Source organism: Hyla sarda, chromosome 4, assembly GCF_029499605.1.
Source record: "Hyla sarda isolate aHylSar1 chromosome 4, aHylSar1.hap1, whole genome shotgun sequence".
Lineage (NCBI taxonomy): Eukaryota > Metazoa > Chordata > Amphibia > Anura > Hylidae > Hyla > Hyla sarda.
Genome location: NC_079192.1, coordinates 105,619,210 through 105,865,748, shown reverse-complemented (window position 1 = coordinate 105,865,748; position 246,539 = coordinate 105,619,210). Strand labels below are relative to the sequence as shown.

General features: G+C 42.7%; 1 long non-coding RNA gene across 2 annotated transcripts; it reads right to left on the bottom strand.

Moving 5' to 3' along the window:
- Positions 1 to 16,900: 16,900 nt before the first annotated feature.
- On the bottom strand, positions 16,901 to 219,199 carry LOC130368335 (uncharacterized). Of its 2 annotated transcripts, none has more exons than XR_008892416.1 (3): positions 218,924 to 219,199; positions 18,777 to 18,882; positions 16,901 to 17,171 (listed from the first exon to the last, which is right to left on the bottom strand). It is a non-coding gene; the product is annotated as an uncharacterized LOC130368335 (long non-coding RNA). The 2 variants fall into 2 exon arrangements; XR_008892415.1 differs by lacking the exon at positions 218,924 to 219,199 and adding an exon at positions 21,865 to 21,941.
- Positions 219,200 to 246,539: the final 27,340 nt, after the last annotated feature.

The following is a 246,539-nucleotide window of genomic DNA, read 5'->3' as shown; positions in this document are numbered from 1 at the left end:
CCAATAAAAGAGAATACAATTTAAAGATGGCACAAGAGGAAAAACTCAGCAATACTACATATTTTTTCAAACATTGTGCCTTCGGCTGTCCGGGCAGCTGGGAGTTTTAGTTTGGAGTTTTACTTTTGCAACAGCTGGAGGCACACTGTTTGGAAAACAATGTGAAAATGAAAAAACCTCCATCAATATTGCTCTAGTCGTGGCTCAGAAATAAAGATTAGACATCTTCCTCTTGTCACTCTCCTGTCATTATTCTTACCATTCACCAGTCCTTTTGCTTGTTGGACGTCAAAACAAACATGGCGATTGAGCTGTGTCATCTGCTGGCAACAAATCCTGATGATTGGCAGCATAGAGGATTTGTTTCCATAGTCCTTTTCCGCATGGATGGCATAGGTATATACAATGCTCAAAAAAATAAAGGGAACACTAAGATAACACATTCTAGATCTGAATGAATGAATTAATTGTATGAAATACTTTCGTCTTTAAATAGTTGAATGTGCTGAAAGCAAAATCACACAAAAATTATCAATGGAAATCAAAATTATCAACCCATGGGGTCTGGATATGGAGTACACTCAAAATCAAAGTGGAAAACCACACTACAGGCTGATCCAACTTTGATGTAATGTCAAAATGAGGCTCAGTAGTGTGTGTGGCCTCCACGTGCCCGGATGACCTCCCTACAACGCCTGGGCATGCTCCTGTTGAGGTGGTGGATGGTCTCCTGAGAGATGTCCTCCCAGACCTAAACTAAAGCATTCCCAACTCCTGGACAGTCTGTGGTGCAACGTGGCGTTGGTGGATGGAGCGAGACATGATGTCCCAGATGTGGTCAATCAGATTCAGGTCTGGGAAACGGTGGGCCAGTCCATAGCATCAATGCCTTCCTCTTGCAGGAACTGCTGACACACTCCAGCTACATGAGGTCTAGAATTGTTTTGCATTAGGAGGAACCCAGGGCCAACCGCACCAGCATATGGGGTCTGAGGATCTCATCTTGGTACCTAATGGCAGTCTGGCTACCACTGGCAAGCACATGGAGGGCTGTGTGGCCCCCCAAAGAAATGCCACCCGACACCATTACTGACCCACCGCCGGTTATACTGGGGGATGTTGCAGGCAGCAGAACGTTCTCCATGGCGTCTCCAGACACTGTCATGTCTGTCACATGTGCTCAGTGTGAACCTGCTTTCATCTGTGAAGAGCACAGGATGCCAGTGGTGAATTTGCCAATCTTGGTGTTCTCTGGCAAATGCTAAACATCCTGCAAGGTGTTGGGCTGTAAGCACAACCCCCACTTGTGGATGTCGACCCTCATACCACCCTCATGGAGTCTGTTTTTTACTGTTTTAGTGAACACGTGCACATTTCTGGCCTGCTGGAGGTCAGTTTGCAGAGCTCTGGCAGTGCTCCTCCTTCTCCTACTTGCTCAATGGCGGAGGTAGCGGTCCTGTTGCTGGGTTATTGCCCTCCTACGGCCTCCTCCACATCTCCTGATGTACTGGCCTGTCTCCTGGTAGCACCTCCATGCTCTGGACACTACGCTGTCAGACACAGCAAACCTTCTTGCCACAGCTCACATTGATGTGCCATCCTGGATGAGCTGCACTCCCTGAGCCACTTGTGTGGGTTATAGATTCCGTCTCATGCTACCACTAGAGTGAAGCACCGCCAGCATTCAAAAGTGACCAAGACATCAGCCAGGAGGCATAGGAACTGAGAAGTGTTCTGTGGTCACCACCTGCAGAAACACTCCTTTATTGGGTGTGTCTTGCTAATTGCCTATAATTTCCACCTGTTGTCTGTTCCATTTACACAACAGCATGTGAAATTGATTAGTGTTGCTTCCTGAGTGGACAGTGTGATTTCACAGAAGTTTGATTGACTTGGAGTTACATTGTGCTGTTTAAGTGTCCCCTATATTTTTTTGAGCAGTGTATATATCATGAGCAACAAGCAACAAGACATACCATACATACACTGGGACTAGATATTAATAAAAAAAAAAATATTGTAAACCAGTTCTTAAAGGATCGTGAAGAGTGAAAAATAAATAGATAAATGGAGAGAAAAGGATGATATTGTCACGATGCCGGCTGGCAGGTAGTGGACCCTCTGTGCCAGAGAGGGATTGGCGTGGACCGTGCTAGTGGACCGGTTCTAAGCCACTACTGGTTTTCACCAGAGCCCGCCGCAAAGCGGGATGGTCTTGCTGCGGCGGTAGTGACCAGGTCGTATCCACTAGCAACGGCTCACCTCTCTGGCTGCTGAAGATAGGCGCGGTACAAGGGAGTAGGCAGAAGCAAGGTCGGACGTAGCAGAAGGTCGGGGCAGGCAGCAAGGATCGTAGTCAGGGGCAACGGCAGAAGGTCTGGAAACACTGGCAAGGGACACACAAGGAACGCTTTCACTGGCACTAAGGCAACAAGATCCGGCAAGGGAGTGCAAGGGAAGTGAGGTAATATAGGGAGTGCACAGGTGATAACTCTAATTGGAACCACTGCGCCAATCAGCGGCGCAGTGGCCCTTTAAATCGCAGAGACCCGGCGCGCGCGCGCCCTAGGGAGCGGGGCCGCGCGCGCCGGGACAGAACAGACGGGGAGCGAGTCAGGTAGGAGAGCCGGGGTGCGCATCGCGAGCGGGCGCTACCCGCATCGCGAATCGCATCCCGGCTAGCAGCAGGATCGCAGCGCCCCGGGTCAGAGGACGTGACCGGGGCGCTGCAGCGGAGGAGGTGAAGCGAGCGCTCCGGGGAGGAGCGGGAACCCGGAGCGCTCGGCGTAACAGTACCCCCCCCCTTGGGTCTCCCCCTCTTCTTGGAGCCTGAGAACCTGAGGAGCAGACTTTTGTCAAGGATGTTGTCCTCAGGTTCCCAGGATCTCTCTTCAGGACCACAACCCTCCCAGTCTACTAAAAAAAAATTTTTTCCTCTGACCTTTTTGGCAGCCAAAATCTCCTTGACCGAGAAGACGTCCGAGGAGCCGGAAACAGGAGTGGGAGGAACAGATTTGGGAGAAAAACGGTTGAGGATGAGTGGTTTGAGAAGAGAGACGTGAAAGGCATTAGGGATACGAAGAGAAGGAGGAAGAAGAAGTTTATAAGAGACAGGATTAATTTGACACAGAATTTTGAAAGGACCAAGATAGCGTGGTCCCAACTTGTAGCTAGGGACACGGAAGCGGACATATTTAGCGGAGAGCCATACCTTGTCTCCAGGGGAAAAAACGGGGGAAGCTCTTCTTTTCTTATCCGCGAACCTCTTCATGCGTGAAGAAGCCTGTAAGAGAGAATTTTGGGTCTCTCTCCATATAATGGAAAGGTCACGAGAAATTTCATCCACAGCGGGCAGACCAGAGGGCAAGGGGGTAGGGAGGGGGGGAAGAGGGTGACGGCCGTACACCACGAAAAATGGGGATTTGGAGGAAGATTCAGAGACCCTGAAGTTATACGAGAATTCGGCCCATGGAAGGAGATCTGCCCAGTCATCCTGGCGGGAGGAAACAAAATGTCGCAAATAATCACCCAGGATCTGGTTAATTCTTTCTACTTGTCCATTGGACTGGGGATGATATGCAGAGGAAAAATTTAATTTAATCTTGAGTTGTTTACAGAGAGCTCTCCAGAATTTAGACACGAATTGGACCCCTCTATCCGAGACAATCTGCGTAGGCAACCCGTGAAGACGAAAAATGTGTACAAAAAATTGTTTAGCCAACTGAGGCGCAGAAGGAAGACCAGGAAGAGGAATGAAATGTGCCATTTTGGAGAATCGATCAACGACCACCCAAATAACGGTGTTGCCACGGGAAGGGGGTAAATCAGTAATAAAATCCATACCAATCAGAGACCAAGGCTGTTCGGGGACAGGCAGAGGATGAAGAAAACCAGCGGGCTTCTGGCGAGGAGTCTTATCCCGGGCACAGATAGTGCAGGCTCGCACAAAGTCCCCAACATCCGTCTCCAGAGTTGGCCACCAATAGAAGCGGGAGATGAGTTGCACAGATTTCTTGATGCCCGCATGACCTGCGAGATGGGAGGAGTGACCCCATTTGAGGATTCCGAGGCGTTGGCGTGGAGAAACAAAGGTCTTTCCTGGAGGAGTCTGTCTGATGGAGGCAGGAGAAGTGGAGATCAGGCAGTCAGGTGGAATGATGTGTTGCGGAGGGAGATCAACTTCTGAGGCATCCGAGGAACGAGAGAGAGCATCGGCTCTAATGTTCTTATCGGCAGGACGAAAGTGGATCTCAAAATTAAATCGGGCAAAGAACAGAGACCACCGGGCCTGGCGAGGATTCAGCCGTTGGGCCGACTGGAGGTAGGAGAGGTTCTTGTGGTCGGTGTAGATAATAACAGGAAATCTTGATCCCTCCAGCAGATGCCTCCATTCCTCAAGTGCTAATTTAATGGCTAGAAGTTCTCGATCCCCGATGGAGTAGTTCCTCTCCGCTGGAGAGAAGGTCCTAGAGAAAAAACCACAAGTGACAGCATGCCCGGAAGGTTTTTTTTGTAGAAGAACAGCTCCAGCTCCTACTGAGGAGGCATCAACCTCCAATAGGAAGGGTTTGGAAGGGTCAGGTCTGGAGAGCACGGGAGCCGAAGAAAAGGCAGACTTGAGTTGTTTAAAGGAGTCTTCTGCTTGAGGAGGCCAGGACTTGGGATCAGCATTTTTCTTGGTTAAAGCCACGATAGGAGCCACAATGGTAGAAAAATGTGGAATAAATTGCCTGTAATAATTGGCGAACCCCAAAAAGCGTTGGATAGCACGGAGTCCGGAGGGGCGTGGCCAATTTAAGACGGCAGAGAGTTTGTCTGGATCCATCTGTAGTCCCTGGCCAGAGACCAAATATCCTAGAAAAGGAAGAGATTGGCATTCAAACAGACATTTCTCAATTTTGGCATAGAGTTGGTTGTCACGAAGTCTCTGAAGAACCATACGGACATGCCGGCGGTGTTCCTCTAGATTGGCAGAAAAAATTAGGATATCGTCCAGATATACCACAACACAGGAGTATAATAGATCACGAAAAATTTCATTGACAAAGTCTTGGAAGACGGCAGGGGCATTGCACAGTCCAAAGGGCATGACCAGATACTCAAAGTGTCCATCTCTGGTGTTAAATGCCGTTTTCCACTCGTCCCCCTCTCTGATGCGGATGAGGTTATAGGCGCCTCTTAAGTCCAATTTAGTGAAGATGTGGGCACCTTGGAGGCGATCAAAGAGTTCAGAGATGAGGGGTAAGGGGTAGCGGTTCTTAACCGTGATTTTATTAAGACCGCGGTAGTCAATGCAAGGACGTAGGGAGCCATCTTTTTTGGAGACAAAGAAAAATCCGGCTCCGGCAGGAGAGGAGGATTTACGGATAAAGCCCCTTTTTAGATTCTCCTGGACGTATTCGGACATGGCAAGAGTCTCTGGGGCAGAGAGAGGATAAATTCTGCCCCGGGGTGGAGTAGTACCCGGGAGGAGGTCGATAGGGCAATCATAAGGCCTGTGAGGAGGTAGAGTCTCAGCTTGTTTTTTGCAGAAAACATCCGCGAAGTCCATATAGGCCTTGGGGAGACCGGTTACTGGAGGAACCACAGAGTTACGGCAAGGGTTACTGGGAACCGGTTTTAGACAGTTCTTGGAACAAGAGGACCCCCAACTCTTGATCTCCCCAGTGGACCAATCCAGGGTTGGGGAATGAAGTTGAAGCCAGGGAAGTCCAAGGAGAATCTCCGAGGTGCAATTGGGGAGGACCAAAAGTTCAATCCTCTCATGATGAGATCCGATGCTCATAAGAAGGGGCTCCGTGCGGAAACGTATGGTACAGTCCAATCTTTCATTATTTACACAATTGATGTAGAGGGGTCTGGCGAGACTGGTCACTGGGATGTTGAACCTGTTGACGAGAGAGGCCAAAATAAAATTTCCTGCAGAACCAGAGTCCAAGAAGGCCACTGTAGAGAAGGAGAAGGCAGAAGCAGACATCCGCACAGGCACAGTAAGACGTGGAGAAGCAGAGTAGACATCAAGGACTGTCTCACCTTTGTGCGGAGTCAGCGTACGTCTTTCCAGGCGGGGAGGACGGATAGGACAATCCCTCAGGAAGTGTTCGGTACTAGCACAGTACAGGCAGAGGTTCTCCATACGGCGTCGTGTCCTCTCTTGAGGTGTCAGGCGAGACCGGTCGACCTGCATAGCCTCCACGGCGGGAGGCACAGGAACAGATTGCAGGGGACCAGAGGAGAGAGGAGCCGAGGAGACGAAACGCCTCGTGCGAACAGAGTCCATATCTTGGCGGAGTTCCTGACGCCTTTCAGAAAAACGCATGTCAATGCGAGTGGCTAGGTGAATAAGTTCATGTAGATTAGCAGGAATTTCTCGTGCGGCCAGAACATCTTTAATGTTGCTGGATAGGCCTTTTTTGAAGGTCGCGCAGAGGGCCTCATTATTCCAGGACAATTCTGAAGCAAGTGTACGGAATTGTACGGCATACTCGCCAACGGAAGAATTACCCTGGACCAGGTTCAACAGGGCAGTCTCAGCAGAAGAGGCTCGGGCAGGTTCCTCAAAGACACTTCGGATTTCCGAGAAGAAGGAGTGTACTGAGGCAGTGACGGGGTCATTGCGGTCCCAGAGCGGTGTGGCCCATGACAGGGCTTTTCCGGACAGAAGACTGACTACGAACGCCACCTTAGACCTTTCAGTGGGAAACAGGTCCGACATCATCTCCAGATGCAGGGAACATTGGGAAAGGAAGCCACGGCAAAACTTAGAGTCCCCATCAAACTTATCCGGCAAGGATAAGCGTATCCCAGGAGCGGCCACTCGCTGCGGAGGAGGTGCAGGAGCTGGCGGAGGAGATGACTGCTGAAGCTGTGGTAGCAACTGTTGTAGCATAACGGTCAGTTGAGACAGCTGTTGGCCTTGTTGCGCAATCTGTTGTGACTGCTGGGCGACCACCGTGGTGAGGTCAGCGACAACTGGCAGAGGAACTTCAGCGGGATCCATGGCCGGATCTACTGTCACGATGCCGGCTGGCAGGTAGTGGACCCTCTGTGCCAGAGAGGGATTGGCGTGGACCGTGCTAGTGGACCGGTTCTAAGCCACTACTGGTTTTCACCAGAGCCCGCCGCAAAGCGGGATGGTCTTGCTGCGGCGGTAGTGACCAGGTCGTATCCACTAGCAACGGCTCACCTCTCTGGCTGCTGAAGATAGGCGCGGTACAAGGGAGTAGGCAGAAGCAAGGTCGGACGTAGCAGAAGGTCGGGGCAGGCAGCAAGGATCGTAGTCAGGGGCAACGGCAGAAGGTCTGGAAACACTGGCAAGGGACACACAAGGAACGCTTTCACTGGCACTAAGGCAACAAGATCCGGCAAGGGAGTGCAAGGGAAGTGAGGTAATATAGGGAGTGCACAGGTGATAACTCTAATTGGAACCACTGCGCCAATCAGCGGCGCAGTGGCCCTTTAAATCGCAGAGACCCGGCGCGCGCGCGCCCTAGGGAGCGGGGCCGCGCGCGCCGGGACAGAACAGACGGGGAGCGAGTCAGGTAGGAGAGCCGGGGTGCGCATCGCGAGCGGGCGCTACCCGCATCGCGAATCGCATCCCGGCTAGCAGCAGGATCGCAGCGCCCCGGGTCAGAGGACGTGACCGGGGCGCTGCAGCGGAGGAGGTGAAGCGAGCGCTCCGGGGAGGAGCGGGAACCCGGAGCGCTCGGCGTAACAGATATCCAGTGTGAATGTCCCAGTAAAACGTTGTAAATCAGTATTCTGGACCTGAGATATGGCTAATTAAGTACTATATTTATTATACATAAAATAAAATAAAATGGTAATCCGCTACTATGCAAGCAGGGCCCTTGCTATGGAAGGAGTAAGATAATAGAAATGACAAATAAATATGATGACAAGTGTTATGTGGTTTTATTAGATTCCATTTCTGTTTTATTCCATTTAACACTTGTCATCATATTTATTTGTAATTTCTATTATCTTACTACTTCCATAGCAAGGGCCCTGCTTGCATAGTAGCGGATTACCATTTTATTTTATTTTATGTATAATAAATATTGTACACTTAATTAGCCATATCTCAGGTCCAGAATACTGATTTACAACGTTTTACTGTGACATTCACACTGGATATCATCATTTTCTTTCCATTTATCCATTATCTATCCATTTTTCCCATTTCACGGTCCTTTGAGGACTGGTTTACAAATTTTTTTTTTATAAAGTTTTGGTCTATTTAGAGTTTAGATTACACCAGTTAACCTTGGGAATGTTCTTATGCTTTAGTGAGGCTACATCACCTCTTCAACCATTTATACATACCTTGGTCCTAGATATTGTCTGGCACAGATTGAGTTTTAATTAAACTTTTTTTTAGGTTAGGGCTCCCTGATCACACAACTATTTACAGTTTCTTGATACGCCCTTCCGTTCCAAAGATATGTAGGTTTATAATTTGTCTGACAATTCGAGTGAATATCCGGTAATGGGCGGGATTATATAGAGAGAAAGTTTGAATGTTGTACATTGAGAGGTGTGAATGCCTAATAAACACATCCTGACTGTATGACCCAATCCATCACCTGGTCACTCCTATTATTAAAATTAGGTTCACGCCCATTTGACTGATTCCCTGAATTATCAGATAAACTATAAACCTACATATTTCAGGAAAGGAAGGGTGTATCAAGAAACTGTAAAAGGGTGTGTGATCAGGTCACACATAGCTATTTAATGATAGTGTAGTCTCATTTATGGGGGTTGGTCATAGGTCCTCTTTAAGAAGAAAAAAGAGAGTATTGCATGTGCTTTGTTGCTGAGGAATTACATACTAAAAGTACATGTTCACTTCATGTAACCTTGCAGATGGCTTTTAGCCCAAAGGTGAAGGGTTTGATTTATTGGAGTGCCTCTCTCCTTTCAGGGAAGGGCTTGAAATTGACCACATCCTCCTGCACATTTTTTTTTTGTGTAAGTAAGTTTCGCACTTTTTGCTTGCACTTGGGTGAATAGAGAGCACGTACCTCGGCTCTTTAAAAAAAAAAAAAAGAGTCCGGAAGAAGCACGGAGTATCGTGTGAAACAGCTGGCGTTGCCTCCGAGCGCTCGGTGCCATCTATGAACATCTCCAGGATCTTGAGCCTCCTGGACTGAATACACACACTGTGTGGTAAGTGTCCGGTATCGCTTCTATGTTATCTTATGCCTAGTTTCTTGACACCGGATACGTTGCACCCCACAGGTGTTTTGAAATTATTGGCTGAACGGAGGATCGTGGCTTAGTAGACACTCATAGTAGTGAATACGTTGTTCTGGTTTCCACATATTAGTGTGCCTCCCCCTTTCTTCTATAGTACTTGCCCTAGTGCCCTAGTATGAATTGAATAAAATGGACCCATTAAACCTATCCTTCTGGGTGCTGGATTACATACTTACCTCGAATGCTAAAGTTCTTACAGCTTTTAAAGGGAATCTGCCATTGAGATCCCATCTGTTAGAGGTCCCACATACTGTACTTGTTGAGTGTGTCTATGTTTACATTGATGAAACCATACATACTTCTTCCTCAGTGTTTATATGTTTACATTGATGACACCCTACATACTTCTTACTCAGGGTTTATATGTTTACATTGATGACACCATACATACTACTTCTTCAATGTTTATATGTTTACTGTCACGATGCCGGCTGGCAGGTAGTGGATCCTCTGTGCCAGAGAGGGATTGGCGTGGACCGTGCTAGTGGACCGGTTCTAAGTCACTACTGGTTTTCACCAGAGCCCGCCGCAAAGCGGGATGGTCTTGCTGCGGCGGTAGTGACCAGGTCGTATCCACTAGCAACGGCTCACCTCTCAGGCTGCTGAAGATAGGCGCGGTACAAGGGAGTAGACAGAAGCAAGGTCGGACGTAGCAGAAGGTCGGGGCAGGCAGCAAGGATCGTAGTCAGGGGCAACGGCAGGAGGTCTGGAACACAGGCTAGGAACACACAGGAAACGCTTTCACTGGCACAATGGCAACAAGATCCGGCAAGGAAGTGCAGGGGAAGTGAGGTGATATAGGGAAGTGCACAGGTGAAGACACTAATTGGAATCACTGCGCCAATCAGCGGCGCAGTGGCCCTTTAAATCGCAAAGACCCGGCGCGCGCGCGCCCTAGGGAGCGGGGCCGCGCGCGCCGGGACAGGACCGAGGGAGAGCGAGTCAGGTACGGGAGCCGGGGTGCGCATCGCGAGCGGGCGCTACCCGCATCGCGAATCGCATCCCGGCTGGAAGCGGAATCGCAGCGCCCCGGGTCAGTGGATCTGACCGGAGCGCTGCAGCGGGGAGAGTGTAGCGAGCGCTCCGGGGAGGAGCGGGGACCCGGAGCGCTCGGCGTAACAGTACCCCCCCCCTTGGGTCTCCCCCTCTTCTTAGAGCCTGAGAACCTGAGGAGCAGACTTTTGTCTAGGATGTTGTCCTCAGGTTCCCAGGATCTCTCTTCAGGACCACAACCCTCCCAGTCCACTAAAAAAAAAGTTTTCCCTCTGACCTTTTTAGAGGCTAAGATCTCTTTGACAGAGAAGATGTCCGAGGAGCCGGAAACAGGAGTGGGAGGAACAGATTTGGGAGAAAAACGGTTGAGGATGAGTGGTTTAAGAAGAGAGACGTGAAAGGCATTAGGGATACGAAGAGAAGGAGGAAGAAGAAGTTTGTAAGAGACAGGATTAATTTGACACAAAACTTTGAAAGGACCAAGATAGCGTGGTCCCAACTTGTAGCTAGGGACACGGAAGCGGACATATTTAGCGGAGAGCCATACCTTGTCTCCAGGGGAAAAAACGGGAGGAGCTCTTCTTTTCTTATCTGCGAACTTCTTCATGCGTGATGAAGCCTGTAAGAGAGAATTTTGGGTCTCTCTCCATATGATGGAAAGGTCACGAGAAATTTCATCCACAGCGGGTAGACCAGAGGGCAAGGGGGTAGGGAGGGGGGGAAGAGGGTGACGGCCGTACACCACGAAAAATGGGGATTTGGAGGAAGATTCAGAGACTCTGAAGTTATACGAGAATTCGGCCCATGGAAGGAGATCTGCCCAGTCATCCTGGCGGGAGGAAACAAAATGTCGCAAATAATCACCCAAGACCTGGTTAATTCTTTCTACTTGTCCATTGGACTGGGGATGATATGCAGAAGAAAAATTTAATTTAATCTTGAGTTGTTTACAGAGAGCCCTCCAGAATTTAGACACGAATTGGACACCTCTATCCGAGACGATCTGCGTAGGCAACCCGTGAAGACGAAAAATGTGTACAAAAAATTGTTTAGCCAACTGAGGCGCTGAAGGAAGACCAGGAAGAGGGATGAAATGTGCCATTTTGGAGAATCGATCAACGACCACCCAAATAACAGTGTTGCCACGGGAAGGGGGTAAATCAGTAATAAAATCCATACCAATCAGAGACCAAGGCTGTTCGGGGACAGGCAGGGGATGAAGAAAACCAGCGGGCTTCTGGCGAGGAGTCTTATCCCGGGCACAGATAGTGCAGGCTCGCACAAAGTCCACAACATCCGTCTCCAGAGTCGGCCACCAATAGAAGCGGGAGATGAGTTGCAGAGATTTCTTGATGCCCACATGACCTGCGAGATGGGAGGAGTGACCCCATTTGAGGATTCCGAGGCGTTGGCGTGGAGAAACAAAGGTCTTTCCTGGAGGAGTTTGCCTGATGAAGGCAGGAGAAGTGGAGATCAGGCAGTCAGGTGGAATGATGTGTTGCGGAGAGAGTTCAACTTCTGAGGCATCCGAGGAACGAGAGAGAGCATCGGCCCTAATGTTCTTATCGGCAGGACGAAAGTGAATCTCAAAATTAAACCGGGCAAAGAACAGAGACCACCGGGCCTGGCGAGGATTCAGCCGTTGGGCAGACTGGAGGTAGGAGAGGTTCTTGTGGTCGGTGTAAATAATAACTGGAAATCTTGATCCCTCCAGCAGATGCCTCCATTCCTCAAGTGCTAATTTAATGGCTAGAAGCTCTCGATCCCCGATGGAGTAGTTCCTCTCCGCCGGAGAGAAGGTCCTAGAAAAAAAACCACAAGTGACGGCATGCCCGGAAGAATTTTTCTGTAGAAGAACAGCTCCAGCTCCCACTGAGGAGGCATCAACCTCCAGTAGGAAGGGTTTGGAAGGGTCAGGTCTGGAGAGCACGGGAGCCGAAGAAAAGGCAGACTTGAGTCGTTTAAAGGCGTCTTCCGCTTGAGGAGGCCAGGACTTGGGATCGGCATTTTTTTTGGTTAAAGCCACGATAGGAGCCACAAGGGTAGAAAAATGTGGAATAAATTGCCTGTAATAATTGGCGAACCCCAAAAAGCGTTGGATAGCACGGAGTCCGCAGGGGCGTGGCCAATCTAAGACGGCAGAGAGTTTGTCTGGATCCATTTGTAGTCCCTGGCCAGAGACCAAATATCCTAGAAAAGGAAGAGATTGGCATTCAAACAGACATTTCTCAATTTTAGCATAGAGTTGATTGTCACGAAGTCTCTGAAGAACCATACGGACATGCTGGCGGTGTTCTTCTAGATTGGCCGAAAAAATTAGGATATCATCCAGATATACAACAACACAGGAGTATAACAGATCACGAAAAATTTCATTAACAAAGTCTTGGAAGACAGCAGGGGCGTTGCACAGGCCAAAGGGCATGACCAGATACTCAAAGTGTCCATCTCTGGTGTTAAATGCTGTTTTCCACTCATCCCCCTCTCTGATGCGGATGAGGTTATAGGCGCCTCTTAAGTCCAATTTAGTAAAGATGTGGGCACCTTGGAGGCGATCAAAGAGTTCAGAGATGAGGGGTAGGGGGTAGCGGTTCTTAACCGTGATTTTATTAAGACCGCGGTAGTCAATGCAAGGACGTAGGGAGCCATCTTTTTTGGACACAAAGAAAAATCCGGCTCCGGCAGGAGAGGAGGATTTACGGATAAAGCCCTTTTTTAAATTTTCCTGGACGTATTCAGACATGGCAAGAGTCTCTGGGGCAGAGAGAGGATAAATTCTGCCCCGGGGTGGAGTAGTGCCCGGGAGGAGGTCGATAGGACAATCATAAGGCCTGTGAGGAGGTAGAGTCTCCGCTTGTTTTTTGCAGAAAACATCCGCGAAGTCCATATAGGCCTTAGGGAGACCGGTTACTGGAGGAACCACAGAGTCACGGCAAGGGTTACTGGGAACCGGTTTTAGACAGTCCTTGGAACAAGAGGGCCCCCAACTCTTGATCTCCCCAGTGGACCAATCCAGGGTTGGGGAATGAAGTTGAAGCCAGGGAAGTCCAAGGAGAATTTCCGAGGTGCAATTGGGGAGGACCAAAAGTTCAATCCTCTCGTGATGAGATCCGATGCTCATTAGAAGGGGCTCCGTGCGGAAACGTATGGTACAGTCCAATCTTTCATTGTTTACACAATTGATGTAAAGGGGTCTGGCGAGACTGGTCACTGGGATGTTGAACCTGTTGACGAGAGAGGCCAAAATAAAATTTCCTGCAGATCCAGAGTCCAAGAAGGCCACAGTAGAGAAGGAGAAGGCAGAGGCAGACATCCGCACAGGCACAGTAAGACGTGGAGAAGCAGAGTAGACATCAAGGATTGTCTCACCTTTGTGCGGAGTCAGCGTACGTCTTTCCAGGCGGGGAGGACGGATAGGACAATCCCTCAGGAAGTGTTCGGTACTAGCACAGTACAGGCAGAGGTTCTCCATGCGGCGTCGTGTCCTCTCTTGAGGTGTCAGGCGAGACCGGTCGACCTGCATAGCCTCCACGGCGGGAGGCACAGGAACAGATTGCAGGGGACCAGAGGAGAGAGGAGCCGAGGAGAAGAAACGCCTCGTGCGAACAGAGTCCATATCTTGGCGGAGCTCCTGACGCCTTTCGGAAAAACGCATGTCAATGCGAGTGGCTAGGTGAATAAGTTCATGAAGATTAGCAGGCATTTCTCGTGCGGCCAGAACATCTTTAATGTTGCTGGATAGGCCTTTTTTAAAGGTCGCGCAGAGGGCCTCATTGTTCCAGGATAATTCTGAAGCAAGAGTACGGAATTGTACGGCATACTCGCCAACGGAAGAATTACCCTGGACCAGGTTCAACAGGGCAGTCTCAGCAGAAGAGGCTCGGGCAGGTTCCTCAAAGACACTTCGGATTTCCGAGAAGAAGGAGTGTACGGAGGCAGTGACGGGGTCATTGCGGTCCCAGAGCGGTGTGGCCCAAGACAGGGCTTTTCCAGACAGAAGGCTGACTACGAAAGCCACCTTAGACCTTTCAGTGGGAAACAGGTCCGACATCATCTCCAGATGCAGGGAACATTGGGAAAGAAAGCCACGGCAAAACTTAGAGTCCCCATCAAATTTATCCGGCAAGGATAGGCGTAGACCAGGAGCGGCCACTCGCTGCGGAGGAGGTGCAGGAGCTGGCGGAGGAGATGACTGCTGAAGCTGTGGTAGTAACTGCTGTAGCATAACGGTCAGTTGAGACAGCTGTTGGCCTTGTTGCGCTATCTGTTGTGACTGCTGGGCGACCACCGTGGTGAGGTCAGCGACAACTGGCAGAGGAACTTCAGCGGGATCCATGGCCGGATCTACTGTCACGATGCCGGCTGGCAGGTAGTGGATCCTCTGTGCCAGAGAGGGATTGGCGTGGACCGTGCTAGTGGACCGGTTCTAAGTCACTACTGGTTTTCACCAGAGCCCGCCGCAAAGCGGGATGGTCTTGCTGCGGCGGTAGTGACCAGGTCGTATCCACTAGCAACGGCTCACCTCTCAGGCTGCTGAAGATAGGCGCGGTACAAGGGAGTAGACAGAAGCAAGGTCGGACGTAGCAGAAGGTCGGGGCAGGCAGCAAGGATCGTAGTCAGGGGCAACGGCAGGAGGTCTGGAACACAGGCTAGGAACACACAGGAAACGCTTTCACTGGCACAATGGCAACAAGATCCGGCAAGGAAGTGCAGGGGAAGTGAGGTGATATAGGGAAGTGCACAGGTGAAGACACTAATTGGAATCACTGCGCCAATCAGCGGCGCAGTGGCCCTTTAAATCGCAAAGACCCGGCGCGCGCGCGCCCTAGGGAGCGGGGCCGCGCGCGCCGGGACAGGACCGAGGGAGAGCGAGTCAGGTACGGGAGCCGGGGTGCGCATCGCGAGCGGGCGCTACCCGCATCGCGAATCGCATCCCGGCTGGAAGCGGAATCGCAGCGCCCCGGGTCAGTGGATCTGACCGGAGCGCTGCAGCGGGGAGAGTGTAGCGAGCGCTCCGGGGAGGAGCGGGGACCCGGAGCGCTCGGCGTAACATTTACATTGATGACACCATACATACTACTTCTTCAATGTTTATATGTTTACATTGATGACACCATACATACTACTTCTTCTTCAGTGTGTATATGTTTACATTGATGACACCATACATACTTCTTCCTCAGTGTTTATATGTTTACATTGATGACACCGTACATACTACTTCTTCAATGTTTATATGTTTACATTGATGACACCGTACATACTACTTCTTCAGTGTGTATGTTTACATTGATGACACCATACATACTACTTCTTCAGTGTGTATATGTTTACATTGATGACACCATACATACTACTTCTTCAATGTTTATATGTTTACATTGATGACACCATACGTACTACTTCTTCAATGTTTATATGTTTACATTGATGACACCGTACATACTACTTCTTCAGTGTGTATGTTTACATTGATGACACCATACATACTACTTCTTCAGTGTGTATGTTTACATTGATGACACCATACATACTTCTTCTTCAGTGTGTATATGTTTACATTGATGACACCATACATACTTCTTCTTCAGTGTGTATGTTTACATTGATGACGCCATACATACTACTTCTTCAGTGTGTATATGTTTACATTGATGACACCATACATACTACTTCTTCAATGTTTATATGTTTACATTGATGACACCGTACATACTACTTCTTCAGTGTGTATATGTTTACATTGATGACACCATACATACTACTTCTTCAGTGTGTATGTTTACATTGATGACACCATACATACTTCTTCAGTGTGTATATGTTTACATTGATGACACCATACATACTTCTTCTTCAGTGTGTATGTTTACATTGATGACGCCATACATACTACTTCTTCAGTGTGTATATGTTTACATTGATGACACCATACATACAGTACTTCTTGAGTGTGTACGTGTTTACATTGATGACACCATACATACTAATTCGTCAGTGTGTATATGTTTACATTGATGACACCATACCATACATACTAAGATCCCCACATAAGCCCATAAAGGTATTCCCACCTGGTGCCATAAGAAAGTGAGCTAAACTTACCACATGACTGACTGGCTATGTGGGACTATGCAGCCCCATCCATGGTACCTAAAGTGCCATAGATGTGGTCCTGCACAGCCAAAGTAGATGTTAAACCTGCATGAAGGGTGCAATTCTTTGTGGCACCCTGCAAAGGTGACTGAAGACTTAGAAAAGGAGTCATGTTTCCAGAGGTGGCATTGCAAGAACAATTACAATTACTTTCCCTAAACAGTGTGAGGAAGCAGTAAAAAAAAGGTAGGGGGGCTCTCTCATGTGTAGTGGGGGTGAAGTTGGATGGCCAGAAACCACTGCACTCAAGGTAATGTGATGTCCCACAGAGGTTATCAGCATCGGCAGCACCTCACCCGGCGAGTGTGAAGTGGAAGGTGGTAGCGGCAGTTGTGCAGCTCGAAGCCCCTATCTTTATCCGCAAAGGGTACGGAAATCATGAAACCAGGAAAAGGAGAGGAAAAGGGGGTTCTAAACGAGCGCTACTGCTTTAAGAAAAGGATTCAGAACGCCACTGTAGCACAGGACAGTTTATTATGGTTCAGAGCAATAAGACAACGCGTTTTGGCACCAGCATGTGCCTTCTTCAGGTCCACAAAACAATTAATTTCTGACGTCCTGTAGCCTGTGTTGTGCTATGATGGCGTGGCCTTCCCTAAACAGCATAAAGGATCCCAGAACATGTTCATGGACAGTGGATATCCGATTGTATCAAAAGTAAAGGATGAATGCAAGAGAAGAACATCACTTTACATAGAAATAGTAATGACCAGACAAGGTGCTATTTCAAGGATTTGACTACTGGGCTGTAGCAGACAGTTCTGTGGATAAAAATGGAGCATTACATATCATAAAGACCACATCTAAAGAGGATGAACAAAGTTATTGTTATGGATTGGGCAGGACAAATCCTGACTTGACCAACCCAACAGAGATGCCCTGTCAAGACCTATACTAAGCAGGTTACAAATGAGCACTTTTCTGTCAATACATGAGTGTGTTCACTGCTGGAAAGGCTGTGGTTTTGGAAGAGTTAACATTAGAAGGCTATGGAAGAAGCCATCCCTTTGCCTCTCAGTAGTTACATATAGAGCTGGTGCCCTGTGTACTTTAACTCCCCACAAAAGGGCATTTATTACAGGTTATGACAAGCTGCAGAGAGACATGGAGAACTCAATAAGTAGAAATAGCAAGTGGAATCACAAATGCTCTGGATGTTTTGAAGACAGAAGGAAGGTGACTGGAGATGACTTGAAATGATAGGTGTTAGCAGAATTCTTGATATAATCAGTAATCTGAAACATGGCATCTTTAGTGCTGCTGTATGGAGGGAGCCAGAGGCTGCAGAGCCATGGAGATGTGTGCCCCCTCTAATCAGATCAGCCTCTCAGCCTGCTCTTCAAATACGGTTCCCAACCAGGGTGCCTCCAGCTGTTGCAAAACTACAACTCCCAGCATGCCCGGACAGCCAACGGCTGTCCGGGCATGCTGGGAGTTGTAGTTTTGCAACAGCTGGAGGCACCCTGGTTGGAAAACACTGCTCTATAGGCAGACCACTGCACTATACACCTATCTATCTGCTCCAGCCATATGTATAGACAGATGATAAATTCATAGGTAAAGAGAGCCAGAACAGCTTCCTAACTGAAAGAAAAATAGATTATATATCAATCCTAGATAGATGATAGTGTTAGATTGACACCCATAATAACTATGTAACCGAGAAAAGGTGTTAGTTTACAATAATTGCATGTTCTAACATACAACAACAACAGTAACAAGAATCATACGGTATGAAAAGTTCATAGGAAAGAGTGAGACAGAGACACATGAAGGAATGATTCACATATAATTACATAATGATTGACAAATATCTGCAAAGATGAAGCCCACGGATAAAGGTAGGATACAAAAAATAGAAAAATAGATAATAGATGGGTGTAAGATAACAGAGGAAGAAATAGAGATAGAAGATTAATAAATACATAAATGTCAGATAAATAGGTAGAATATAGGAATCCATAAACAGGTAATAGAATGATAGACAAATAATAGATATATAAATAAAGAAATAAATAAATAGTAAGTGTAAGTTTATAGAGATTTAACAATGATTTTTCTTCTAAAAAATCTGGTATACTGTAATGCAGCATGGAGCAGCAAGAGATATATCTATAGTTCCAGGGGGTATTACAGTGCTGCAGTATACAGTATATGTGTCCCTTTTCTTGCTCCTATGATCCTCCTCTTGAAGACACATTGTACAGTATGTATACATATAGGTGCAGGGACACCTGACTATATATATATATAACCATTGTATACACTTGTCTAATTATCCACGGTCAGAGTCCAGGACTCTGCATATAGTCTCTGTCTGTCCTCATCACAGAACACAAAGCTGACATAATATAAACCAGATTTACCATCAGTCCCAGGAAAACAGACTGGATATAGGATTAGTCTTCTTTCCAAATGTATAGTGGTATTTACACCGACCTATATGTGGGCTCCAAAACATCTTGTCTGGTTCTGCAGAAAACATATCAAACATGTGAAATGACCCATATGCTGGTGTATATACATACAGGAGGGGTTCTCCGATATGTAATGAATATATACGATCATGGCAGATGAGTTTTGAACGGATGAATTTAACATCATTTATTATCTATCAATTTATTTATTTATTATATTATCTATCCTTTTATGATCTATCTACTATCTATCTATTATATTATCTATATATTATATTATCTATGCTTTTATGATCTATCTACTATCTATCATTATATTATCTATCTATTTATTATATTATCTATCTATCTATTTCATATCTATTTATCTATCTATCTATCTATCTATCTATCTATCTATCTATCTATCCATCTATTATATCAGCTATCTATCTATTTATCTATTTCTTATCTAATATCTATCTCACATCTATCTATATATCTATCAACCTATCTATTTATTTATCTATCTTATATCTATCTGTCTATCTATCTATTTATCATCTATCTATCTATCTATCTATCTATTTATCATCTATCTATCTATTATCTGTCTATCTATCTATCAATCTATCTTCTATCTATTTATTTATTTATCTATCTTTCTATCATCTATCTATCTATCTATTTATCTATCATCTATCTATCTATCTTCTATCTATTTATCTATCTATCTATCTTCTATCTATCTATCTATCTATTTATCTATCATCTATCTATCTATCTATCTATCTATCTATTTATTTATCATCTATCTATCTATCTATCTATCTATCTCTCTTCGGCCGATGTGTTACACAGGACTTTGCTTCCCTGTGTAGATGAAGCCGATCTCTACAATAGTAACCCTGTATACAGGAGTGTGTAGTATTTCCCCATCTGCAGCCGACATGTGATCGGGCACGTATCGGAGAGGACACATTGCTCTGTGGACAGTATATGGGGATGGCTCCGGTATCCCTCCAGGAATGAAGCTGTCTGCTGTGAGATAAGAAACACATATCACCCCATATTATATCTTACTAATAATTCCCTTCCCCGAGTATATATATATATGTCATGGGGCAGTCATGGGTGAACACCTGCCCTGTACCCTCCTTATCAGGACTAGTGTTCATATATAGAGATACTCCTCTCTTTACATCTGTCCGATCTGAAGTCACATAGACCTGAAGGATTCCCCTGTAATGAATTAGTATTCTCAATTCACCCTCATTTAACAATAATACATATATCACCTGAACATTACCTTCATCAGGGTATAGATAAGGGCTGAACATGGAAACTGCACAATAACTGACATCAATCACAAGATGTTCCATATTTCATATATTCACAAAAAACTAATCATTTTACAGAATACCGATTATTTCCCGTTATTATTTTACTGTGGATTTATAGAATGTTGCTTGAGATCTCCTATCTATCTATTTATCTATCTATCTTATATCTATCTATCTGTCTATCTATCTATCTATCTATCTATCATCTATCTCATATCTATATATCTCATATCTATCTATCTCATCTATCTATTTATCTATCTGTCTATCTTATATCTATCTATCTCACATCTATTTATCTATCTATCTATCTATCTCACATCTATCTATCTATCTATCTATCTCACATCTATTTATCTATCTATCTATCTATCTATCGATTTATCTCATATCTATCTGTCTGTCTGTCTGTCTATCTGTATATCTCATATCTATCTCATATGTATCTATTATCTATCTATCTATCTCATATCAATCTATCTATCAATTTATTTATTTACCTGTTTTCTCTCCCTTTATTCATCGATCTTTATCTATATCTTTATCTATATCTACCTATCAGCTATTATACTATCTATGAGGACTGAACATGTAAACTCCACAGTAAATACAATAAATTGTTAGATTTATTATTTCTAAGAATGCATAGTATTTATCGTGCAGTCCTCATAGATAGTATGATAGCTGATAGGTAGAGATCGATGAACAGAGAGATATATATGACAGATAGATAAATACATAAATAAATAATATAGATCATAGATAGATATGATATAGATAGATAATATAATAGATAGATAGGTGACAGATAGATAAATAAATAATATAGATCATAGATAGATATGATATAGATAGATAGCTAATATAATAGATAGATAGGTGACAGATAGATAAATATATAATATAGATCATAGATAGATAGATAGATAGGTGACAGATAGATAGAAAGATAACTATTATCATCTTTAAAAAAAAAACAGAAAAGATACATTGTCCTCCCAAAGTAAATATTATTACATATAATTTTAATTATGTATTTAAAGTGTACATATTCCATAACTACACATGTCATAAATGTATATATACCGCAGCACTCCAAACCATGAAGATACCGAGTCTTGAATATATATCTCTCGCATGTTTTTCCTATTGGATATATATATATATATATATATATATATATATATATATATATATGTATATACGGTTCGGTTAAGTTGCCCTGAAGGTGAGGATGACAGGTGTCCCCACTGTTTCCCCTCCGCACCCCCTTTCCCTGCTCCTGGTAGCATGTCCATTATTAATGGCTGCTCTGCTATCCTCTCATCCCCGCTGTCTTTTATCTCCATCCACCATACCACTGCAGTATTAACCATGTAGAGAACCCAGGAGCAGAGGTGCCCCATACTGTGTCCTGGCACATACCTATTTAACGTCAGGGGCGAAGAGACCAAGCAATGTGTGAGTCTAAAGTATAAGGAGCTCTATGTGCCCCATTCTCTAAAGAGGGAGACACATGAACTCTACATTTTAAGGAAAGGGCAGTTGTCTCTTAATCCTTGGAGCTTCTTGCAGACCTCAATTACTAAGGAGTTTATCTCGTAAGAGATGCCACCAAGAGAATGGTATCTGAGCTGAAAGAGAACTCATTAACCCCATGGAACTGTCATTGTTCTCATCCCAGCCTCCTAACAACTAGTTAACCTCCTACTCACCAGGGTCTTCTTCTCCTCATGCTGCTGCCTGCCACCTCTGGCTGTGAAATGGTTAAGCCCCAGCCATTTGGTTAAATACATTCTCCTTTTCTGTGTGATCCAACATTGTAATGATGATAACAATCTGATGAATCTTTAACATGATTAACAATGGACAAATTGAATCAGAGGAGCAATAGCCAAACTCCTGCTGTATGATTTACTATGGTCTTCTGGTGGACCATTATGGACCCTAAATCTCTGGACTTTTCTGCCTGTTTTATGTATTGACACAGTATTTCTCTGGCTGATCATCAGATACTTCCAAACAGTAGATTAAGTAAAGGGGGTGATGATTTGATGGTGGTGGGGGATGCGTTAAATCTGGCTGTGTTATGAGTCCATATACATAAATAATGCATTAGTCTATGGATGGCTTGGCATGCACTGTAGCTCTTCTGTAATATAATGATGGGATCACTCCCATATTCGTCTGATTGTCACAAATGGCTTCATGTGACACCCAAGTCATGAGACGAGTGATGGATACCATTGTCCAGCAATGACCCTCCATTAACACCAGCTCTCAGCATCTGTATCCTGTCAGCAGCTTTCATCTCAGAGCCAAGAGAGGCTTCATTGTGAGAGTGCCATGCTGAGCCCAACCTTGGATCAACTAGATGGGTGCAGGGGGCTGCCCTACAGCTTGATGATCCCCCACCACCACCCCCTATCTCCCAAGCAGGTGACACTAATCTCTAATGTGGTTTATGAAGGATTTCATCATAACACAATAGGGGGATATGATTAATATTAATTAAGGGAATCCAATGGAGGAGAGGGGAGTGTAAATAACATGAGCTCATTCCCTTGGCTGATTAGAAGACAAGGAGCAGGGCTGGAGGAGAGGGAGAGACACAGTTGACCTGGTGGATGACAGGCACAGGTTGGAAGGGTGACATTTTATTGTAAGGCTGACTGTGAAAGGAAGAAAAGGGAAGGACCAGTCAATTTAATGCGGGGACCAAGAGTGCAAGAGCGTTGCTAGGAGACAGGGATGCTGAAAGTTTTGTCAGAAGCGCCACTCTGACCTTATGCAAATACGAGCCCCCAACTCTTTGTGGAGAGGCTGAAATTTCCACCCACTGTGTCACCAATACCTGGCATAGAGCCTTTTATTCAAATGCTCTCAAAAAACACACACAGAGCATGTGACAAAGCCTGACACGTTTAGGGCTGGAGAGAAGAACACAGGGGAAGCGGAGAAGGAAGGATGGCGGAAGGGGGGGGGGGGGAAGAGTGCAAAAATGTCATCCCCAACCCATCACACGCAACTCTCCCAGGACCGTCCTCCTCCTCACTGTACACCGGCTGGACATGGTCACTAAATACATAAACACACATGTATCTACTTTATAGCTGCATGTTTGTAAATACATATCCAAAAATGTATCCGACACGTCAACAAAACAAAAAGAAGCGCATTGTGCGTGAAAGGCGTCAGATGTTTTTTTCCGCCATGCAATGTTGATCCTGAATAAAGCCACGACATTTAGTACTCTACACCTTGGTGCTGGATAAGTCACGTTCCTATGTCAAAAAGAAGCAAGGTTGTAGCTCCATGGAACCATTCTCAAACGCGTTTCGAAAATGGTTTCAGGGAGCAGGGTTTCCCAGCCAGGGTGCCTCCAGCTGTTGCACAACTACAAATCCTAGCATGCCGGGACAGCCGAAGGCTGTCCCGGCATGCTGGGATTTGTAGTTGTGCAACAGGGGCACTGTTAATTTTAAATAAACTAATAAAAAGGTGTATTTTAATAAAATTATAAGGGGGATCCCTAAAGGTGTGAAAGCCCTTCAGTGGGTATTGTATTATGTGTAAGTTAATTTAATTTTACCCTTTGATCCAAACAGGGATTTTTTATTTTTTGGTATTTTTGCCTACAGTAAAGCATGGTGGTGGGAGTGTCATGTCATGGTGCTGCTGGCACTGGGGGCATACAGTCCATTGAGACAACCATAAAAGCCAACATTTACTACGACGTATACTAAAGCAGAGCATGATCCCCTTCCATCAGAGACCGGGCCGCTGGGCAGTATTCCAACATGATAATGACCCCAAACACACCTCCAAGATGACCACTGCCTTGCTAAAGAAGAGGGTGAAGGTGATGGACTGGCACTGCTCAAGTCCCGCAGAAGTGCTTGAAAACAGTGTTCCTGCACTTTTTCCAGAGCAGGAATATCGTTCCTGTTACAGTATTTCTGCAGGACCAACCCTTTTGTTTACCCTCCCTCCGTCTCCTCCCCCGACTGGCCTGATAGATGCTGGAGGTATAGGACCTGTGATGATGTCACTATTCAGTGACCAATAACATGTTGGGGGCGGAGCTCAGCTGTGCAGGATAGGCGAGATCATGGTTAAGGGACCTGCGGTGATGCTGTGGAGGAGGTGGGGCTGAGATGGAGTGAAGGTCACATGTCACCCCAGTAGAAAGGTAATTACACAAGCAGTAGGTTTGTTACAGTGTGTCACCCCAGTAGTAAGGTAAGCACATTAGGAGGAGGCTTGTGACAGTGTGTCACCCCAGTAGTAAGCTAAGTACATGAGGAGGTTTGCTACAGTGTGTTGTCAGTGTGTCATCCCAGGTTTGTTACAGTGTGTCATTCCAGTAGTAAGGTAATTACATAAGGGGCACGTTTGTTACAGTGTGTTATCAGTTTGTTCCCAACAGGTTAGTGCAGGTGACACTGTTTACAGCCCCCTTTTAAAGAGATACTCCATGGAAGTATATATATATATATATATATATATATATATATATATATATATATATGTAGATAGCAACGCAGCACTCCAAAATAAGTGAAAAAACAAGTGGATTTATTCAGCCCTTGTCAGCAGCAAAATTTCAATTCATCAGTAGAATCTTTTTGAAGCAGCTGTATATATATATATATATATATATATATATATATATATATATATACATACCGTGTTTCTCCGAAGATAGGATCGGGTCGTATATAAATTTTAGCCCCAAAAAACACACTAGGGCAAATTTTCAGGGTAGGGCTTGGTATGGTATGCACATTGAACAACATGGCGGTTCCACGGTATTTACCCCCCCCCCCCCATTATCATCATGTGATATGCGCGAGCTGCGCATATCACATGATGATAATGGGGGGGGGGGGTGTAAATGCCCCCCGGTCCCTAACCCCCCCACCCCCGCCGGTTTATCAGCCCAGTGCTGCACCCCACAATCCTCACATCGGGGTACTGATCATTTGTCACCCGCGAGCGCAGCTTCTCTCCCCCCAGCCAAATAATTATCAGCCACTGCGCTATATCTATTCCTGTGCCCGGGCTGCAAATATTTAAAAGCAATCTTTAACTTACCTTCGTCCTCCGTTCCCCCGTTGCTAAGGCACCGGCCTCATGGTCCCTCCGCTGTTCTTGCTGCTTCCTGGTGTTGTGACGTCTCAGAGCCTTAAGCCTATCACTGATGTCCCGCCTCGGCCGATGATAGGCTGAGCCGACTGTCATGTAAGAAGCCGGCCGGCGAGCGAGAACAGCGGAGGACAGCGAGGCCGGTTCCTTAGCAATGGGGGAACAGAGGACGAAGGTAAGTTAAAGATTGCTTTTTAATATTTGCAGCCTGGGCATTGTCTAGGTCAGTGGTGTTCAACTTGCGGACCTCCAGATGTTGCAAACATTTGCAACATCTGGAGGTCCGCAGGTTGGAGACCACTGGTCTAGGTCTTATTATCGGGGTAGGGCTTATATTGCAGCCCACCCCGATAATCCGGCTAGGGCCTATTTTCGGGGTAGGTACTATTTTCGGTATATATATGACTGTGGCCTCTGTTTTCATATTATTTGCCATCCTTCTCTCCCCTTGTCTACATCTCCCAGCAATCATCTCACTTTCTGAGAGCAGCGCCCACTCTCCTGTTCTGAGCAGTAGAGAGATTCAGGGTCTTATTGACTGAGGCTGCACACACATTCCCATCTCTCAGCACTAAAGGGATAATGAGTCATCAGTGCAGGGCAGAAATCACATGGTCTGTGTCTCTTAGGAGGGTGGGGTCTGCTTTCAGAGAGGGATCTGGACAGAGACAGAGTGAATGGCTGGATTATGTCATTCCCTCACTTCATGCATGTGAGTGACAACCAAAGAGGGGAAACTGCTCTATAAAGCTATATGGTATGACTAAGGCCAGCACCTGGCCAAAACGCGTCATTTCCGACTTGTACTTGTTGTTTTTGGCGTGATTTGCAATAAAGCTGCGCTTATTTGATCTGCATCTGAGCTGGACTTTTTTTTCCATTTTCTTACTATAAAGCTAATGAATGATATTTAAAGAATTCAATAGGTTGATGAGATGGAAAGGATGGGCTATGTGTTTAGTTTCCTAAAGTACTCCTTTAAGGCAGTGTTGGAAAACAATGGTAGTCACACAAAATATTAACACTTTGGGCCCAATTTAGACATTTCCAGCCAGAGGTGTACTTTTGTTGCCAAGGTTTAGACATTAAAGGCTGTGCACTCAATACTTTACATTGTAAAAAAGTGTCATTTCTTTGGTGTTTTCAAATGAAAAGATATAATAAAGTATTTACAATCTGAGAATATATATATATATATATATATATATATATATATATGTGTGTGTTTATAAATACAGTATATATTTATATATGTTCCTTGGTACCCTTTTATATTTCATTTACCACCCTTTTGAAGTTTTCTTCTAACTTAAAGTCATTTTCTGGTTAAATGTATCCCCTATGTGAGATACTGTATATATACTGTATAGTTTTTGATGGAATACATTTGACATCTTTTGCACTATTCTGAAGTGCTATGTTTTGATTTTTGTGGATACCTTACCTTAGACCAACATTGGAGTGGGTCCATGTTCTGCTTGCACCCTCCTCAATTTGCCCCTGCTTAGAAAGTGCTGCTATTTTTTCAGTTTGCATAGGTACATGTATATTTATATATATATATATATATATATATATATATATATATATTTTATATATATATATTTGCAATAAGATATGTATGTATTTGTGTGTGTAGCTTAAATGTAATAAATAATAATCTTATCTGTGTCTTAAAGGATATTGTGTGTGTACCCCAGTAAACAGCCAGATAGGTATAAGAATACTTTAAAAGGGAGGTAAATGAGATAGAAACGTGTGCTAAGGGGCAGCTTTGAGATAAAGGAACAGTAACTTAAGGCGAAGCTGTGAAGCCTGGCTGCTGCCGCTACCATTGACATTTATCTGAAGGGTATTCATTTCTACATTAAGGCAAATAATCGTAAAGAAATTGATATTGTCAAATCTGAGAAAGTATTTCAAACACAGCTGGGATTTATACTGTAGATAACATCAAATAGAAAAGAGACCAGTGTGTCTCCTGTTCAGGGACAAAGAGGGGAAAGGCAACCTCTATGTTGCCCATACAAACTGCCTACAGCAAATCAATGCTGTAATATTGGCCTCTTTTCTGCAAACATAGTCATTATTTCTACATTGTGGGACCTCAAAAATTGAAGACTGCTGGCGGATTCCACCTAAACCACTACTCTTACCAATTACTATTATATATTTTTTTCCATTGAAATTATGTAACGGTATTCAAGGGTTTTTAAAGGTTTCACACACAGTAGTTTTCGAAGAAAAAACCATGACAGCTTTTGATGTAGTTTTTCAAACCAAAGCCCGGATTAGATTTGAAAAGAATGGGAGACATAAAGGAAGAGCTCATACAAATGAATCAATCGCCAACTATATTGTTGGCACAGTAGATTTGTCACCAAGTGTGCTACACTATCAGCACTTTGGAGTGAGCAGGGACAGCTGTCTTTATGAGTTTCTGTGCACTAATGGCATAATAAGCATGGGGAGAGAGTCCCTGCTCCTGTACCATGCTACAGGCTGGCCAGACAGATTTGATGAGCGAGGTGCAGAGATTAAGCAAGTCTTAAAGGGGTACTCCCACCCTAGACATCTTATCCCCTCTCCAAAGGAAAGGGGATAAGATGTCGCGGGGGTCCTGCCGCTGGGGAACCCTGCAATGTTGCATGCGGCACCCACCTGTTTCTTGTCCGGAAGCGCTGGAGGGTCTCGGTCGCGACCACAGGAACGGAAGTCCGTGACGTCAGGACTCCGCCCCGTGTGAAGTCACGCCCCGTCCCCTCAATGCAAGTCTATGGGAGGGGGCGTGACGGCCATCACGCCCCCTCCCATAGACTTGCATTGAGGGGACAGGGCGTGACATCACACGGGGGTGGAGTCCTGACGTCACAGACTTCCGTTGCAGTGGTCGCGACCGAGACCCTCCAGCGCTTCCGGACAAGAAACAAGTGGGTGCCGCATGCAACATTGCGGGGGTCCCCAGCGGCAGGACCCCTGCGGTCAGACATCTTATCCTCTATCCTTTGGATAGGGGATAAGATGTCTAGGGTGGGAGAACCCCTTTAAGACAGTAAGCAAGCGATGCCTAATACATCACTGGCTTACTTGAGACTAGCTGGAAAATTTGCTGAGATTGGCGCAGAGCTCCTGGTCTAGTCAGTCTTCAGACAGTAAATCGCTCATACATAGAGCATTGCTGGCTTACTTCAGACTGGCAATGCAAAAAACATTGCTGACTTACTGTACAGTACAAGGAGCAGGGACTCCTTTCAGGTTTGCCCAGGTGTCCCTGCTCCAGTAAAGTTGTTATCATAGTACTCTATGCTCTTGCAACTGAAAGTATTGTGTAGATGACCAGAGATGTATACATATCAGCTGTCATAAACAGTGTAGAGCAATGCAAGGGATGCAGCACGGCCATGGCTACATCCGTTTCCTTGCTAAATCCACTTCTGGGTTTTGCCAAATACTGTAACTGCCTGTAAAGCTATTAGACTACCCCAGGATAAGCATTGTCTTGCAGTCCAGTTGCAGACTTCTGAACGTAAATGACGCAGATCCGTTTAACAGGTAAACCTATTCCGGTTAATATGGCACAATAATGCATTGCCTGCTGCATATCGCTCACTCTGCCCTTCCTGTTTTACTAATGTTCACTGTCCCATTAATGTTTCATAGGAGCAGTTCTATCCTGAACTTTGAGATAGGGAACTCAATAGTGGCAGTAAATATTAATGGAATATGAAATGAAGTCACAGCTATGGTGCAGTGACAGTAAAAGGGAGTAAGCATGTGTTGGCCCCGGGGCAGGCCTGGCCTTTCCTCTTGTCTACTCTGTTTCATTACATTAAACTACAGTCCAGGGCTGGTGAGCTGAGGCTCATGGGTCACTGCAGACAAATGTTCCAGTGTCTGGCCATTAGATCCACACAACAAGCCTCCAGAGAGCATTTGAAAGTGTCTCTTACAGGTAAAGAGTCTATTAAAGCAAGTCTAAGTTGGTGCCTGTCTTAAGTACATTGGGAAGCCATTAAGACTAGGCTAAAACTTTTCCCTGGAAGTAAATAATCACTTCTGCGCATACAGTAGCATATGTAGCAGAGTTGAATATATAATTTAACCCTTTAATGATATATTGTTGGTGCCTTTTAACTACTCTCTGGGTTAAGAAAACAATGTAGACTTTTCTGTAGTTTAATACACTGTACAAAAAAATTTAAGGGAACACTTAAAGGGGTACTCCGGTGAAAACCTTTCTTCTTTTAAATCAACTGGTGGCAGAAAGTTAAACATATTTGTAAATTACTTCTATTAAAAAATCTTAATCCTTCCAGTACTTATTAGCTGCTGAATGCTACAGAGGAAATTCCTTTCTTTTTGGAACACTGATGACATCACGAGCACAGTGCTCTCTGCTGACATCTCTGTCCATTTTAGGAACCATGCATAACAAATGTATGCTAAGGGCAGCATGGTGGCTCAGTGGTTAGCACTGCTGCCTTGCAGTGCCAGGGCCTTAGGTTCAAATCCCACTAAGGATGATAATAAATAAAGCGTTATTATTATTATAATAATGTCAGCAGAGAGAACTGTGCTCGTGATGTCATCAGAGAGCATTCCAAAAAGAAAATAATTTCCTCTGTAGTATTCAGCAGCTAATAAGTACAGGAAGGATTAAGATTTTTTAATAGAAGTAATTTACAAATATGTTTAACTTTCTGCCACCAGTTGATTTAAAAGAAAAAAGGTTTTCACCGGAGTACCCCTTTAACCCCTTAAGGACCAAGCCCATTTTCACTTTAAGGACCAGAGCGTTTTTTTGCAAATCTGACCACTGCCACTTTAAGCAATAATAACTCTGGAATGTTTTACTTATTCTGAGATTGTTTTCTCGTGACATATTCTACTTTATGTCAGTGGAAATTTTTGTCGATACTTGCATAATTTCTTGGTGAGAAATTCCAAAATTTGATGAAAAATTTAAAATTTTAGCATTTTTTTAAACTTTGAAACTCTCTGCTTATTAGGAAAATGGACATCCCAATTAAATTATATATTGATTCACATATAAAATATGTCTACTTTATGACTGCATCATAAAGTTGACATGTTTTTACTTTTGGAAGACATCAGAGGCCTTCAAAGTTCAGCAGCAATTTTCCAATTTTTCCCAAAACGTTAAAAATCTGAATTTTTCAGGGACCAGTTCAGTTTTAAGGGGATTTGAAGGGCCTTCATATTAGCGATACCCCATGGCCCCATTATAAAAACGTAACCCCTCAAAGTATTAAAAATGACATTCAGAAAGTGTGTTAACCCTTTAGGTGTTTCACAGGAATAGCAGCAAAGTGAAGGAGAAAATTCAAAATCTTCCTTTTTTACACTCACATGTTTTTGGAGACCCAGTTTTTGAAAAGTTACAAAGAGTAAAAGGAGAAAATGCCCCCCAAGTTTGTAACCCAATTTCACTCGAGTAAGGAAATACCTCATTTGTGTATGTAAAGTGTTCGGCGGGCGCAGTAGAGGCCTCAGAAGGGAAGGAGCAACAATGGGATTTTGTAGAGTGAGTTTTTCTGAAATGGTTTTTGGGAAGCATTTCACATTTAGGAAGCCCCTATGGTGCCAGAACAGCAAAAAAATAAATAAATAAATAAAATAAAAAAACAACAAAGCATACTATTTTGGAAACTACACCCCCCAAGGAATGTAACAAGGGGTACAGTGAGACTTAACACCCAACAGGTGTTTGATGACTTTTCGTTAAAGTTGGATGTATTAATGAATCTTTTTTCTATTTTTTTCACAAAAATGCTGGTTTCCCCCAAATTTTAAATTTTTACAAGGGTAATAGGAGAAAATGCCCCCCAAAATTTGTAACCCCATCTCTTCTGAGTATGGAAATACCCCATGTGTATGCTCAGAAGGGGAGTCACATTTGGCTTTTGGAAAGCAAATTTTGCTCAAATGGTTTTTGGGGGGCATGTCACATTTAGGAAGCCCCTATGGTGCCAGAACAGCAAAAAGTACTCAGCATGGAATACTATTTTGAAAACGACACCCCTCAAGGAACATAACAAGGGGTACAGTGAGCCTTCACACCCCACAGGTGTTTGACAAATTTCTGCTAAAGCTGGACATGAAAATGAAAAAATTTATTTTTTCCACTAAAATGCTGGTGTTACCCCAAATTTTTCATTTTCACAAGGGGTAATAGGAGAAAAAGCCTTCCAAAATTTGTAACCCCATACATGGATGCAAAGTGCAAACTACAATGCTCAGAAGAGAAGGAGCGCCATTGAGCTTTTGGAGAGCGAATTTGGTTGGAATGGAAGTCGGGGGGCCATGTGCGTTTACAAAGCCCCCATAGTGCAAGAACAGTGGACCCCCCACATGAATTTAATAAGGGGTGCAGTGAGCATTTATACCCCACTGGCATTTGACAGATCTTTGGAACAGTGGGCTGTGCAAATGAAAAAAATGTTTTTTCATTTTCACGGACCACTATTCCAAAAATCTGTCAGACACCTGTGGGGTGTAAATGCTTACTGCACTCCTTATTACATTACATGAGGGGTGTAGTTTCCAAAATGGGGTCACATGTGGGGGGGGGGGGGGGTCCACTGTTCAGGCATTATGGGGGCTTTGTAAACACAAGGCCTTCAATTTCGGACACATTCTCTCTCCAAAAGCCCAATGGTGTTCCTTCTCTTCTGAGCATTGTAGTTCACCCGCAGAGCATTTTATATCCACATATGGGGTATGTTCTTACTCAGAAGAAATGGGGTCACAAATTTTGGGGGACTTTTTTCCTACTCTCCCTTGTGAAAATGAAAAAATTTAGGGTAACCCCAGTATCTTTGTGAAAAAAAAAATATTTTTTCATTTTCAAATCCAACTTTAACGAAAATTCGTCAAACACCTGTGGGATATTAAGGCTCACTATACCCCTTGTTACATTCCGTGAGGGGTGTAGTTTGCAAAATGTGGTCACATCTGGGTATTTATTGTTTTGCGTTTATGTGAGAATGACTGTAAAATCAGCCACCACTGTGCAAATCACCAATTTAGACCTCAAATGTACATAGTGCGCTCTCATTCCTGAGCCTTGTTGTGCATCCGCAGAACATTTTACACCCACATATGGGGTATTTCCGTACTCAGGAGAAATTGACTTACAAATTTTGCGGGTCTTTTTTTCCTTTACCGCTTGTGAAAATTAAAAGTATGGGGCAACACCAGCATGTTAGTGTAAAACATTATTTTTTTTTACACTAACATGCTGGTGTAGACCCCAACTTTACCTTTTCATAAGGGGTAAAAGGAGAAAAAGCCCCCCAAAATTTGTAAGTCAATTTCTCCTGAGTACGGAAATACCCCATATGTGGCACTAAACTGTTGCCTTGAAATACGACAGGGCTCCAAAGCGAGAGAGCACCATGCGCATTTGAGGCCTTAATTGGGGATTTGCATCCGCCACCAAAATACCCTACGGCAGTGTTTCCCAAACAGGGTGTCTCCAGCTGTTGCAAAACTCCCAGCATGCCTTGACCGTCAGTGGCTTTCCGGCAATACTGGGAGTTGTTGCTTTTCAACAGCTGGAGGCTCCGTTTTTGAAACACTTCCGTAGGAGCCTTTTAATTTTTTGGGGGGACTGTGTAGGGCTATATGTACATGTAGTGTTTTACTTTTTATTTTGTGTAGGTGTAATGTAGTGTAGTGTAGTGTTTTTAGGGTACATTCACATGGGTGGGGATTTACAGTGAGTTTCTCGCTGGGAGTTTGAGCTGCGGACGAAAATTTGCCGCATCTCAAACTTGCAGCAGAAAACTCGCTGTAAACCCCGCCCATGTGAATGTACCCTGTACATTCACATGGGGGGCAAAGCTCTAGCTGTTGCAAAACTACAACTCTCAGCATGCACTGACAGACCATACATGCTGGGAGTTGTAGTTATGCAATAGCTGGAGGCACATTGATTGCAAAACACTGAGAGTTTGTTACTTAACTCAGTGTTTCGCAACCAGTGTGACTCCAGCTGTTGCAAAACTAGAACTCCCAGTATGTACAGTCTCTCAGTGCATGCTGGGAGTTGTATTTTTGCAACACTGAAGGCACACTGGTTGCGAAACACTGAGTTAGGACACAAACTCTGTTTCACAACCAAAGTGTCTCCAGCTGTTGCAAAACTGCAACACTCAGCATGCATTTTTCATAGAAAAAATGTGTCTCCAGCTGTTGCATAACTACTACCCCCAGCATACACAGACTACCAATGGGCATGCTGAGAGTTGTAGTTGTAACTCCAGCTGTTGCAAACAACAACTCCCAGCATGCCCTTTGGCTGTGCATGCTGATAGTTGTTGCTAAGCAACAGCAGGAGGTGAACATGCCTCACCTCCTGCTGTATCCTGCAGCCTGCATCAACGGGACTGCTGTTGCCACCACTCCTGTCCCCAACGCCACTCCGCCCCGATCGCCGCCGAGCAGGGTAGTGATTGGTCGGTTGTTCCGACCGATCAATCATGTGATCGTGAGGTGGCTCCCATGCCACCTCACCCCTGCTGGGTAAGGGTGAATGGGGTTAAACAACACTGTAACTGCAAGTCAATCACACTTCTTTAAAATCACACTGTCCACTCAGGAGGAAACACTGATTGACAATCAATTTCACATGCTGTTGTGCAAATGGAGAAGACAACAGGTAGAAATTATTGGCAATTAGCAAGACACCCCCAATAAAGGAGTGGTTCTGCAGTTGGTGACCACAGACCACTTCTCAGTTCTTATGCTTCCAGGCTGATGTTTTGGTCACTTTTTAATGCTGGCGGTGCTTTAACTCTAGTGGTAGCATGAGACGGAGTCTACAACCCACATAAGTAGCTCAGGTGGTTCAGCTCATCCAGGATGGCACATCAATGTGAGCTTTGGCAAGAAGGTTTGCTGTGTCTGTCAGCGTAGTGTCCAGAGCATAGAGGTGCTATTAGGAGACCGGCCAAGTACTTCAGGAGATGTGGAGGAGGCCGTAGGAGGGCAACAACCCAGCTGCACCGCTACCTCCGCCTTTGTGCAAGGAGGAGCAGGAGGAGCACTGCGAGAGCCCTGCAAAATGGCCTCCAGCACGCCAAAATGGTGGACTCCATGAGGGTGGTATGAGGGCCCAACATCCACAGGTGGGGGTTGGGCTTACAACCCAACACCATGCAGGATGTTTGGCAAATTTGCCACTGGCACCCTGTGCTCTTCACAGATGAAAGCAGGTTCACACTGAGCACGTGTGAGGGACCGACCGGGAACAGGGAGAGTGAGCCCTAAATTGACCCTAAAACCGCTCTCCCTGCCTACTTGCCCATCCCCCCTAACCGGTGGATCGACAACTGGGCACCAGTCCCTCCGTGATCCCTCCATACTAATAAATAGTCGGTCACAAACTGGAAACATAACAGGAACATACAACTCTATAGTATATTAAGTTCCGAGGACACAGACCAGTGAGCAGCACAGAGGACACTATCAGTGGATATGAACAGAGGACACTATAGCTCATCGGACATGAACAGAGTACTCAGTGGTCATGAACAGAGGACACTAAAGATCCGTGGTCGTGAACAGAGGACACTATAGATCAGTAGTCATGTACAGAACTCCAAAGATCTGAAATCAAGAACTAATAAACATAGAGTTCAAAACACCAGACAGGAAAACGGATAAGTCAACAGACTTTAGGAACAGACAGGAATATAGCATAATCCCCCAGAACATCCAGAAGGTATAAAGTCCCCATGGACCAGAAACAGGGATCTATCGCTAATCAGGAATATTCGCATTCCCTATGCAAAACCTCCAGTAGACACGAAGTCCCCATGGGTAGGTATTAGGAATGCCAGATACACAGAATATATTTATAAAACACTGTTGACACTGAACACAAGACAGAAATCGCAATCCCTCAGGAAACCTCCAGTAGACAAGATTGCCCCCATGGAGCAGAAACAGGGATGCCTAACATAGGACACTGTTCACACAGTTGTGGTTGGGTTCATGGGAACACTGGATTAACAACACAACCCTGCTACTTGGCACAACCTTCAGCTGACCTGCACTACACCCACTTACCCAACACCCACTTACCACATTTTTTTTTTTATCGAGAAGTGTTAGGCTAGGTCATATATCAGTTATTTCATGCCTGAACCAAACACAATTGTTAACAAAGTTGTGTAATTTCTCCATCATTCTGTTATTCATAGCAAATCCTACATGCAAAGTTTTAATCATGACACATGGGTCAGATATATAAGGGGAGTAAGATTCCATGAAACAATTTGTAAAGCTTTACTCGAACTTCTGGTGCAATTCCAACAAAATGTTGGTTTGGTATAGCTTAGAATTAAACATGTTTTCATTCAAATGATGGATATTTGGTCACTGTCCATTTAGTCAGCTATACAAAATTTTCCTTGGAAAGTGTATGTGCATTGACTAATGCTAAAGTATGTATGTGTTCTCTGGTCCTCAAGTTCTTAGTATTGTTACTGCAATATGACTTAAATGGGTGCTGTCAGATACAAAAACTTTTGATATGTTGTAAAGCATGCAAAAACAATAGGTTTTGCAATCGCTTTCATTAAGAAATTTTCAGTATTTCATAGTGAAAAAGCCAGTCAAACAACTGCCCCCCCTGCCTGCTTGGACACATACTAGTCCTGTTGTGTCCATGCATCATCACCTATGTCATGGATACACTTCGTTGATTGACAGCTGTGAGTGCAGGGCTAATTTTGCTAATGCTAGGGGAGATGTGGGCAGACAGCATACTGAGGGAGAGGGCGGAGACCTGCACAGTGAGGCCACACCCCTCCCTTTGAGAGGAATTCAGACTAGTGAGCTAAATTAAAAGTGCAATAAAAAAAAAAAGAAAGGTGCTAGACACGTAAAAATTAGATATACATGGTCAGGATTAGGTACTGAGTGATATATTAAAAATAAAGTTTTTTATGTTGGATCTGACGGGTACGCTTTAAATGAGGCCGCATAACCCCCAAACGTAGAGACGTCCTTGGTCAGCTTTCTTCTCTCTAATAAAGTCCTCCTTCTCGGAGACAGGAATCTTATAAAACGATATTCTTACAACGTGGACAGGAATAGGAACAGGAACAGTGACTCGAATGTAAACAGATTTTACCTAGGCATAAAACAAGTGGTCTAGGTGAATGTATGCCTAGCAATAGAAGCACTGAGAAAATGTACACTTTGCTGGCTCACTAGAACTCTTGGCAAGTGCTGGGCTAGGAGATGTTAAGAAGGCCAAGGCCAGGACTTGACTGACTTTACTTGCCTTGTCAGCAGCAGCTGAGCTGAGAGACATTGTGGCTCTGGAAATAGTTAGGCTTCAATTGTTTCTTACATGCATAGGTCCACCCTTTCTCCTGGGATGGAGTGGTGGGACTATAGAATTTTGGCATACAATAAATGCAATAGTGTTAACCTTTTATGCTCTGTAAGACCTAAGTGTAAAACCCTTTGCCACCCAACAACTTTCTTAGGATTGTGGCTGGTAGAGTCGTCCTGGGACCCTATGGATACATGACAAAATCAGTTCTGCACCTTTTCCTTTTTATGAACTTTAAGAAAAAAATGAAAACCCTACTTTCCATTATGCCCTATGTTATTGATATAATCGTGCTCCGATAAATGAATGTCTCCCAACATAGTGCAGAAACTGGTCTATAGTTTGGCCTTACATGGTTCAGCCTAACCTTGCTTCCACGTACTGTATGTCCGCTCAATAACTCTTTATAATTCAATTTCACTTTATGGGCCTTCCTTAGGCCTCTTGGCAGTCAGCCCTGGTAAGCACTGGTTTGGGCATTTGTACCTTGCCCCTAAAAAATGTAGCCACTTACTGACTAATATACAATATCAGGCTGTGTCTCTAAGACTCACAAACCCTACAGCTTTGTCTGGAGTCACTCCTCTGAGATTTTCCTAGTACCTTCAAATCTACTGGCTCAGTGTTAGCTTACACATGTTTTGCATGGTACTGACGACTATTCCTCAAATTTCCATCACTATTTTGGCTTTGTCTCTAAAAGAGTTATCCAGTTTGAAAAGGAATCCCCCTATCCAAAGGATAGGGAATAATTGTCAGATTCCAGCAGTCAGACCCCGCGACCTTCTGCACGGACCTGTGTCAACCATGCAATGCGTTGGTCAACATGCCCCCTCTATGGATCTCTATGGGAGAACTGGAGATACACGAGTACAGTGCTTTGGCTTTCCCATAGAGCGCATGGAGGGCATGTGTTGACCATTGCTTTGTGCAGTGGTTGACACAGGTCCGTGCATAGTGAGAGCAGAAGCGCCGCGCAAAAGATTGGGGGGCCCAGCAGTTGGACCCTCACAAAGCGGTGGTCAACACCCACTTTCCATACATCTCTTGGGGAGAGCTGAAGCACTGTACTTGTGTATCGCTGGCTCTCCCATAGAGATGAATGGAGGAGGCGTGTTGACCACCGCTTTGGGCGATTGGCAGAGCTCTGTGCCTGGGGAGAGCAGGGGCGATGGGCAGGAGAATACAGGGTTCTCAGCGGTTTCACCCCATGCGATCTGACACTGACACTTATCCATTGGATAGGGGATACATTTACTAAACTGTACTACTCATTTAAGCCTACTGAAAATGTGTACTTTTCCTAGAAGTATAGGATTCACAGATTGGAAGCTGCTTCTCCTTGCAGCAACCATCACTTCACCTTTTTACACTGCTTGTATTAAAGAGTGGTCCTCACATCTGTTTGGAAACTACAATTCCCAACATACTCTGACAGTTGCATACCCTCAGGACATTCTGAGAGTTGTAGTTTGTCTAACAAGCTACTATCCATGAGAATATTGTGGGTGCAGAGGATGGAGCTGGGTCAGCTTCCTGATTCTCCTTGGTTATGCAGTTTGATTGTTTGGCTTCCATGAAACAATAGAATGGGTCCCCCTGAATGAATTCCACTGGTGGGCCCCAGGGCACACCAGTTTGACTCTGTTGTCAGGTCCGAGACAGCAGCTTATCAGATTGATTCCTATTTTGTAGAACAAATGCCGGAGTGTCCTCAATTTACTGTTAGCAATATCAGCACGTATAATTTCGTGCTCACCTGAACAAACAGGACAGTAAATAATCCAGCCTGCGCTCCGCACATTTTTGCATCACATATTCCTCTCCTGATCAAAGCAGCACTGCATACAGAGCGCCTGATGCTGGAGAGTTTCTGCATTGTATGAGAAGAGAGACCTTCCTCAATTTGATACCACTTAAGTTCTTAACATGTCTCCTGATTTCCTGCAGCTCTGGCAAGGCTTGGTGTCCCTTTCCAGATGTACTTTTACAGTTTATGTGACTTAATTTAAACCGACTATTGCACCCAGCATCAAAGCACAGAAAGCCATTTCTTTCCTATCACTTGAAAGGCCATTTCTTTCAAAGATGTATTTTTTGTCACTGGGAGAAATAAAAGGGATGCAGGTTTTGTAAGTGTTAAATAACTTGCCCAGCGTGCATTAAAGCAAGATTGTATTTTATCAACAGCTGATTGAAGCAGCTATGTGATCCTCCCTGCTTGTCTATGGTATCATATTTATTTAACCTGCTGGGGGACCATGTCCTGGGTCAGTCCTCTCATGCTGTTTAGAGCACACACATTACACACTACCCCAGGTATTCTGATTGATTGTCACCACCCAAAGCCTTTGGATCATAATTTAACACAGCAGGTTCTACATCACAAGCTCAATTTCAAAAACTCTCGTAAAAGAGTTTCATTGGAAGGAAGGGGGGAAAAAATGATACCGCAAAGCACTGGTGGGATTTAGTAATAGAGCAACCATATTAAAAGTGATGGCAACTCCGACAACGGCTGGTTCAGGGACGGCATGCAGAATAGATTCTGTTTGAGGAATGAGGCTTCAGTGACATCACTTAATCATTCGGTAATGGAGAATGATGTATGTTCTCCATGTGCAGCATAAAATGATTACAAAATGAACGCATAGCCTTGGGCACTTCAGCTCTAGCTAGATAATATTTCCCATGATGCACTCTAAGTATCAGCATTCCTACATCACAGTCCCAGAGAGGATTGTTACTTCTTATATATCATTTGTACTAAATGAAAACACATTGTCCTCTAAAATGAAAAAAGAAAACAATTATCATACTAAATAAACAATGATAAATACATCAGTTCACTTATTTATCACCTTAAAATTATATTTGGTATTACCTAGTTAACCTGCATATTAGTCAATAGGCTCAAATTTGCTGCTTCGGTAACAGTAGTTCTCTCAGCTTTCCAAGAGTCCTGAATGGCAATTTACTAAGTGACAGTGTTTTGGAAATCTGTGTAATGTTACAAATAAGAGAATTATAATGGAGCTGCATAAACTTCTTCAACTGATACTAAAGTGCATAAGGGCATTTATTTGAATGAGTCTTCATGAATTCCTTTGTGATTTTTAATGAAGGGAATCTATGAGCTCTAGATCATGCTCAAGTGTCAAAGAGGCGGTTCTGAGTCTCCTCCCACCCCCACTTATGTATGGCTCAGTGCTGGAAGAAAAGTCCTGTATGTTAATCAATCAAGGTAGGGAGGGGTGGGGGAGAGAAGAGGCATGCATCCTGCAGCTCAGCACAGCCTCTTTAACACTTGAACTTTAAACATGCTCTGAAGCTGACAGATTCTCTTTAAAGTCAATAGGAGAGGAGCTGAAAAACGAATGCAAATTTACAGTATGTAAGTTTATGAACACTTTTCCAAACAGTTTACAAACTAGTCTTATCCAAATTTAGGCCAGTTTTACGGTACATAGTCAAACTGTAAACTCTTGCAGATTGGAGAGAACTGAACTCAGTTTTCCCTAGAGTTCTTTGACCAGCTAAGTTCGGTGGCGCAGAACAGACATACAGATGTTGCAGAAGTGTTGCTGTAATTGTAGATGGATATCCTGCGGATTTTCTGAAGTGGATTTGCATGCAATAATTTATTGTGTTTTCACAGGTGAACAGGTAATTCAACAGTGGCAAATTCACACCAAATGTATTTATGTTGATGTGGACTGTGAAGAAAAAAATGAAATAAATAAATAATTTACACAAATTTCAGGAATGATTGATTTTTATACTGCTTTCAGAAAGTTTGCTAATCTCTGCTGCCTTATTAATTCTATTTTTCTGGGAGAAATAAGCTGCCGCAAAAGTTGTCTGACTATGGCTTACCTCTTCCCTTCCCATAGAGGAAACATGAATGTTTGTCCATGCCAATAGATAACTCATGGGATAGAGGAGGAGGACACTACACTGAAGAGAACAAGACAGGGAATGCGCTGCTCGTGGATGAGGGCTGGCTGCTACACAGATAACAGGGATTTGGAGGAGCAGCAGCAGGAGCAAGGTTTTCTTCACATTGATGGGGGTCTTGACTGCCCCATGAAACCTTGTCATGTTGCTCCATGGGGGAAATTCATTAAAACTTGTCTAGAGGAAAAGTTACTGAGTTGTCCATAGCAACCAATCAGATCGCTTCTTTCATTTCTGAAAAGGCCTCTGAAAAATGAAAGAAGCAATCTGATTGGTTTCTATGGGCAACTAAGCAGCTTTTCCCCTAAACAGGTTTTGATAAATTTCCCCCAATGTATCTATGTAGAGATCTTTTCCTATACATGTACCCTGGCCACTGCTAACTAGATACTGCTGTAGATACTGCTCAATGCCACCTTTTCTGCATCTGGTAAATAGAAAATAATTTTTACACAGCAGAATACCGGACAGTTATACCACCACCCAGGGTCGGCGTTAAGGCGGGGCAAACCGGGCCCCTGCCCAGGGCCCCAATCCCCCAGGGGGCCCCCTGGGGGCTGCTCAGTGTCGGATCCAGGAGGGGGCAATGGGGCAATTGCCCCCCACCCCCCGAGATGAATTTCCCCCCTCACATTCAGGACATCCCTGTTTTCCGAAAGATCTTTTCGGGACACAAGGACGTCCAGGTTACCTTTCTACGACCCCGCGTTAACTTAAAAAATGCAGGGGCCGCTGGGAGGTAGCACATGCAGGGACGTCATTGAGCAAAACGGAGCAGCAAGGATGCGCGCATGGTAAGTTACCAGCGGCACATCATCTTCGGTGGTCCGACCACCACTCCTCCGGTCCCGGGACCTACTGCTATGGCCTATAAGACATAGCAGTAGATCATGAATCCTGACCGTAGGACGGAGCACTGAAGTGGCAGACAGGATTACAGCCTCAAGCAATACACTGTATATGGCTTAATGCTGTATGTCTGTGGGGGCCACTGCCTACCAAGTGTGGGGGGAACTATACTGCCAACCTAATGTGGGGGAACTATACTGCCAACCTAATGTGGGGGAACTATACTGCCAACCTAATGTGGGGGAACATACTGCCTACCTAATGTGTGGGAACTACAACCTAATGTGTGGGAACATACTGCCAACCTAATGGGGGAACTACAACATAATGCGGGGGAACTATACCGTCGCAGGGCAGCTTCACATCACCGGCTACCTTGGACATGTCAATTAGGTCTCCTAAAGTTTATTATTAGCAAATATATATGACATATATATTATATATATATATATATATATATATATATATCTATATCTATATCTATATCAGTGTTTACAAAACAGTGTTTAGATAGATTTTGCTAAATTACAATTCCCTATTTTTTTTTCTTCATGTGTTTTCCAAACAGTGTGTTGCCTGCTGTTTCAAAACTACAGCTCCCAGCATGCCTGACAGTTTTGCAGCAGCTGGCGTCGTACAGGTTGGAAAACACTGATAGATAATTATATATATATATATATATATATATATATATATATAATCCCAAAATAAAGCAGCACTACTTATCCAGTCCAACCAAAAAATTGGTGCCAGTGTCCCAAAGGACTTGATCAGAGTCCATTCAAGATAAGAACCAGATACAGGCGCAGCACTCCAACAAAATAAGTGATTTAATATCTCATATCAGCATTACAACGTTTCAGCTCCTCCTGGAGCCTTGAAAAATGCTCCAGGAGGAGCTGAAACGTTGTAATGCTGACATGAGATATTAAATCACTTATTTTGTTGGAGTGCTGCGCCTGTATCTGGTTCTTATATATATATATATATATATATATATATATATACTGTTATGGCTGTAAGTGTTGTCTCCGTGTCCGCAGTGCGGTCCACCTGGGTCTCCTGCCATAGCATTTCATTTCATTTAAATGTTGATGGATAGTTCGCGTTGACACTGATGCTCCCTGATCCTGCAAGACAGCTTGAATATCTTTGGAACTTGTTTGGGGCTGCTTATCCACCATCCGGACTATCCTGCGTTGACACCTTTCATCAATTTTTCTCTTCCGTCCATGCCCAGGGAGATTAGCTACAGTGCAATGGGAATAAATGTGTGTATAGCAAAACATGTGTTACTGCAATCCTTTTCTATGAGAAATATTTCATTTTTTTGACAAATCTCAGAGGTGCCAACATTTACAGCCACGACTGTGTGTATATATATATATATATATATATATATATATATATATGGAGAGAGAGAGATACGTACATTAGTGTTTACAAGTGTTTTAGAGAGTGTCTCTAGTTGTTGCAAAACTACAACTCCCAGCATGGCCAGACAGCAAAAGCCTGTCTGTGTATGCAGGGAGTTGTAGTTTTTCAAAAGCTTTCAATACAATATTTCGAAAACACTGATATATATGTGTGCGTCCATATACTGTATAAATGCATATAGCAATGTATAAATATTTATTAAATTATTATTACATTAACTTGATTATACTCATGTATCTCCAAATAAATAAAGATCTGTGTGTAGAAGTATAGTATGCAATTGCTATAAAGGTATAGTCTTGGATATAAATGTGTATATGTCTCTGTGTGTTTGGGGACAGTGGGAGGATGATGGGAGTGTGGTTATGCTTCTTTCACATTACCGCCGGGGAAATAGCGGGAGAAAATTACTGCTTGTTCCGTCTTTTTCTCCCGCTAATCCCATCTAAAAATAACGGCGCCCGGCGGCCCCCATAATAGTAAATGGGAGCCGCCAGGACCCATTGTTGCCGTTGCTCTCCGTCACAAGAACGACTGTTAAATTCATCAGAAAAAAAAAGCAGTGCATAGTGCTTTATATATCCCACCCCTGTGATGTGTCCTCATTGGCCTGGGTGCCATTTGTCACATAAATGCAAGAAATAATGGGATGACCTAGGGTCATTGTGGTGTCCCAGCACCAGTGGCTGTCCCGTGCTTTTGGACTGTCTAGGGCAGCCTGGTGGCACATGGTGTTGGGCCCACTAGAGTCCTATAGTCATATTGATTATGTGTATACTGTAATATAAAAGTAATATATTTTTCTAAATTAATTTCATAATTGTTCTATGTATATATGTTTAACATGTTACTGTGCCTTTAAAATGTGAGCAGTGAACCCCATGTGACCATGTGAGCCAATGAGACCCCAAAAGTCTCCTCTGTATAGTGAGGTAAAGGGGAGGAGTTAGACCACAGTTAGTTTCCAACCTAATGAGACTCCTGAGCAACAGCTAAGCTCAGGTGTGCTGTGTGTCGTGTGCTCTAAGTAGAGGCCTACTCTAGCTTTAATCTTTCTACTGCTTATACTACAAGGTTCACTCGCAGAAGGAATACATGCCCCTGCAGAATAGTCTACAGTGCCTTGGAAAGGACCCTAGCAACCAGAATCTCAAGTTATAGTCTACAATTCTGTCCGGGTTTAAAGCACCACAAGTCTCAGAATGGCAACAGGGCTCGCAAGGGGTACACTGCACTCTCACACCAAGGCCAGCTGTCTGTGTGATAACATGTGCACAAGCTCAGTAAAGGCTGTAATCCGTAATCTGACGTCAGTGTGTTTATTTGCTCATCGTGTCTGGCCAAGGAGAAGCTGTCTCCAAACCTTCGGACCGTGGTTTGGAAAAACGGTCCCCTGGCGTCATGGCGTGAACAGGTACGCTTACTAACGCCCAGTGTCTAGCTGCATTGTATCCCGGGCTACCCTGACATCTTCTCAGTGTTCCTAGTATTTTCTTCCTTCCTTCAGGATTCAAAGAAATATGTGTTCCTCGTCCTTTTGCTACTATTACCACCATTGCTAGGTTCATGCGAGCCGAGCCTAGAAAAATTTGGTAAGCAGCTGTCACCCCAAAGTTCTGACTGAGTGAGATCTGGTTGGCCAGGCTTGGCTTGCTCATCTCTATTCATGTGTATGGGGAGGTTAAGAGAAATAGCTGTCAGCCCAGAGTTATTTAAAGTTTATGGCCACCTTCAAAAGGATTTGTCTAATTCCATGAGAAAAGGATTGAAAAGCAGGGAAAGAACATAAATAATAGAGTTTATGGTAAAAACATGACAAACAGACACATATTTATTATATTACATACATTTACCGAGTGTAAATTTCCAGCATAGAATAAAAATGTATCTGGCACATCATTAGTTAAATTATAAATTTTAAATGTGGAAAGTCTAGGTGCGTTTAAAGAATAAAAATAAATACATCCAAAGGTCATTTTATATCATAAATACACTAATGGTTGGCAAACGCAGTCTCCATAGAGGCCCGTCCCCTTGGCTGATAAGTCATTGTTGGCCATTTGATTCAGTGGACATGCTGTTTGTACTGCAGCTAGTGTTGGATGACAAAAGTGTTTGCAAGGCACCATGGGGTCCATCTTTCTGCTAAGAAAACACGTGTTATCGGAGTGAGTACACACAGGGTCCAAAGAGAGAGAGCAGCCTGGCATAGAAAATATTTACTTATGACTCAGCTGCGACAGGGGGTACAAAGTCGTACCAAGGTGAGCGGGAGAGCTTTGTAGGTGGCACTTAATAGATCTCTCTCAATCATATGGGTCAAAGGATTGTTGACAGATCATGTTAATCTGTAATGTTGCTTATTGTTCTGCACAGGCTTAAATGTTTAGGTCTCATCATTATTCTTTCGTGTTTGCAATCCCTCTTTTTCCACCCTTTCACCTCCACATGTATTTTGTTGAAAGGTAAATACACAAAGTGACGGGCAGGTGAACGCAATGTATGGTGTGTGTGTGAACTAGCTTGTGCTTGTGTGCCTTATCTCTGTGTTCACACATTAAACACAATGCACATGAACTCTGAGGCTCTGGGTTGTGACTTCTGCCTGGAAGGTGCTTAAATGTATGGTTATCATTATAAATGGGATAATGTAGTCTCTATTGTAAATGATAGATGTATATATTGTCAGCGAGAAGGCATATACAAACACAATAGTGCTTGAATACAGTAGCATACATACATTTGATACCTTTTAGATATTTCTTGACACCACCCTACCCCTTACCACCAAGTACAGCAAGTCTTGGTGCCCCCATCCTATTACCTTAAAACATATATTTTTTCTTTCTATTTTGTCAATATTGCCACCTTTGTGGCTATAACCAACCTTACTTCTCAATAAAATGGAGACAATGCCAACTTGAAATGGATCCCCTCTCTCCCAGGGTCTCATAGCAACCTTCTGTTATACCTCTACGATATGTATGTTCTTGAATACAGGTCTTAATGGCCAGGGCCGGTTTTAGGCCCCAAAAGTCGTAATAGTGCACTAACCAGATTTGCACATTTTTGGTCACTTCAAATACTATAAAAAAATATCTAAAAAGCTATTGAAAAGTCCCATCAAAACAAAAATGGTACCGATAAAAACTACAAATCACAGCGCAAAAAATGACCCTCACATCCCCATATACAGAAAAATAAGAGTTATAGGGATCAGAATAGTACAATTTTATATTTTTGTATAGTTCCCCCCACATTAGGTAAAGAGTATAACTCCCCCACATTAGGTTGGCAGTATAGTTCCCCCACATTAGGTGCAGCATAGTTCCCCCCACATTAGGTGCAGTATAGTCCCCCACATTAGGTGCATTATAGTTCCCCCATATTAGGTGCAGTATAGTCCCCCACATTAGGTGCAGTATAGTTTTCCACATTAGGTGCAGTATACAGTAGTCCCCCACATTAGGTGCAGTATAGTTCCCCACATTAGGTGTAGTATAGTTCTCCACATTAGGTGCAGTATAGTTCCCCCACATTAGGTGTAGTATAGTTCCCCACATTAGGTGCAGTATAGTTCCCCACATTAGATGCAGTATAGTCCCCCACATTAGGTGCAGTATACAGTAGTCCCCCCACATTAGGTGCAGTATACAGCAGGGGCGGACTGACACCACCCAGGGCCCCGGACCAAATAAAGCAAGGGCCCCCAGCAAGACTCCACCCCTGGCCCCACCTCTGCTCCACCCCTATTCCCGCCCAGTATGCATATGAATATTTGCCATAGAAAGGAATAGGGGGTGCAGTGTGCTTGAGGCTATGGGGTACTTTGAGGGATGGCAATGCCAATCACCTTAACTACACCAAGGGGGAGATTTATCAAAACTTGCGCAGAGGAAAGGTTGTCCAGTTGCCCATAGCAACCAGTCAAATTGCTTCTATCATTTTTCGGAGGCCTTTTCAAAAATGAAAGAAATGATCTGATTGGTTGCTATGGGCAACTCAGCAACTTTTCTTCTGGACAGGTTTAGATGAATCTCCCCCCAAGTAACCTAAAACACTGAACTCCTCCTTTTTGTGTCAACTTGGGATCTCTGTCTGTGATACCCAGTCCAACTTGGCTCCAGCCTCCACTCACCTTTAACCCCTTAACGAAGCAGGACGTATATTTACGTCCTGCGCCGGCTCCCGCGATATGAAGCGGGATCGCGCCGCGATCCCGCATCATATCGCGTGGGTCCCGGCGCTAATCAACGGCCGGGACCCGCGGCTAATACCACACATCACCGATCGCGGCGATGTGCGGTATTAACCCTTTAGAAGTGGCGGTCAAAGCTGACCGCCGCTTCTAAAGTGAAACTGAAAGTATCCCGGCTGCTCAGTCGGGCTGTTCGGGACCGCCGCGGGGAAATCGCGGCATCCCGAACAGCTGATCGGACACCGGGAGGGCTCTTACCTGCCTCCTCGGTGTCCGATCGACGAATGACTGCTCCGTGCCTGAGATCCAGGCAGGAGCAGTCAAGCGCCGATAATGCTGATCACAGGCGTGTTAATACACGCCTGTGATCAGGATGAGAGATCAGTGTGTGCAGTGTTATAGGTCCCTATGGGACCTATAACACTGCAAAAAAAAAGTAAAAAAAAAGTGTTAATAAAGGTCATTTCACCCCTTCCCTAATAAAAGTTTGAATCACCCCCCTTTTCCCATAAAAAAAATAAAACAGTGTAAAAAAAAATAAAAATAAACATATGTGGTATCGCCGCGTGCGTAAATGTCCGAACTATAAAAATATATCATTAATTAAGCCGTACGGTCAATGGCGTACGCGCAAAAAAATTCCAAAGTCCAAAAAAGCGTATTTTGGTAACTTTTTATAACATTAAAAAATGAATAAAAAGTGATCAAAAAGTCAGATCAAAACAAAAATCATACCAATAAAAACTTCAGATCACGGCGCAAAAAATGAGCCCTCATACCACCCCATACGTGGAAAAATAAAAAAGTTATAGGGGTCAGAAGATGACATTTTTAAACGTATAAATTTTCCTGCATGTAGTTATGATTTTTTCCAGAAGTGCAACAAAATCAAACCTATATAAGTAGGGTATCATTTTAACCGTATGGACCTACAGAATAATGATAAGGTGTAATTTTTACCGAAATATGCACTGCGTAGAAACGGAAGCCCCCAAAAGTTACAAAATGGCGTTTTTTTTTCGATTTTGTCGCACAATTATTTTTTTTTTCGTTTCGCCGTGCATTTTTAGGTAAAATGACTAATGTCACTGCAAAGTAGAATTGGCGACGCAAAAAATAAGCCATAATATGGATTTTTAGGTGGAAAATTGAAAGGGTTATGATTTTTAAAAGGTAAGGAGGAAAAAACGAAAGTGCAAAAACGGAAAAACCCTGAGTCCTTAAGGGGTTAAAGGGGTACTCCAGTGGAAAACTTTTTTTTAATCAACTGGTGCCAGAAAGTTAAACAGATTTGTAAATTACTTCTATTAAAAATTCTTAATCCTTCCAGTACCTATTAGCTGCTGTATACTACAGAGGAAATTCCCTTCTATTTGGGATTTCTTTTCTTTCACAACCACAGTGCTCTCTGCTGACACCTCTGTCCATTTTGGGAAATATCCAGAGCAGCATATGTTTGCTATGGGGATTTTCTTCTGCTCTAGACAGTTCCTTAAATGGACAGAGGTGTCAGTAGAGAGCACTGTGGTTGTGGCAGAAAAGAAATACCTTAAATAGAAAATAAATTGTTCTGTAGTATACAGCTGCTAATAAGTACTGAAAGGATTATAAAATTTTAATAGAAATAATTTAAATATCTGTTTAACTTTCTGGTACCAGTTGATTTAAAAAAATAAAAAAGTTTTTCACAGGAGTACCTGCCTTTCACCGCTCACTACATGATGGCATAGTAAGATATATAACTCATCTCTGACTGTGCCATCATATAGTGAGCGGTGAAAGGCCGGTAGAAAATAGCAACTAGTCCATTCATAAGCCACACACTTTACCTTTTTTGCCTCCTGCTTGGCTGAGGCCTCTTAGATTTATTACAGAAATAGCACAGCAGCACAGAGTATTTCTGGAGGGAACTGTAGTGAGGCAGACTGTCTGAAATACTCTGTGCTGCTGGGAAGCCTACTCCATCTTCTATCTGCCTTTTACCGCCCCCTACATGATGGCACAGTCAGAGATATAAGTTATATTTCACATATAACTAAGTCAGACTGTTCCACCATGTAGGGAGCGGTGAAAGGCAGGTAGAAGATACATACAACTGTACAATTCATAAGCCACCCACCTGGCCAGGCTACCCTGTTTATGTGTCCATGCAGATGCCGACTGAGAAAGCTGGCAGAGAGATCAGGGCACTTCTTTGGTAGGGCTCTGTACACTGAGGACAAGCAGGGCTCTGTTCACTGAGAGGGCTCCATACACTGACAACAAGCAGGGTTCTGTACACTGAGGACAAGCGGGGCTATGTACACCGAGGACAGGCGGGGATCTGTACACTGAGGACAAACAGGGCTCTGTGCACCGAGGACAGGCAGGGATCTGTACACCGAGGACAAGCAGGGCTCTGTACACCGACGAGAAGCGGGGCTCTGTACACCGACGAGAAGCGGGGCTCTGTGCACCGACGACAAGCAGGGCTCTGTGCACCGAGGACAGGTAGGGCTCTGTGCACCGAGGACAGGCAGGGCTCTGTACACTGAGGACAGGCGGGGCCCTGTACACCGAGGACAGGTGGGGCCCTGTACACCGAGGACAGGCGGGGCTCTGTACACCGAGGACAGGCGGGGCTCTGTACACAGTGTACAGAGTTCCGCTTATCCTCAGTGTACAGAGCCCCACTTGTCCTCAGTGTACATAGCACCGCTTGTCCTCAGAGGACAAGCAGGCCCTGTACACTGAGGACACACGGGGCCCTGTACACCGAGGACAGGCAGGGCTCTGTACACCGAGGACAGGCAGGGCTCTGTACACCGAGGACAGGCGCAGCTCTGTACACCGAGGACAGGCGGGGCTCTTTACACAATGTACAGAGTTCCGCTTATCCTCAGTGTACAGAGCCCCGCTTGTCCTCAATGTCCTCGGAGGACAAGCAGGCCCTGTACACTGAGGACAAGCAGGCCCTGTACACTGAGGACACACGGGGCCCTGTACACTGAGGACAAGTGGGGCCCTGTACACTGAGGACAAGAGGGGCCCTGTACACTGAGGACAAGCAGGGCTCTGTACACAGAGGACAAGCGGGCTCTGTACACTGAGGACAAGCAGGGCTCGCACACTGAGGACAAGCGGTGCCCTGTACACTGAGGACAAGCAGGGCCCTGTACACTGAGGACAAGCGGGGCCCTGTACACTGAGGACAAGCAGGCCCTGTACACTGAGGACAAGCAGGCCCTGTACACTGAGGACAAGTGGGGCCCTGTACACTGAGGACAATCAGGGCTCTGTACACTGAGGACAAGCGGGGCCCTGTACACTGAGGACAAGCGGGGCCCTGTACACTGAGGACAAGCGGGGCCCTGTACACTGAGGACAAGCGGGGCCCTGTACACTGAGGACAAGCGGGGCCCTGTACACTGAGGACAAGCAGGGCCCTGTACACTGAGGACAAGCGGGGTCCTGTACACTGAGGACAAGCAGGGCCCTGTACACTGAGGACAAGCGGGGCCCTTTACACTGAGGACAAGCGGGGCCCTGTACACTGAGGACAAGCGGGGCCCTGTACACTGAGGACAAGCGGGGCCCTGTACACTGAGGACAAGCGGGGCCCTGTACACTGAGGACAAGCGGGGCCCTGTACACTGAGGACAAGCGGGGCCCTGTACACTGAGGACAAGCAGGGCTCTGTGCACTGAGGATAAGCGGGGCCCTGTACACTGAGGACAAGCGGGGCCCTGTACACTGAGGACAAGCGGGGCCCTGTACACTGAGGACAAGCAGGGCTCTGTACACTGAGGACAGGCGGGGCTCTGTACACAGTGTACAGAGTTCCGCTTATCCTCAGTGTACAGAGCCCTGCTTGTCCTCAGTGTACAGAGCCCTGCTTGTCCTCAGTGTACAGAGCCCCGCTTGTCCTCGGAGGACAAACAGACCCTGTACGCTGAGGACACACGGGGCCCTGTAGACTGAGGACAAGCAGGGCTCCGTACCTGAGGAAAAGGGGGGGTTCCATACCTGAGGACATGTGGGCCCTGTACGAGAGAGCGAGCAGGGCGGCGGGCGCACAGTGAGCTCTGACATTGCGCTGCAGCGCTTAGACGTGAGATCACGTCACCCCTACGGGGACGTGACCTCACGCGCCGGGGCTCCACGTCAGGGTTCAAAGCGCATCTCCCAGGCAGCCACTGTGGTTCCCTTACAGGGCTGCTGTGGCTGTTTGGGAGATCCCAAACAGCAGCCAGCAGCACCGTTCTCCAGGTCCGGGTGTGTTCCGGGCAATTAGATAACATTTTTATTTTATTTAATGTGGCAGGCGGCGGACAGCGGGCCCTTTCCCCCGTTCGGGACTTTGGACGAGGGCCGAATGGACCTGCTTGTCAGTCCGCCCCTGGTATACAGTAGTTCCCCCACATTAGGTGCAGTATACAGTGTTCCCCACATTAGGTGCAGTATACAGTAGTTCCCCACATTAGGTGCAGTATACAGTAGTTCCCCACATTAGGTGCAGTATACAGTAGTTTCCCACATTAGGTGCAGTATACAGTAGTTCCCCACATTAGGTGCAGTAAACAGTAGTCCCCCCACATTAGGTGCAGTATACAGTAGTCCCCCCACATTAGGTGCAGCATACAGTAGTTCCCCACATTGGGTGCAGTATACAGTAGTTCCCCCACATTAGGTGCAGTATACAGCAGTTCCCCCACATTAGGTGCAGTATACAGCAGTTCCCCCACATAAGGTGCAGTAGACAGTAGTCCCCCCACATTAGGTGCAGTATGCAGTAGTTCCCCCACATTAGGTGCAGTATACAGTAGTTCCCCCACATTAGGTGCAGTATACAGTAGTTCCCCACATTAGGTGCAGTATAATTCCCCACATTAGGTGCAGTATACAGTAGTTCCCCCACATTAGGTGCAGTACACAGTAGTCCCCCCACATTAGGTGCAGTATACAGTAGTTCCCCCACATTAGGTGCAGTGTAGTTCCCACACATTAGGTGCCGTATAGTTCCCCCACATTAGGTGCAGTATGTTCCCACACAGACATACAGCCTTCAGCCATATCCAGTGTATGGCTGGAGGCTGTATTCCTGTTTACTGCCCCACTTGAGTATTCCGACCACCGCTCCGGGGTCACGATCTACTGCTATGACCTATGGGCCATAACAGTAGATCCCGGGAGCGGCGGTCGGAACACTGAAGATGACCGCAGGTCACTTACCATACCCGCGTTTCCTTCTCACTGCTTCGCTCTGCTGTACTGTTGCTGTGGGCGCATGCACGGGATGTCAGTGACGTCCCTGCGTGCTCTTCCTCCCAGCGGCTCCAGCGTTTTTAAAGTTAACGCAGTGAGGTAAACGTGGCATCCTTGTGTCCTGAAAAGATTTTTTGGGACACAGGGATGTCCCGAATGTGACGGGGGCCCCCTGCGGGCACTGTTTTTAAGTGGCCGCGGCCGGGCTGCTAATCTTTAACAAGAAGCCAACGCTGCAGCCACTTTAAAACAGTTGCCCCCCCTACTGAGCAGCCGGCAGGGGGCCCCCCTGGGGGATGAGGGCCCTAGGCAATTGCCTGGTTTGCCCCGCCCTAACGCCGGCCCTGTTAGTGGCATGTACTCAATTTTATTTCCCACAATTTAAAAGTGAAATAGTAGTTTCCCACAATAGTGCCTTTAAAGGGGTACTCTGGTGCAAAAAATTTAGGTAAATCAACTGGTGCCAGAAAGTTAAACAGATTTGTAAATTACGTCTATTTAAAAATATTAATCCTTCCAGTACTTATCAGCTGCTGTATACTATAGAGGAAGTTCTTTTCTTTCTGAATTACTTTTCTGTCTGACCAGAGTGCTCTCTGCTTACACTCTTTTTATTATAAATATATAAAACTTAACAAAACAGAAAAACAGGCTTAACTAGCAATAACAAAACACAACACAACAAAACCTGCCTAACCGGCCAGCCCAGCTTGGCTAATCTAACAAAACACATAACATTACACCTACATATAAATTACCTACATATAAATTATCAAAAATACTATCACACACACACACACACACACACACATACCCACACATTCTTTACATAAACATAAAAATAGCTTTACTTCGCTTTAAACTAAAAACAACCAGACTTGGTAAAAACTCAACCGCACATTACATTCACAACTAACACCTAACACCCCCTCTTTTTTTTCTTTTTTTTATAACATTTTTTTCCCCACACACATATACACATCTATACATATATATATATACACACACATACCTTTTTTTTATCTACACTACCATAATATAACCAATATTGTCACGATTCGGCAGGCTGGAGGTGGATCCTCTGTGCCAGAGAGGGATTGGCGTGGACCGTGCCGGTGGACCGGTTCTAAGTTGCTACTGGTATTCACCAGAGCCCGCCGCAAAGCGGGATGGTCTTGCAGCGGCGGTAGCAACCAGGTCGTATCCACTGGCAACGGCTCAACCTCTCTGACTGCTGAGATAAGCGCGGTACAAGGGAGTAGACAAGAGCAAGGTCAGACGTAGCAGAAGGTCGGGGCCGGCGGCAAGGTTCGTAGTCAATGGTAATAGCAGAAGGTCAGGAACACAGTAGTGATAAACACAGAGTAGCTTTCTCTAGGCACAAGGCAACAAGATCCGGCAAGGAAGAGCAGGGGAAGTGAGGTCATATAGCCAGGGAGCAGGTGGAAACTAATTAGGGTGATTGGGCCAGGCACCATCATTGGTGCACTGGCCCTTTAAATCTCAGAGAGCTGGCGCGCACGCGCCCTATAGAGCGGAGCCGCGCGCGCCAGAGCATGACAGCCGGGGACCGGGACAGGTAAGTGACTTGGGATGCGATTCGTGAGCGGGCGCGTCCCGCTATGCGAATCGCATCCCCACCGACAATGTCAGTGCAGTGCTCCCGGTCAGCGGGTCTGACCGGGGCGCTGCAGGGAGAGAAACGCCGCGAGCGCTTCGGGGAGGAGCAGGGACACGGAGCGCTCGGTGTTACAAATATTAAGTTAAAGTAATATAAAAATGTTAACTAAATCTGATCCGACTGCCTATCCTCATCCCCCCATAAAATAAAATAACCAATCCATACTATATAATAATATATACAATACAAATATAAAAATACAAATACATAACCTAAATGCAAATATATACATAAACCATATACACCAAAAACCAAACTATACATCTACAAAACACAACATCCTACACTAGACTAACCCATCACCCACACAACCACCCACCTTGACATGGGTCAGAGTCCATAGTCCATGGATATCCAGTCCAGTCCATAACTGACCCATGCCAGCCCCTCCAAACATCCACCAACCCACCAATTGCCCCACCCAACCTAATCTATATCCAAACCAACTATACAAATACAACTTCACAACACAACATAACATCATATACAAATACAAAACAATACAACCCACCTTAGGCCCAAGTTCGGTCACCTGTAAGCCCTTTAGGCAATACATATTCTGAAAACAAAACAAAAAGACTAGGGTGTACATGCATAGCCCACCACCAGGAAGAAGGATGGCAATCCTGATGTTACTTTTTTAAACTCTCTCCACTAACTTTTCCCTTCGACTCACCCTACTGTCATCCCTTCAACAAACTGACCCTGCACTCACCCTCTCTCTGTCCCTATATTGTTATCCCTAACCAGAAACAGGGGTACTGTACCCAAGAGGTCTAGTACCTAGGGCACATCAAATGAAAAACCTCTCCATAGGAGAGAAGTCCTGCTGGTACCAAGACTGCCATACTCCAAAGACCTGATCTTCCCGAGGTCACCGGTGATGTTCCTACAGACCTCCACCTCGGAGAGGACTTTCCGCTGTGTAGATACTAGACACTGTGTGTTCCACGTGTAGTACCTAATCACTAAACTGACTACAAATAAAGTGCCCCGGTCTCGGCCACCCAGTGTCCTGAATGCCCCATAAGCCCACTCCGGATAGGTAAGGCCAGCAAGGTGACTCCAGCCAATGGAAGCGCCCACCCGGTTGTAGACCCCTATATTAAAAGGACAATGAAGCAAGAAGTGGTCCATGCTTTCCAGCGTGTCCCCGCACGGGGACATCCCCGGTCATCAGAGCTCCTACACTTCAAATTGTCCTTTACATATAGCTTCCCCTGAAAGCAGCGCCAGGCCAAGTCCTAAAACATCTGGGGGATCCTTTTCATGTTTAAAAGGTACAACCCCACCCTCAGATCCCAACCTGGGCAGTCCCTGAGCGCTAGAGGCTTCTGGAAGTGGGCCAACAGAACCCGTTTGTCAAGGAACTGCCTTGCCCGGGTCCTGATCTCCCACACTCCCAGACCCCACCGACATATCGCCTTCAGAGTCAGGGTAGCATAAGCCGGAAGATATCCGTGTGGCGTACGGAGGTTCTTCACTTGCCCTCCTCTCTCCCATTCCTGGAAGAAAGGCTGAAACCATTCCCTGCAGGAGAGTACCCATGGAGGAGCCCTCTCTGACCAGACGTTTGCCATGTTGGCTTTCAAGAAGGTGTTTGTTAAGAACACCACAGGGTTTACCATAGATAAACCCCCTAGTCTCCTCGTGCGGTATGTAACCTCCCTCTTGACTAGGTTCATCCTGTTCCCCCATAACAGTTGGAAAAACAGGTTGTAGATCCTAGTGTAGTAAGCCTCTGGCAAGATACATACACTGCCCAGATAGATAAACAAGCGGAGCAGGTGCGATTTGGTCAGGTGTACCATTTCCCTGAGGGTCATAGACCAGCCCTTTCACTGGTCCACCTTCTGAGTGGCATCCTGGAGCTTACCATCCCAGTTTTTGGTGGGATAATCATCCTGACCGAATGTGATGCCCAAAACATTTGCTGACTCTTGGGGCCCTGGAAGGGTGTCCGGGAGATCAAACGTGGGATTTCCCCCTGCCAGCCAGAGACTCTCACACTTATCTGGGTTGATCTTAGACCCGAATGCCTCCGAGTAGCGGTCCACTTCCGACATCACCACATCGACCTCCTCTCTCAAGGACATGAAAATGGTGACATCATCAGCGTACACCACCACTCTCTGGGCGACATCCAGCTCCGCCAGACTCATCTCGACTCCTGCCAACGGCCCGCAATCTACCCTCCGGACGAAGGGATCGATTGCGAACACGTATAAAACGGGCTCAAAGGACAACCCTGATGGACTCCGGACCCCACCTCAAAAGAGCGTCCAGACCACCCATGCACAAGCGGGAAACTCTCTGCCCCTGCATACAAGATCTTGAGCCAATTAACAAAAGTACTCGGTAAGCCATATCTCAGAAGGACAGACCAGAATTACTCATGGTTCACCCGATCAAATGCTTTGGCCTGATCCAAGGACAGCAAGTACCCCTTCCAGAGACCTGCACTACTCCGCTCCACTGCCTCCCTGACACTAAGGACAGAACTTAAGGTGCTTCGGCCTGGAACAGAGCAGTGCTGAGCCCCCGAAAGGAGGCGGGGTGCAAACTTAACCAGCTGATTAAACAGTATCTTGGCCAGAAGTTTCCTGTCCGTATTGAGAAGAGCTATGGGTCTCCAATTCTCAATATGGCTCGGATCTTTACCCTTTGACAGGAGAATCAGGGCGGACCTCCTCATTGACTTCGGCAGAGTCCCCGAGGAGAGACACTCATTGAATACCTCAGTCAAGAGGGGAGCTAAAGACTCCTTAAAGGTCCTGTACCACTCGGATGTTAAGCCATCCGGATCTTGCGACTTCTTAGGGGCAAGCCCCTCGATCGCCAGTCTCACTTCCTCTTCCCTGATTTTTTTCTGCCAAAACATCAAGAGAGAGGTCTACTCCTGGCTCAGGAATGGTTTCAGCCAGGAAAACCGACATCTTGTCTCGATCCAGATCCTTCCTCCCCAAGAGGTGCGAGTAGAAGGATCTGACAACCTCCAAGATCCCTGATCTGGACCAATTCAGAGATCCTGTACTATCAATCAGTCCTGAAAGGACTTTACTACTCACTGACATCTTACAGTTTCTGTAAGGGTCGGGCAAGCGGTACTTCCCGAAATCCCTCTCAAAAACCAAAGATGCGTGCCTATCGTACTGACACCTCATCAGCAAGGATTTCACTCTGGAGATATCCTCTTGGCTACCTCCAGTTGAGACTAGAAGCTCGAGTTTCCTCCTCAGACCCTGATACAAGCGATACCTGTTCAGAGACCTGAGGCTCGAGAGCTGGCGGAAGAACCCCGCAACCCGCTTCTTGAATATCTCCCACCACTCCAGCTTATTACTACAAAGATCCAATAAAGGTACCTGACTCAAAGAAAATCCTCAAAGGACTGTCTCACCTCTGCTTCCTCCAGGAGGGATGAATTCAGCTTCCAGTAACCTTTACCCATCCGGGGGTTCTCTGAAACATTCAGGGAAAACAAAATCATACAGTGATCGGAGAATTCCACCTCAACCACGGACACTGCGGAAGAGACGACTTCCTCCTTTAAATAAAACCTATCTATCCTAGAACTTCGACTACCTTGATGATAGGTGAAACCCACGTGGCCCGAGGGGCTTCGGATGTGGGTGTCCTCTAGGCAAGCTTCTCTAGCTATGCTAATCAGCGTCACGCTATCGGAAGTCAACGGACCATTGGAGCCTCTCCTATCTTGGGACCTCGTGACATTATTGAAGTCCCCTCCAAAGATCACCTGCCAACTTGTAAAAAGAAAGGGCTTAATCCTCATAAAGAGATGTTTACGGCTCCGCTTAGTTTGCGGGGCATAGATGTTAATGAGCGGGAGCTCTTGTCCCTTCATGAGGACATCTAAGATCAGGCACCTCCCCATTTCTAACTCAATAACCCGTCTGCATTCAACTGGAGCGGTAAAAAGGACCGCCACTCCACTATACGGCTCAGCCGCAAGAGACCAGTGGGAGGGACTGCGCCTCCACTCTCTTCTGGCTTTTACCAGAGAGGCTAGATCTGACAACCTGGTCTCTTGTAAAAAGAAAATGTCGGCTTCAACACGGCCGAGAAAATCAAAGGCTGCGAATCTAGCCGTATCCGACTTTATGCTGGCGCAGTTAATAGATGCCAGTATCAGTGTGGTGAGTGCCGCCATCCTGGGTGATTGAGTTAGATGGCCTCACCCCTTAAACCTTCTTCCTCTCCTTCCCTCCACCTCCATCTGAATCAGAGGAAGACCCTTTACCCCTTTTTAGGCTCAGAGACATATCTATCCCAGGATCTTTACCTCCGGCATCTGGTGTTACCTCCACCCCTGAGGAAACTGTCCCAGAGGAAGGAGGCTCGGCACCTCCTGGAGGCCACACTGCCTCCTGACCCTCAAGAGGAGGAGGGGAGGTAGTATCGCCGAGGGCCTCATACCGATTAGAAAGGACTAGCAGTGGGTCGGAGACTGAGTTGTTCCTTCTATGGTCTGAGGCTACAACTGAAGAGGAGGATGGCGCCACCTTACTCTTACCCTTCTTCCTCCTCTTCTTTTTCTGGCCACAATTTACTGTCTGCCCCTCATCCTCCTACTCATCCAAAGTTTCGGATTCAGATGCATGACTGGAGGAAGGAGCATCTTTACCTTCTTCCCTACGCAGTCTCCCCATCTCCTCGTCCAGTTTGGCCTCACCAAAAGCCTCAGAGTTATTCTGACCTCCTTCTGAGCCAGTGTCTGGAGTGGGACCCCGAGCTACCCCTGGCACCTGGGCATTCTCAAGGGCCCTCTCCAACCTGCGCTTCTCCTCTCTCCTCCGCATAGAGGGGGTCTTATGTTTTTCCTTCACTGGCTTTGGTGCCCCCTCTCCTCCATTCCCTTCCCCCGCCGGGGCAACCGTTAGGCTTTCCCCAGCCGGGGCGGTCACAGCGTTAGAGAACGAGCACGGACACCGGCTGAATGGGTGACCTAAGTCACCACACAAGTTACACCGAATCTGTCCACAGGTGGCTGCCAGGTGACCCACCCCACAGCATAGGGCGCATATCTGCTGAGTGCAGTTGGCACTAAAATGGTTTGGGTAACCACATCTGTGACACAGCTTCGGCTGCCCCTGGTAGAAGATCTGAATCCTGTCGCGTCCCAGGAAGGTGACCGAAAGGATGTGGGTGACCGTGTTCCCTGAATGCCTGAGACAGACGGAAAACGTCCAGGCCCCTGACCATATATTGTGCTCATCAAAGTTCTTCCAGGGGACGTCCGTCACCTCCCCGTACCTGCCCAACCAGATCATAATGTCATAACAAGAAAGTGACTCGTTACGGGTCAAAATGGTCACTTTCTTTACCATACTCTGGCGAGATACCGCTTTTACAGCGAAATCCCGCCATCCAGGCTCGTTTTTCATCAGCTCATAATTAGACCAAAAGAGATCTAGTAACTCCGGCCTAACAAAGCTGACGTCAAATCGGAGGAGCCGAAGGGGTGAATCAGGGCGAAGATGTCCGTAGCCCTGAAACCCATCTGGAAAAGAAGCTCCACCACCTTGCCCCTTTGGGGGCACGCATCTTCGCCTTTCCAGACCAGACGGGCCACATTCCTGCGACCTACCTCCTGCCCGGGTGTCTGGAGGGACCATACGGCCTCCCAATTCCTCTCTCGGAACGCTCCCAGACCATGTCTCTCCACCCAAAAAGACAGGTCCATCTCCTTTCCCTCCACCTGGAGCGTCCTTTCTCCTCTCTTCAGTGCCTCCAGGAGGCGCTATTGCAACTGACCGTCACCAGATGCAGGAGGTAAAGATCCCACTGAACCCCCAGCCGCCACACTTGCATAACTCCTGGCAACCGGGGGAGCAGCCGGACCAGACACCGTCCGTATGTCCCTGCCTAGGCCACCTGTACTGCCACAAAAGCCACTACCACTCCTCCCATCTGCACCACTACCACTCCTCTCATTCACACCACTACCACTCCTCCCATTCACTCCAATACCACTCCTCCCATTCACTCCACTACCACTCCACCCATTCACACCACTACCACTCGTCCCATCTACACCACTACCACTCCTCCCATCTACACCACTACCACTCCTCCCATCTACACCACTACCACTCGACCTATCTACACCACTACCACTCCTCCCATCTGCACCACTACCACTCCTCCCATCTGCACCACTACCACTCCTCCCGTCTGCACCACTATCACTCCTCCCGTCTACACCACTACCACTCCTTCCATCTACACCACTACCACTCCTCCCATCTACACCACTACCACTCCTCCCATCTACACCACTACCACTCCCACATACACCCCTCTCATCCACAGCACTACCACTCCCATCATTCACACTCTTTTCATTTACAGTATATATGGGATCAGCAGCTGCTTCACCCACTACCTCTGGGCTGGCCCGGATGTGTTTTAGCTTGGGCTTCTTGCTCCTTCTTAGGTCACCGACGGCTGCAAACACTGACTCCTCCTCTATAGTAGATGTCACCGTAGACATCAAATCCCGAGGCTGAGGCTGCCCCTCCGGGCGCACCTCCACCCCTCCTCCTGCCACTGATGTGCAGGGACTCCCCTCCCTATCAGGGGAGATCCCTGCAGCATCCGTGCCACACACTGCGCCCAACTGCACAGGCTCAGCAGTAGGTCTCAGCGCCCGGACACTCCCCCCCTCTCAGGGGAGTGCCCTGCAGAGCTGGTGACATTGCCTACAATACTCAGGGAACCGCTCCCCTTGCACACTGCCGCATAACTATTGCCCACCATTAGCCCGTCCTGCTCTTCCCTACCAGCAGGACGCGTGACTGTGGCACCCGCGGCCATGTTGAATGCAGCACTGTACCCCCCGTGCTGGTCCCGTTCCACAGCAGAAGCGGGATCTGGCAGGGTGGGGGGCCCAGCAGCCTGAACCAAATTTTCAGGTGGCCCAGACTGCTTGAAAGGGGAGAAGACAAACTTCACTTGCTTCCCAGCCTTTTTCTTCTTCTTCTTCTTCCTCAGGGCCCAGGTCCTGGCCAAAACTGGAATTTTCCAGACGGGTGGGTGACTCCTGCATCACTATGGCCCGCAGGAGCCCCCCACCGACCGGGCTGCTGTCACCGCCATCACCGCTGTCACTTTCCTCTGAGGTGGTTGGTAAGGCGACTTGAGCAGGGTTAATATATTCTGCACTTGGGGTGACAGAGGTCTTAGGGGTACACGGGGTATCACACACATCCCCCCCACTCTCATCACCCTCACTGCCGCCATCTCCATCACCACCTTCCTCCATCTTCTCTACTGTATCAAACAGGCATTCTTCCTCCCCCTGACTATCTTCTTCCTCCTTCACAGGGGTCCGCATGGTTTTATAGCGGTCGTTATTTTTTTTACTTTTCCTTAAACATGCCCACTCCCTCTGCAATCTGCATTCGGGCTCTCACCACCTCCTGCTCCTCTGCCTTCTGTTAACACACCCTGGCAGCAAACTTAACCCTCGTAGCCTTGGCAGAGTTATCTGTCTGGTAGCGGGCAAACTTCAGATCTTCCCTTAACACTTTCAGCTTCTTTCCCAGCTGCTCATATTCCACCAGCTTTGCCTGCATGCGGGAACCAAACATGTCAAGCGACTCCCTGAGTCCCTTCACCCCCCATTGCTGGGGTTCCATAACACCAGTCCCCAAAGACATAACTGTAATTTTCTTACCGGACGCCTTGCGGTTTCCAGCAACGGACGGGGGAGTGGGCTTCACATTACTGCGGAGCCTGCTGGATCTTCTCACCCCATCCTGAGAATCGTCCGTAGCTCTCTCACTCCCACTCCCCGCCGGCCTAGTTTGAAGGGTGGAAGTCTGGGGCTCCATAGCAGGAGGTTCTCCCAAGGAGCCTGCCACACTCCTGGGAAAAATGCTGTGGGAAAATCTGCTTCAATCCTCTTTCTCTGGAAAGCCCTGGAAATCAGACACACCCAACAGCTGCTGTGTTCTGCAGGAAGTGCTCTCTGCTGACACCTCTGTCCATCTCAGGAGCAAATCCCCATAGCAAACCTATCCTGCTCTGGACAGTTCCTGACATGGACAGAGGTTTCAGCAAAGACAGAAAAGCTATTCAAAAAGAAAATAACTTCCTCTGTAGTATTCAGCAGCAGATAAGTACTGGAATAATTAGGATTTTTAAATAGTAGTAATTTACAAATCTGTATAACTTTCTGGCTCCAGTTAAAAAAAAATAAAAAAATAAAACTTGTTTTCCACCGGAGTACCCCTTTAAACACACACTTCTTACTGCATAACCTGTGGAACCAATAAAATGTCCACACACAATAGATTAAAGTTGTTTTAAGTTATGTGTGTGTGTGTGTGTGTGTGTGTGGGGGGGGGTTGTTTGTGGGGTTGGCTAACTGTTTAATATATTTGATGTCCTTCTGAGTTTCCCCCATTGGCAGATATTGTAGCCTATTATTTTGTCCCCCCTCTTCTCATTCAGAAAATTAACCATGTATGTATGTGTATTGGTCCCCCCGGCCAGGGGAGGGCAGTTGGGATTTGGGTTGGTGTTGGTTTGGGGGTTTCGGTTGGGATTAGGATTGGGGGGTTCTGGGGAGATAGCTGTTAGTCAACTAGACTAGAATGTGGCTGAATGTGGCTGACAGCTAACTGAAGAGTATGGACAATCACTTTTTATATTAATTTATTAATTTCCACAGAATAAAGAAAAATTGCATTTTCATGGATAGATATCACTCTCTATATAATTTTATAACATCTACTTCCTGGAATGCCTTATCTCCAGCTATTTCTGGTTCCAAGTGCTGATTTTTCTAAATGTATTTTTATTGCAGAGGATCTATCTGATCAGTAGCTTCCTATGATTAGTTTATTGTACTCTCTAGAGGAACACCATCCATGTCATGCTTCTGTATTACACTGACAGGTGTACTGACCTATCAGAAAATGTTTTCAAGGGTACCACCGATTCTATGCTTAACCATAAAACTATGATAAAAGAAATAGAAATAAAAAACAATAAATGACACTTCTGATAATTCAATTCCAATTTTGATTCATCTTTGTGGAAAATCCTGAAGACAGAAACAATAGGCAGGATGTGCAGGATATCAGCTTGATATAAGAGTATGATGATAATTATTAGTAATAATAATAAAATAAAAAAAAATAATAATAACAAAATCTTGTTGGAGCCAAAAAGATGTGGAGAACTTGAGTTGGCTACAACCACCATAAGTCATTGGAGCCTTGAGAGTCTATGTGGTCCTGTACAGCAAGCCAGGAGTACTAGCCCAGAGTTGAAGTGACCAGAGCCTGTTAGTGGCCTGTTCACCCAAGTCTAGTTGAGTGAGTGGGCAAGGAGAAATAGCAAAATGTAATGCTCAAGAATTTGGGCATCATTCCTTCTCCTGTGAAGAAAGTGAAGGTTCAAGTAGTACCGGTTTGCTTCTGAAAGCAATACTTACCCTGTGTGGATGTTACACTGGTACAGCTGACAAGACTGCTCATTGGCAATATGTCCGATGCTCAGGCTCAGTTACTCTGGCTTCTTAAATAAAAACTGATAGGTGCAAGCTGGCATCATTCGGTAGTAGGCACCCCAGAATGCACCTTGCTGATGGATAGGAGACTTGACACATTATTCTCACTGTGAAAGGAGACTATATGGCATGTTTTTGGCAGACATAGCTGGCATAAAGGGATGATAAATCTGTTACAGTATTATAGCTTCCCGAACATGTGTCTCTTGAAGACAAAGACCTGTCCAACTTGGTGGCCGTAGTCTCTTTCTCCAACAAATTTTATATTGGCTTCAGAAAATGTAGTGAGGACTTAATAAATATGGTGTCCGTGTTCAACCTATTTATTTTCAATGGAAATTTTCTAGACAACAGCACAGTTAGATTGACAAATCATCCCTTGTATTAGACTGCAAGATGGGTACGAAATGACATGCAAGAGTTGAAGACAGGCACCACCAAGATTTGGCTGGGTTTACACACAGGACACACAGTGGTCTAGTTTCAGATGCAACAGAATTATGGTGGAATTTATGACTTACATGACTTGTGCCACAATAATATCAGTTTTTGTCATTTTTCCAATATGCCTGTAGAGGTAAATGGCTTCAAGGGCCCGTGGTTTTAGTAACTGGGGTGTGACTGAAGAGGTCAAAAAGTGTGCCAAAAAATGTGCCAACATTCTAGGGAAAAATCCTGGTGCAATTGAAGCCAACTAGTAGTTGTTCTAAACCAATGTTTCCCTACCAGTGTGACTCCAGCTGTTGCAAAACTACAACGTCCACCTGGACAGTTTTTGGCTGTTTCGGCATAATGGGAGTTGTAGTTTTGGAACTGCTGGAGGTATACTGGTTGGAAAACACTGGTCAACAGACTAAGTAAACAACCTGACCTACTGTGATTAATCTGGCACATTAAACTGTCTAATCTAAATTTACAGTGTCTAAGTATTATACAGCTTTAGTGAATCTGGGCCGGTATTAGGAAATCATTTTAGCGCTCATTTTGTCAAGTATTTTAAACAAAACTTGGAGTGGGTCAATAACATAGAAATATGATACAAATCCCTCCATTATAATTCCCCTGCCTACTGTACCTACTAGGAGCTTCTACTTAACAGGGGGAAATGACCGTCTTATCTTTGCCCCAACACACTTATCTACTTTCTCATACTATGTAGGGCAACAATGGAGGCATTACTGGGGACCCTATAGGGGGGAGGGGGGAACGGTGGGGAATGTTCTGGTATTATCAAGGCATGTGGTGGTAGTGGTAGTGGTCATGGTGTAGCAGAAATATTTGTCTTTTGTATAGTGATATGTTTGTCTCTTGTGGTGTTGTTGGTGATATTGGTCTTTGGATAATGATATTTTTTATTCAGTATCAGTATGGCGGTATTATCCAGTCACTATGTCAGGGTAATGTGTGGTCAACTGACTTATAATCGAATATCTTCTCTGCTTCTGCTTAAAATTGGTGCTTGTATATCTTTTTTTAATTATGTGTCAGTGAGGACCTCATGTTCGAGTTTTGTCCAAGGCTTCACAAAGTCTACAGCCTTTGAAAGAACTGAAAAAAAAAAACAGAATGCTTCTGCACACTAACCAAACTAATCTACCATTTCTACACTGAATGATCCACTTACTATTTGTAAGGGGTGTAGCCCGAAACATGTTGATTTGCTATGTTGTTTCATTGTATGTTTTATTATGAATATAAAAGTATTAAGGAGTACTGAATTTAGTTCTGGAACCACATGTGCCTGGTAAAGAACGTCTGGTGTAGACAAACCTGTGAAGGTATAAGTGTAGAGTCAACTTGAAGTTAGGGGGAGAGAAGAGGTTCCTCCGCTATGAAGAAAGCTTAAAGGGGTACTCCAGTGGTCAACGTGTTTTTCCGTTTTTGACTTACCCTATTTGTTTTGTTTCATTTCTATTCTTGTTGTTTAGCCTACTCTATTTTCGTTCTTTGTTGTCTTTTTATCCCCCACTTTGTTTTCCTATCTTTGCTTCTATTTCCTGTTTCTTGCTGTGCTGAAAACTACAAATCCCAGCATGCCACATGCCTTGCTGGTTTGGGGCGGCTCCTTTTTTTTGTTTGTTTGTTCCGCCCTTCACCCATCCTACTATTTTACACTGTGATACATACACAAAAGGGACTACAACTCCCAGCATGTGTCATTCAGGAGTCTTCAGTCTGTGGTATAACACCAGCATGCTGCCTCTGTAGTCTCCTGGGGGTTGTAGTTCACCACACCTCTGTAGGGCGTGTGTGTGTGTGTGTGTGTATGCTAGTGTTTACAAACCAGTGTGCCTCCAGCTGTTGCAAAACTACAACTCCCAGGATGCCCTGACAGACTTTGGGCATGCTGGGAGTTGTAGATTTGCAACAGCTGGAGGCACAATGGTTGGGAAACACTGTTCTAGCCTATTCAGCATACACATCATGTTACACCAGTGTTTCCCAACTAGGGTGCCTCCAGGTGTTGCAAAAATACAACTCCCAGCATGCCCTGACAGCCTTTGGGCATGCTAGGAGTTGTAGTTTTGCAACAGCTGGAGGCACACTGGTTGGGAAACACTGGTGTAACATGATGTGTATGCTGAATAGGCTAGAACAGTGTTTCCCAACCATTGTGCCTCCAGCTGTTGCAAATCTACAACTCCCAGCATGCCCAAAGTCTGTCAGGGCATCCTGGGAGTTGTAGTTTTGCAACAGCTGGAGGCACACTGGTTTGTAAACACTAGCATACACACACACACACACACAACAGGGACTACAACTCCCAGCATGTGTCATTCAGGAGTCCACCCCCTCCCCCTTCACATATAGAGATCATTCCCAGTATGAGATTTATTCCCCTGCAGTCCATACATCCCCAGCCCGTGCACCTTCTCATCCTGCCCTTCAGATAACACTTATCTTCTCTGTGAGGTCCTTCTCCTGTGCAGACCTGCGTCCTTAGAATACAAAGCAGGGGGGAGGGGAGGTGAGGAGCTGTGTACTCAGCTGGATGAGATGAGGGGGTGTGGCTTATTTTTATCATGCAGAAAGAGAGAGAGAAAAAAAAGCTGTGACATCTTGTCCACAACAGACTCAGAACTGTGGACAACAGTAAAAGAAAACCCTCTGAACTACAGAACTTCCTGCCCAACAAACAGGTAAGAAAAACACATACATGCTGCCAAAACATATAACACATGTATATTGCAAAAAAACTAAACTTACAAAGAAGATGCCATATAGTCAAAAAAATTAACCACCGGAGTACCCCTTTAAAGGACATTCACTTCAAAGTGCACTTAAAGAATCGAAAAACAGAGCTGTTCTCTTTCACAAACAGCTCCCTGTCGGTCTCCAGGTTGGGTATGGTATTATAATTTGGCTCCATTCACTTCAATGGATCTGAGCTGCAGAACCACACCTAACCTGGAGACAGACATGGAGCGATTTTTAAAAGAAATTTGCTCTGGATAACCCCTTTAAACGAGATCGTAAAGGAGACAGATACTCTGGCTGTGCCCGCTCTTCAGTATTTTTCTGTTATTTTTTTTATTTTTATTTAAAGTCTAGAGCCTGGGCCTCTGTGTGTGAACCTAAGGAGACTGGATGCAGCCCCACAATTAGTCATTTCGGCCCTCATTCTTATGATTTCAGTATAAGCAATATAAAACCAAGGGGTTTCCATTTTATTCAGCTGAACATGTATGGTATGCAGGAAAATCTCATGGACACGCTTTCTGCCATGATTCATGAGCTCAAGGGTTAGGAGAGCACGTTGTATTGTATTGATGGCCAGTTATTGGTGTAACATTTTAATCTAGTTTAGGATAGAATTAGCAGCACTTTACATGCTGTGTCTGAGGATTGATAGATAATAGGCTGTGTAAATTACATATATTAAGCCAGCTGCAGGTTTTATGCTGAAGTTCTAATTTAATAAATTTCTTGGAGCAGAAATACGGGAAAATTAATATAATGTGCTTAAAAGCTTCGTCTTGGGTGTGTAAGAGTATATTTATGTTGAAAAGAAAATACACATAAGCAGTTAAAAGCCTTATTAAGATCATCTGTATTAAAAATAAATCCGTTTCTGCTCATTAGGGAAGTTACAGTCAATTTAATTAATATACATTAATCCATAGCTGACATTAAAATCGTCTATAAACCAACATTGATATAGATTATTTCAGCTCTCTGGATGCCAGAGGTGACTGCAATGTAGGGGGGGAGGAAAACGCAAAGGCCACAGAATTTGCAGCTGGATAGGTTACCTACAGTGAAAGAAAGAAATCATATTAGGGATTTAATTAGTACCAATTAATACATATTGGTTTTAGACAATGCTTGGTGCTCTGCCGTTGCATATGATGGCGCTTTATGTATCAGTAATATGGAGTTGGTTGAATAATTCTGTATATTGAATATTTATTCAATTACGGGAGTAAAAAGTACAGATGCCGTTTTGGAACAATAAAGATGGGGTTGGAAAGTTACATTGTGTTAAAGCTGTATACAAGACAATAAAGTTCAAACACTGGAGGTTAAAATAGTTTGCAGCTTTTTTTTATTTCTTTTTATTTTAATTTCTCCCCCTTTTTAAGATCTGTGTTTGCTGCTAGTAAAAATATTTTTGCTTACATTTGGAAGCTAATAGTGGGCATAGACATAACAATGACTGCAACTGTAACCAGATAAATGTCACACAGTCCATAAGAACAGAATATGTTGAAAAATAACATATATAAACTTCAGTAAAATGTTTAAATGGGCACAGCCAGATTTAAAAACATTTTATATGTTGAACATCTTGGAAAAACATTAACCTTTCTAGTATACTTCATAAGAAAATGTTATTTCCTTTTTATAGAAATCATGGCTTATAAAAAACACCCCATACCATCCAGTCCGGCTGCAGCATCATCTTAGCACAGACATGGTCAAAGTCCATGAGCCTGGGACTAGCACTCCTCTGTGCTCACTCCTGTCCTAGCAGACTGCAGTTGGGAGGAGGGGGTTACAGAGCAGCCTGCAGTAATTGGATGAAGATACCCAGCACTCAGGGAGGAAGTTGAGTCATGCAGAGTGAGGACACGTCCCTTTCAAAGCAAAGAATGACAAAGCAAGTGAGCAACAGATAGAAGGTATTTTTGAGAGATATATAGGTCCTAGACACATAAATACATGTAAATGATCAGGATTAGGTACTGAGTAAAATATAACTTTTTTTTTGTGGGACATAACAGGTACACTTTGAGGTCTCAACGGATTCCACTACACATCACAGTAAAGATGTACTTTTTTAGGGTCTATACACACGTACAGTATTCTGCGCAGATTTCTGAGTGGTCCTATCACCAGGGCTGGTGACCTCACAGTAGGCCTGAAGTTCCACCAGGGTTGTGTTGCATCAAAGTTACAGTAGAGCAGAAAGAGAGCTATAACCTCTGGGAAAATGGGACATCCAAATAGGGGTGCAGACTTCAGGTGGTGACTAAAGTCACCATCACAAACATTTTTCCGCCTGAAGTCTGCTCCCCTATTTGGATGTCCCATTTTCCCAGAGGTTATAGACCTCTCTTCTGCTCTGCATTGTTCCGGATTACCAGGAGTCATTCCGGAGGGACCAGGAGGCAGCATTCTTCCACACCATTGTGTCCATCCAACCGACCTGTGTTTATTTATATTGTTCTATCCAACATCTTGAGTTTACCTGCACGAGGTGCGCACCTCTCTCTCCTTTTTCTCTCTCATTTTACTAGTCAAAGTTACAGTAGACTCTTCTGTTCTGCTGTGCCACTGCGGGCCCCTAGCAAGCTATCCTCGGTCGCTGTCTGTCCTGACTATATGTTACTTAGTAAGGATGCAACTTTGTGCTTCAACATGGCTCAATAAGGTTCCAAGCCACTGAGTGGTTGACAATCCAAGTAGTCGGAAAGGCTACATTTCTTTTAAGGAACTGCTCTACTCTACTGGTTCACTTTAACAGTTATGTCTTAGACATACAAAACTGATGTTGTGCATTTAAAAAAATTCTGTGAGCAATATTTCTCTGTATGGCTCTGGGCTCAAAACTGACCCCACAGGAAATTACACCAAGACAACGAAAGATCAGGAGGTCACATGAATGTGAACCCAAAAGGTGTTGGAAATTGACCCAAAAAATTATATGATTATATGATTATATAAATTATATGTATTCTCTATACTGTATATTCTGCAGTACTATACACAAGTTTATCATAAATAGTGCTCCACTGAGACATTTCTTTTGTTCTCAAATTCCTATTCTATGCATCAAAATGGTCCATGCGCTGAACTGTTGAGGGGCAAAAACACTGAAACAGTTTCCTTCCCCTTCTGGTAGAGATTCTGGCTTTGCACATAATCCCCAATCATGTTTTATGGCAATTTAAAGGGGGTAGTCTACACATTTAACTTCTTATCCCCCATCCAAAATATAGGGGATAAATGTCTGATCTTGAGTTGGGTCTGATCACTGCTACCCTCGTGTGCAAAGCGGGGTTACCCCCTCCATGCAACTTTATAGAAGAGCTACACGAGTACAGCATTTATGTATCTCTGCCTCTTCCATGGAGATGCAAGGAGGGCGTGTTGACCCACTCCATGCACAAGGAGATGGAGAGCCATGCAGGAGCTGGCACTATAGAAAAAGTTCTTTTCCTTCTGGAAACTAGCTACTTACCATGGAGCATTGCATAGCTTGTAAGACTACAAACACCAGTTTGGAGGAATCATTACTACTTCCTTACTCTTCAGGTTAATATATGATCCCAAAGTAATTGAAATGAGTGTAAGCTGGCACAGAGCATGTCTAAATACAATGTTGAAATGTTATGCCTTTATAAATGTAAAATAATATTAAAACATATTGTATGGTATACAAAGTAAAATAACAAAAGTTTAACTATAACGTTTCATGGTTATATTATCGTTATATATTTTAGTGTCATAGGGTCTGTGCATATATACCGTATATATACAGTGGTACCTCAAGTTACAATATTAATTGGTTCCAGGATGACTATTGTATGTTGAAACCATTGTATGTTGAGACCATAACTCTATGGAAACCTGGTAATTGGTTCTGAAGCCGCCAACATTTCATCCAAAAATAGTAAAAAGTGAGGATTAAACAAAAATAAGTAGATAACTAATAAAGCAAGTCCTTACATATAAAAGTAAGAAAGATCTGCTGGGAGCTGTAAATCACTGTCTATGTAGAGGACAGGAGCTTCTTCAGGGTCCTGTTCAGTATACACAGTGTCCCAAAAAAGTAAAATGGAGCCGCCCTTACTTGGTGTCTAAAGGAGCAGCTAACCTTGGCACAGGTAAAGAGTAGTACAGAACATGTAATACCACCCTGTACTGTAGGGGGCGCTACCAGACACCAGTCAGTGCATACACTTCAGTAATACAAGTGTTTTACCAGTAAATGCCCATTCTGATTGGTCAGTTCTTCCAGCCATTGAAACGCCATTGTATGTTGAAACTATTGTATGTTGAGGCCATTGTAAGTTGACGGATCACCGTGTGTGTGTGTGTATATATATATATATATATATACATTTACAATCCAAGGATGGAGTCAGAACTCGAGAGATCCAACCACAATGCAGGAGTCCAACCAGCGCGCCAGAGCTGGATCAAGCATAATCCATTGTAAGTAAAGACGCAGCACAGCTGATGGTGTTCAGGGTGAAAGCAGTGGCTGCGCTTTTATTGCACCAATAGATATGACATGCAACGTTTCGGCCTGTTGGCCTTTCTCAAGCAAGAGAAATATCTATCGGTGCAATAAAAACGGAACCACTGCTTTCACCATCAGCTGTGCTGTGTCTTTGCTTCCAATGGATTATATTTATATAGTTATTTATTTTTTCTACTAATATGTTTTTCTACATAATTGGGTGGAATCAAATGGAGTTTAAATGCAATAAATAGAAGTAAAATATCCAATTTGTCTGCACAGAATTTAATTTGGGTGGCCTATGGCAGACTTGGGGTTAATTTACATTTCTTTGTATCCCAGGCTGGTAGCAGGTGGGGTAATGACCTTAGAAGCCTAAACCCCAAAATGGGCACTGCTTTGTTTCATGTGAATAGACAGCAAGCACCAAGTCTATTTGTTCAGACTCCACTCAAAGCTTTGCTATTAGCAGATTCTCGCCTTAGTTCTAAACCTCTTGTGCAGATAAGGAAAGAAGAGAAGGTGGTGGTGGTGGTAAGTGAGGGGGGTTAAATAGAGAATAAAGTTAGTATCAGCTAAATATGAGTGGATGGTTATTGAGTGAAGAATGATGATGGGGAGGAGGATTATTGTAATCACATACTACTTTCTCTTCTAAGTTTCCCAGTTTGTAAACTAATCCACCTATATAGACATTATTATTATTATTATTTTTATTGCCGTCTACATGAGAAGTGATTGCAGTTATTCTATGCCCCCATCTCTATGGATTAGCTCTTGTGTTGAATGAGGATTGGAGAGAGGAGACTGTTCTCTGACTCTTGTGATGAGATTTTAAATCCAGGAATATAGGAATGACCCGTGTCAGAGGCTATACCTTGACCCATCCCCCATATTGTCTATTCTAAAGAACGCTTAAACAATTGAAATCCATGACCTTGCTGATCTGGAATATCTATCTATGGAGAACCCTGATCACAGGGATGGGGGCTCCATTGTGCTCCTCGCCCGGAGAGTCACACTAATTAGGGGAAGATCACAGTCAAAGGAGATCCACCAGCAGCCGCCATTGGAGGTTATTTATCTGCTCAGGCCTTTCTTATTAGCAGGTAACAATAACTGTGCCAGGAGCTACAATCCTATGCTGGGAAAATTAGGTGCACAGATGTTACATTTAGGGACCTGAGCCAATGTGCAAATAAGTATATGTAAAAGAGATAGATAATGAATAGATAGATAATGGATAGACAGATCAATAGATAATGGATAGATAGATAGAAGATAGATAGAAGACAGATAGATATATAGATAGATAGATAGATGATAGATAGATAGATGATAGATAGATGATAGATGATAGATAGATAGATAGATAGATAGATAGATAGATACAAATTCAGCTTGAGAAAGGCTGCACGGGCAGCAGAAACGTTGCACTATTTGGAAAAACGAAATATCCGCAGCACACAGATTCCAAAGAACTTCAAAAATGTATTCCAAAAACGTGAGTGTCAATAGCAACGTTTCGGCTATCTCACCTAGCCTTGAGAATGGCTAGGTGAGATAGCCGAAACGTTGCTATTGACACTCACGTTTTTGGAATACATTTTTGAAGTTCTACCGAATCTGTGTGCTGCGGATATTTCGTTTTTCTTAGATAGATAAATAGATAGATAATAGATAGAGGATGATAGATAGATAGACAATATAGGATATTTAGGATAGGTGATAGATAAATAGATCAATAGATAGCCATACCTCATAGATACGAGGTAGAAATAGACAGATGATTAGATAAATAAATAGATTGATAAATCTGAAACAGATAAATATGAGACAGGCAGAAATAGATAGATATGGAATAGGTAAAACAGAAGGATAGATATGGAATAGATAGATAATGAAATAGCTAGGTGAGACAGATGATATTATGGATATGTAGAAGGGTATAAATTAAACAGATTCAAATGGGATAGGTAGCAAAGATAGAAAGATAGGATATATATATATATATATATATATATATATAGTAGATAAATAAATATGGAATATATTCATAGAGAGAGAGAGAGAGAGAGAGAGACACACAATCAGACATACAGACAGATAGATCACACAAATCTGAGTCTATTATTTATTATAAATGAAGAGTTAACTTATAAATCAGTAGCATCAAATCTCATATTGGTATTTCAGACTTGCAGCCATTCAGAGTCCTGTTTGTTCTATTTATATTGTATCTTCCTAACATGCCCATATATGAGATACTGTCTTACAATAGAAAATAATGCAGTGTTTCTGCCAGCACATCCCTATTACCTGACACCTCAGAATGTTTACTACAAATTCTGTTCCCATTTCTTCTTGAGTATATAGTTGTTTTTGTTGTTACCATGTAAACTAGAGAATTACCTGGAGAAGAATTGTATCGATGATCAGTTCTCTGCTAAATATATTTGCCATAAGGTAAATATTTCCATATTGGACACACACACAAAATAACTAATAACTTTTCTAGGCAGAGTTTTTGTGTCTCTTTAAAACAATAAACATAAGAGTCCGAGTGTGTAACCCTGTAGGAGTCCTGTGTAGTGTAAGAGCAATTAGATTGCATTTGGTCCTATACTAGAAGAGTCCATGGAAGGAAATAGGGAAGACTTCTAATGGACATGAAAGATTAGGAAATAATATCTTATTTTTCTGACAGAATGTCCTCTATGGCAAGAAGGTGGACTTGAGAGACAATCCTAAGAAAAGAGGACTATTTAGAAAGGGGGAGAAACACAGAAAAAAATCAGATCAGAGAGAAAAGATGGGAATTATCTATAGAAATAGGGGTGAATAGTATATTTAGGGTCAGAGAGAAAAAAAAATGAAAAATACTGTACTTCAAGAAAAAGGGACGATTAAAGAGGGGAAAAGAAAGAGCGAGACAGACATATAGAGATCAAAAGAGAGAGGCAGAGAGAGTGTCAGGGGTATATAGGAAAAGAAATACAAAGGAGAAAATTAGGAAAAGAAATACAAAGGAGAAAATTAGGAAAAGAAATACAAAGGAGAAAATAAAGAGAAAGAAAAAAAGAAAAAATGGAGACATTTCTCTTGTGAGATTTGGGCTCAGGCCAGCACCCTTCCCCCTCAGTATATAGAATATCACTTCCATAGGATCAATTCATTGTAATAAATTAGAGCTTTTTCAGATTTGTCCCCATAATGACAAGTAATGAAGCCAGCAGTGTTTATTACAGTAACAAATAGCAGTTGTTTGTCACAATGTGGGGGGAGATACAGAAACCCCTCCAATCCCTTATTATAATCTCAGCTCTTGGGACCATGGAGGAAAGTTCTGCCCCAATTTCTACAGAATGCTCTGCAGGTAACTAACCCTCAAGTGCTGCACACACCACTGTCAATGAGAGGCACATATGGAGTTACTGTATCTTTTTATCTTGTGTAGGTTGTCAGGAGGCTGGTGAGATGGAATAAACCAGTGTTTCCAAGCTAGGGTGTCTCCTGCTGTTGCAAAACTACAACTCCCAGCATGCCCGGACAGCCAAAGGCTGTCCGGGCATGCTGGGAGTTGTAGTTTTGCAACAGCTGGAGGCGCCCTGGTTGGGAAACACTGGAATGGACAATGATCAGGTCACTATCCCCCTATCTGACATGTCAGCAGTCTGTCCTGTACAAAAAGAAACACGGGCTCTTCATTTCCAGGCAGCACAACCGAAGGCTCCCTGAGAAAGCTGTCTGTCATTTACTCCTGGCATCCTGAACTGTGAGAGAATCTTCAGGTCCCTGCAGTCATTACGCCTGTGAAGTGCTTGCTCTACAAATAATGCCCAAATATACATTGTACCTCTGATTCCCAAGACGCCTCCCATACATCTCAATCAGAAGGTATTTAATAGGAGACGGCTGCCTGGAATAGAAAGGCAAGTATCTCCCTAACAGTCCTTATCGATAAATCGATTGTTCCCAGCCTCTCCCTCTCCATTGTATCCTCTGACAAGCCGGAGGAAATGTGTCTGATGTCATAATTAAGCTTCTTCTCTTCAAGTCTTGGAAGAATAAAGTTCTATAAAAGTGTTCTCTGGTGTTATATTCTGTGTGTCAGGAAATACTAAGGTCCCATCCAATTTATCTATCTATCTATCTATCTATCTATCTATCTATCTATCTATCTATCTATCTATCTATCTATCTATCTATGGTATACATCTATATTTAGCTATCTATATTTCATTTTAATCTGATCCATCAATTATGTATTTCTATCAGCTATATACCTGTAATAAGCCCCCCACCTCTCCACTAATTGTATTTGTCTTTACCAATTATATCTATCCATCCAGCTTCCACCTATTATATTTTTATTGCACTTTGTGTCTTTTATAAATATACCACCTAACTTTCTAAAAATGTTATCTATCTCTAGCAATTTTTAGCAGTTTTATCTATCTATCTATCTATCTATCTATCTTTCTATTTATTTACCCCTATGTATGTGATAATTATTTATACAATCTATATATCATCTATCTATCTATCGATCATCTTTCATCTATCTATCTATCTATCTATCTATCTATCTACCTACCTATCATCTATCTATCTTTCTATCTATCTATCTATCTATCTACCTACCTACCTACCTACGTGTCTAACATTTTTATCACATCTACTTATTATGTATTTCTTTCAGCTATGTACTTGTACCAAACATCCTACCTCTCCACAAATGTTATTTATCTTTACCAATTCTATCTACAAACTATCTTAATCCACTATGTTCTTATAATAAAGCTATCACCTCTATACTCATTTTATCTATATCTTGCAATTTTATAGCAGTTTTTGCAGTTTCAAACCATTATAGCATAATATATGTATATCTTATCTGTAGCCATATCATCAAGATTTTTATTTCTGACATTATGACACCTTAAGAAAGTTTTATCTATCTATCTATCTATCTATCTATCTATCTATCAACTGTCTACATTCCAATTTTTTTTATCTGATCCACCTATTATCTAATTTATTCAATTATGTACTTCTAAGAAATTACTTGCCTCTCTTTTTTATTACCACCACATATTACAAAAAAAAGAATAATACAAAATTTTATACAACCCCCCCCCCCCCCAAAAAAAAAGGAGGAAAAAAAGCAAATTGGATATGTCACACCAAACTCCAAAAATGGTCTGGACAAAATTATTGGCCCCCTTAGCTTAATATTTGGTTGCACACCCTTTGGAAAAAATAACATAAATCAGTCATTTCCTATAACCATCAATAAGCTTCTTACACCTCTCAGCTGGAATGTTGGACCACTCTTCCTTTGCAAACTGCTCCAGGTCTCTCTTATTGGAAGGTGCCTTTTCCCAACAGCAATTTTAAGATCTCTCCACAGGTGTTCAATGGGAGTTAGATCTGGACTCATCGCTGGCCACTTCAGAACTCTCCAGTGCTTTGTTGCCTTCCATTTCTGGGGGGCTTTTTGACATATGTTTGGGGTCATTGTCCTGAGATCTCGTACGCAAACCCAGCTTTCTGACACTGGGCTGTACAGTGCCACCCAAAATCCGTTGATAATCCTCAGATTTTATGATGCCTTGCACACATTCAAGGCACCCAGTGCCAGAGGCAGCAAAACAACCCCAAAACATCATTGAACCTCCACCATATTTCACTGTAGGTACTGTGTTCTTTTCTTTGTAGGCCTCATTCCGTTTTCGTCTCATCTGTCCACAAGACGTTTTCCCAGAAGGATTTTGGCTTACTCAAGCTCATTTTGGCAAAATGTTGTCTTGCATTTTTATGTCTCTGTGGCAGCATTGAGGTCCTCCTGAGTTTCCTGCCATAGAGTTTCATTTAATTTAAATATTGACGGATAGTTCGCGCTGACACTGATGCTCCCTGAGCCTGCAGGACAGCTTGAATATCTTTGGAACTTGTTTGGGGCTGCTTATCCACCATCCAGACTATCCTGCGTTGACACCTTTCATCAATTTTTCTCTTCCGTCCACGCCCAGGGAGTTTAGCTACAGTGCCATGGGTTGCAAACTTCTTGATAATGTTGCGCACTGTGGACAAAGGCAAATCTAGATCTCTGGAGATGGACTTGTAACCTTGAGATTGTTGATATTTTTTTGACAATTTTGGTTCTCAAGTCCTCAGACAGTTCTCTTCTCCTCTTTCTGTTGTCCATGTGTGTGGCACACACAGACACACAATGCAAAGACTAAGTGAACTTCTCTCCTTTTTATATGCTTTCAGGTTTGATTTTATATTGCCCACACCTGTTACTTGCCCCAGGTGAGTTTAAAGAAGCATCACATGCTTGAAACAATCTTATTTTTCCTCACTTTTGAAAGGGTGCCAATAATTTTGTCCAGACCATCTTTGGAGTTTGGTTTGACATTATGTCCAATTTGCTTTTTTCCCCTCCCTTTTTTGGTTTAGTCCCAATACACACAAAGGGAATAAACATGTGTATAGCAAAACATGTTACTGCAATCCTTTTCTGTGAGAAATACTTTATTTTCAAAAAAATTTCTCGGGTGCCAACATTTACAGCCATGATTGCAGATAGATAGATATGAGATAGATGGATAGATAGATAGACAGGTAGATAGATAGAAGGATAGATAGATAAATAAATATGAGATAGATAGATATGGGATAGATAAATAGATCGATAGATAGAAGGATAGATAAATAGATAGATATGCGATAGATAGATATGGGAGAGATAGATAAATAGATAGATAGAAGGATAGATAGATAAATTAGATAGAAAGATAGATAGATCTAGATAAAGCAAACAATTATGTCAGATTGACAGCACCCATAGTTCTGTATATTACAAAGCATTGACCCAACCTTTAAAGCCCAGGTTCTCCCTATTATCCATAAATCATTTTGCTTCCCCTGACAAATAATAATGAGAAGGTTTCTGGTTGTGTTTCTTCTCCTCCTCTCATGCCAGTGTCATTGTACTGCTGTAATGTAGTCAGTGACTGAGCTCACACTGTGATCCAGGGGGGTGGGATGCTTGGCCTGCAGGGGAAGGGTTAGCCTCTAGTGCTCTTTCTCAAGCAGTCTCTCTATTTATTTTGCTCTTCATAATGAAAGACCAAGAGTTCTTGCTTATTATCTTATTTTTCTTGATTCTTCCAGTGGACTTTAGCTCTGACTCCTTATGGATTAACGGGGGGAGATCAATAATAAACTTACTGTCTATTTCTCTGCTGGAGAAAATGAACTAGAAATGCAGTCAAACTCTTATTGATCAGTGATCTAGGTCTCGTTTTCATTACCTTCCTCATCCATGATAACCCATAACTAATGTGATGAGTTACTAATCTCTTTGATTTTCTGCCCTCCACCCTCCCATACACTTTGCTCACTGAGGCTTTGGCTGTGAAATATTTCCCTCTGTTCTAGTGAAGATGTAACATATGACTCCAGCTTGTTTACAAGCTGTTACTGTAGACTATGCGCAGCGGGCCAAGTAACTTCTATGTTTACAGGTGAATAAGGATCCTTATATTGTAACTAGCAAAATGATATATAACTGTATAGGAGAAACATTGATGCTAGATGATGATATAGTGAAGATCTCCTCTTTAGGTAAAATGCAAAGCAAACATTAAACCCTACATCAGTGGCCTCGAAACGGTGGAGGTCCACAGTTTGAAGTCCACTGCCCTACATAGACAAAACTCCAACCAGTATACATTTAATGTAACAGTTTTGTTATTTTGACCATCTACTAGTAAGTATTATGTTCCTTATAATTATTCAGGCTTACTATTTATTAAAGGGGTACTCCGGCGCTAAAACATCTTATCCCCTATCCAAAGGATAGGGGATAAGATGCCTGATCGCGGGGGTCCCGCCGCTGGGGACCCCCATGATCTTCCACACCGCACCCCGTTAGAATCAGCCCCCGGAGCGTGCTCGCTCCGGGTCTGATTACTGGCGATCACGGGGACAGAGCATAGTGACGTTACTGCTCCGCCCCCATGTGATGTCACGCTCCGCCCCCTCAATGCAAGCTGTCACGCCCCCTCCCATAGGCTTACATTGAGGAGGTGGAGCGTGTCACGCCCCCTCCCATAGGCTTGCATTGAGGGGACGGAGCGTGATGTCACCCGGGGGCGGAGCAGTGACGTCACTATGCTCCGTCCCTGTGATAGCCAGTAATCAGACCCGGAGCGAGCACGCTCCGGGGGCTGATTCTAACGGGGTGCGGTGTGGAAGATCACGGGGTCCCCAGCGGCGGGACTCCCGTGATCAGGCATCTTATCCCCTATCCTTTGGATAGGGGATAAGATGTCTTAGCGCCGGAGTACCCCTTTAAATATTGCAAAAGTAGCAAAGTAGTAGAAAATAGTAGTAACACCCTAATACTTATAATACGTATACCCTAATAACTTTCTTTACTCCCCCAATTGGCTACTCCTTTGCCAGTATGTGGCTATGTCGAACCCGACAGATTTCACATCACTAATAGAGAGAGATGTAGTAGTAAAGGGGCATGTGTTTGTGCTTATGTTTAATGCATGAGTTTTAGACTCTTGACAGTAAAAAGAATGCATTTCCATTTAAACTACGTTATAACACAAAATGCAGTGTGAACCCAGCCTATCGCTTTAAAGAGTAGCTGCCATATTCCACAAAACAGAAGGTACCGTATATATGTTACTCAGTACCTAATCCAGATCTATCAGCTATATTTCTCTCAAAAATACCTTCTTTCTTATGTTCACTTGGTTTGTCATTTTGGTTTTTTGGAGTGGGGCGTGTTCTTACTCGGCATGATTCATCTTCCTCCCTGAGTCTGCTGTGCTGGTTCTCTTCATCCATTACTGCGGTCTGATACGTCAGGAGTGAGGGTAGAGGAATACTAGTCCCATCCTCACTAACTGGACTTTGTCCATTGCTGTGCTTCAACTTTGACAAAGATGATGCTGCAGCTGGACACAATTATGCTCTGTATGGTATGGGGACCCCTGGTGGTGTTTTTTTTTTTTTAAGCCATTATTCCTATAAAAAGGAAATACGATTTTCTTATGAAGTATATTGGGTTAATGTTTTGCCAAAATGTACAACATGTGCTCATTTAATAGTTGGGTTAATCTAGCCGTACTCCCTTTTATATCCTATAGGATGCAGTGAGCTGTGAACAGAATGTATCTATATATATATATATATATATATATATATATATAGATATAGATATAGATATATAGAGAGAGAGAGAGAGAGAAAGAGAGAGAGAGAGATAGAGAGAGAGAGAGAGAGAGAGAAAGAGACAAAGTGAGCCCACACTGGACAAGAATGGCTATGTACACTAAATGAAGTGCAGGGAAATGGAGTTGTATGGTAATATCAAGTGAAGAGGAAGGCTCTGGCAGGGCCAGGGGCGGATCCAGAGTCGAGTCTTGGGAGGGGCACTATTAGAGTATTTTGTGTTGGCGGACAGAAAATAAGATTACGGAACTTACAATATTATTAAATGTATCATACAGTCCTAACCTTGTTTAAGACTCTTAGGCCATGTTCATATGTCAGAATAATAATCAAATATACCAATTGCCACAGAATGGGAAAGTGCTAAAGAAATTTTTACCATTTAAAACTACAGCTCCCAGTATGACCTAAGCAGTGGTAAGGGGATGCTGGGAGTTGTTGTTTCACCCATCATAACTGCAGAACTTACAAGTAACTCCAGCTCTGATGGGACATAGTGAGGAGAATACAGAATGATGTCAGTGACTACAGGTGACGTCTTCTCTATAGTGAGGAGAATACACAATGATATCAGTGACTACAGGTGACGTCTTCTCTATAGTGAGGAGAATACAGAATGATGTCAGTGACTACAGGTGACGTCTTCTCTATAGTGAGGAGAATGCACAATAATATCAGTGATTACAGGTGACGTCTCCTCTATAGTGAGGAGAATACACAGTGATATCAGTGCCTACAGGTGACGTCTTATCATTGTGTATTCTCCTCACTATAGAGAAGACGTCACCTGTAATCACTGATATCATTGTCATGTTCTCTTCACATATAATGCCCCCTGTGCTTTGCCCTGCAGACCCTCATTAAATATTCCCTTTTCTCTGACCCCCCTCCTCCTAACAGTGGCCCATATCCTGTTTCCCTAATCCCCTGGACCCTGAGCATACCCTTACTCACAGTATGCAGGCCGCGGGGACGGGTCCTCTAGGCGCCGGCGCGATGATGTGACGTTAACCGTGCCGGCCTTTAGTGGATCTAGTCCCCGCAGCTCACACGCTGTGTAGTCACAGCGTGTGTGTAAGGTTAGTGAATGGTGGAGCCGGAGCTTACAGCTGCGGCTCCACCATGCTAGAGAGTGGGGGGGGGGGGGGCAATTGCCCCGTTGCCCCCCCCCCCCTGGATCCGTCACTGGGCAGGGCTGTATATAAATATCTCATATTACACTATGGGAAGAAGTAAGGCCACACATGCTGAAACAAAGGTATGTATAGACTGGGTTTATACAAGGAAAAGTTTTATAGACTGCTTGGATATAACTGGACCAATAGACGAAAACCAATATATTTTCCAAGCCTATATAGCTAACATATCTGAACTGTATGTCCTTTTTTTCTGGCTAAAAATAGTACAAAAACATTACACAGAATCTGCTGTTTTGAACATGTGGACAGGATGTCAAAATAATATCACACTGATGCTCTGCCATATTTTTCCAAAAAATGTGTGAATAGTTTTATTTCATATCTCACATTTGAACTTATTGAAGAGGTTGTCTGAAATATAAATTTTATGGTAGAACAATTTTGGAGGCCCACCACAAAAATGAAAGCTGCCTGAGGATATAGACAGGACATGGGGGTAGTTCACGGAATGCAGAACACTACAGAAGTTGGAATTAGACAATAAGACGTAGAATGAGGACCATGATCATTCTAACCTTTCCATTTCTCCAACATTGCTGATTGTGGTCATTAGGTAAAAAGGCCACATTTCATGTTTTGCTTTCAGGCTCCATGGTTATACCTATAGTTTGGCCATGGCATCCATTATATCCCCAGAGCAAAACATGCAGTTTTTAGATGTAGCAGTGTGAAGCATTATAGTATTCTCATATCTACTGTAGAACAGCATCAGAAATATTTTTACCTGTACTTACTGAATATGGGAGACAAGCACAAAGGGGCCAGGTTGAAGAAGACACCAATAAGGCACACTACTTCTGTCTGTATGAAGGATTAGTATATGTATATAAAGGTCACAATTAATGAAACGGAGGGGCCATTTATACTTTCAGAGCATGAATCATGAGCATTTCAAAATGTTAGGGGTTATCTGCTATTTTGTTGGCTTTAATAATTGGTGTGCTATGCTCGATTCTAAGTCACTAACTATATGACTGCTGACTCTGGTTAGCAGAGACAAATAGAGTACACGTAAGTATCCACAAGTGTGTTCTGACCAAGGGCCCATGCTGCAGAGAGTAAAGGTGGCCACAAACCTTCAATAGCTGTTGGCCTGTCACTTTGATCACTTCCCTCTTACACTTGAACGTCAAACTTGTAATAGTAAGTTATAGGCCTATCTTCTTTATACTACATATGATCAGGGCAGGCCTTAGGGGACACTGCTTTCTTGTCACATACCACCTGCATTCATTATTCAATCTTTTCTTTACTTCACATTTTCCTTGAGCTGCACAGAAGGTGGCTGCATAGGACTCCCAGGAAAAATCCCAACTGGCAGCAAACTTTTGTCTGCCTAGAAAACATGGTAAGGAACCGCTTTTCCTCTCTGTGGTGTGTTGTTAATGCAATGCTCCTAGTCCCCTCCTATACAACACAACAGGGAGTCTTCAGCAGCATGGAGACCTGACAGCATCAAGTTATGCACATGGATTGACATGAACCCCAAATCAGTAGGAGTTGGATGTATATGTTTAAAAGAGGCAGCAAAGACAGAGAACCATTCAGAAAAAAAGTTAAAATAATAATAATAATAATAAGAAAACAACACCAACCCATTCTATTACATAAATAGCAAAACTTAATGGAAGGAATTGCTCATTCTCTGTCGTAGTGCAGGGTGGCAAAATGTGTGCACAAAGCCTCATCTTTGTGCAAATAAAGTTGCACAAACTCCCATTTTGCACAATAATTCTACACAAAAACTGAGCTTGCACAAGGGAATGGCAAAGGGAATGATAAATTCCCACATTGCAGAAATAATCTGCATGCAATTGTGGAGGAGGGTGAGAAAAGGGCAAATCTAATAAATGTCTTCTTCTCTACTGTATTCACATAAAAAGAAATCCAGTGATGGATGAATGACATGGTTAGGGATAATGTAAATTCTCCATTAGATGTCACCTGCCATACCCAGAAATAAGTGTTTATTGTGTTTTTATATTGTTGGTATATTGCTATATAATTTAGGATGAGTGCAATGACTGGGACTATAGAGTAGGGCTGGTTGGATACAATGTGAAGATCATGTTCTTTATTCTTTTTTTTTAGCTTCCCTTAAAATACCGTAGCCTTAAGAAAGGCTTAAAACTGCCTTATGTGCCCATTCTCTCGTGCACCAGTCTAGGTGTCCATTATCTTTATCACAAATGGATGTACTTGCTGTCCAAAAAAAGATTATGCTTTATGTCTTGTTATTTGTGAAAAGTAAATGACCTTCATTGTATTATAATGAAAATTAAACAAAGATGCTTGGCTTATGCTTGCTTGGCCACACTTTTACAATGAAATAATGGGGTCAGGGGTTTTTACAATGTGGATAAGCCTGTTGATGTGAAATGGGGCTATGTAATATGGTTGCAAAAGAAGGTTGATGATGAAGGTCTGTACCCAAGATTATTGGTGTGGTGTGGACCTTCAAAGCTCTGCTGGGCTGACCAGTAATCCCTTATTATGTTCCTTTTACTTCAGCAAAGACACAAAAAACAATAGATTAATGAATCATTAAGGGATCTAATAGATTATCTAATTTATGTGGTTTAAACAATGCAGTACTAGACTACTTTTATAACACACATATACACCACAAACCTTAAATATAAAAGCATCTACTGAAATACATATAAGATGTAAGTAGAAGAAAATGACTTCATTCTCATATATGGTGAACACCACAATTTGATAGATGACAAGCTTTGTACAATGCTGCGGAATATGTTGGTGTTATAAAGGAATTATTAAGGCTGGGTTCACATATGTGCAGCGTCCGGAACAGTTTACCTCTGACGTGTCTCGGAGGGAAACTGATGCTAGAACTGATCCCATTTATTTGAATGGGACAGTTAACAATCATCCAGTGACCCAATTTTGATGCCGGATGGTTGGACAAGCCGGAGGGCACCGGACAGGGGAACGCAGCTTTCTATGTTTCCCTGTCCATTGCCCAAACAATGGACGCCGGATGCCACACAACTGATGACAAGTTGTGATGGGTTCACCAATGCTGGATGCCGGACAAATGTGAACCCAGTGTAAGAGCTCAGGATAAGTGACCCACACCTACAATATCATACACGTCTACGATGCTTTGAGTTTTGGTCATTAAAGCTTTGTTATGCTCATCTGAAACTGGCCTAAGGGTCATTTAATACATACAGTATTTTCCATTTTAGAAAAACACTGCACTTTTTGATTATATATTCTTGTCATTTTTTGAAGCCAGCAGTAAAATATAAAGCACACTACAAACCTTGCCTTGCCATTTTCTCCACTGTTGGGTGCTTCAAGGGGTTTTCTGCATATTTTGGTAATATTGCAGGCTGTATGATGTGTGTCTTTTTTTTCTGGTAATTTTCCAAAAGCTTCCATCCTTATAGGACACATAAACACTAAAAATTGTTCTCTCCAGAAGCACTTATTAAGTATTTGGTAGGTGATAAATAGTAGGTCAGTGGGGATCTAACAAGCTGGACCAGGATTGAGCCCAGAAGTTTGAATGCAGAAGCTGTTCCATACAAAGTCTAAGGTGCTGATAGAAACAGCTGAGTACAACCTATCCAGTGAATAGGTAATACATTCTTCTGGTTGGAATACCCCTATATGGCTAGGTTTAAAGTGTGTAAAAATTACCGTACTTATAATATATGGGCACTGGCCTGAACATCTGTATGCATTTGTTACATGTGGATGTTGTTGTGGATTTTGGTGCAGCTATAGCCATTGATTAAATTCTTTGAACAACAATTTATTTAATTATTTGGAAAACATTAAGATTAATATTAAACAGGGGACTCAAAAATCTGCACCACATCTTGAGTCCCCTGAGTACTGATGTTGTAAGTGAATGGAGTTTGTTACAGTCCCATTTGCTTTACATTGTACTGTACATTGTTGAGTCCTTTGCAGATTTTTGGGAAGTTTCGCAGCAAATGTATGAATCCAGCCTACAAAAATCACTTTCACCTTTTTATGTAATTTCTAAAGGCTGGATGTACAGACACAGAGATACAGGTTAGATATATATACTGATTTTGGTAGGGTCAGTCAATGTTCTTATGGAGGTCTTGATGAGTACCCCCAAAGATACCACACAAACACGAGGAGAATATACAAACTTCTTGCAGATTTTGTGCTTGGTTAGATTTGAACCTAAGATCCCAGTGCTAAAAGGCAACAATTCTAACCATTGAGCCACCATACAATGGGGGAGATTTATCCAAACCTGTGTAGAGTCAGATTGGTGCAGTTGCCTATGGCAACCAGATAACTTCTTTCATTTTTAAAGAGACCTGTGAAAAATGAAAGAAGCAATCTAATTGGTTGCCAGGGGCAATTGCACCACTCTTCCTCTTCGCAGGTTTTAATAAATCTCTCCCATTGTGTTTGTTGTAAACTTCTCCCATAGTGGAACATAGGAAGCTGACGAAATATATAATAAATCCTAGTAACAATAATAGCTATTCCGATGCTTCTTCGACTTATAACATTTAATGAGTACACAGCTGTCACACCCCACTTGAGGATGCACCATGGAATTTACAAATATTATTATTATTTCTTATCATTGTCCACTGTAAATAAACTTGTTAAGCCTTTGTAATTTTGGAAATGTTGCAATGAATAATACAGTGCATAGTGAAAGTATTCGGCCCCCTTGAACTTTTTGACCTTTTGCCACATTTCAGGCTTCAAACATAAAGATATAAAACTGTAATTTTTTGTGAAGAATCAACAACAAGTCGGACAGAATCATAAAGTGGAACGAAATTTATTGGATATTTCAAACTTTTTAACAAATAAAAAACTGAAAAATTAGGTGTGCAAAATTATTCAGCCCCCTTAAATGGGCACTGTCACCAACTTATTTTTTGATATGTTGTAGTACTTATGTACTACAACATATCTCTAATATACTTTTATTATTATTTTTTTTTCATTAAAAAGGTTTAATTTACATTTAAAAACCGGCCACTGAAAAAGGACTGATTTTGGAGTGGCAATCAGTCCTTTTTCAGTTAGGCTGCACTCGCTCCCTGCCTGTCAATCAGACAGGCGGGAGCGAGCGCATTGGCTCCCCGGCCACTGGCTGGGAGGCCACTCCTCCCGCACATCGCCGGGCCGCCTCGTTGCCGCCGCTGTCCCTGCACGTCCGCTGCCGGACTCTGCAGTAACTGCAAGTGTAATGAGGGAACGGGGTATGCGGGGCGGGGGGGGGGGGACGAGTAGGGAACGGGCTAGTGCCGTAGCAGGGGGGGGGGTAACGGGCTAGCAAAAAAAAAAAAAAATAGGATGGTGGGAGCTACCCTTTAAGTTAATACTTTGTAGCACCACCTTTTGTTACGATTACAGCTGTAAGTCGCTTGGGGTATGTCTCTATCAGTTTAGCATATCGAGAGACTGAAATTTTTGCCCATTCCTCCTTGCAAAACAGCTCAAGTTCAGTGAGGTTGGATGAAGAGCGTTTGTGAACAGCAGTTTTCAGTTCTTTCCACAGATTCTCGATTGGATTCAGGTCTGGACTTTGATTTGGCCATTCTAACACCTGGATATGTTTATTTGTGAACCTTTCCATTGTAGATTTTGCTTTATGTTTTGGATCATTGTCTTGTTAGAAGACAAATCTCCGTCCCAGTCTCAGGTCTTTTGCAGACTCCATCAGCTTTTCTTCCTGAATGGTCCTGTATTTGGCTCCATCCATCTTCCCATCAATTTTAACCATCTTCCCTGACCCTGCTGAAGAAAAGCAGGCCCAAACCATGATGCTGCCACCACCATGTTTGACAGTGGGGATGGTGTGTTCAGGGTGATGAACTGTGTTGCTTTTATGCCAAACATAACGTTTTGCATTGTTGCCAAAAAGTTCGATTTTGGTTTCATCTGACCAGAGCACCGTCTTCCACATGTTTGGTGCATCTCCCAGGTGGCTTGTGGCAAACTTTAAACAACACTTTTTATGGATATCTTTAAGAAATGGCTTTCTTCTTGCCGCTCTTCCATAAAGGCCAGATTTGTGCAGTATACGACTGATCATTGTCCTATGGACAGAGTCTCCCACCTCAGCTGTAGATCTCTGCAGTTCATCCAGAGTGATCATGGGCTTCTTGGCTGCATCTCTGATCAGTCTTCTCCTTGTATGAGCTGAAAGTTTAGAGGGACGGCCAGGTCTTCGTAGATTTGCAGTGGTCTGATACTCCTTCCATTTCAATATTATCGCTTGCACAGTGCTCCTTGGGATAGTTAAAGCTTGGGAAATCTTTTTGTATCCAAATCCGGCTTTAAACTTCTCCACAACAGTATCTTGGACCTGCCTGTTGTGTCCCTTGTTCTTCATAATGCTCTCTGCGCTTTAAACGGACCTCTGAGGCTATCACAGTGCAGGTGCATTTATACGGAGAGTTGATTACACACAGGTGGATTCTATTTATCATCATTAGTCATTTAGGTCAACATTGGATCATTCAGAAATCCTCACTGAACTTCTGGAGAGAGTTTACTGCACTGAAAGTAAAGGGGCTGAATAATTTTACACGCCCAATTTTTCAGTTTTTTGTTAAAAAAGTTTGAAATATCCAATAAATTTCGTTCCACTTCATGATTGTGTCCCACTTGTTGTTGATTCTTCACAAAAAATGACAGTTTTATATCTTTATGTTTGAAGCCTGAAATGGGGCAAAAGGTTGAAAAGTTCAAGGGGCCGAATACTTTCACTATGCACTGTATGTCCATTTACATGTCTTAAAGGAGAACGGTCAGTCTATTCACTCACACTAGACACAATACACTGGGTTATAGTGTGGGTGAGCAGGAGTCCGATGAGGGGTCACTGACTAAAATACATACCTTAGGACCGGAGATATGTCCCACCGAAGATCTGATGCTATAATCTTTGAATTGCCGCATGTGCCAACTAAGCGCTCACGCGGCGTATTAGTGATGTGGACTCACAGACAATAAATATGTAAACTGAGCCGGCGGGGCCTTCCTCCAGCGTGCATTTCACAGAATATAGCAGAGGATCTTTGATGGGACCTATCTCCAGATCCGAGGTACGTATTTTAGTCAGTGACCCCTCATCGATCTCCTGCTCACCCACACTATAACCCAGTGTATTGGGTTTAGTGTGGATGAACAGGCTGACAGTTTTCCTTTTAAAGGCTCTTGGTGTTATTGAGAGATGAATATTCAGAAACACGTATTGCCTGAGAACATCCGGTTTTATTCTTTACCCCATGGTTAGTAAGTATGGTTCATTTTCAGACACCGACCACAGCGAGATCATTTGAAGGTGTTACTGCTAGAAACGAAACCATCTCTATTTCCATAACACATGTTTGGTATAACATTAACAGTGAACGGATGCCTTTATGTTTCTTTTCAAAGTGAAAGCTTTTATTTTTGTCAATAAACTGTGTCATTTACGGGAGTAAGAAAACTCATGTTGTTTGAGGTCTTTATCAGAGTTTCTGCAAATCAGGTTAATTGGTGATCAACAGAGATTTTGTGGCTCTAATGAGGCCCGCTAGCCCAAGGCAAGGCCTGCGACTTGATAAGGGACTCTCGCTTTCCTTCTGCTAAACTCTTTGATCACTTTTTTAGCTGGGAGAACAACCCCCGGGAATGTCATTGTTTTTTAATTGCCTGATTACCAAATGTTGAAGATAAAAGATAGATGTTCTCAATTAATAACATTTACATAGATTAGCATCACTAACAAGCCTCATTAGAAGCTGCTGACTTGGTGTTTAGGAGACGTCCCCTGTCACTTCTACTGTCTGCTCAATAAAAATGACCTTTGTGTGAAGCGATATGTAATAGATGGGTCAATCGATACAGAGAAAAGATGGATAGATAGATAGATAGGCAGACATAATACATGATAGATAGATAGACAGATACATATATGATAGATAGATAGATATGAGATGGATAGATAGATGATATATGATAGATAGAAAGATGATATATGATTGATTGATAGATAGATAGATAAACTTAATAAATGATAGATATATAGACAGATAGATATGAGATAGATAGATAGACATAGGATAGATGATATATGATAGATAGAAAGATGATATATGATTGATTGATAAATAGATAAACATAATTCATGATAGATAGATAGATACATATATGATAGATAGATATGAGATAGATAGATAGATAGACATATGATAGATAGATAGATGATAGATAGAAAGTTGATATATGATTGATTGATAGATAGATAGACATATGATTGATAGATAAATAGCTAGATATGAGATAGATAATAGATAGATAGACATATGATATATGATTGATAGATAAATAGCTAGATATGAGATAGATAATAGATAGATAGAGAATAGATAGATAGATGATGTATGATAGATAGATGATAGATAAATTATATATGATAGGTAGATAGATAATATATGATTAATAGATAGATAGATCAGTGGTCTCCAAACTGTGAACCTCCAGCTGTTGCAAAATTACAACTCCGAGCATGCCCATACAGCGGTTGGATGTCCGAGCATGTTGGGAGTTGTAATTTTGCAACATCAGGAGGTTCACAGTTTGGAGACCACCATAGTAGATAGATAGATGATCAATACTGTAGAAAGATAGATATGAGATAGATAGATAAACAAAGCGAGAAAAGTAGCAGCACACCAATAGAATTGCTGAAGAAATGTAGGGTGCAACCAGCAGACAGATCCCAGGTCACGGGGTCCATTTCAAAATAATGCAAGTAGAGATTCACTGCAGCCTCCAGAAGTGTGGAATCAAAAAGTGATGTTTATTCCATCAAAGACACAAGGCAACATTTCTCAAGAAAGTGCATAGTGCAAGTGAAGCAATATACTGTATATATGGTAAAGGAAGTGATGTCATATGCCAATTACTCAAACAGAAACAATGCGTGCACGATACAATAACAGATCATCGGGTGATGCTAACAGTCATTTACCAGTACTAGTGTTCTCCTAAGTGTACTGTATGGCATATATACAGTATGAAAAACACGTAAATACATGATATACAATGTGTAATAAAAACATTGTGGCTTACAGGGGACACTATGTATATATGCCATACAGTACACTTAGGAGAACACTAGTACTGGTAAATGACTATGTTAGCATCACCCGATGATCTGTTATTGTATCGTGCACGCATTGTTTATGTTTGAGTAATTTGCATATGACATCACTTCCTTTACCATATATACAGTATATTGCTTCACTTGCACTATGCACTTTCTTCAGAAATGTTGCCTTGTGTCTTTGATGGAATAAACAGCACTTTTTGATTCTACACTTCTGGAGGCTGCAGTGAATCTCTACTTGCATTAGATAGGAAATAGATAGATAAATGATAAATGGTAGATAGATGATAAATACTGTAGATAAATATATAGATGTGAGATATAAGATGGATATATATATATATATATATATATATATATATATAGATACATATAAGGTAAAACATTGGATATTACATATGTTAATGAAATAATCATCAGTTACAAAGAAAAACTGTGTAAAATGTATTTATCGTTATAATTATTTATAGAAAAATTGGAGGGCACTGCTTTAATGTCCCATTGTATGATGTACAACTGAACGTAGGAGGGTAATTGCGGTGTCAGTGGCCATAGCTGCTAATATTTCCTTTTCCTACCGGGGTGCTAAGTAGTAGACAATGGTATACTTGCAAACAAGAAAATTCACTTGCACTCACCGGTCTAGTGGAAGTCTGTGTTACGAATAATCCGTTGTGCTGGGAGATCTCTGGATGAGGGTGCTCAGAGGCTAACAGCCGTTTTCGCACACAGCTGTGCGCTTCTTCTGGCCTCCGGAAGAAGGAAACCCTCTGAGCACCCTCATCCAGAGATTTCTCAGCACAAAGGATTATCCGTAACACAGACTTCCACTAGACCGGTGAGTGCAAGTGAATTTTCTTGTTTGCAAGTATAAACTGAAAAGTTGGTGTGAGAGCTCTGTAGCGTTTCTCCATTTTGTAAGGTAATGCATCTAAAGAGAGAAGAGATCTTGCCTGTGGCCAGCATAAATTAGTTGTTACAAATATGAAATGAAGGTGGCAGTGGCCAGGCAGAATAATATGTATGCCACATGATGGTGCAGGGGTTAGCATAACTGAGAAAAAGTTGAGATATCTTAAATGTGTTAGGTATCCTTTTTATAGCCAATATTAACATTGTAGTTTATTATAGTAAAGTCATTAAAAAAAAGTAACTTAAAAATTATCTTAAAACATAACTTATGATAGACTTGTAGAACCCACATTCCTTTGATAGTTCACCATTGGTATGTGGTTCACCAACATACATAGAAAAAACACTCAAAGTACCTTGGGGTTCCGCGGGCACAGGCAGGTCATTTTTTATTTATTTTTTAAATCTCCCACCCCGGCCTGCGTGCCTGTGGATCACGGTGGCACGAGGGGAAGCCTACGTGCACATTTCGTGTATGTGCTCACTGCGCACATAGCATCCTCCTCCCCCCTGTGGCGCCGGTACGCAGGCTGGGAAGGGGATGAATGCAATGGGGGATAGTGCGCTGAATTCTTGGTCCACCGATTCTTCCTGCCCCCCGCAGAAGGACGGCTCAGCTCAGCTTAATTAAGGTAGTGCCCCCTCTCCCCTCTGTCGCCCCTGTCCACCCCCCTTTTTCACCCCTCTGTTACCCCTTTCACCCTTGTCCACTTTCCTGTCATCCATGTCCACCCCTGTCACCCACGTTCACCACTCTTCTGACCCCCCCAATCTACCCCCCTATCACCAATGTCCAGCCCCCACTATTCATCCCTTTGTCATTCCTGTCCACCCCTCTGTTACCACCTTGTCACTCCTGTCCACCCCTCTTTTACCCCCTACATCCCCCTGACACCCATGTACACTCTTCTACACCCCTCTGTCACCCATGAACCCCCCTCTGTCACCCATATACACTCTTCTACACTCCTCTGCCACCCATGTACACCCCTCTGTCCCCCTCTATACCTCCATCACCCATGTACACCGCTGTCACACCCTACACCCCTCTGTCATCCATGTACACCCCTCTGTCACTCCCTATTCCCCCATCACTCATGTACACTCTTCTACAACCATCTGTCACCCATGTACACCTCTCTGTCACACCCTACACCCCGGCGTGGCTACCCGAACCCAGCATTTTGAACATAATGTTCAGAACGCGGTGGTATCAGCATGGAGATCATGGGGGTTCCAACGGCAGGACCCCTGCAATCAGACATCTTATCCCCCTATCCTTTGGATAGAGGATAAGATGTCTAGGTGCGGAGTATTCATTTATTCATTTAAGGGCATGCCGCCGGAGCTTCACTAAAGATGTGTTAAACTCCAGTCTTATAGTGCCGACATATACAGTATGTTTGAACCCTAATGTGACTACTCTATGGATGTTTTACTGTTATTCATTTATCTGATGTTTCATTGCATTCACACTTCGTTTTTACATTATGGGTGCCGGATCCTTCTGGGGGAGAGGCAAACCGGGCTCTCCCGTAAGCTAGCGAGACCAGCCCTGAACTCCATTTACTTTAATGAGCCGACCGGAGTCAAATGGTGACTCCGGTCGGCTCATTTTTGACCCGTATCCGGTTTTGTGACCGGACCTAAAACCGTAGTATACGTTTGACTCCGGTCGGCTCATTAAAGTAAATGGAGTTCAGCGCTGGTCCGGCTGGGGTACGGGAGAGCCCGGTTTTCCCCTCCCCCAGCCGGATTTGGCACCCGTAATGTAAAAAGGAAGTGTGAATGCAGAGGTCAAAATGGTTAGTGCAGTTCTGTGTGGATGTCATGATTGTGCCGGCACCAATAAAATACTTTGTCTAAATTAGTTTATGGATCAGTGTTTTTTGTGGCATGTGTTTTTATGTTTCTATGATAATGGCTTTTAAATGGCACTTCCCAATATTGTGAAAAACTACAGCCTATAGTTTGTCAACAGATGGCTGCTGCTGAAAGATCCACATAGTATATTGGATACTACATATAATTACCATTAGTACTGATATCAATCATGGCTTTTATAGCACTTCACATTATATAGCCCTGGAGAATGTAATGCGAAATGTTAAAAACAAAATGCAAGTTCAAATACAGACAAGGTTACAGCGACAAAGGAAATGCAGAAATATGAGTGACAAGATCCAGTATTATGGAGTCATGGCCCTATAAGCAGGGGTCACTTTTTATATCTGAGGTAAAAAAAGGAAAATGGCACCATTATAAATGAGAAAGTTCAGGAAAGGACAAATGCTGTCATCTCCAAGGCTATCATAATATGTTCTCTACACCACTTCATGTGAGCTCACAACCAACATAATGCAATTTGCTGTTATGGTTTATTGAAAGTAATCAGGACTATCCTATATAAACTTAGAGATTTTAGGTGTTGATTTTGGTGTTGAATTAGAAAATAAAAATAAATAAATAAATAAATAAATTAGGACTGTTGGTTTCACCTATGTGTACTAAATGAACAAAAATAATTTATAAAGTTAAGAAAGAACTATTAGCAATAGTTAAATGTTAATAACACACATAAATCTGTGTAGGTCGGAATTTTAACCTTTTCAATTTTTATTGTGACAAATTAATAAAAATACACAAGGTTGTATCAGGAATGAATAATCAGAGTGTCTATGTGAGGGGGGGGGGGGTAGGCACACTTCTCTTGTATGGATTGAATCACTATTTATATTTGGCTATATTTGCTTGTACATGGCCACTGTTACGTTATGCGCTCCGGCCGCACTCGCTGGCCGTGAGCGCTTGGTCCCGTTACCCGCTGCTGCGGTCGGCGGGACTGGGATGCGCATCGCGGCACATGCCCGCATGCGAATTCCAGCCTGTCATTCACCTGGTGCTTCTCCTGCCCCCACCTCTCTGCTCCGGAGCTTTAAGATTTTAAGGGCCAGTGTGCCAATTAGTGCAGTAACACCTGTGGCTCATTGATAAATTCCTCCACCTACCCACACTTCCCTGCCGGATCTTTGTTGCCCTAGAGCCTTATAGAAAGCATTCCTGTGTATTGCTTTGCCACATATCATACCTTTGTTTCATGACCTGACCTTGCTCCTTTGCCGCCTGCCCACTGACCATTTGCTACGTTCCTGATTACGCTACTGTGCCACCAGCCCTGACCTCCTGCTATCCAGACCACGAGTTGCCTAATCCCACCTGTGCCTCGAATCTACTCAGCGTGTAGGTCGAGTGTGGTCGAGCCGTGCCAGGGGAAGCGACCTGGGGGCCCCTGCCGCAGCAAGTCCATCCCGCTTTGCGGCGGGCTCTGGTGAAAGCCAGTGGCACCTTAGACGCCGCTCCCATACAGTCCGAGTCATCTACCACACAGGTCCAGCGGATCCACTATAATCTATGTTCCAGTCTACTGAAACGTAAGTGTTACAGTCACTCTGTATTGAACAGTCCTGCAAAATATATCACTACTTTTGGCAGTATGGCTGCTGGAGTGACATGGATATGTCACTTAATTGGAGAAAACTGTTTTTTCTCCTATAAATGTTGGGTCAAAAGATCAAATACAGGAGCAGAATGCTGTAGTTGGAAAGAGCAGATTCAATTTCTCATGCTGGGATTTGGTTAGGCTTCTTAGAAACCACCTGAGAGAGCTCTGTTATAAGAAGGCTTGGTCTCTCAGAGAAGGGCTAGGCCAGCCTATGGATGCTTTACTTTGTGGTTGAAGGATACAGTTAGCTCAGGCCAGTTTAAATTAAACATTGCTGTGCTTGGACTGCAATTTGTGGTGTGCCAACCATCTCGGACACTGGAGATAGCGATCCTGTGAGCAACCCCTAAGTTTGTCATTCTTCATATAAAGAGTATTGTAATTTGTTAGGGTTAAAAGGGGTTATCCAGGAATAAAAAAAAACAAAAAAACAGACTTAATTTCTTTCAAAGACTGCACCCTGTCTGTCTCAACTTTGGGTGTGGTATTACAACTTGGCTCCATTCACTTCAATGGATCTGAGCTGCAGAACCACACCCAACCTGGAGACAGACTAGGAGCGATGTTTGAAAGAAATTAGGTCTGTTTTAAAAATTCCTGGATAACCTCTTTAAAAAGTAGATCCCTTGCATTTTTGTAAATATTTTATATGACAACACTGATGAAATGACACTCTGTGAGTGCACAGTCTATTTAACAGTGACAGAATCGCGATGTCCCAATCAGCTTACTGGACGACGGGAGGGTCCTCACCTGCCTCCTCGTCATCCTATGGGCGATCTACTGCTACATGCCAGCAGAGTGCCGCTAACACTGATCAATGCTTTACTATGGCATAACATTGAACAGTGCATACAATCAAAAGATTGCAAGGTATAGCCCCCTAAGGGGGCTAAAAAAAGTAAAAAGTGGTGAAAAAAAAAAAAAAAAGAGAATAAATGTGAATAAGCAGCCCCCCAATAAAATTTTAAATCACCCCCTTTTCCAATTTTATAGATAAAATAATGTAATAAAAAAAATGTGTGCATAAATGTCAGAACTATTAAAATAAAAAGGTTAGCTAAACTGCATGGTCGATGGCGTACACGCAAAGAAATACCAAAGTCCAAAATTGAGAATTTTGAGAACAAAAATGGTACCAATAAAAACTACCTCATATAGCCCCATACGCAGAAAAATAAAAAAGTTATAGGGGTCAGAAGATGACAATTTTAAGCATACTAATGTTGGTGCATGATGTTATACTCACATTTCTGAACACAGGAACCCCGGTGGATGTGGATCCGCTGGACCTGTGTGGCAGATGACTAGGACCGTACCAGGGAGCAGAGTCTAAGGTGCCGCTGGTTTTCACCAGAGCCAGACGCATAGCGGGATAAACTTGCTGCGGCAGGCGGCACCAAGGTCGCTACACATGGCACTTTAAATCTTAAAGCTCCGACGCGTGCCCCCTAGGTGGTCGGGGACAGGCACGCCGGAGCAGAGAGGTAGGGGCAGGAGAAACACCAGGAGAGTGATGGACTGGGGCTCGCATGCGGGCGCGTCCTGCAATGCAAGGCCCAGCCCGGTCGGCAGCAGAAGGTAAGGGGACCATGCACTCACGGTCAGCGTGTGTGGCCGGAGTGCATAACATAACACATGTAGTTATAATTTTTTTTAAAGTAGTAAAATAAATAAAACCTACATAAATTGGGTATACCTGTAACCGTATGGACCTACAGAATAAAGATAATGTTTCACTTTTAACAAAAAGTGCAATGCGTAGAAACGAAAGCCCTAAAAATTAGCAAAATTTGTTTTTATTTTATTTTACACCACATATAATTTTTTTTCGTTTCGCCACAGATTATGTTATAAAATAAGTAATGTCATTACAAAGTACAATTGGTGACGCAAAAAATAAGCCCTTATATTTTAGAAAATGAGAAGGAAAAAAACTAAAGTGCAAAAAGGAAGATTATTTTGAGTCCTTAAGGTGAAAATGGGCTAAGTCCTTAAGGGGTTAATGCCTAAACCTAATTTTGAGGGGATGCAACACTAAACACTGTTATACAGGCTGTACACTTTACATTGTAGCAGAATGTCATTTCTTCAGTGTTGTCACATAAAAAGATAAAGTAATACAGGAATGAAAAGATTCCGGAATATTTCGTTCTCTGAGAGATGAGCTGCTTATTCTATTTCTCTCCATTGAGAACAAAAGAACTATGCCAAATGTTCATGGGGAGATTGAAAAAAATTGTTGTTAAGCGAACAAACATTTAACCAACATTTATTGAAGGTGTATGGCCACCTTAAGGGTTGTTTATAAAGTTAGATTAAGGGGCCTGTACACCTTCAATAGTTGTTGGTCAAATGCTCGCTCTGCCAACAACTATTCATGCCAATTCTCCAATACACACGTACGCTTTGGTTGTCCAAGTATGCATGTGTTGTCTTTGGGTTCAAGATGAGAAGTCACTGCTTATCAGTTTTGGCTTATTTCTTGGAAGAATAAAAGCATCAGGAATTGAAATTCAATGTACCTGAATCCTATTTCCTCTGAAATCATCCATCAGGGAAGTATCAGGAGGCCATCATGCATAATACACCATAATGCACATTTGTCCAGTGTTATCAAAATGGACAGTTTTGGTTGACTTTTGTCTAATGTGTATTGTGTAATGTGTGCCTTTAATGGACGCATTTTATTCACATGTTGTTTTTAAAACATATCTTAAAGAGTACCTCTCATCAAAAAATGTTTTTATATTTTAGAGTTTATTATATATAAAACAATATACTAATAGGGTCCTATTAAAAAATTTTTATTCTTCTATGTTTTTTTTTGTGTTTAAACTTTTGGCCACTAGGGGTCTCCCTAGGAGTCCCTTTTTTGGTGATTTCGGACTCACACCGTCCACTCACAGAGTCCAAAATCTGATACTCGTAGATGTAGAGGAGAGATGTAGACGAAATCTGATACTCAGCGCAGCTCCTACCTGTGAAGCAGACAGGCGGGAGCGAGCGCCGTGCGCGCATCCCTGCCAGGCGCGCTCCTGACTCTGCTTGCCAGCGGCGTCTCAGGCTCCTCCCGCTGACAAGGAGAGCCGGTGTGAAGTGGATTTTTCAAACCCATGCAAAAGTCGGACCGCGGTCCGACTTTTGCATGGGTTTGAAAAATCCACCTCACACCGTCCCTGCCCTGCACTCCGCCAGTATGCGCGCTCCCGAGAGGGAATGCAGCATACAGGAAGAAGGGCTGAAGCGGCCCGGCAAGGCTTCAGATGACGTCGCGCCTGCCGGGCCCTGCCCACTTCCTCCCTTCTCAGACGCTCCTCTCTGAGCTACCGAAGATGGACATTAAAAAGCATTTTTATGTGGTTTTTAAGTAAAATAAACGCTAGGATAGATAGAGTTAGAGACAGGGACAGACGAGGAGGGGGATTAGGGAAAGTTTAGTTGATAATAAGTAACTTTAATCTTTAAAGGCAAGGGATTCTTGGACAAATGTTATTCACTTCAACACCATTCCATCATACATTGACTTATGTCTGTTTGTAAGAATGGAAAACCAATGCAAATTGGCAAAGTTTTATGCATTAATTGCTAAATAAAATAATGAGCACACAGTCAATGAGACATTATTGGCCTTCAGATGTATTCTCCAGTGACAGTACTGAGAGTGGCCGAAGCATCTGTGTCAGACTGGACAGCATGAGGTGAGACAGAGGTTAGGCAGACTGCCAGGACTGTGCGTCAGTAATAGGACATGAGATCTCACCCAGCTTTGTCTCCTCACACTGAGAAATCAATATTGATCAATAGATCCTAGTGCACTAACTGTGCTGTGAATAACCTGAGACATGAGAACTGGAAGCTGTTGGACTTCACAGTCCCTCTCAGTGGTCTCCGGGGGGTTGTGGCATGTTAACTGATGCAGAATTACAGCTTTTGTTTTAATTGTTGTACACAGGTTTAACATATGTTTTGCCAGAACTTATGGGATAATCTAGCTTTATGTAATTAAATGTAAATAACATTGTAGGCCAACTAAACCCTGCACTAAACTGGAAGACTCTGGAAAGGCAGTACTCATGACAGCACATATTTACTTTGTACATCTCAGAATCATACGGCTAGAACAATTTGCATCCATTTAGCTGGAATTCTGACTTGTTACTTATTTGAAACAGCATCATGGATCATTCTATTTATTCCTAGCCTCGAATTGTAAAGTGCTGTGGAATTTGTTGATGCTATGTACATACGGTAATAATAATACTAATAATAATTGGTAGTAGTATTGTGCCTTTGTACAGACTAAAATACAGTAGTATTTTGTTCACTATTTTATATATATATATATATATATATATATATATATGTATATATATATATATATATATATATATATATATATATATATATATAACACTAGGGCTAACAAAAAATGGAAGAAAAGCAAATCTTTTACCTGTAATGTCTTAAAGGGGTTATCCAGGAAAAAACTTTTTTTTATATAAATCAACTGGCTCCAGAAAGTTAAACAGATTTGTAAATTACTTCTATTAAAAAATCTTAAACCTTTCAGTACTTATGAGCTGCTGAAGTTGAGTTGTTCTTTTCTATCTAAGTGCTCTCTGATGACACGTGTCTCGGCAACCGCCCGGTTTAGAAGCAAATCCCCATAGCAAACCTCTTCTACTCTGTGCAGTTCCCGAGACAAGCAGAGATGTCAGCAGAGAGCACTGTTGCCAGACAGAAAACAACAACTCAACTTCAGAAAGGATTAAGATTTTTTAATAGAAGTCATTTACAAATCTGTTTAACTTTCTGGAGCCAGTTGATAAAAGAAAAAAAGTTTTTTCCTGGAATACCCCTTTAATGTCTGGACTTGTCTTCTTACAAACACTGATATAAAATGCTGAACAAAAAAAAAGTCATGTATAGTGTATGTATGTATATATATATATATATATATATATATATGTGTGTGTAAATATATATATATATATATATATATATATATATATATATATATATATATTTATTTGTAATCCATAAAGATACTCGTGGCTTCACGATTCACTGGGCCTTATTTAATACGGCTTTTCTGAGTAGATTTTGTAGTTTTTTTTTTGTGATACATGTGTTGTGTGTCGGAATTTCTGACAAAAAATCCAAAACCACACTTACTCTCCACTTTACCCAGGAAACACGGAAAAGGGGTGTGGTCATCGAGAAAATGGGAGTGGATTTAAAAGAAATTTATGTGGTGGATTTGAGCTATGAAAAGAGCAACTCGGAGCAGTTGTAAAAAAGCAGAATGTAGGGAAAAGTGCACAAGGTAGGGAAAATTAGGAAATACTGTGGAAAAATACCTTTTGGGAAAAAAAACCACAAAGAAAACTACACAATGAAAGCCATTGTCCATTATTTTTCCAGGGTATGGACCAAATAAACTCTTATGATGCATAAGGATTCAGGTATATTTATCAAAACTAGTGCAAAAGAAAAGTGGAAGAGCTGCCTACAGCAACCAGTCAGATTCCAGCTCTCAGTATCTAAGTGTCCTTTTACATGGGCATGATGGATATGAATGCTGATCCACTATGTACTATGTGGTTGACGCTCATTGAAAGGATACTATAGATGGCCAAATTATTGACTGAGAATGACTGTCCGAATAAACACTGGATTGTTCATGTGGCCGGTCATTTCCACCATAGTCAGCAGTACATCTATTGTTCACAATGGGAGAAGTGATACTGGCCAACAATAATTTTTAGGGGCACACAGTCCCAGCTGTCAGCTGATGAATGAGCATTTGCTCGATTATTGGTCGAAAAACATTGGGCAATAATCTGCCCCTTCCCTGTGTAAAAGGCCCCTAAATCTCTTTGTAAAATTTTATATGTGATCAAGGTCATTGCTAAAGGCAACTCTTTCATTTTTACTTTCCATTAGTTCTTATCCATCACCTGGATAGCATGAGTAGAACGGTCCATTCACAGGGAGATATCTTACATGACTCCTACTGTTGGCAAGGCATGTTTCTATTCTTTATCACCTGTCAGTATTGTTCCAACATGGGATCTTGGTCCCAACTGACTTATCTTCCTCTATCCAAACACAATAGGGCATATTTACTAATCCTGTGTAATGCTTACAGCAGTGTTTTCCGGCCAGTATGCCTCCTGTTGTTGCAAAACTACAACTTTCTTAATGCCCAGGCCAAATTTTGGCAAATACTGACTTAGAGAGTATAAAACTAAACAAGGACGCCTAAAGATGCTCCACATTTTTTACAGTGGCTCACACTGCATCATAAATGCAAATGTTTAGACTCAACTTTTTGGCTTAGTTTGCATCAATATTCTATAACAACATTTTGGAGTAATTCTGGTGCAGATTATCACGTTTCAAGTCACCCCCCATTCATACTGTGGTGTCCCGGTACAGAACATGGTTCTGTACAGTCCTAAAGTCCCGTCAGGTAGAGTCCCTCAAGTCCACAGGGCTCTCCTGCAGTCCTTATGTGGTATTGTTTTGTATATTAAGTATACACATCTATTATAAGTATTGTACAGTGAATGTAAGTAATATATGAAGGTTGTTAGGATATTTACACTGTGTAGGACCTTCCTAAGGTCATGTGATATGTTATGTGATATGTGATCACATGATATACACAGAGTTCCGGAGGCACAGGTGACCACAGGCAACCAGCTACCAATGGGCTTTAGTCCAGCCCCCTGATATATAAGGGGCTGTAGTCTCCACATTCTCTCTCTTTAGACCTGGACATTAAAGGGGTACTCCCTTGGAAAACTTTTTTTTTTAAATCAACTGGTGCCAGAAAGTTAAGCAGATTTGTAAATTACTCCTATTAAAAATCTTAATCCTTCCACTACTTTTTAATGGCTATATACTACAGAGGAATTGCTTATCTTTTTGGATTTCTTTGATGCCACGACCACAGTGCTCTCTGCTAACCTCTGCTGTCCATTTTAGGAACTGTCCAGAGTAGGAGAAAATCCCCATAGCAAACATATGCTGCTCTGGACAGTTCCTAAAATGGAAAGCAGAGGTCAATAGAGAGCACTGTGGCCATGACATCAGAGAAATCTAAAAAGATAAGCATTTCCTCTGTAGTATATAGCCCCTAAAAAGTACTGGAAGGATTAAGATGTTTTAATAGAAGTAATTTACAAACCTGTTTAACTTTCTGGCACCAGTTGATTTAAAAAAAAAAATAAAAATCAATTTAAAGCAAGCACAAGTCCTGTAGAAGTCAAGTCCAGCATATTTAGGCCAAAGCCTATAAAAGTCTGCAGCCACATTAAATCTGTGAGTATAAGTCAAGTCTCTAAGTCATAACAGTAGTACAGTGGCCTGCATCATTGTTATTGCAACTACAAGTCCAAGCAGGCCTGAGAGGTTCCCTGTGTCCCGGTCACCTCTGTAGAAGTTGGCTATTTGTAAAGACTGTTATTCTGCCTTCTTCAGTAAAGTTCCAGTTGCATCAAAACCCAGCTTTGTACTCTCATTTACTATATGCCGTTTTGGGTTGGTTGTCGGCGGTGCCCTACACCATACAACCACATATTGGCTTCGTGAATGCTAGGGGTTAACAACATCTTTCCCCGGGGGTTAATACCATCTGGTCCTGCAACCTACACCGCTACACCCCGTGGTCCCGCCATAACACCGATGGGCCACAATACCTTAACACCAACTAGGTGAGAAACTGAAATAGTTGAACTAGACTCAGAGGAAACATTTCTTTTTTTTTTGTGAATTTATGTCTAAAATGTTTTGCTTAAAAAATGTGTCAAAGTTTGGCCAATTTTACAAGGTTTAGACCCAAATATATTAGTAATCCTGCCCTAATAAATCTATGGCCATTTCAAGACTTTTACTGCATGACAGACTGACATGTAACTGTTAGTGCATTCATGCAACTGGGGGTTAACTTATATGCAACAATTTCTTCTTAATATTTTGTCATAGGGAAGTTTTATAAGGTCCCATGTGCATGTGACTGTGGACTTTCACTCATTCAATATCTCTTCCTTTTCAACCTTGTCTCTTTTATGTTTCTTTTAGATTTCTATTCCATTGTGCGTACATAAGTCTTAATAAAAACTCTTTGAAAATATAAAGAAACCCCCAAACAAATAGCACTGTAGAAGACATTGTAGAAGACATTCGTATCTATAGCACCTCTCTTCTTCATCAGCACTATTAAGTTAATCTGTAATGTAATTTGTGTGTCATATGACATGCTATGTATATGACATGTGTATACACTATGGGGGACTGAGACTTTAGGACTAGAGAACTGAGACTTTACAAATGAAATTTTAAACATACATTATTTATATTATCTTTATTAATAATTTTAATATTTGTAAGTGTTGATTGGTGATTTGTAATTTATTTTTATTATTTACATTTACTTTTATATAAACTTTGACTGCCAAGAAACGTTTATTATATCACTGTTGTAGTGTTTACTGCAAGGGCCCTGTGGTACTTCCATTTACAGCAGATAAATCATATCAACATCTATTGCCACAATTATAACTTATGTAGTTGTTTAAAATGAATTTTAATTCTGAACCATATTCTCCATTATGCCTTTTAAATTCATTTTGTAGATATATATTCTATGTATAAATATTAACCCCTTAAAGGGGTACTCCGGTGAAAACCTTTTTTCTTTTAAATCAACTGGTGGCAGAAAGTTAAACATATTTGTAAATTACTTCTATAAAAAAAAAATCTTAATCCTTCCTGTACTTATTAGCTGCTGAATACTACAGAGGAAATTCTTTTCTTTTTGGAATGCTCTCTGATGACATCACGACCACAGTTCTCTCTGCTGACGTTATTATAATAATAAATTGTTGTCCTTAGTGGGATTTTAACCCAAGTCTTCAGGACTGCAAGGCAGCAGTGCTAACCACTGAGCCACCATGCTGCCCTTAGCATGCATCTGCTATGCATGGTTGCTAAAATGGACAGAGATGTCAGCAGAGAGCACTGTGTTCGTGATGTCATCAGTGTTCTAAAAAGAAAGGAATTTCCTCTGTAGCATTCAGCAGCTAATAAGTACTGGAATGATTAAGATTTTTTAATAGAAGTAATATACAAATATGTTTAACTTTCTGCCACCAGTTGATTTAAAAGAAAAAAGGTTTTCACTGGAGTACCCCTTTAAGGACTCAGTGTTTTTCCGATTTAGCATTTTCATCTTTTCCTCATCACCTTCTAACACTTTCAATTTTGCACCTAAAAATCCATAAGATGGCTTATTTTTTGTGCCACCAATTCTACTTTGCAGTGACATTAGTAATTTTACCCAAAAATCCACGGCGAAACGAAAAAAAAAATCATTGTGCGACAAAATTGAAGAAAAAATTTCATTTCGTAACTTTTGGGGGCTTCCGTTTCGACACAGTGCGTTTTTCGTTAAAAACAACACCTTATCTTTATTCTGTAGGTCCATACGGTTAAAATGATACCCTACTTATATGGATTGGATATTTTCGTACTTTGGAAAAAAATCATAACTACATGCAGGAAAATTTATACGTTTAAAATTATCATCTTCTGACCCCTATAACTTATTTATTTTTCTGCGTACAGGCAAGTATGAGGACTCATTTTTTTGCACCGTGTTCTGACGTTTTATCAGTACCATTTTTGTATTGATCGGACTTTTTGATCGCTTTTTATTCACTTTTTCATGATATAAAAAGTGACCAAAAATACACTATTTTGGACTTTGGAATTTCTTTGCGCGCACACCATTGACCGTGCAATTTAATTAACGATATATTTTTATAGTTTGAACATTTTCGCACTTGGCGATACCACATATGTTTATTTTTATTTACACAGTTTTCTTTTTTATGGGAAAAGGGGGGTGATTTTAATAGGGAAGGGGTTAAATGACCCTTGTTAATTTTTTATTCCGCATTTTTTTTTGCAGTGCTATAGCTCCCATAGGGAGCTATAACACTGCACACACTGATCTCCTATGCTGGAGGTTTGCAGGGATCAGTCAGATAGGGGCTCGATTGCTCAAGCCTGTAGCTCAGGCTTGGAGCAATCAATCCCCGATCGGATGCCGCAGAGAGAGGTAAGGAGATTTCCGCCTGCGTCCCAGCTTATCGGAAGATCACGATGTTATCTGCCGGGAACAGTTTACTTTCGTTTTCAGACACGGTGATCAACTTTGATTGCCGTGTCTGAAGGGTTAACAGCGCGCGGCACAACGATAGATGCCGCGTGCTGTTAGCCCAGGGTCCCGGCTATCGTTAGCAGCCAGGACCGACCCGGTGTGATGCAGGGGGACCGACACGGCGTGACCCGGTTTTTCACACCGGGACCGGGCTTAGGGCGTACAGGTACGCCCTAAGTCCTTAAGAGGTTAAAAGGGTATTCCAGGAAAAAACTTTTTTTTTTTTAGATCAACTGGCTCCAGAAAGTTAAACAGATTTGTAAATTACTTCTATTAAAAAATCTTAATCCTTCCAATAATTATCAGCTGCTGAAGTTGAGTTGTTCTTTTCTGTCTAAGTGCTCTCTGATGACACGTGTCTCGGGAGCTGTCCAGAGTGGAAAAAAATTCCCATAGTAAACCTATTCTGCTCTGTGCAGCTCCTATGGGAATTTGCTTCTACTCTGGACAGCTCCTGAGACACGTGTCATCAGTGAGCACTTAGACAGAAAAGAACAATTCACTTCAGCAGCTCATAAGTACTGAAAGGATTAATATTTTTTAATTGAAGTTATTTACAAATCTGTTTAACTTTCTGAACCAGTTTATATATATAAAAAAAGTTTTTTCCTGGATAACCCCTTTAACCTCTTAAGGACCCAGGACGTATGGGTACGTCCTGGGTCCCGGTCCTGCGATATAACGCGGGGTCACACGGTGACCCCGCATCATATCGCGGCGGGCCCGGCGTCATAGTGAAGCCGGGACCCGCCTCTAATAGCACGCGGCACTGATCGATGTGCAGCGCGCTATTAACCCTTTAGCCGCGCGCTCAAAGCTGAGCCGCTCGGCTAAAAACGAAAGTAAAATGTGCCGGTTAGCTCAGGGAGTTGTTCGGGATCGCCGCGGTATAATCGCGGCATCCCAAACAGCTGTAGCACAGGAGGAGGTCTTCTTATCTTCTCCTGTGCAGTCCGATCGCCGAATGAATGCTTCAAGCCTGAGATCCAGCCTTGAGCAATCAATCGCCGAAAACACTGATTGATCCATTCCTATGGAGATGGATCAATCAGTGTAAAAGATCAGTTAATGCAATGTTATAGCCCCCTATAGGAGCTATAATATTGCATAAGAAAAGTGTAAAAAAAATCATTAACCCTTTCAATGATCCCTTCCCCTTAAAAGTTGGAATCACCCGGCATTTCCAAAAATAAAAAAAACATTATGTAAATAATAATAAAAATAAACATATGTGGTATCGCCGCGTGCAGAAATGTCCGAATTATAAAAATATACCGCTTTTTGAACCGCTTGTTCAATGGCGTACGCGCAAAAAATTTCCAAAGTCCAAAATAGCGCATTTTTGATCACTTTTTATACCACAAAAAAGTGAATAAAAGTGATCAAAAAGTCTGATCAGAACAAAAATGGTACCGCTAAAAACTTCAGATGACGGCGCAAAAAATGAGTCCTCAAAGCGCCCTGAACAAAGAAAAATAAAAAAGTTATAGAGGTCAAAAGATGACCATTTTAAACGTATAAATTTTCCTGCATGTATTCATGATTTTTTCCGGAAGTGTTACAAATTCAAACCTATACAAGTAGGGTATCATTTTAACCGTATGGACCTACAGAATAAAGATAAGGTATCATTTTTGACAAAAAATGTACTGCGTAAAAACAGAAGCCCCCAAAACTTAGACCCAAAAATAGTGTTTTTTCATCAATTTTGTCGCACATTGATTTTTCTTCCCGTTTCACCGTAGATTTTTGGGTAAAATGACTAATGTCATTACAAAGTAGAATTAGTGCCGCAAAAATTAAGCCATTATATATAATTTTAGGTGAAAATTTTTAAGAGTTATGATTTTTTAAAGTTAAGGAGGAAAAATTGAAAATGAAAAAACGGAAAAAGCCCGGGTCCTTAAGGGGTTAAGTGAAATCACACTGGTGTACGATGTGCTGGATATATCTTGAGGAGCAGGCATCTGGCATAAATTGTAGTAAAAGTGCAGAAATATGAAAATTACATCCACCTTTAGGAAGTTTAAAAAGTGTAAAGTTTAAATTTTAGTGAATCTCTTTGTTTAAATGACCATGCAGCTACTTTATTCCAGAAATTGGTGTTACCACTTTAATACATTCCCCAGAAAATGGTACCAACACATTTGAAGACAGCAGTATATATATATATACACTATATCATCTTATTCTAGTTTGTATGATAATGTATGATAACGGAATTGAAAGGCTTTCCCTTCGATTTACATTGCTGCAAACTTTGCAATGCCATGAGATTTTTTTGCCATACATGTCCCCATTTCATAACACATATGCCATACATTCTCTATCCATAATCCTTAGTATTAACTATGCATCGCCTATCTATTCTAGGAAGGAATGTATGATTTAAATTGCCTAAATAGACTGTAATGGTATGGTTATCCCAAAATCCCAGCAGGGAATTAAGATCCATGTCGCCTGCCTGGGTCCGCACATTACCTATCATTACATGTGCAGAATGTTTTTTCTCCTGATTACGTATAAAGAGCTTCTCATTAGTAACACATCCTTAAAAGGAAAGAATATGCGGCTGGGCCCTCTCTTCTTCCACCTATTCTTCATTGTGCTTGGCAAATGCAGAGGTGTGAAAAATTGATGGATTATCATCTGTAATAGTATTGTTATTACCTTGCGTTTATTCTTGCTGTATGACAAACAGTCATCTTTATTGCGGCATGATATCTCCTTGTGAGGTTTAATCAGGAGCTTTGCATCATTATAAAGTACATTTTTCAAGAGTCAATGCTAGTCCTTGTTCATAGGTGGGGTATACCAAGGACTCATTAAAAGATTTACAATTTTATGTTTGATAAGCATCTTGGAAACACAATCCAGCCGCCTTAAAGACTTTGAAATGTTGTCGAACGTGCAAGTCATACCACTGAAATAACAAATTAGAATTTAATGAGAAGACCACACATCCTATTGTTTCTGCATCTGAAAGGCACCCTGTTGTCTATAGTTGCTGGCTATTTTCCTGCTGATCATTAGCATTCTTTTCTCCTCACTAGCTTCTCAGCTTGAAAGCCTGTATTTGAAGGTCTGGGTCTTATGCTTCATTTTCTGAAATGTGGGTTGGTGGGGAACTCTGTGAAAGAATTTATTTGCTACGAAGGGCCGGGGCTGACACAACCCACAGCCAAGCAATCTTGCTAACACTTGCAAGTTCATATGACTACTCCATCACTGGGTGAAAGATCAACAAGGATTTAACTTCAATGTGAGAGGCCAGGAGAAAATAAAGATGAGGAAGGACTTCCCTACAGTATGAAATGTAATTAAAATATCATTAGTCAAACTCCACCAGGCGTGTCACCCACCATCAGCCGGGACTATTTCTACATATACATATATTTATAAGCATGGACCTACAATCATATAAAATGATTTACTAGATATATTTCTATTAAGTAGGAGCTTAAAGAGTACCTGTCACTAAACAAAACTTTTAATATAACAAAAAATAGATACTTCGATGACACTCACCTATAAAGACATTGGGGGAGATTTATCAAAGCTGTCTATGTCCTGCATCAATATAGACCAAACTATAGAGCGTTAGGCCGGTCTGTTGTGCGCCTAATTTATCAAAAGTTGCTCAGCTCTTGATAGATTCTGTGCACAGACTTTGGGATCTGTGCTTTAGACAGTTCAGCATACTTTCAGCCCATGCGACTTGTACGCTGAAAAGTCGTTTTGATAAATTTAGCACCAATGCATTTTTCCATTTTAAAATAGACTAGAATGCATCATGTTCTAAAAATCCTCTAAAGCAAAAGTGGCAAAAAAGTCGCACATATTTAGACTGCGACTTTCTGTGCGACAAATTTAGAAAGGAAAAAACTGTCTAAATCCTTTGCTAAATCTCCCCCATCAACTTTATTACTTCATATTAAAATATGCTGGCTCACAGCTGGACAGGAGCCATAACCGCAGCAGCCGTGGCGGAGGAAGCGGGTTACCGTGAAACAAGCTTGTTGCCATCGCCCTGTGCATTCACGGCTTCTGCGGTTTTTGTTCCTGTCCAGCTTTGAGCCAGCATCTTTTAATAAGAAGCAATAAAGTTGATGTTTTTATAGGTGAGTGAAATCGAAGTTTCTATTTTTTGTTCTATTTATAGAAAGCTTTTTTCTGTATTTGATGTGCCCCCCTATTGTTTTTCTCAGCTCTCCCCCACTCAAGTGGTAACTTTTGGGCTGTAATCTGAACCTATATGGTGGTGCCAACCCACTATTTCTCATTATATGCCTTTAAACTTTTAATATATTGTTCCTCATGTAATTATAAGATACTTTGTTATTTACTTGCTGTTAAAATTCTTTAAAAACTTATAAATGTGGAGACTTTTAACAGCAAGTAAATAGCAAAGTGTCTTAGAATTACATAAGTAACAATATATTAAAAGTTTAAAGGCATATAATGAGGAATAGCGGGGTGGCGGCACCACCACCAAAAAATGTTTCCAAGCTGTAAAAGCTGTGTATCATACCTTTCCCCTTGCTCACATTGTGTGAGCTCCTGGCAGGAGAAAGTGGGTGTTCCTCGGCAGGCGCGACATCACTAAAGCCTGCGAGAGCTGTGCCTTGCTATGCCTGGCCTACACTTGCTGAGTTTGGTCTCATCCCGGCCTGGCAGGAGACCAAACTCAGGAAGTGCAGGCGAGTCATGGTGAGGCACAGCTCTCGCAGGCTTCAGTGATGCCGCGCTTGCTGAGGAACGCCCACTTTCTCCTGCCAGGAGCTCACACAATGTGAGTAAGGTGAAAGGTATGATACACAGCTTTTTAAAGCTTGGAAATTTTGGAAAGGGCAGGAGGGGTGTTAGGAGTATTTTTTAATTTTTTATTTTTGTTCAGATAAGCTGTCACCAAAGGAATCTGGCGGCAGTATACCTTTAGTGAATGTGGAGAAGGAGGAAGATTATACACTGGAAATGGCACTGCTGCTGGATACATCTTCTAGAGTGGCAAATGTTTTTAAAAATCAATCTATAAATGTGGAGCATTAATATGGATAAAGCAATTGAAAGTACATACAGAAGCTACCCCTTTAAGACTACAAAACCATTCCAGGTGACTACCTTGTGGAGTTGACTGTGCAAAGTTATCATCAAAGTAAAAGGAGGCTACTTAAAAAATCTAAAATATAGATGGTCCTCATGTCTTCAATATGAATCTACAATATAGAAAATAAACAAACAACAAGAAAAATCATGAAGAGAAAAGGTGTTTCCAAACTTTTGTCTGGTACTGTATACAGAACTTGAAGAGAGATTTGTGGAGATGGATGGAGACAAACATACCTGGACCACAACTGTGTCACACCTACCTTACATGTTACATTGTATCACACAATACAATTTTATGAGGTGATCTGTCATATTGAAAATGCAGTCTATTCTGAATGCAGCATATTATAGAGCAGATAGAGCTGAGTAAATTGATATTTAGTTGGAGGAAAAATGTTCAGTATAACTTGTATTCTATTGATTTAAATTGTTGCCCATTCTGAGCTTAGGAGTCCAGTGGGTGGTCCTACTCAGTGATTCACTGATTCACCACTTGAGTTTGCTTACAAATATAGATGTCAATTAGGGATTATGACCACCCAATGGATTGTAAAACCCTGAATGAACAGGGATTTAGATCAGTAAATAAATAATAAAGTTTTACAGAATCTTTCCCCACAAGACTATATATCAGCATCTTCAACCCCCCCCCTCCAATAACATTCTGCCTACAGAACATATTGAGGTTTTTCTCGGCATGGTTGTCTTCTGGGGCCATAAGAACTACTACTGTGTCTATGTCAATATACAACACATGGGTTGAAATATTTATGTAAATTAGACATATTGATCTCTCATCTTAGTTGTTCCTATTTAGCTATTAAACTATTGAACAGAATAAGACTGTAATGACTGGAGGTAACAAAGTAATCGGGATCATCACAAAATTGCTAAAAATAGAAGTATTGATCGCTCTGTTGATTTCATCTCCACTGTGGACAAGCTAGATTAGCATAACACCTAGCAGTAAATCAATCTGGAATATATTACAGATATTAACCTTGATCTCATTGTAGCATCGTGCATGGGAACTTTAAAAATAGGTCTCAAGGAATGAATATTTTTGACGCAAATAGATTCAAATCAAAAGGAAACTATTCGAAGTTGCAATTTTTATTTATACAAGCATTTTGTAAAAAAAAAAAAAAAGCCTGGTCCATTGTCTTAAAGTGGTAGCCAACACCAAATGTATCAAATTTATCAACTTTGCATATGGTGTGCTATGTTATAGAACAATAGAGATCAAACAATATAGAAAGGGTCAGTAGATCTTTAGGCATTATTATAAAAAGACATACATTCATATTTTGGCAACAATGGCTTCAAAGTGGGCTTTCCTCTGCTGCACCTTTGGAGTTCATAATCTTGTCAAATAATGAATTTAATGGAGGATATTATAACATCTCACAAATCAGAGGAAAAATTTATATTAAACTGATAAGTGGAAAGTGGAAAGAGGAGAACATTTGTGAGATGTTAAAAGTACTAGCCCACCCTCACTTACTGGACTTTGTCCATGCCTGGGCTTCAGCTTGGGCAAAGCCATGATTTTATAAGCCATGATTTCTATAAAAAGGAAATAACATTTTCTTATGAAATATATTAGAAAGGTTACTGTTTTGCCAAGATGTACAACACATAAAAAGTTTTTGTATCTGACAGTATTAATTTAAATTATCAAAACATTTCTAAAATGTTTTCTCATTCTCATTATGAGGTATAAAGTACAGAATGATGAGGCTAAACTTGATATTTTTCCTATTTTAGACTCAACATAGCAAAAAGTGAAAAAGGGAAAGGGTCTGAAGATTTTCCCAATGAATTATACTTATGGTATAGTGTCATCATGTTCATGACTAGAATTGCAACTGCCCATAATTTCCCGGACAGTCTATAAAAATGGAAATTTTTACACTTAAAAAAACAACAAAAACAGGATTTTTAAGTTTACAAATCCATAAAATAGTTGAATCTCTGACTTTTGGATAAGTTGTCAAAAAGAAAAAAAAATCTAGTTGGCTACTATGGTGCCAACTCTGGACCTGTACGGCACCTATTTCTAAAATATAAATCTCTACTAAATCTTTAGTGTAGTTGAGTCTCTAGGTCTGAGTCTTATTTTGTTCTTATTTTGTTGTTAAATCCAGTTTTTCTTTTTCATAGAAGACATTAGTGGGACATCTTAGTCAATTTACAGTTTCTTGCCAATCTGCCAATTGCAATTCACCTTCATTTTTCGTTTATTTTTTTATTTTTATTAAGCTCCCAGCTCTTGGCATCCACCAGTCCTGTTTTCTAAAGTCCAATTCTGTGGTAGGTGAACATGAAAATGAATGTGAAAACATTGGTAATGGTCACATTTAGCCCCATTGCATTATTAACATGCTCAGATTGCATGCTGGGGTTATATCTCTTGTCTAAAGAAACAAAAAGAAAACTGAGCCGATATTAAATAATATATTGTCAACTCAGTTAAAACTGGAAAGATTTATAAAATAAAAGCCACACAAAGTAAACCAACAGAACTGATAATAGGGTTATTAAAGATAATTAAAACGGCAGGCTGATAGGTGTGCATCGCTTTTACTAGTACAATTATTTTCATACCACGCAACATCTGAAAGGGGTTAAGTACATTAAATTTGGTCGCAAAAAAAAAAAGGACACTGTAATGGGAAAATATAATTGTCATCATCATGTTTAGGATCAGACCTTTACAATCTTTTGTCATTGCTGTTAAAGAAATTGTCCCATTATGTTTTTTGGAAAGTGCTAAGGGCAGAGAGTATTATAGTGCAAATCTTGCACAGAACAGAGCACTTAAGTTTACAATAACAATAAAAAATACAGTAACATTAACAGAGAAAAGGGTTTAAACAGTAAAATTGTCCATGCACGTAGAGCCAACAGGAGAAATGGGGATCTCTATTAGACTGACAGAGATTGACATAAACTTTACCAAGTGTTTTTTTACATTTCCGTCCCTAACTGGTGATTGTCTTATCAATATATCTAATATTTAGAATTTTACCTAAAATATGTATATTGTTTTTTAATAATATATTGTATTATGTTATGTGATTAGCTTTATGCTGCCACTGTAAACCCAATTCTGTGTTGCTTTCGAAGGTCAGGGACGGATTGTTGGAGGAAGCTTTTAAATCCATCTATTTATCTATCTACCTTCTATCTATCTATCTACCATCTATATATCTATCATCTATCTATCTATCAATTATCAATCTATCTATGTATTCATTATCAATCAATCAATCTATCTATCTATCTATCTATCTATCTATCTATGTCATACCTGTCTATCCGTCTGTCTATCTATCTATCTTCTATCTATTCATTATCTATCTATCTATTTATGTCATATCTGTCCATCCGTCTGTCTATCTATCTATCTATCTATCTATCTTTTGTTGCTGTATATTTAGCCTAGTAGCGTGCACCTGCAGGCCAGGTCCATATAATAGTTTTGTATCAACTAAAGTGCTGGCTGACTTATTCTTTGTCTGTATTACACATACGGGGGAGTGGCTACCTCCATGTTGGCCTTGCACCCCACCCACCTCTATCAGGTGTGTATATAAGGTGTCTTGGATGTTCCAGATCCTGCCATGCTTACTGAACTGTTCACACAGAGGCATATTCACAGTGTAGGGTCCGTCCCAATGAGGCCACCTTATCGCGGTGGGATGGTCCAAGCTATTTGACCGCCGGCGGAAACAAATTTGTGAGCTAAGTGCCTCACTATATCATAGTTTCACATTTGCATCTATTACACCATAGCTGTATAGCTCTCCATGTTTTATCTGCATGTTCATGTTTCACCTATATCCTTGTGCTGGCAGTGTGCTGCTGCATTCTTCTGTTGCTGTATATTTAGCCTAGTAGCATGCACCTGCAGGCCAGGTCCATATAATAGTTTGGTATCAACTAAAGTGCTGGCTGACTAATTCTTTGTCTATATCTATCTATCTATCTAGCTACAAAAAAAGAGTATGCTGCAGCACTCAAGTTAGGTGAAGAAATAAGTGGCTTTTATTCCATCCAACAAATAAATGTACAATGTTTCAGCTGCCCATGCAGCCTTTGCATGGGCAGCTGAAATGTTGTAATGGAATAAAAGCCACTTATTTCTTCACCTTACTTGAGTGCTGCAGCATACTCTTTTTTTGTGGATCTACGTGGGCTCATGACCTGGGCTTTGTTTAGCTGCTTGCACCACCCATTTACTGCTTTCCCTGGATGTGCTGGTCATCCCTTTGGATCTTTTGGATCTATCTATCTATCTATCTATCTATCTATCACATATCTATCCATCTTCTATCTATCACATATCTATCTTCTATCTATCTATCTATCTATCTATCTATCTATCTATCTATCTATCTATCATCTATCTCATATCTATCTGTCTATCTATCTATCTATCTATCTATCTATCTCATATCAATCTATCTTCTATCAATCACCTATCTATCTATCTATCTATCTATCTATCCATCCATCCATCTATCTATGTTTGTCTTTCTATATCTTTCTTTCTTATCTGTTTATCAATCTACCATTTATCTATCAGGCTTTAGTCCATGCTGATGATATCCCAGCTAGTGTATGTTAACCTAAACATAGATGTGAAGACTTTGTTGTATGGAGACATGATAATATGGGATGATCCTTTATATCTATAAGTAACTATATAATCATTAGGCAAATGCAACATTGATATTTTGATCAGGTTAGTCTCTTTTTAATAATGCACTTAGGAAAGTGATGGTATGGAGCATTTATCAGGTTCATTGTGTGTTCATTGATTAATGTCAAGTGGTTTAACATCAGCTCTATGGAGACAGAAAACAATTATAGGTCTGGATGGAGTACTTTACATATTCTTCTCAGTGTTTACATCTTATTATACCTGATCACTGTACACACTGCTAATACTAATGGCAATTACATACCAAGAACCTCTCCTCAGATATTATTACAATGTTTTTGGGCTAATAGCGTCTGTTCTGTGGGCTAATATGGAACATCAGTCATTTTGTGCAGTGTGTTTGTGAAAAATGATATCCTCGTACAGTAAAGGCCATTTCACATTGAGCTAATATGATCAGTAAATGTCAGGCTCCCTCCACAATTAAAATGGTCAGTCCCTAACTCTCTTGTTATTACAGTAGAAATGAGACACCCCCTCCCCCTCTACTAAACACACAGAAAGAGGTTACTAAACAGTAAGACATCAGTATCCAGTTATAGAAATGAGGCAGCTGAAGGTTTATTGTTATAACTTTTCCATGTCAAGGCCTAAAACTTCTACTATAGCTATTTATTACTTCCTTCTTAACCTGTTACAATTTTTTCCCATAATGTCAGGATATTCTACCGTGCTATACAGATATTGTGACCACTATCCCCATTTGGTTAACTAGGGATGAGCGAATCAAATCTGACGAATTCGTTCCAAATTTCATGAAAAATACGATTCACAATAAATGCAAATATTGCCACAATTCTATCGTGTGAATCACTTAATTAAACTCCATTTAGTGCAGTCCAGGCTCCAGGGTATCTAAAATGGCGGATCCAATTGTGAGGACATGGGGCAAGGAATCCCGGGAAGGCAGGAACAAGGGTCGGTGGGATGACCCTGAATCACATGTAGGATGCAGCCTATAAGAAGCCAGTCACCCCTGTGATGTCACAGCCCTATATAATCGGCAGCCATATTGCGGCCAGTCACTTCATTCTTTCACTGCAGAGAGATACATAGGGACAGACAGTGCTGTGTGTTGCACAGAAAAGCTTTTTCCAGCAGCGATTCCCCTCCTAGTCAAGTTAGCGTTCTGTTGCACAGAGAGAGGGACAGAGAGCAGAGTGTGTTTCACAGAAAAGCATTCTCACTGCAGTGATTTACCTCCCAGTCACTGTCTACAGCGTTCTATTACAGAGAGCAGTGTGTTGCACAGAATAACAGCAGTGATTCAGCTCAAGCACAAATCCTGCCTAGAAGCACTGATAGGGAAGGGAGTGAGATTAAGAGAGAAAGTGCAATTTTGGGTGCAGTACACAGTGACTGTGTGCTGCAGCACTGGTGTGTACTGCTGGTGTTTTGCACAAATACTTTTTTAAGCGTACTGTAGCGCATTTTTCTGATCTCATAAGTGCATACCACATATGTACATCTAAGTGGTATACTATTTTGTTCCTGTTAAAGTCCCAAGGGCCTAAATACTGTGAAAGGCAAGCCAAAAGTACTCACCGGCTGGTGTTGTACACAAATACTTTTTTAAGCGTACTGTAGCACATTTTTCTCCCCTCATAAGTGCATAGCACATACATACATCTAAGTGGTGTACTATTTTGTTCCTGTTAAAGTCTCAAGGGCCTAGATACTGTGAAAGGACAGCCAAAAGTACGTTACCTGCATCTGTTCTAGACAAATACTGTTAAGCGTAGTGGAGCGTATTCTACTGCCCTTATAAGAGCATACCACATACGTACATCTAAGTGTTGTACCATTTTGTTCCCGATAAAGTCTTAAGGGCCTAGTTACTGCAAAAGTACACACATGCTGCTGTTCTAGACAAATACTGTTTTAAATGTAGGGAAGCTTATTGTAATCCCCTCATATACGCACTTAGTATGTCAGGCAGAGAAGTGCCAGGACGTGCACAGAGGAGTGGCAGAGGCTTAAAGTCATAAGGCACAGGCAGAGGACGCAGCAGACTAGGGGCGAGTGGCAGCGTTCAGGGTCTTGAAGCAGACACTGTTGAGGAACCTGAGGAGGACATCAGTGACGTGTAGAGACTTGTTGATGATGATGAAGCCGATGGAAAATGGGTGCAGGGTGGAGAAGGGGCTTCATCATCATCAGGAGAAGAGGGTTGCAGGTTGCCCGTGAGGCAGCAGCTGAGCCAGCAATGTGGTAGCATGGTTGGCAGTCAGTATGGATGCAGAAGTGGAAATTCTGGACCCAAACGTGCCCAGGGAAGACCACCTGCTTGGCGGCAACCTACCTTCCCAGGAGGTAGTGGAACACGGGTTCCTGGAGACGGCTGCAGTAGCAGTAAATTGGTGCGGACTGTTGGTGGGAAAATCAGCTACTCGGCGATGTGGCAGTTTTTCAACAAGCATCCGGAGGGGGTTAACACAGCCACATGCAAGATGTGTCAGCAGAAGGTGAAGTGTGGCCCGGGTCCCAATGTTGGCACCACGGCCCTGCGTCATCATATGCTGCGCCACCATAATGCTTCCTGGGAGAACGGTGGCTCCGATGTGGTGGTCCAGACTGCTGCATCACCCAGTGGCACGATGCTCCATGTTTCAGCCTGCCAAGGCTCCACCACCTCAGCCGAAGGGAGCTGTTTGTCATATACTCCTTCTGTATCTCCAGATGCTCCTGTTCCTCCTACTTTGAGTCAGTCACTCTGCCAGCAATCCATGGGCAAAACCATGTCCAAGAGACAACAGTATGCGCCCACTCATCCAACGGCCCAGAAGCTAAATGTGCTCCTGTCCAAGTTGCTGGTGCTGCAGTCCCTCCCTTTTCAAGTGGTGAACTCTGCACCTTTCAGAGAACTGATGGCTTGTGCCGAGGCGAGGTGGAGAGTCCCAAGCCATCATTTCTTTGTAAAGTAGGCAGTACCAGCCCTGCACAACTTTGTGGAAGAGAAGGTGGGCCAGTCCTTGAGCCTGTCGGTTTGTACCAAAGTGCACGGCAGCGCTGGTGTCTGGAGCTGTAACTATGGTCAGGGACAATACATGTCCTTTACGGCCCACTGGGTGAATGTGGTTCCTGCACAGCCACAACAGCAACTTGGACCAGTCACGCCGCTTCCTGCTCCACGCTCTCAGGCCGTTGGTCCTGTGACAGTGTGTGACTCCGCCTCCTCATCCTCAACCGTGACCTCAACCTCCACTGCACGGACAAGTCTCAGTGCCCCTTCAGCATACCATGTGTGCAGGGCACAGCGGTGTCACACTGTTCTTCAAATGGATTGCCTTGCCGAACAGAGTCAAACAGGGGAGAAACTGGTAAAAGTCCTTCATAAAGAAATCGGAGCATGGCTTACTTCACGAAAACTGGAATTGGGAACCATGGTGACTGACAATGGGAAGAACATCTTGTCTGTGCTGCGACAAGGAAGGCTTAGCCATGTGCCCTGCATGGCACACATGTTCAATCTGGTTGTCAAGTGGTTCCTGAAGTGTTCCCCCCATTTGCAAGACATCCTAACAATGGGAAGGAAACTTTGCATGCATTTAAGCCACTCGCACACCACAAAGCACACCCTCCTTGAGCCACAGCATCAGAACGGTATCCCCCAACATAGCGTGATTTGCAATGTTGCCTCACGTTGGAATTCCACCCTCCATATGTTGGACCGACTATACAAACAGAGAAAAGCCATCTCTGATTTCTTGATGATCCAAGCGGATAGGGGGATTCCCCTGTGTAACTTCAATGTCAACCAGTGGCAGCTCATATGTGACACCTGCCGTTTGCTCAGGCCCTTTGAGGAAGCCACATTATTAGTCAGTCACCAGGATTACGGGATGAACAACGTCATTCCACTGCTTCATGTACTACAACACGTGTTGGAAATTATGGCTGGTCGGGGCACTGGAGACATGGAGTCTACATCTCATGGCCACATGAGCCTTGTGGGGGCTGAACTGGATGAGGAGTAGGGGGAGGGGCAGAGTGGAGCACAGTTTAGGTTTCACAAAATGGGCAGTTTTTCTAGTCATCTGACAGGAAAGGAGGAGCAGGAGCAGCCAGAGGAGCTAGAGGGTTATGAGGAAGGCGAGACAGAAGATCCAGACACAGTGTGGCAGTATGCATTGGAGATGGAGGGAGGGAATCCGTCCGAGTCACTTGCACAAATGGCACGATGCATGCTCAGTTGCTTGCGTAGTGACCGCCAAATTGTCACCATTCAGCATTGGGATGGCTTCTTGCTCTCCACCTTATTGGACCCTCGCTTCCTGCACACAATGGGTGCCTTTTTTAAACCCACAAAGAGGAAGGACAAACTGACCTACTACAGAGAAATCCTACATAGTTAGTTGGCCGATGCCTTTCTGCTCCATTGTCCATCCTCTCGCAGGTTCGCAGGTCTGACTCGGGGAGGCCCTCTGCGCTCACCTTCCACTGCCATGGCTGCTGGGGAGGGGTGGGGTGGCAGGAGCAGTACCAGCTCCATCAGCAGTACCATCAGCAGTACCTTTCTTCAGCCGCATAGTGAAACAACTCATCAGCCTCAGGTAGACCTGGAGCAGGACCTGAACCTGCAGGTGGTGGCATACCTTGACATGCCCATGCCAACACACCTTGAAGATCCACTGTACTTTTGGGCAGCCAAACTTGATTTGTGACAGCAACTAGCAGAGTTTTCCCAGGAAAAGCTGTCCTGCACGGCCAGTAATGTGCCATCAGAGTGGGGGTTTAATAGTGCAAAACAGATTTAAGGCGCTGCTCCCCAGTTACAAACATTCCTCCGCATCAGACCTTTTTTCACCCACCTTGGTCACCGGGTACTGGTATTACCACCCACCACAGGACTCCTGATGCTGCTGCCACTTCCAGGCTGTCTCATTCTGCCACCATATGTTCTTCTCATGCTGCCGCCACCTCCAGGCTGTGTTGTTCAGTAAACATATGTTCTCCTCATGCTATTGCCAACTCCAGGCTGTGTCATTCAACCACTATATGGTCTCCTGTTGCTTCTGCTAACTCCAGGCTATGCCATTCAGCCACTATATGTTCTCCTCTTGCTGCCGCCACCTCCAAGCTGTGTCATTCAGCCACTATATGTTCTCCTCATGCTGCCGCCACCTCCACGCTGTGTCATTCAGCCACTATATGTTCTCCTCATGCTGCCGCCACCTCCACACTGTGTTATTCAGCCACTATATGGTCTCCTCATTCTGCCGCCAACTCCAGGCTGTGTCATTCAGCCACTATATGTTCTTCTCATGCTGCCGCCAACTCCAGGCTGTGGCATTCAGCCACTATATGGTTTACTCATGCTTCCACCAACTCCACGCTGTGTCATTCAGCCACTATGTGGCCGCCTCATACTGCCGCCAACTCCAGGCTGTGTCATTCTGCCACTATATGTTCTCCTCATGCTGCCGCCAACTTCAAGCTGTGTCATTGAGCCACTATGTGGTCTTCTCTTGCTGCCGCCAACTCCAGGCTGTGTCATTCAGCCACTATATGGGCTAGTCATGCTTCTGCCATTTCCAGGCTTTTTCATTCAGCCACTATGTGGTCTCCTCATGCTGCCGCCAACTCCAGGCTGTGTCATTCAGCCACTATATGGTCTACTCATGCTTCCGCCACCTCCAGGCTGTGTCATTCAGCCACTATGCAGTCTCTTCATACTGCCGCCAAATCCAGGCTGTGTCATTCAGCCACTATATGTTCTCCTCATGCTGACGCCAACTTCAAGCTGTGTCGTTGAGCTACTATGTGGTCTCCTCTTGCTGCCACCAACTCCAAGCTGTGTCATTCAGCCACTATATGGGCTAGTCATGCTTCTGCCACCTCCAGGCTTTTTCATTCAGCCACTATGTGGTCTCCTCATGCTGCCGCCAACTCCAGGCTGTGTCATTCAGCCATTATATGTTCTCCTCTTGCTGCCACACACTCCAGGCTGTGTCATTCAGCCACTATATGTTCTCCTCATGCTGCCGCCACCTCCACTCTGTGTCATTTAGCCACTAAATGGATTCCTTATGCTGCTGCAAACTCCAGGCTGTATCATTCAGCCACTACATTGTCTCCTCTTTCTGCCGCCAAATCCAATTTCTGCCATTCAGCCACTATATGGTCTCCTCTTGCTGCCGCCAACTCCAGGTTGTGTCATTCAGCCACTATATGGTCTCCTCTTGTTGCCGCCAACTCCAGACTGTGCCATTCAGCCACTACATGGTCTCCTCATGCTGCCGCCAGCTCCAGGCTGTGTCATTCAGCCACTATATGGTCTCCTCATACTACTTGTACATTACTTAAAATTTTTTAAAGTAGCTTCCATAAAACTTCAAATTAAAATTGAAAATGTATCTTTTAATCTTAGGGATGTGAAGCCCTATGGTCTCCTCATGCTGCCGCCACTAGTAGCACTAGCTAGCATAAATCTTCAATTTAAATATGAAAATTCATCTTTTAATCTTAGAGATTGTGAGGCCCTATGGTCTCCTCATGCTGATGGGACATTACCTAAACATTTTTATGGTAGCACTAGCTACCATAAATCTTCAATTTAAATTTGAAACTTCATCTTTTAACCTTAGGGCCATATCGTCTCCTCATGCTGCCGCCAACTCCAGGCTGTGTCATTCAGCCACTATATGGTCTCCTCTTGCTGCTGCCAATTCCAGGCTGTGTAATTCTGCCAGATTATGGTCTCCTAATGCTGCTGCCTCCTCTAGGCTCTGTCATTGTGCCGCTATGTGACATGTGACTCCTTGTTAAATCTGTTTTTTTCTAACCACTCATTTTATTATTAAATCTTAAATTTAAATTTCTAAAAATCGATAGAGCAATAACAATGAACCATAACTGATTAAATGAAACATTCGCACTTTCACAGTAAGGGGGGTGCTGAGAGGCAGGGGCTGGAACAGGTGCTATCTCACCTGGCGGAGTACCGCCAGTTCGATTTTAAGATACAAGTACGAGTACACCCCTATTGAGCCTTTCTGTTCGCCAGAAATAGCCGTTTTTAATAGCGATTCGCCTCAAATAAATTCGGACCAAAACGATTTTTTGGGGAAAATTCGCTCATTTCCAGAGGTAACCAGAGTAATGTTCCTGGATGAAATCTATGAAACAATGAGAAAATTCTACAAATGCCATGCCTTTATTGTCTTTATTTGGATATAAAGCCAGGAACCTAGTATTGTAAGGCAACAATGTAACCCCTGAGCTATTGTGCTGCTATTTCTATGTAAACAAATAACATTCCCTTTTGGAAGGTACAGTACCAGATGGTATCTGGTCCCCACTAGACTGGCAAGGTATTTTCTTTCTGTCTTGCCATTTTTCTTCAGAAAGTGTAATAGTAGAGGACCTATGCTCTACATCTGGTGGCAAAGTCCACATGTCTGCAAATTCTGGATCATGAGCTATCATTTCATATACTCTTTTATAAGTACCAATGTTCTAAAGAAACCAGAGCAGGCAATTTTGAATGCTCTAAACCCAGAAGCATAACGAAATACATTTATTTTATTTTATTAACAGCTAAGCTCGTCATTGCTATGAGCTGAAAGACCCAGTCTGTTCCATTGGATTTGGTTAAGAATAAGCTCAACTGGATTTTGGCCAGTGATAAATTGACCAGTCCTCTTAAAGGACATCTGTAGTGCAAAATAACTTATCCCCTATCCGAAGGGGGGTCCGAGAGCTGGGGCCCCCCGCAATCTTTGGTATGAGGCCGCGGCAATATACGGGAAAGGGGGCATTCCATTCCTGCATGATGCGAAAGCCGACACGCCCCCTCCATGAATCCCATAGAGATACATGGAGGGGGAGTGTCTTCCGCGGCTTTCTGCTGGGGACGAAACTTCACTTCCGGCAGACTGCCGCGGCCCGTCCAGGAGATCCCGGGGGGCCCCTGTGCTCGGACCCCCCACGATCTATAACTTATCCCCTATCCTTTGGAGTTATTTTGCACTGGAGTACTCCTTTAAGGACTCTTAGGCCCAGTTTGACACAACACAACAACTGTAGATTGGCGGATTGCCTATCCTTAGACTCCTTCTCAAATAACAGCTACCCAAAAGATTGCTATTAGTAGGATATGTAGATTTTTTGAATTTCAAATTTGAATATTGTATGTCTTTTCCCTTTGCTTCTCTCCTCCCATGGCACATTTTTCAGGGTACTGCCCTGGTGTATTTATTTTCTTTCATAATAAAAACAAGGTATGGGAACTACTCAAAATATATTGTAGGGTGCTGAAATCCTAGGGCCAAATCTCAGTTTGATGAACATTTTTTGTTTAATAAGCTTCTTAGATACAATTGATCTGTTACTCGTATTGGCATTTCTGATTTTTTGTGATCTCTCAGTCAATGATCCATTCACACATTTGAAGTTGGTGTACCATTCATTGTTACATGTGTGTAACTTGCTTTTTGAAACATCATGTTCTGGCAATTTTTTAAAGATCTTTAAAAATTAAATAAAATGAAATGAATTACAAATAACATCTTTTTTTTTTCATTTTTCATTAATGAACAGCAGCTGCTAAAAGTTACTTCCATGAGATGTATCCCCTATACTTTTAGATACCCATGAGCTAATCAATACACAAACCATTGATATACAGGCATACATAGATGGCACTTGTATTCTCTTAGAAACGTTTGGGAGGAAATCACGAAACTTTGGAAATTACACTTTTTTAAGTTGACATGCTATGTAATGTTTAGTAAGACCTTATACATATGGCTGTGTGACTGCATCTTGCAAGTTCTAAGTTGTACTGAAGCATGGTATGGCACCAATAGAAAGAGTACAATCCTTAACTACTTCTATACAAACACTCCTGTTATTAGATAGAGGCATATTTATGTTTTGTCATATAAAACCTGAAACAAAACTATCACATTATGTGCTAGCAAATGCCATAATGTAGGTGTCCATTGTGTGATGGGTCTGGAACTGCTGCCATTGTTTCCATCAAAGCAAAATCATAATCATTGTGTGAAGAGATCTTTGCAGAAGAATTCTCCCCTGATAGCATTGTTTCTATGAGACAATGGCCCTTAGTTACTAAGAGTGTAGTGTAGTTTTCTTTAGGGGGTTTAATTACCTACAATTTATTTTTCCACTGCATTTACTAATGTTTCCCTACATTTTTTTTTTTTTTACACATGCTCTGATCTGTCAGGTTATCCTCAGCTCAAATACACTACATTTTCTGTGGAAACCTTAGTAAATATATAGTTTTTTTGTGAAAATGTTGGGGAGATTCTCCCTTTTCGGCTGCAACTCCCACTTTAACCAATGACCATGCCCCTTTTTTGGGTTTTCTCAGTAAAAGGGAGAATCAGTCAGGTTTTTTTCAATTCTGGCACAAATTATGGTTGAAATTCTGGCACAGACAAAATTTCTGGTGCAATGCACCAGAATCTGGCACACAACCCAGCAAAACATGACGGGTTTACAATTGTAAATCAGGGCCAATAGCTCAGTTGTGAAAAACCTTTTGGAAGCACCATATGGTGTGTCTATGGCCCATAGTATAAGGCTGTAGGACCTCTGTGTGTTTCTGTAAAGCTCCATACATGCAGTATGTGTATGACACCTTATACACAGTTGTGTCCATAGTTGGATTCAAATCTATGGCTTTGGTGCTTAGAGTGAATTAACCCCAATGGACAATACAGAAATAAATGGGCACTGTCAAATTCAAAAAGTTTTCACATGTTGTACATCTTGGCAAAACATTAACCTTTCTAATATGTTTCAAAAAGAGAAGTCATAGAAATCATGGCCACTAGGGATCCCCATATCACCCAGAACATTTACCATGTACATTTATTTTTAATGCCTCTATCACCTATATTTATTGCAAAAATCCCTCTTTTCACTAGCTCACAGTGTTAGAAATCCTCTCTGGGGAAGGGGGCGTGTCCCTCCTTGTGGTGGTGGGAGGTGATTGGTGCATCTGCTCATGCAGCCTTGTCCATAAGTTATCACTTATCCATTACTCATGGACAAGCCTGATGCTTCTGCAGGACTGGGTGGTGTCCCAGTAGGTATGGGGACCCCTAGTGGTGGGATTTTCAGGAGCCATTCTCTTTATTAAATATTAAATTTTTTTTAACCACCATATTACAAAAGATCTTTAATTTTTTATCAGTAACAACATATAAAAAGTATTGGATCTGACAGTGCCCATTTAAAGTTATATTTCTTTGAGAGCAGGTAAAAGCATATTAATAGTGTTGCTCGCGAATATTCGCATTTCAAATTTTATTTGCAAATATCGCATATTCGCGAATTCGCGAATATTCACGAATATAGCACTATATATTTGAAATTATGAATATTCGCTTTTTTTTCCCCACAGTAAACATCAGAGTGATCATCCCTCTCTGCTTCCAGCTTGTGTGGTCTAAAGAAGGCTCTAATACTACTGTGTGAGACCGCCGGGCGAATATTCGCATATGCGAATATTCTCGGACATTGATCCTTCCCTTCTGCTGATTCTATCAAGTTACACTGATATACTTGCTATAAAGTGCATACATTTTCACATATGCAAATTTTCGCATATGCGAATTTACGCATATGCAAAAAAAACGTGAATATTACGAATATGCAAATTTAGCGAATATATGAAGAACATTCGGCCATATATTCGCAAAATATTGAAAATTCGAATATGGTCTATGCCGCTCAACACTTCATATTAAAGCTTTGCCATTTTTCTTTTTTGTTGCGCTAAATTTCACTCCTCCCAGACCTGGACTAAAGCATCCGCCAACTCCTGGACAGTCTGTGGTGCAACGTGGCGTTGGTGGATGTAGCGAGGCATGATGTACCAGATGTGCTCAATCGGATTCAGGTCTGGGGAATGGGCAGGCCAGTCCATAGCATCAATGCCTTCCTCTTGCAGGAACTGATGACACATGAGGTCTAGCATTGTCTTGCATTAGGAGGAACCCAGGGCCAACTGCACCAGCATATGGTCTCACAAGGGGTCTGAGGATCTCATTTCGGTACCCTATAGCAGTCAGGCTACCTCTGGCAAGCACACGGAGAGCTGTGCGGCCCCCCCAAAGAAATGCCACCCCACACCATTATTGACCCACCGCCAAACCAGTCTTGCGGGAGGATGTTGCAGGCAGAAGAACATTCTCCATGGCGTCTCCAGACTCTGTTATGTCTGTCACATGTGCTCAGTGTGAACCTTCTTTCATCTGTGAAGAGCACAGTGATGAATTTGCCAATGTTGGTGTTCTCTGGCAAATGCAAAACATCTTGCACGGTGTTGGGCTGTAAGCATAACCCCTACCTATGGATGTCGGGTCCTCATACCACCCTCATGGAGTCTGTTTCTGACCGTTTAAGTGGACACATGCACATTTGTGACCTGCTGGAGGTCATTTTGCAGGGCCCTGGCAGTGCTCCTCCTGCTCCTCCTTGCATAAAGGCGGAGGTAGAGGTCCTGCAGCTGGGTTGTTCCCCTCCTACGGCCTCCTCCACGTCTCCTGAGGTACTGGCCTGTCTCCTGGTAGCTCCTCCATGCTCTGGACACTATGCTGACAGACACAACAAACCTTCTTGCCACAGCTCGCATTGATGTGTCTTCCTGGAAGAGCTGCACTACCTGAGCCACTTGTGTGGGTTGTAGACTCCGCCAGCTTTGAAAAGTGACCAAAACATCAGTCAGGAAGCATAGGAACTGAGAAGTGGTCTGTGGTCACCACCTGCAGAACCACTTCTTTATGGGTGTGTCTTGCTAATTGCCTATCATTTCCACCTGTTGTCTGTTCCATTTGCACAACAGCATGTGAAATTGATTGTCAATCAGTGTTGCTTCTGAGTGGACAGTGTGATTTCACAGATGTGTGATTTGAGCAGTATATATATATATATATATATATATATATATATATGTGTGTGTGTGTGTGTGTGTGTGTGTGTATTTTTTATCTATAAAAATTGTTTAGAATCTGCAAATGGCGACCTCTGAGAAATGTTCCAGATAAATTAGCACAGGTTCAAAACACAGTAAAATGCAGCGGGCTCTGCCAGTGCTATGAACATTTCCATCACCAAAAGCTGAAGAAATAGCAGCAAATCAGCATATTACTAACAGAATCTAAACTAAAAATATCTGCAGTCTGAACCATTGACCTGTGAAATCTGCAGGATGTAATCTGGCTAAAGAGGAGCTTAGAGGAGGCAGCAAATACTGTGCAGAAATTTTGCCAACATTTACACTTTATACTGCTTGTCAAGATGTTTATTTGTGTGTACTGTCAGTAAATGTAATGCAATACATGTCGGATAGTGGCTGTCACTTTAGAGAATATTTCTTAGGAGTTCAGCAAGGACTTTGATCTGCATGAAACAAATTTTTATATAGGTAAATTAAATAACAGTGTAAAATGTAAATTACCGAGGCCTAGGACATGTAACCTATGGCCATTAATATTTCTTATTGTCTACACCACACATTTGTTGTAAATTACATGGAAACTGGTGTCAACAAAGTTTATTGTAATTTTTATTGATATTTACAACTCACCACAATATGTTTCTTATTGTCTTCAAAATATTTATTCAGAAACATTTATAGCCCCGAGGCTATAGCCTTGTCTATATATATATATATATATATATATATATATATATATATATCTATATATATTGTGACAGAGTGTCTGGAGAAGTAGTGGACGGGGTCTATGTGTGCCCGAGGTTCCTCACTTATGTAATTTAAAGCAACCAGGGAAATGTTCAGCAGAGGTCTATGCAGACATCTCTGCAATTTGGGTTTGTATAAAACCTGTGTGTTTTTAGGGCCTGTGTTGCTGGAGTGGGGAGAGAAGGGTGGGCCCCCACTCCATCCGGACAGTTCGGGTTTGAGAAGAACACCCCGTACTGTATCTGAGCAGAAAACTTAATGATCATGAGCAAAAATATACAATTGTGGAAAAAGAGTGCCTTGCTATTAAATGGGTCCTGGAAGCACTCCGCTATTATTTGCTGGGCCGTCACTTTGAATTAGTCACAGATCATGCTCCCTTAAAATGGATGTGTGAGAATAAGGAAAAAAATAGGAGAGTAACAAGATGGTTCTTAGCCCTACAAGAGTACCAGTTTACGGTAAAGCACAGGCCAGGGACCGAAATGGGAAATGCAGATGCCTTGTCACGGGTACATTGTCTGACGTCCAGATGTGTTCCAGCCCCGGGTCTGAAACAGGGGGGGAGGATATGTGACAGAGTGTCTGGAGAAGTAGTGGACGGGGTCTATGTGTGCCCGAGGTTCCTCACTTATGTAATTTAAAGCAACCAGGGAAATGTTCAGCAGAGGTCTATGCAGACATCTCTGCAATTTGGGTTTGTATAAAACCTGTGTGTTTTTAGGGCCTGTGTTGCTGGAGTGGGGAGAGAAGGGTGGGCCCCCACTCCATCCGGACAGTCCGGGTTTTGGGCTGTCAGGTAATCACTCCTCAGGTGTGCTGGCCTGATATAAGGCTGAGAATTCAGACACATCTCTCTCTCAGCCTGGGAACAGGTTATCTGCATGGAGCCTGTGAGAGCACTACAAGTGGTATGGACTTTACTATATAGTTTGGTGCCCGGTATTAGGCCGGCACTTGGTTAGTGAGGTTTACTGTTGTTAGTTAGAGCCGGACAGGCTTAGGATTTTGTTTTTATATTTTATGTTCTGTACCTCAACCTGTCAATAAAACTGGCTGAGGTCAGTTAAACGAATCCCCTGCTGTTTGGACTGCAATTTCTACAGTGTTCCTGCAAAACTGTGCCTGTCTACCCAGTTACCTAATTCCTTACAAGTGGTGGAGGATGCGGCACAGTAATTCTGGTATAAGAAAGCCAAAAACTGAACATTTAAAGGGCCAGAATCCTTTTTTTGTACAGGGCACCAAAGACTATTTTTTTGCCTCTGGGAAAATGGAGGATGTGGTTAAAGCTATGTTGCAAGCTGTTGCATCTCAACAGGAGGCTACCCGAGTGCAGCAGGAGGCTACCAGAGTACAGCAAAAGGCACTTGAGGAAACCAGCCACAGGCTGACGGCCCAAATTGAGGCTTCACAAGAGGCCCAAAGAAAAGACCGGGAGACCTTAACAGTTGTTGTGCAGCAACTAACCAGTGTCGCTGGACGAAACCCAGGTATGGCGGACGCCACTCATTCCTCCATAAGGGCTAGTCACTTTTTGCAAAAGATGATAACCACAGATGACGTGGAAGCCTACTTAACCACCTTCGAAAGGACTGCTGAGCGAGAGGGTTGGCCAAAGGTACAATGGGCAGGACTGTTGGCACCCTTCCTTTCAGGGGAACCCCAAAAGGCATATTTTGACCTGGAGAATCATGATGCTATGGACTATGATAAGCTAAAAAAGGAGATCCTTACACGTCTGGGAGTTACTCTTTCGGTCCGCGCACAGCGTGTGCACAACTGGGACTACAGCATGGATAAACCTCCACGTTCCCAAATGCACGACCTCATACACCTGACCAAGAAGTGGTTGCAGCCGGAGATCCTGACAGGTCCCCAGATGGTGGAGCGGGTTGTGATGGACCAGTACTTAAGGGCCCTCCCTGCTATGTTGCGTAAGTGGGAAGAAGAAGCTACCCCCTATAAAAGTGTCAATGAACATGTGGCCCAAATGCAGGACCGTATATCGGCGGTGATGCCTATTGTCCGTGAACATATGGCCCAGGCTCAGGGGGCACAACAAAGGGTGTATAACCGCAGTGCCCGAGTACGTACCTTTGCCCCTGGTGACCGGGTTCTGGTGCTAATCCCTACAGTAGAGAGTAAATTCCTGGCTAAGTGGCAAGGCCCCTTTGAGGTGATAGAGAAAGTAAATGAGGTAAATTATAAAATCCGTCAGCCAGGTAAGAGGAAGCCGGAGCAAGTATACCACGTCAATCTTATAAAACCATGGAAAGATCGACTATCACTTGCTGCCGACACCACCTTCCCACTAGAGCAGCGATGCTCCGGGAAGCCCCTGTTGCCAGAGGTAACAGTGCCAGACTCCCTGTCCAAGACACAAAAAGTAGAAGTTCAGGGGTTCCTCTTTAAGAATAGGGATTTTTTCTCAGAGGTCCCAGGTCGCACCTCTGCCATAAAACATGACATCATTACAGAACCAGGGAAAAAGGTTAAGCTGCGACCCTACAGAATACCAGAGGCCAGAAGAGGGGTTATCTCTGAAGAGGTGAGGAAAATGTTGGAACTAGGGGTAATCGAAGAGTCCCATAGCCAGTGGTCCAGTCCCATAGTTCTGATCCCCAAACCAGATGGCAGCTGGAGGTTTTGCAATGACTTCCGGAAATTGAATTCCATATCTAAGTTTGATGCCTACCCAATGCCACGTGTTGATGAGCTCATTGACAGGCTTGGAAATGCCAGGTATATAACCACTCTAGACTTAACCAAAGGATACTGGCAAATTCCCCTGACAAATGAGGCCAAAGAGAAAACTGCCTTTGCCACTCCTGATGGGTTGTTCCATTATGTTGTCTTGCCATTTGGTTTGCATGGAGCCCCTGCAACCTTTCAGAGGGTAATGGATAAGATATTAAGACCCCACAGACGTTACGCAGCAGCATATCTAGATGACATCATCATCCAAAGTTCAGATTGGGAATCCCATCTACCTAGGGTGCAGGCAGTTATCAATTCACTGTGTGAGGCAGGCTTCACGGCCAATCCCAAAAAATGTGCCATTGGTCTTGAAGATGCTAAGTATCTAGGTTACACCATAGGCAGAGGCCTAGTAAAGCCCCAGTTAAACAAAATTGAAGCCATACAAAGATGGCCTCAACCGGTAAACAAGAAGCAAGTCCGTGCCTTCTTGGGGATTACAGGCTATTACCGGCAGTTTATACCAAATTTTGCTTCCCTTGCAGCCCTATTAACAGACCTGACAAAAGGAAAAGACTCTGTCATGATCAAGTGGTCACAAGAGGCTGAAAGATCATTTCAGACTCTAAAAACTCTCCTGTGCGCTCAGCCGGTGCTGATAACCCCAGACTTTAAGAAAGGGTTTGTCCTACAGACAGATGCATCTGAGGTAGGACTGGGGGCAGTACTGTCACAGGTACGGGATGGAGAAGAACACCCCGTACTGTATCTGAGCAGAAAACTTAATGATCATGAGCAAAAATATGCAATTGTGGAAAAAGAGTGCCTTGCTATTAAATGGGCCCTGGAAGCACTCCGCTATTATTTGCTGGGCCGTCACTTTGAATTAGTCACAGATCATGCTCCCTTAAAATGGATGTGTGAGAATAAGGAAAAAAATAGGAGAGTAACAAGATGGTCCTTAGCCCTACAAGAGTACCAGTTTACGGTAAAGCACAGGCCAGGGACCGAAATGGGAAATGCAGATGCCTTGTCACGGGTACATTGTCTGACGTCCAGATGTGTTCCAGCCCCGGGTCTGAAACAGGGGGGGGGAGGATATGTGACAGAGTGTCTGGAGAAGTAGTGGACGGGGTCTATGTGTGCCCGAGGGTTCTCACTTATGTAATTTAAAGCAACCAGGGAAATGTTCAGCAGAGGTCTATGCAGACATCTCTGCAATTTGGGTTTGTATAAAACCTGTGTGTTTTTAGGGCCTGTGTTGCTGGAGTGGGGAGAGAAGGGTGGGCCCCCACTCCATCCGGACAGTCCGGGTTTTGGGCTGTCAGGTAATCACTCCTCAGGTGTGCTGGCCTGATATAAGGCTGAGAATTCAGACACATCTCTCTCTCAGCCTGGGAAAAGGTTATCTGCATGGAGCCTGTGAGAGCACTACAAGTGGTATGGACTTTACTATATAGTTTGGTGCCCGGTATTAGGCCGGCACTTGGTTAGTGAGGTTTACTGTTGTTAGTTAGAGCCGGACAGGCTTAGGATTTTGTTTTTATATTTTATGTTCTGTACCTCAACCTGTCAATAAAACTGGCTGAGGTCAGTTAAACGAATCCCCTGCTGTTTGGACTGCAATTTCTACAGTGTTCCTGCAAAACTGTGCCTGTCTACCCAGGAGACGTTATCCCTGTTACCTAATCCCTTACAATATATATATATATATATATATATATATATATATATATATATAAAATAAATATATATATATATATATCTATAGCAACAGAAGAATGCAGCAGCACACTGCCAGCACAAAGATATAGATGAAACATGAATATGCAGTTAAAACATGGAGAGCTATACAGCTATGGTGTAATAGATGCAAATGTGAAACTATGAAATAGTGAGGCACTTAGCTCGCAAATTTGTCTCCGCCGGCGGTCAAATAGCTTGAACCGTCCCACCGCGATAAGGTGGCCTCATTGGGACGGACCCTACACTGTAAATGTGCATCTGTGTGAACAGTTCAGTAAGCATGGCAGGATCTGGAACATCCAAGACACCTACAGGTGCACGCTGCTAGGCTAGATATACAGCAACAGAAGAATGCAGCAGATATATATATATATATATATATATATATATATATCTCCAGCTGATGTAAATTAACAACAATTATTTACCCCGGAATGTAAGGATGTAAAACTACAACTTCCAGCCTTTGGCTATCCAGGCATGTTAGGAGTTGTAGTTTTAAAAAACACTGATATAGGCAAAGCATGTGAAGTGAAATGGCATGTATCACTGATGCCAATAGGGTACCTGTGCAAAGTCTTTTGCTCTCTCTAGCTCATACACACATTTGACGTGTGTGTTTGCCATATCAAAATTTATTTTAGTAACAGTAAAGGAAAACTGTCAGCTTGTTCACCCACACTAAACCCAGCACATTGGCCCAGTGCAAGCATAAGGCAGCTAAGGAAGCTGCCTTAGGATGCTGGCAGTGGGGGGCAGTAGAAAAATATGAATCCCCAGCAACTGGCAAGGAATTCGGATCACTGACGGCCCTACTACAACTACTAATAAAACAACCTCCCCCAACCCAAAGACCTGCATCACCAAAATCACCCAATATCAATATAAACCAATATACCCCCCCTCCGCCCCACTGGGCAGCACTGCTATAGCCTAGCTGTCTGCCTACCTCAATGCGATTCTCTGGCTCTAAGTGGCTGCTGGGAGCTGATGTACCCCGCTCAGGCACGCACATATGCTCCTAGCCCCTGAGGTGAGGTGTCCCTGCCAGCAGCTGCCAAATGCTGATCATTGTGGGGAAGAATTGGAGCCTGGAGTCCATGCACCCTAGGTTTGAGCGCTGCCTCCGCTCCAACGCTGTATCCTTGGCCGGGACCTATTCAGCAGCAGGCCGCGGAGTTAATCTCTACACAACACGTCAGCCGCAGGTGACGAGGCCGAGGACTGGAAAGGGGGGGGGGAGAGTGGTGGGAGTATGTATGGTGTGTGTGTGTATGATGTGGTGTGTGTATGATGTGGTGTGTGTGTATGATGTGTGTATGTATATGTGTGTATGTATGATGTGTTTATGATGTGTGTGTGTGTGTATCATGTGTATATGATGTGTATGTAGGATGTATGATGTGTGTGTATGATGTGTGTATATGATGTGTATGTAGGATAAATGTATGTATGATGTGTGTGTATGCATGATGTGGGTATGATATATTTATGCATATGTGTGTGTATGTAGGATGTGTGTATGATGTGAGTATGTGTATGATGTGTGTGTATGATGTGTGTATATGATGTGTATGTAGGATAAATGTATGTATGATGTGTGTGTATGCATGATGTGGGTATGATATATTTATGCATATGTGTGTGTATGTAGGATGTGTGTATGATGTGAGTATGTGTATGATGTGTGTACGTATGATTTGTGTGTATGTATATGTGTGTGTATGATGTGTGTGTTTATGTTTGATGTGTGTGTATGATGTGTGTATGTATATGTGTGTATGTATGATGTGTTTATGATGTGTGTGTGTGTGTATCATGTGTATATGATGTGTATGTAGGATGTATGATGTGTGTGTATGATGTGTGTATATGATGTGTATGTAGGATAAATGTATGTATGATGTGTGTGTATGCATGATGTGGGTATGATATATTTATGCATATGTGTGTGTATGTAGGATGTGTGTATGATGTGAGTATGTGTATGATGTGTGTATGTATGATGTGTGTAGGATTTGTTTTTGCATCTATGATGTGTGTGTAGGATATGTGTGTATGTATGATGTGTATATGGATGCATAAATGTATGATGTGTGTGTATGTAATGTATGTACGATGTGTGTGTATGTACGATGTGTGTAAACTAGATGGATGGATGTATTATGGATAGATGGATAGTATGCGTGTATGTATGATTGGCGTGCATATATATGTGTGTGTGTGTTTATGTATGATGTGTGTATGTATGATTTGTGCGTGTATGTATGATGTGTGTATATATGATATATGTATGGTGTGTATGTATGATTTGTGTGTATGATGTGTATGTATAATGTGTGTATGCATGATGTGAGTGTGTGTATGATGTAAGCATGTGTATGTATGATGTGAGTGTGTGTATGATGTGAGTGTGTGTGTATGTATGTGTGTGTAAGAAGTGTATGTATGATGTGTGTATAGGTGTGTGTATGTATGCATGATATGTATATGTATGATGTGTGCATGTGTGTAGGATGTGTGTGTATGTATAATGCGTGTATGGATGTGTATATGTATGAGAGATGCTTGTAGGTATGATAGATGTGTGTATGTATGATAGATTTGTGTATATATGATGTGTGTGTATGTATGATGTGTGTATGTATGTTGTTTGTATGTGTATGATGTGTATATGTGTGATGGATATGTGTAAATTAGATGTATGTATGATGTGTGTGTATGTATGATATGTGTATGTAGTATGTGTGTGTATATATGGTGTGTGTAGGTATGATAGATGTATAAGCTAGATAGATATATGATGTGTGTGTATGTATGGTGTATGTGTGTATGTATTATGTGTGTGTATAGCGTGTGTATGTATTATGTGTGTATGATGTGTGTATGCATTATGTGAGTATGTATGTGTGATGTGTGTATGTATGTGGGATGTGTGTATGTATAATGTATATATGTATGATAGATGTATGAATGTATGTATGTATGTGTGATGTGTGTATGTATGATACATGTGTGAATGTGTACCTAAAAGGTGCTACTGCTACTCCTACTACCTACCTAAAGTGGGCTACTACTACTAAAGGGGGCTCCTACTACTACCCAGGGGAGCTGCTGCTACTACTAACTAAATGGGGACTGTTACTTCTATATATGGGGGGCTTCTATTATTATATATGGGGGGTTAAAACAATATACTGGGGACTGCAACTTTATAAAGGGGGGCTACTGTCTACATGGGGGCAAACCTACAGAAAGTAACCTCTACTTATAGAAGGTTGCTACGACTTACAGGGTGTAAATACCTACCTGGGGTATGTCTGTAATGGGGGAAACCATGTGAAGGGATCTACTTAATGGGGGGGGGACCTATCTACTATTCCCCCAATTAGCTTATCTTCCCACTCTACTGTGTGAGACACCAAGGGGTTATTATTACTGTATAGTGCTCTATATGCGCTTAAAAAGTGCAGACCCTGAAATGTTTATCTGGCAGGTTCTGTGGAGACGAGTTTTGGATGGAAGAAATTGTCATGACGGTCTGGGCTGGATGGAGAAGAAAAAGAGAAATTAACTCCTCCGATCAGTGACGATGTCACCTGGTGTAACTGTATTTAATCATTTATATGGTCTGCAGAGCCTGTGTAGAGCTGGGCGGTCACTACTATATGGTCACTGTATGAGGGTATTTTAGTCTGTCTATAGTGGTTTCATTTAGCATCAGTATGATAATTTTATCCTGTCATTATGTAGTTGTAATGGTAGTGGTCAAAGTGTGGTGGAATTATTTGTCTCTTGTACAGTGGTGTTATTTGTGATATTGGTCTGTGTATAGTGGTTTTATTCAGTATCAGTATGGCAATATTATCTCATCACTATATGGTGGTAATGGTGGTGGTCATGGTATGGTGCAATTATTTGTCCTTTGTATGGTGGTGATATTGGACTATTTACTACCAGTATGATGGTATTAGTCCCTTTAGTAGTAATATGTCATCCTGGTGTGGAGTAATTATTTTATGTGAAAATCTTGCATCACCATTATAAGGCCGTGGAGTGATGAAGGGGGCAGCAAAATGCACCTTTGCTTGTGTAGACAAAAATCCATGCACCGGCCCTGCCAATACACTGGGTTATAGTGTGGGTGAACAGGAGTCAGACAAGGGGTAACTTACTTAAATATGTCCAGTAGGTTCTGAGATATGTCCCCCAGAAGATCCTCAGCTAAATTCAGTTAATCACGCACGTTGATGTGATGCTAAAACGACCTAAAGTAAACCAAACTTCAAACTTGAATCTCTCAAACTTCAAAATCTCTTTAATGACATAAACATCAGAGATACCAGAGATGGGAGTAGGTGAGATGACTTTTTTTTAGAAAAGCAGTTGTGGATGACAGGTTTCAAGAGGGAGACATGGAAGGAATTCGGAATCCGGAGAGAGGATGGCAAATGGAGAGAATAGGCCATGGGATTTAGATGCATATAGGGACCCAGATAGTGAGGGCCCAGTTTATAGCTGGGTACCCTGAAGCGGATATACTTAGATGACAACCAGACTCTGTCACCGGGAGAGAAGTTGGGAGGAGGATGTCTTTTCTTGTCCGCTTGAGAGTACATACGAGACGTAGCATGCAATAGTGTGCGACGTGTCGTCTGGCAGATGGTGGAAAAATTCAGCACTGGCTCATCAACCGCAGGAACTCTGGAGGAAGAAGACAAGGGAAGAGGAGGACAAGGAGGAAGTCCATAAATCACAAAGAAAGGCAAAGTCCCAGTGGATTCAGAATCCCTATCATTGTATAAGAACTCTGCCCAAGGAAATAAATTGACCCAGTCGTCCTGACAAGCAGAGATGAAATGACAAAGATAGTCTCCTAAAACCTAATTCACTCTCTTGACCTGTCCATGGTATTGAGGGTGATAGGCAGAGGAAAAATCCAGCTTACCTTGGAGACGTGAACAGAGGGCCCGCCAGAATTTTGAGACGAACTGGACTCCACAGTCAGAAACAATATGAGAAGGCAGTCCATGTAAACGGAAGATGTGGCAAAGGAAAAGCTTAGGAAGCTGTTGTGCAGATGGAAGTCCAAGCAGCGGCACAAAATGAGCCATTTTAGAAGATCGGTCCACTACCACCCAGATGACCGTATTGCCGCCGGAAGATCAGTAATGCAATCCATAGCAATATCGGCCCAGGGAAGCTCTGGGACTGGCAAAGGCTGTAGAAGACCTGCAGGTTTAGAACAAGGGGTCTTGTCCTGGGCACAGACCAAACAGGAACAGACATAATCAACGACATCCTGTTTTTAACTAGGTCACCAGTACTGTCTGGAGATGAGCTGTAAAGATTTACGAATTCCGGAATGACCGGCCAGAAGAGAGGAATGACCCCAATTCAACACCTGGAGCCTTAAACGGGGAGATACGTAAGTCTTTCCTGGAGGCAGGTGCTGAAATCTTGCTGGAGCTACAGAGATGAGATGCTCAGGAGGAATAATATGCTGAGAAAGAGATTCTCGGTCATGAATGTCAGAAGACCTGGAGAGAGCGTCGGCTCGTAGATTCTTTGCTGCAGGACGGAAGTGAATGTAGAAGTCAAAGCTGGAAAAGAACAGAGACCATCGGGCCTGCCGTGGGTTGAGTTGATGGTCAGAATATATGGTAATCGGATGTATCGAGCCCTCCAATAGATTTCGCCATTCTTCCAAAACCAGCTTTATTGCCAAGAGTTCGCAATCTCCAATAGTATCATTTTTCTCCGCAGGAGAAAAGGTTTTAGAGAAAAAAAAGCAGGTTACAATTCTTCCCTTAGAAGACTTATGCATTAAAACAGCACCAGCTCCGACTGAAGAAGCATCTACCTCCAAAAGAAATGGCTTGCCATGGTCGGGTCTTGACAAAACCGGAGCTGTAGCGAAGGCAGACTTTAACTGTTTGAAGGCCTCTTCAGCCTCTGGAGTCCAGTCCTTGGGATTAGAAGTTTTCTTTTTAAGAGAAACAATGGGCACTACCAAGCTGGAGTAATGAGGAATAAATTGCCGATTGTAATTGGCAAAACCAAGAAAGCACTGAATAGCTCTTAAAATGGAAGGTCAAGGCTAGTCCAATACAGCACACAACTTGTGAGAGTCCATCTGAAGACCTTGACTAGTAATGATATATCCCAGAAATGGAAGACAGTTGTTTTTCAAAAATACACTTCTCAAGTTTAGCATAGAGATGATTGTCACGGAGACGTTGTAAGACCTGGTGGACGTGTGAAGGATGAGTCTGAACATTGGGCGAGTAGATGAGAATATCGTCCAAATAGACATGACATGGGGGTATAAGAGGTCACAAAAGATATCATTGATGAACTCCTGGAAGACTGCAGGAGCATTACAGAGACGGAACGTCATCCCAAGATACTCAAAATGTCCATCACGAATGTTAAACGCAGTCTTTTTTTTCCACAAAGAAAAACCCGACTCCGGCATGAGAGTAAGACTGCCTGATAAAGACTTTTTGTAGATATTCTTGGATGTATTCTGACATGGCCTGAGTTTTGGGAATAGATAAAGGGTAAATTCTGCCCAGAGGAGGTGTGGTCCCAGGCAAAAAGTCTATAGGGTAATCAAAGGGACGATGAGGTGGTAAAACTTCAGCTTTTTTTTTTTTTTTTACTAAAGACATCAGCAAAGTCCATAAGAAACAATGGCAAACCAGACACAGGAGTAGAAGGAGACACCAATTTAGATGGAAGTGTATGAACACAGTTATTTTTGTAGTAAGGTCCCCAACGGAGTACCTCTCCAGTTTTCCAATCTAGCTGCAGGGCAGGGAGTTGGAGCCAAGGAAGGCCAAGCAGAAGAGCAGAGGTACAATGAAGAAGTACATAGAATTACAAGTTCTCCTTATGCAAGACTCCGACCTGCATAGACAACGGTTCAGTGCAAAAAAGCACAGTACAGTCCAGATTTTCTCCATTGACCTTAGAGATGTACAAAGGCTTCAAGAGGCGAGACAGCGGCAGACGATACCTATGTACAAAAGAAGTATCAATAAAATTTCCCGCGGAACTGGAATCCAGGAAGGCAAGAACGGAAATAATGTCTTTGAAGGGCAGGGAAAGCTGGACCGTCAAATTCAAGCGTAGAGAGAAGGTATTCACACCTAGGGAAGCCTCTCCTATAAAGCCTAGATGCAAGCGCTTCCCTGTGACTGTGGACACACAGGACAGTCTCTGAGGAAATGATCTGCACTGGCGCAGTAAAGGCAAAGATTCTCAGCTCGTCTTCGAGTTCTTTCCTGCAGAGTCAGGCGAGACTGATCCACCTGCATAGCCTCCACTGCGGGAGGCAACGTAGCAGGTTGCGGTGGTTGCTGAAAGACTTGTGCCAGACGAAGAACGCGCAGACTCCCTTTCCTGACGTTGTTCAGAGAAACGGATATCAGTCCGAGAGGCCAACTGTATGAGTTCATTCAGGATAGATGGAAATTCCCGGGCAGCAAGGGCATCCTTGATGTGGCTAGAATGTCCCCTTTTGAAAGTAGCGCAAAGAGCTTCATTATTCCAAGATAACTCCGCTGCCAGAGTACAAAAACAGATGACATACTCGCCCACACAGAGGAGTGTGCCTGAGAAAGACTCAGCAAGGCTGTCTCAGCAGAAAAAGCTCGTACAGGTTCTTCAAAGATACCTCGGAATTCTATCAAGAAAGCCTGAAGACTAGCTGTGAGTGGATCACTGCAATCCCATAATGGAGTTGCCCAGGCCAGAGACCTTCCAGTTAACAGACTGATGACAAAGGCCACTTTTGCTCATTCCGTATTGAACTGTTCCACCATTAGCTCAATGTGCATGGAGCACAGTGTCACAAATCCACACAATAAGACTTGGGATCCCTCTCATACTCCTCAGGTAGAGACAGACGGAGCTTGGATCCCGTGGCGACTGCGGGAACGGGAGGCAACACTGGAGCCGAAGAAGGCTGTGGCTGCTGCGGTTGTTAATGGACAGAAAGCAGCTGCTGAATCATGGCGGACAATTGGTTTAACTGTTGCGCCTGCTGCACCAAATGCTGTGAATGGGGAGCCACAGTGCTGGATGTGGATCCACTGACCTGTTTGGCAGATTACTAGGGCTGTATTGGGGAGCAGAGTCTAAGGTGCCACCAGTCTTCACCAGAGCCCGCCCAAGGCAGGATGGGCTTGCTGTGGCATGCGGCACACAGGTCGCTACCCCTGATATGACTCGACCACACAGGTAGCTGGGCGAGGCGAGGTACAGAAGGATGAGGCAAAGGCGTAGTCGAACTTAACAGAAGGTCAAGGCAGGCGGCAAGGAAGCGTAGTCAAAAAACGTAGCGGAAGGGTCAAATACATGGGCAAACAATAGACAAGGAATGCTTAATCTCAGGCTATGGGGCACTGAAGATCCGGCAGGGAAGAAGGAGCAGAGCTGCCTAAAATAACCTAACAGGAATAACAGGCACCAATCAGCGGTGCACTGGCCCTTTAAATCTCAGGAAGCCAGTGCGTATGCCCTAGGAGGAGGGGGCACGCGCGCCGGGAACCAGAGAGCAGGGCAGAAACAGGTAAGGGAATGCGAATCGCGGCCCGGCCAGGGGAGCGGGGCGGTGAGCGCTCACTGTCGGCGTGCTGGACCAGAGTGCTCACCGTGACAATGCAGATTCTTTACATTTTTTATGTGTCTGATATCTGTATTTGGATCACAAATGCCTCAGTTCTGCTGCTCACTCATTCCGACATCCACTGCTCAGTCCCTGGCAAGCATTGAGCCTGCCCACACTAACCATGCATTCACTTCCTCCCTGTGTCTGCTGTACTGTGCTGGGTCTCTTCATCCAATCACTGCAGGCTGTTTTGTAACCTGTTGTTTTCATGCTGCAGTCCGATAGCACAGAACAGGAGTGAGTGCTAGTCCCACAGTCACTTCCTGGACATTGTCCCAGTCTGTGCTTCAACTGGGAAAAAGATAATGCCGCAACCCGGCAGGATTATGTTTTATAAGCCATGATTTCTATGATAAGGAGATACATTATTTTTAATTAAGTATATTAAAGGGGTACTCCGGTGGAAAACATTTTTTTTTATCAACCGGTGCCAGAAAGTTAAACAGATTTGGAAATGACTTCTATTATAAAATCTTTACCTTCGAGTACATTTAGCAGCTTTATTCTACAGAGGGAATTCTTTTCTTTTTGAATGTCATTTTTTGTCTTGTCCATAGTGCTCTCCGTGTCAGAAACTGTCCAGAGCATCATAGGTTTGCAATGGGGATTTTCTCCTGCTCTGGACAGTTCCTGATACGGGCATCAGGTGTCAGCAGAGAGCACTATGGACAAGACAAAAAAGAAATTAAAAAGAAAAGAATATTCTCTGTAGGATACAGCTGCTTAAAAGACCTGGAAGGGTAAAGATTTTTTAATAGAATTCATTTACAAATCTGTTTAACTTTCTGGCACCAGAAAATGTTTTCCACCGGAGTACCCCTTTAATGCCAGAAAGTACAACATATAAAATGTTTTTGATGTCCATTTATAATCTGAATATTTAAATTTGAAGTGTTAGATTTTCATATGTTATACTCTTTATCTTGTATGCTTTAGGAATACTTAGAAATTACATAGTAAGACAACATTTTGTGGGGAATTTATCAAGACCCATGTCTTCAGGGAAAATGCGCCAAATTTATTAAAAGGCTTCAAACACAGAAATCTACTACATCTATGAGCTGGCATAGGTTTCCCCCTTTTTTTTTTTTATGCCAGCTTGTAAATTATAGTATGTTGGGCAGGGGGCAGCCTCAACCTGTTTTTTTCATGTTAAGTCCTTCCCACTTTTAAAAGTGAACAGAGTGGTGTTAAAAATTCAAAAAAGAAACATTTCCACCCAATGAGACTTTTGCAAAAATGTGCAATTTTTGTTCACAATAAGACTGGAATGTATCCCATAATAAATTCCTCAATTTGTTTTTTCTTGACCTTTAGCCATTAAACTTTCCAACTAGAACATATTTTATTTCTTTGATAATTAGACATTTGCTGCAGAGATGAGAAATACGGTGGATAACCCTTACATGAACTAGGGGGTTAGACTCAACAATGTGTGAACGGTATGTAACAGAGATGCTGGCACTGTTACCAGTGCTGCCATGCACAATGAATGTTACAGATGAGCTGATGTTGGGTGTCTACTGCTAATAGCTTATCCCTGAGTGTCCCATATGTTCAACTGAATAAAGATCTGGTGATTGAAGAAGCCACTCCATTAAACTGAAGTCAATGTCATGTTACTGGAACCATTCCAATATTCCTATATACTTGTGGCATAGATAATTGGCATACTTAATAACCCATTCATAGGAGGATAGAATGCACCGAAAAACTGGGATTTTGATCATCAACACTATCCAGACAGCCTAAGTAGCCACTGCTTTATTTAGTCAGGGGGTTTAATGTTCATTAAAAGTGTTGTCCCAGGTCATAACAATTTTCATATATGACTGTGGTGGTGTAAAGTAAAAATAAAAAAATAAAAAAAAATTCATACTCACCTCCTCTGGTCATTCACAGCTTCTGGTCTTATGTCACCTGGCCCTCCTTCTCATCGCCACTTTATCCTGCTTCTTATGTATCAGAGAAATCTAAAAAGATAAGCATTTCCTCTGTAGTATATGGCCCCTAAAAAGTACTGGAAGGATTAAGATTTTTAAAGAGAAGTAATTTACAAATCTGTTTAACTTTCTGGCACCAGTTGATTTAAAAAAAAAAAAAAAGTTTTCAACGGTAGTACCCCTTGAAACCGCACGGTCAATGGCGTACATGCAAAAACATTCCAAAATAGCGTATTTTTGGTCACTTTTTATATCATGAAAAAATTAATGAAAAATGATCAAAAAGTCAGATAAATAAATAAATACATAAATGGTATCAATAAAAACGTCAGATTACGGCGTAAAAAATGTGCCCTCATACCGATCCATACTTTCAGGAACTCAGGCTAGCCAAAGAGTTCCTCTGGCTCATTACTGATTTCTTTTTCTGAGACAAGCCATTAGATTTCTCTGATGTCACGACCACAGTGCTCTCTGCTGACCTCTGCTGTCTATTTTAGGTACTGTCCGGAACAGCATATTTTTACTATGAGTTACAGTTCTTAAAATGGACAGCAGAGGTCAGTAGAGAGCACTGTGGTCATGACATCAGAGAAATCTAAAAAAATAAGCATTTCCTCTGTAGTATATAGCCCCTAAAAAGTACTGGAAGGATTAAGATTTTTAAATAGAAGTAATTTACAAATCTGTTTAACTTTCTGGCACCAGTTGTTTAAAAAAAAAAAGTTTTCCACGGTAGTCCTCCTTTAATAAATGATACATATTTATAATTCTGACATTTCCACACGCGGCGATAGCACATATATTTATTTTTATTTACACAGTTTTTTTTTATGGGAAAAGGGGGGTGATTCAAACTTTTATTGGGGAAGGGGTTAAATGACTTTTATTAACTTTTTTTCACTTTTTTTTTTGCAGTGTTATAGCTCCCATAGGGGGCTATAACACTGCACTCACTGATCTTTTACACTGTTCACTGCAAAGTCATAGCTTTGCATTGATCAGTGTTATAGGCAGTCGATTGCTGAAGCCTGTATCTCAGGCTTGGAGCAATCATTCGCCGATCAGACACGACAGAGCAAGGTAAGGGGACCTCCGCTCGCGTGCTAGCTGATCGGGACATTGCAATTTTATCGCGATGGTCCTGATCAGCCCGACTGAGCTGCTGGGAAGCTTTCACTTTCATTTTAGACGTGGCGATCATCTTTGATCACCGCGTCTAAAAGGTTAATAGAGTGCGGCACAACAATCGCACGCAATTAGCCCAGGGTCCCGGCTACCATTAGCCACCGGGACTGACCTGGTATGACTCGGTGTGACCCCGTTTTATTTACCGGGATCAGGCATAGGGCGCACAGGTACACCCGATGTCCTTAAGAGGTTAAGGTGCTTACCCATATCATTAAGGTACAAAGGTACAAAGCACCTTATTTTCAGAAGGGGTTACATAAAAAAAAGAATATATATATATATATATATATATATATTTCCTAAAATGGACAGCAGAGGTCAGCAGAGAGCACTGTGGTCATGACATCAGAGAAATCTAAAAGTAAAGCATTTCCTCTGTAGTATATAATAGCCCCTAAAAAGTACTGGAAGGATTAAGATGATTTTCCGTTGTTGCATTTTCATTTTTTCCTCATCACCTTCTAAAAATCATAACGTTTTCAATTTTGCACATAAAAGTCCATATTATGGCTTATTTTTGTGCTACCAATTCTACTTTGCAGTGACATTAGTCATTTTACCCAAAAATCCATGGGGAAATGTAAAAAAAAAATTAATTGTGTGACAAAATTGAAGAAACTATTTAGTTTTGTAAGTTTTGGGGGCTTCCGTTTCTACACAGTGCATTTTTCAGTAAAAATGACATCTTATCTTTATTCTGTTGGTCCATACGGTTAAAATGATACCCTACTTCTATAGGTTGAATTTGGTCGTACTTCGGAAAAAAATCATAACCACATGCAGGAAAATTTATACGTAAAAAATTCTCATCTTCTGACCCCAATAATTTTTTTTATTTTTCCGCGTATGGGCCAATATGAGGGGTCATTTTTTGCACTGTGTTCTGAAGTTTTTATCGGTACCATTTTTGTATTGATCGGACTTTTTGATCGCTTTTTATAAATTTTTTCATGATATAAAAAGTGACCAAAAATTTTGACTTTGTATTTTTTTTGCTTGTATGCCATTGACCGTGTGGTCTAATTAACAATATATTTTTATAGTTCAGACATTTTCGCACGCGGCAATACCACATAGGTTTATTTTTATTTACACAGATTTTTTGGGGGCGGGAAAAGGGGGGTGACTCAAACTTTTATTAGGGAAGGGGTTAAATGACCTTTATTAACTTTTTTTTTCACTTTTTATTTTGCAGTGTTATAGCTCCCATAAGGGGGCACACACTGATCTTTTACCCTGATCCCTGGAAAGCCGATCGGACGCAACGCAGATAGGTGAGGGGACCTCCGCTCGCATCCTAGCTGATCGGGACATCCCGATTTTATCGTGATAGTCCCGATCAGCCTGACTGAGCTGCCGGGAAGCTTTTACTTTTGTTTTTGACACGGCAATCAACTTTCATCGTTGAAGGGCTAATAGTGTGCGGCACAACGAACGGTGCTATTAGCCCATGGTCCCGGCTATCATTAGCCGCCGGGATCGACCCGGTATGATGCAGGGTCACGGCATGACCCTGTTTTAAACACCGGGACCGGGCTCAGGGCGCACAGGTACGCCCTGCGTCCTTAAAGGGGACCTTTCATCAAAAAAACTTTTGATATATTATAGATTAATGTATGCAGAATAACTTTCACATAGCATGTTATTTAAAAATTAGCTTCTTTCTATTTCTTTCTATGGACCCTACCAGTCCTTTTTTTTTATAGATTTCAGACTCATGCTGGAGTCCTAAATCTCAGACTGCAGCCGGGACACAGACAAATTGCCTGGCAGGGAGCAGTGGTGAGTTTGTCTGTGTTCCGGCTGCTGCCTGAGATTTAGGACTCCTGCATGAGTCTGAAATCTATAAAAAAGGACTGGTAGGGAGACCCCTAGTGGTCATTTTTTCAAAGTGGAAAATTAAATAGAAAGAAGCATATTTTTTAATAACATGCTATTGGAAAGTTATTCTGCATACATTAAGCTATAATATATCAAAAGTTTTTTTGATGAAAGGTACCCTTTAAGAGGTTAAACTCCATTTAGTGTGGTCCAGGCTCCAGGGCATCTAAAATGGCAGATCCACATGTGAGTACATGGGGCAAAGAATCCTGGGAAGGGGGGAACAAGTGTAGGCGGGATGACCTTGAATCACATGCTGGATGCATCCTATAAGCAACCAGTCACCCCTGTGATGACACAGCCCTATATAAATGGCAGCCATATTCTGGCTAGGCACTTCATCCTTTCACTGCAGAGAGATAGGTCAGACAGCCTGTTTGTTACACAGACAAGCTTTTTCAAGCAGCGTTTCACCTCCCAGTCACATCAGCATTCTGGTGAACAGTGGGCAGTGCATTTTTTACAGAAAATTATTTTTGCTGTAGCGATTAACCTCCCAGTTACTTTCTACAGCATTGTATTACAGAGCGGGGCAGAGAGATGTGTATTGCCTCATACTTTTGAACAAGCTGGCTCAGCTGTAGAAACGTTAGGAGAGAAGAATAATTTTTAAGCACAACTATGTGTCTTTGTTTCACAACAAATGGTCTGCTGGTTATACTAGTCTGTAAACGGTATAATACATACCCAGCAGTCCATTACTAATAGTCTTTGAGATAGCAGGTTTTTGTAGAAAATGTGGACGAATTTTGGCGCTGGAACTCTGGATATTAAGAAGATCAGGAACACATCTGCATTCCTTTGAAAGGCTTTATTTGTGAATAATAGGCTATGCGTTTCTGGTCCGAAACGGACCCTTCGTCAGGCAAGGTATATCTATAATAGTCTTTGAGAGAGAAAGTGCAATTTTGTGTTTAGTACACAGCAACTGTGAGCTGCAGCACTGTTTTGTACTGCTGGTGTTGTGCACAAATACTTATTTAAGCATACTGTAGTGCATTTTTCTGCCCTTATAAGTGCATACCACATACTTACATCTAGGTGGTGTACTATTTTGTACCTGTTAAACTCTCAAGGGCCTAGATACTGTGAAAGTCCAGGAAAAAGTAATCACCGGCTGGTGTTGTACTCAAATACTTTTTTAAGCATACTGTAGTGCATTTTTCTACCCTCATACGTGCATACCACATACCTACATCTAAGTGGTGTACTACAGTGGTCCCTCAACATATGATATTAATTGGTTCCAGGAGAACCATCATATGTTGAAACCATCATATGTCGAGTACATATGTCTATGTAAAAATGGTAATTGGTTCTGGGGCCTCGGAAGCATTGTATGTTGAATACATATCTCTATGGGAAACTGCTAATTGGTTCTGGGATGACCATTGTATGTGGAGTGTATGGGGAGTGTTTAACAAACCAGGGTGCCGCCAGCTGTTGCACAACTACAACTCCCAGCATGCATGTACAGCCATTGGCTGTCTGAGCATGCTGGGAGTTATAGTTTTGCAACAGCTGGAGGCACACTCATAGGGATACATTGATGTATGGGGTGTATAGTGTGTCTATGTATTGTATGTGATGTGTGACATCGCATACAGTACTGTACAGTTCTTTAAATACCTTCAGGGGGGGGGACAGAATGTCCTCCATTACGATCCTGCCGACTACAGCTCTATAGGAAAGGAAGGGGAGCAGCTCATTGGATGCCTGCAGCAAGATGCTGCAGGTTATTGGCTATGGCTGCTCTGGGGGGGCGGGGCTTACACAGAGCTCACAGTGGAAGCCTCCGTGAGCTAGCAGGACAGCATGTGAGTAACAGGAGGCAGAACGGGGCACACGGGGCACATTATACAACTATCTGTCATTTGCTGAAGTTGTCAGCGCTGTCAGATAGCTGTTTGTACGATGGCCCCGACACACAGCAGCATCATATGTCGAGGCTGCCTTCAACATACGATGGGCTCTGAGAGGCCATCATATGTTGAAATGATCATATGTCGGGGCCATCATAAGTCGAGGGATCACTGTATTCTGTTCCAATTAAAGTCTCAAGGGCCTAGATACTGTGAGAGGTCAGGCAAAAGTACTCACTGGCTGGTGTTGTACACAAATACTTTTTTAAGCCCACTGGAGCGCATTGAAATTCATTTTTGAATCTTAGGGATTGTGAAACTCTATTGTCTCCTCATTCAGCCACTATATGGTTCACTGGTGATGCTGGGCCTGGGACATTACCTTAATATTTTCATGGTAACACTAGCTACGATAAATCTTCAATTTCAGTTTGAAAATTCATCTTTTAATCTTTGGGATTGTGAAGCCCTATTGTCTCCTCATGCTGCCGCCAACTCCAGGCTGTGTCATTCAGCCACTATATGGTTTACTGATGCTGCTGGGCCTGGGACATTACCTAAATATTTTTATGGTAACACTAGCTACTATAAATCTTCAATTTAAATTTGAAAATTCATCTTTTAATCTTTGGGATTGTGAAACCCTATTGTCTCCTCTTGCTGCCGTCAATTCCAGGCTGTGTCATTCTGCCAGATTATGGTCTACTCATGCTGCTGCCACCTCTAGGCTCTGTCATTGTGCTGCCATGTGACTCCTTGTTAGTTTGGGTTTTGTGCTCATACAGTATTAGTTCAAAGTAAACACCGGGACATTGAATTTGGGAATCTAATATAAATCTTACATTTAAATTTAAAAAAATCAATGTAATCTTTTCAAGATGCCCTATGGTCATCTACGTCATATTACCTGTGGAGCTATCGCAAGAATCCAATGAAACAGCTTGGAGCGATAACAATGAACCATAACTGATTAAATGGAACATTCACACTTTCACAGTCAGGGGTGCGCTGAGAGGCAGGGGCTGGAACAGATGGTATCTCACCCGGCAGAGGACCGCCAGCTTGATGCTCACCAGAATGGGTAATAAAAAAAATTAAAATACATTTAAATTAAATAAAAATTACATAAAAAATCTACCACATCCAAACGCTCTGTGGCAGTGATTCTAAAGTGATGCCTGTAATCTGCATGTCATACTGAATAACAGTATTATTTAACTAACACAGCACACTCGCAATGCGTGTTAGAAAAAAGAAAGTGTTCTACACCCCCATTGAGTCTCTCTGTAAGTCAGAAATAGACGTTTTTAATATCTATTCGCTGTGAATAAATTTGGTCTGAACCTAATTTTTTCAGAAAATTCGGCAAATCGCCTGAATCAATTTTTTTCTGAAATTCGCTCATCTCTACAAAGGAACTAAATATTAACATTACTATCCAGTTGAGCCATCTATAGGTTATTAAACATGATAGTACACTGAGGGCTAGTGTTTTTTGTAAGACAAATACACAATGTGTCACCATTACTGGGTACAAGTTGTACTTCACATTCTCCTTCTGTTCTGAACTGTAATGCTTTGCTTTAAAGGGGTACTCTACTGCCCCAGCATTTGGAACATGCAGGCTGTGGGGGTGATGACATTAAGACCACGCCCCTCGTGACATCATGTCAGCCGTATGTGACTGCAGCCGGCACCCAGCATTCAGAACTAAATGTTCCGGACGCTGGGGCAGTGGCGTTCCCCTTTAAGTGTAAAGATCATTAGGGTAAACAAACAGCACACAAAAGTGTTTATAGTGAGTCTCACTATAGTTGTCACAGCATTGCCTAATGTTTCTTGCTGAAATTTGCAAAGACATTGTAAATAGCAGGTTACAATATCCTTCTTGCTGCATTCACGTCACTATCTGGATCTATTCAGATGTGTAAACATAATGATTACATTTACCATAAACTTTATACTGAGGTTTTCTGAGAACTAAAAACCTAATAAACGTTTATTACAGCGCACCTCAAGGAATACAGAGGCTTGTGCGTCTTTTCATCTCCCTTGGTGTTTTTGCTGATTTGCTTCAAAACTACATGGAATTATAATGGATTTGTGGGGCTTGTACCATTTGCTTTACATATGCTGAGCACATTGTAGGTGAAATTTTTTTTTAACTATGAAACAAGCAAAAAAAAAAAAAAAAAGAAAAGAATAAGACATAAAACCCCAAAGAACTTTAATGTAAGTATTTACCTTCAAAGTTAATACTTTGTGGGTCTACGGTTTGTTTTACAGAAGCAAGTCTCTTGGGGGTTGTTTCTAATAAACATACCTTAGCTAAATATCTCTACTGTAGATGCTGGGGTTTTGCCCATTCTTCTAGGCAATAGTGCCCAAACTTCTTCAAGTTAGATGGTTGCAGTAGTGAACAGCTGTCTTCAAGTTATGTCACTGATTCTCAATTTGATTTTGAGTGAATTTGGGTTTTACTAAGTCATTCCAAGACATTTACATGTTTCCCCCTAAACCACCCCAATGTAGTTTTAGTAGCACATTTAGGTCATTATCCTGCTGGAAGGTTAACTTTTGTCTCAGTCTCTGACCCCTAGAGGACTAACACAGGTCTAACTTAAGAATTATCTTGTATTTACCGACATCCATATTTTCTTCAGTCCTCACCATTTTTTTTAATCCCAGTCAAAAAGAAACATCCCTACAGCATGATAGTGCCACCATTATCCATCACTGTGGTAAAGGTGCTTTTGTGTGCTGGGAGTGTTTGCTTTGGTGTTTGCACCATGGCTTTTCCTATGCTGGCCAAAAAGGTTAATGTTAGCCTTATATAGCCAGAGAACATTCTTCCTTGTCTTTGTGGGGTCTGCCTCATGCTGTTTTGCAAATATAAAGTGTTCCTGTCATAGTGCAAAAAAGAAAAAAAAAAGTGATATGTTACTTAGTACCTAATCCTGATCATGTACATATCAATTTGTCTATTACCTCTATATCCCTAACAAATAGCATTTATATGTAGCTCACTTGCTTTGTGTTCTTGCCTTGTGGTGGGGGCGTGTCCGTCTCTCTCCCTCACTGTGGATAACTCATCTGCTCTGAGTCTGGGAGCAGCCTGACAGTCTGCATATCACTGCACAGTAGTTTTTATGCTTACACTGTCTATCTGTTAATAGTAACGTTGGATGCTAATCAACATAATGTCACTATGTGTGTCATTCAGCTTTCACAGACTCCTGAATATCTGATCAGCTTCTTTGTCATCCAGGAGTCAGAGAAAGCATTGTCTGTTCATGCTGGGAGTTGCTGTGTTGCAACAGCTGGAGCTGCAGTGTTCATAAAGCACTGTGTTAGAGCAATGTTGCCTTTAGCTGTTGCAAAACTACAACTCCCAGCATGTCCACACATCCTTTGTCTGTAGTTTTGCAATAGCTGGAGGCAGAGAGCTGAAGAATACACAGCTCTAAAACAGAGTTTTACAAAGATTATGCCCCCAGCTGTTGTAAAACTACAACTATCATATTGAGAGTTGTCGTTTAGGAACAGCTGAAGGCTGTAGTGGTGCAATGGTTATCTCCTAAACTGGATACCAACAGTCAACAGTAACTCTGTCCAGCGTCAGGCAAAACAGAATTCCGCCTCCTCCCACGGACCAATTGCCGCCAGACGTAACTCCATCCCCAATCAGGCGAAACAGTGTCCCGCCTCCTCCCTCACACCAATCGCCGTTATCCTTCAGCTACAACTCCCTCCTCCCTCATCCAAAAATCCCTTTTTCAAAACACTGTCATGCCTCAGACGATTCTCCCTCAGACGCAAGAGTCGAAAGTGTGAAACTTGCACGTGTACTACAGATACTACCTGTTCCACAGAGTCTGTATAGCAGAGGCGACACTGAATATAATGTACAGCAGAACCCGTATAGCAGAGAGCCAACACCGACTCTGCTACATGACAGGGAGGTTTTTCCTTTGAGGGATGATGGAGTTTCGGAAGAGGGAGTTTCAGATGACGGAGGAGGGAGAAGGGAGTTGCGGCTGATGCCTGATGGGGAGGAAGCAGGATGCTGTTTCACCTGACGTGGGATTGAGTTACGGCTGACAATGTCCTAAAATGGACACCGTATGTCTGCATAAAGACAGATGACCCCTAGTGGTGGCTATTTTCATTTTAGATTTTTTTGTAAAATTGAAATTTAAAAAAAATAAATGTATATTTAAAAAAGTCATCTTATCAGTAGTACTAGAAAATATAAAACGTTTTTCATAATGACAGTGCCCTTTAAAATGTGGTTTCTTTTGTGAAATAGTTTTTTACTGGCAACTCTTTCATAAAGCCCTTCTCTGTGAAGTATACAGCTTGCCCTTCTCAGTGAAGTATACAGCTTATAGTGGTCCTGTGGGCAGATTCCTCCATCTCCGCTGTAATTCTTTAGAGCTCCATCAGTGTTATAATTGGGGTCTTTGATGATTTTCTCATAAATGCCTGGCTTGCCTGGTCTGGGAATTTTGGTAGAAAGGCTTCTTTTGTCATGTTTGTAGTTTTGCCATATTGTTCCATTTTTATCATGATGGATTAAAAGTATTATTCTTACAAAAGAGCGAAACCCCCACCTATCACTAAATATGGTTCGTGGTAGTGCATTACACTTTCCGACTTAAAAAGTACCTGTCAACATACTAAACTTTTAATATATTGTTGGTTATGTAATTATAAGACACTTTGCTATTTACTCAATGCTAAAATTCTCAACCTTTATATGTGTTACGCCGAGCGCTCCGGGTCCCCGCTCCTCCCCGGAGCGCTCGCTACACTCTCTCCGCTGCAGCGCTCCGGTCAGATCCACTGACCCGGGGCGCTGCGATTCTGCTGTCAGCCGGGATGCGATTCGCGATGCGGGTAGCGCCCGCTCGCGATGCGCACCCCGGCTCCCGTACCTGACTCGCTCTCCCTCGGTCCTGTCCCGGCGCGCGCGGCCCCGCTCCCTAGGGCGCGCGCGCGCCGGGTCTTTGCGATTTAAAGGGCCACTGCGCCGCTGATTGGCGCAGTGATTCCAATTAGTGTCTGCACCTGTGCACTTCCCTATATCACCTCACTTCCCCTGCACTTCCCTGCCGGATCTTGTTGCCATTGTGCCAGTGAAAGCGTTCCTTGTGTGTTCCTAGCCTGTGTTCCAGACCTTCTGCCGTTGCCCCTGACTACGATCCTTGCTGCCTGCCCCGACCTTCTGCTACGTCCGACCTTGCTTCTGCCTACTCCCTTGTACCGCGCCTATCTTCAGCAGCCAGAGAGGTGAGCCGTTGCTAGTGGATACGACCTGGTCACTACCGCCGCAGCAAGACCATCCCGCTTTGCGGCGGGCTCTGGTGAAAACCAGTAGTGGCTTAGAACCGGTCCACTAGCACGGTCCACGCCAATCCCTCTCTGGCACAGAGGATCCACTACCTGCCAGCCGGCATCGTGACAGTAGATCCGGCCATGGATCCCGCTGAAGTTCCTCTGCCAGTTGTCGCTGACCTCACCACGGTGGTCGCCCAGCAGTCACAACAGATAGCGCAACAAGGCCAACAGCTGTCTCAACTGACCGTTATGCTACAACAGTTTCTACCACAGCTTCAGCAGTCATCTCCTCCGCCAGCTCCTGCACCTCCTCCGCAGCGAGTGGCCGCTCCTGGGCTACGCCTATCCTTGCCGGATAAATTTGATGGAGACTCTAAGTTTTGCCGTGGCTTTCTTTCCCAATGTTCCCTGCATCTGGAGATGATGTCGGACCTGTTTCCCACTGAAAGGTCTAAGGTGGCTTTCGTAGTCAGCCTTCTGTCCGGAAAAGCCCTGTCATGGGCCACACCGCTCTGGGACCGCAATGACCCCGTCACTGCCTCTGTACACTCCTTCTTCTCGGAAATCCGAAGTGTCTTTGAGGAACCTGCCCGAGCCTCTTCTGCTGAGACTGCCCTGTTGAACCTGGTCCAGGGTAATTCTTCCGTTGGCGAGTATGCCGTACAATTCCGTACTCTTGCTTCAGAATTGTCCTGGAATAATGAGGCCCTCTGCGCGACCTTCAAAAAAGGCCTATCCAGCAACATTAAAGATGTTCTGGCCGCACGAGAAATTCCTGCTAATCTACATGAACTTATTCACCTAGCCACTCGCATTGACATGCGTTTTTCCGAAAGGCGTCAGGAACTCCGCCAAGATATGGACTCTGTTCGCACGAGGCGTTTCTTCTCCTCGGCTCCTCTCTCCTTTGGTCCCCTGCAATCTGTTCCTGTGCCTTCCGCCGTGGAGGCTATGCAGGTCGACCGGTCTCGCCTGACACCTCAAGAGAGGACACGACGCCGTATGGAGAACCTCTGCCTGTACTGTGCTAGTACCGAACACTTCCTGAGGGATTGTCCTATCCGTCCTCCCCGCCTGGAAAGACGTACGCTGACTCCGCACAAAGGTGAGACAGTCCTTGATGTCTACTCTGCTTCTCCACGTCTTACAGTGCCTGTGCGGATGTCTGCCTCTGCCTTCTCCTTCCCTGCTGTGGCCTTCTTGGACTCTGGATCTGCAGGAAATTTTATTTTGGCCTCTCTCGTCAACAGGTTCAACATCCCGGTGACCAGTCTCGCCAGACCCCTCTACATCAATTGTGTAAATAATGAAAGATTGGACTGTACCATACGTTTCCGCACGGAGCCCCTTCTTATGAGCATCGGATCTCATCACGAGAGGATTGAACTTTTGGTCCTCCCCAATTGCACCTCGGAAATTCTCCTTGGACTTCCCTGGCTTCAACTTCATTCCCCAACCCTGCATTGGTCCACTGGGGAGATCAAGAGTTGGGGGTCCTCTTGTTCCAAGAACTGTCTAAAACCGGTTCCCAGTAACCCTTGCCGTAACTCTGTGGTTCCTCCAGTAACCGGTCTCCCTAAGGCCTATATGGACTTCGCGGATGTTTTCTGCAAAAAACAAGCTGAGACTCTACCTCCTCACAGGCCTTATGATTGTCCTATCGACCTCCTCCCGGGCACTACTCCACCCCGGGGCAGAATTTATCCTCTCTCTGCCCCAGAGACTCTTGCCATGTCTGAATACGTCCAGGAGAATCTAAAAAAGGGCTTTATCCGTAAATCCTCCTCTCCTGCCGGAGCCGGATTTTTCTTTGTGTCCAAAAAAGATGGCTCCCTACGTCCTTGCATTGACTACCGCGGTCTTAATAAAATCACGGTTAAGAACCGCTACCCCTTACCCCTCATCTCTGAACTCTTTGATCGCCTACTAAATTGGACTTAAGAGGCGCCTATAACCTCATCCGCATCAGAGAGGGGGATGAGTGGAAAACGGCATTTAACACCAGAGATGGACACTTTGAGTATCTGGTCATGCCCTTTGGCCTGTGCAACGCCCCTGCCGTCTTCCAAGACTTTGTCAATGAAATTTTTCGTGATCTGTTATACTCCTGTGTTGTTGTATATCTGGACGATATCCTAATTTTTTCTGCCAATCTAGAAGAACACTGCCAGCATGTCCGTATGGTTCTTCAGAGACTTCGTGACAATCAACTCTATGCCAAAATTGAGAAATGTCTGTTTGAATGCCAATCTCTTCCTTTTCTAGGATATTTGGTCTCTGGCCAGGGACTACAGATGGATCCAGACAAACTCTCTGCCGTCTTAGATTGGCCACGCCCCTCCGGACTCCGTGCTATCCAACGCTTTTTGGGGTTCGCCAATTATTACAGGCAATTTATTCCACATTTTTCTACCATTGTGGCTCCTATCGTGGCTTTAACCAAAAAAAATGCTGATCCCAAGTCCTGGCCTCCTCAAGCAGAAGACGCCTTTAAACGACTCAAGTCTGCCTTTTCTTCGGCTCCCGTGCTCTCCAGACCTGACCCTTCCAAACCCTTCCTATTGGAGGTTGATGCCTCCTCAGTGGGAGCTGGAGCTGTTCTTCTACAAAAAAATTCTTCCGGGCATGCTGTCACTTGTGGTTTTTTCTCTAGGACCTTCTCTCCAGCGGAGAGGAACTACTCCATCGGGGATCGAGAGCTTCTAGCCATTAAATTAGCACTTGAGGAATGGAGGCATCTGCTGGAGGGATCAAGTTTTCCTGTTATTATCTACACCGACCACAAGAACCTCTCCTACCTCCAGTCTGCCCAACGGCTGAATCCTCGCCAGGCCCGGTGGTCTCTGTTCTTTGCCCGATTTAATTTTGAGATTCACTTTCGTCCTGCCGATAAGAACATTAGGGCCGATGCTCTCTCTCGTTCCTCGGATGCCTCAGAAGTTGAACTCTCTCCGCAACACATCATTCCACCTGACTGCCTGATCTCCACTTCTCCTGCCTCCATCAGGCAGACTCCTCCAGGAAAGACCTTTGTTTCTCCACGCCAACGCCTCGGAATCCTCAAATGGGGTCACTCCTCCCATCTCGCAGGTCATGCGGGCATCAAGAAATCTGTGCAACTCATCTCCCGCTTCTATTGGTGGCCGACTCTGGAGACGGATGTTGTGGACTTTGTGCGAGCCTGCACTATCTGTGCCCGGGATAAGACTCCTCGCCAGAAGCCCGCTGGTTTTCTTCATCCTCTGCCTGTCCCCGAACAGCCTTGGTCTCTGATTGGTATGGATTTTATTACTGATTTACCCCCTTCCCGTGGCAACACTGTTATTTGGGTGGTCGTTGATCGATTCTCCAAAATGGCACATTTCATCCCTCTTCCTGGTCTTCCTTCTGCGCCTCAGTTGGCTAAACAATTTTTTGTACACATTTTTCGTCTTCACGGGTTGCCTACGCAGATTGTCTCGGATAGAGGTGTCCAATTCGTGTCTAAATTCTGGAGGGCTCTCTGTAAACAACTCAAGATTAAATTAAATTTTTCTTCTGCATATCACCCCCAGTCCAATGGACAAGTAGAAAGAATTAACCAGATCTTGGGTGATTATTTGCGACATTTTGTTTCCTCCCGCCAGGATGACTGGGCAGATCTCCTTCCATGGGCCGAATTCTCGTATAACTTCAGGGTCTCTGAATCTTCCTCCAAATCCCCATTTTTCGTGGTGTACGGCCGTCACCCTCTTCCCCCCCTCCCTACCCCCTTGCCCTCTGGTCTGCCCGCTGTGGATGAAATTTCTCGTGACCTTTCCATTATATGGAGAGAGACCCAAAATTCTCTCTTACAGGCTTCTTCACGCATGAAGAGGTTCGCGGATAAGAAAAGAAGAGCTCCTCCCGTTTTTTCCCCTGGAGACAAGGTATGGCTCTCCGCTAAATATGTCCGCTTCCGTGTCCCTAGCTACAAATTGGGACCACGCTATCTTGGTCCTTTCAAAATTTTGTGTCAAATTAATCCTGTCTCTTACAAACTTCTTCTTCCTCCTTCTCTTCGTATCCCTAATGCCTTTCACGTCTCTCTTCTTAAACCACTCATCCTCAACCGTTTTTCTCCCAAATCTGTTCCTCCCACTCCTGTTTCCGGCTCCTCGGACATCTTCTCTGTCAAAGAGATCTTAGCCTCTAAAAAGGTCAGAGGGAAAACTTTTTTTTTAGTGGACTGGGAGGGTTGTGGTCCTGAAGAGAGATCCTGGGAACCTGAGGACAACATCCTAGATAAAAGTCTGCTCCTCAGGTTCTCAGGCCCTAAGAAGAGGGGGAGACCCAAGGGGGGGGGGTACTGTTACGCCGAGCGCTCCGGGTCCCCGCTCCTCCCCGGAGCGCTCGCTACACTCTCTCCGCTGCAGCGCTCCGGTCAGATCCACTGACCCGGGGCGCTGCGATTCTGCTGTCAGCCGGGATGCGATTCGCGATGCGGGTAGCGCCCGCTCGCGATGCGCACCCCGGCTCCCGTACCTGACTCGCTCTCCCTCGGTCCTGTCCCGGCGCGCGCGGCCCCGCTCCCTAGGGCGCGCGCGCGCCGGGTCTTTGCGATTTAAAGGGCCACTGCGCCGCTGATTGGCGCAGTGATTCCAATTAGTGTCTTCACCTGTGCACTTCCCTATATCACCTCACTTCCCCTGCACTTCCCTGCCGGATCTTGTTGCCATTGTGCCAGTGAAAGCGTTCCTTGTGTGTTCCTAGCCTGTGTTCCAGACCTTCTGCCGTTGCCCCTGACTACGATCCTTGCTGCCTGCCCCGACCTTCTGCTACGTCCGACCTTGCTTCTGCCTACTCCCTTGTACCGCGCCTATCTTCAGCAGCCAGAGAGGTGAGCCGTTGCTAGTGGATACGACCTGGTCACTACCGCCGCAGCAAGACCATCCCGCTTTGCGGCGGGCTCTGGTGAAAACCAGTAGTGGCTTAGAACCGGTCCACTAGCACGGTCCACGCCAATCCCTCTCTGGCACAGAGGATCCACTACCTGCCAGCCGGCATCGTGACAATATGCTTTTTAATGTGATTGAAAAAACAGTTCCCTGCACAAGTCAAACAGTTAGTTTGGCCTCCTCCCGGCCTGGCAGAAGACCAATGTAGGACATGGAGTGGACAAGCTCTCGCAGGCTTCAGTGATGTTGCGCCTGCTGGGGAACGCCCACTTTCTCCTGCCGGGAGTTCACTCATTGTGAGCAAGTGGAAAGGTATGATATACAGCTTTTCAAAGCTCAGAATTTTTTTTTAAAGTGCAGGAGGGGTGTTAAGAGTAGTTAGGGAATATAATCTGAGTTAGTTTAGAAAACCAGAAGAGGTAGCTAAAATACAGTGAAGGAGTTTAAAAAGTTTATAAAAAATGTATTAAAAATAAATTTATAAAAATAAATAAATAAAATAAGCAAATGTGGTATCAATAAAAGGTACAGATTTGGGTGCAACAAAATTATCCCTCACACCGCTGCTTATATGGAAAAATAAAAAAGTTATAGGTCAGCAAAATAGAGGGATTTTAAAGATACTAATTTGGTTAAAAAGTTAGCAATTTTTTTAAACATGTAATCATGGGTATCATTTTAATCGTATTGACCCACAGAATAAAGAAAACATGTCATTTTTACCTTAAATTGTACAGCGTGAAAACAAAACTTTCCAAAATTTGCTAAATTGGGTTTTTCTTTTTCATTTTCCCACACAAATAGTATTTTTTTGGTTGCGCCATACATTTTATACATTTATTGGTAAAATGAGTGATGTCATTACAAAGGACAACTGGTCACGCAAAAAATAAGCCCTCATACTAGTCTGTGGATGAAAATATAAAAGATTTATGATTTTTAGAAGGCAAGGAGGAAAAAATGAAAATGTAAAAATAAAATTAGCCTTAAAGGCTAGAGTCCTTAAAGGGGTTATCCACCATAAGGTGATTTTAGTACGTACCCGGCAGACAGTAATGGACATGTTTAAGAAGGATCTGCGCTTGTCTTGGGGCTAAATGGCTATGTTATGAGATTACCATAACACTGTGGCTAGCTGGTATTTCCTATTTGACTTTTCTTTGTTTGACTACAAATCCCACAATTCCATCTTAATCCCTTCCACACATCAGCCACCCCACCCATTGAAACATAAAGGAGCTGCATCCATTCAAATCAGTGTGGTTTTCAATCAGGGTGTCTCCAGCTGTTGCATTAGTTGCAGATTGATCCCTCCACCCATTGAAGCAAACAGGCTCCCTGTCATCAGCTGACTAGTGAGTCAGGTCTCGGCCGCATTGCAACCTGGGAAAAATCTGAGACAACAGTCATTTTGTATGCTGTTAAAAATTAATATTGGAGTGAAAATCACAGAAGAATTGTGAGAAAACCGTCAGACACAGGTACAGACACTATATTATGAACTACACTAACTTTACAGCCCCTGTAGCAAATAAATAAATAAAAAAATCATGGAATACCCCTTTAAGGGGTTAAAGGGGTACTCCAATGAAAAACATTTTTTTTTAAATCAACTGGTGCCAAAAAGTTAAACAGATTTGTAAAATTACTTCTGTTTAAAAATCTTAATCCTTCCAGTATTTATCAGCTGCTGTATGCTCCAAAGGAAGTTGAGTTGTTCTTTTCCGCCTGACCACAGTGCTCTCTGCTGACACCTCTGTCCATGTCAGGAACTGTCCAGACCAGGAGAAAATCCCCATAGCAAACCTCTCCTGCTCTGAACAGTTCCTGACATGGACAGAGGTGTCAGCAGAGAGCACTGTGGTCAGACAGAAAATAACTATTCAACGTCTTCTGGAGCATACAGCAACTCATAAGTACAGGAAGCATTAAGATTTTCAAATAGAAGTAATTTACAAATCTGTTTAACTTTTTGGCACCATTTGATGTATTAAAAAAAAAATAGTTTTCCATCGGAGTACCCTTTTTAGGACCAAGGGCGTGCATGTATGCCCAGATCCCATTACCATGGTTTGAAGCAGGCTCATGAGCTGAGCGCACTTCATAGCCCAGGGGTCCCAGTTGCTATCAGTAGCCAGAACACACGGTTAATGCCGATGATTGCGGAGTCTAAATGCGGGCATTAACAGTGCAGATAGCTCAGCGAGCTGATCGGGACATCAGCTGAGTGGATGGCGGGAGGGCCCTTACCTGCCTCCTCGCTGTCCGATTGGTGCTCTGATGTTCCAGCCAGGCTCTGCAGGCTAGAGCAGCAGAGCACCGAAAATACTGATCAGTGAGCCAAAGCTCAGCATTGAACAGTGTATGCAATCGCATGATTGAATGGTATAACCCCCTACAAAAAAAAGGAAAAAGTGTAAAAAAAGAGTTAATAAAAGTGAATTAAACCCTTCCCTAATTAAAGTTTGAACCCCCCTCTTTTCCCATTTTTTTTTTAATTAAATAAAGCAATAAAAAGTTAACATAATCATATGTGTTACTGCCACGTGCATAAATGTTTGAACTATTAAAATAGAAGGATAGTTAAACCGCACAGTCGAAAGCATACACGTTAAAAGAACACCAAAGTCCAAAATTGTGCATTTTTGGTCACTTCATATGCAAATGAAAAATTTATTAAAAGCAATCAAAAAGTCCCATTAAAGCAAAAATGATTCCTTTAAAAACTGCAGATCATGATGGAAAAAAAAATGTACCCTCATATTGCACCATATGCAAAAAAATATAAAAGTTATAGGGGTCAGAAAATGACAATATTAAGCATACTAATTTTGGTGCATAAAAAGAAGCACGAATACCAGCTCACTAATGTAAGCACCTGGACTGGATTTGGACTGATCCGGTTGAATAGTGAACAAAGGATAGGATGTCCAGCGCAGACTCTTGTGCAAAAGGAACTTCTTTATTGGTTAAAATTCATGGTTGCTATGGGATACAACAAAGGATTCTTTCAGTGTGACGCGTTTCGGCCCGCAGGGCCTTAGTCATACACATACAACATTTTGTGTGAGTCTGCTTATATATACTAGGTGGAAGTGACGACACAACAGGTGACGCCTCTACTACACCTGCATACATAATTAACATCACAATCTAGTGTTAGATATACACACTAAAAATGAAGTATAATATATTCATAATACATTTGGCTAATTTTGGTGCTTGTAGTTATTTTTTTTTTTTAAGTGTTAAAATAAAATGAAACCCACATAAATTGGGCATTCTCGTAACCGTATTGACATACAGAATAAAGATATTGGGGGAGATTTATCAAAACCAGTCCAGAGAAAAGTTGCTGAGTTGCCCATAGCAACCAATCAGATCGCTTCTTTCATTTTTAAGGAGGCATCTGAATAATGAAAGAAGCAATCTGATTCGTTGCTGTTGGCAACTCTGCAACTTTTCCTCTGGACAGGATATGATAAATCTCCCCTAAGGTGTCATGTTTACCAAAAGGCTAAGAACATTGGAAAATTCCCCCTCTAGGCGCAACGTTCTCCAAATGGAACCAGGCAGAGTGATGTATTTAAGTTTAAGTTGTTTGGAGAACTTTGCGCCTAGAGGGGGAATTTTCCACTGTTCTTAGTCTCATCAAGTGTGGATGGACTCCAGCCCATATCCACCTCCCCACGGCCTCGCAACATCTCTGGGAATCCAGAGAACATCTGTACCCATTGCTTTGGAATATATATGCATAATTTTTGCGCTCCAGGTGAGCATACTGCTACCCGCTCGTCGTATCTAATTATCTGGGATAATGCACTAGGCGCCTCGTGGGGTCTCTTTTTTTCTCTCCTCGTTCATGTTTACCAAAAAGTGCACTGCGTAGAAACGGAAGCCCCCCCAAAAAAAATTGTGTCCTTTTTTTCTTCACCCCACAAATATATATTTTTTTCGGTTTCGCCATAGATTTTGTTTTGAAATGATTGATGTCATTATAAGGTACAATTCGAGATGCAAAAAACAAGCCCTTATATGGGTCTATAGGTGCAAAATTTTAAGCGTTATGATTTTTAGAAAGGGAGGAGGAAAAGACGAAAGTGCAAATGTGAAAATTGGCCTGGTCCTTAAGGCTAAAATGGTCTTGGTCCTTAAGGGGGTAAAACTGGGCAAAATACACTTTCAATCCCTACAAACCTTACAAAGAACCATCCAAACATATCCATACTCTAGCTAAGTTGGCATTAGCTATGGCCAATTTAAATGGGCCGTAATATAAAATAATTGGCTACTTCTTTACTAGATCACTGATTTAAGGAAATTTAAAAGGGTCATTAAAAGCATTTAAAAAAAACCTTCCTTGAAAATGAGCTTATTGTGAGTGTTCCCTGCTAGGACTCCCGTTAAAAGTTATTTAGTTATTTCTGGGGTAAATAGCTGGTGAGTTCCTAGTTCTGAAAGTATCCTTACAAGGAATCTTCACTACTACATGGCACCCATTGATACCAATAGGCCACCCATGTACTGCATTTATAATTCTGGTCCTGCTAAAGAAGAAAGTAAAGAATAGCAAAGTTAGACATAAACCGACAATAATTCCCATGATCCCTGCCCAGGCTGCTTGCGCAAACATTACAAACCTCTTCAATATCCTCACATTTAAAATTTTTACATTTTTTTTACACTATCCAGATAAATATAGGATGGCACACTTTGAGGAAGAGGATGTTGCTCCATTGATAAGTATGGACAATAGCTTTCCTCCAGAATGAATACAACTGGCTCTCTAGTGCAACCTATTAACAGTAGCTACACTTCAAATCTATTAGCCAGACCAGATCTCCTATCTGTAGACAGCAGGGCTTTTGCATAGTACATAGCAAGGTGCTGGTTGGCTGGTGTGAGGCCATTGACATAAGTGTCAGGGGTGAATGGTAGGGTTTCTCTCTAAGACCACCAGCTGTCGTTGGGTGTCTTTTAGACCAAACATTGTTCCCCAGGAAAACAAAGATATGTAAATTATCTCTCATCCAGAAAAAAAGTCTATACCTATAGTGTCACCTAAATGTTATTCAGCCTGTTGTTCCTGAATGTAGATTAATTTGCAATTGGTCTACATGACTGTGCATCTATGGATTGTGTAAAAAGCAAAGTTTGTGAAAGCTTGGCTTTTTTCATTACCATGCTTCTAAACACGTAATGTCACAAGGGAAAGCTAGCCATTGCAGTGGCAAACTGTTCTAGTTATGTGAAGTGGGTTCTGCATGGGTCTCACAAGTAGTGACTTGAACTTACCTGACCCAGTTTCAGCGCTTCTGCACATCCCTAAAGGCAGCGCCCCACATCATCCTGATGATTGGTCCTCTTGGCACAATGCGGCTTATCACTGAGATAGAAGTTTGGAGTGCTGGGTCAATCAGCTGCAACACCGGCACCCACACCTTACAGTGGAAGGAGATTTAAGTGGCATCTGCCTAGCAATCATGGAAGGGGATGTTGGGTGCAATACATGGAGATTTTTGCATCTGGTGTTCTCATTCAGGGTGGCTCCCCATTGTTGAAATATGTAAACAAAATGTAAATAAATTATTTTCTCACAAGGAGTTTAGAGGACTTTGGGTAATTTAAATTTTATCTTTCAGAGATTGGCAGCACAGAGCTGGGTACACTGTAAACATTGGCCCTGATTTACTATTGTAAACCAGACCGGTTTTGTCAGGCTGTGCACCAGAATTCGGCACATTGCGCCACAAATTGTGTCTGTGCCAGAATTTCCACCAAAAAATGTAAAAACCTGACCCACTCTTATTTTACTCAGAGAACCCAAGGGATGTGGTTACCTGGCAAAGGCAGAGTGGCTGTTAAAAAGTGGGCGTGTCTTCCACATTTCCAAAAATAATCCCAATATATTTACTAAAGTTTCTACCAAAAATTTGGTGGATTTGAGCTCTGTAAAACCCCACAGCTCAGAGCATCATTAGTAAATACCGTGGAAACAAAACCCACAGCAAAAACTACACTACACTCTTAGCAAAGGACCAAATGTGTAGACTTTTGGTACAATACTCTTTAAAGTTTAATGAGTATTTACCAAACAACTTTTTGACTTAGGCAGAATATTTACACTAAACCACAGCAAATAGACTTTTCCTTCTACTAGAGCAATAATACAGACTGTTGATCGGTTCATATTGTAACATTACAATTCAATGTTAATACTTGAGCGCCACCATTGTATAGTGTCAATATAAACAATGCAATAAATGTATTTCCATCAACTCTTTGGCACAAATAATACATTCATGAGGACTGCAGTGCTATACACACATTTTATTTCCCAGATCACAGTATTTACTATATAGGTAAACCGGCTACTTGAAAAATTGTGATAAAGAGAGGTTTATGAAAAACCATGTGAGTTCTTTCCTCAACTAAATCACCCAATTTCAGTTCCTGGGAATAGCACAATAGTTAATAGGAGCTCATTTAAAATCATGGAGATAGACTGAGCACAGTTACCACCAGATAAGTAGGACAATCCTTTGGAAATAATGTCTGAGAAAGCATTGGGTTCAGTATGACACAAACCCACAAATCATTTATTCCCCCCAGACTCGAGAACATTAGTGTAATGCAGAAAATGCACAAGGGGTCAGGAGCAGCAAAATGCTGCTAATATAGAAACGTAATAAAGTCTAATTCAAGAAAAGAGCCTGAGGAAGATGAACCATGCATAGAAGCACAAAGAGATACATGTGTATCGAACATGTGTAACCTTCACACACGCCTCTTATAAATCATAGGGTTGGAATGGACAAGCCATTAATCACTGCTCTCAAATACGGACTTTGATTTATGACTTCTCATGTCAATCATTGAGCAATATTGTGCTCCCTCATCGGTGCGAAAAACAGCAAATAATTATACAATCCCAAGTTTAGCATGTGCGCCTTCTAAAGGCTTTGTCTTTAATGAAATCTCATTGTATTGACTTCTATGTAAAAAAGTTTCACAATAAACAAAGAAGCAAATACCATGAACCACTACACTGAGTATAAAATAGCCTTTGTATCGATGTAAGGAAGTTAAATATTCCTTTTAGATGTGCTAACTATAATATAGTCTAGAAAAGTATTGTAGATGCTATGAAGAGCTCAGAGTAGACAAAAAAACCTTCTCTATGCATTCAAAATATAACTGGTCAGTCGGACCAAAAATGATGTTATTGTCATCTTTTAAATACTGCTACTTACAATGCTTCTGTATATTGTTAGATCTTACACAGATCATTTCATTGAATGAGGATATTACAAATTAGATCAAGTAAGTTTTTTCATAGAGGTTTTTGAATCTCTGTGGCCAATAGACATACGAAAACTTCTCAACTGCTTGTGAATTTGCAGCGATAAATCAACACGTTGGAATTATGTAAATATGTACTTTTTTATTACAAAGCCTTAATTTTTATTATTGTATACAATTCTATACTACCATTCTTATTAAATGCACAGTATTTTATGTAAAGGTACAGAATGGTTCGTTAATAGAAAATATGGAAGAAGCGGCAGCACATGCTGGAGTATTATTGCTTTTGTACCAAGTTTTTGCCACACTAGCCATTGCTTGGTACTTCTGGGGAACTTGTACGTATGATTCTTATTGAGATGTGCACTATTTTACACAAAAAAACTGATGCTGGGGGGGGGGGGGGTAGATGCTCACATAAAGGGGGCATTGATCTAGGCTCCCCAGTGCACAAGCTCGCTGGGTAATTGAAGAGGCAAACAGTGAAACATGCTGCATGGCTTCTGGACAGGGGAATGCATCTTGCTGAGTTACCCTGTTCGGCTTGTACAATAATGACCATCGGATCAGAAAAAACTGATGCCAACTGATTCTTTTTTGTCATCACATATTGCACCAATGGGGAGGTTAGGCTGAGCCGAACACCAGACAAATGTGAACCTAACCGTAAAAGTTTGACTGGTCTGTGTGCTCAGAGTAAATTATGCTAGGTGATGCAAATGGTTTGTGCATGAGAAGCTTATGTGAGTGAGATGCATGTAGGTAATTATAGGAGGGTAGCTATAGGGGATGTGTAGATTGTGGTTGCACCTGGACCTTTGTGTAAATTACTAAAATTTGTAAAATAATTAGCAAAAAATTGTGATGAAAATTTTTATGCCAAATAACAAGTGCATTACAAATTGCTTTCCATTTTCTTTCAGTTGCAATTGCCAACTGCACTTATTGGTGATATAGACAATGAGACACATGTATCATTACTATGAATAACTATAAATCGATTACTTGACCCATTCATGCATTTTACACATAACCCGTTAATTCAGATTATAACAGTGTATGGGTGAAAAAAATGATCCAGCATCGCATGTGGCCGACAAACCCATGCAGTGATCGGCTGCTGCTTTTTGGCCAAATGCAGCCACTAGATTGTGTTTGTTTACCCTGAAGTTTCAGTTGCCCAATGGTAATACTGCAGATGAAGAAAACAAAAAGCGCTGAGTGGGACTTATGACAGTGGAATTATGGCATACCTGGAAATGGTGGTACAGTTGACACTGATAGTAAAGTGCATACATGACTGGGTGTTTTTTCAACGGCTGGAAAAATATATATAATTGTATCAAGGAGTGGCATAAAGGTATAAAATTGTTATATATTTGCTTAAAAGGTGGTGCATACCTGGCACATAAGGTGCCTAGTATAGCGCAGAGCTGGGGGAAAAGTGCATAAGATAATGTTGGTAAAGGAACCTAGGTAGGAGACACATGGTAAAATTATTTTGCACTAGCAGTGTATAGTTCCCCTAGTGTTTCTGAGCTTGTTTTATATGGGGGGCAAGAGTACATATATCTCACTGCAGAATGTGCAGTTTGCATCACCTTACTGCGATGCGATTCTGTGGTATAGTAAAATTATCCTCAATTTGATAAAGTGACATACAGTATGCGCGGCAGTATATACCTAGAGCTTTCAATGTGGGTTAGTAATAAACAATATGCGCATCGGTTGGTGTGCGAATGTATAGATCCAAGTCCGGTATACATCAATTTGAAACATGTATATCCCTAAAGCGATTAATGCGAAACCTCACTCTGAAAAAGACATTCTTAAAAAATCCAGTATCTCAACCTAATCCTTCCATTTCAGAATTTAAACACACCACTCTGAAAAACGCTCACATTTTTTCCATACCAAGAATACTCTGAATCCATGTATGCTTTTGAAAACAATGTAACACAAGATCTAAGAAAATTGAAAATCAATACTAAAAGACAGAAAAACAACCTAACCAAACATGAACATACTGCGATAAAAACTTTACAGACTAACAATAATGTCGTGATCTGCCAAGCGGATAAAGGGGGTAGCAATGTTAGCCAAGACTGTGATATGTATCACAATGAATGCGTATGCTTATTGGGTGATTAAAAAACATACGAAAAACTTAAAGGGGTATTCCGGGTAAAAACATTTTATAAGATGTCTGATGGCAGGAATCCCGCAGCTGGGACCCCCCACGTTCTCCCTGCAGCACCTGCATTCTATGCAGGAGCTGCGTCTCCGGTTTCAGAAACCTCGGGGCGTGACGCAATCAGATATCTTATCCCGTATCCTTTGGATAGGGGATAAAATGTTTTTGCCCGGAATACTCCTTTGAAAAGGACCCCACCATTATGTACAAAAACAACCCTTATGAAGAAGGGCACCGATATGGGTATTTAAAAAAAACAAGAGGCAGATGTTATTTTGACCAAAGAACCCAAGATACCTGTGTTTTATCAGTTGCCAAAAATCCATAAAAATACTGAGAATTCCCCCGGATACCCATCATTTCAGGAATAGACTGTCTAATGGCCAACCTGTCCAGATATATTGACATCCAACTGCAACCCTGTGTAGAAAAGATTCCCACCTATCTTAAGGACACTACTCATATTTTAAAAATACTCGAGGACATAACCTTAAAAATGAGAAGCAGTGCAGCACTCCATGAAGTAAAAAAAACGGTGAATTTATTCCATCAAAAAAGTGTAACAATTAGCAGCAACGTTTCGATCCTCTCCAGGGTCTTTTTCAAGCCTTTTTCAAGCAATGACATAACCTGGCAGGAAGGATTCATTATTGCCACTTTAGACATCACCTCCCTCTATACTATTATAGAGCACCAGAAGGGAAGGCAAGTGGCAGAATATTTTCTAAAGAGGGAGGGTAACATACCAGATGGACAGGTGCACTTTATAGGAGAATGCATTTCTTTTATATAAGAACAATACTATTTTAAATATAAGGATAGTTTTTAAATTCAGAAGTGGGATACCGCTATGGGGACCAGTTTTGCGGCCAATTATTCAAACCTATATGTGATCCTCTGGGAACAAACAGCCATTCACCCCAGGGGCCAATTGGGCACAGACCTGGTCCTCTGGTGAAGATTCATAGATGACATAGTTTTTATTTGGCGAGGGGGTGAAACAAGTTTGGTTATGTTTTTAGAGGATATTAATAAAAATGAACATTCACGGCTCACTATAGCCAAACTTTGGTCAATTTCTTACACCTGAATATCAGTATTGTTAACAATAAAATCACTACCAGCACCTATTACAAGAAAACAGATAGCAACAGCTACATACAAACTGATAGTTGCCATCTGCCAATTTGGCTGAAAAATATTCCCTGAAGCCAATTTCTCAGATTGAGAGAAACTGCTCGAACTTGGACCAATATGAAAATGAGGCCCATGCTCTACAGAGAAAATTTCTTAATAAAGGATACGAGGAAGAACACTTGATAAAAATACAGAAGGAAGTTCGAGAAACAGACAGAAACACTATCCTATACAAAAAGAAGGAAGACACCAATCAAGGAAAAAATTAAGAAGAGAACACCACTTTAAAAATGATATATCAAGACAGAAACAAGTTGCACTCACCCGGACTGTAGTATAAATGCAGAGAGATTTATTCTTGCAACACACAGCTGTGAAAGTACGAAGGGTTACAAATCCATAACGGGGAGTGAGAGCCGGCACAGCTCTCAGACGCGGAGCACACCACTGAAGGCTACTGAGTGCAGCTTCTTTCTGTCTTGATATATCATTTCATGTGGAAGCTATACCTATATTGGAATGTTTGCACCCAGAAGACTGTGTTCAGCGGTTGTCTGCACCGATTAGCCGTCTTGAGCAGTTCTACGGGACTGTCAAGTAGTCAGAGCAGTGCCTGGTATACCCATTCTACAAGTTTGCCACTTAAAAAATACCTATCATCACTAAATTTAGCAAGCACAGTTTCCTTTTTAAACGGATAGTGAAAAAACACTGGGGCATATTACAAAATGATAAAATCTTAGGTGAACACATTCCATCAGCCCCATCATTTGTATTCAGAAAGGCCCAAAATATTGGAAACCTTGTAGCCCCCACTATTGGGAAAAATAAAACTGTATCAAATTACAAACAAAAAAAAATTATTTTTATCAGTGAAAAATGTTTTTTTTCCCCTGAAAGCAATGTAAGGCTTGCACAGTGACCCAAAACATGACCCCCATGGCGTCTATTGTTAACAATTTGAGCAATGACAAAACAGAATACAAAATAAAAAATTCATATAAACTGTACCACCTGTGGAGTCATTTATGCCATATTGTGCCCATGTGATAAATTATATGTGGGCCGCACCAAAAGGGCCCTCAAAGTGCGATTGGGAGAACACGTGAATAATATACAGAAAGGCTATGAGGGGCATTCTTTATCCCTCCATTATAAGGAAAGACACTCACAAAATCCCAGGAGCACCCAATTTTTTGGGATAGAAAAAATTAACCCACACGGGCGAGGAGGGAATTTTATCTCCCAAATGTCTAGGGCCAAATCAAAATGGATTGTCAATCTAAACACGATGATCCCACATGGATTGAATGCAGAATTTGAGATCTTCGGCTTCTTATGAGAATTGGTTTATTCACATAAATTTAAAAAACATATATAAAAACACCAACCAAAATAATCTGTCTGTTTAACAGAAGAGTTTCCCCATTTTGAATTTGTTTCGATTTACATTGGGGGAAAGTACTGCAAATATATGATGCAAATGAATAATGGACAAAAATATTGCAAATAAACATCAAGCAGGAGGGAAATGGCTTAGAAGCCTATATAAGGTAACAATGAGGTCCAGGCTCACATCCCCGACAAAGGAGACCGCTGTATTGTCTTAGAAAAGCATTGGCGTGTTTTTTGGTCCTTACCGAACCCTGTAGTGATGTCACTGCACAGCTGGAACCATCGGGCAAACTCCTAAACATAAGATACCACGGTTGAGACGCCACCAGCCGGGGCGTACTCTTGCGACTTTGTAAAAACTTTCGTTCCTCCACCAAGTGCCAGGAAGCACTAAGAATATCATCGCATCTCAGGATTTCGCAATCATGGAACATCTGCAAGAAACCCCAGGTACTACGCACATACCAGACATGGATATATACATTTGCACACCCACCGGTGCGCATATTGTTTATTACTAACCCACATTGAAAGCTCTAGGTACATACTGCCACGTATACTGTATGTCACTTTATCAAATTGAGGCTCATTTTACTATAGCACAGAAACACATCACAGCAAGATGATACAAACTGCACATTATGCAGTGAGATATATGTGCTCTTGCTCCCCATATAAAACAAGCTAGGAACACTAGGGGAACTATACCCTGCCAGTGCAATATAATATATCTATTTTACCCTTTGTCTCCTACCTAGGTTCTTTTACCAACACTATCTTACGCACTTTTCCCCCAGCTCTGCGCTATACTAGGCACCTTATGCGCCAGGTATGCACCTCCTTTTAAGCAAATATTGGACAATTGTATTCCTTTATGCCACTTCTTGATACAATTATATATATTTTTCCAGCGTTGAAAAAACACCCAGTCATGTATGCACTTTACTATCAGCTGTCAAACGTACCACCATTTCCAGGTATGCCATAGTTCCACTGTCATAAGTTCCACTCAGCGCTTTTTGTTTTCTTTATATATGGTACACATATAGTACACATCTCTTTTGTATGAGAGACAGGGACTCATATGCACAATATAGCAGCAGTTTGGGCACACCGTTTCTTATTACCCGCACTAGTGTTATATACTATTTCGTATAATACTGCAGATGAATTTAACACTTAAAGGGGTACTCCGGTGAAAACCATTTTTCTTTTAAATCAACTGGAGGCAGAAAGTTAAACACATTTGTAAATTACTTCTATTAAAAAATCTTAATCCTTCCTGTACTTATTAGCTGCTGAATACTACAGAGGAAATTCTTTTCTTTTTGGAATGCTCTCTGATGACATCACGAGCACAGTTCTTTCTGCTGACGTTATTATAATAATAATAACACCTTATTTATTGTTGTCCTTAGTGGAATTTGAACCCAAGTCCCCAGCACTGCAAGGCAGCAGTGCTAACCACTGAGCCACCATGCTGCCCTTAGCATACATCTGCTATGCATGGTTGCTAAAATGGACAGAGATGTCAGCAGAGAGCACTGTGCTCGTGATGTCATCATTGTTCCAAAAAGAAAGGAATTTCCTCTGTAGCATTCAGCAGCTAATAAGTACTGGAAGGATTAAGATTTTTTAATAGAAGTAATTTACAAATATGTTTAACTTTCTGCCACCAGTTGATTTAAAAGAAAAACGATTTTCACCGGAGTTCCCCTTTAATGCCCTGCCCATACACAAATTTCAGCTGGTCATTACCGATGTTCATGGGGGGTCAGGGGTTCTGGTATTGTTCACAATTGCTTTATCTGTACTTGTGCAAGTTAGACTCTCATACAGGTTTTATGCCTGTTTAAATTTCAAGACATTATAAAAATCACTTACACCCTGTTACGCCGAGCGCTCCGGGTCCCCGCTCCTCCCCGGAGCGCTCACGGCGTCTCTCTCCCTGCAGCGCCCCGGTCAGTCCCGCTGACCGGGAGCGCTGCACTGACATGACCGTTGGGGATGCGATTCGCACAGCGGGACGCGCCCGCTCGCGAATCGCATCCCAAGTCACTTACCCGTCCCGGTCCCCTGCTGTCATGTGCTGGCGCGCGCGGCTCCGCTCTCTAGGGCGCGCGCGCGCCAGCTCTCTGAGACTTAAAGGGCCAGTGCACCAATGATTGGTGCCTGGCCCAATCACCTTGATTAGTTTCCACCTGTGCACTCCCTACTTATACCTCACTTCCCCTGCACTCCCTTGCCGGATCTTGTTGCCCTTGTGCCAGAGAAAGCCTTTCCTTGAGTGTTCCTAGCCTGTGTTCCAGACCTCCTGCCGTTGCCCCTGACTACGATCCTTGCTGCCTGCCCTGACCTTCTGCTACGTCCGACCTTGCTCTTGCCTTATCCCTTGTACCATGCCTATCTCAGCAGTCAGAGAGGTTGAGCCGTTGCCGGTGGATACGACCTGGTTGCTACCGCCGCTGCAAGACCATCCCGCTTTGCGGCGGGCTCTGGTGAAAACCAGTAGCTACTTAGAACCGGTCCACCGACACGGTCCACGCCAAACCCTCTCTGACACAGAGGATCCACCTCCAGCCTGCCGAATCGTGACAGTAGATCCGGCCATGGATTCCGCTGAGGTGCCGCTGTCAAGTCTTGCCGACATTTCCACGGTGATTGCCCAGCAATCCCTAATGATCACCCAACGAAATCACCAGCTGGCATACTTGACCACCGTGACACAGCAACTTCAGTCACAGATACAGCAGCTGCTGCCGCAGATACAGCAACTTCAGTCACAGACACAGCAGCTGCAACAGCAACAACCATCTCCTTCGCCGGCTCCTGCAACTCCTCCGCCGCTCCTAACCCCTGCTTGTCCCTGCCGGACAAATTTGATGGGGACTCTAGACTCTGCCGTGGTCTCCTGCCTGGGAAGGCCCTGCCATGTGCCACACCGCTCGGAGCACCTCTCTCACAGTATCCTTTGCAATCCACCCCTGTGCCTCCCGCCGAGGAGGCTATGCAAGTGGATCGGTCTCGCCTGACCCCTGAAGAGAGGACTCGCCGCAAAAAGAAAGAATTACTTCTATACTGCACTGTGCGTTACCGCACAGAACCCCTGCTCTTGAGCATGGAACTTTTTGTTTTGCCCAAATGCTCCTCTGAAGTCCTCCTCGGTCTGCCATGGATCCAACGCCACTCCTCTACCCTTGTCTGGACCACCGGGGAGATCAAGAGCTGGGGTGCTTCTTGCCACAGAAAATGCCTCACGTCTGCTCCCAGTCCCGTCAGTCAAACCTCTGTGTCTCCCCCTTTACCTGGTCTCCCCAAGGCCTATCTGGACTATGCTGTGTCTCCTCCTCACAGCCCCCGTCCTGTTAACACTCTGCCCCGTGCCAAGCTTGACCCTCTTCCCTCCCTCCCCACCCCCACGCCTTCTTGTGTGCCCGCTGTTGATGTGGTTTTCCGGGGCTTCGCCACCATCTGGAAAAAGACTCTAAAATCCCTCATACTAGCCTCATCCCGGGTGAAGAAGCCTGCCGAAGAAAAAAGAAGAACTCCTCATGTTTTTGTGTGGCTCTCCACCAAGTATATCCGCTTCCGTGTCCCCAGTTTTTATCTGGGACCACGTTATCTTGGACCCTTTTTAGTTGAGTGCTCTGAGGAGAGATCTTGGGAACCTGAGGACAACATCCTGGACAAAAGTCTTATCCTCAGGTTCTCAGGCTCCAAGAAGAGGGGGAGACCCAAGGGGGGGGGGTACTGTTACGAGTGCTCCGGGTCCCCGCTCCTCCCCGGAGCGCTCACGGCGTCTCTCTCCCTGCAGCGCCCCGGTCAGTCCCGCTGACCGGGAGCGCTGCACTGACATGGCCGTTGGGGATGCGATTCGCACAGCGGGACGCGCCCGCTCGCGAATTGCATCCCAAGTCACTTACCCGTCCCGGTCCCCTGCTGTCATGTGCTGGCGCGCGCGGCTCCGCTCTCTAGGACGTGTGCGCGCCAGCTCTCTGAGACTTAAAGGGCCAGTGCACCAATGATTGGTGCCTGGCCCAATCACCTTGATTAGTTTCCACCTGTGCACTCCCTACTTATACCTCACTTCCCCTGCACTCCCTTGCCGGATCTTGTTGCCCTTGTGCCAGAGAAAGCCTTTCCTTGAGTGTTCCTAGCCTGTGTTCCAGACCTCCTGCCGTTGCCCCTGACTACGATCCTTGCTGCCTGCCCTGACCTTCTGCTACGTCCGACCTTGCTCTTGCCTTATCCCTTGTACCATGCCTATCTCAGCAGTCAGAGAGGTTGAGCCGTTGCCGGTGGATACGACCTGGTTGCTACCGCCGCTGCAAGACCATCCCGCTTTGCGGCGGGCTCTGGTGAAAACCAGTAGCTACTTAGAACCGGTCCACCAACACGGTCCACGCCAAACCCTCTCTGACACAGAGGATCCACCTCTAGCCTGCCGAATCGTGACACACCCCTTTTGGGTACAAAGGTCTTATATATGGCACTTTCGACATCTGACCTCCACCCTGTTCCAGATCAATCTCCTGTAGGTAGTATATTTAATATTAGGGGCAAATTCACTGCCACAAGTACTTTAGTTTTTCCCCCACTATTATTTACTAAGCTGTCCTAGTATATGAGTTAAAACATTTATAAACCTGTCAACATGAGAACAAGCCTATGATAGCTATTTCAAGAGGGAGAAGGAGGGAGCTCTGTCCACCTGATCTGCGAGAACAAAAAATTAGACATAAAGGCCTTTTTTTTACACCTTTTTTTTGTGTGCTGATAATGTGTGTCACGATTCGGCTGGCAGGAGGTGGATCCTTTGTGCCAGAGAGGGATTGGCGTGGACCGTGCTAGTGGACCGGTTCTAAGCTGCTACTGGTTTTCACCAGAGCCCGCCGCAAAGCGGGATGGTCTTGCAGCGGCGGTAGCAACCAGGTTGTATCCACTAGCAACGGCTCAACCTCTCTGACTGCTGAAGATAGGCGCGGTACAAGGGAGTAGACAAGAGCAAGGTCGGACGTAGCAGAAGGTCGGGGCAGGCAGCAAGGATCGTAGTCAGGGGCAACGGCAGGAGGTCTGGAACACAGGCTAGGAACACACTGGGAAACGCTTTCACTGGCACGATGGCAACAAGATCCGGCAAGGAAGGGAAGGGGAAGTGAGGTTATATAGGGAAGTGCACAGGTGAATACACTAATAAAACCAACTGCGCCAATCAGCGGCGCAGTGGCCCTTTAAATCGTAGAGACCCGGTGCGCGCGCGCCCTAAGGAGCGGGGCCGCGCGCGCCGGGACAGGACCGACGGAGAGCGAGTCAGGTACGGGAGCCGGGGTGCGCATCGCGAGCGGGCTGGAAGAGGTATCGCAGCGCACCCTGTCAGCAGGTCTGACCGGGGCGCTGCGATTGCGAGGATGTTGCGAGCGCTCCGGGGAGGAGCGGGCACCCGGAGCGCTCGGCGTAACAATGTGTATGTCACGATTCGGCTTACGGGTTGTGGATCCGCTGTGTCAGCGAGGGATTGGCGTGGACCGTGCTAGTGGACCGGTTCTAAGAGGCTACTGGTTTTCACCAGAGCCCGCCGCAAAGCGGGATGGTCTTGCTGCGGCAGTAGCAACCAGGTCGTATCCACTAGCAACGGCTCAACCTCGCTGACTGCTGAGAAGGCGTGGGACAGAAGGACTAGGCAGAGGCAAGGTCAGACGTAGCAGAAGGTCGGGGGCAGGCGGCAAGGTTCGTAGTCAGGATGGATAGCAGAAGTTCAGGTACACAGGCTTTGGACACACTAAACGCTTTCACTGGCACAAGGCAACAAGATCCGGCAAGGGAGTGCAAGGGAGGAGATCAGATATAGCCAGGGAGCAGATGGAAGCCAATTAAGCTAATTGGGCCAGGCACCAATCATTGGTGCACTGGCCCTTTAAGTCTCAGAGAGCTGGCGCGCGCGCGCCCTAGAGAGCGGAGCCGCGCGCGCCAGCACAAGACAGCAGGGGACCGGGACGGGTAAGTGACCTGGGATGCGATTCGCGAGCGGGCGAGTCCCGCTGTGCGAATCGCATCCCTGACGGCCATGACAGTGCAGCGCTCCCGGTCAGCGGGACTGACCGGGGCGCTGCAGGGAGAAAGACGCCGTGAGCGCTCCGGGGAGGAGCGGGGACCCGGAGCGCTAGGCGTAACAGTACCCCCCCCTTAGGTCTCCCCTTTTTTTTGTCCGGTAACTGCCTCCCCTGGGATGAGGACACCGGGAAAGAATGGAGGGTTTCCTCAACGGCAGGCAGTACAGCAGGAGTTGGAATGGGGAGGGAGGGCAGAGGGTGAAGCTTGGCACGGGGCAGGGTGACACAAGGACGGGAGCCATGAGGAGGCACAGAGGCTTGCCTGACGGGACTGGGAGGGGTGGAGAGGCACTTCCTATGGCAGGCAGAGTCCCAGTTCTTGATCTCCCCGGTGGTCCAATCAAGGGTGGGGGAATGAAGCCGGAGCCATGGCAGACCGAGGAGGACCTCAGAGGTACAGTTGGGTAGGACGAAGAGCTCAATCACTTCGCGATGGGGTCCGATACACATCAGGAGGGGTTCTGTGCGGTAACGCACAGTGCAATCCAGTCTGGCTCCATTGACCGCGGAAATGTAGAGCGGCTTGACGAGACGGGTCACCGGGATGCGGAATTTATTCACAAAAGACTCCAAAATAAAATTCCCGGAGGCACCAGAGTCCAAGCAGGCCAGGGCTGAGAGGGAGGAGTTGGCTGAAGAAGAAATCCGCACGGGCACCGTGAGACGTGGAGAAGCAGAATTAGAACCAAGAGACGCCACACCCACGTGAGCTGGGTGCGTGCGTGCGTTTCCCAGACGTGGAGGACGGATAGGGCAATCCACCAAGAAGTGCTCGGTACTGGCACAGTACAGACAGAGATTTTCTTCCCTACGGCGATTCCTCTCTTCCTGGGTCAGGCGAGACCGATCCACTTGCATGGCCTCCTCGGCGGGAGGCCCAGGCGTAGACTGCAAAGGATGCTGTGGGAGAGGTGCCCAGAGATCTAAGTCTTTTTCCTGGCGGAGCTCTTGGTCTCGCTCAGAAAAACGCATGTCAATGCGGGTAGCCAAATGGATGAGTTCTTGGAGGTTGGCAGGAATCTCTCATGCGGCCAGCACATCCTTGATGCGACTGGATAGGCCTTTTTTAAAGGTCGCGCAGAGAGCCTCGTTATTCCATGATAACTCGGAAGCAAGAGTACGAAATTGGATGGCGTACTCGCCCACTGAAGAATTACCCTGGACCAGGTTCAACAGGGCAGTCTCGGCAGAAGAAGCTCGGGCTGGCTCCTCGAAGACACTCCGGACTTCAGCGAAGAAGGCCTGGACTGAGGCTGTGGCAGGATCATTGCGGTCCCAGAGCGGTGTGGCCCAAGACAAGGCCTTTCCTGAAAGAAGGCTTACTACGAACGCCACCTTAGACCGTTCTGTAGGAAACAAGTCCGACAACATCTCCATATGCAGGGAACACTGAGACAAAAATCCACGGCAGAGTCCCCATCAAATTTGTCCGGCAGGGACAAGCGGAGGCTAGGAGCGGCCACTCGCTGCGGAGGAGGTGCAGGAGCTGGCGGAGGAGATGGTTGCTGCTGTAGCAGAGGCAGAAGTTGCTGTAACGTGGCGGTCAACTGCGACAGCTGCTGTCCTTGTTGGGCAATTTGCTGCGATTGCTGAGCGACCACCGTGGTAAGGTCAGCGAGACTTGGCAGCGGCACCTCAGCGGGATCCATGGCCGGATCTACTGTCACGATTCGGCTTACGGGTTGTGGATCCGCTGTGTCAGTGAGGGATTGGCGTGGACCGTGCTAGTGGACCGGTTCTAAGAGGCTACTGGTTTTCACCAGAGCCCGCCGCAAAGCGGGATGGTCTTGCTGCGGCAGTAGCAACCAGGTCGTATCCACTAGCAACGGCTCAACCTCGCTGACTGCTGAGAAGGCGTGGGACAGAAGGACTAGGCAGAGGCAAGGTCAGACGTAGCAGAAGGTCGGGGGCAGGCGGCAAGGTTCGTAGTCAGGATGGATAGCAGAAGTTCAGGTACACAGGCTTTGGACACACTAAACGCTTTCACTGGCACAAGGCAACAAGATCCGGCAAGGGAGTGCAAGGGAGGAGATCAGATATAGCCAGGGAGCAGATGGAAGCCAATTAAGCTAATTGGGCCAGGCACCAATCATTGGTGCACTGGCCCTTTAAGTCTCAGAGAGCTGGCGCGCGCGCCCTAGAGAGCGGAGCCGCGCGCGCCAGCACAAGACAGCAGGGGACCGGGACGGGTAAGTGACCTGGGATGCGATTCGCGAGCGGGCGCGTCCCGCTGTGCGAATCGCATCCCCGACGGCCATGACAGTGCAGCGCTCCCGGTCAGCGGGACTGACCGGGGCGCTGCAGGGAGAAAGACGCCGTGAGCGCTCCGGGGAGGAGCGGGGACCCGGAGCGCTATGCGTAACACTGTAGGAGCACCAAATTTATTAAAAGGTAAAAGAGCTTTGATAAATTTTGTGCAGGTCCAAATTTTCTGAAATTTCTGTCTACACATACACCAAAAAGCTATACCATGTCTGGGCTGGTGTAGTTTTAGAGACTTTTCAGTGGCTTCGAGCCTTTTTTTGCTCAATGATAAGGCGCAATGATAAATCTCTTCCATATCATGTCTATTGCCAAAATCAGTGGATTGCAACTCAAAATCAGTGGATTGCTACTCAAAATCTGCAGAAATGTGAAAACAAAAAGGGGCAAAAAAAGGCACAAAAAACCCTGCAATGATAAATGTGGGCCATAGCCTGTAGAGCAGAAATCTGCTAAATAATGCTATGTACAATATAGCATTATTACACTGCTCAAAAAAACAAAGGGAACACTTAACCTCTTAAGGATACTTAACCCCTTAAGGTTTTTCCGTTCTTGCACTTTTGTTTTTTTCTCCTTACCTTTGAAAAATCATAATTCTTTAAATTTTTTTTAAATGGGAAAAGGGGGGTGATTCAAACTTTTGTTAGGAAAGGGTTTAAATGATCTTTATTACCTTTTTTTTTTTTTTTTACCTTTTTTTTTCTTCAGTGTTATAGCCCCCATAGGGGGCTATAACACTGCACACATTAATCTTTTACATTGATCTTTGTTATGTCATAGGATAATATTGATCGATGATTCTGCTGCTTGACTGCTCATGCCTGGATCAAAGGCACTGAGCAGTCATTTGGCGATCAGCGACGCAGAAGGCAGGTGAGGACCCTCCTTGTGTCTGCCAGCTGTTCGGGACACCGCGATTTTGCCTCGGTGGTCTCGAACAGCCCACTGAGCTAACCGGCAGTACTTTACTTTCACTTTAGACGCAGCGATCAACTTTGAACGCCGCGTCTAAAGGGTTAATTGCATGTAGCACCGCGATCAGTGCCACGCGCTATTAGCCATGGGTCTTGGCTGTTGTCAGAGGCCATGGCGTTGCCCCTCATTATAGAAAGGGAGTGGACTCAGGGCGTACAGGTACGCCCTGCGTCCTTAAGGGGTTAAACACCACAATGCAACTCCAAGTCAATCACACTTCTTTGAAATCACACTGTCCACTCAGGAAGCAACACTGATTGACAATCAATTTCCCATGCTGTTGTGCAAGTGGAACAGACAACATGTGGAAATTATAGGCAATTAGCAAGACACCCCTAATAAGGGAGTGGTTCTGTAGGTGGTGACCACAGACCACTTCTCAGTTCCTATGCTTCCTGGCTGATGTTTTGGTAACTTTAGAATGCTGGCGGTGCTTTCATTCTAGTGGTAGCATGAGACAAAGTCTACAACCCACACAAGTGGCTCAAGTAGTGCAGCTCATCCTGGATGGCACATCAATGTGAGCTGTGGCAAGAAGGTTTTCTGTGTCTGTCAGTGTAGTGTACAGAGCATGGAGGCGCTACTAGGAGACAGGCCAGTACATCAGGAGATGTGAAAGAGGCCGTGGGAGGGTAACAACCCAGAAGAAGGACTGCTACCTCCACCTTTGTGCAAGGAGGAGCAGGAGGAGCACTGCCAAAGCCCTGCAAAATGACCTCCAGCAGGCCACAAATGTGCATGTGTCCACTCAACCGTCAGAAACAGATTCCATCAGGGTGGTATGAGGGCCCAACGTCCACAGGTGGGGGTTGTGCTTACAGACCAACACCGTGCAGGACGTTTGGGATTTGCCAAGATAGGCAGATTCACCACTGGCGCCCTGTGCTCTTCTCAGATTAAAGCATGTTCACACTGAGCACATGTGACAGACGTGACAGAGTCTCGAGATGCCGTGGAGAACGTTCTGCTGCCTGCAACATCCTCCAGCATGACCGGTTTGGTGGTGGGTCAGTAATGGTGTCGGGTGGCATTTCTTTGGGGGGCCGCACAGACCTCCATGTGCTTGCCAGAAGCAGCCTGACTGCCATTAGATACAGAGATGAGATCCTCAGACCACTTGTGAGACCATATGCTGGTGCCGTTGGCTCTGGGTTCCTCCTAATGCAAGAAAATTCTAGACCTCATGTGGCTGGAGTGTGTCAGCAGTTCCTGCAAGAGAAAGGTATTGATGCTATGGACTGGCCCGCCCGTTCCCCAGACCTGAATCCGATTGAGCACATCTGGGACATCATGTCTTGCTCCATCCACCAACGCCGCGTTTCCCCACAGACTGTCCAGGAGTTGGCGGATGCTTTAGTCCAGGTCTGGGAGGACATCCTTCAGGAGACCATCCGCCACCTCATCAGGAGCATGCCCAGGTGTTGTAGGGAGGTCATACGGGCACGTGGAGGCCACACACACTACTGAGCATCGTTTTGACTTGTTTTAAGGACATTACATCAAAGTTGGATCAGCCTGTAGTGTGGTTTTCCACTTTGATTTTGAGTGTGACTCCATATCCAGAACTCCACGGGTTGATAAATTTGATTTCCATTGATAATTTTTGCGTGATTTTGTTGTCAGCACATTCAACTATGTAAAGATGAAAGTATTTCATACGATTAGTTCATTCATTCATATCTAGGATGTGTTTTTTTTTGAGCAGTGTATATATGTAATATAATGGCCAGAAATAGTGCTTCTTCTCTTCTCTTCCTGAAGAGTCACCTGGAATGATAGGTACGCTTTAAGGATACAGTGCTATGAAATCAACTCTTTAAGGCAGTGTTCTCCAGCCAGTGAGCCTCCAGCTGTTGCAAAACTACAACTACCAGTATGCCCGGACAGCCGTTCGCTGTCCCGGTATGCTGAGAGTTGTAGTTTTGCAACAGCTGGAGGCTCACTGGTTGGCAAACATTTATTTTACTACTTGTCTCTCTGTTGATTAAGCCAAATGCAAGATAAACTACACAGTAAACTCCTTGAACATATCTCAGATCCTAGCCAAAGACTCCAATGAAACAGCTCCCCTAGTGGATGAAAAATGAAAAAGACCTTCTGGAATAGCTAGGAATACAAAGCTGGGTCATCCATGAGACCATTCAAGTAGAGCTTCATCTGTACATACATTTCTGCAGTTTAAGAAGCATTACCATGATAAAAACAGAGAAGCGTGACATTGTAAATTCCAACAAAAGTAAATAAAAAAAATAAAAAAATGATGTCATCAATAAACTCCAGAATTTTTTTGCACTCCAAATTTGCAGGCACATCTTTCCTTTGTAATTTGATGGAATGACCTTCAGCCGCAACCTGGAGCTTAAAAAGCTGCCGTTCGATCTTAGCTGATGATTTGCTGAGAGTCACGAAAGCTGGGGAAGTTGTGAAGATAATAAACAGCTTTTGACCCCGGTGCCAAATTCAGAATAACCAAGAGATGTGTCACTATTGTTTTATTTCAGCATTTATAAGAAATCTTGCAGTATTATAAGGAATGCATGCTTCCAGTCAAGTTATACATATTTCCCTTATACTTTTTAGATTCCAAGAAGTAATAGTTATTTTCTCAGAAATATATTACCAAGGTCACTTAGTTCCCCTAAGCTGAGATGATGGTGTGCCCAGGAAGACAGGCTGAGATGCCTGTGGGATACAAAAACTGCATATTGCTTACAAGTTGTTCTTAAAGTTTGATTTAAATCCCCTTTAAATAAACTGTACAAGGGAACCAGTTGAACTATTGCAACATTCAAAGTGTAACAAAAAATAAATAAAAAATAGCAAATAAAATAGAAATAAATGAAAGCCATAGTTGTAATCCGGTACGGGTAGCCAGGTTACATTTGTCCTACATGACTGGTAAGAAGCAAGCAAAGTAGTCAATCTTAAGAAAAAAAAATGTAAATAAAAATAAGTCAGTTACAGGGAAAAGAAAATCTATAAGACAAGACTTTTCTCCATGGTAGCAAAGATATTAAAGGAAGACATTTTCCAATTAACTACTTTCTTTTTGGACACACAATCCCTTTGTATGGTCATACAAAGGCAGCAATGGTATATATCTACACACAGACATATATTTGTCTTTGAGCGCTACTATTGTGATACATTAAATAAGAGTTTAACAAAGTATCTTGTTTTTGGCAATGACTCAATAAAAAGTGGCTCTAGGCAGCTGAGCTAAGAAATGTTTTTTTTTTTTTGCAGTTATGAACGCGGATTTACACGTAGTTTGAAATGCGGATCTGTTTTTAAGGCTAGAGTGCTTGTAGGCTGAGGTTTCTAAATGGAAGTGTCCTTTAATATAATGGTTTGGAAGAGAAAATTAGGTTTATTTTGCTGCAGTTATAGGGATTATTGAAAGAGTATTTCTAACAATGTTCCCAGTACAAGCCTGTTGGGAAAAATTGGTACAAAAACTCCTATAAAGCTTCAGGATTCTGCTACTTGCAACAAACATGTACAATATGTGCTACAACATGACATCAAAGGCTATTTAACTATCATATTGGTAAGATGGCAGCAGTGGTTTTTACCGGATTTTCTCAAGCAGATCATAAGGTGTATGGATGATAGGGCACGTATAAGCTTCTCCTCTCCGCCTACACACAATCTATAACAGGTCCAACCTATCTAAGGCTGCATTCACACCTCATTTTTGCAATACAGTTCCCGTATCAGGTTTTTGATGAAAAATGGATTTGTAAAAACCGGACTAAACTGTATCAAAATGCGTGTACAAATTTTAACCTGTATAGATAAAAACCGTGTACGGTTTGAAAAATGATGTCCGGTTGCATCCGTTTTTTTAAGAAAAAAACTTTGACGTTTCTAACTTTTCACTCCATTATGAATAAAGTTGCACTTGTTTGATTGAAATTCCAAGAAAAAAACTGTGCAAAGTCAAAAACCGTATGGTGCAAACCAGATGGAACCATACGCACATACAGTTCTGTACGGTTCCCATTGACTCCCATGTTAAAAACACTGTATACGGTTTCAATATGATTTTTCACATGGACCAAAAACCGTGGTAGGCTACAGTTTTGGGTACGGGGAAAAAAACTGACAAAACCGTACAAGACACAAAACGAATGCAACCAGATACATTGTTTGGCATACGGTTTTCAATGGAGAGTCAATGCATACGGTTTTCAATACGATTCCATACGGTATACAAGTTGAAAACTTATACGGGAACTGTAGGGGTACTCTGGTGGAAAGTTAAACAGGTTTGTAAATTACTTCTTTAAAATTTTTTGTAATCCTTCCAGTACTTATCAGCTGATGTATACTGCAGAGGAAGGGGAATTAAATTTCTGTCTGACCACAGTGCCCTCTGCTGACACCTCTGTCCATGTCAGGAACTGTCCGGAGCAGGATAGGTTTGCTATGGGAATTTTCTCCTGCTCTGGACAGTTCCTGACATGGACAGAGGTGTCAGCAGAGAGCACTGTGGTCAGACTGAAAAGAACTAAACAACGTCCTGTGGAGTATACAGCAAAAACGTGGTGTGAAAGCACCCTTAGATCTTACTGCTGGATCTAGGACTACAACATTTTTAGAAAGGAAATCCCTATGTTTAGGGATAGATAATGCCCTCACATATCCTACAGAAGAAAAGCTTGCTACAGTTTTAGTACGTGTGAAAAGAAATATGGCTACTAGATAATGTATAATGGGGGAGATTTATCAAAACCTGTGCAGAGGAAGAGTGGTGCAGTTGCCCATGGCAACCAATCGGGTTGCTTTTTTTAATTTTTCACAGGCCTCTTTAAAAATGAAAGAAGCGATCTGATTGGTTGCCATGGGCAACTGCACCACTCTTCCTATGCACAGTTTTTGATAAATCTCCCCCAATGTGTGTATTATGATAATATTTAAATGTTATGTCCACTCAAAGTTTAAAACGTCACAACTTTCCATTCAAGCTTGAATCAGATGGGTCTATATTAAAGGGGTACTCCGGCCCTGAGACATCTTATCCCCTATCCAAAGGATAGGGGATAAGATGTCTCACCGCGGGGGTCCCACCACTGGGGACCCCTGCAATCTTATATTCGTCACCAACCTGTTTGAGCTGCACGCCGCGGTGCGAATACAAGATTTCAGGGGTCCCCATCGGCGGGACCCTATTGGTGAGACATCTTATCCCCTATCCTTTAGATAGGGGATTAGATGTCTCAGGGCTGGAGTACCCCTTTAAAGCCAAACACGAAGACATGTATGAGTCGTTTTGGCAACCCTCTGTCTTTAACTCAACAAACTGCTGAACAAAAAAACTGCATGTGGGATTCTAGTCCTAAAGGGGTATTTTGGCATAAAAATGAATATGTTGCTGCTCCAGTTTGGCTCAGTCTAGCTTCCTGAACTTCTGTCTTCCTTCTTCAGAGATTAGTGCTCGGAGCAGGACCTGCGGATCACTAGCTACAGCAGTGTCCTATCAAGGAACTGCCGATCACTCGTCTTGGGATTAAGAAGATAGAAGATTGGGGGACTAGGTGGAGCAGAACAGGACCTGTGGGGGGAAAGTTAGCAGACTGAAGCTATTTGTTGAGAAATGTATCCATCTGCTTAAAGGGGTACTCCGGTGGAAAACTTTTTTTTATTTTTTATCAACTGATGCCAGAAGGTTAAACAGATTTGTAAATTAATTCTATTAAAAAATCTTAATCATTCCAGTACTTATTAGCTGCTGAATACTACATTCTTTTCTTTTTGGAACACAGTGCTCTCTGCTGACATCACGAGAACAGTGCTCTCTGCTGACATCCCTGTCCATTTTAAGAACTGTCCAGAGTAGGAGAAAATCATATATAACCATATCCATTATGATCATTTCACATTTAAAAGACAAATCTATCTATCTATCCATCCAATATCTACCTATCTATCCATCAATCCCATATCTATCTATCCATCCAATATCTATCTATCTATCTATCCATCCAATATCTACCTATCTATCCATCAATCCCATATCTATCTATCCATCCAATATCTATCTATCTATCTATCCATCCAATATCTACCTATCTATCCATCAATCCCATATCTATCCATCCTTAATCTACCTATCTATCTATCCATCCAATATCTACCTATCTATCCATCCATCCATCCCATATCTATCTATCCTATCTATCTATCGCATTTCTATCTATCTATCATCTATCTATCGATCTATGTATTTCATAGATTTCATAGTCTTTGTATTTCTTGAATAAAGCTACTTCTTGTTTAGAATACGCCGGTGTGCTGCAGACACCTTCCTTGTATCTGTTTCATATCTATCTATCTATCTACCTATCAGGAGGGTTAGAAGCAGCACATTCAAATAATAAGAGAAAATTTAGATGGGGGCATGCAGTTATAGGATCCTGGCAAATGGATTCCAGCCAAATAGTGTAGGGATAAATACAGCACACCAAAAAGCGAAGATGTCCCAAAGAAATGTGAGTTTATTTCATGGTGTAAAAAATAGTACAACAATTCAGTGACCTCACACCACCATTTTCAAGTTGTTTCAACTTAAAAATTGTGGTGTGAGGTCACTGAAACGTTGTACTATTTTTTACACCATGAAATAAACTCCAATTTCTTTGGGACATTTTTGCTATCTATCTATCTATCTATCTGCATTTATCGTGAAATGTAGAAGATTTGGACATACAGAACATCAATTTTCCTTAGCAAATATAGACTTGTAAATATTTCTGCATAAATAATAATTATACATAGCTTATTTAAAGTACACAGTAAACAATTGTTTTTTTTCTATTTCTTTAACCTATCTCATTCATTGTATTTATACAGACTGATTATAAAACATTTAAACCAAGATAATTTGCCATATGCTCATGCAAAGTATTCTTAACAGTGCTCGAAAATGTTCTATAATCCACAGATATTTTTGTATTGTCAAATCACAATACTTGAAACATATTTGTGAGACAATGGGGGGGGGGGGGAATAATTAAAATAGTAAAATTAAAATTAAATATTTTTTGTATATACAAAAGATTTATTTTAACTGTCAACTGTCTCAACTATATAGAGGACTGCAGCTTTGCTGGATGTTGATGTGACAAGATGAGTGAGCATTGTATCAAGAATGTTTTCAATGTTTAAGAAGTGATGTCTTTCTGTTTTAATGCAATGTCTTGTCTATATATACTATGTCACCCCCACAGAAATGGATGTTACACACTTTCTATTATATGTGTAATAAAAAGAAAAGATATATAGATAAAGAAGATAGCTCAACTACAGTAGAGAGATGGACAGTTACATATATATATATATATATATATATATATATATATATATATATATAGATAGATAGATAGATAGATAGATGATATATTACTAAAGAAAGAGAGATATACAGATTTATATTTTCCTAGTATAATAAAATAATGTATTACAGATAATTTTTTTTATTAGTATTTGAGTATTTTATCAACAGAGGAAAAATGTAAAAAAAAATCATCTACTTCAGGAAAAACTATTACATAAAATATATAACTCTTACATAACGTCAATATAAAGAATGAAAAACAGCATACATAAAAATACTTCATTAATCTAAACTTTAAAAATCTCTTAATTCATTTCTTAAAATAAAAAATTTGGTTGGAATAGTCCAAAGTTATTTCCGCCACAACATGTCAGACATTATAACAACATTTCTGTATTTCTTATTTTTATTAAGGTGAAAAAATGGCTAAAATACATGCTTCCTTATCTCATTAGCAGTTAAACATTAAAGAGAAATAAATAAAAGAAAATAAATTAAAAAAAAGACACAAGGTATCTTATAATTTTTTTTCTATATTTATTATTATTTAGAAATGTAAATATAAGAAGTGCGATAGATGACAAAGAAAATCTTTACTTAAAAACATAAAACTATAACAAATGGACATTTTATGTGATCAGCTGCAACACAACTATACTAAAGAAAAAAAAAAAAAAAAGAAAAAACAGAAATAAAGAAATATCAGCCATCGACGTGTAAAAACCTCTCCTTTGTGTTGATTTAGTTCTCCCTTAAGCTGGCTATTGCATTTCAGATAGATGACAGAGGACTGGATTAACAAGGTTCGAACAGTCCTCACTATCAGCAGTAATCTATAAAACTCTTCAAAGAGCGCTAAGATATCAAGGAGTCTTTTATACAGCTAACAGTACCCCCCATGTTCACTTGTATTCACACTTAAACACTCCAGCATGGACAAGGCTATGCAGTCAGCACAGATCACTGACTGCAACAGGAAAGGTGGAGACTCCATCTATTTGTCATTCATTTAGAAACTTTCCCATTCCCCCCCTCCTCCCGGATAATGAAGAAACAATCTTGCCATAAACCTCACTTAGACCTTGTTCTTCACGCCATGATCTTTTAATTGTGCTCCATATGTGTCCCTATGAAAGCGCAGGGGCTCAGGCTTGCAGTGTGTGCCAGGTATTTTAGATTAGAATGTCGCAGTGAAATGTATTGTAATCCAGACAATGTCTACACCTGCTGTGAGGAGTTACATAAAATGGGTCTATCAAGGGCAGCATTCCATCTTTTGTATAGTTTCAGTCTCCACTACAATACATTTCATTAGATGGAAGTTCCTGCTTTGCTTGTGATCTTTCATCTCTTGAATATAATCATCTACAATGGAATGTTTAAAGTGCATGGAAGTGATACCTTAAAAAAAAAAATCTCCATCTCTCTCCTCTTCCAATCTCATGACAAAAATCTTAAAAAAGGGGTCAAGCAGGTGATGTGTAAGAAAGGCATTTTAATGTTCCATTTTTGGGAGCAGGAAGAGAAGGTGACTGGCTGTCTCAAGGCTACAGAATATAATAAGGTGCTTTTTCAATAGGCAGTTTTAAAGCAAGGCCAGAAAATGCTTTTTAGGGCTAACAATACCTACGCTTTAAAAAAAAAAATATCCAATACACAAACCTCTTTGCGGAAACTATTTCTTTTTGTCATGAAAAATATATTGAAGAAAGAGAAGAAAATGACTGAAGTTTAATGGTTTCCTTTAAAAAACATCTAGCATTACACGTATTTTAAATGCGATGATATGATATGTCAGGGGGAGGATTGTGATCTTGTTTAGAATATTTCATTATTTAATTCCTGCAATATGTTTAGGATTCGGGGAAAGTAGCCATTATATTATATCTTGTTTCTTCCAGTCTCATATCATTTTTAGACTGAAGATTTTACATCCCGCTCCCCCCCTTCTCCACCACTTCATGCAGTACATCTGTGAGAATCCAGAAAGCAATAGAGTAGTGGAAACTTCTTAGACACTGCTGTCTTAACAATCGCCGTTCAACTATTTATTACTGTTTCTTTCTTTCTTTATTATTTTTTCTTCACTGTTTTGATGTTCTACATAAAAAAGACAATAGTATTACAGGAATGCTATCCTTATTGGCTAGGCAGAAATATTATATTTTCAAACTTTCGGAACACGGGGGCCAATACATCAGGAAAGTTTATAAGCGACTGAGAGACCTGAACATTTAATAGATGTTTCATGAAGATAGTTGTTGGATGGTTCTCATGTTACCGCTTCTACTTCATACACACGTAAATAGGGCAGTCTCTAAAGACCTAGAACTCTTGTCTATGAAGCTTTGTATATTAGAGATGAAAAATAAATGGATTACAAGAGTCCCTATTAAGTAATAGGTTGTATAGCTCGCTAATAGCTAGTGAAGATTAAATAACTTTCCTTAAAGAGTCTCTTTTATGAGAAATAGCGTGTCTTGATGAAAGAACATACAGAGGAATTAAGGAGAACCTACATGTTCTCAGGTGTACTTGGTGAGGCGGCTTTGTAGTATCTGCCTATGCAAATCTTTAGCACTGTAGTGTTGTAAGTATTGTCTGTGTATAGTGTGCGGTGCAGTGGATGATGACTATTTTTTTAATTCACAATGAATTAATAGAGATATGAAGATTTGATAGCGAGAGAGGGGAATAAATTGATGTGATATAGATAGATAGATAGATATGAGAAAGGTAGATGTAAGATAGATATATATGAGATAGATAGATAGATAGATGTGAGATAGGTAGGTAGATAGATAGATATGAGATAGGTAGATAGATAGATAGATAGATATGAGGTAGATAGATGTAAGATAGATAGGTATGAGATAGGTAGGTAGATAGATAGATATGAGATAGGCAGGTAGGTAGATAGATATGAGATAGGTAGGTAGATAGATATGAGATGGTAGGTAGGTAGATAGATATGAGATAGGAAGGTATATAGCTAGATATGAGATGGTAGGTAGGTAGATAGATAGATATGAGATAGGTAGGTATATAGATAGATAGATAGCAGTGGAAAGGACCGCAGCACACACAATGTATTCCAATGTAAAAAGTGAATTTATTCCATAAAACAGCAAGCAAAAAGAAAGCTACGTTTCGGTAGTCTCACACCACCATTTTCAGACTATCGAAACGTAGCTTTCTTTTTGCTTGCTGTTTTGTGGAATAAATTCACTTTTTACATTGGAAAACATCGTGTGTGCTGCGGTCCTTTCCACTGCTATTCAAGTTGGGGCTCCTAACCAGTGATCCTGTGATGGCGTGCACCTTCTTCTATATTTTTTACTTCCTCTGCGGATGTGCTGCTTCTTTTTGCAAAAAATAGATAGATAGATATGATTCTCTCCTAGAACCTTTTCAAGTCACTTGAAAAAGGTTCTGGAAGAAAACCGAAACATAGCAATTTCCCATTTAATGGATTAAAGCACTGTTCACATTGATTTTTGCTTTTTGAGTGCTGCGGTGAATCCTTTTTTGCACTAAACTGTGAGCCTCTGCTCAAGGCTCCTATACCTGCTTGCAACTAACTTTTAACTTGTCCTCTGGATTGTGCTGCTTTTCTATCACTCTCTTTTTATATAGATAAGGGATAGATCGATAGATAATAGAATAGATAGATCAATAAATAGATAGAATTGCTGTGTGTTCTGTATTTCTTACTCACGCACCCACATGAGGTCCTCCCTGTAAAGCTGAGGGGAAGGTGCTGCAGCTCATTACAATCCTTTTTCTCATTAATTAGTAACATCTGCCTTGTGAGGAGGTGGTCGCAGTTTGTCACTGAGGTAGCAGGTTTGATAAAAAAAAAACCTTTTTGTAGCAATTTGAATGAAAATTTAACCTGCTACCAGCTGATGTATTTTTTTTTTATTTTTTATTTTTTTTGCTTTCTGTCATGTACACAGTATTATTGGCTAATGAGTTTAGGCACCTTTGTGTACTGAAAGAGTTAAAAGACGTGTGTTATTTTCTTGTAAAAGGCAGATGGCATCTACTACTAAAACCAGTGTCTGCTGCCATTTGTAAGTTTTAATGACGCTATTCCTTCTATATTCTTGATTGATCCTGATATTCCATTTACTATTATTATTTTAGAAAACACATAGGGGGACATTTATCGATGTTTGCTTATGTATTCCTTTCTTTAGTTATTTTTTTCTTACAATTTTTTTTGCTTATGTGCGAATTATTTATCAACTGCTTGCAGCCTGTTGATAAATTTCATTCACTTAAGCAATTATTATTTTTTCTTTTTTTGCTTTGGTAGTGGCTTTTTCTGCTCCATGTCTGAGCTGGAGTAAATTTAGTAGGTTTTTTCATGTGATGCGACTTCTTTGCGACTTTCGCACTTGGTAAATCTCTGACCACTACAAGTCAACAATCACTTTTTGCTTTGGTAAGCAAGATTTTTATTTTTTGCTTAGGACACTGAACATGCAAAAAGTCGCAGAAAAAAAGAGCGTAGGCGCATGTGCGACAATTTTGCGACAATTTTAAGCAAAAAAAAAACAACTACTAAATGCTTTGATAAATGTCCCCCAGAAATACCTGTGACAAAGAGAAGAGAATATTACAGGTGCTTCCGAGCGGAGTCTCTCCCTTGCCATAGGAATGAAGATAATTCTTCTGGTACTAAAAACAATAGGGGGCATTTATCATTGTAGGTGTAAGTGAAGCATTTTTCTACACCTTTTTTTTTTGTGTGCTGGTAATGTGGAGGAGCACCAAATGTATTAAATGGTCGCAGAGCATTTCGTACATTTTGTACAGGTAAACATTTTTTGAAATTTCTCTCTTCACATACACCATAAAGCTAAGCTAAGTCTGGTGTAGTTTAGAGACTTTTCATTGGCTTTGTGCCTTTTTTGCGCCTTTTCACAAAAAGGCGGAATTAATAAAACTCCTCCATATCATGTGTATTGCCAAAATTAGTGGATCGCAACTCAAAATCTGCAGAAATGTGTAAACCAAAAGACACAAATAAACCCTGCTTGCGCCTTTTTTGCGCCTTTTCTAGACACAAAAAAAACTGTCTAAAGACAATGATAAATGTCGGCCTATGGCTAAATGACAGGTTTGGCTCTGCTACATTTCTAGATCAGAACTACACCAAACAGTGTTGTGGGAGCACAACAAGTATCCTGTCTGTTTCGGTTAATGTTTCCCAACCAGGGTGCCCCCAGCTGTTGCAGAAAACTACAACTCCCAACATGCCCAGACAGCCTTCGGCTGTCTGGGCATGATGAGAGTTGTAGTTTTGCAACATCTGGAGGTTCCCTGGTTGGGAAACACTGGTTTAGGTACAAATGTAATAATATCTTGTGTCATGCCTCCACGGCAGTGAATGAACAGCTATGAAGTGGCACAAGGGCACAGAATAGCTCCTGACGGGCCCTCATAGTGACACAGTGTAAGGTCCACTCATAGGGGGGTATTTATCAAAACTGGTTGTTCTATGTGGTTTTTTACCCTATTTTTTTCTGCAGTGTTTTCGACGGACTTGCGCCAAATTTATCATTTGTCGCACGCTATATTGTAACTTTGGCATTTATAGGGGTTTACTAGCCCAAACTGATGGTGTGGCACTTTTTTATGTCAGTTTAAAAATGACTTTGAATTGCGACAAAATTGCGGTATTAGTAACCGTTTTTGCGACAAAGTATAAAAGGCGCTAATAGTAAATTCCCGACCACTGCAAAAAGAAGCTGTCAAAAGTTGATTTGCAGTCGGAACCTGGAAACGACGTAATGACAAAGGCTCAATGAAAAGTCTTAAATTGTAATGTCTCAATGGAAATGCGACAATAGTACGCAATAAAAGACGTGTATATGCAATGATAAATACCCCCCCATAGTATCCACACATAGAAGAGAACAGGAGACTGATCTAGATCTGCGGTGCTTTGTGTAAACAGGGAGACACACAGAGAAATATAGTGAGACCTCAATGTGTCTCAAGCCTCCTTGTCTGACACCTGTCAGACGAATAGACAGAGATGCCCTTATCAATTACAGGGGATCAGTGGCACCTCTGTCATGTCCTAGTGACAAGCATGTCTTCCATATTTAGTTTAACCCACAAGCTGCTGCACGGAAAAGAGTCCCCTGTGTCTGACTGCAGCTGTTCCACTCTTTAGGGGTTGAGTTGACGCACGGTAGGAATACAAAAAAAGAACATAAGGAAGGTTGACACATAATGTATCATCTCCACAGCTCCTATGCCATAATGTACCAATTAATAGAAGCTCCACTGTATAGAAATGCCCTTTATTCTTTGAAAGAGCAGTACTATTTCAGTAACATACCAAGTAGTACCAACTATACGTAGGATAGGTACAGGATACAATAATTTGTGGTTTCTATGGGTTACAGTTTCATTATAGAAACATAGAGGGAGATTTATCAAAAAGTTGCTGAGTTGCCCATAGCAACCAATCAGGTGGCTTCTTACATTTTTGAAAAGGCCTCTGGAAAATGAAAGAAGCGATCTGATTGGTTGCTGTGGGCAACTTAGCAACCTTTCTTCTGGACAGGTTTTGATAAATCTCCCCCATAGAAGATTGAAGGCTGGAAAAGACCCCCTGTTTCATTTAGTCTGTACTTATTATTTCCTTTTTACTTTGATCTTCGTATAGATATGTGTTTATCCCAGACATGCATACATTCACTTACTGTGAACTTACCAATCACATCTGCTGGAAGTGTGTTCCAAGCATCCACAACAGTAAAAGAAAATGTTCTCATATTAAAAGAAAATGTTCTCATATTACTTCTCATCTTTCTTCCAATAACCTGAGATTGTGCCCCTTGTGTTCTTATTTCTTTTAAAAAGAATTCCCTTTTTATTCCTTTAACATATTGAAAAGCTTATTTTCATAACGCCTCTTTATCTTTCCTTTCTCTAGAAAAGTTTTTTTTAAACTCTTTCCAGATACTTCCAGATTCTTGCCCTACTGACGACAGTCAGTCAGACATGTTTCGAGCGCAAGCGCTCTTCCTTGGTCGCCGAGGAAGAGCGCTTGCGCTCAAAACATGTCTGACTGACTGTCGTTTTCATGGTGTGATGTATATTCAATAAAGCTGCTTGCAATGAAATGCTGGACCCTCCGTACTTTCTTTCTTCAATATTGGATGCCTTGCCGGGCACCGGTCCGAGCACCGTACATCAGGGAAGGTGAGCTGGATCACTCACTTGCTTGTTGCACTTGCCCTACTACCTGGCCTCACTGTTGACTAATGTTAAAGGGATAAAACAATTGGTGGAAAACCTTTTTATTTTTTTTTAAATCAGGTGGTGCCAGAAAGTTAAACAAATTTGTAAATTACTTCAATTTAAAAATCGTAATCCTTCCAGTATTATCAGCTGCTGTATGCTCCACAGGAAGGTGTAGTTCTTTCTGGAATTCTTTACAGTCTGACCTCAGTGCTCTCTGCTGACACCTCTGTCCATATCAGGAACTGTCTGGAGTAGTAGGATATCCCCAAAGCAAACCTCTCCTGCTGTGGACAGTTCCTCATTTAGACAGAGGTGTCAGCAGAGAGCACTGTGGTCAGACTGAAATAACTCCAGAAAGTAATATAACTTCCTCTGTAGCATGCAGCAGCTGACAAGTACTGGAAGGATATGATTTTGAAATAGAAGTAATTTACAAATCTGCTTAACTTTGTGGCACCAGTTGAGCTAAAAATGCTTTCCACAGGAGTACCCCTTTAAAGCTGCCATAATTCTATTTCCAAAATCCTTCTGTTCTGAAGTCTTTGTTAACACAGAATTCCTAATATGATACTCTATGCCTTTTACCTTTGTTATTACCTTTGAAAACATGGAACTACATGGTTTCCATGGTTTTGACCACTTATCTAGTAAAGCTAAATTATTTCCATATTACAGACACATCCAGGAACATCAATCCCATTGCACACTTTTGTGTCATCCGCAAACAGGCAAACTGTTTACTATGTCACAAATATATTATAAAGAATAGACCCAGAACAGAACCTCATAGCCACCACTAGTAACCAGTCTCTGATAAGATTACACACCATTAACAACAACCCTCTGATACCTATCCTTCAGCCAACATGGTAGGGTTATAGGTTGTGTGTACTCTTGGAAAATCACCAATTAGGCTCTAGATGTACCAGGAGTTCCCTACCTAGATAGGCAGGGTCTTCAGTGTAGATACTCACCTGTACCCCGCTCCCCTATCCCTGAACATACACATTTTTGTATACTACTTTGTATTGTTTCTAATCCTAGTAAAATTTAGTTTTATACATCTAGAGCCTAATTGGTGATTTTCTAAGATTACATATTTAAGTTGTTTCCCCAAGGGACATGTTACGCCTGGCGCTTCGGGTCCCCGCTCCTCCCCGGAGCGCTCACGGCGTCTCTTTCCCTGCAGCTCCCCGGTCAGTCCCGCTGACCGGGAGCGCTGCTCTGTCATGGCCGTTGGGGATGCGATTCGCACAGCGGGACGCGCCCGCTCGCGAATCGCATCCCAGGTCACTTACCCGTTCCCGTCCCCTGCTGTCATGTGCTGGCGCGCGCGGCTCCGCTCTCTAGGGCGCGCGCGCGCCAGCTCCCTGAGACTTAAAGGGCCAGTGCACCAATGATTGGTGCCTGGCCCAATTAGCTTAATTGGTTCCCACCTGTTCCCTGGCTATATCTAGTCTCCTCCCTTGCACTCCCTTGCCGGATCTTGTTGCCCTTGTGCCTTGTGAAAGCGTATTGTGTGTTTAATAGCCTGTGTACCAGTACCTTTGCTATCTCCCCTGACTACGAACCTTGCCGCCTGCCCCCGACCTTCTGCTACGTCCGACCTTGCTACTGCCTACTCCCTTGTACCTCGCCTTTCTTCAGTATCTTCAGCAGCCAGAGAGGTGAGCCGTTGCTAGTGGATACGACCTGGTCACTACCGCCGCAGCAAGACCATCCCGCTTTGCGGCGGGCTCTGGTGAAAACCTGTAGTGGCTTAGAACCGGTCCACTAGCGCGGTCCTCGCCAATCCCTCTCTGGCACAGAGGATCCACCTCCTGCCAGCCGGCATCGTGACAGTAGATCCGGCCATGGATCCCGCTGAAGTTCCTCTGCCAGCTGCCGCCGACCTCCCTACATTGGTCGCCCGACAAGAGCACCAGCTGTCGTACTTGACCACCATGACACAGCAACTCCAGTCGCAGCTACAGCAGCTCCAGTCACAGCAACAGCAGCAACAGTCACAGCTACAGCAAGTTCAGTCTCAGCTACAGCAGCAACAACCATCTCCTCCGCCAGCTCCTGCACCCCTTCCGCAGCGACTGGCCACTCCTAGCCTCCGCCTGTCTTTGCCGGACAAATTTAATGGGGACTCTAAGTTTTGCCGTGGCTTCCTTTCGCAATGTTCTCTGCACTTGGAGATGATGTCGGACCTTTTTCCTACTGAAAGGTCTAAGGTGGCTTTCGTAGTCAGCCTTCTGTCTGGAAAAGCCCTGTCATGGGCCACACCGCTCTGGGACCGCAATGACCCCGTCACTGCCTCTGTTCACTCCTTCTCGGAAATTCGAAGTGTCTTTGAGGAACCTGCCCGAGCCTCTTCTGCTGAGACTGCCCTGCTGAACCTGGTCCAGGGTAATTCCTCCGTTGGCGAGTACGCCATACAATTCCGTACTCTTGCTTCTGAACTATCCTGGAATAATGAGGCTCTCTGCGCGACCTTTAAAAAAGGCCTATCCAGCAACATTAAAGATGTTCTGGCCGCACGAGAGACTCCTGCTAGCCTGCATGAACTCATTCATCTAGCCACTCGCATTGACATGCGTTTTTCTGAGAGGCATCAAGAGCTCCGCCAGGAAAAAGACTTAGATCTCTGGCCACCTCTCCCACAGTCTCCACTGCAATCTGCGCCTAGGCCTCCCGCCGAGGAGGCCATGCAAGTGGATCGGTCTCGCCTGACCCTGGAAGAGAGGAATCGCCGTAAGGAAGAGAATCTTTGTCTGTACTGTGCCAGTACTGAACATTTTCTGGTGGATTGCCCAATCCGTCCTCCACGTCTGGGAAACGCACGCTCGCACTCAGCTCTCGTGGGTGTGGCGTCTCTTGATGCCAAGTCGGCTTCTCCACGTCTCACGGTACCTGTTCGGATTTCCACTTCAGCCAGCTCTCCCCTCTCAGCCGTGGCCTGCCTGGACTCTGGAGCTTCTGGGAATTTTATTCGGGACTCCTTTGTGAATAAATTCCGTATTCCGGTGACCCGTCTTGTCAAGCCACTCCACATTTCCGCGGTCAACGGAGCCAGGTTGGACTGTACCATACGTTTCCGCACGGAGCCCCTTCTTATGAGCATCGGATCTCATCACGAGAGGATTGAACTTTTGGTCCTCCCCAATTGCACCTCGGAAATTCTCCTTGGACTTCCCTGGCTTCAACTTCATTCCCCAACCCTGGATTGGTCCACTGGGGAGATCAAGAGTTGGGGGTCCTCTTGTTCCAAGAACTGTCTAAAACCGGTTCCCAGTAACCCTTGCCGTAACTCTGTGGTTCCTCCTGTATCCGGTCCCCCTAAGGTCATTAAGGACTCTGCCTGCCACAGGAAATGCCCCTCCCCCCCTCCCAGTTCCATCAGGCAAGCTTCTGTGTCCCCTCATGGCCCTCGTCCTGGTGTCACACTGCCCCGTGCCAGGTCCCGCCCTCTGCCCTCTCTCCCCATTCCTACTCCTGCGGTTCTGCCTGCCGTTGAGGAATCCCTCCATCCTTTCCCGGTGTCCTCATCCCAGGGGAGGCAGTTACCCGATAAAGAGAAGGGGAGACCTAAGGGGGGGGGTACTGTTACGCCTGGCGCTCCGGGTCCCCGCTCCTCCCCGGAGCGCTCACGGCGTCTCTTTCCCTGCAGCTCCCCGGTCAGTCCCGCTGACCGGGAGCGCTGCTCTGTCATGGCCGTTGGGGATGCGATTCGCACAGCGGGACGCGCCCGCTCGCGAATCGCATCCCAGGTCACTTACCCGTTCCCGTCCCCTGCTGTCATGTGCTGGCGCGCGCGGCTCCGCTCTCTAGGGCGCGCGCGCGCCAGCTCCCTGAGACTTAAAGGGCCAGTGCACCAATGATTGGTGCCTGGCCCAATTAGCTTAATTGGTTCCCACCTGTTCCCTGGCTATATCTAGTCTCCTCCCTTGCACTCCCTTGCCGGATCTTGTTGCCCTTGTGCCTTGTGAAAGCGTATTGTGTGTTTAATAGCCTGTGTACCAGTACCTTTGCTATCTCCCCTGACTACGAACCTTGCCGCCTGCCCCCGACCTTCTGCTACGTCCGACCTTGCTACTGCCTACTCCCTTGTACCTCGCCTTTCTTCAGTATCTTCAGCAGCCAGAGAGGTGAGCCGTTGCTAGTGGATACGACCTGGTCACTACCGCCGCAGCAAGACCATCCCGCTTTGCGGCGGGCTCTGGTGAAAACCTGTAGTGGCTTAGAACCGGTCCACTAGCGCGGTCCTCGCCAATCCCTCTCTGGCACAGAGGATCCACCTCCTGCCAGCCGGCATCGTGACAGGACATACCTACATTAATGGTGTTGGGTGCCAGGCATAATCTACCCATATTGTGTGTTTTAGGGTTATAGGTTTGTCTTTTTTCAACCTTAATATCTACAGTATGTAACTGCAAATCCACTGAACTATCCAGGGATTAAGTCCAATTTTCTATAGCTTATCCATCTGCTCCTTCTATGGAACCATATTAAAGGCTTTCTGAAGTCCAGATAGACGTTATCTCGAGCACCACCTTCATCCAATAAAGAAATCAAGTCAAAGAAATCAATGAGATTAGTCTGACATGATCTGCCCTTAATAAAGCCGTACTTGTTTGGCCTGTAGATATTGACTTCTTCCTAATGACCCTTCTTGTGGATGGATACAACACTAGCTTTTCTCCAATGATCCAGAATATCTCCTGTTAGAAGGGATTGGTTTAGCACTTCAGTCAATCACAGATCAGAGTTCTTTAAAAACTCTGGGGTGGATGCCATCTAGATCCATTGCCATATTTTTTTATGAACAGGAAAGTTCCCCTAAAACATCAACCTCTAAAAACACTGAAGATGAGCCCTTACAACTGGAGGCAATGCTTTGTCCTACCATATTATGATTTTAAAAGTGGCTTAAGCAGAAGTAGTTATTAAAATGCTCACACAATTTTCCTGATTTAGTTGCTAATACATCAGAATTGTGTAATATTGTTAGTTCCTACTAGTATTAACAGTCTGTTTTGCCATCTTATCTTTTTTTTATGTAACTCATTTAAAGCAGCACCTCTCCTCCTTTTCTGTTTCAATATTTTTAATAGATTTTTAAGAAAATATACCAATAACGTTGTGCAACAAGTACATGAAGCTACACATACACAAGTTGTCAATAGTAAAGGGAGACAACCACAAATGCTCAAACTGAGTACAATGTAAAGTTACATGTACATGGATATAGTAAGCAAACTGATGTCAAGGCAAAAGAAAAAAGAAAAAGTAACACAAGGTACAACAAGAATAGGGTAGGAAAGTTAAATCAAGCAATATTTCCATACATATTTCTGCACAATTATCTTAGGTACAATATACGAACAATTAAATGTAATGATGTTTACTGGTTTCCCAAGCAGACCAAGTGGAATAAGTGTCTAACTTGCCATCCCCATATTCTCAGAATCAGAATGCATGATGTTTATAATATTAATGACCTCGTCCAATGATGAGGTAAAGATGGCTTGTATACTTATTTTCTATTACTATACAGTGGTCCCTCAACATACGATGGTAATTCGTTCCAAATGATCCATCGTTTGTCGAATCCATTGTATGTTGAGGGATTCGTGTAAAGTAAAAAGTGCATTTAATACTCACCTGTCCCCGCCGCTCTGGACCGCGCCCTCACCGCTCCCGATGCTGTCCCAGGGGCTCCCGATGCTGTCTCGTGGATCCGGCGTCTTCTTCGGGATCCTCCGGCTTCTTCCGCATCTTCTCCGGTGTCTGGGCCTTGCTTTCTGGTGATGTTATTATGTTGCTGCGCCGGCACGGCATGCGCAGGACGTAATAACAATGCCGGAAAGCAAGGCCCGGACCCCGGAGAAGATGCAGAAGACGCCGGAGGATCGCGAAGTGGACCAGGAGCAGCGGGGATAGGTAAGTGAACCTGTCCGGGATGCTTAAACTGCTATCCGACAGCAGCTTAAGCATTTTGCGCTGTCGGATAGCAGTTAATGCGATGGCCCCGACATATAAAAGCATCGTATGTCGATGCTGACATCGACATGCGATGGCCTCTGAGAGGCCATCGTATGTCGATTTGATCATATGTCGGGGCCATCGCATGTCGGGGGGTTACTGTATTACTTCTCTGGTTAACCATAGCGGTTTCTTCTTTCCCTTATTTTTGCTATTTTGTCTGACATATAGTTTAGGCAACATTATTTTTAATAGTGCCCGCTGGACGGACACAGCTGCTGTTTTATTTCACCCACACCTATAACCCATACCTAAAACAATCCAGGTAAAGCTCATAAACCACTAGGATATTTTGTGAATTATTTTAGATTTACACAGGTAGGATAGTGAAGTAGTTTGGACCTTACTTGTTACTCCCCCCCCTCCCCACCACTTTACCTGGTTACTAGAGAAAGGCTGACTGACCATTTAGGAATAAGGACAGTGCCTAAGGGCCCATGACCATGGGACTAAGCCGGTAAAACAAATTTAAGGGGTAAGAGATTCTTTAAAATCTAGTATATAATTGCTATATAATTGTTAAAGTATATAATTGTTATAGTAAGGAGCTAGTTAGAGGTCCTTACCCTATAATGTCCAGGGGTTCATAGCACTCTCAATCCAACCCTGCCATCTGTATTAAATATAACAATTATAAGACCACTGATATAACATATAACACAGTCTAAAAAATAGATATATCACTCCATGTACACATTTTATTATCCTGGCCTCCTATTGACAGCATTCACAAGTACCTCTATGATTGTGCTCCATTATAGCATTAAAGTCCATTGAATTCCAGTATAGCATTACTCTATAGAACTGCACATGCCATGCATAAATTACTAGCTATTTTTACATACTATGAATTTCTGTGCACCAGGGCACAATATTAAGCCAGCATAGCCCTGTCTACGGCATCTCATGTGAAATGCCTGTTAATGGCGTGTAATACATTTAATTCAGACCATTAGTCAGCTCAGTATAGGATGTGTCAAATAAAAGCTAGCACTACATGTTATTTTGCCTGAAGCAATAAAATAAAAGGCAAATTAGGAGATACAATGATTCACTTACATGATTCCTTCTACATTTTGCTGCCATCTTTAGCTTTTACTAAGATAATATAAAGATCCCAAAGGGCACAAGTAATGAGTAAACAGGTGCATCCTTGTAGGACTGGAGCTTTCACCTTCCTCATTCAAGTTACTTAAAGGGCACCCCACTGGAAAACATTTTTTTTAAATCAACTGGTGCCAGAAAGTTAAACAGATTTGTAAATTACTTCTATTAAAAAATCTTAATCCTTCCAGTACTTATCAGCTGTTATATGCTCCACAGGAAGTTATTTTCTTTTTGAATTTCCTTTCTGTCTGACCACAGTGCTCTATGCTGACACCTCTGTCCATATCAGGAACTGTCCAGAGCAGGAGAGGTTTGCTATGGGGATTTTATTCTACACTGGACAGTTCCTAAAATGGACAGAGGTGTCAGCAGAAAGCAAATTCAAAAAGAAAAGAACTTCCTGTGGAGCATAAAACAGCTGATAAGTACTGGAAGGAATCATACTTTTAAATAGAAGTAATTTACAAATCTCTTTAACTTTCTGGCACCAGTTGATTTAGAAAAAAAGTTTTCCAGTGGAGGACCCCTAACACACTATAGAGATTTGGGTTCAAGGTAACTATATAAATGATTTCAATGGTCGTAAGGTTCTTCTATCATTGAGTAGTGAGAAAAATCATGACATTGGGGGGCACTGAATTGTCAGCAATGTCGGGTCATCCAAAGGCTTTAAGATACAGATATTGGGGTTGTGGTGTTCCAACTTAACTGTATTGCAGGAGGAAGTTATGGAGCAAAATGTATAAGCATACAGATAAAAATGGGGCCCCATACACTTTAACTAAAAGTTGTCCAAACCTGTCAGCTTAGAGTGGACTGGCCAACTATCTAAAGTGTATTGGAGGGGGCTCACAACTCTACCTGGTGTTGGGAGGGTGGGGGGGGGGGGTGGCGAGAGTTAAGCATGTTGGATTTCAAAGAGATAAGATGTCGCCACTGGTGTCTGGCAGCAGCTTATCTCTCCTCTCTCCATTGAGAACATGTGAATGTTCAGCCGTTCGAATGTTTACTTGTATGGGGAGATCAGTGAAGATAGCAGTCACTGAAATGAACATTTTGCCAACAGCTGTTGAAGTTGTACAGTCACCTTAAAGGGGTACTCCACCCCTAACATCGTATCCCCTATCCTTTGGATAGGGGATAAGATGTCTAGGGGCGGAGTACCTCTTTAAGAATGGTTCAAGTGTTGATGCAAAACTTCTTGGAACAAAGATGAATAATTCCCAAAAACTGTGTAGAGGGACAAACCAAGTACACTGATCTACAGACTATCTGTGTATTTGCCAATACACATTATTATATTTTCACTTATATACTAGATTTTAATTGTGCCTCATATACTGGTCAAAAGCATCAAGACATTTGAGTAAACAAAGCCATATAAAAGCAGGTTCTTTTGTACATTTGGCATAACTGGGACACCCTTGTGACACTGGTCATTATCTGTACTTACCAATGCCATGATACTTTTTTTCACTTAATAATATGGCAGACATTAAATTCTGACTCTTCATGAGGACATTTTTCAAGTAGAAGATCTGGGGGGACGTATGTAAATCATTCATCAATTTGTTATGAAATTATCCAACCCCTTCACTGTGGACAGGACTGGCAGTGCTTGGGCAGGTAGGTGTGACTTTTTACTCACCACACGCCTAATCCAGGTGTAAAGAATGTGATTACAGTGCTAATTGCCTGTCATTCTTTATGAGTGCATGTGTGAAAGACATAAAGAGACATTGCGAGATGCCCAAGATCTTTCAAAGAATTAAACATAGGCTATGTAGTATTTTTTCTGTGTCAACGCCTGCTTTAAGACGTTCAAAAACACTTTTTTTTATCATAAAAAAAAAATCATAAAAAAAGGAAAATCAATCTTTCCAGAAAATAATGAGAAAATCTTGGCAATAAGTCTTTATACGTCTCTGTACTGATTATATTTTCTACTTGTCAGTACCACTTCAAGAACAGGCATGGAGATGGTCCTTGGCTATCACCATGGCTCAATTGAATCAAACTCCATAAGTAAACATTATAGTCATCTTCTAATAATTTTACCAAAACATAACCGGTCATGCATCATGGGAATTTTGAATCACTGGGATGCAAGCTTATCCAGGAACATCTGTGAGTATTAAGAGAGGTCTCCAGTAGGAAATGTCTGCGGTGACTCCACACTGACTATATGTGTACAACAAATCAGAGATGATCTCATGGTGCCATACAGGCATCACTTAATTGTTGAGCCCTAAAACTGTATAAACACAGCACAACAGAACTGTTGTCTCATCAGGCACAAATGGCTACACTTAGGGTAATGCCATAGGATGTAAATTGGGTCTCAGCTATAAAGTTTAAATCAATGATATGCTAGGCCAAGAGCTTTATGATTTACTTTTAAAAGCTTAACCTTAAAGGGTTATCACAAGATGCAAATGTCTCACCTATTTACAGGATAGGGGATAACTAGCTGACAGATGCAAGTCTAACCACTGGGAATTCTCACGAATCATGAAAATGGAGAATAAATGTCCTCTGAATAAAGCGAAGGGTTTGGTTTATTGGGGCCTATCTCTTGTTGGAGAAGGGCTTGCGATGGAACGCAACCTCGTGCCTGATTTTTTGTGTGAACACTTGCACTTTTTACTTGCACTTGGGTGATTTGAGAGCACGTACCTCGTCTCTGAATGAATGGAACGGTAGCAAACACCAACACCAACAGTATGCATGCTACTTCAATATGTAGAGAAGGAAAAAAGATTGGAGCACACACCTGATGTCTTGGTTGGAGTGGTTTATTTTCATGAACTCTAATTCCTTTCAGACATCCCGACACCCCTAGACCAAACAGAGCTGGAGCGGCAGAAGCTATTCACCTGGATGATCGCGCAGTTTCACGCTGACGGGTGTTTCCTCAGGTCCCCGGTGACTGTTTAATTTGTTTAGGGGACAGCTGACCTCCATTGTTGGGATTGGTCAATCAACACTGATCAGCTAGTTATCCCCTATCCTGTAGATAGAGTAGTTATTTGTATCCTGGGATAACCCATGATGTATTTATTTATGTATTTATTTATTTATTTTTGCATAGTTAGGAATGTTGTAAATAAAAAAAGAAGGCATTGTGAACTTACAGATACCCCATCTCTCCCATTCTGACAAGTACCTCTTGACATGTGACATGTGAGCAGTCACATGCTCTTTGTTATGAGGGACTAAGAACATAGGACTGGTGGGGGACCTGGGGTATTTCACAAAAAGAGAGAGGGGGATTAATGTTTTCAGTATATCTTATTTTCTTATTTTACAATGTTCCTGGCAGTTTTTTTGTGTGGATAATAAGTAGACCAGTATGCAACCATGTTTTTTATAATGTTATAGAACCCATTAATCTATTGCCTTTAAATGTCAATGGATCTACGGTCATAAAGCTGCCCCCACACATTAGACTAAAGTTGGCAAAACACAGGAATGTTGACAGGAACTGCTAACTATCTAATGTGCATGGGGCTTCCCAACTCTCTTCTGATAGTAGACGTTAGGAGGAAAATAACTATGCAGCTGAATTTCAATATGCCCAATCCCCATGTTCAATAGGAGATAATGTGCGGTCAAGGTGTCTGGTAGTGTTTTTTTCCCCCCTTTCCACTTTCAGAGTAGAGGCATGCTTAGTTGAGCCAAGTTTACATTTGTAGCAAGGGATCAGGAAAAATACATTAAATATTAGATTTAAAGAATATTTGTTTGACAGCTATCTAAAATATATGGCCAGTTTAAAGAGATCATCCAGAATTAGAAAGCAGTGCCCACATGTCCTCAGATTCTGCTTGGTATTACAACTCAACTCTATCTCCTTCAATTGAACTGAGCTACAATATCCCATACAAGCTGAGGATGAGTGGCCTTGTTTCTGGGAGAAAGTAGCTTTGTTTTTCCAACGATAGACAACTCCTTTAAGTTTTCCAGCCCACCCCACTGATATTGGCCATCGCTTACACATTTATTACCTGCATCATTAGATTTCTGGAATTAAAGGAAAATGCTCAAATAGTTTTCCTAGAACATACTGCCTGCTAAGCTGCAAGAAACAACCTACCATTAACTATACATAAATATATCTCTTTACATTCCAAGATCAGTCACAATATACTTCTGGCTATAAGTACATCAGGGACGTTTCTAAACTCTGCCAATAAATAGACCACAAACTATGCTGTTAGCAGCTGTAGTGATTGTCTCATTTGATATAATTGCATAGAAATCTACTTTTATTCCCTAACCTTGTTTATTAAGACTGGCAGCCGAGGAAATGATATTTGGTATGAGAAACACAGGCACAACTTCTCAGAATGAGTCACATTAAATCGTGAGAGATTGTATATTAGATTCCTGTTTATTTAAATGAAACGAATATAATAGAAGTAAATTATCTCATTAGAAGCAGCAAAGGCAGATACTAGCAGTTCTGTTATCGGATTAACAAGACACATCAGATTAAGGAGCACAATTAAATCGCTGTTACCATTTGGAGTAAGTTTCAAATAATTATAATATTTGTTACCTGGTATACATTTCTTTCATATTTTTTTTTTTTAACTAAAGTTTTTGCTCTATCTTCATTGTCTCTAGATATGAACTTTCCATGATACTTATTCACAATTTTGATATACATAATCCTTGATTGTTTCTTTTTTTCCCCTCAAGACATGTTCCTGTTTTTAGGATTGATGTACAATATCATAGGATTTCTCATTATTAGTAGCATTGAAGGGTTACTCCGCCCCCTTTAATGATACTAATAAGGATAGGGGATAAGATGTCTGATCGCGGGGGTCCCGCTGCTGGGGACCCCTGAGATCTCCGTGCTGCACCCGGCATTCATTTAGAGTGTCAGGTTCAGCACCGGAGGATAGTGACATCACGGCTGTACCCTGCTCATGATGTCACGGCCACGCCCCCTCATTGAAAGTCTATTGGAGGGGGTGTGATGGCCGTCACACCCCCTCCCAAAGACTTGCATTGAGGGGGCGTGGCCGTGACATCACAAGCCTCTGCCCCGCATCATCAGTTATCTGGCATGGAGCGAATTTCGCTCTGTGCACCGGATGTCTGGGGTGCAGCAGCCGAGATCGCAGGGGTCCCCAGTGGCTGGACCCCTGCGATCAGACATCTTATCCCTATCCTTTGGATAGGTGATAAGATGTCTAGGGGCGGAATACCCCTTTAAAGATGTAGAGTTTCATTCAAATTGGAATAATCTGCAATCCCAGACATAGCCTGCAAACGAGTGGTATTGTTTCTTTAAAAAATCCACATTTCTAGTTTCAGATGTCCTCTTTAATATTTGTATTCATACACGTTTATCCAAAAAATTGAAACTGTATCTATGTTATGACTGATCTGCCATATCCTTCATTGCTCCTTCAAACACCGAAATTATAGCAATGTTAACAGAGCAGAGGCCTAAACTGAATCTTGTAAGAATAAGGCTGAGTTCACACAGTGCATTTATTTACCTGCATTGCTGTACTTTGGTGGCGGCAACAGAGTCAAATTATAAAGGGGAGAAGAGGTACTGTAGCAGTCGCACCTGTGTCCTGGTGTCTAAATAATCCCTGTTCCACATGAGGACACCAGTATTATAAAAGCCACATGACTGATTGGGGCCAACAAGTTATGCCTGTGAGTGCCTGGTACTGCAGCTTTGTCCCGTTCTGGTGAATGAGGCCAATATGTAATACCTAATGAGAGGAAATCTGATATTGATGGCCTATCCATAAGATCAATTGTATATGGCTTTATAAACCCTTTTAACACACACTGGCCCTGATTTACTATTGTAAACCTGGCATGCTTTGTCGGATTGTGTGCCAGATTCTGGTGCATTGCGCCAGAAATTCTGTCTGTGCCGTAATTTGTACCAGAATTCTATCTCATTGGGCCAGAATTCTGTCTGCACTAGAAATGAAAAACCCGACCAACTCTCCATTTTCTGAGAAACCCCGAAAAAGGGGCATGTCTGTTGGGAAAAGAGGGAGTAGTCACAGAAAAGGGGCGTGTTCCCGACATTTTCACAAAAACCAAACTTATTTACTAAGGTTTCCACAGCAGATGTGGTGGATTTGAGCTGAGGAAAACCTGACAGCAACCTTTATACCACAGCAAGGGATCTAGTAAGATGATGTAACTCTTACCTAAATATACCTAGGACAAACAACTGCAAGCTTCCCAAATATATTGCCTTACATAGACCCATCCTAGCTCGTACATATAGTATGATCATTGATCAGTTTGTCATTCAGAATAACATGCATTATTTTCTAAGAGTTGAGATAATATCATTGGATGTCTGAAAGATCATATACAGTCTAAAGAAATTGCATTAAGAAAGGTAAACATAACAAACAAACCAGTCTGGGAAGCTTGATTTATCATGGCTATGGGAGCAGTGGTTCTTAAGGATCATGTTTAAAATTGGATGGAGGCATCAGCAAACCCTTTAGACAACATACTTTTTGTGTAAAAGCAACTATGTCGTAATACTGAAAGAGGAAAAGAAGAAATGATGGAAATCAATGAACAAAAGTTTATCAAAGAAGCTGGTTAATAGAGTTATCCTACGTACTAAGGGGTTCTCGCTGTATTGCAACATCAAAAACAACTATACATTCAATTACTAAATAATGTTCTTGAGCTATAACCACTAATAACATGGAATTGGACACTAGTTATTTTACAGTGTCACACGGCAAACAGCTCTTTTCTCCAACTCCTTATTGTGTAAACTCTATTTGCTTTTTAAGCAGTAAAGCAAGCAACACTGGAAGTGTTGTCCTACAGAGGAAAAGCCACTGTATTCTGCTTACCCAGTTTGATTTTGAACCTACTCTCTGTACACTTGACAGCAGTTAACCAAGCAAAGCGATGTTAGTGAACTGCCAGCCTCCACCTAACACATCGACCCTTCTGGCAATGCTTGTTCAACATGGGGGCTGACAGAGCGGAGGTGTGTTGGCAAAGAGGATGGAGCTATTTAGCACATGTAATATAGTGCTTTTGGGAGACAATTTGTATCAATTCTAGGCATTTTAATTTCTCTATGTTTGTAAATATGCAAGCAATGTAGCATGTGGCTACATTGATATATTTAGAAAGACATTTTAGCTCCTCCAGGGTGGCAAAAAGTGTGGCTATAGGTAGTATAGAGGCAGTAGTTAAACCCTGGTATCTTAGGGAGGCACACAGTAAGACCCTGGTCTAAATGACAAATGGTGGGATCATAGTACAAATTATTCATTGGGCAGCAAGTGCTTTTATTTATGCTTCTGTCTATGGTTTTAAAAACAACAACCATGATATTAAACAGACGGAACTGAAACCGATCATCACATTGTGGACACTATTTATTTTTTTTGGAACCTGCCCTATGAAAACACTATGATCCAGATTTATCAAACTGTGTGAGAGAAAAAGTGGAGCGATATTCCCACAGCAACCAATCACAATTCAGCTTTCACTTTACCATAGCTCTTTAGCTGAGCTGTGATTGGTTGCTGGGGGAAAATCACTTTTTCTCTCACACATATAGGTATATAGTTTACCAATCCATCTAGGCCGTAACATGGAGTTTTTATTGTTTTACTAATAATTATACAGATGAGTTCAAGCGGACCTGTCAGATAAAAAGTAATTAAGACTATGGCCAATGAGACTAGGCATCTTGATTCGGGGTATTCCATTTTCATCTCTATAATCCTTTCCAGCAGAGAGATACAAGCCTTTTAGTTGTTAAGCAAATCCGGCCCCAGACTGGCAATAGCCCAGATAAGTCAAGTCCATGTCCCCTTTATCAGTCAAATGGGGTAGGTGAATACAAGTGGGCAATAATAAAGAGAAGCAGGACAGGATTTACCTTTTCTCTTGCCATGCTGGGAATTTCCTCCTGGGGACTTAAGGGGGAAAAAAAGCTTTATATCTCATTGGTGCTGGAAAATATTATTGAAAATAAAAAAAAATGGTATGCCCAAAATCAGGATGACTAGCTCTATCTAGCTATGTGCATCTCTACCCATGTTATCCTTCTGAAAGATCCACTTTAAACATGTATCATACCTTATATTTAGAGATGAGCAAATTTCAGAAAAATTTGATTCGGCTGATTCGCCGAGTTTTCTGACAAATCCCTATTAAAAATGGCTATTTCTGGCGTACAGAGAGCCTCAATGTAGGTGTAGAACACTTTGCTTTGTTCTAACACGCATAGGGTGTGTGCTAGGTTAGTGAAATAATAATGCTATTCAGTATGACATGCAGATCAAAGGCGTTGCTACTAGAATCACTGTCGCAGAGCGGCACAATGACAGAGCCTGGAGGTGGCATTAGTATAAGGAGACCATATAGTGGCTGAATGACACAGCCTGGAGGTGGCATCAGTATGAGGAGACCATATAGTGGCTGAATGACACAGCGTGGAGGTGGCGGCAGCATGAGGAGAACATATAGTGGCTGAATGACACAGCGTGGAGGTGGCGGAAGCATGAGGAGACCATATAGCCTCAATAGGGGTATAGAACACTTTGCTTTGTTCTAACACGCACAGGGAATGTGCTCTCTTAGTGAAATAAAACTGTTATTCAGTATGACATGCAGATTACCGGCATCGCTATTAGAATCACTGTCGCAGAGCTTCTGGATGTAGCAGCAGGGAGACCAAATGGCATCAAAATTGAAGAGAATAAAGATAATTTTTATGTAATTTTTATTTAATTTGAATTTATTTAACTTTTTTGAGTACCCATTCTGGTGAGCATCGAGTTGGCGGTCTCGCCAGGTGAGATACCACCTGTTCCAGTCCCTGCCTCTCAGTGCCCCCCTGACTATGAAAGTGTGAATGTTTTATTTAATCAGTTATGGTTCATTGTTATCACTCTATCAATTTTTAAAATTTTTTATTTAAGATTTAATAATAAAATGTATGGTTACAAAAGACCAAATCCAACAAGGAGTCACATATCCCATGGCTGCACAATGACAGAGCCTAGAGGTGGCAGAAGCATGAGAAGACCATAATCTGGCAGAATGACACAGCCTGGAATTAGCAGCAGCAAGAGGAGACCATATACCTACCTTAAAAAATGTTTAAGTATAAAATACTATTTTATATTCTCTCTTATTTATTTTAATTTATTTCATCAATATTTCTTTTTTAATTTTACTTTCTTTCCCTTTCTCTCCTCCTACTTCATCTCTACAGTGTTTCTCCTTTATATATATAAAGTTGCAAATTTTGCTTTATATATTGCAAAGTACTCATGCTCACTGTACACATGTCGTATTTTTCTTCTGTATTAAAATACAAAATTCTTTAAATAAACAGCTATACAAAAAAAAAATGTTTAAGTAATGTACAAGCAACATGAGGAGACCATATAGTATCTGAGTAACACAGCCTGGAGGTGGCAACAGCATGAGGAGACAATAGGGCTTCATAATCCCTAAGATTAAAAGATGAATTTTCAAATTTAAATTGAAGATTTATGGTAGCTAGTGCTACCTTCAAATTTTTTAAATAATGTACAAGCAGCATGAGGAGACCATATAGTAGCTGAATGACACAGCCTGGAGTTGGCAACAGCATGAGAAGACAATAGGACTTCACAATCTGTAAGATTAAAAGATGAATTTTTAAATTTAAATTGAAGATTTATGGTAGCTAGTGCTACCTTAAAAAATGTTAAGTAATGTACAAGCAGCATGAGGAGACCATATAGTGGCTGAATGACACAGCCTGGAGGTGGCGGCAGCATGAGGAGACCAGATGGTGGCTGAATGACACAGCCTGGAGTTTGTTGCAGCATGAAGAGACCATAAAATGATGGAATGACACAGCCTGGAGTTTGCGGAAGCATGAGGAGACTATATGGTGGCTGAATGACACAGCCTGGAGTTGGCAACAGCATGAGAAGACAATAGGACTTCACAATCTGTAAGATTAAAAGATGAATTTTTAAATTTAAATTGAAGATTTATGGTAGCTAGTGCTACCTTAAAAAATGTTAAGTAATGTACAAGCAGCATGAGGAGACCATATAGTGGCTGAATGACACAGCCTGGAGTTGGCAACAGCATGAGAAGACAATAGGACTTCACAATCTGTAAGATTAAAAGATGAATTTTTAAATTTAAATTGAAGATTTATGGTAGCTAGTGCTACCTTAAAAAATGTTAAGTAATGTACAAGCAGCATGAGGAGACCATATAGTGGCTGAATGACACAGCCTGGAGGTGGCGGCAGCATGAGGAGACCAGATGGTGGCTGAATGACACAGCCTGGAGTTTGTTGCAGCATGAAGAGACCATAAAATGATGGAATGACACAGCCTGGAGTTTGCGGAAGCATGAGGAGACTATATGGTGGCTGAATGACACAGACTGGAATTTGCGGAAACATGAAAAGATATGGTGACTGAATGACACAGCCTTGCGGTGGGAACAGCATGAGGAGACCATAAAGTGGCTGAATGACACAGACAGAAGTTTGCGGCAACATGAGGAGAACATATGGTGGCTGAATCACACAGCCTGGAAGTGGCGTCAGCATGAGGAGAACATATGGTGGCAGAATGAGACAGCTTGGAGGTGGCAGCAGCAGCATCAGGAGTCCTGAAAGAGACCCGGTGACAGAGTGGTGCGTGAGTGGCAATACCAGTACCCGGTGACAAAGGTGGGTGAGAAAAGGTCTGATGTGGAGGAATGTTTGTAACTGGGGAGCAGCGCCTTAAATCTGTTTTGCACTATCCATGTTTGTGAAGTGTTGGTGTGGCACCATGGTCAATCTACTCTGATGCATCAGGCATTGGTGGGTGGAAATCCTGGCTGATCCATGCCTGATTCAGCTTCACAAAGGTCAGTCTCTCCACATTTTTCATGGACAGACGAGTTCTCCTTGGGGTGACTATGGCCCCCCACTGCACCAAACACCTGCCCTGATGGCACAGTACTGGCCGGGCAGGACAGCTTTTCCAGGGCAAACTCTGCTAGTTGCGGCCACAGATCAAGTTTGGCAACCCAGAAGTCCCGCGGATCTTCAAGGTGTGTTGGCATGGGCATGTCAAGGTATACCACCACCTGCTGGTTCGGGTTCTGCTCCAGGTCTACCTGAGGCTGATGAGTTGCTTCACTAAAAGTACTCATCAGTGACTGAAGACTCAGGCTGCTGCTGATAGAGCTGGTACTGCTCCTGCCACCCCACCCCTCCCCAGCAGCCATGGCAGTGGAAGGTAAGTTCCATGGACCCCCCGAGTCAGACCCATAGAGAGGATGGACAATAGGCGCCGATAGTGTCTGTAGTAGGTCAGTTTGTCCTTCCTATCAGTGGGTGTAAAAAAGGCCCCCATTTTGTGCCGGGAGCGAGGGTCCAATAAGGTGGAGAGCCAGAAGTCATCCCGCTGCCAAATGTTGACTATTCGTCGGTCACTACTCAAGCAACTGAGCATGTATTGTGCCATTTGTGCAAGTGACTCGGAAGGACTCCCGGCCTCTATGTCCACTGCATACTGCCACGATGTGTCTGGGTCCTCTGTGTCGCCTTCCTCATAACCCTCTAGCTCCTCTGGCTGCTTCTTCTCCTCCTCTCCTGTCAGATGACTAGAAAAACCACCCAATTCGCAAAACCTAAACTGTGCTCCAATGTGCCCCTCCTCCTCCTTCTCCAGTTCAGTCCCCTATGGGCTCATGTGGCTGTGAGATGTAGGCACCACATCTCCAGTGCCCTGACCAGCTGTCGTTTACAACACGTGTTGTAGGAAATGAAGCAGTGGAATGATGTCGTTCATCCTGTAATCCTGGCTTATAATGTGGTCTCCTCAAAGGGCCTGAGCAAACGGCAGGTGTCACGTATGAGCTGCCACTTATTGACATTGAAGTTACACAGGGGAGTCCCCCTATCCGTTGGATCATCAAGAAATTGGTGATGGCTTTTCTCTGTTCGTACAATCGGTCCAACATATGGAGGTGGAATTCCAACGTGTGTCAACGTCACAAATCAGACTATGTTGAGGGATACCGTTCTGACGCTTAAGCTCAAGGAGGTTGTGTTTTGCAGAGCATGAGTTGCAGAAGTACATGCAAAGTTTTCTTCCCATTGTTAGGATGTCTTGGAAATGGGGGGAACATTTCAGGAACTGATTGACAACCAGATTGAACATGTATGTCATGCAGGGCACATGGCTTAGCCTTTCTTGTCACAGCGCAGACAAGATGTTCTTCGCCGATGGATTGCTGGCAGAAGGACTGACTCAAAGTTGGAGGAGTAGGAGCATCTGGAGCGACAGAAGGAGGGTATGACACACAGCTCCCTTTGCTGTGGTGGAACCTTGGCTGGCTAAATCATGGAGTAGCGTGCCACTGGGTGATGCATCAGGCTGGACCACCACATCGGAGCCACAGTTCTCCAAGGCCGCTTTATGGTGGTGCAGCATATGTTGACGCAGGGCCGTGGTGCCAACATTGGGACCCTGGCCACACTTCACCTTTTGCCGACACATCTTGCATGTGGCTATGTTAACCTCCTCCAGATGCTTGATAGAAAACTGCCACACCACTGAGTAGCTGATTTACCCACCAACAGTCTGCATTAATTGACTGCTACTGTCGCCATCTCCAGGAACCCCTTTTCCACTATGTCCCGAGAAGGTAGTTTGCCACAAAGCAGGTGTTCTCCACCAGGCACAATTGGCTCCAGAATTTCCCCCTTTGCCACCATGCTGACTGTCAACCATGCCACCACCTTGCTGGCTCAGCTGCTGCCTCACGGGCAACCTGCAACCCTCTTCTCCTGATGATGATGAAGCCCCTTCTGCACCCAGCTCCCAATGGCGATCGGCTTCATCATCATCAACAAGTGTCTGCACGTCACTGATGTCCTCCTCAGGTTCCTCAACAGTGTCTGCTTTAGGACACTGAACGCTGGCAAGACCACCTCCCACGTCACTCTCCTCATCACTACTTGCCCACCTAGAGAAGGAAGCGGCGGATGTCTCCTCCACTTCTTGGCTGGGCAGTAGCTGCTGACTGTCTTCTATTAGATCATCCTCACTGAATAGTGGAGCTAAACCTTCAGCAAAAGATACTTCTATAGGGGAGAAACAGCTTAGGACAGAGGCAATGGGAGGACAGGGACTGCTACCGATCCACGCCAACTGACGGTTGTGTCTGAGGAACCCACCAACTGTTGACTGGGGGCATAAGATGTCACTTGTGATGAAGTGGATGACGGTGTTAACCAATCGATGATGGAAGAGGGGTTGCTGGTCTAGACACTACCGCTAGCTGATTTCGGGAGATTAGGCCTCTCGCTGCGACTCCTTCTGCCACTCGCCCCTAGTCTGCTTCGACCTCTGCCTGCGCCTGATGAATTTAGGCCTCTGCCATTCCTCTGTGCACATTCTGGCACTTCTCTGCCTGACATACTTAGTGCATATATGAGGGGAGTACAATACGCTTAACTATGCTTAAAACAGTTTTTGTCAAGAACAGCAACAGGTGTGTACTTTTGGCTGGCCTTTTACCGTATCTAGGCCCTTAAGACTTTATCAGGAACAAAATGGTACAACACTTAGATGTACGTATGTGTTATGCAATTATGAGGGCAGAAAAATGCACTACAGTATGCTTAAAAAAGCATTTGTGTACAACACCAGCCGGTGAGTACTTTTGCCTGGCCTTTCACAGTATCTAGGCTCCTGAGACTTTAACCGGAACAAAATAGTACACCACTTATATGTACGTATGTGCTAGGCCCTTTTTAGATGAGAAAAATGTGCTACAGTACACTTAAAAAAGTATTTGTGTACAACACAGCTGGAGAGTACTTTTCCCTTGCCTTTATCAGTATCTAGGCCCTTGAGACTTTAACAGGAACAAAATAGTACACCACTTATATGTACGTATGTGGTATGCATTTATGAGGGCAGAAAAATGCGCTACAGTACGCTTAAAAAAGTATTTGTGTACAACACCAACTGGTGTGTACTTTTGGCTGGCCTTTTACAGTATCTAGGCCCTTAAGACTTTATCAGGAACAAAATGGTACAACACTTAGATGTATGTATGTGTTATGCAATTATGAGGGCAGAAAAATGCACTACAGTATGCTTGAAAAAGCATTTGTGTACAACACCAGCCGGTGAGTACTTTTGCCTGGCCTTTCACAGTATCTAGGCTCCTGAGACTTTAACCGGAACAAAATAGTACACCACTTATATGTACGTATGTGCTAGGCCCTTTTTAGATGAGAAAAATGTGCTACAGTACACTTAAAAAAGTATTTATCTACAACACAGCTGGAGAGTACTTTTCCCTTGCCTTTATCAGTATCTAGGCCCTTGAGACTTTAACAGGAACAAAATAGTACACCACTTATATGTATGTATGTGGTATGCATTTATGAGGGCAGAAAAATGCGCTACAGTACACTTGAAAAAGTATTTGTGTACAACACCAACTGGTGAGTACTTTTGCCTGGCTTTTAACAGCATCTAGACCCCTGAGACTTTAACAGGAACAAAACAGTACACCACCTAGATGTACGTATGTGCTATGTACTTTTGAGGGGAGAAAAATGAGCTACAGTACGCTTAAAAAAGTATTTGTGTACAACACAGCTGGAGTACTTTTCCCTTGCCTTTCACAGTATCTAGGCCCTTGAGACTTTAACAGGAACAAAATAGTACACCACTTATATGTATGTATGTGGTATGCACTAATGAGGGCTGAAAAATGCGCTACAGTTAGCTTAAAAAAGTAATTGTGCATAACACCAGCAGTACACACCAGTGCTGCAGCACACAGTCGCTGTGTACTACACCCAAAATTGCACTTTCTCTTTCAGTCTCACTCCCTTCCCAATCAGTGCTTCTAGGAAGGATTTGTGCTTTAGCTGAATTGCTGCTTTTCTTTTGTGGAACACTTTCTCTCTGTAATAGAACGCTTTCGACAGTGAATGGGAGGAAAATCACTGCAGTAAGAATGCTTTTCTGTAAAACACACTGACCTCTTTCCCTCTCACTGTGCATTAGAACACTGACTTGACTAGGAGGTGAATCGCTGCTGGAAAAAGCTTTTCTGTGCAACACACAGCACTGTCTGTCCCTAACTATCTCTCTGCAGTGAAAGACTGAAGTGACTGGATGCAATATGGCTGCCGATTATATAGGGCTGTGACATTACTGCATGACTGGCTGCTGATAGGCTGCATCCTCCATGTGATTCAGGGTCATCCCGCCTACTCTTGTTCCCGCTTTCCCAGGATTCCTTGCCCCATGTCCTCACATGTGGGTCCACCATTTTAGAGGCACTAATTGGAGTTTACTGAAGCGATTTGTGCAATAGAATCACGGCGATGTTCGCATTCATTGCAAATCGATTTTTTCCTGAAATTTGTAACAAATTCAGATTTGTCACATTCAATTCGCTCATCCCTACTTATATTAAAAAAGATTTAGTATTAAAGCTTTTTAAAGAAAGAAAAACAAGTGACATTCTGTTGCTTAATTGTCATTAGTTTTCTAAGAGGAGCTGTAATTTAGTTCAGCTTTATTGAATTGCCTCAAAGCGTCATTTGTTGAATACTTTGCTAATCATTCTGAATCATTTAGGGACATGGCGAAAATCTTCATATGATACTAATAGCCGCAAACACAATCATGTTGCCTTTGTGCTTGACAGTCATCCAGCTGCAGCCTCCTGTAAAAGATCTATCACAACACGCAATCCATTAATTGTTAATTCAGGACAACTTCAGAACACAGGCCTAAGAAACCTTATATGTCAGAAATCTCCAACACTGCTGATCTCTATAAGTCATTGCCTAAATTGGCGTGCAAGAAGAAAAAACAAAGACAAAAACAAGCCTTCTTTTACCAGCTGACTCACAGGTTTGTGCACTATGGGAGGCAAATGAGAACAAAAAAATGTGCCGTACTAGTTTAAAGATGCCTTTTATAGTGAAGACAAAAGCCCCCAGAAAATATAATTATCAAAACTACCACTGCTGACGGCTTGCTTCTTGCCCCTGCCCACCCCCCGAGAAAACATATGGGAATTTACCCTCTGATTACATTACCATTTGAAAGATGGGAAAGGCTCTGCCTTTTATTTTACTTTTTGAACCTGAAATTATTATGCTGCTCAATATGCAAATGTCTTGTGGGTGGTGCTACAATAAAGAGAGTTCAATATGATCAGGACCAGACACCGGTCTACGACTGGAAGAAACTTAAAGTGTATTGTGTATCATTTACAGAAGACATATTATTACCAGCTGTTTGAACAATAAGATGTGCATAGTCTAGTGCTGTCCACTTTGGCGAAGAATAGGCACTATATATCTTTAAAATGTAAGTAGTAACCCATGAAGACTTGTTACAGAAAAGGCCTTTGTGTACAGTATATTGTTAAATCATAGCAAAGTAACAGTTACTCTCCACTACACCTCATTCAATCTAAAGTTCTACAGAGCACTAATAAAAGCTTAAAGTAGCTCAATATATATGTATATATATATATATATATACATACATATATATATATATATTTTATTCTCTTTGTTTAACCTTTTAATGGGTTCATAAGTTACACCAAGGAAAAAAGTGTGATCATTCTTACAGAGATGATTTTGATACATTACAATAGAAAACAGGTTCTGATCGGCCCTACTTGATACATACTTGGGAAACATTTGAGGCCTAATAGGTTGCTAGGCAACATCATAGTTACAAAGTTAGCTTGAAAGCTAATTTCTATAAAGACACAAATCTTGTATTATTGTTCGTAGAGCAGGAGATTGCTTAATAAAATACAATTTTTTTAATTGTATCCACTACGGCCCTTGTTATATAAAAATAAAACTAACAAAAAAAAAAAAAAGCAAAAGCTTTGGAATAAAAAAAAAGCAACACAATAGTGGTTTTTCAAAGGATGAGCAACATTAATAGTTTAGAGTCCACAAAACAAATATTTACAGTTTGGATTGAGGCATACCTATGATAAATTCAGACAGTACTCGCTGTTAAGATGTGTTCTTATTACAAGGACATGTGAAATTAGAGAAGAAAAAAAAACACAAAAACTAACATTTGCCAAATGCGCTCAGCAAATAAACATGTTCTGAATAATATTAAGTTGTAATTTTATTTAAGTGGAGATGGGGTACAGTGGGAAATATAAGGTTACTACTATTACATGCCACCTATTTTTAATGTCAAAGTTCCCATCTAAAAATGTTATGAAAACTAGAATGAACAACATAGATATCAAAAACTTGACATTTAGCAAGTTTAAAAAAAAAATAGGCAGAAAGCAAGAATAAAACAAAAAAAATTGTATGATATGGTAAGAAAGCAAGAACATTTAAGGCTGTAATTCATGACAAATATATATTATTATGAACTTTTTGTTAGCAAGGACTTTAAAACATCCAATCATGGAATAACAGATTATGTCATCCTACCTTAAAACATCTTTTCTTCTGTTTCTTTATACAGGTCTATAGAGCGTGTGATAAGTCTTGTGACTCTTGACGAAAAGACGTGGCTTCATAGAAAATGACTAAATATCAGCTTTTGGATAAGAAGAAAATGATCAAAAAACTAACACAAAAAAGAGAGTGAGAGAACGAGGAAAGAGAGTTTGTGAGAGAGTATTTTTGTGAGGATGTGTGTATCTCTGTAGTTGTCTTTATTGAGGCCTATCCTCTGTTTAGATGTCCTCTTCCCTTGAAAAGCAGCTGGTCTGTGACCCCCAAATTCTTTAAAAAAAAAAAAAAGAGAGAGAGAGGGAATTCTTTTCACATTTCAAGTTGCTTCTTTTCTACCCTCCCACTGACACCATCCCATTCAGTCCTGAAGATAACTTTATTCATCAACAAATCATTGTATCAAGTTCAATAGGAACACTGCATTATCATTCTTTACATCAGGACTAGGCAGTTATATCTTACTTTACTTTTCAGAGAGACAACGCCAGGTCCTTATAACACTTGCATGGTCTGTTTAGCCGTGTTTCTCCTCTGTCAGTCAGCAGGCGGGCAGTAAATAGACACTTGTTGGATTGTTTTCCAAAGTAGAAGTTGCTGTCACATTCACGGCTGCTCAGAATTTAACCAGTGTGTCACTTTAGGAAGAGATGTAAAGTCACATACATATGCGAATGTTGTCTTCTCCTATCTAACTGCATCTCTTTGCAATCAATTAGGAGCATCTTAAGGCAGAAAAATGTCAATGGGACATCAGTGATTTCCTTTATTGCAGTATAGCTGTCAGTGAAAGGTCATCCCTATCCTAGTAGAAAATTAACCATGCCTAAGCCTATATATACAAAAGTCTAACTATCTAAAAACTCTGGAGAATTCAATGAATGTACCAATGAATGTATCTTACAGGTGTAACTATAGCCATTACACCCATCACAAGTAAGATCAGGCCCCATTATTACTCAAGGGTTCCCATTTGGGAACAGAACCACTTTTACCCACTACATGGGTTATATTCTGTGCTAACGATCCAATATATAATGTTAATATCCATTCTTGTTTTATTCTTTTACTTTAAGTTTGCTGTCCAAAAAGCGGGAGACCAATTCCTGACTTTGCACTCGGGACCTCAAATTCTAGTTAGGTCCCATGTCCTTTGTTTTTATACTTTCTATTACCATATCAAAAGTTGTCAACTTGAATAGAACTTGAAGGGGTATTCCGGATACGTACATTTTTAATATGTTGCTGGGACTGCTAGGAAAACAAAAACAAAAAAACAACAGCATACCAGCATTTCTCTTTTGGTGTCACCCCTGTGACATTTTCTAGCTCCCAAATCATCACTCTGCATCATCTCTGCAGTGACGGTCCGCTCAGCAAATTATTGACTGAGATGGAACACCATTGCTGTCAGTGACTGGCTGAGAAGGCTGTCACTGCCAAGATGAGTTCTCCATGGACATAGGAAGCAGAGTGATAAGCAGGGAGCTGGATGAAGAAATAGGAGAAGTCCCAGGGGAGCGAGGCAGATAAGCATACATTTTTTTTTTCATAATGGCTTCACCAACATATACAAAAATTTATGTATTTGAAAGGCTAAGTGCAATTTCCTGCATCTGAAGTTTTTTGTGGGGTTTTTGCATTTGAGTAACATAGTAACGTAGTAACATAGTTCATGAGGCTGAAAAAAGACCAGAGTCCATCAAGTTCAACCTATATCCCTAATGAGTCCCTACTGAGTTGATCCAGAGGAAGGCAAAAAACCCTCAAACCCTCAAAAAATTCCTTCCCGACTCCAAATATGGCAGTCAGAATAAATCCCTGGAACAATTTTCTGTCCCTATAAATCTAGTATACATAACCTGCGATGTTATTACTCTCCAAGAATGTATCCAGACTCGTTTTGAACTCTTTTACAGAGTTCACCATGACCACCTCCTCAGGCAGAGAATTCCACATTCTCACTGCTCTTACAGTAAAGAATCCCCGTCTGTGCTGGTTTAGAAACCTTCTTTCCTCTAAATGTAGAGGATGCCCCCTTGCTATAAATACAGTCCTGGGTATAAATAGATCATGGGAGAGATCTCTGTACGGTCCCCTGATATATTTATACATAGTTATTAGGTCTCCCCTAAGCCTTCTTTTTTCTAAACTAAATGACCCTAATACTGATAATCTTTCTGGGTACTGTAGTCCTCCTATTCCCCGTATTACTCTGGTTGCCCGTCTTTGAACCCTCTCCAGCTCCACTATATCTTTCTTGTACACTGGTGCCCAGTACTGTACACAGTATTCTATGTGTGGTCGGACTAGTGATTTGTACAGCGGTAGAATTATTTCCTTGTCGTGGGCATCTATGCCCCTATTGATGCACCCCATGATTTTATTAGCCGTGACAGCAGCTGCCTGACACTGGTCACTACAGCTAAATTTACTGTTAACTAAGACTCCTAAGTCCTTTTCCATGTCAGTCATCCCAAGTGTTTTCCCATTTAATACATAACCCCAGCTCGGATTTTTCTTCCCCATGTGCATTACCTTACATTTATCAGTGTTGCATTTTTGGCCCCTATGGCGTTTTTATTTTTTTTTTTCAAAATTTGTTGGGTAGCAAAAAAAAGGATGCAGTAGGGCTTGGAAAAAATTATTTAACAACATTTTTATTTTTTATAACCAAATTGTTATACATTTTTAATAAAGTGTGTGTATTTTACATTTTCTCTCTATTTTTTTAAACATTTATTAGGTAGTACTACTACTCCCAGCATGGAACAGACTGTTCCATGATTGGAGTAGTAGTACCTGTACTAATAGACATATCGCCCTGGCTGTCACTCCTGACACCCGATTCGATCATCCTATCTATTGCAGAGATGTGGAGCAGCTCTATACAGCGCTCGCATCTCTGCTCTGTACTCTGGTCGGCCAGTCCCCGCCAATCCCCGCTCTCAGCGGGAAATATGAATGAGTGATGTTCTATTCACATCACTGGCCGGCCGGAGTAAAGTGCAGAGATGTGAGCATTGTATAGAGCCGCTCCACATCTCTGCTATAGATAGGACTATCGCAGCGGGTGTCAGGAGTGACACCCGCTGTGATCTGTCCTTAACTGCAGGTACCATTACTCCCAACATGGAGCACACTCTGCTCCATGCTGAGAGCTGTAGTTCCTGCATTAATAGACAGATCGCAGCGAGTGTAACTTCTGACACCTCTTGCATCTGTCTATTAATGCAGGTACTACAGCTCCCAGAATTGAGCAGAATGTGCTCCATGCTGGGAGCTGTAGTACCTACAGTTAAGGAAAGATCACAGCGGATGTGACTCCTGACACCCGCTGTGATCCTCCTGTACAATGTATAGATGCGGCCGGCTGCTCTTCTATGGTTCCCTGCACTGATGTATATATACACCTGTGTTCCATGCTGGGAGTAGTAGTACTACTACCTAAAAAAAATGTAAAAATAAAGAAAAAAAAGTGAAACACACACACACTACATTTTTATTATTGCCGGCTACATTTTTTGTGCCCTGCCCACACACATAAATTGATCCCTGTTTAAAAATTTATAAAAATGTTGTTATAAAAAAGATACATTTTGTTAAATACAATTCTTCACACTACTGTATCTTTTTTATTATTATTTTTTTAATGGTACCCTACAAAATTGTATTAAAAAAGGTATCTCCATCACTTTTTTGGATCGCTAAAGTCCCAAAAAGAATAAAAACCTCCTGCAAAAACACCAGTTAAAACCCACATGGTGTCTTTCTTGGCGTTTTTTACTCCCATATACTTCTATGGGAGAAAAACGACACAATTTCCGGGGAAAAAAATGCCATAGGCTCAACATGCTGCGACTTTGCACAATTGCTAAGGAGCTAAAAAAAAAAAGTGAAAAATTGCCAAAAGGATTTAAAAAATGCCAAGCGCCAAAATTTGGTGTTTTTTCATTGACTTACAGCTACCATCTGGCTGCAACGTTTCTTCAATGAAAAATGCCATGGGGTACAGTTTTGCCATTTTTGGGGGGAAAACGCCCCAAAAAACTAAAAAAAAACAAAAAACAAAAAAAAACAAGCTTGTTCACACATATAGTATCCTGCGCATTTGATGCACATGATTTGAAGCTGCTGATAATATGCTGCAGATTTCAATGTAAACTAAATGACTGAACACAGCTTCCAATCCTGTGCATTACGCATGTGCAGGATACTTTACATGTGAATACACCTCTAATATGTTTTTCTTTTTCTTTTGAAAAACCTCTTGACATGTCATGAAGTTTTGATTGGTCAGGGTGCTGAGCCCAACAAAATCGCTAAACAAATGGGTAGAAGTTCTGAGCTCAGCATTGTCTCTCTCCACTGTCTCCTCACTTCCGTACATGGGCTCATAATTAGACTTTCTATAAAATCCATCTAAGATAACACTCAGGTCAATGCTTCTCCCCATCTGTTTTAGCTTTCGGTGGGTGTCTCAGTACCCAAACCCTCACCGATCAAGACTCTTTGAAAGGGAAAAAGTTTTTTGAATTGACAGGAACACTATAAAATGTCCAATTATAAGCTGGACATGTTCCTAGGTGCCAAATTGTTTATGCTGGAAACTTGCTCCTAGTTGTTAGGACAGTTTCAGATAATATATATGGCATTAAAATATGGGCAATGTATGTATGGTTCTCCTGTCCTGGAGAAAAAAACTCAGATCCAGCTCTCCTTATAAAAACATATTGCAGCTTTATTTAATCTGTATAAAACCTGAAGTCACAGAATTTTTTTTTTGCAAATGATGCAAAATGCTGTATGCACCCTCAGATAAATAGGAAATCACAGAAGGGGTGCACAAACAATAAAACATAATGTTTAATAAAATGTCATTAAACACATAACCCCACTAAAACATGGAGACAAGAACATGAAAATAAGACAAAGGTCTTTCATTATTTGTATTATATAAGTGAAAGCCTTAGAATTTTAATTTTATGTTGGACCTGTTTACTGCATCTTTTTTGCACATTGCTGTTTATGCCCCTGATGAACCCACTATATGTGGGGGAAACGTGTTGGTCTGTCTTGAGGGTATCTGTACAATAGGAATATTTAGGGATTGACCAAGGGATAGACCAGGGCAGCTCTGAACCTAGGTCATGCATACCTACCAGTGGCATTAATTTGATAATGGTCCTTTGTCCTATTTTCCTACGTTAAGTTTTATTGTTTGTTCACCCCATCTGTGATTTTCTATATAAAACCTGGAAACAACACACCAACTGTGCTACAACATCTTCACGCGTTTCGAGCACACTTGCTCTCATTTGAGTATGCATGCGATAGAAACATGTCAAGTTGTTGTAGCACAGTTAGTGTGTTGTTCTGTGCTTTTATGTGGATTAAATAAAGCTGCAATATCTTTTACAAGTAGTGCTGGATCTGAGATTTTCTTCTTTCAAGAAGCATAATATGGGCACATTTGTTTTACTATGGCTAAAGGTTTTGCTTCAATTATAAGGATCTACAATGTTGTTATGTTGGGTCAGTAGCCTGAACCAGCCTATTGGTAGTAAAGTTTTATGTGGCCTATTGTAAGACAATATTTACCAGAATTTTTGTGAAAGTTGTGTTCATTTCAAAGCCTGCTCAGCTAACAACTGCTTGTATTGTGAGAACTATTGTGCCCCATATGTATTTTTCTTGCACAAAAGTGAACTAAACCATTCAACTGAAGAGTTTGCCTCTAACAACTGAGAACAGCTTTAAAGCAAGAAAGATAAATGTTCTGACCAATGGAGCAGGTCTCATTTGCTTGGAATAATTTTTAGGTCTAACATTCAGGTTTGTTAATGCAGCATGGGCAGAAATGGATTATAAAGGGAGGGGACGTATTAAAGGGGGTTGGCCCACAAACAAAAAGATGGCTACTCAGCCATCTCCAGCCTGTTTTTGATCATCGGAGATGATTGGAAAGCCAAAACAGCCAAGTGCTCCTATGAAATTTGCGTTACTCCTGTTCTTTTAATTTGTAGGTAAACCCATTTAAACAAGATTACATTTTCTCCTCTTTATGGCTTTAAATAAAAAAACTGGATCTAAAAATTAAATGTGTGACCATACCCTAATAAGTAACAATAATTGTTAAAGGGGTACTCCGCCCCTAGACATCACATCCCCTACCAAAAGGATAGGGCATAAGATGTCTGATCGCGGGGGTTCCGCCACTGGGGACTCCCGCAATCTCGCTGCTGCACCTGGCATTCGTTTAGAGTGTCGGGTGCAGCGCCAGAATCTCATGACATCATGACAACACTGCCACGTCCCCAATGCAAGTCTATGGGAGGGGGCGTGATGGCCTCCTCCCATAGAATTGCATTGAGGGGGCGTGGCCGTGACATCACTAGCAGCGCGTAAACGTGATTTCACGAGCCTCCACCCCGCATCGCCAGTCATCCCGGCACACGGGACCCCCGCGATCAGACATCTTATCCCCTATCCTTTGGATAGAAGATAAGATGTCTATGGGCGGAGTAGCCCTTTAACCCCTTGGGGACCGAGCCCATTTTCACCTTATGGACCAGAGCATTTTTTGCGCATCTGACCACTGTCACTTTATGCATTAATAACTCTGGGATGCTTTTACTTATGCATTTGATTCCAAGATAGTTTTTTCGTGGCATATTCTACTTTAACATAGTGGTACATTTTTGTCGATACTAGCATAATTTCTTGGTGAAAAATTCCAAAATGTCATGAAAATATTTTCTAACTTTTAAGCTCTCTGCTTGTAAGGAAAATAGACATACCAAATAAATGATATATTGATTCGCATATACAATATGTCTACTTTATGTTTGCATCATAAAGTTGACATGTTTTTACTTTAGGAAGACATCAGAGGGCTTCAAAGTTCAGCAACAATTTTTTATATTTTTCACAAAATTTTCAAAATCTGAATTTTTTAGGAACTAGTTTAGCTTTGAGTGGTTTTTATATTAGAGAAACCCCATAAATGACCCCATTATAAAAACTGCACCCCTCAAAATGACATTCAGAAAGTTTATTAACCCTTTAGGTGTTTCGCAGGAATAGCAGCAAAGTGAAAGAGAATATTAAAAATCTAAATTTTTTACACCAACATGTTCTTGTAGACCCAGGTGTAAAAGGAGAAAAAGCCCCCTAAAATTTGTAACCTAATTTCTCTTGAGTAAGGTAATACCTCATATATAAACGTAAAGTGCTCTGTGGGTGCACTAGAGGGCTCAGAAAGGAAGGAGTGACAATTTTGGAAAGTGAATTTTGCTGAAATGGTATTTGGGGAGCATGTCGCATTTAGAAGCCCCTATGGTGCCAGAACAGCATAGAAAGCCCCATATGGCACACTATTTGGGAAACAACACCCCTCAAGGCATGTAACAAGGGGTACAGTGAGCCTTAACACCTCACAGGTGTTTGATGACTTTTCGGTAAAGTCGGATGTGTAAATGAAAAATTAGATTTTTTTTTCGCTAAAATGCTGGTGTTACCCCAAATTCTTCATTTTCACAAGGGGTAATAGGAGAAAAAGCATCCCATGTGGAAATACCCCATATGTGGATGTAAAGTGTGGGCGAACTGCAATTCTCAGAAGAGAAGGAGCACCATTGGGCTTTTGGAGATTTGGAATTTGTTTGGAATGGAAGTTGGGAGCCATGTGCATTTACAAAGCCCCCTTGGTGCCAGAACAGTGGACCCTCCCACATGTGACCCCATTTTGCAAACTACACCCCTCACGGAATGTAGTAACGGGTGCAGTGAGCATTTACACCCCACTGGCTTTTGACAGATCTTTGGAACAGTGGGCTGTGCAAATGAAAAATAAAATGTTTCACTTTTACGGACGACTGTTCAAAAAATCTGTCAAACACCTGTGGGGTGTAAATGCTCACTGCACCCCTCATAACATTACATGAGGGGTGTAGTTCCCAAAATGGGGTCACATGTGGTGGTGGTGGTGGGGGGGGGGGGGTTAGGGGTCCACTCTTCTGGCACCATGGGGGCTTTGTAAATGCACAAGGCCTTCATTTCCAGACACATTCTCTCTCCATAAGCCCAATGGCGCTCCTTCTCTTCTGAGCATTGTAGTTCACCTGCAGAGCACATTACATCCACATATGGGGTATTTATATACTCAGAAGAAATGGTGTTACAAATTTTTTTTTTTTTTTTGCGTTTATGTCAGAACCGCTGTAATGATCAGCCACCCATGTGCAAATCACCTCAAATGTACATAGTGCGCTCACTCCTGAGCCACCTTGTGCACCCACAGAGCATTTTATGTCCACATATGGTGCATTTCCGTACTCAGAAGTAATTGCATTAAAAAAAAATTTTTTTCCCTTTTACCTCTTGTGAAAATGAAAAGTATGGGGCAACACCAGCATGTTAGTGTAAAAAAATTAAATTTTTTACAATAACATGCTGGAATAGATCCCAATTTTACCTTTTTATAAGGGGTAAAAGGATAAAAAAAATAAAAATACATGTGTTAGGCAATTTCTCCCAAGTACAGAAATACCTCATATGTGGCACTAAACTGTTGCCTTGAAATATGACAGGGCTCTGAAGTGAGAGAGCGCCATGCGCATTTGAGGCCTAAAATAGGGATTTACATAGGGACAGACCCGGATGCAAGAATTAGACTTGCCTACGATACCAAAATTACCTTACAGCAGTGTTTCCCAAACAGGGTGCCTCCAGCTGTTGCAAAACTCCCAGCAAGCCTGGACAGTCAATGGCTGTCCAGCAATACTGGGAGTTGTTTTGCAATAGCTGGAGGCTCCGTTTTGGAAACATTGTCGTACAAGACATTTTTTTTTATTTTTATTTGGGGGGGGGGGGGACTGTGTAGGGGTGTATGTACATGAAATGTTTTACTTTTTATTTTGTGTTAGTGTAGTGTAGTGTTTTTAGGGTACATTCACATGGGCGGGAGTTCACGGTGAGTTTCCCGCTGGGAGTTTGAGCTGTAGCAGGAAATTTGCTGCATCTCAAACTTGCAGCGAAAAACACGCTGTAAACTCCCCCCCTTGTGAATGTACCCTGTAAACCTCCAGCTGTTGCAAAAGCTACAACTCTCAGCATGCAGTGACAGCTGAAGGGCATGCTGGGACTTGTAGTTATGAAACAGCTGGAGGCATACTACTAACACTCCCATGTCCTGCCGCTGTGTGGGCATGCTGGGAGTCGTAGTTTTTCAACAGCTGAAGGCACACTGGTTGAGAAACACTGAGTTAAGTAACAAACTCTGTTTTACAACCAGTGTGCCTCCAGCTGTTGCAAAACTACAACTGCCAGCATGTATGGTCTATTAGAGCATGCTGGGAGCTGTAGTTTGCAACAGCTGGAGGAACACTGGTTGCGAAACACTGAGTTAGGTAACATACTCTGTGTTTTGCAACCAGTGTGCCTTCAGCTGTTGCAAAAACTACAACTCTCAGCATGCAGTGACCGCTGAAGGGCATGCTGGGACTTGTAGTTATTCAACAGCTGGAGGCATACTACTAACACTGCCAGCATGCCCTTTGGCTGTCCGTGCATGCTGGGGGTTGTAGTTATGCAACAGCTGGAGGCACACTGGTTGCAAAACACTGAGTTTGTTACTTAACTCAGTGTTTCTCAACCAGTGTGCCTCCAGTTGTTGCAAAACTACAACTTCCAGCATGCCCAGACAGTCAAAGGACATGTTGGGAGTTGTAGTTATGCAACAATTGGAGGAGAAAAGTTTGGACACCCTGTGTAGTAGTGTCCAAACTGTAGCCCTTTAGATGTTGCAAAACTTCAACTCCAAGCATGCCCACACTGTCCAGGCATGGTGGAAGTTGTAGTTCTGCAACATCTGAAGGGCCAGATGTTACAGAAATAAAACTCCCAGCATGCCTGGACTGTCTGGACATGCTGGGAGTTGAAGTTTTGCAACATCTGGAAGGGCTACAATATGGACACCATTGCACAGTGGTCTTCAAATTGTGGCCCTCCAGATGTTGCAAAACTACAACTCCCAGCATGCCTAGTGGCTGTCTGGGCATGCTTTGAGTTGTAGTTTGGCAACTCCTAGAAGTCAGCAGTGAAGATCACTTACCACTGATCTTCACCGCTGCCTCCACCGCTGCCTCCGCCTTCTTACTGCCGCCGGTCCCGCCACTGCCTGCCACCAGTTCTCTCACCAGTCCTGCCACTGCCTGCCGCCGTTTCTGATGCAATCGCCGGTCCCTCGCCGCTTCGGCACCCGCCACCATCTCCCCCCCACCCCCCGCTCTGGCCGGACATCCAGGACCAGTCAGAGCGGGGATTTCAACTTTAACCCCCCCAACCGACCAATGGCAGGGGATAGGAGGAGGTGGCACCCCTGCCACCTCGTCCTTTCCTTTTGCATGATCGGGGCTGTCTATGACAGCTCAGATCATCCCTATTTTCCGGGCTATTGGGTCATCAGAGACCCAATCATCCCAGAATGGCAACAAATCGCCGATCTGGGGGTTGTCGACATGGGGGGGGGGTCTCAGGACCCCCCCAGGGGTTTGCACGGGGTGCCTGCTGAATGACCCGGCGCATGGTGGGGACCGAAATTCCCATAGACGTACAGGTACGCCCTTGGTCCTTAAGTACCAGGGAGCAAGGGCATACCTGTACGCCCTTGGTCCCCAACAGGTTAAAGGCAATTTTTTAATTATTGTTAGTTTAATCTTTTAGTTCATTAAAGACATAAACTGTAAAACTCTGAGTAATATTCTGTTTGATGTCCAATCAGCTTTTTTTTTTTTTGCACCCAACAGGCCATGAACAGGTTGGGGCATAATGGACACCGCCAGGTCATGATAGGTCCCATTTAGTTTGAATGTAGTCCATTGGGTTTCTGTCAGGTTCATAATTTAGGCCTTAGTTGTACCTATGTATTTCTACTCTCTTTTGGATCCACTTCTGAGTTTGGCAAAAAAAAAAAAAAAACCTGCATTCTAAACTAAACTAAGAACGTGTTCCCTTTGACCTGTTCACTCATGTCTTGCATAAAGACTCTTAGCTTTCAAAAAGTTTTACAGAGTTTTATAAGAAGTTTACAAAAATTTAAATATAAATACTATACAGTGAAATCAGCACAATAAACATTGACTAAAACAACCAAAACGATGCATAAATACTTTTATGCACAGGACTTACCTCAAATAAATGTAAAAAATTATGCATGATTCCTTCCAATACCTTTCCATAGATCTCCGAAACTTTCTTTTGTCATTTGCCATTTTCATACCACAAAGAGTCGGGCCGGCAATTAAAAGTTTATTTCACTTGTTTTATGTTTTCCCTTTTTTCCTTCTCTTTCTCTCTCTGTCATTTAAGGGGTAAAAACAAAGAGAAGACCACAACAATAACAAGACTTGACAGTAGAAACGCAGAACATAAAGCTTTTTTTTGGGAGGGGGGGGAGAGAATATGATGGTATAAAAAAAAGGCAGAAATACTGGTACAGGTGATAAGCTTCCTCCAGCCATGACAAATTAAGTCAATTTCCAAGGAGTAAACCTGCTGTAGATGAAAGTAAAGAGAGAAAATCTATTTTTCCTTGTGTGCCTGTAATGACTATTAAGACAAGAAAACCTGTGAGAGTCGGCTCCTGCAAATCACAAATTGGACTTGAATTATTTACTAGTTGCCTCCAGCTATCATGTATATATTTATTTTTTATAATTTTTTTTCTACTTTTTTGTCGGGCTGAAATTTGCAGGGAGTTGGAATGTTTTAACAGGGAAGTTTATACATGTGTGCAGAAAGTTTCACAACACTCTTGTTATTCAAATGTTTATTGTGCACAATCTGGGATAAGCCCCAGCATCAGAGTACCCTTTAAGTGCCTACATCTATGGCTAATTCCCCTTAGTATTGAGATGTTCACAATAGCCTAATCCACTACCTCTTTTTTTTTTGTTCAAGCAAACCCGTGCTATTTTCTCTCACATAAACTAACAAGCCAGTCCCAGCTCATAGCAGTGGAGGTCAAAGAGAGAGGCTCTGTGTTTATACATCACCCACACTTTGTGTTGCTTGGCTGAGGATAGCAAAGACGTTAAGTGCTTGCCTAGGCCCCAAACCATCTTTAGAAAGAAAAATAAGCTCTTAGATATTGGAAACATAAGATTTTATAGACTACAAATACAAGAAATGCCAAACAACGCTTTGTGCTTTCAGAAGCTTCCCATGTAGCCTGCTGTCTAGAAGCAAGTGTTTTGATTATTTTAACTACTTTATACACACAAACAGGTTGGGTTTTTACTTATCTTGCCTTCTTAGGCTTGTTTTGCTAGTCCATTCCCTTGCCAGTTTGATATCGGGGTCTGTGCAATCATGTATGTTGCTTATCTATAAAAAAAAAAAAGAAAAACAAGCTATTTTATAGTAGTGGTGATATATATAGCTGAGAAATGTTGTGATATGCTGCGGCACAGTGGAACTGACTTATAGGCAAAGGTTTACAGATATACATCATCCCTAACATGCCATCTGCCTTATACTGTGTAGACCCTTTTCTAGCCACAAATACAGCTGTGACTCCACAAGACTTCTGAAGGTGTCATGTGATATCCCACAGATGCTTGATAAGACTGAAAACTGGGTAGTTTGGAGGCCAAGGGAAGAACTTTTGACTTTTTGACACATTCTTAAAACCATACCTAAAAGATTTTCAAAGTGCATTATTCTGCTAAGAAAGTCTTCTGCCATTAGGAAGTACTGTTGATATGAGTAGGTGTACATGACCTGCAACAATGTTTCAGTAGATGGAATATGAAAAAGTAACATCTACATGAATGCTGGGATCCAAGTTTTCCCAGGAGAACCTTGGCCAGAACACCTCGCTCCTCTGTTCCCATTACTTTTCCCATTAGTGTATCCTAGTGTTATATATTTTTTTCCAGATAAGCAACGCACATTAACCTGTATATGTGCTTTGATTTGGGCTCAAATATACAGCACTCCACGGCAACCAATTTTTAAATTTTTCCAACGTATGTGTGCCACAGATGGCACAATTGTGGTCTAAATAAAGCCTAATAACTAGAGTTGAGCAAGCAGAGCACCCGAACCTGGATTTGATCTGAACTTCGAGGGGTTTACAGCTTGACGAACTTTTACCTGACAAGGTTGGGGCTGACCTGTGCTTGAAGCTGACAGCTGCGAGTATAGCTCAGTCCAGCAAGGAAGGAGTTGCCATTGTAGAGAGTGATACTTACCATCTCATTGCTGGTCCGGGCCTCTTCTTTTGTAGCTCTGCACCCTCATGACATCATAGTTGGAGGCAGGTCTACAAAAGAAGATTCCTTGAAGAGCGATAAAATGGCAAGCATCACTCTCTAAACTGTATACATTATACGGTCATATAGTTGGCTGTATAATGTATACACCCATTTCCGCCAGAAGGGGTTAACAAGCGCTGCTCAGCAGCACTAACTAACATCTCCATTCATGGGCCAGCCAAAAGCTGTCAGGGCATGCTGGGAGCTGTTGTTTTCCAACAGCTGGAGGCACACTGGTTAGGGAACACTGTTCTAATGTCATACCACATTTCACTTTGCTGAGTAGCTAGCTACTTGTAACCATGACCCCCTCATTGCTAATATAAACTATATGAAAGGATGATAATACTAAAGAGGATATCTGGTGACATTTTTTTTTGTATCTATTGTGCTCGGACTGCATAAAATAAAAACCAGTAATGCATCTTCCGTTGATCCCCTGATGTGCCTTGTGGGCCTGGTCTTCTGCATCTTGGAGCCTGACGCATCACTGTGATCTGTTTATTGCCTGCTGCAGCAATGTCCTGCCTCAGCTGGTGATACCCTAAGCACGGTGTCATGTAAGTAGCCTGGGCCCCATCTTCTCACTACTGCCCAGGCCCGTTACATAGTAACATAGTAACATAGTTCATAAAGTAGAAAAAAGACCATCAAGTTCAACCTGTAACAATGAGTCCTTACTGAGTTGAACCAGAGGAAGGCAAAAAACCCTCCCTCATACTTGAGGTAAAAATTCGTTCCTGACTCCAAATATGGCAATCAAAGTAGACCCCTCGATCAACCTTCTGTCCCTATAGATTTAGAATCCATAATCTTTAATGCTATTATTCTCCAAAAATTCATCCAGACCCCTTTTGAACTCTTTTACAGAGTTCACTATGACCACCTCCTCAGGCAGAGAATTCCACAGTCTCACTGCTCTTACAGTAAAGAATCCCCATCTGTGCTGGTGTAGAAACCTTCTTTCCTCAAGACGTAGAGGATGCCCCCTTGTTATAGATACAGTCCTGTGTATAAATAGATAATGGGAGAGATCTCTGTACTGTCCCATGATATATTTACACATAGTTATTAGGTCTAAGCCTTCTTTATTCTAAACTAAATAACCCTAATTCTCATAATCTTTCTGGGTACTGTAGTCTTCCCATTCCCTGTATTACCCTGGTGGCCCGTCTTTGAACCCTCTCCAGCTCCACAATATCTTTCTTGTACACTGGTGCCCAGTACTGTACACAGTATTCTATGTGTGGTCTGACTAGTGATTTGTACAGCGGTAGAATTATTACCTTGTTGTGGGCATCTATGCCCCTATTGATGCACCCCATGATTTTATTTGCCTTGGCAGCAGCTGCCCGATACTGGTCACTACAGCTAAATTTACTATTAACTAAGACCCCCAAGTCCTTTTCCATGTCAGTCGTCCCAAGTGCTCTCCCATTTAATACATAATCCCAGCCCGGATTTTTCCTCCTCATGTGAATTACCTTACATTTATCTGTGTTGAACCACATCAGACACTTTTCACCCCAAACCTCCAACCTATCCAGATTGCTTTACAGAGTTTAGTATCATCTGAAAATATTGCTTCTTTACTATTCAACCAATCTACAAGGTCATTAATGAATATATTAAATAGAACAGTACCCAAGACTGATCCGTGTGGTATCCCACTAGTAACAGTCACCCAATCAGAATAAGTACCGTTAATAACCACCCTCTGTTTCCTATCACTGAGCCAGTTATTTACCCACTTGCACACATTCTCCCCCAGCCCGTTCCTTCTCATTTTATGCACCAATCTTTTATGTGGAACCGTATCAAATGCTTTAGAAAAATCCAGATATATGACATCCAGACATTCCCCCTGGTCCAGTCTGGGGCTCACCTCCTCAGGACCGACCCCTCATAAAGCCATGCTGATATGGAGTCATACATTTATTTTTATCAAGATGCTCCAAATAATATATTTGCTTTTTCATGATCCCCATTTATAATTTATTCTTTATAGTTTTTTAAAGGAATATAATCACCAGCTGACCATTACCAGTGAAAGAGGTGCCTAAAAATTACCTTTTATTTCCATTCTTAAAATTAATAAAAGCAACATATATGTGAATATTGTGCTTGTATTATATATATATTATATATATAATACAAGCACAAAATTCACATATATGTTGCTTTTATTAATTTTAAGAATGGAAATAAAAGGTAATTTTTAGGCACCTCTTTCACTGGTAATGGTCAGCTGGTGATTATATTGTTTTGTTGCAAAGAGGATTTATGAATATTTCGGTCGTGTACAGGACCATACCTGTGGTGTACAATAGGATTATAGTTTTTTAAAGGGCCTACACTTTCATTTTTAACATTTTTGCTATTAATATAGTTAAAGAACATTTTGGGTTTAGTTTTGCTCTGTTTGGCAATGAGTCTTTCTGTCTCTATTTTCGTGGCTTTTAACTGTTTTTTTTTTTTGTTTTTTTAAATATATTTTACACTTTTCTCTATAGCTTTTTAATGCTTCTTAACTGCCGTCTAGTTTTAGTAATTTAAATGCTTTATTTTTTGTCGTTTGTTGCCCCCTTAACATTTTTATTCATCAATATTGGTTTTATTTTATTTCTGACCATTTTATTCCCATAAGGTATATGTATCTTACAGTGAGAGTTTAAGATATTGTTAAAAGTCTCCCATTTGGTGTCAGTATTCTTGTTTTTGAGAACATTATCCCAATTCATATTGTTAAAAGCTTCTCTGAGTTGCTTTCATTGTTTTTGTGGCCCCTCGAGAGATTCCCTTATTGCAGGACAAGTTATAATGTATTATATTATGATTACTATTTCCTAGGTGTCCTTCTACTTGCACATTAGGTCTGTTGGTTAATATTAAGTCTAGTAGGGTGCCCCCTCTGGTCGAGCCCTGCACCACTTGGGACAGATAATTGTCTTTAGCTATAGTCACAAACCTATTTCCTTTATGAGATTCACTGGTCTCAGTCTCTCAGTTTATATCAGGATAGTTAAAGTCCCCCATTATTATCACATCATTTTGATTTGCTGCCTTATTTATTTGCCTCAGTAATTAATCTTCTGCCTCTTCCATTATGTTTGGTGGCTTATAGCAAAGAATTTATTTTTATCTCCATATATTTCTACCCATAATGACTCCATATTATTGGTTCCCTCCTATATATCCTCCCACAGTGCGGCCTTTAGTCTCGATTTCACATGAAGACAAACTCCTCCCCCTTTCTGTTTTGGCCGATCCCTCCTGAATAGACTATAACCCTGTATGTTGACCACCCAGTCACAGCTATCATGCAACCAAGTCTCTGTTATACCCACTATGTCATAATTTTCCTCAGACATCAACCACTCCAGTTCCTCTGTTTTATTGGACAGACTTCTGGCATTAGTCAACATACAATTCAATGGTGTATGTTTTTTCTTCCTATGAAGCCTATGCCTATTAACTATTCCCCCCTCTCTATCTACACTATCTATTCCCCCTTCTCTATCTACACTATCTTCCCCCTCTATGTTGTAGGTTCCCTCCCCCCAGTCCCTAGTTTAAACAATGCTCCACTCTACCCTTCTAGCCATCTTCTCCCCAAGAACAGCTGCACCCTCCACATTGATGTGCAGCCTGTCCCTACGGTAGAGCCGATATCCAACAGCGAAGTTGGCCCAGTTCTCCATGAACCCTAACCCATCCTTCTTACACCAGCTTCTGAGCCACTTATTTACCTCTCTAATCTACCGCTGCCTCTCTGGTGTGGCTCGTGGTACAGGTAATATTTCAGAAAATATTACCTTGGAGGTCCTTGCCTTAAGCTTACAGCCTAAGTCCCTGAAAATTTTTTTAAGGACACTCCACCAATCTCATTGGTGCCAATGTGAACCATGACTGCTGGGTCCTCTCCAGCCCCACCCAGCAACCTGTCAATCTGATCCCCAATGTGCCAAACAGGAGCACCTTGAAGACAATACACTGTTCGGTGATCCTGATCTCTGTGACAGATTGCCCTGTCTGTCCCCCTAATAATAGAGTCTCAAACTACCTGTACCTGTATGGCCTGCCCTGCACTCTTCCCTCCCTCCTTACTGGAGCAGACACCCCCCCTGGCGGATAGAGGAAGAGTCCTGCTGCAGTACTGCTAGCTCTGAAATGCCATCCCCCTCATCTGCCAACCCCATCAGGACTAGCCTCCCTGACACTTTTCCCTCTACCCCATTTCCTAACTGAAACCCAGCTAGCTGCCTGACTGTCCTGCACCTCCGTCCCAATATCCTCCCCTACCTCTACCCCAGAGAGTACTTGCTCAGTGAGCAGGAGACTCCTCTCAGGGTTGTCAATGTGTCTAGGTGTTGCCAGTTGCTCCTCTAGATCCAGGATCTGGGCTTCCAAATGAACAACTCGCACACATCTTGCACAACAATATGCACCCTCAAACTGCTGTTCAAGTGTTGCATACATTGTTCAAGATTTACACTGGACTTCCTTTTCCAACATGGAGGCCATACTAGATTTGGGGATTGCAAAAATTTACAGTAAACAAACAATCAAATATTTAAATTAAACTCCCTGAATTTAAAGTCCCTTAATTTTAAGTCCCTCTCACATTTATACTTAAATGACATTGCACTCAGCATATCTCCGGCCAAGGCAGGACATTGCTGCGGCTGGCGATAAGCTGATGGCAGTGTAACGTGTCAGGCTCCAAGATGCGAAACAAGACCAGCCCACTCACCGACAGAAGGTGGGTTACAGTTTGTTATTTTATTTTATGCAGCCCAAGCACAATGGACACAAAAACAATTGAAATAATTAAAATAATAGTAACAACAACAACATTACCATTATTATTAATAATAATAGTAATAATATTATATTTACTTCCAGGAACAGTTGTAACTAGAAATACCATCTGCATCATTAATAAAAGGCAAAAATGACCAGGATATAAGCAGTTGCAGCATGCAAGGATACCATTGTATCTAGATATATTTTCTATGGGTGCCTAAAGTAGAGCAGCGTTGGGAAATTTGGGGCAAGAAACCGGCTAGTTTACAGTACAATGCTTGGCTGCCGTTTTTATACACTTACACTATTGATGCCTTTTTTCCAAACGATTTCCCACGAACATACTTCATATTGTATGTTTGAGCGTTTTTACCATCCTTATGGGAAAATGCAAATCCATTCCGTTTAACTCCACCATTGCATGGCGCCAGATTAAATTAAGTTCACACTAGTGTATGTTACACTTCTCTTTTACAGGCACAATGATTTGTACACATGCCGATAGAAGTCTGTGAGCAACACGTGGCCCACAACACTGTGCTGGAAACCAGATCTTGAGCACTCCAGCAGGACACAGAACAAACATGGGAAAGCTCTCATATGGCAGTAGGGGTTTTTCCGTCTCCCCTGGATGTGAACAGTGCAGACCTCTCAGAACCTCCTGTTAAAATAAACTTCTCCTTCATAGTTTTGTGAACCAGTGTTTTTTTCATGCTAGTGGTTTATTTTCTCTTCCTTTGATGCTTTCCTTGTTCTCACACTCATTTATTTTCTATTTCAGAGCAGTTTCCCTCATCTTGCTGCAACTTATGAAAAGTAGGTTGCTGATGAGTCTCTTTTTATTTGCGGGATGCCGCCATGGCTCCTTGTGTGAGCGTTGGTATCTAGCAGCTCATTTCAAAGGCTTTAAAGCTAATGACTTTAAGTGTGGTCGAATTTTATTACATCTTGGGTGGGTTAAACCTATAACAAACTCTTTGACCTCTTACCAGTCAATCCAATTCCATCTAATGCCGTGTGACTAATATAGTAGATATTTAATCTACTTTGCTGCTGAAATGACTTTTAAAGCTCCTTTTCTCTTTTCTTATAAATATTTCCCGATTTGCTGAAGTCATTTATAAATATACGATGTGATCATTACATACGGCATCTCTCTGTATATTATGTTTTACTGGTGCAAATGGACTATGAAATCAATTTCTTATGCTCAATTTACCTCAATAAGATAGTCTTACCTAATATCCTGATCTGATGAGTAAGGCTCTATTCACACTAGAAATAATGAGTCCCTCTGGGTTTTGGATGGACTTTCTGGTATTTTTTAAGGCACGGATAGCACAGTCTGTAACACTATTATTCCTACCAATATCTGGCATGCAAGGTTTTTTTTTTTTTTGCACATTGACTTGCACCAAAATTTGCCTCTAATTTTGCACTATTTTTAGGTTGACAGCGCTAGCTTTATAATTTTTCTTGTGCGCTTCTAAGGGGGTGTGGTTAGCAGCAGCACAGGTTGATGTACTAAATTTAGCACTTACACAAAAATTATTTTTACACAAATGTACTTGCTGGTAGCTGCTGGTGTAGGAATTCATGTGAGCTTTTCAACCATTTTTGGACTATCCAGGGGCTTCATGTCATTTGCGCAAATTTAAAAAAGGGCAGTTTTTCCTGAGCTACTTTTGCAGGGATCTAGGTATTACATTACAAGTATATTCCAGCTCGTAAAAAAATTATAGTAAGCTTGGACCCTGCAAAAATAGATTAAAACCATACTTACCTACCACTGATCCCCCACTAGGACCCTACCAGACCTATATACCAACACTGTTTACCAGCTATAATGCTGTATTGAGTACTTTCTGATGGCATTACACCAATGCCACCAAATATAATCTCCAAGTCAATTGTTTAACAAAAATCTGGGAAATTAATTTAAATGTAAATATCATCTTTGTTTTAAACTATAATAGCTGGAAAAAAAGATTATACTATATTAAATATACGGCATATATTTTTTAACAATCAATAATTTTTGCACAAAGACATATAGGGTTTATAAATATCTGAGCAAGGTGTTTACACAGCAGACATGATGGTCAGCAATTTAGAGAACAATGACACCAATATATGGAAAAAAGCTGAGAACAATTAGTAACAAAGTTTTCTAAATATAAGTTTGATACTTTGTAAAATTATGGGGATTATGAGGATAGTGTCATTTAGAAATAGTAGCTTTATTATGGCTTGGAAGCTGCGATCGCTTCATAGATGGTCAGTGACGGCTGATATCAGCACCTGGGACTCACGGCTGGTAACATACATCAGCAATCATTCTGATTTCCGTCATTTAACCCATAAGATGCCATGATCAATGCCGATTACGGCATGTAAAGGCTAATGTGACAGTTGCTGTGGGGTCCAATGAGTTAAGATAGCCACTTGAGGTCTCCGGCTTACCTTCATGCAGACCATAGGCACTCCTCTAAAACTGCCTCTTTCAGAGAGGCTATATCAGAAGGGCATAGAAATCACTGATCAATCATATGCTGTGGCATAGCATTAAATAATGTAAGCAATCATATAATAAACCCCTATAGAGACTTCAAAATTGTAAAATAAATAATAAAAGAATGTTTATATATATATATATATATATATATATATATATATATATATATTTTTATTTTTTTATTTTTTTTAATTAAAAATGAAATCATCCCCCTTTCCTTGTTTACAAATAAAAAATGTAAACAATAAAAAACAAAACAGATTTGGTATGTCCATGTGCAAAATAGTTTGAATTATTAATATCTAATGTTTATTAAATGTTTATAAAAAAATACCACATTATATACCGTATCAGAAAAAAATAACAAGAGTGATCAAAAAGTCCCATCAAAACAAAAATGGTACCAATAAAAAAAGAAGAGGATTGGCCATCCTGCATGCTGGAGGCTGGTAAAAAAAACTCTAGTGGTCAATTGTGCTCATCAGACCCCTGTGATTGCACTGCGAGGGTCCAATGAGCTCACTCAAACTCACTGGCACCTGCATTTTCACTATAGATGTGGTGATCGGCATTGATCACAGCATCTTCAGGGTTAATGGCAGACATTAGCATGATCAATAATGTCCTCCATTATCGGGGAGTCCCTGGCTACAGATAGCAGCCAGAACTCACCTGCTAGGAAACGAACACAGCTCCTGTGCTTGCTTCATAGCCATGTCCTAAATCTACGGTGCTGTTTGCGAAGTTACTCACTGCAATGCCATTAATTTTCAGTGCGGGTCCTTAAATGGGCACTTTCTTTAAAATAAACTAAAAATGTTTTTTTATTTGAAATCCCAGCCACTAGGGGTCACCCTACTGGTCCAGACTGCATTTTTACCAACCTGTGTGCATGTTTGGACTGCTGGCCAGGCAGAAGTCCAAACACATGAAATGTAGTCTGGACATAGCTCCCTCTCTGCCTGTATATGAAACAGACAGCGTATGAGCTCCCTGCATGGACGCACGTGGCACATGTCCAATTTCAATATCACCGCCCCCTGCCTCTCCTGACACACTGAGCCCGTAGCACGCGTGACCCTCAGTGCAGTACGTGCGGGCATAGAGAGAGATGAAGAAGGGTAGAAGTGAGCCCCGGCAGGCTTCAGATGAGGTTGCTCCTGCTGGGCCATGCCTCCTTACTCCCTCACACAAGCCCCATAGAGTGAGCAGGCATACAAGCCTGTATTAATATACAAAGTTTTTTTTATAGCCGCATTGGTGTTAGCATGAGTCAGGGACAGATGTTGGAGGGATTTAGTGACAGATTGGTTTATGATCGGTATTCTTTAAGGGGTAAAGGGAGCACAATAATAGAAAGAGTATTGGTATAATCATAATGACACACGGAAGAACCATACTTTGTCAGTTTTACCGTAAAGTGCATGGGGCAAATATTAAACCCACATTACGGACACATTTAATAATAATTTCTTGTGCTTCACTGTACATTTTTTGGTAAAATGAAAGATGTCAGTACAAAGTACATTTGGTCACACAAAACAAGCCCTCATATCACTCTGTAGAGGGAAAAATAAAAGAGTTGAATAGAAAAACATAAAAGCCAAAAAATTGGCTGTGTCTTCAAGGCCAAAATGGACCTGGTCCTGAAGGTGTAAGAAAACCACATTTAATCCCCAAATGTAAACAAGTACAATGGGGCTGAATACTATTTTATAGACCATGTAGGAAACTTCTTGTTACCAGCAGCTGATGAATTTGAAATCGCCACAAGGAACAATGGTTTCCAGGAGTACAAACCATTGCCTTCCTGAGAACATAGTTATAAGATTCCAATGCGATACTGCCCTCACCTTCTGTGCATAGAAATGTAAAGCACGATCTCGCTGCTCCATCAAACCGTCCCAGCATAAGAGAAACAACAGTGAATTCAATGCGCAGCATTAGAAATGAAAAGTGACAGCTTGAAAGCTAACCCTGTTCTTCATGTTTAACAGCCACATCTAAACGCTGCAGAGTTATTACACTCACAAAGGACTTCTAACTCTTTTCATTAGGCCATGCAAACAAATGGTGAAAAGAGAATAGCTTTCTATACCGTGAGTAATATGTTATCCTGTTTATTCCATTATCTCTTAAATAACATCAACTTAAAGGAGATGATACTGAATTACACAGATCGGTTCTGATACCTGCAGACATGCACTGTAACACGCCAGTAGTTATTGATTTATCAGCGGCGCACACTGTGCATCAATGCCATGCTGTTGCGTTACACTTCTATTCTATCAGCTACTGCATTTCGTGTTTGGTAACTGAAAATGCCTGTTTAGACGAAGGGCGCATTAACCCTTCGAAAGTTAAGGCATTTAGAACACGTGTCTGCCAATATTTTTGCAGTACTGGTTTTGTGTTACTCTAACTCAGTGTGTTCCAAACTACAACTCCCATCATATTTAAATATGTTATATATATATATATATATATATATATATATATATATATATATATAAAAATATATTTATATACAGTGGTCCCTCAACTTACAATGGCCTCAACATACAATAGTTTCAACATACAATGGTCTTTTCTGGACCATCATAAGTTGAAACCAGACTCAACTTACAATGCTACAGGCAGTCCAGATCTGTGAAACATGTCAATGGCCGGAAGAACTGACCAATCAGAATGGGCATTCACTGGTAAAACCCCTGTATTACTGAAGCGTATGCACTGACTGGTGTCTGATAGCGCCCCCTACAGTACAGGGAGGTATTACATGTTCTGTACACTTTACCTGTATTACTGAAGCGTATGCAGTGACTGGTGTCTGGTAGCGCCCCCTACAGTACAGGGAGGTATTTCATGTTCTGTACACTTTACCTCTACCAGGGTTAGCTGCTCCTTTGGACACGAGGTGAGGGCGACTCCATTATTTTTTTAGGACATTGTGTGTACCCCGAAGAAGCTCCTGTCCTCTACATAGACCAGTGTTTTCCAAGCAGAGTGGCCCCAGCTGTTGCAAAACTACAACTCCCAGCATGGCCAGACAGCCTTTGGCTGTCCGGGCATGCTAGGAGTTGTAGTTTTGCAACAGCTTGAGGCTCCCTGCTTGGGAAACACTGAAATAGACAGTGATTACAGCTTCCAGCAGATCTTTCTTACCTTTATATGTAAGGATTTGCTTTATCTATATTAGTTATCTACTTATTGTTCTTTAATTCTCACTTTTTCCTATTTTTGGATGACATTTTGGTGCCTTTAGAACCACTTACCAGGTTTCCATAGAGTTCTGGTCTCAACATACAATGGTTTCAACATACAATGGTCGTCCTGGAACCAATTAATATTGTAACTTGAGGGACCACTGTATATATATATATATATACGCTTTTTTTTTTTTTTTAAGGAAAGTAGTGGATGCCCACTGTACCAGGTTCCGGTCCAGGATCCACTCTAGATGGTCTATATTCACCCAAACGTGATGCAACGTATTGATGGAAAAAATGACATATAGTTTATGTGTATAGAGATTTGGCCTGTACTGGCTATGTGTTACTCTAACTCAGTGTCTGGGCATGGAGAGAGTGTAAGTGTAAAGAGAGAGGCATGGAGAGAGTGTAAGTGTATAGAGAGGCATGGAGAGAGGGAAGTGTATAGAGAGAGGCATGGAGAGAGTGTAAGTGAATAGAGTTTTTTGAGCTTATCCATAAAAATGTACTGATATGAGACCATTTCTATGTTATGAAATTGTATTCATGTAAAATAGCAGGTACACTGAGGTACAGGATTCAAATGTGGGTATGATTGGTCAGGAGTTTTCTATGTTGCCTCGTAGTAAAAAAAAGTGCACGGACAGGGGTAGCTCAAGGGACGTATCAAAAGGATTGTCCAGCACAAAATGCTCTTGAGGAAATCCCTTTATTGTACAGATCTTGCAGGATGCATCAAACCAGGTAAACAGGGAATACAAGGAACACATTTCAAGTGCTCTTAGATTCCTTTATCATAATGAGTAATGCATATGACTTACAGCGCTAGAGAATATCTATAGTGACCAATCCCGCTTTATATTGGGAGGTCCACCCAGGGGCGGATCCAGAGTCTAGTCTCGGGAGGGGCACTATTAGAGTATTTTGTGTTGTCGGACAGAAAATAAGGTGTTGCTTAAGGTACTTACAATATTAAATGTATCATACAGTCCTAACCTTGTTTAAGACTCATAGGCCATGTTCACACGTCAGAATTTACAATGTGGAATTCCGCTGTAGCAGAGTCCTATTTAGTTCAACAGGATTCTGCTGTGCTGTGCTCACGGCAGAATATCCAGGCCAGATGTTTCCAGCATAGAAATTCTGTTTTCTGTCTCCGCAGAAAGAATACACACGTTAATTCTTTCTGCAGACACCGCACGGAACGCTTAGTCATTTAAGAGACGGCTGTCCGCACAGAGATTTTCCCTGCGGATAGATAGGATATGTTTAAACAGATATATCAATATTACAAAGATCATAAGACATTTTAAGCAGTTTACGTATAATATATTAAAATGTTTACATGAACAGGACTACACATAGGACACATGGTCACACATTTAGTGGGAGATTTATCAAAACCTGTCCAGAGGAAAAGTTGACCAGTTGCCCATAGCAACCAAGGCCTTTTTTTTTTTTTTTTTTTACAAATGAAAGAAGCGATCTGATTGGTTTCTATGGGCAACTCAGCAACATTTAGACTGGAAGAAAGGAGATTTTGTCTAAGGCAAAGGAAAGGGTTTTTTACACTAAGAACAATAAGGATGTGGAATCCTTTGCCTGCAGATGCGGTTTTATTAGTCTGTACAGACGTTTAAACAGCAACTGGATGAATATTTGCAAAAACATAACATTAAGGGATACAGGCCCTGATTTTTTTTAGCATGTTGTGATGCCCGCGCTGTAGCATGTTGTGATGCCTGCGCTGTAGCATGTTGTGATTCCCACACTGTAGCATGTTGTGATGCCCGCGCTGTAGCATGTTGTGATGTCCGCGCTGTAGCATGTTGTGATGCCTGCGCTGTAGCATGTTGTGATGCCCACACTGTAGCATGTTGTGATGCTCGCGCTGTAGCATGTCGTGATGCCCGCACTGTAGCATGTTGTGATGCCCGCGCTGTAGCATGTTGTGATGCCCGCGCTGTAGCATGTTGTGATGCCCACGCTGTAGCATGTTGTGATGCCTGCGCTGTAGCATGTTGTGATGCCCGCACTGTAGTATGTTGTGATGCCCGCACTGTAGCATGATGTGATGCCCGCGCTGTAGCATGTTGTGATGCCCGCGCTGTAGCATGTTGTGATGCCCGCGCTGTAGCATGTTGTGATGCCCACGCTGTAGCATGTTGTGATGCCCACGCTGTAGCATGTTGTGATACCTGCACTGTAGCATGTTGTGATGCCCGCACTGTAGCATGTTGTGATGCCCGCGCTATAGCATGTTGTGATGCCCGCACTGTAGCATGTTGTGATGCCCGCGCTGTAGCATGTTGTGATGCCCATGCTGTAGCATGTTGTGATGCCCGCACTGTAGCATGTTGTGATGCCCACACTGTAGCATGTCGTGATGTCCGTGCTGTAGCATGTTGTGATGCCCATGCTGTAGCATGTTGTGATGCCCGCGCTGTATGTAGCATGGTGCAGAAAATAATTTTCAGTGTAATAATCAAATATACCAATTGCCACAGAATAGGAAAGTGCTAAAAAAGTTTTTACCATTTAAAACTACAGTTCCCAGTATGACCTTAACCCCTTAAGGACCCAGCCCAAATATACCTTAAGGACCCGGCCATTTTTTGAACATCTGACCACTGCCACTTCAAGCATTAATAACTCTGGGATGCTTTTACCTTTCATTCTGATTCCGAGATTGTTTTTTCGTGACATATTCTACTTTATGTTAGTGGTAAAATTTTGTCGATACTTGCATCATTTCTTGGTGAAAAATTCCAAAATTTGATGAAAATTTTGAATTTTTTTTTAACTTTGAAGCTCACTGCTTGTAAGGAAAATGGATATTCAAAATAAATTATACATTGATTCACATATACAATATGTCTACTTTATGTTTGCATCATAAAATTGACATGTTTTTACTTTTGGAAGACATCAGAGGGCTTCAAAGTTCAGCAGCAATTTTCCAATTTTTCACAAAATTTTAAAAATCGGAAATTTTTAAGGGACCAGTTCAGTTTTGAAGTGGATTTGAAGGGCCTTCATATTAGAAATACCCCACAAATGACCCCATTATAAAAACTGCACCCCTCAAAGTATTCAAAATGACATTCAGTAAGTGTGTTAACCCTTTAGTTGTTTCACAGGAATAGCAGCAAAGTGAAGGAGAAAATTCAAAATCTTAGTTTTTTACACTCGCATGTTCTTGTAGACCCAATTTTTGAATTTTTACAAGGTGTAATAGATGAAAAATCCACCCAACCCAATTTCTCTCGAGTAAGGAAATACCTCATATGTGTATGTCAAGTGTTTGGCGGGTGCACTAGAGGGCTCAGAAGGGAAGGAGCGACAATAGGATTTTGGAGAGGGAATTTTGCTGAAATGGTTTTTGGGGGGCATGTCCCATTTAGGAAGGCCCTATGGTGCCAGAACAGCAGAAAACCCCGACATGGCACACCATTTTGGAAACTAGACCCCTCAAGGCACGTAACAAGGGGTCCAGTGAGCCTTAACACCCCACAGGTGTTTGACGACTTTTCGTTAAAGTCGGATGTGTAAATGAAAAAACATTTTTTTCACTAAAGTGCAGTTTTTCCCCCAAATTTACCATTTTTACAAAGGGTAATGGGAGAAAATGCCCCCCCAAATTTGTAACCCCATCTCTTCTAAGTAAGGAAATACCACATGTTAGGACATAAAATGCTTTGCGGCCGAACTACAATGCTCAGAAGAGAAGGAGTCACATT